The sequence below is a fragment of the Sarcophilus harrisii genome, chromosome 1 (genome assembly GCF_902635505.1).
Source record: "Sarcophilus harrisii chromosome 1, mSarHar1.11, whole genome shotgun sequence".
NCBI classification, from domain to species: Eukaryota; Metazoa; Chordata; class Mammalia; order Dasyuromorphia; family Dasyuridae; genus Sarcophilus; species Sarcophilus harrisii.
Window position 1 is genome coordinate 673,313,015 of NC_045426.1, and position 216,088 is coordinate 673,529,102.

The 216,088-nt window shown below is 40.6% G+C and overlaps 2 protein-coding genes and 1 long non-coding RNA gene across 6 annotated transcripts in view; 2 read left to right on the forward strand and 1 right to left on the reverse strand.

The window, feature by feature from the left end:
* Positions 1–9,266, forward strand: part of LOC100928949 (zinc finger protein 2 homolog) — a 13,751-nt gene extending 4,485 nt beyond the window's left edge. The window contains exons 4-7 of the mRNA XM_031948356.1: positions 105–193; positions 2,225–2,351; positions 2,785–2,880; positions 5,289–9,266. Coding sequence (XP_031804216.1) covers positions 105–193; positions 2,225–2,351; positions 2,785–2,880; positions 5,289–6,847 — 1,871 coding nt within the window. The 3' untranslated portion in view covers positions 6,848–9,266. The remainder of the gene's footprint in view (positions 1–104; positions 194–2,224; positions 2,352–2,784; positions 2,881–5,288) is intronic.
* A 43,209-nt stretch (positions 9,267–52,475) lies between these two features.
* INSR (insulin receptor) lies at positions 52,476–198,359 on the forward strand. Of its 4 annotated transcripts, none has more exons than XM_031956000.1 (22): positions 52,477–53,081; positions 75,314–75,865; positions 146,287–146,608; positions 154,273–154,418; positions 154,943–155,087; positions 156,453–156,667; positions 161,118–161,244; positions 163,679–163,932; positions 165,127–165,294; positions 170,696–170,897; positions 176,661–176,696; positions 180,009–180,286; positions 181,342–181,484; positions 187,623–187,782; positions 190,031–190,130; positions 191,315–191,382; positions 191,970–192,199; positions 192,887–192,997; positions 193,092–193,251; positions 194,763–194,892; positions 195,046–195,180; positions 196,982–198,359. In XM_031956000.1, the coding sequence occupies exons 1-22, from the start codon at positions 52,994–52,996 to the stop codon at positions 197,334–197,336; spliced, it is 4,125 nt and encodes a 1,374-aa protein (XP_031811860.1). In that variant the 5' UTR covers positions 52,477–52,993; the 3' UTR covers positions 197,337–198,359. The 4 variants fall into 4 exon arrangements, with proteins under 4 accessions (XP_031812013.1, XP_031811860.1, XP_031811926.1 ...); XM_031955938.1 differs by having other exon boundaries at positions 52,478–53,081; positions 190,028–190,130; XM_031956153.1 differs by lacking the exon at positions 176,661–176,696 and having other exon boundaries at positions 52,476–53,081.
* On the reverse strand, positions 83,250–90,276 carry LOC116422079. The gene is made up of 3 exons (XR_004232674.1): positions 90,062–90,276; positions 89,121–89,251; positions 83,250–83,728 (listed from the first exon to the last, which is right to left on the reverse strand). It is a non-coding gene; the product is annotated as an uncharacterized LOC116422079 (long non-coding RNA).
* Positions 198,360–216,088: the final 17,729 nt, after the last annotated feature.

Genomic DNA, 216,088 nt, shown 5'->3' on the forward strand with positions numbered 1-216,088 from the left:
ATTTATTGTTGTTTTCTATAGGAAGTGTTTAGGGGAATTTCTAGCCTCATGAACCTTGAAAATATAAGATTGGGTTTCTTCATAGGTTCACATTCTTTCCACAGTTCTATCTTCTCAGGATTCTGCTGTTTCCCAGGATCAGAGCTCTGCAGAAAAGGGAGCAGCTTCTATGCCTCTGCCAGATGAATCCCAGGTGAGTGGGAACCTTTGTTTTTTTCTGAAGTATCATGTAAAACTTGCATTTTTCAGGTATACATTTATTTTCTTTCCCCATCCTAGAATTAATGCATTGGGCCATACTAGTAGATCAGTCATGTCATGCTCAAATAGAATTAGGGCTACTAAATCATACATGAGGATTTCTGTTGCCCACATATTAACATTATTTAAACTCCATTGTACTTTTATTTATTTTGTTAAATATTTCCCAATTATATTTAGATCTGGTTTGGGTATACTAAGGAATGTTAGGAGCCATTTGTTTGATACCACTAAGTAAATGCTGTTTATTATGTGCAGTGTGTTCCACAATTGCCTGGTATCCTCCCTTAGTGCCCTTTCCCTCTTTACTTAATGTTCACTCCTTCATTTAGTATAATGAAAGCCCCAGGAGGGTGGGGACTGCTTTACTTTTGTCTTTGGTTAGAATGATGCGTTTCACATACCAAGTATTAAGTGTTTGTTAAATTGAATTCAAGTAATTCAGGCCTCATATACGTAGAACTGTGCTAAGTGCTGTGAAGGATACAAAATCAAAATAGAAAAATAGTTATTCCATCAAGAAGCTTGAATTCTCATTGGAGAAACCAGATAGTCATTTTTCATGGTTAAGAACTTACATTATTTTTTAAATGTGAAAATTAACTGGCATAGGCCATAAATGCTTTATGAGTTGAGAACCAGCAAATAAATGTGAGCTAGAATAATCAGGAATGCCAAGTATAGGAAATAGACTTTAAGCTTGATTGGAAGAAAGAGTATGGGCCAATTAGTTAGAATGAAGGTGAAGTAGATTATAGATGGGGGAAAAAATCGAGCACAGATTATGGTGGGAACTCTTATATATTTACTCTGGCTGAAACAAATAAGATTTTTTGGGTAGAATGAGTAGAGCAGTTGAGCACAGGTTCCTCCTAGTCTTTCTTTGCTACTTTCAGAGTAAGGGTGACCCCATGTCTTTACCTCTGCAGGCCCACCCCATCTCAGTCCTATAGGATTTTGGATGTTTTCTTGGAGGTCATACCTTCTCCAGGCAGGATATATAGTAGAGAATTGTTTATTATTTGACTTGTAATACTCAGAACTCTTTAAACTGTGAGAATCACTTATTAGTAGCATTACCTTTCGTAGAATTGGTCCTTATGGAGAGGCTAGTTCTTTTTTTTTTTTTTTTTTTTTTTAATTTTTTAAAATTTCAGTATATTTTTATTTTTTCTAATTACATGTAAAGATGGCTTTACACATTCATTTTTGTAAGATTTCGAGTTTCAAATTTTTCTCTCTCCCTTCTTAAGCTCTGTCCTTCCCAAAACAGCAAGCAATTTGATTTAGGTTATACATGTACAATCATTTTAAACATAATTCCAATATTAATCATGTTATGAAATAAAAATCAGAAGGAAAAAACCACAAGGAAGAAAAAGTAAGCAAAAAAAAAAAGGTGAAATTAGTATGCTTTGATCTACATTCAGTCTCCATAATTCTCTCTCTGGATGGGGATGGTATTTTCTATCCCAACACTTTTGGAATTGTCTTAGATTAGTGTATTGCTAAAAAGAGCTAAGTATTGTATTGTAGTTGATTATTACATAATCTTGCTGTTACTGTATACATTGTTCTTCTGGTTCTGCCCACTTCACTCAGTATCAGTGCATGTAAATCCAGATTTTTCTGAAATTAGCCATATACCATAACTTATTCAACCATTCTCCAATTGATAGGCATCCACTTAATTTTCAGTTTCTTAACATTTTACATAAACATTTTTGCACATGTAGGTGCTTTCCTCTCTTTTATGATCTCCTTGGGATACAGATCTAGTATTTCTTTTGCTGAAACTAAGGACATGTACAGTTTTATAGGTCTTTGGGCTTAATTCCAAATTGCTCTCCAGAATGGCTAGAGCAGTGTATAATTCTATTAACAATGCATTAGTGTCCCAGTTCCTATACATCACTGGAGATGTTAGTTTTTGAATAAGTGGGAATGTTTTTGGTATTTTTAGGACTCTGTGACATTTAAGGATGTGGCGATAATGTTCAGTCGAAAAGAATGGTGGCATTTGCAGCCAGCCCAAATGGAGCTGTACAGGGATGTGATGATAGAGAACTACAATAACATGGTCTCTGTGGGTAAGAACAGTTTTCCTGTGTGACTGCCCATTGCTTCCTCCTGTATTAAAGGCTGTCAGACTGAAACAATTAGCTGATGGCTAACTCAATGACTTTCCTCATTTCTTGGGCACCTAGACAACAAATATACTTCCTACTCCTGTTCCTGGGTGAAGGTCTGTCACTCTTATCTTCTGTATTCCCAAGTTGTGACACATAAGGGTCTAGGAAGTACAAACAAGTTAATTTGCTTTCAGATGAACTATGTACTCTGTTACCTTCCTCCTCAACCGCCTTTATTGTGCCCTAATGCTAAATGTCCTCTGGGGCTCCTTTATATTCTCTTCTGCCCTTCCTATTCCTTGCATGTTTTCAATTCTTTAATGAAGAAGGGGCAGAGATTGCATTTTGACTTGGAGTTTTGTGTTCTTCTCATTTCTTTCTCCATGAGCAGGGCTTCTTACTTCTAAGCCAGAGCTGATATCCCAGTTGGAGAGAGGGGAAGCGCCATGGATGCGGAGCAGAATTGTCTCTAGAGGTTCTGGTGCAGGTGAGTGAAAACTAGGCCACTGAATCATTGCAGAGAAGAAACTTTTTCTCAACTGGGAAAGTGTTGGTCGGATCTTTTACCTGTGTCCTTATCTTTACCTTAGTATATTATTTTCTTACATCTCTTTTAAGTTATTCTTAGGTTTAGAGGAAGTAGTACCATTTCTCTTCCTTGAAGTTTGCCCTTCCACAGGTACTTTGGCTTCTGTTACATTCTGCTTCCTTAAGCATACTGAGCCCAGGGAAATTGCTACTTCTAGCATGTTACAAATTTTTTTTTAAAATTGAAAGTTTGATTAAATTTCTTTTAGACTCAGTTTTGTGAATTTTGAATTTTAATTTTAGCAAGATAAGGCACACTGTCATTATGCACAGCATTTATGACAGTTTCAGGATGACACTTCTCAGTCCATTAGATCATTTGAGAGGAGGGAGTCTGTTTACTTGACTACTTTGATCTTCTAGTCTGTCTTTATTAAACTTTTTCGTGGGGATCACATCAAAACTATCATGTACGTATGAACCAAGATGTCATTTTTTGGATGATTTTAAGATTAGTATTGTAAACAACATCTTTCGGTCTGATCACCAGTAACTGAAGAAAATTATTTGCAAATTAACTAGAATGATATTTCTCATGACAGTGGTTATATGGAATTTTTCATAAGAAACATTAATATTTTAAAATTTAATTTAATCTTTCCTTTTTTTAAAAAAGTTTGTTGTAGTATTTATACTTCTGAAGTTGTCAAAGCTTAAAACTGCCCTAAGACTTCCCAGGTACCCTATATTTTGATCTGCCTATGTTCTTTTTTATTTGAATTTTTAATATTTAATAAGTTTAAATTTTATTTTTTTCATTGAACTAAAATCTGTCTTTTCGCTCTCCTACTTCACCTCCCCTCACTGAAAAAAAAGAAAAAGCCCTGATAACAAATAATAATCAAACAAAACAAATCCCCACATTGTTCATGTTAAAAAAAAAAAAAATCTGTTTCATTTTATGTTCTGAATCTTACCACCTTTCTGTCTGGAGGTACGTAGCATGTTCCATCATTAGTCCTCTGGTTGGACATTGTATTGATCAGAGATCTTAAGTCTTTTAAAGTTGTTTCTTTTTTCAATATTGTTGTTATTGTATAAATCGTTCTCCAGGTTCAGCTTGCTTCTCTTATCAGCAGTTCATAATAGCCTTCCCAGATTTCTCTGAAACTATGTCCTTCATTTTCATTCAACTTATGGTGTATCATATTCATTTACCATCACTTGTCCAGCCACTTGGCATCATCTTAGTTTCCAATTTTTTGCCATCATGTAAAGAGCTGCTATAAATATTTTTGTACATAGGGATCCATTTATTCTTTCTTTGATCTCTGAGGTATAGATCTAGCAATAGTGTCATTGAGTACATAGTTAATACTTTTTTGTTCAAATTGTTTTCTAGACAGTATCAGTAGTATATCAACTTGTTTTCCCACAGTCCCTCCAGCAGTTGCTTTTTTGTCACCTTGACAATTCATGGGTGTGAGGTGGAGCTTCAGAGCTATTTTATTGTGCATTTCTCTAATTATTAGTGATTTAAAGGATTTTTTTAATATAGCTTTTGATAGCTTAGGTTTCTTCTGAAAACTGATTTTCATATTCTTTGATCTTTATTAATTAAGGAATGGTGTTTACAAATATGAATCAGTTCCTTATATTTATATATTATTTAATTTAATTTAATAATAATTAATATATATTATTTAAAAATATATTTGCTTGATTCTTCCCATTCTAGCTACTTTCTCTTTCCTTTCATTCTTTTATTTCTTATAAGCTGTGTTGTGCAGTTATATGTCTAAAGTCACATAAGGCATTAAGTGGTTGAACCAAAAATCAAACTTAGGGGATGATAATATTTTTGTGCTACTTTTTTTTTAAACACTTGTGAGGTCAGTTGTGATAATTTATATGAAGGATTTTCAAATCCAGATTGCTGTGTAAATGTACATTATCTTTATTTCTAGCCTGAATTCCTTTAAATGTGTTGTGAACACCACTTGTCTTTATTGCTGGGTTCCTCAACATAGCTTTCTAATATTGGGACTTTGCAGGGGCTAATAGATAATCTTGAGGACAGACAGAATCACTGTAGAAATTAGATAAAGAGAAATAAAGATAAAGTGTCTCCAGTACTATACTACAACTCTCTTAGAAGTAAGATCAAAAATAACCTAGAGCCTGAGAAAAGTTAGAACATCTAGAGAGGAAAGATATAAAGTTAGTTAACTTTTGTTCATTGTTTTATTGTTCTCATGAACTTCAGAAATTTATCTACACAAAATAATGAGTAATTATTGTATGGCAGTTTACTTTTTTTTTTCAACATAATGTATGAGGGACATTTCCATATTTTATTTCTTTCAGGTTCTGAGAACAGGTTTGTTACAAAAGAATCTGCTCCAAGACAGGGCATTTATTTGAAAGATTCGTCTCAGGAAAGGTTCTTGAGAGATGGTCCCTCTGCCTCTACATTAGGAAGAGCCTTGAAATGTGAGGAGGACAGGTTGGAAAAGCAACAAGACAACCGAGAGAGACAATCTGGTCAAGTAACAGTAGAACAGGAGAAAACTTCAAAAGTGAGAAGACCTAGATGTAATATATTTAGGAAATACTTCAGGCCAGGGTCAGGCCTTGTTACAAAAAAGAAAGTTCCTACAGGAACAAATCTCCATAAATATATGAAACATAAAATGACCCTCAAACAGTATTTAGATCTCGTTAAAAGTAAAATGACAACTCCAGAGAAGAAACCCAATTTTAAGGTAAGGCCAAAAACCCGAAGTTATTACTCAAATCTTTTTAAGTCTCGTAGAATACCTCCTGGGGAAAAAGGTTATAAGTGTAAAGCATGCGGGAAAACTTTCATCTACAATTCATCTCTTACTCGACATCTGAGAATCCATACTGGGGAGAAACCCTACAAATGTTATGAATGTAAGAAGAGCTTTAGGCGACGCTCATTTTTTAATCTACATAAGAGAGTTCATACTGGAGAGAAACCTTTTAAGTGTAATGAATGTAATAAAGCTTTCATTCGGGACTCATCCCTTTTTAAACATCAAATAATTCATACTGGAAAGAAACCTTACAAGTGTAATGAATGTAAGAAAGCCTTTACCCAGAGGGGGCTACTTACTGAACATCAGAGGATTCATACTGGAGAGAAACCCTTTAAATGTGATGTGTGTAAGAAAGACTTCAGCCACAAATCATCCCTTATTCAACATCAGAGAATTCATACTGGAGAAAGAACCTTCAAGTGTAACATATGTGAAAAGGCTTTCAACCAGAGCACCCGCCTAACTGAACATAAAAGAATTCATACTGGAGAGAAACCATATAAGTGTAATAAATGTGAGAAGGCCTTCACTCAAAGAACACATCTCAATGAGCATCAGAGAGTTCATACTGGAGAGAAGCCCTATAAATGTAGTCATTGTGAGAAAGCTTTCAGCAACAGCTCATCCCTTACTCAACATCTTCGAATTCATACCGGAGAGAAACCATATAAATGTAATCAGTGTGAGAAGGCCTTCAGTCAGAACTCATCCCTTATCATACACCTGAGATTCCATAGTGGGGAGACACCTTTTAAATGTAAGGACTGTGGGAAGGCCTTCAGCCGTAACTCATCCCTTACAAGGCATCAGAAAACACATAGTGGAGAGAAACCTTTCAAGTGTAATGAATGTGGGAAAGCCTTTGGTCGGAACTCATCCCTTACCGACCATCAGAAAATTCATACTGGAAAGAAACCTTATAAGTGTAATGACTGTGGAATATCCTTCAATCAGAATACTCGCCTTATTGAACATCAGAGAATACATACTGGAGAGAAACCCCACAAATGTGATCTGTGTAAGAAAGCCTTCAGAAGTAGTTCAGCTGTTCTCAGGCATCAGAGAATTCATAGTGGAGAATAACTGGGAGTAGGATCATACATGGTGAAGCTTCCGTCATGCTTGTCACTGATTACATACCACAGAGTCATACGATCACAATCCTCCACTTGGGATTTTTAAAGAGAGATTTCCCTCTTCCTTATAGTACACTGCTTTCAAGCAACAGATTTGTGCGAGTTGAAGCAGGAAGGAGCGTTGTTACGAGATCTATAGTAGTAGAAGTACCAAGCCTTCTAGAGTAACAAAAGGAGGAATCTTTATTAAGTTTCCAACTAGTATTAGAACAAGTGGGTAGTATCTGTGAGTAAAGGGATAAAAAAAGTCCTGCTAAAGTAATTGGATATTTAAAAAAATACCCCTGTGACTTTTGCTAAGTATAAACTAGTTGTGAAATATCTTCAGATTCTTGTACATTTCACCCTGAAAGAAGTTCCTAGTGGTAGGTGGACTAGTGAAGAGTGGGGCCTGGCACTAGATCTAAAAAATGGAGGGGATGAAGCAGGACCCCTAGTTTAGGAGTAAGAAAGATAGAAAGTTATTTGCAGCTAAAAAAACTCATTTCTTTTTCCTTTCAAGACAGTTGTGGGAGTTGGGATAGATATATTCTTTGGTTTCTTGTCAATCTCTTCACTGTACCCCAGGGTTCCAGTGCAATGCCCTATGCTGCCTTCTGACCATCCAAAGTCCTTCACTGTATTCCCCACTCATCCTTATCTTCTTCCACAACATTACATTCTTGAATTACAACTTTCCTGCCTCTTCTCATTAGGATTTCTGTTTCCTCAGTGCATCTTAATATGGCAAGTCAATTTGCACTCCATTCCCAAGATTCAGTTTCCAGTCTGTTCCTTGGAGATTGAACTATGACTTACTGGGGGATATTATCTTCCTTGGCTCACACATTCCAGTCATGTCTGATTCCCGCCTTTCCAAAGCAAAGATTTTACATCTTTGGAATAGGATCAGAGGAGATGAGCTGAAAGCAGTCTGGATTTTGGGCCATGTGGGGTGAAGTTTCCCCAGGTCTCTCTCTTTCTTTTTTTGTTCCTGTCCTTGTCTTCTCTCCTCAAAATCCTCTTTTGCTTAATCTTGAATCAGGTATTAGTAACTAAAGCAACATTTTTGGCAGCATTATAGTATCATACATCTAGAGTGGGAGGACCTTAGAGAATGTCTAGTCCAACTAGTTCATCTTATTGATGATAGAACAAGATCATGCAGGTGATAAGTATCAGAGTCAGGATTTAATTACAGGCCCTGTGACTTCAAATCTAATGTTCCTTTCACTGCATCTCCATTAAGCAGGGAATTCTCGGCATCACTAGGCTAGTTGAAAATGTGATTGCCATGAGACCAGAAATGGACACAATCTTTGCCTTTCTCCCTTAGCTATGGTCTCTTTCCAAGAGTGTTTCCTTTACTTTTGTTCCTATATTTAACCCTGTTTTCAAGTTTGTAATTATATCCTCTTCCTCCTCCATCATGACATCATCATGATACCAGTATTTTCCAGTTTACAAAGTACTTTCCGATAACAACCTGTTTAGCTGTCCTCTTCTAGGGGCCAGTTTTCTTTCCTTTCAAACTCAGTCCCACTCAGATATTGGCTAATTACTCAGGTGTGAGGTGATGAGTAGTTAAATGGTAACTCCCTCACTTATAACTTGAAACAGTGGGATTATGGTTGGCAACTATTTCCCATGGTTTTATTCCCATCTATTTATCATATCCTGGGGATGGCTTTGGTAACAACAAATTGCCTCACCCTGTAAAAACAGAGTTCTATTGCTTTTCTTTGAAACTCAGCTCCCTAGATCAAGCTGATTTTCAGAATCCTAACAAGCCTTTTGTTTCACTAGGTTTTAAACTGTCTCTGTCTCCCTTACTCTTAGTTAAATCTTATACTGCAGAACTAGCTATTAGGGTGATTTAGATATCATTTTCCAACTGATTCCAAATTTACCCTCATAGCTAATGTGTTCTTATTTCTTGATGTTCTTCCTTTACATCTTAGATTACTTCATAATCTTAAGCTACATGATAGGTACAGTCTCCAAAGTGAGTAAGGTTATAGTCTTATTAACTTCTGCTGTGGAAGCTATCTCAGTTTCTATATTCAATTTAGGGTGTCAGTTTTAGGAACAATTTTGGCATATTGGAGCACATGCAGAAGAAGGTGGATGTGGTGTTGTGGATGTTGAAGGTAACAGATTGTGTCACGTGAAGAACTATTGATAGAAATGAAGTATTTAGCTTAGTTAAGATTGTCAAGTTATTTGACTTGTCAAGTATTTGAATCAGAAAGTGATTCAGTTTTTTCTCCTTGGTCTAAGAAAACAAGATTAAGAGCAACTCTTGAGAGTCTCTAATGTAATTTTCTCTAAACCTTAAAGCTAATTTTGCAAAGGTGTGAGCACAAAAAAAAAAAAAAAAAAAAAAAGCCAGCTGTAGAAGAAAAATGGTTTTGAGTTTCAACTTGGAAAATTTCCAGTAATGACCAAAGGAGATTTTCTCTACCAAATGGCGATAGATAGGTCTTGCCTAGAGAAGAAGGTAGACTGCTAAAGGCCAGATTTTTGGTGCCTTATTTTTCTCATAGCCCTAAGTGTAGGGCCGTGCCTATGTTGGCCTCTTCCAAAGATTTATTGATTCATTGATTATAATCAAAAGATTCTAGTCATTTAAATCCCTTCGAAACCCTTTTATAAGGAACCCTTAGGAATGTAATCAATCAAAATGTAACTGCCAACTCAAACTTTTTCTTTTGAGTCTTTAAGAAGATGGTTTTAATTAGATAGAGCAAGTCTAGCCATGGTCCTTTTGGCCCCAATCAGTGGGGACTTGAAGTTCAGGTGTCAGGGAGCAGGGGAGTATCTCCAGAATGAACTGTCTATTGGAAAGGAATTTTTTCATCATCTTTTACCTAATGCAAGGAAATCTATCAAGATTGAATCAACTGAAGCAATATGAGTCTTTACTTTCTTTGTTCCACTTGCTTCCACATTTTACTTTTGGATACCTCTTCCTGAAGATGTAAGTCTTCTTAGAGTCTTTTTCACTAAAGACTAGACAGCCCAAGCAGCCCCGGTGGGCTTGATCCTTTAAGACTTAAACATTGCCCAAGATCAGGCTGCCAGAACTAGGGTTGGGCAGGTAAGCTTTGAGACGTGTATTCAGCAGTCCCATTCTCTTATCTCTTGGCCAATTATTTCCGGCCTTGATTCTGTGACTCACCTTTAGCATTGCTTATTGCACACAGCAGGCAGAACAATGAGCTGTGAGAGGAAGACAGATTCAAGCTTCAGTAAAGAAGAACTTCCAACAATGACAACTATAGAATGTAGAATGTAAATTCCTCTTCACAAGAGATGTTCAGAAAGAGTTGGGATGCTTTCTTGTCGGAGATATTGTAAAGGCCATCCCCTTTGGAGTTTATGAGTTAGACTAAAATCCTTCGAAGTCCTTTACAACCCTGAGAATGTGATTCTTCTGTTCATGCGGTTGGACCTTCCCTGGATCAAAGTACCCACCCATATCTAGACTGGCCCCATTTTTCAAGAGTCTTTGACAGGCTCCCAGTCATGCTGTAATAAGCTCCTCTTGCAAGCTGAGATTCTGGTTAATCACTCCTTAATTAATTAGAGTTCTAACTTAGAAGTTCACTATATCTCCCAAAACAGAAGCTCTCTGTGTTCTGTGCATTACTGGCTTTGCTGTTGTAGTGGTTAGTTTTTGTGCTTAGCAGCAAACTTGTACCTCAAAACTTTTATTGTAGGATTTGATATGACTTCCATTGCCTTATTGTATAATCAAACAAAGCTGTTGTATCTTCTGAGCTTGTTCTGCTTTTCTAAATGGAGTCATACCTTTTTCCCTTTCAAATATTGGGAGGATTTGGTATGACTTCCATTGACTTATTGTATAATCAAGAGAAGCTGTTGTATCTTCTGAGCTTGTTCTGCTTTCCTAAATGGAGTCATACCTTTTTCCCTTTGAAATATTGTTGCATGGGAAAGCCAATTCTGCTTAACTCAGACCAGTAAGGAAAAAGTGGGAAAGAAGGTAGTGTGGTCCCCTGCTAATGCCCCACTGGTCAAACACCACAGAGTTATACAGGGTCTCACACTTGGTACTAGTAATGTTTTTTGTTTTTTCTTCAAATACTCTTGCACAGGAAGGGCATTTTGGCAGAATGGAAAAGAGCTGGGTTTGGAGGCATAGGACTCAGGTTGGAGATTGAGCATCATCCTTTTTTCTAGCCTCATCTGCCACCTGTGAAATGAGCAGCTAGATAAGATGGCTTCTGAGTTCCCTTCCAATACAAAATCTTTGAACTTGGAAGCTACTCAAGTTGGGTTTCCTCCCATTCTAGAGGCACTGGGACGTGGTCCAGATGGCCCTGGACTTGGTGCCAGAAGACCCAGCTTCATGTCTCTGTTTTGCCACTTCATACATGGATGGCACTCAACAAGGTAGGTCATAGTTTAGTTTTGATAATAAAGTGGGATAACATAAACATAAACTGCTCTGTGAGTGTAAAACATGGTATAACGTCAGCTTTAGTATTTGTTGTTATTTTCCCTGTAGGAATAGGCTGAGACTTAAGTAAGGTGAAAAGGCATGGTCATCCGGAGAGGTATCAGAGGCTTCTGTGCCTTTTAAGTGAGTTCTTCCCCTTCCCCATGACCTAAAATTGAACCACCCCAGGCCCCCAAGACCCTCATCCTGAGGAACCTTGGGCCCTATCCTGTCATATCATCTCTTATTTCCTGGGCCTTCTGATGTGGATCTCCTGGATGCTTATGCTTTTTATTCATCCTCCCAGATATTTTTGGAAGCATCTCCTGCAGAGACCATGATTTGGAGAAAGATTTCCAGGGATAGGTAGCCTGACACCAGTAGGGGAAAAGTGGGATGGGGAAAAGGGAGGTGCAGTGCTCTTGCGATGTCCCATTGTCTGAACCCTGAGTAGTTTATACTAAGCCTTGTACTTAGTACAAATAATGTTTAGTTAAATAAAAGTTTGGTTATAACGATGATGGTCTTATTGTCTCACTTCTTACCTGTTTTAAATGAGAATATCTTGGGAGGACTTTTTTCTTAAGTTTTGTGTCCAATGCTCTGTTTTCAGGATATTAATCCACTAGAAACAGAGAGGGGTTCTGGTGACTTCTCTATTCTCCCTGCATGTCTCTTGTCCCCATCCCCTCCCTCTTTATTCTCCAGTTCTCTTTCCGCAGCAGGCAGAGAAACATGGGTATGAAAAGAGAAGAATTTCAAGAAGGAGACACAGTGGGACTAAAAAGAATTGGAACAAATGCCTGTCCTTGGAGCTACAATTAAATCTTAGGACAGTGGTTCTGAATGTGGTAGGGGGTGCCTGGTACAAGCCCTTAAGTCCCATAAGAATACCTTTTGGTGGTTTGGGTTTCTACAATAATGTGTCCCTGTAACAACTGCCCCGGCTTCTTAAACCGAGGGGATTGGATGGATGAGGTAGTTTCCACAGTCCCTTCCAGCTTCATAATCTGTGAGCCTATGAGGGTGTGTATGTGTGTGTGTGTGTGTGTGTGTGTGTGTGTGTGTGTATGTGAGAGAGAGAGAGAGGAGGAAAAGGGAGCATTTTTCAATCAAACTAAATTTGGGACTTAAAGAATCTTCCATTATGAAACCATCTTTGAAGCATTAAAAAATTTTTTTTCCTACTATTTGGGATTCCCCAAGGTAATTTTGTTAAGACTTTTGGGAAAGAAAATTTCCTAAACTAAACACTAAGGAGGAGAAATAGGGGAACTAGATTCACAATTTAAATATTTTATTTTGGATCATATGGCTAATTTTAATTTTAAAAAAATTGTCAGTGCCTTCCTATTACTTCCAGGCTTATTGCTCATTAAAGCCCTTCATATTGTGCTTCTTACTTGACATTCCCTTTTTCACATTACTCTTCTTTATCCGTGCTGCTTTCCAATAGCATTGTCCAATTCACTGTCCTTGAGCCCTATATCCCACCATTTTGCCTGTGCCTCACACAGGATGGGTCCTGTACCTAGAATATACTTCTCATCTCAGTCTCTTTTACTTTCTATATTCTTTCAAGACTCAAATCTAAGTTCATCTTGTGTGGGAAGCTACTGTTTCTCAGATTATGAATATTCTTCTCTGTCATATATTATCTTCTCTGTAGAATTTGAACTCTTTGAGCTCAGACTTGTTTTTGTCTTGTACCCACAGTAATAAGCACCAGACACATTATCACAAAGTTATGTATATGCTTAGTTGTGTTACATTTTATTATCTCCCAATAGACTTTGGACTTTTTGAGGTCAGAGGCTATTGTGCCCACAGGAACAAGCCCTAGGCCTCTATGTGTTATCACAATAGGTGTTTGATAAGTATTTGAGAATTGTCTTTCCCAATTCTCCCTAAACTGAGGAATGAGGAGTCTTAGACCCTTAGAAGGGGTCTGAGCTATCTGGGAAAAGCCTCAAAGAAGAGGATAGAATTCAGTCTAGTAGGAATAATGTCTTCCACAACCTATGATAGGCTCCAACATCTGCTCAGTAAATCAATAAACATTTATTAAGTACCTATTATGTCAGGCACTGTGCTAAGCATTAGGGTTACAAAAAGAGGCAAAAGCCAGTGCCTGCCCTTATGACTTATGACAATGGTAGAGGAAAAATCATAGAAAAAAGCAAGCTATATACTAGATAAAAAGGAAGTAACTAATAGAGGGAAGGCACTAGAGGGATTAAGGAAAACTTTTAGTAAAAGATGGAATTTTAGTTAGAAAACCAAGCAAGTCAAATGGAATTGAAGAAGGTGAGTGTTATAGACATGGGGGATAGCAAGAAAAAATTTCCAAATCCGAGAGATAGATGGTCTTGTTCCATGAACAACTAGAAGGCCAGCATCATTGGATCGAAGAAAAAGGTATAAAGAGAAGGGAAAGCTAGGAGGGGGCTGGGTTTATGAAGAGCTTTGATGCCAAATAGAGATTTTATATTTGCTCTTGGAGGCAACAAGAAGCCACTGGAGTTTATTGAGTTTGTGTGGTAAGGCAGTATGGGCAATGGAGATGAGAGACCGAGGGGGAAATGGTCAGACATACTTTGGGAAACTCAGTCACTGAATGAAAGATGGATTGGAGTGAGGAGAAACTTGAGGCAGGTAAGATCCCCCCAATCACACTAGCAGCTATTGCAGAAGTCCAGGTGTGAGGTGATGGGGCCTGGTATAGAAGGTGGCAGTGTCAGGGGAGAGAAGGGATGTATTTGAGAGATAAAGAAGAGGTTTGTCAACAGATGGGCTTTGGGGGCTGAGAGAGAATGAGGAATCAGGATGACTCTTAGGAAAGATGCTCTCTAGAGCAGTAGGGAAGGTAGGGTTTAGGGTTAGGGTTAGGGTTAGGAAGGATGATGAGTCCTGTTTTGGATATGTTGAATTTAAGATATCCACTAGACAGCCAGTTCAAAATATTTGAAAGGCAGTTGGAGATGCCAGATTGAATGTTAGAAGAGGGTTTGCAGCCAGTGGGATAAGTAGATTTGTTTGTCACCTTAGTGATTCGTTCATGTATAATGCCTGGTGTCCACTAGGGAGCTTCCCATAAATGCTTGTTTGATTGAGCATTAAGTGTTTATTCTGTGTAGAGCCCTCTGCTAGGATTGAAGAAGACAACAAAGATAGTTAAAATATTCCCATCCCCACAGACTTCACCGTTGAATAAAGAGGATACATAATATTGATATGTAATACTAGGCAATGGAGAATGAAATGACATAGGGCAAGTACAGACAGATAGATAAAGCATTTATTAAGCACTTGCCAAGTGCCAGACACTGTGCTGAGCTGGGAGTACAAAGAAAAACAAGTAAGATAGAACCTGCTGTCAGAGGGCTTAAATTCTAGGGGAGGGGGAGATGAAACAAAAGGGACTTGGAAAGAAGGTGGGGGTAGAGCAGAGAGAGCTGGAAGTGAAGTGTATGTTGTGCTCTCCAGTGCTGGGGCAACCAAGATCTTGCTTACCAGTGTGGGCAGGCTTCTGTTTGGGAGATAAGATCCAAGGTTCAGAGCTGGAAAAGGCTTTGGAGGCCATCTGGTTCAATGGCTTCTTTTACAGATATGAATGGAGGTCCAGAGATGAACTAGGCTGCCCAAGGTCAGCCTCATGGAAGAGATGGCTTTGGACCCAATTTTGAAGGATGAATAAGATTTAAAAATCATCAGGGACATGGTATTTGAGGCACAGAGGATGCCAAAAGTAGGAGTCCCTAATAGGTTGTGAGAGGGACAACAAATAGTATAGTTTGGGTGGAGGATAGTGACTGCAAGGGAGAAACGTGAGATAAGATTGCCAAGGTAGAGTTACCTAAATTGTACAATGGATAGAGCTTTGTGCCTGGAATAGAGTTCAAATTCAGTCTCAGAAATTTACTAATTATGTGACTGGGCTAGTCATTTAACATTTAACATCTGCCTCTATTTCCTCATCAGTAAAATGGTGATAATGACTACTTCATAGGTTATTGTGAGGATCAAATGAGATAATAATTGTAAAATGTTTAGCACAGTGCTTGGCATATAGTAGGTAGTAGGTGCTTAATAAATGCTTATTTCTTTCCTTCCTTCTTTGGGTGAATCTACCTGGTCCCAGGCCATTCCTTTTCCTTTATCCAGTCTTCCATTAATCTACAATTCTTGACTTCATCCTGGGGGTTCAGTATTGATGATGCCTTAAACACTCTCAGCCCCCATGACCCGCACCTGTAGTCCAGCACAGCCACAAAGGGCTCACTGACCCCAGACTTGCCTTTTGTTAAAGCACTTTGCAAACTATAAAGCACCCTAGATGCTTGCTTACTATTGGAGGTCTTCAGTTACCTTGCCATGCTGTCTCTCAAAGTTAGCATATCAGAAACAAACTTCATTCTCTTTTCCTTCCACGTCCTTTTTTCATTCCAGCATCAAATTCTGATATTTGTGGAAGAGCTCTGTAGCCAGCGGGTACCATCCTTGACTGGTCCCCCTCCTGAACTTGCTGGATCCAGTCCATTGCCAACACTTGCCGATCCTACCTATTTAACACCTCTCTGGGGCACGTGGGGCACCATAGAGCATGGAGTGTTGGGCCTAGAGCCTTAAAACTCATCTGCTCTAGTTCATATAGGGCCTCAGAGACTAAGTGGGTGACCCTGGACAAGTTAACCCTGTCGGTTTCTCATCTGTAAAATTTGCTAGAGAAAGAAATATCAAACCACTCCAGGATTTTTGCCAAGAAAACCCCAAATGGGGTCATGAAGAGTCGGACAGGACTGCAGCAAGCAACTGAACAATACCATCTCCCTCACCATTTCCCCCTCACACTGCCATTAATCCTAGCTCGGCATCTATCACTTCTCACCTGAACAATTACAATTCCTGTAATTAATCTTCCTGCCTCCATTCTCTCCCCTCTCCCATCTTTCCTAAAACTACCAACATAAATGCAGATCTGATCACGGCAGGATGAAATGCAAACTCCCCCATTTGGCCTTTAAAAAACCCTCCGTGATTGACTCCAGCTGATGCACTAGAGTTCTCACTTCTTTTCATGCATTTCTAAGTTTCAAACCTCTGCTTTTGCATGGGCCGCCCTTCAGGCCTGGAGAACAGATCTGTCTTTCCATCTCAGTTAAGGACCAGACCCAAGTGTGACGGGGCAGGTTGCTTCTCCGAAAGCCCCCACAGCTGGGAATCCTAACACATTTGAAGGAGCTGAATCAGCCTTTCCTGATGCTGATGTTGCTTGTGGATCGGAGGCAAGAGGGAAGAGCAGGGAGGCAGAGAATGCCTTTCAGTCCCCTTGTATCCTTATCATGCTCTCACACGAAGGGATCTATTCTGCTGGTCAGAAGTGGATCCCCAGCAGCCACTGGCAGGTGGCTCCCGTAACAATCTCCATGTCTAAGAATTTCTTACTTCCTTCAGGACTCAGGGTTGGTGCTGCTTTTTACACACCAATCTTCCATCCATCTCCATGTTAAAGTTCTCTCTCCTGCTTCAAATTATCTCGTATGTACTTCCTGCTAACATGTTGTTCCCTACCGTTCCATTCTCAGTCCATACTCTCCTTTCCTATCGTGGTTTTCCTTTTTTCTTTCGTTTCTGCTCCCGGGATGACCGGAGCTTTCTAGAGTACTTCGCCCACTAAGGATTTGAGCGCTCGGAAGTTCTGAGTCCTCTGTGCACTAAGGTTTGCCAACCAGCCCCTTGCCCTCCTTGGGCTACAGGGCCCTCTGGGACTTCTTGAAGTCTCGGGCTTAAAATTGGTACCAAATTTCAGTTTATACAAGATAGTTATAATGGCTCCTATTTAATGGGTTCCAAAACCTCCTGAGCTGACAACAGTCACTTTGATTGCAAGCTAAGAACTATTTGCATGACTTCTAACCCCCCAAGGCAGGTTTCCATCAGCTACACGAGAGGATTCAGACTTTTCTACCTCCACAAAGGTAAGGAAAAGGTTCTTGGGAGTGGGGATGGAAGGCCGGGGTGGCCAGTCTGATGCAGGAGCTCTGGATGCAGTTCCGAATTTCCCCACAAGGTGGCAACGACAATTCACAATCTTCCTACAAACGGGGCATTAGCCTTGGAGGGTGAAGGCTTTAGTTGCTGGGTTGCAGCACGGGACCAATTGCTGTGGCCCTGGGTCTCAGCCGCAGCCTCGTGACCGAACTCTGGCTCCCGCTGGGCCTGAGGCTCCTGGGGAGCCCGAGGTAAAGATCAGCCTTTTCTGTTTGGGGGCAAAGCCTTGGAGTTCCCAGCTACCTCCTGCCCAGGACCATGTGCCCACCGACTCACCGAAGACTAGGGAAGGGATTGGGCCTGGGGGGAAGGGAACATAGGGCTCTGATCTCCCATCATAGGTGAGATTGAGGGTCCCCTCCTCCTGTCTCTTCTGAGAGTCATTGTGTGCATTTTCCTCAATTTACTCTCTTCTCAAGGTCTCCCCTGGCATCCAGGGCCACCTCCAGTCCTTCTGATCTATATCTGGCCTCCAGAGCCAGATGGCTCCCGAGGGGAAAGTAAGGCAGGGGACCTTGCCCAGTCCACATTTATTCCAATTCACTTGCATGTCAGACATTACCTCCCTGATGTCATGGTCTTCTTCCTTATCCCTTTCTCTAACTCCCTTCCCTTGAACATGGTGAAGTGCTCCCTGAAAACACCATCATTGGTTTGAGCTTCAGGGAAGGCCTAAAGCAGAGAAACACAGTCAGGGAGCAGGACCCCCAAGGGCGAAGACCAGGTCCTGGGGCACACTCCAGGGCCCTCACCTGGTGCAGTGGGGCCAGCTTGGTACCTAGCTTCCAGAAGTCTCTGGGGGGGGGGGGCAATGTATGTACAGTTTTCCTGAATGTGCTCTCAATGCGAAAGCCTTGGAAACTGGGTGCTCAGGGAGGTAAGATTTTTTAGGGAAAATATTGATTTAAAATACACCATTTTCTTTGTTTGGATGTGAGCCTACTGCTCACATGCATACACAGGCCCAGACATATTCACCCCTGTCTCCCTGCCTGCCTCGAGCATTCTCTCCAGCGAAAGGATTTTTCTGCTGCAAGTCTGGATCACAAACCAGGTCTGGTGGACTCTCCTCATGTGGCCTTCCTCCCACAGGCCGACCTGTCTCCAGGTCTGAGGCAGGAGTTAGGAAGACCTTAGGTCAGACATTTCGATGAACCTGGGAACCTTCTATTAAAAGGAAGAAACCTCCCTGTCTCTGACTTGGGAAAATCATTGGTATAGGGAACCCCAGATGAGAAAATTCTTTCTGCCGTGATCTCATCAGGTAGTCTCAAAGGTGAGATTTAGACCATGGTCCTCCCTCTGAGACTGCCTCTCTGTCCACTTAAACCACTTTGCCTCTTGGTGGGAATAAATGGAACTAATGAAAATGTAGGGTAAATAAGCCAGAAAATCAAGGGAGAGGAAGCAGCCACCAATGCCCGTGTATCCCCAGGCTAACCTGGACTCTCAGAGATATAAAGGAGCTTCATCCAAACCACCCATTTTACAGAGAGGAATGTGAGTCCCATAATGGGAAGAATACCTTGCCCAAGGATACATGACATGATCCTAACATCTCTGATTCTCCTTAAAAAATGACAAGGAATTACCTTCAGCTGGTCTACAAGAGAAGTCTTAAAGGAATTGGATGTTTGACAATAGGTCAAGATGTTTTGCATTCGTATCCAACATGCTTGCAGCAATTAGTGGCACGGGGGTAACGACATTAAATTGGGCCTGGCTTCCATATGCTGCTATAAATATGCAGCTTTATAGCTGATATCTGCGGGCAGTTCCCTTCTCCTCTCTAGAACTCAGTTTTCTCGCCTGAAAAAGGAGGGGTTTAGACTAGATGATCCTGAATTTAGAATTTCTCAATTCTAAATCTCATAAATCATTATTTTGGACATTTTGGGGGGCAGGGGTTAGGTACAGACCTGTGGTTTTATTGATGTGGCGGGGTGGGGGGAGACTGCCTCCCCTTGTGCAGATAGGTAACTTTTCTATTGTCCCAGAGGGTCATTATCCAGGGTACTACTCTGGCTCAATTTCCTCGTTTATAAAATGAGGTTAAAAATAGCACCTACCTCTCAGGTTGGTTATGAGAATGATTGAGATCATATTTGTAAAGTTATATTTACAGACTTTAAAGTAATATTTCAATATAGCTATTGTCATTTATTCATTCATATAGCTAGTATATGGCAAAGACAGAACTTAATTTTTTTCTCAATAGTATTTTATTATTCCAAACACATGTAATGTTCATTTTTTGTAAGATTTTGTGTTCTTCTCTCACTTCTCTCCCTCCCCAAAACAGCAAGTAATCTGATATAGGTTAAATATATGCAATCCTTTTAAACATATTTCCAAGGGTTTTTTTGTTTTGTTTTGTTTTGTATGCTGAGGCAATTGGGATTAAGTGATTTGTCCAGGGTCCCACAGCTAGGAAGTATTAACATTTGAGGCCATATTTGAAGTCAGGTCCTCCTAACTTCAGGGCTGGTGCTCTATCCACTGGGCCACTAGCTGCCCCTATATTTCCATATTTGCAAAGACAGAACTTTAATAGGTCTTTCTGACTGCAAGTACTACCCAGTGCCACTTCTCTTCTGACATATCAGTCCAGAAATACTCCTCCCCTGAGTTTCTTAAAAGAGCCACAAGCTCTTTCATTATATCCTCTCAAACTGGACTTCTTCAGCTCCCTCTTAATCAAGACAACATTTACTAAGCAGCCAGCAGATGGCAGGCACGGTGCAAAGTGCTGGGGATACAAAGAAAGGCAAAAACAGTCTTTGCACTCTTAAAAAGACCCATGCAAACAACTCTGTACTGTAAAGGGCAGGAACTTTGGAGAAATATACTTAAGGCTCAGCATGATTAAGGCCAGAGACGGACTGAGAGAAGACAGAGGACTGGAGGTTGGAGCTCAAGCTCTCCGACTCAGAGAGACATTCTATCTTCATCAGCCTCGTGGTGGCTCTCCTGCTCCCCCCACTGAGAGCAAGGCCCGTCTGAAGGGCCTCCAGAAAGCTAGCAGGGCCCCAGGCAAGGAGACAAAGACTTTATCCCTGGCTATTCTCGTGGTGATTATTCTGCTGAAATGAAGGCTGGTCCCCAGACGTCCAGAAAACCAATCAGAACATTACAATGTACAAACAAGATGTGAGCAGGACAAATTGGAGGTTGACAATAGAGGAAACTACCATTAAGCAGGACTGGAAAAAGTATTTTCAGAAGGTGAGGATCTGGCTAAGATGTGAAGGAAGCCTAGAGGTAGAAATAAGGAAAAGTCAATAAAAATGCATGGAGTTGGGAAATGGGGTGGAGTAGCTTATGCTATAAAGAACAAGTATCATTGGATTGGAAAGGGCATCAAGGGGCAGTAAAGTGTAAGATTATGAAGAACTTTGAAAATGAAACAAGATTTAATATTTGATCCCGATTATGGAGTCTGTTGAATGGGGTGAGGGTGACATGGTTAGACCAGCACTTTAGGAAGATTGGTTTGGAAACCCAGTGGAAGATGGATTGGATTAGGCAGGGACTCATGGCAGGAAGACCTCCCCTTAGGTGATTTATTGCCATAGTGCGGAGGTGAACCAGGGTGGTGGCAGGTTGGGGGGAGAGAAAGGGGCTTAAGAGAGAGAAACCACAGGACTGTCAGTAGAGGGTGAGGACAGAGGATGGCACACAGTTTGGGCACCTTCATGAGAGGGAAGATGATAGGTTGCTCAGTTATAGGTTCATATGAAAGGGAGGGAAGATAATGAGTTCAATTTTGGACATATAAGTTTAAGACGTCTAGTTGTAAATGGCCTTCTCAAGAACTTTAGCCACAGAATAAGGGAGAGATATAGGACAATAGTTAATTGGGGTGGAAGGATCAAGTGTGGTTTTTTTGTTTTGTTTTGTTTTGAGGATGGGTGAGTGTATTAGACAGCAAGTAAATAGTCAATTGGCTAGCAGAGATTGAAGATTAAAAGAATTAGGATTTGATAGGGGGAGGGCAATCTGTTGGAGAACATAACAGGATCACTTATGCAATGTACAGGGGGTTGCCTCAGTAACAAGGGCTACTTCTTGTGTGATAAGGGTGAAAGAGGAAATGGTGGGTGAAGGTAAGTTATATGAGAGGAGAAAAGAGAACCTTTGGTGGATGGCCTCAATTTTCTTCAGTGAAATATGAAGCAAGGTCCTCGCCTCAGGAGGGAGGAGGGAATCTTTAAGTTTCTTCTGTGTTCCAGGCACCCAGCTAAGCTCTGAGAAGACAGAGCAAAATCAAAGACATATCTTGCCCACAAGGAGCTTATATTCTAATAATTATATTTGAGCTAGAAGCAGCATAGGTGAGTAGATTCCTCCTTTCTCTTTTTCTATGAACATTAAAGGGTCCTTATCATTGCCTTTTTTTCTCAAGCAACTCAACAAGAGCCTTCCTTGTTCTGTTCTTAGGTTCTTGGCCTAAATACTGCCCCTCCCTTTTCCCCTCTTGGGGAAAAAAAAGTCTTTATCCAGAACTTACCTCTGAGCCTTCACTCAGTCTGGGCTTTAATTTTCTGGTAGGATCAAAGTCTCTCCCTGAATCTTTTTCTGTAAGAAAGGGAGATTGAATTGGATGATGTCAAAGAAAAAAATTCATATTGTATTTTTCTGTTTCAAGTTTCTTTTTAAGCTCTAAGTTTACTGGTCTATGATTTTGTGAAAGAGTCCTAGATTCCAATTCCTGATGCCTTACTAAATATATGACCCTAGACCAACTGAAATCATGTATGCAAAAAGGTCAAGGGATGAAGGAATAATTGAGAAACAGTAGAGTCAGGCCTGAAATTAGGGGAGGGGAGGGAGAGATTATTGGGCACTTTGAATGACTGGCAGAGGAAGGAGCTGACTTTTATCAGTCTCCCCGAGGGAATGGATTTCAATCAACACCAAATCAGAAGCCTTTTTTACTCTTTTAGCAACTGGGAGGTGTTCACAGAAAAAAGAGAAGATAGTTCAATGAGGAACCTTGTAATCATGACTGATGCTCCAGTGACGAACTAAGGAAGAGGTGGTGACTCTCAGCTTATGTAATTCTCAGACCCCTTGCTCTGGGAAGGTCCCTTAATGGCCAGTTACACCCTGGGAAGGAGAGCCTGCCAGCACCTGCCCCTCTGTCCAGGAAAGCTCCTCCTAAGTCAGTCATGGGAAGGAGTATAGGGAAGAGAGCCAACTCCTACATTGCTATCCACTGGCTTCTGGCCCTTCACCCTGGGAAGACCTGTGACCCTTCTCAGGAAAACCTCTTACTCCCGGAAAACCCCTCCTTAGCTAGCAGCCTTGTCACTTCCCTCTCTCCTTTTGTCCTTTTATTGCCCTGAGTTTCATTCAACACCTCTGGTTTCTCTTCTGGGTGACATGTTTCCCATCATCAGTTTGATGTTCTGGTCCCATGAGACATCTGACTCCAGGGACTGAGCTTACCTTATGTAGCAAGATTAGGGACATAGATACTGATGTTTGAGACATAGACAATGAGGTTGGGTTATGAACATTTGTTGTGTGATCTTAGGCAAGTCCCTTTCCCTTGTAAAGCTTTGATTTCCCCACCTGAAAATAAAGGTATTCAACTTGAAGCTGCATCTAAGTTTCCTTCTGGCTCCAGATGCTATGATGCTATGATCTTCTAACCCCTGTGAAGGAGGAGAGTATGGGACTGAAAAAGAGTAGTTTTCTATTTTAATACCTGGGGTGGCCAGAAGGTTTCTGGAGAAGGCAACATTTGAATTGGGCCTTGAAGGGTAGGCAGTGTTTGGCAGGTCTATACCTCCATAGTAGAAGGGAAAGAGGGAAAGCCAGAGTTTATGTCTGAGCTAATCTTCATGACTATCAGGTCTCACTGTATCATGGGAAAAAGCAGCAATGGACATAAATGGCAAAAAGACAAATTTAAGTTTTTATGTATTAATATTTATATTTAAATATTAATATTTACACATTAAACTTTCTAATAATTAGAGTGCTCCCCAAATAGAATGGACTATTTTGGAAAGATGTAAGTTCTTTCTTACTGGAGGTCTTCAAACCCAGACTGGTGATTACTCACTGAGAGAATTGCAGAAAGGGTTTACCTTTTTCAGGTTTGATTTGGGTTAGATGGCCATTGAAGGCCCTTCCAACACTAAAATTCTTCTGTGATCTATGATTCTGTGCTTCCATGATCTCCCTAATCAAACTTTAAGCACTTGAGGTGAGTGATGAGATGAATGTTCTTCTAATCCTCTAATAGGACCTTCCAAATAACATCGTAGAAATTTCAGTCCATTAAAGCTGTCGAATCTTGTTTAGAACAACTGCTAACTAACCATATTTCCTCCAACTTGTACTTATAAAGCTGATTTTTTTGGATACCAGTGTAAAACTATGCTGATCTCCACTGAATTTCATCCTATTAGATTCAGTCTAGTTTTCTATTTTGTGGAGACCTTTTTGGATCTTGACTCTGTCACTGCATGTGTTGGCTGTTCTTCTCCCCCAACTTTGTATTATCTGTACATTTAGTAAAGATGCCATCTGTTGAGCCTTGATAAACATATTTAACAACCCTAAACTAAGCAAAAATTCCTGTGGCATTCCACTAGACACCTCTTTCCAAATTGATATCAATCCATCAGCATCTGCTCTTTGAGTCCAGTATTTTAACCAGTTTCAAATTAATTTCATTTGATTTACACGTAACCTGTATTTATCCATTTCCCCAACAAGAGGAAGTTGTTTTAAGTACTTTTATCAAGTGTTTTGTGAATGAAACCCAAGTTTCTAGAAATACATTAAAAACATAAACATGAAAAATATTGGAGGAGTGTGGAAAGATTGGGACACTAATGCATTGTTGGTGGTGTTGTGAACTGATACAACCATTCTGAAGAAAACTTTGGAACTATGCCTAAAGGCTTATAAAACTGTGCCTACTGTTTGCTCTAGCAATATCACTCTAGGTCTATAGCCTAACGAGATCAAAGAAAAGAGGAAAGAACCTAATTGTATATATATCCGTTCTTTTTTTATGGTAACAAAGAATTAAAAATAGAGGGGATGCCCCTTGGCAAATGACTGAATAAGTTGTGGTATATGATTGTGATGGAATACTATTGTGCTATAAGAAATGATAAGCATGATGATTTAAAAAAAATCTAGAAAGACTTCCATGAACTGATGCAAAGGGAAGTGAACAGAATCAGGAGAACAGTTTACACAGTAACAGCAATAATTTGTGATGATGAATTTCAGCTATTCTCAGAAATACAATAATTCAAGACAATTTAAAAGACTTATTACCCATCTTCAGAGAAAAAAATTAATGGAGTCCAAACGCAGATTGAAGCATACCTAAATTTTTTTTTTCTTTTTCTAAAAATCTGTGTTTTCTTTTGCAACATGGCTAATATGAAAATGTTTTGCATTATTGCATATATATAATCTATAGTTGCTTGTCATCTCAGGAAGGAGGGATGGGAAAGAGGGATAGAATTTGGAACTTAAAAAAAACCCAACAAATCTTTAAAATTGCTTTTATATGTAATTGGGGGGGGGGGAAATATTATTAAAAAAAAAAAAAGAAAAAGAAATCCCCTAAATGTTAAAAGTTGTTTTTAACGTGTAATTTGAAAAAAAAATTTCACTCCCCTTCTCCAAAAAAATTATAAGATTTTTTTTTCAGAGGGAAGGTTGGGGTCACTAAGTGTTCTGCACAATTTCCCAAGGCAATACAGCCTCAGGGGAAGTTCTGGACCCAACTCTGTCCAGGCATAATGCTGAGAATGCAAAGATGGAAAACAATGTAGTCCTTATCTTCATGGGGACTTACAACCTGATGGAATATGACAATTTCATCAAAAAAAAATTAAATCTATATGTGATCAGGACAAAATAGGATTCTAGGGTAAAAAGAGTGCTTTAGGAAAATTTGAGTTGGAACAGAGTCTTTTCAGCATGTCAGGGAGATGTCAGGAAAAAAAAAAGATTTCATGGAAGAGCTTGAATCTGGGTCTTAGAGGAAAAGAGCATTTTGAGTGACAGGTTGAGATCATTAAACATTCAACAGTCTAGTTGTAATGTAGTATGTGACAGGGAATGATACAAACTAAAGTTGGAGTTGAATTGCGGAGGGATTTGGGTATCAGGTTTGGAAATTTGTTATATTATCCTAAAAGTATAGGAAGCCATAGTATATTTTGCAGGAGAGAGATGAAATGATCATATCTGTGCTATAGAAAGATTATTTTGACATGGAATGAAAAGAAGTTGAAGGGAATAATAAGGAGCCATAGAATGTTTTCGTGTCAGAATGACATGATCAGACCTTGCTATAGGAAGATTATTTTGACATGGAGCAGAAAGGAGTTGAAGGTAGGAGGCTCAGCTGATCTCTAAGAGGCTGATTGGGCAGACAGTGATGAGCTAGGGTGGCAACAATGGGAACAGAGAAAAGAGGATAGGTGCCAGAGATAATGCTAAGGGGTGGCTCACTTGGACTTGGCAGCCAACTAGAGGAGAGAACTGGGTGAAAAGGAAGAGTGAGAGAAAACTTGAAGGTTCAAACTTGAATGTCGGGTAGGATATCGGTACTGCCAACATGGATAAGGAAGTTATGAGAAGGGACAAGTATCGGGAAAGTATAAGATGCATTTCTTTTATTATTATTAATATTATTATAGCTTTTTATTTACAAGATATATGCATGGGTAATTTTACAGCATTGACAATTGCAAATCCTTTTGTTCCAACTTTTTCCCTCCTTCCCCCTACCCCTTCCCCCAGATGGCAGGTTGACCAACACATGTTAAATATGTTAAAGTATAAGTTAAATATAATATATGTATACATGTCGTAATAAGATGCATTTCTGAGAGCTAGCTGGGTGTTGTATTGGATAGAGCCCTGGGCTTGGAAGCTCAGAGTCCTGAAGACCCGGCTAAGAATCTCCAATTCTTGCTGTGTAACCCCAAGCAAATCATTTAACTTCTCTCAGTATCAGTTTCCACCTGTAAAATGGAGATAATAATTGCCCCAAACTCATAGAGTTGTTTAAGGATGTAAGGTGCTTTGCAAACCATGAAATGCTATATTGATGGTAGTGATGATTTGGGGGGGGGGGCATGTTGAGTAGGAGATTCTAGCTGCCCATAAAGTAGGGTCGTTTGGCAGCCAGAAGGAAGTCATGGGACGGAAAGATTCAGAGACATAAAGGATCTTTAAAAAAATCTATAAAATTATAGATAAGGAAACTGAGGTCTGTAGAGGTTATGTAAGGTCTATGACCTTATATGATCACATAACCTCTATGATCATATAAGGTCATAGAATTGATAAGTATCTGAGGTAGGATTTGAACCTGGCTCCAAATGAATTGCTTTATCCTTTGTCAAGTCCCATTATTCATCTTTTGAAGTAGAAGACAATTCCCTACAGCGGGAAGGGAAGGTTTCCAAAGATCCCCAAGGAGGAGCAATACCTCTTCTGTGTCTGGTCCAGGATGTGTCCTTTTGTTTGACAGAAGGCCAGCTGAGTGTGGGAAACTCCTGCTTCTACTTGTTTTGGCTGCCCCTGCTGGGTAGACAAAGGATGTGACTTAGACTCTGAAAATGTATCAGGGACTCAGCTATACTTCCAGGCCCAAGAGGTCACTTGAAGTCACAGAATTTTAGAACTTGGACATCCGTCTCTCAGTCAAGATTGTGGGCAAAGGGCCAGAAGATCTCAATGGTGGTGGAACCTGCTGGCCACGCCTTAGCTGAGACATGACCTTTGTTAAGATAGAAATCAAATGGGAATATTGCTCTTTCCCTTGAAACCCAGCAACTATTTCTGAGGAATTGGAACAGTGAAGGCAAAACAAATCGTTTGCACCAGGGACTTACTGAATTTTGCTTTGAACTCCTTTTTTGTCTTTAAAAAGGGCTTTCTGAGGAGCCAGATGTGAAGGTCAGGGGTGACCTTGTCCTTGCCATTGTTAAATTCAGGTTCCTGACTACACATCCCTTCTAGCCCTAAATAGATGATCCAGTAATACTCTGTCAGTCAGAGAAAGCCTGAGTCCTTGCAAAAGATTTGTTCCTCTCTGAAAACCTTGAGACTTTTCTCATCATCATAATAACTAATATTTATATGATACTTCAAGTCTGAAAAAAACAAAAACAAACCTTTACATTTGTATATTTAAGCCTCGCACTAACTTGAGAGTATTATAAATGTTATTCCCATTTTATAGAGGAGGAAAGTGAGGTTAACAAAGGTTGAGTGCTTTGAATAAGGTAAGGGTCAGAAGCAGGATTGCAATCCAAGTATTTCCCATTATGCTACGTTGTAGCAAAATGAGAGGTTTAGAACTATAAGGAATTCTAGTGCTATTTAGTTCAATTTTATTTTATAGAGGGAGAACTGGATACCCATGAAAGGAGAATGACAGGCGCAATGCCATATAGCTAGTCACACATCAGTTTACCAACTCAGGAAAAAACATTAATTAAAATTGAAAAAAAACAAAACACTTTTTGACACAGAATAAACTTTACAACTATTTATATCTTTTTTCTGCATTTATTTTAAACTTTAAAAACAAAGTCAGAAAAGAAAAAAAATTGCCATGTGCACAGCAGAACACAAAGCAGGATTCAAAATATAAAGCAATACATTTCCATTTCAAGAAAGCCCATATAATAAATACTACAGACACATTGTATTAGAGTTGTACATTTTTTCTTTGCTTCCTTGCAGGTTTTCTTTTGTTTTCTACTGTGTACTTTTTATTTTATTCTCCCTACCCTTTCTTCCTCCCCCAAGAAGGCTACAATTAAGTATGGTTATATTTATGTATCCATATATACAATACATATCCATATGTATCATATATACATACACATTATATACACAGAGAAATATATATAGATATAGATATCTATATTCACATACATATATAGACATATTCATTTATATGCATCCATGTAAGACTATACTATGCTTGTTTGTTTCTATGAAGGTGGATAACTTTTCTTCATAAATCCAAGTCTTTCCATATTTTTCTAACTCCACCAACTCATCATTTCCTACAGCACAGCAATATTCCAACCTTATACTGTCTAATTATTTTAAATAGTCTAAAACAATGTTGATTAACATGGCTGACATATAGTGTAGTTTCCCTTTTTTCTTTTGATTAAATCTATTTTAGCTTTAACTTTGAGATCATGATCATTATCTCTTGCTTTTTACATAATAAATCGTATTCCTATTCTGTACTTGATGTTTGTGTATCTCTTTTATTTCTTATATCTCCTGACTCATCTGCTTGTTTTATCCACTACCTTGTCCTCTTATTACTTAACCCACCTCAGTTCCAAGGATCCTTCCCTTATCCTCTGTCCCACCCTAACTCCTTGCCCTCTTGTTTTATCTTAATTTAGAAAGCTTTTATAGCCTTCAAAATACATATGGTGTTCCCTCTTCATGCCATAACTGTTAATCATTAGTGTTAATCTACACACCTTATCCCGTTTCCATTAATCTACCCACCCTTTGGTACTCCCCCTTATATCTATATCTTTTAAAAAAAAAAAACCCTGCTATTAGTATTTCTTTTTTGCTTTAATCATTTTTTACACCATTTGGCACTGGATTCACAAAAATTATTATTTTTTTAATTCTGAATTTACAATCCAAATAAAATGATCATTTTAATAGACAATATACAGCCAATGGGTATATGAAACCATGAATCTGTTATATATTGCTCACTTTTTTTTCAGTAGCAACTCATTTAGAAATTTTTAAGTTAATTTTTTTCAATTAATAGTCACTTATTTTCTTTCTTTCCTGTATTTCTTCACCCCTTTGGGGGAAAAGATCTTTTGTAACAAATTTGCATGGTCAAGCAAAACAAATTCCCACATTGACCATGTTCAAAAAAAGTATATTTCATTCTGCATCTGGAATCCATCATCTCTCTCTCAAAAGGAGGGTAGCATACTTCAGCAGTAGTCTTTTGGAATTGTGGTTGATGATTGCATTGATCAGACTTCTTAAGTCTTTCAGTGTTGTTCATTTTTATAATGTTGTATAAATTGTTTTGGTTCTGATCATTTTAATCTACATTTGTTCATTCAATTTTTCCTTGTCTCCTTTTCATTTCTTATAGAACATGATATTCATATGCCATAATCAACCATTTGTCAGTTGATGAGAATCCCTTAATTTTTTTTCAAAAAAGCTAATATAAATATTTTCACACATATAGGTCCTTTTTTCCTCTGATTTTTTTTTTTTATGGAAGAAATACATAGTAGTGATATTTCTGGGTCAAAAGGTACACAGAATTTAGTGACTTTTTGGATATACTATACTTTTTTTTTTTATTTAATAGCCTTTTATTTACAGGTTATATGCATGGGTAACTTTACAGCATTAACAATTGCCAAACCTCTTGTTCCAATTTTTCACCTCTTACCCCCCACCCCTCCCCCAGATGGCAGGATGACCAGTAGATGTTAAATATATTAAAATATAAATTATATACACAATAAGTATACATGACCAAACCGTTATTTTGCTGAACAAAAAGAATCAGACTCTGAAATATTGTACAATTAGCTTGTGAAGGAAATCAAAAATGCAGGCGGGCATAAATATAGGGATTGGGAATTCAATGTAATGGTTTTTAGTCATCTCCCAGAGTTCTTTCTCTGGGCGTGGCTGGTTCAGTTCATTACTGCTCCATTGGAAATGATTTGGTTGATCTCGTTGCTGAGGATGGCCAGGTCCATCAGAACTGGTCATCATATAGTATTGTTGTTGAAGTATATAATGATCTCCTGGTCCTGCTCATTTTACTCAGCATCATATACTGTACTTCTAAATTGCTTTCAAGAATTGTTTTAGTGACCAGTAGATAGCTCTATCAAGAGTGCATTAGTTGGCCTATATTATAAAAAGCTATCAAAACAATGTGGTACTGGATAAGAAATAGTGGTAGATCAATGGAATAGATTAAGTATAAATTACACTATAATAAATGATCATAATAATCTGGTATATGATAAGCCCAAATATCTGAGCCTTTCAAACAAAAACTCATTATTTCATTAAAACACCTAGGAAAACTGGAAAACAGGATGGCAGAAATTATATATAAACCAACATCTTAGTCCATATACTAAGATAAAGTCAAAATGGTTACATGATTTGCACATAAGGGGTGATACCATAAGCAAATTAGAAGAGGATGAAATAGTTTTTCTGTCAGATCTTTGAATAAGAGCAGAATTTATGACCAACAAGAGATAGAAAACACTGCAAAATGTAAAATATATTTTTTGATTATATAACATTTTAAAGTTTTTTGCACAAACAAAACCAATGCAACCAAAATTATAAGGAAAGCAGAAAACTTGGGGGAAATGTTTGCAACAAGTATCTCTGCTAAAGGCCTCATTTCTTAAATGTTTATAGAACTAAGTCAAATTTATAAAAAATATAAGTCATCCCCTAATTGATAAATGGTCAGAGAGTATGAAAAGGCAGTTTTCAGACAAAGAAATCAAAGCTACCTATTAATATGAAAAATGCTCTAAATCCCTATTGATTAGAGAAATGCAAAATAAAACAATCTTACGCCTATTAGAATGGGTAATATGACAAAAAAGGAAAATATTAGATGTTGGAGGGGATGTGAGAAAACTGGGACATTACTGCATTGTTGGTGGAGTTGTGAACTGATCCAACCATTCTAAAGCACAATTTGGAACTATGCCCAAAGAGCTATAAAACTGTGCATATCCTTTCATCCAGCAATATCACTGCTAGTTCTATGTCCCAAAGACATCAAAAAAGAGGGGAAGAACATATTTTTGCAAAAATATTTATAGCAGTTCTTTGTGGTGTTTAAGAATTGGAAATCAAAAGAATGTCCATCAATTGGGGATGGCTAACAAAGCTGTGGTATATAATTGTAATAGAATATTATTGTGTGAAATGACAAGCAGGATGATTTCAAAAAACCTGGAAAGACTTACATGAACTGATACACAATGAGGTGAACAGAACCAGAAGAACATTGCATACAGGCATATCAATAGTGTTTGATATTGAACTGTGCTGTCCTCAGCAATACAATGATCCAAAACAATCCCAAAGGACTAATTATGAAGCATACCATTCATCTCCAGAGAAAGTACTGATTTGTAAAAATACAGATTTAACAATGCTATCTTTCACTTTCTTTCATTCTTTTTCTTTTATTCAAATCTTCTTGTAAAAATAACTAATATGGAAATGTTTTACATGATTGCACATGTATAACCTATATCTGATTGCTTACCACCTCAAGTAGGGGAAGGAGAAATAGAATTTGGAGCTCAAAACTAAAAAAAAAAAAAAAAAACCCAAATATTTAAAAAGTTTTAACTTAAAATTGGGGAAAATAGAATATATTTTTAAAATTACATAAAAATAAAATAAGTCTATAAAAAAGAGTACATTAGTTCGCTTGGCTTCCCATGACATTTCCAAAAGTTGTCATTTTTCTTTCTTGTTGTCTTTGCAATTCAGATAGGCATGATACAGAAACTCAGAGTTGCTTTAATCTGCATTTCTGTAATCATTAGTAATTTGGAGCATTTTTTTGTATGAGTATTGTTATCTTGAACTTCTTTTTTCCTTCAAAAACTGCTCATTCATATCCTTTGACTATTTGCCTTTTAGGAAATGATTCTCATCCTTTTAAATTTGAATCAGTTCCTTATACATCTTGGAAATGAGAACTTTAACAGAGAAATTTACAGCAAAGATATTTTCCCGAGTTAGTTGCTGCCTTTTAAATTTGAACTCGCATTGATTTTGCATAAAAAACTTTTCAGTTTTATGTAAACAAATATCTATTTCATTTTCTGTGATCCTGTCTTTCTCTTATTTAATGAATTACTTCTCAATTCACACTTATATATGAACATGTATTATATCACCCCCTCTATCTCTAATTTGTTTATGATGTGATAGTTATGATGGTTTGTTTTCTTTTTGCATATTCTTTTAATTTCTTTTTCATGGCTTGTTATTATGGTTAGCATTTTAAATACTATATTGAATAATAATCACAATAATAGACATCCTTCCTTTATCTTTGTTATTATTGGAAAGGGTCCTTGGTTTTAAATTAGACATCGTTAAATATGTTAAAGAATAGTCTGAGTATTCCTTTTAGTGTATGGGTGTCTTTAAAAATTTTTTTTTAAAAACATAAATAGGTGTTATATTTTGTTAAAAGTCTTTTCAGCATTTATTGATTTGACTATATGATTGTTATTGTTATTAATATGATATGTTAATATGATTGATACAAATTCAACCTAGTCACATTGTCTGATCTTTTAACCTGTGTGATAACTTCTGTGCTAAGATTTTACTTAATATTTTTGCATCAATATTCATTAGGAAAATTGATTATTAGTTTTCTTTCTCTGCTTTATCTCTCCTTGGTTTAGATATTAAGACTATTTTTGTATCTGGTAAAATTCCTATTTTTCTATTTTTTTGTAAGTAGTTTGTATAATATTTTAAAAATTAATTGTTCTTTGAAAGCTTGATAGAATTCACTTGAAACACCATCTGACCTCCCCTCCCTCTACTTTGGAAGTTCTTTTTTGATTTGTTGAATTTCTATTTTTGAAATTGAATTACTTAAATTTTCTATATTTTGTTCTATTGAGTAGTTTATATTTATTCAAGTATTCATCCATTTCTTGTAAGTTATTGATTTAGCAAAAACAGGTTCTGATAATTTCCTTTATTTCATTTTTATTTATTGTGAATTTTTTGTTTTTGATATTGCTAATTTGATTTCCCACTTAAAAACATCAGATTGTCATCTTTTAAAAAATGTTTGTTAGCTTTTAAAAATAAGTCCCTAGTTTTATTTTTTTATAAATTTTTATTGACATATTTTTCCTAACATCACCAAAATTTTTCCTTATTTCCCTCTACCTTTCCTTTTTGAAATAGTTAACTCATATAACTAAACAAAATTTCTGCTTTAGTATTTAGTTGGAAGTTTTAAAAAAATCTTTTATTTTTCCCAATTATAGGTAAAGGCAATTTTTAACATTCATTTTTAAAATTTTTAAAATTATTCCTTCTGTATTCCCCTCCCTAATTTGGTAAGCAGTTTTCCATATTTGTCATGTTGTGAAAGAAAACTTAGCACAAAAAAAATCCAACAAACAAACATAACAACCCATGAAAAAAATAAAGTGAAAAAGATTATTCTTTGATCTGTATTCAGATTCCATCAGTCCTTTCTCTGAATGTGGATAGTTTTTTCATCATGAGTTAATTGGAAATTTTTAATGTGTTACTTTGTTACTTTAAAAAAAAAGTTGCAATCCAATTCATTACTCTCTTTTCTCTCTCTTTTGATTTGTTTAGCAATATAATTTCCCCCCGAAGGATTGCTTTGCCTTTCCCAAGAAGTTTTAGTATGCTTTCTCATTGTTGTAATTTTCTTTGAAGAAATTCTCTATTGTTTTTATTATTTGTTTTTTTTAATCCACCAATTCTTTAGGATTAAATTATTTATTTGCCAATTAATTTTTAATCCTTTCTTCAAAGGCTCCTTTTAAAAGAATAATTTATTTTTCTTTTTTTGGTTACTTTTTAACTGTCCCACCCCCTGCACTAGAGAAGGTCACCATTTGATACAGATTTATAAATATATATAAAATCATTCTATGCATACTTCTATTTATCTATTCTTTCTCTGGAGGTGGATAGCATCTTCCTTCATAGGGTTTTTGTCAGTTGAGCATTGACTCATTAAAATTTGACAAAGTTGTCTACATAGTTGATCTACAAGACTTTTTCTGAGAAACTGTCAGTAAAATTCCTCTTCCCCTCATTTTTTTCTTTTCCTTTTAATTTTGACCAAGTTGATTTTATTTGTATGAAATATTTCCCCTTTTAATTTATTTATTTATATTTATTTTTTATATGAAACCTTTTTAGTAAATGTGATCAAAATTGTCCATTTTATATCGCACAGTGCTCTTGTTTATCATAAGATCTTCTCTTATACATAAGTCTAATAGGTAATGCATTCCATGCTCTTCTATTTGTTATATAGAAGGAGTTGGTAAGATTCCTTTGCAAAGGCCCTTTTATTTAGCATAAATTTTATTTTCTTGTCATCTGTAAATTATTTATTTATTACATTTATGGGGGTGGGAATAAATTAAATGATCAATTTTTATAAATCTGAAAATTTTATAAAGATGCCTTAAGAAATTTATACACTCTTATCCCCGTTTAGTAATCACCAGAGATCTATCACATCAAACTTTTCTAAAATTATGTTCAGGTCCTTATTTTTTTATTATTTATCTTTTTATTACATATATTTAAGAATAAAAAAGTAGGGGCAGCTAAATGACTCAGTGGATAGAACACTAGTCCTGGAGTCAGGAGGACCTGAATCTCATTTCATATACTTGACACTTACTAACTTTGTGACTCTGGACAAATCACTTAACCCCAATTGCCTTGCCAGGAAAAAAAATCATTAAATCCACTTAATTATCTTAAATTTGTGTAGGAACTTTTCTTTTAAGTACTTACATGCTATGTCATTTGATGCATAAATATTAAATATTGACTTTACTTCATTGCCTATGATGCCTTTAAGCTAAATATTGTTTTCCTTTTTAGTTCTTTCAGTTATATCTATTTTTGCTGTTGCCTTATCTGAGATCATGATTATTACCCCTGATTTTTCAAGTTTCTTGAAGTCAAAAAGGGTAGCATACTGGATTACAATGCAAAATTCTTCCATACTCTATCTCCAAGGAACTCTTGAAACATCAAGATTCATACAGTTAAAACAAGGGACTGCCACATCAAAAAATTATCTCTGTCTTATGGGTACAAAATGCTGAGCTTTTCAAGACTATCTGGCATGGCTCCTGTCTAAGGCTGCAATTTTTCCCCCCTCTCCATTCAATAGTATTTTATTTTTTCCCATTACATGTAAATACTAGTTTTCAATATTTACTTTTATAAGATTTTGAATTTCATTTTTTTCTCCTTCCCTCTCTGTCTGCCCTCCTCTCCAAGATGGCAAGCAATCTAATAGAGATTATATATGTTATAATTGATTATCACATAATCTTGCTGTTATTGTGTCCAATGTTCTCATCCTACTCATTTCACTCAGCATCTGTTCATATAAATCTTTCCAGGTTTTTCTGAAATTCACTACCTCATTATTTCTTATAGAACAATAGTATTCCATTATATTCATATATCCCAATTTGTTCAGCCATTCCCAATGAGAGCTGCAGACTTTCAGAGCCTCTCAGATACATAGATTAGATTAATTGCTACCATCTCAGGAAAAGCTTTGCCCCTTTGCTAGCTCTCTTTTACACATCTGGAACTGTCTCAGATCTACTCAGATGCTTGATGGCTTTGGGGTCAACTCTCTCTAGTCTTCTGGTTCTGTACTTCAGGGGAATTCTCGACTTCCCTGGGCTTTCCTGGCTAAAGTTCTTCAAGGATAGAGACTTACATGAACTGATGCTGAGTGAAATGAGCAGGACCAGAAGATCATTACATACTTCAACAACAATACTATATGATAATCAATTCTGATGGACATGGCCCCCTTCAACAATGAAGATGAACCAAATCAGTTCCAATAGAGCAGTAATGAACTGAACCAGCTACACCCAGGGAAAGAACTCTGGGAGATGACTATAAACTACTACATAGAATTCCCAATCCCTCTTTTGTCTGCCTGCATTTTTGATTTCCTTCACAGGCTAATTGTACGCTATTTCCAAGTCCGATTCATTTTATACAGCAAATTAACTGTTTGGACGTATATACATGTATTTAACTTATACTTTAACATATTTAACATGTATTGGTCAACCTGCCATCTGGGGGAAGGGTGAGGGGAAGAAGGGGAAAAGTTGGAACAAAAGGTTTTGCAATTTTTAGTGCTGTAAAATTACCCCTGCATATATATAAAAAGCTATAATTTTTAAAAAAAGATTTTCAATGTACTAGGTCAACAACTACTCTACAAAATAAGTGCAGTAATTTCCCATCACAAGTCTATTGGGATTGTCTTGGAACATTGTATTAACAAAAGCTGTTTATCATAGTTGATCATCACACAATCTTGCTGTTACTGTGTACAAAGTTTTTCTTTTTCTGCTCACCTCACTCATGTAAGTTTTTCCAGGCTTTTCTAAAATCAGCCTGTTTATCATTTTTTTATATAACAATAATATTCCATTACATTCATATACCATAACTTATTTAATCATTCCCCAATTGATGAGCATTCACTCAATTTCACTTCCCTGTACCAAAAAAAGAACTGCTACAAAGAATTTTGCAGGTGTGGGTCCTTTTTCTCTCTTTGATGATCTCTTTGTCATATAGTCTCCAGTATTCTTTTTAGGCATATATATATATATATATATATATATTTAATATAATGATAGTACACATATTCTTCACTTTATTTTTGTAATTTAATTGAATTAATTTTTTTTCAGTTATAAGTTATTCATTTTTAACATATTTCTATATGAGTCATGTTGGGGAAGAAAAATCAGAAGAAGGGGAAAATCACAAGAAAAAAAGCAAAACAAAACCAAAAAGGGTGAAAATAGTATACTTTGATCTGCTTCCAATCTTCCTAATTCTCTCTCTAGATACAGATGGTATTTTCCATCCAAAGTTTTTTCAAAATAGAATTTGGAAATTCGGAATTTGGTGACTACTAAGAAAAGCTAAGTCTATCATAGTTCATCATAGTAGTCTTGCTGTTGGTGTGTATAGTATTTACCGGGTTCTACTAGAATTCACTCAGCATCAGCTCACGTCTTTCAGGCATTTCTGAAATCAGCCAGTTCTTCATTTCTGACAAAACAACAATATTCCACTACATTCATACACCACAACTTATTCAGCCATTGCCAAATTGATGATCATCCATTCAATTTCAGTTCCTTGCCACTACAAAAAGGGCTGCTATAAATATTTTTGCACATGTGGGTCTTTTTTCCTCTTTTGTGATCTCTTTGGGATATAGTTTCCAGTACTTTTGAGGAGGTTTGAGGGCATCCTGTCTGTCTTTGCCTCAAGTCTTCATAGATTGTGTTCTCTTAGTTTTAGGGAGTCCCTTAAAGTGATTTCCTAGTTCCATTTAGCCATTTAACAGATTGGATTTTAAAAGGAGTATTTACTTCAAAGATATGTCAAGAACAAACATATAAACATTTCCTCCAACACCTGAAGGTGTCTCTAGGGAAGGGAATGGGATTAAGTTTAATTTAGCTCAGTTCCTGTAGCACAGTTCCACCAAGTTCCAATTCAAAGTCCCCCTTGGGCTCAAGTCCCGGACATCCTGGTTTCTGAGGTCTTCCTTGCACAACCGGCTACAATATCCAGCTTGGAATATATCCTCCAAGGTCCCCAAATCACCTGGCCTGGAAGTGAAAAACAACATAGAACAAAATCCCAAGTTGTGTTGAAGGATGAATTAGGCCACAGGATCTAAAATGGGGAAGAAATAATTCACTATCACCACCACCATGACCATCATCATCATTATCATCAGCATCATCAACACAGTGTATTTACATAACACTTTAAAATTTGCAAAGCAATTTACATTTATCTCCCCATTTACTCCTAACAACAACCTTGGAAGGCTAGTGATATTATTACCTCCATTGTACAGATGAGAAAATTAAAGAAGAGAAAAGTTAAATGACTTGCTCAGGATCATACTACCAGTTAAGTGAGTGAAGTAGAATTTGAATTTAGGTCTTCCTGAATCCAAACTCAGGGCTCTCTTCATTTAGCTACTGTCATATCTTGATCACTGTCTTTGAAACCTTGGAAACAATAAATTTGGTCTTGGAAACATACCTTTTTATTTTCTGTTATTTCAAAGATGGGGGCAGGATGAGTATAATCTGCAAGGAGGCAGGTTTCAGAAGCTCAATAAGAGTAGTTGTTATGAGGCAGTCAGACATGGAATAGGACCGACACGTCAGCTGTGAGGTCTTGAGCTAGTCACTTAGACTCCCTCTTAGTGCCAATGGCCAATGAATTCCAAATTATTTTGACAGTGCTTTCTCATCAGTAAAAAATTGCGTTTAATCATAAATTATATGCATGTGCCACTGTACTAGTACACTTATGAAATACATGTGAAAATAAACATTAAAAAAGAATAAAAGTAAAATAATAATTTTAAATATTTTATCTTCTTTATGAATGCCACAGAAACTTTTTTGCTCTCAGTAAAATAGTAATATGTAAAAAAGTGAGACCATTATGATTAAATATACTTTATTATTTAAAAACCAAATAAACAAACCCTGTGTAAATCCTGGCAAATAAGATGAACATAAATAATAATTTGGGGGATAATTCATTATTTACTTGATTTGATTTATTTAGTTAGCCAGGCATATGAGTTTTTATAGGGTTTGGGTTTTTTTGATTGTTGTTTTTAGGCAACTAGGAATGTGCAGGGTCAAACACCTAGTAAATGTTTGAAGCTAGATTTGAACTCGGGTCCTCTTGATTTCAGAACTGGTGCTCCATCCACTGAGCCACCTAATTATCCCTCATGTGAATTTTAAAAACTACTTAACTGAAAAAAAATACAAAGACCACAATCAACAATAGGTCATATATCTGAATTTTTAAAAATATTAATCAGAAAGATCACTTTTATGATGGAAACTAAACCTGTGAGTTCTTTGGTATAGGGAGTTCCAAGGTGAAGAAACCCCTTCTACCCTTTACATATTTGCCTCTTCTTACTTGACTTAGCCATGGTCATACAATCTCCATGTGTCAAAGGCAGTTCTTGATACCCAGGTTTTCCTGTCCTCAAGACCAAACTCCATCTGGGGGAGAGGGTGGAGGGAGGGAGGGAAAAATCGGAACAGAAGTGAGTGCAAGGGATAATGTTGTAAAAAATTACCCTGGCATGGGTTCTGGGAATAAAAAGTTATTAAAAAAAAAAAAAGACCAAACCTCTATACCACACTGCCTCTCATAATTTTATTACTTTTTTAATTTTTAAAAATATTTTATTTATTTATTTTTATATGGTTTTTTTGATGTAACTATTTCATTCCACACTTTATTTGAAATTATATATTGCTACCATTATAGTTTGTTTGCATAATTAATTTTATGCAATTATATTCTAACCAGAAAGAACAAGGAGCTAGTCTCCAAACTCTATCACCTGCCTCTGCATCTCTCTGTAATCTCTCTGTCAAGTCTGAAATGCATTCTTTCTTCATCTCAAGTCTGAAAAAAGCCTTTTTTCCCCCTCAAGAGTCAGCTCAGGTGTTACCTCCTCCCCAAACCTCTCAGCTCTAAATTTCCTCCCACCTAAATTTTTCTTGAGCTTTTTGTAGCTCTGCCTTATCCTGATTATAATTAGGGTACCCTACATTATAGCTACTTGTGTACATGTCCCAATTTGTAAGCTCCATGAGGCAAAGATTGTATTTTTATATTTGTAATAGGTATATGTTAAGAGCCTGCTAGGTGTCAGGTACTGTCCTAAGTGCTGAAAATATTCATACAAAAGTAAGACAGTTCCTGTCCTCACAGAGCTTATATTTTTCACTAGAAGAAGCAATATGTTCACAGATAAGTAAATACTGCTCTTTCCCATCTCCTACCAAAGAATTTCTCCATGGTACCTCACACCCCAGGACTACCTTCTCTTCCAATTTGGGATAATTTGTCCCTGGAACTCTATGGAATACTTGCCTATTTCAGATGAATTTGTCATGTAGTATTGTAAAATATAATTCTCTGTATTTGTGCTATCCTCTATTAGACTAAGCTCTCTAATACCTAGATATTGTATTCCTCTTCCCTTCTCCACCTCTGCCTGATACTCCCAGGACCTGACAGGGTATTGCTCTGCTTTAAATGAATTATGCCATCCATGTGGGAGTGACTTGAAAACAAGTCTGTCTCCAACCCTAATGAGCTTTGTGATCTTAATTAGGCAAATCCTTTGACTTCTATGAACCTTAATTTCACAGAATCACCAATTGAGCATTGCAAGACACTTCAGCAGTCTCTTAAGTCAACCTCTTCAAAGTCAGGAACCCATCATCACTAACAGGGTGCAATAGCCCTTTATTTGGCATTTATTAAGCTTTTGCTAAAAATCAAGAGAAAATACCCTCATGACACATGGGGGAAAAAAGACAACAAAAGAAAACTGAAAGTTGAAATCTTGGGAACAGAGGGGAGGGATGGCATTGGTGAGAGGTCATAGTGGAGAAAAAAGTTTAGAGAATCTGGAGGAGAGCCTGGAGAGAGAGAGAGTTACAGACATGGCAGCCAGCCAGTGAAACTGCCCGGTCAGGAGATGAGAGTTTATTGAATGGAAGTGTGTCTATGGAAGGGCAAGAAGAATGGAAAGAGAAAGAAAGATCATAGGATTTTAAATTTGATCCTAGAAATAATAGGATTAGCAGCTAGGTGGTGCCATGGTGCTTAGAGTGCTAAGCTTAGAATCAGGGAGATTCATTTTCCTGAGTTTGAATCTAGCCTCAAACATTTATTAGCTGTGTGATCCTGGCAAGTCACTTCACCATGCTTGCCTCAGTTTCTTCATCTGTCAAATTATATGGAGAAGAAAATGGCAAATCATTCCAGTGTCTTCACCAAGAAAGCCCTAAAGAGGATCACAAAGAATCAGACAGGATTGAATAACAACAAACAGTAGGGAGTTACTGGAATTTGTTGAATGGTGGGAAGGGGAGATGAGATGGCCAAATCTACTCTTTAGAAAGATCATTTCAACAGCATGGACTGGAGTAGGGAGAGAATTGGGCAGGGAAACCTCCAGGGCACTATTGCAATAATCCAGGTATGAGGTGATGAAAGTCTAGTAGGTATTTAATAAATGCATTTTCATTCATTTCAAGCATTAATTTTCAATTCCTTATCCTTGGTGATCCCCACATATCCTATCAGTTGCCAAATTTTGCAATTTTCTTTCTCTGCAATATGTGTCACATCTGTCTCTTTTTCTCCACTCACATAGTAATCATTCAGGTTCAGTCAGTCAAGAAATAGTTATTAAACTCTTACCATGTGCCAGGCATTAGTTCAAGCCTTCATCACCTCTCTCTGATCTATTGCAACAGCCTTCTAATTGATTTCCCTCTCTCAATAAATCCAGTGATTCCTCATTTCTTCCAAGATCACATAAGAAGCCTGCTGCTTTCCCTTCAAAGTTTTTTTTTTTACAATCCAGCCTCTTCCTACTTCTCTATTCTTCTTATATGCTCTCTCTTTAGAATCCAGCCACAGTGGCTTATTTTCCCAATGGCTACTTTCCTGGACTTCATCATTCCCAGAAACTCAGCTTTCTGTGAGATGGAATCAATTGAGAAACTCACACCTTCTCAGGTACTCACTGCTTCTGGAATCTCTCCCTTCTTCTTGTTGGAGTGGTTGGGAGGTAGACATCTGGGAATCCTTCCCCTGATCCTTCTCCATTTAAGGCTGGAATTTAGGGGATTCTCCTCATCATTTCTTGGACTTCATAATCTTTGGAAATTAACTCATCATTCTATAAGATAAAATTAGCTCATACATCTTTTGATCATTTTCCATCTGGGCTGCATGAACTTCATCATTTTTCCTCTCCCTACTTTCAACTTCTTTTTATTTGGTGTGTCCTCCCATTAGATTTTAACTTCCTTGAGGGCAGTGTTTGTCATACTTTCTAGTGTCTCCAGTGTCTAATAATAGCACTTGGCACATAATAGGTGCTTAATACAAGTTTATTGTCTCTGGCTCTGGCTGGGTTTTTTTGTTGTTGTTCCTCATACCCACACTTCCACCCTTGCAATGTAATGCTCTTATTTCAGGCACCCTATCAATCTCCAATTCAGAATCCTTCACTTCCTGTAAATACCATTTCCTCCAAGAAACTTTTCCTTGAATGTCCAGCTGTTAGTAGCATCCCCTCAAAGGTTACCTGTATATCGTGTATGTTTGGATTTAGAAATCCCCCCTTTACCTTGTTAGAATATGAGCACATCGAGGGACTGTTTCCACTTTTTTTTTCTTTCCCATGCTTTCAGCACAAGATGTGGCACATAATAAGCATGGAATAAAGGCTTCTTTTTTTTTTTTTTTAAATTTATTCTGAACTCTAATGTGCTTTTTAAAAAATATCAAATTAGCCTCCTTTTTTGGTATCACTATTGCTAATCGCATCTTCTCCACCTTCCTTCTCTCATTAACAAAGAGAAAGGAAAGAAAAAAAATTCCAGGTAACAAGTAATCATAGCCAAGCAAAACACATATATACAGCGGTCATATCCAGAAAACGTGTCTTTGTGATTGTCACTTCTCTGTGAGGAGATGGATAACATCCTTAATCATAGTTCCCATAGACATTGCTGGTCATTGATTTGATCAGAGAGTTCTTAAATTTTTCAAAACTTTTTTTTCTTTACAATCTTTTTCTTGTATAAATTATTCTCCTGATTCCTCTCACTTTACTCTACATTAGTTCACATGATCAGTATTTTCTGACAACTTCTCTGTTGTCAGTTCTTATGGTGCAACAATACTCTCTTATATTATTATACTACAATTCTTTCAACTATTCCTCAATAGTCTAAAAGGAAATCTAAGGCATCCCTTTAAATTCTGGTTCTTTCATTTTCTTCTCTACCCTCATCCCCTTTTAATCTCCATTTCAGTATCAGGAAGTTTATTTTGTTTGTGGTTATTCCCTATCTGGTATTATGTTCCTCTTAATCCCCAGTCCTCTCTATTTCTACAAGTTTCCCTGAAGTATCTGATGTACTTCTACACCAGACTATATTTTTTAATTCTACTTTGGCCATTCAGAAAGGAGTGAGGCTTATTTGATTCCCATTTCTCCTCTTTCTTCATGTTTATGTATTCTTGAGAATCCCAGTTATAAAAAGTAGCAAATTCTCTTTTGTAAACTAGTGCATTATTCATTTTATCCCCTTTCTCTTTTCTCTCTTCAAACTCTCAGAACAGAACCAATCCACTCCCAGAATCTCTATTATTTTTTAAATATCCCTTGAAAACATTAAAGTTTTTATTTTCCTATGTCATAGTTATCATTTTCTATTTGGTCCATTCTAATTTTCAAAGAATCAGTTGAGTAAACTAAGTTTTATATCACTTGTGCCAAACTCTTGATTCTCTTTCCAATTTTTTTCCTTCCATATCTTTCATTGACATTAAAGTTGAAGTTCTAAAAAGACATTTGTCTATAGAAACTCCTGGGACAGCTAGGTAGTGCAGTAGATAGAGGACTGGGCTTGAAAACAGAGAGCTCATCTTCCTGTCACATAGAAATTCAGATGCTTACTTGTCACATGACTCTGGGCAAGTCACTTCACCCTGTTTGCCTCAGTTTCTTCATGTATAAAATGAGTTATAGAAGCAAATAGCAAACTGCTCCAATATCTTTGCTAAGAAAAGCCCAAATGAGGTCCACCAAGAGTCAAACATAATTGAAAAATGACTGTTCAATAACAATTTGATTAGAATATTAGCACATCATCATAGAGCTTCTTCTAATCACTTAAATAAATGTATTTTTCTAGATTTCTGTGGGCATTTGTGTTTATATTTCAAAGTTCCAATTCAGCTCTAGTCTTTTTATCAGAAATACTTGAAAGTTCTTTATTCCATTAAAGGTCCGTTTCCTCCTCTATAGAATTAAAATTAATCATTCAATATAACTTATTCTTCATTCTAAATTTCTGCTTTTTGCCTTTTGGAATGTTGTATTCCAAGATATACTCTGGTTTTTACTAGAAGCTGCTATGTCTTATGTGTATTTAAACTCTTTTGTGGATGCTTGCTGTAATTTTTTTCTTTGACATGGAGTTTGAGATTTTGGCTGTAACATTCCTGGGACTTTTCCTTTTGAGGTTCCTTTCAGAAGGTGATTATTGGATTCTTTCTATCTTTACTCTGGCCTCTGGTTCTGACAGATCCAGGCATTAGAAATATACTGCCCAGGCTTTTTAAAAATTGTGGTTTTCAGGGAATCCAGTTATTCTTAAAGTATTTCTCCATGACCTATTTTCCAGACCAGCCGTTTTTATATCAGCTACCATATTTCTTTTATTTTAAAAAATAAAATTTTATTGGTTTTCTTTTTACAATGCCTCAATTTCCCCCTATATTCTTCCTCCTCTTCCGGGATTATAAAGTCTTTCAAAGATGTTTTTTTCTCTACTGTCTTATAACATTTCCTCCTAATTATGTTTATTTCAATCTATATCAATTCACAGAGATCTTTTCAGTTTCCTCTGACATCATCCATTTGATTATGTCTTGTATCACCATAATGTTTTACTACATTCATATGATGCAATTTGTTCAGTCATTCCTTAATAGAAGGATGTTCCTTTAATTTTTTTGCCACCATGAAAAAAGCTATTATAAATATTTTTGTACCTATAATTATTTTTTATTCCATTTCTTTGGGAATATTGATCTAAACGTGGTATAACTGGGTTCAAGCATATGCACAGTTTAGGAACTTTGGGGGCACAAGTGGAACCTCAAAATTGTTTTAATATGACTTTTAATTATAAATAATTTAGAATTTTTTATATAGTTGTTGATAGCTTGGTTTCTTTGAAAAACTACCTATTCGTATCCTCTTGACTATCTAATGGGGAATGGTGCTTTGTCTTATAAATATAAATCAGTTCCTTCTCTATTTTGTTTATGAGATCTTTATCAGAGAAACTTGCTGCAAATATTTTTCCCATTGCCAGTCTAGTTTTGACCATATTAGATGTTGGTACAAGTATTTTTAAATTAAATTAAATTAAAATTTTTGGAGGTTATACATGTTCATTAACTTTTCAAATATATTTTCATGTGAGCCATTTTGGGAGAGAAAAATCAGAACAAAGGGAAAAAGTTATGAGGAAAAAACACAGAAGAAAAAAAAGTCAAAAATAATATGCTTCAATCTGCATTCAGTCTATATAGTTCTCTCTCTGGATATGGATGGCATTTTCCATCTAAAGTTTATTGGAATTGCCTTGGATCACTAAATTGCTGAGAAGAGCCAATTCAATCATGTTGATTTGCTCTAATGTGTGAATCAATAAGCATTGTATGAATTCCATTGAGTTAACAGTAGGATTCTAACAGATCACCACATTGTCTTGTTGTTACTGTGTACAATGTTTTCCTGTAAATCTTTTCAAGCTTTTCTAAAACCAGCCTGCTCATCATTTCTTATGGAATAACATTATTCCATTACTTTCAGATACTGTAACTTATTCAGCCATTCCCCAGTTGATGGACATCCACTTATTTTCCAATTCTTTGTCACCACAAAAAGAGTGGTGGAAACACTTTTAAATGTTGTGTAGTAAATATTTTCCCCTTTATCTTGTGATAAAGTAGAATAAATTTATTTAGCCACAAACTTTTTCCCTATCCATAGATCAATTCAAATCTTATGATTTAATTCTAATATTTCTTGCTGTTTTATGGAATCACTAATTTCTTTTTGTTCTGTTCTAGTTTTCAGGAATTTCATTTGTTGAGAAGGATTTACTCCTTTCTTTTCAAAGAAACTTAATTCTCCATGGGCCTTTTTTAGTAGATTCCTCCACTCCTGCTGCTTCTAGATATAAATACTTGCAGACTATACAGGGTCTTTGGCCCTGATAACATTCCCTTTGTTTGGGGGACCCCTTTCCTGTTGCTTCTGAGCTTCTAAATGACTTTCTCATGTAATAGAAGAGGTCTTGTCATATAGTTTCTTGTTAGATTTCTTGGTCATTACTTGACCAGGTACAGAGTTCCAGGGTTTGATAGAGTAGGTTTGTGGTAGGTGGATGGCCTGGCATTAAGGTACCCCTCTTGCCGGGAAGTTTTAATAAATGCTTATTAGTTGATTAACTGAAAACACCTCCTCCCAAGACTTCAGGAAAAGGTACAAGAGCATATCTCTTTATCCCTGAAATATCATTTACCTGGGATCTAAAGTAAATAATAATTCACTTTTTGAAATTCAATTTTATTTCATTTTTTTGTTCCAGATTCTCTCCCTCCTTCTACCCTTCCCCCATTCATGAAGAAGGCAAGATAGATAATATCCAGTATACATATGAAGTCATCATGTAAAACATATTTCCACAATGGTCATGTTCCAAAAAGAAAGAGAAAAAAATATGCTTAAATTCATACTCTGAGCCTATCAGTTCTCTATCTGGAGGTAGATAGATTTTTATCATCATAAGTCCTTTGAAATTGTTGGGGATCATTAATTAGAATCACTAAGTCTTTCACAAATGATTATTTTAAAATATTGTTGTTGCTGTGTAAATTGTTCTTCTGGTTCTGCTTACATCAATTTGCATCAATTTATATACCTTCTTAGGTTTTCTGAAACTATACCATTCATCGTTACTTAAATGCAATAGTATTCCATGTTACTCACATATTGTAACTTGTTCAGTCATTCTCTAATTGATGGGCATCCATTCAGTTTCTTTGGTAAATAAAAATTCAGAAGAAATAAGAAGATATGTCCTGTACATCAATTACAGAATGAAGAAAAACAGCTAAGCAAAAATCAACCAACTAAGCAAACACAACCGGTACTTGACAGCTTATTTAACATTCTGTATCAGAAGCCTCTTACCTCTAGCAAAAGGAGGAAAGTATATTTCATTATTTTTTTCCTCCATGACAAAGGTTGGTCAATGTTGTTTGTCTGTAGTTAGTTATCTTTTAGTATTATTTTCATTTACATAAAGATAGCTGTTACATATTTTCTCTAGTTCTGCTTATTTTATTCTGTACCAGATCAAATAGAAGGTCTTCCTATATTTTTCTGGATTCCTCATATTAGTTCTTTTTTTCATGGTTCAATAACATTCTATTATTTGTTCAGTCATTCTTCAATTGATATATGTCTAACTTTGCTTCTAATTTTTTCTACCACAAAAGTGCTGCTATAAGTATTTTGTTATATGTAGTACCTTTCTGTCTTTTATCCAGTTGGGGGCTATATAGACATTTACATAATTTTGTTTTAAATGAAGCATTTTTAATTTGTTAAATTCAAATACCAAAAAGAGAACATTTCCATATGTAATTTAAAACCAAAAGAAGGGGGGAAACCACGGATCTTTCCACACAACTCATTTTTAATTTGAATAAATTCAACATATAACTTTCAGAGCTCTTCTTGTCTATTTCCTTCTGAACTTCCATTCTATTCTTTTTTGTGCATTCAAAAATATTTCAATAACTCCTTTTGTTTCTTTTATTATTTTTTTGCTATGTTGTCTCTAGCTCCTTTCTCCCCCCAAATCTTTTAAGATATAAAGATATCATCTTCAAAACAAATAAGCAGTTACATAAATTAAATCCATATTTGCTGGGTTGTTTTATTTTAAATTTTAAAATCTTATTTTTAAAAAGTTGGGGTTTGTTTCTATATTACATTCACATCTGGACATATTCTCCCCTCCCCTACCAAATGATAATTTTCTATTATAATAAAATCTTTAAAAAGAAAAAAAAAAGCAGCTCAGTAAAATTAACCAAGAGTATATTTTAATATTCAGCACCCTTAGTCCTGCATTTTGGCAGTGAAGGGTGAGAAGAAGTACATTTTCTCAATCCTTCTCTAGAGTTGTTTGGTCACAAGTACACAGCCTTCAATTTCTTTTTTTCTTTTTGGATCACTCTATGTTGTTGTAGTCATTGTGTATGTTATTTTCTGGCTCTGTTTAATTCACTTTTAAATCCATTGCTATGTCTTGTAATGTTTCTCAGAATTGTTCATGTTTTTTGTTATTTATGGTGCTTTTTATTCCATTTGTCTCACAATTTATGTTACTATTCACAATCAGTGGGCATATACTTTGTTACCAGTTCTTTGCTACTACAGAAAATGGAGCTATGAGTATTTTGGTATATATAGGATATTTCTCTCCTTACCCTCTCTGAGTTATGTTATAGTCCATGTCTAAAGGTACTTTTCTGACTGGCCTTTGGCAAATGAGGTTCTCAAAGCCAACCTATAATATTTGCCCTTATGATTCTAGTCTTAGCCCTCTGGACATGGAGTAAGGTGGAATGAGAAGAGACATCTTTCAAATGCAATAGCTTATGAACTCTTAACTGGTGGGCTTCCCCTCATGATTATCAGTTGCTATCAACTAATTGGCAAGCTTTAATCAGCTTTTAGAAGCCAGTATTTATTATGGTGGTACAGATGGAACAAAATAATCTCTTGAAAGTCATTCTTATACTTTTCTCATAAATCCATATGGAGTTCAGAGCAAAGTGGGTTTGAATTTAGAGAACACAGATAGCCAAGGGTAACTTAGAAATTTTTTAGCTGGAGTCCTCAAATCATTTCCTTAGGTATGGTGCCCCATTTCTATTTGTAAAGCATTGAGTTTTGCTTTTCCTCCAAAAATCTTCTCTATCCCGGGTTCTTGATGTAGACCATTGATTCTGTCAGCTGCTGTTCTCTAGGACACTAAAGTTCAAATCCTCTGGTCTTCCAAAGTTCACAAAAGTCTTCTGGTTAAAGGGGGAGGAGTGGGGAGGAAACTAACACTGTCTGTATTCCTCTCCCTCTCCTTAGAAGTTCTATTAGGAGTTTGAGTGGAAAGGCAATGAGGATGGAATCTAGTATTTGAATGTGCTTGCTGGTTTTATAGAAGCTCTACTGAATGCAGGGCACCATCGAGTCCCTAAAGCAGACTTAACTTCTCTTTAATTCATCCAGTGGCTTTCAAGGTTATTAAGACAGCAGGGTGTTGTGGTGAATAATAATAATCCAACTATCTATAGTCAGGAACACCTGAATTCAGATCTCACTTCAGACTTCCACAAGCTACATATAGATCCTGGGCAAGTCATTTGAACTTTGTCTGCTTCAGTTACCTCAAATGTAAACTGGAAATAATAACTCCATCATAGACTTATTGTGAAGATAAAATCAGATAATACCTTTAAAATGCCTTTGCAAACCTCAAAGCTCTTTTGTAAATGCTGGCTGCTTTATGATTATGATTATTTCAAAGATACCTAAATTGATCAACTAGGAGTTAATCCAAACCTACCATTAATTAATTGCATTTTTATATGACCAGGTCTTGCTCATACCTAGTGTGTTCTTAACCTAGTTAAGGTTTCTGAATGTAGCATCTCTTTACTTACTTCAGGTGAAGAGTGGTGTAATTTTCTAGGTTAATCCTTACACTTACAATCTCCCTCTATTTTTAATAATTGAAACAAGAAAGAAGTTAAGGAGGTAGATAGAATTTTAGAAAAGTTAGGTATGATAGACCTCTGGGGAAAATTGAATTAGGACAAAAAGGAATATTCTTTTTTCTTGGTTGTTCATGGAAACCACACAAAAATCAACCACGTATTAGGGCATAAAACCTCAAAATCAAATGCAGAAAGGCAGAAATAGTAAATGCATCCATTTCAGATCATGAAGCAAGAATATTTACATGTAATAAAGAGCTGGGGGGAAAGAGAGCAAAAATTAATTGGAAACTAAATAATCTAATCCTAAAGAATGAATGGATGAAACAACAAACCATAGAAATAATCGATAGTTTCATTCAAGAGAATGACAATAATGAGGCAACATACCACATTTATCTGATGCAGTCAAAGAAGTTCTTAGGGGAAATTCTATGTCTCTAGATGCTTACTTGAATAAAATAGAGGAAGAGAAGATCAATGAATTGGGCTTGCAACTATAAAAGCTAGAAAAAGAAAAAATTAACTCCACCAATTAAATACCAAATTTGAAATTCTGAAAATATTTCTCCAGAGATTAATAAAATTGAAAGTAAGAAGACAATTGAACTATTTTTAATATTTGCTGATCTCAGGAAATCTACCGAAATGTACTTGATCAAATCTGACATCCCAATCCACAGGGAGCTTTTAGTAATTTGAGGAGGTTCTGCATTACCCTTTTTGAACACCTTCCTCCGTGTCTAATTATATAGAAGTTGGAGTTAAAAAGTCTATGCGGCACATATGCATTTATTTTAAAGAAAATAATCAATCCAATAGAAATTCCTATTTTGATAGTGCTCTGGGCTCTGCCATTGACACGCCATGTGATGTAGCCAGAGTGTTGCCCTCTGTTAAGCTCAGTTTCTTCCTCTGTCCAAAGAAAGGTAGACTATTTGGTCTTTGGGGCTCCCTTTCCTCTGAAAGCCTATGACTTGGAGTCTAGATAAAGATGCACTACTTTCCTCACAAACAGGGATGATTCAATTTATAAAAAAGATGTTTGGGAACATTTTCTTGCCATTCTTTAATGAGATCAAGACCATTCATACAGATTCTGGCTGAGTTCCTTCTAAATTCTGAATTCAAACAATCTCTTCTTCTTGATCACTCCTTGGACACTGTGACCTTGCCCTCTGCCCCTACCTATGTCCTTCCCAGTAGCCTGAACTTATGACTCCATGATCCTGACTTACCACTAACACATTCATGGCCATTGTCTGACAAATATATTTTCCTGTCTTTAGAAAATATATTAAGTTGAGGATAATGAACTCATGTTCTCTCTTCCTAATAGAATTCCCTTCTCGGAGAGCTGATAAACAAGAGGCTGAATCAATTATTTTGTCTAACATTTATGAAGCGCTTTTGTTTTTAGAGCCCTGTGTTAAGTACTGAAGGAGATACAAACTGGATAAGGCACCATCCATTTCCTCATGAAGCTTAGGATTTAGATAGCTATAGTAAATGTTGCAAGTGGATTAGAGAGGTTAGAAATAAATATTTATGTGAGGGGATGTTACCTCAGGGAAATGAAGGAAGACTTCCTGGAGGAGATAGTTTTGTGAGTCAGACTTTAAAGGGCTTTCTTGAAATGGAAAGCTATTGCTTTACCTTTCCTATCTTTTCTTATGTTCTGCTATGCACGCAGCTATTTTTTCATTGTTTATTTTGTATTTAAGTTTAAAATAAAACATTTTTAAAAGGATAGGTAGGAATTCAGCAGCAGAAGGGGAAGGACATAAAGGATCTTTTCCTCATAATCCTTATAGTTCTTGTGAGATTCAATCATAGAACAGAACAAAGAATGGGAACAACTGAACTGGGATTTGAGAACAGGCTTAAATCATGGACTGTCAAGAATTGGGGGTGGGTGGGAAAGGTGGATTGGCATCCAGAATGATAAAGCCAGAACATATAGAACATACAATCTCAGAGCTGGAAGCAATCTTGGAACACAGAAGGGATCTGAGAACGTAGACTATCAAACCTAGGAGGAATCTTAGATCGTAGAATGTCAAGAACTGGGAGGATTCTTAGAACACAGAATGGCATAACTGGAAAGGACCTTAGAATATAGAATGAGTGAGCTGAGAGAGACCTTAGAACATAGAATACAGAATGGGAACAGAAAGGGCCTGGGGACCCAGAATGTCAAAGCGGGAATGAATTTTAGAACGCAGAATGTCGAGCTGGAAGGAACTTTAGAACAAAGACCATCAAAAGTGAGGCAGGGGAGGGGGGGGGAGAGGGGAAGTGAGACAGTCTTTAGAACCCAGAGTCAGAAAAGTCCTTAGGTTATCGGAGGTCGTAAAGCACTTTCCTTTCATCCCACCTTCTCCTCTCCTCCCTAGTTCTCCTTCTCCGGGGGCTTCTTCCTCCTCCCCTCCTCTCGCCTTTGGCCCCGCCCCACCTCACCCCGCCCCTTTCATCTCCAGTTCCCCCTCCCCTTTTCCCCCGCCCCTGCGCCGCTGGGTCCCCAGCGCCCTCCCTTCCAGCCCTCTCCCGCTCCGCGCCGTCTTTTCCAGAGTCCCGGTCAGAGCCTGCCCAGCCCAGCTGACGGGGCCGCTGTGTTTACTGGCCAGACTCGAGAGGGGAGCGAGAAGCAAGGAGCGGGGAGTGCTGGTGCCTGCGGGGAAGGGGCCGCCGAGAAGAAGGAGGGGACAGGGCCAGAGCAGGGGCCTGGGGGGGGGGGGGCCCAGTGCGCGGCCGAGGCCCGCTCGCCTGGGTGCAGTGCCCAATCCAGAGCCGCGCGGTCCAGCCTCGAGCCGCCAGGGGGTTACGGGGCCTGGGCCGGGGCTGCGATCTCCGGGGAGGGGGCGGGCACGCGGGCGGGGCGCGGGGCTGCTGCTGGACTCGGCCCAGCCAGCGCTGAAGAGGAGGAGGAGGAGGGGAAGGAGGCGGAGGGGAGGCGTGAGGTGGCCCCTGCCCACGCCCCTCCCGGGCCCCTCTCGCGCCCTCGGGAGGGGCAGCCCCCCACCCACATTTCCTGCGCGGGGCGTTTAAAGGACCGACGGTACGGCCCGCCTGGGTCCGCGTTGTCCTTCCCTGCCCTGCTCTGCCCCGCTCTGCCCTGCCCGCCCGGGCTGGGATGGAGCCCGCCGCCCCCTGCTCCCGCCCGCTCTGGGCCCTCTGACCCACCGCTCGCCCACCGGTCCGCCGCGTCCCCCCGGCTGTCAGTCGGTCTGTGTCCCCAGGGCCATGGGGGCCGTGAGGCCGCTGACTGTCGGGCTGCCCCCGTTACTGCTGCTGCTGCTGAGCGCTTCGTGTGGCTTGATCTCTGGAGAAGGTGAGTACCTTCTGGTACAGGGGGTTCCAGGGGTCTCGATCCCTGAGCCCTAATTTTGACCCTATTGCAGCAGGAGTCCGAAAGACCCTCTTTTCTTCCCCAGCCCAGTGCAGTCCTGCAGGCTGAGATTGCCACGGCCTGGTCACAGGGAGCTGACCTTGGCCTCTGACCTCGCAGAGTTCAGCCCCAGGTTTCTCTGGGGGGGCCCCAGTACGGAGGTCTGCCCCTGCTTTAGGATTCAAGCAGATCCAACATCCCTCGGGTTCTATGGCTCAGCCTGGGCCACCTCAGCTTCCTTCCCTCCTGTCCTCAGTGAGCTCCTCCTGGGGGCCCTCTCAACTCTGTCCTCCTGATTCTCTCCATCCCCTACCCTTTCTGGGTGTCCTGGAGCAAAATCTAGTTATGGCCTGAGTGTCCAGGTCTCAGGGTATTGCCAACCCCCCTCCCCCAGCATCACCTCTCTGACCTCACAGATTATGGGGTATTGACCAGTAATTGCTGAAGAATTCTTCCCCCCCCCCTCAATCTCAGGAATGTCTGCCCTAGGAGTAGGTGCTGAGGCTCTTAGGAAGGTCTAACTTTACATTTAAATAGTCCTGATTTTGCTCAGAGTGGGCTCTGGCAGGTTCTGAGTCAGTGGTCCTGAGAAAAGCAAGGCTTCCATCTCCCCACCCCCTCCACCCCCATCCCCATCCCATTTTGTGCCTTCCACAGTTTTGTCTGTGTTTGCTTCCAACTCCAAACTGCTGTGGGAGGGGCTGAGGCCCAGCCTGGGTCAGTTATAGGGGAAGAGTTGGTTTGGAATGAAATGAGGGGTTGGTCAGGAGGATCTCTAAGGTCTCGATCCAGCTCTGATATTGTAGGAGGCACATGGAGCCATAGACTCACAGGAAAGAGATCCTTCATTGTGCAGAAAGAGAAACTGAGGCTCAGCAAAGCAGAGACCTGCTAAGAGTCACATACAGTGCAGTTCCTTCAAAGTGTAGCTGTCTGATTTTTGCTCCAGCCTTTTTGCTCTATCTGCTATGACCTGCTAATTCTTTACCCTGACAAAGGAACTTTGGCTTTGTTCTTGGCTTGTTTAAAATTTCTTGCCCTGGCTGATGGTCAGTCCATAAAGCAGGGTCTTCCCCTGCAATATTCCATCCCCTGGTTTTTCGGATAGATGTAGAACAGTACCTCTGGGAAGGGCTTCCAGCAGATGTCTGGGCAAAAACTCAGATGAGATGGAAAGACTTGCTTGGATAGTACTTTGGCTCTTGGGTCTGTTTGCTCTGTCTCTGGTGGGGGAAGGGGAGGGCACCTGACTGTCAATGCCTTCACAGGTGCTTTTACATCCTAAGCTCCTGGCTCCAGGAGTTCTGGCTTCTCATTGAGGTAACAGAAGAACATCTAACAGCAAGGAAGATAGTGAATAAGGAGCAGCTGCTCCCTGGGATACAGAGGGGCTATCGGAGGAATTTTTAAGGCCCTCCTGACTGAAATGAGATTCGTCACCCTATCATTATTTTTATTATTGAGAATGATGAGAGCTCACATTTATCTGAAAGGGGAGAGGAGGTCTGGTGTCTTTTTTTTTCAGGCTCCTGTGATAGCAAATTCATATCTTTAAATCTGGGAGAAATATTTAAGGGGGAAGAGGAGCTTCCAGGTTTCAGGACAATGAGGGATGCCATTTTTCTTCACTATTCCATCCAGAACACACATGCTGGGATTTGGGAATTGTCAAGTATCAAGACACTATCCTTTGCTTCACAGAACTTCCAAGTCTGAAGACTAAGGGTTCACATTCCATCTCTGATGTTTACTACTTGTTCGATCTCACTTAACCACCCAGGGCCTAATCTTCCTCATCTGTAAAACAAAAAGGTTAGAGAAATTGCTCTCTGGGATGTCTTTCAGCTCTAGAGCTAGGAGCTTAGTAAGCTGATAAATCAATGAGAGGTCCTCAAACACAGCGGAAGGTAACTATCTCCTGTCTTGGGTCTTTTCATGGACTGGCCCCCAGGATCTGGAATTTACTTCCTTCTCAGCTCTGCCTTGTAGAATCCTTAGTTTTTTTTTTTTTTTTTTTTTTTTCAAACTACAGCTCAGATAATACCTTCTACATATGATCTTTCCCAATTCTGCTTTTCCCCCCCTCCCACTGGTGGTGCTCATTATCGCTAGAAACGACTTCTGTATTATTTGTTTATACTTTGTATTTATTTATCTGTGCACATGTTGTACCCTCCTAGGAGAACATGACTTCCTTGAGATGAGTGTGACTGGTTTTTGCTTTTGTATACCCAGCACCTAATACTGCTTCTAGCTCACCATGGTATTTCTTTAGTATTGTTTCAATGCTTACTGAATTGACTCCAATGGAACCAGGATGGAAAAGCTAGTCACCAAACGAGAAGTATAGATTGTGAGTGTCGTAGGAGCTGAGGAGGTAGAAAAGCTGTGGCAGTCTGGAGAGCTTCAGAGAAGAGCTTGATCAGGAGCTGGGTGGGCTTAGAAAATTAGAGAAAAAGGCAACTTTTGATGATCATGACAGTTCTGTTGAGGTGGTGTGGAAAATTTGTGTAGGGGAGTAGAGAAGCAGATTTCAGGAAGGGGAAAAACATTTCTAACAGAATCTTCATTACATGGAGTAGGTTGCAGGAGGTGGGGTAGAGAGCTCACCATCACATGGTAAGTGCTTAACAAATGTGTATCCAGCTATATGGTGCTTATTCTTCAAAACCAGCCCCTATCATATTATCCAGAATAACCCAACTGTTTGGGTTTCCTTAACAACTAAGGCATTTATCAGGGAGGAAAAAATGGGAGAGAAGAAGCCTGGAGAAAAGAGGACTTCAGAGAAAAGTGGAAGAGAGGAAAGACACGATAGCAGTTATTTAGCATTTGAAGAATTAGCAAAATGTAGTGGGAAAGGCTTAGATTTGTTTTCTTTGGCCTGTAAGGAAGAATGAGCAGCAGTGGAGGAGAGTTAGAGAGGTACATTTAGGCTCCATATATTGAAAAACTTCCTAACCAACAGGTAGTAAGGTTTCTCTATCTGTAGTCTCTAAGCAGAGGCTGGAAGATCACTTGTTGGATGGATTATAGTGGGGACTTTTCTTTAGCTGCTGATCCCTGAGGGGCCTTCTCTACTCTGAGATTTTTCTTACTCTGCCTTTTTCCATTTCCCACCCCTGCCTCCTTCCCCCTCCCTTTTGTCCCTCATGTTTTTCCATCTCCTTTCCCTGCCTTGGCACTTTCCTGACTCTGAGGACCAGAATGATTAATTTGGAGAGAGTCTAGATTCAGGTTAGGTTTATCCAGTTTGTGGTAACCCCCATTTCACAATCAGGTTTGATTTTAAGAAATAGGCATGTTGTGGCTTCTGTTGTTAAGAGGCCTCCTGGAGGAAAATCCCATGTTTTATTCTCTTAGGAATTAGCTCATTGCCAATTTGAAACTGGATTTATGACTCTTAAACTAAGATGTCACTTAACTGGGTACTTAGCTGTTGCACAGGTTAAAGAACTCTCTTGCCTTTGCTCCATCCCCCGACTTCTGTATTCTGTTTATAAACATCTACAAACAGATCTGATTTCAAGCTTAAGGTGGTGTGCTGTAGGGTAAAGAACTCAGGATTCAGAGACAACCTGGTTACTTGCCTCTTACTGCATTTGTGAAGTCATTCCCCCTTTGGGGCCTCAGTTTCCCTGCAAGAAAATGAAAGACTTGGAGTAGAACGATTGATTTCTAAGGTACCTCCAATTCAATCCATTTAAGTGATTACTATGGGCTACAAAGACAAAGGGAAACAGTTCCCGCACTCGAGAAAGCTTGCATTATTTTTTTGGGGGAGACTCTAAGTATCTATCTATCCACATATATACATACATATATGTGCACACAACCCTATTCATACAACATACACACATATATACACATAATACAACATTCACATATACATATATACATACAAGCACACACGTGCACATGTACATACCCATTCATACACACATGTACATCTACTTACATCCATATACACAATGTGTACATATTACAATACATATGTACACATAAGTTTATATACATATGCATATAAATACACATCTATACACATAGACAATCACATATACATGTGTATATATGCAATACAGATTTACACACATATGCATGATACGTGTATACACATCGATTTATATACATGCATACAACATGCACGTATTACAATACATACATACACATAAATTCACATACATATACACATACATAATATACACATAAACACATACATATATACACACATGCACACATAGATTAGCATGCACAACACACATATATACATATAAATATACAACTTACACATACAAGCAATACACACATGTATATATGTGCACACATACACCGGTTTACATACATATATACAATACACATACATACATAAATACATATATACAGTATGCATATGTACACATCATACACATACACACACATACAAGCACACATACACACACACCCCTTCCAGGGATTGTACTTTATTTAAATTTCGTATCTCTCCTAGTGGATTACCTGGGGATCTGAACACAGTGGGAATTAATAAATGTTTGACAGATGAATGAATAAGAACCAAGCCAGAAGCTGTGTTTTGCAGGCAGAAGGATGCAGGGATACTCAGGTCTGGCAGTGGAGAATGTGTCTCAGGTTTTGTCCAAAACGTGAGAACTTGCAGCCCTGAAGTAGAAGCAATAGGTAACCATTTTGGGGAAGTGGGTTTAGGTCAGTAGAAGGAAGGACCCACAATTCACTCGATCCTCAATTGGTCCAGGTTGCTTGGGAGATATTCAGACAGAAGCTGAATGAGGACTTGTCAGAGTTATTGTGGAGAGCACCTGTGGTTAAATATCACGCCATATCATATTGTAAAGATTGAGCTCTGAGGTCCTCGAGTCCAAGCCTCACATTATTTGGGCTTACAGAATTACAGAACTGGCCTAGATGGCCAATTTTTTTGATATGAAAATTCTAGGAGTTTGTGTTTCTACTTAGCTTTCATTGCTGCCATTCCTACTCAATTTCTCATTATCATTTGTATTTGACTGGTCTTGGAAATGAGGCCTCCTCCGTTGATACAGGGCTCTCTGGCAGAGAATATAATGGAAAAGGCAGTTCGAGGACCTGGGTTCAGATCCCAGTGTTACTACTTAATATTTGTGTGACTGGGAAAGTCACATAACTTCTCAGGGTTTTCATGTCCTCACTGTTAAAAGGAGGGAGTTGGACTGGGTGATGTCTGAATTCCCTTTAAACTCAAAATCTCAGAGCAGTTGTGATCTATGAAACAAGTCTGTGATATGTAGGACTTTGAGGGACTCTGCGAGTCAGCAGGGTGTAACTGTAAAGCCAGAAAAGGCCAAGAGATTTAAAAAAAAACAAACAGGGTCCGTTTGACTGTCTATCAGACTGTCCGTTGCCGTGTGGCCAGCAGGGAGTGAGTATTTTTGTCTGCCTCCTGCCAAGGGTTGAGAAATGGATTGTAATAAGAGACTCTTCGGCAGCCTCTCTCCTTCTTAGACTGAATGAGGCTGTTTTCTCAATCGGGAAACTTTCAATTTGGGTCCCAGGGGGCAAAGTCAGGGCAGTCTCCTTGCAGCCGTCCCCCTCCCCCCAGAACAAGTTATGTGCTCTGACTGTGCAAGAACAATTGCGTTTGAGAACAATGTGGCTTTGTCCCTCCTAAGTGATGCTGAGCAGTTCCCAGTGTTTTACATGCATTGTCTCACTGAACCTCTCAACAACAGGTAGGTGCCTGTTATCCCCATTTTACAGATGGGGAAACTGAGGTGCAGACAGTTTGAAAGGGAGAAGCTCGGATTTGATCTAAGGTCTTCTGACTGCAAATCTTGCCCTCTTTCTGTTAATCCATTCTCTCTGAAGTCTAGTCCAAGCCGGTACAACCTCTCTCTCCCACTTTTCAGGTTTTCAATCATTTAGCTTTACTGTCTGCAGGGTATTTACTGTAAATCTAGTTTAAGTTCCAGAAATTTCTCCCAATCCAGACAGTATTTTGAGCACTAAGTTTTGACATCGAGTCTGGCTCCTTCAAGCAGCCTCTCCAGTATTGCAGTTAAACTAGTTTGTCCAGGGAGCCCAGGGGCCCGCCTTCTACTTTGAGAAACTCAGGAACCCCTGCTCCCAGGCAGGGGCCTCCTCTTTCCCACCCTACCCCCCTCTTTCCTGGAAGTGTTGACAAAGTTGATCACTCTTGGATTTTGAATAAAGTCATTCAGGAAAAAAGGTCTTGGAAACCTGGCCCTGCCTCTGTTTCTCCCTAGGTTCTCACCCTGGGGAGCTGGTGCCTACAAAGGAAGAGGGCAGCTTAGAGCTGGGGGCTAGTGAAGGGTCCTTGGTGGGACCGGAGCTAAAGTAGGGCCTAGGCTTGGGGGTGGAGTGGGGAGGTTTATGAAAAGCCTGAAACTTCCATCGTGGCTTGGGCTAGAGGGTGGAGCTAGAGAAGAGGGAGTTCCTCAGCTCAGTCCATCAAACATGTTTTTAGCTGGGAAAGTCAGTTTTGAAGATCAAATCTATCCTAAAATAATGTCAGTTGAGTTCCGTGATAACAACATGGTGACGAACAGTGGCTGGCTGGTTAGTCCTGGCCTCCAAAATCTTGAGATCATGGATAAACCTAATTCTTTGCTACTGAAGGGACATATGCATGTGTGTGTGTGTGTGTGTGTGTGTGTGTGTGTGTGTGTGTGTGTAGGAGAGAAAGAGAGAGAGAGAGCACGCATTTATTAAATGCCTACTGGGTGCTAGTGCTGGGGATACAAAGACCAAAAAACAAACAAAAGAAATACTGTGTGTGTGTGTGTGTGTGTGTGTGTGAACTCAGCATTTATTAAATGCCTCCTGTGCAGTGCATGGGATATAAAGACCAAAAAACAAATAAGAAACTGTGTATATGTGTGTGTGTATGAATTAACATAGCATTTATTTAATACCTACTGTGTGCCAGTGTGATACAAAGACCAAAAAATAAATAAAAGAAACTCTGTGTGTATGAGTCAGTTAACTAACATTTATTAAATGCCTACTGTGTGCCATTGTTAGGTAAAAAGAGAAAGGCTAAAACCCAAAAATAAAACAAAACTTTGTTTCTCTCGGTCCTTCCTCTCTGTCCCTTCCTCTCCCTTTCTCCCAACATTTCTCTCTCTCTGTATGTGTAAGATGGGTCCTTTAGGGAACTTCTGATGGTTGGGATCCTTGATAGCTGGGTGCCTGATGACAAAGATTCTTCTCTCTAATGACTCCTACCTCTCTGTCCCCCTCCTCTCCTTCAGCCTTCAAATGAACAGAACCATTCAGCTCATGATCTTTTCCTTTAGCAAAAAAAAAATAATAATTTGATTAATTTATTTGAGATATAATTAGTTTTCTTGGAAATCCTGTATATTTTATTCATTTAAAAATCTGATCCTCAGAAGGGAATTCATAGGTTTCAACAGACTGATCACCCAAGAGGTTCAAAACATAAAGAAGATTCAGAATCCCTGAGTTAGAAGCAATATAATAAAGTGGACTGAGTGTCTCACTTGGAATCAAGCAGAACTAGATCTTTTCTTTGATGCTTATTATCTGTGTTATCATGAGAATGATAACACATTTTTGAGGTTCATTTTCTGAACCTCAACATCCTCATCTGTAAAATGGGGATAATATCTAAAATATATATCTCATTAATTGTTTCAAGACTCACATAAGATAATGTAGTCAACTTTACAACACTATATAAGTGCCAATTATTGCTATTTACTATCATGCTCCCTCATCATGGCCACAAGATCCCCAAACTAAATGATGAATTCCCTGAAAGCTCCTCCATGGAAACAGTGTTATCCATAGTGACTCCTTGGTTCTGTCAACCACAAGATTGTTGCTAGGGCAAATATCTATAATTTGTATCACAATGTAGGATACTTAGATACTACTATGGAGTCTGGCTCAGTTTCTCAGAAGTAGGGGAGGGACTGCAGAGGGGGCAGGCAGGGAAGGAGTAGAACTGTCCAGCAGCAGGGATTGAATGAGGGATTGAATGAACACTTCCTAGCTGTGTGACCCTGGGCAAGTCACTTAACTCCAATTGCCTCAGGGGAAATATATATTATATAATACACACACACACACATACACACATCGATAATTTTCAATATTCACCCTTGCAAAACCGTGTGCTCCAAATTTTTTCCCTCCTTTTCTCTCTCCCCCCTCTCCTGGACAGCAAGTAATCCAGTATATGGTAAATATGAGCAATTCTTCTATACATTTTCCCACAATTTTGATTAAGATCTTATTCTACATCAAGCACTTCCTTTTGTTTTATAGATGGAGAAACTGAGGCCCTAGCTGATGAAGTGTCTTGTCTAAAAGCCTTATTAGGTAATGAATGGCAGAGCTGAAATTTAAAATCAGGTCTTCAGACTCCAAATCCAGCATTCTTTCCATTGTGTACATGCTCCTTAACTGGAGAAGAAAGAAGAGGGAGGTGTCCCCAGTTTGGGTACTGGGCCCAAAAAGATGGCTGGATTTTTATCAGTCTAGTCAGGGCGTCCCTGGCACGGGAATACTAGGACCACAAAGGTCCAGAGATGGAACTCTGAGTGAGCCTGCTGGGGATTTGGGAGCAGAGTAGAACAGGAATTAATGTTTTCAATAGGAGAAGGTTGTATAAAAGGGGTGGACATTGTATACCAGGATGGAAAATGTGGATATGACCTGATACATTCCTGAATAGGGGATTTTGTTTCTCTCGCAGGCAAAATAGAAGGATTATAGTGGAATAATAGGACAGATATTTATTAGACTCCTGTTGAATTCAGAGTCCTGTTCTATTCTAGGGGAGAGATGTAACAGAAAGTTTAGATAAGACAGTTCCTGCTCCTGTAGCACATAGCCTAATAGAGAGATAAGACACATAAACACAGACGGCTATATATCCACAATGATGAGATATGTAAAATGCTTTGCATATTTAAATAGCATATAAATGTCAATGATGATGATGATTGCATCAGAGTATTTTGTACAATGATCAATGAACAGGATTACCCATAAGCAGAGTTTTTAGTTTGACCCCAGCACTTCCTAACAGTAACTGCTAGCAGTAAGTAGTGAGCTCCTTATCATTGAAGGTATCAGAGATCAGATCATTTCTTGTGAGGATTACACTTGAAGAATTTCCTATATCAGGTGAGAAGTTGAATTCAAAGGCTCTCTGAAGACCTTTCTCTGTCTGGAATTCTAGTTTTTTTGTGTGTTAAAAGCAAAATTTCAGAAAGAATAACTTTGGCAGTGGGTTCAGGGAAACTGAGGAGCCAGGTGTTGTGCTGGACCCAATTCTTCTCTCAATACAGCCTAAGGCTATATTAGATTTTTGGTCTTGATATCACATGGTTGACTCATTGATTTGGGTGTCCACCGAGACCCCAGATTTTCTTTAAAAGCACTGCTATAAAGCATTATCTGTAAGGAAGATAAGCTAGAAGCTTTCCCAATAAGATTAGGAATGAAACACAGATAGCCCTTATCACCTCTATTATTCAGTATTGTACTAGATATGTTAGTTTTAGCAATAAGAGAAGAAAAGAAAATTAAAAGCATGAGACTGGGCAAAGAGGAACTATCACTCTTTAGATGATATGATGGTATACTTAGAGAATTCTAGAGAATTAATTAGAAGAACTGTTGTCTGGCTAGTCCTCTCCCATCTTTTCCTTGTGACATTTATTCTTGCTCTTCACCTTTCCATTTTTTTCACAAAAATATCATAAGAAAAATTGTCAAATGCTTCACTAAAAACTGCAACACTCCCTTAAGTCATTAAGAGAGTAAACTTGTTATATAAGGAAATAAAGTTTGGCTTGACTTGTGCTTGGTGAAGTTATATTAACTCTTTGGGATCACTGCTTCCTTTTCTGGATGTTCACTAACCATCCCTCTAATAATCCATTCTAGAATTTTGCCAGGAACCAAGATCAAGCTCACTCGTAGCTTAAAGAGTGGATTCTAATATTATTTTTTTAATTGGGATTATATACATCTTTATCTTTTTTTTCCCTCTCCCATTCTTCATGATTTTTCAAAGGTTATATCCATGATGGACAATGAGTTACCAGTCAAATTCGCTAATTCTTTTTGAACTAAAAGAGTTAATTTAGCTGGGCTTAGTATTTTTATATCCTTCAAATGCAGCTAGATGCTCACTTTTGTACCAACCCCCAGCTATCAATTCTTTATTGGTTCATTCTGTTCTGTTCTCTCCAGTCCAAAGATCACTCTTCTTGGTAGGCACAACAGATGAAAAATTGGAGTTAGGGGAGAGAGGGAGGAAGACTTGGGGAAATATGATGGGGTATAAGGCAGGCTCTGTATAGAAATGTATATCTAAAATGCTTCCAACACACAGGGATTTCCTTGCTTTCTACCAGGTTTCTATTTTCAGGGTAGCATTTCTAGAAGCTAAAATGAATGGATCAGAGAAACATTTCCCTGGAACTTTTGCTAACTGGGATTTTTTTTTCTTATTTTGACCCTTGAATGGGACTGAGTTCTAATAACAGTTCAAATCTCAGGGGCACGTTAGTCTAATAAAGTAATTGGATAAACAGGACAGTAGGGGAATGATTACACTACTTTAAGAGTTTTGAAAATCTCCTAACTGGTCACTCAGTCTCCAGTAGCTCTCTATTGCAAGCTACCCTTCACAGCATCATCCAAGAAATTCATACTGAACACTTACAGCTGGGGCTTTACCTCATCCTTGCATTCAAGGCTCTTTATCATCTGGCTCCAACCTGTTTATCCTTAACACAGTCTAGTCCCCTTTACTCCTTCTGGATGCCAGCCAAAGTGCACTACTCCCTGCTTCTGTTTTTCTGCTGCCCTGCCCCATTTCTGTGAATTTGCTCCTGCTGCTTTCCTATCCCAATTGATTACAATTTACTCTTGTCTTCAGGGCCCAGGCCCATGAAGCTTTGCCTTCTCACCCCTACTGAAAATGTTCTTTGCACTTTATCTGGACTTCTCCTTTGTACTTGGGGGACACCACAGAACAGTAGTTAGAATCCTGGACTTAAGGTTTGGGGGTATGGTGGTATTTGCTTTCCAGTCCCATTTTAATAGCTTTGTGACCATGGGCAAATTCCTTCTGGGAACCTCAGTTTTCTCACCTGTGAAATGGGAATAATCCATGCAGTATCTAATTCTCAGGAAAAAGCTTTGCAAAATTTAAAGTCTATAAAACATGGATTGTCATTTATCAATACTACCCTTGGACTTATGTCACTCTTCCTTGTATTATTATTCTCATTTACATACCAGTTTCATCTTTCTAATCATAAATGCCTTGAGGGCAGAGGATATGATTTCTTTCAGTGCCTTGTTATGGAAGCATTTAATAAATGTTTGAAGATTTGTACTGAAATCTCTTTCAGTACTTGGAACAACCAATTTACATAAATTATAATTTGCTAATTTAAAGTAGGATATTAAAGCAGACCCCTTAAAACCTGATTTACTGCAAACGACAACAATTACTCCTGGTGCTCAGGGGACTGTGTAGGTATATGTTTAACAACGGGCTGGGGGTAAGGGGTGGGGAAAGTACCCACTACAGACACTTGGTTAAGTTTAATCAGCATTTTAAACATTTTCTCCATCTCTTTCTTAAGTCTAGACAATCAATGAAACAATAAAGCCAGCCCTGATTTGGTGCATTCACCAATTTTCAAGATAATAAATATACATACTTAACATTTTACAGTCAACATGAATGGGGCAAACTGTTTGGAATTGGCTCCTGCTCACTCCTGTTTTCCAGGCCCCTTCACACAATATAGTAGAGCTGAAAAAATGAAAGGGACCACCCATTTCAACCTCTTCATTTACAGCTTTACAGAGAATTGAGATCCTAACAGGTTGTGACTTTCACTCATTCCAGGAACAGGTTTTGAGTGCCTTCTACGATGTTCTAAGCTATCATCGCTTAGTAGGTATAATCTAAATGCTAGCTATTTTATTAAATAACTGTACATAGCTGGAAATTATGAGACTATCTTTATTTTTTTATTTATTTTTATTTTATTTTTTATTTAATAGCCTTTTATTTACAGGTTATATGTATGGGTAACTTTACAGCATTAACAATTGCCAAACCTCTTGTTCTAATTTTTCCCCTCCTTCCCCCACCCCCTCCCCCAGATGGCAGGATGACCACTAGATGTTAAATATATTAAAATATAAATTAGATACACAATAAGTATACATGACCAAACCGTTATTTTGCTGTACAAAAGGAATCAGATTCTGAAATATTGTACAATTAGCTTGTGAAGGAAATCAAAAATGCAGGTGGGCATAAATATAGGGATTGGGAATTCAATGTAATCCCAGAGTTCTTTCTTTGGGCATAGCTGGTTCAGTTCATTACTGCTCCATTGGAAATGATTTGGTTGATCTATGAGACTATCTTTAAAGCATTCTTTAATTCAGTGTTCTTTTTCTTTCCCATGTATACCTCTCTTTCTGAGGTATTCCATGCTATTCTATACCTCTCAATAACTTTATTTCCTTTGTTATAGGGTACTAGGAAGCCAGTGTGATGGCCATATTTCTCACTCATTGTGGAGTTGATAAGAGAAGCGGATATGGGCTGTGATGGGTGGAAATCCCTGGGCTTTCAAATACTACTTGTTTATCAAAGAGTGAGAAGAGAAAAATATTTTGCAGGCGTTTCTGGGTGTGTCACCTTGTCTGCCCAACATTGACTGGGCTCTCCAAGCGCCAAGGTGTGGCTAGCCTTGCTCATTTGGCTATGAGGATTGGGAAGGGGGATTGAATGAGATAAATGAATTCTAAGCTTCCACATAGTTTTGAAAGGTTGAGATCCTAGATACTAAATTGCTGCTCTCCACTCTGCTTTCCCCTCCAGTTCGTTTTTAACACTGAAGAATTGATGTACATATTGGCAGCTAATGCCAAAGGATCTAGCTCTGGAAAGGAGCTCAGAAAGCATCCCACTCACTTAATCCCTTTATTTGTCACAAAATGACATTTAAGTACTTACATTGTACCAAGGGGAGCTTCTAGGAGGTGGATAGAGGACTCATCTTCTTGATTTCCTCACTCAGACCTATCCTAGCTGTGTGACCCCGAGCAGGTAACCTACGCAAATTTGCTTCAGTTTCCTCATCTGTAGAAGAAGGAGAAGGAAATGGCAAACCACTCCAGTATCTTTGCTAATAAAACCCCAAAAGGAGTCACGAAGAGTTGGATATGACTGAAAACTGACTGAACACCAACATTATGCTGAACACTGGGGATATAAAGACAAATGAAACAGTACCTGCCTTCAAGGAGCTTCCATTCCACTGGGGGGAAATATGGATGCACATAAAATCAAGAGGGAAATTATCCAAAATAAGTGCAAAATGAGAGAAAGGCACCAGCACTAGAAATGGATCAGGATAAGTTTTCTTAGGAGGTGACACTTGGGGAAAGGAGTTAGGGAATCAAAAATGTGGAAATGAGGAGGGAGTGGATTTGATTTGTTGGGCAAATGTGAGCAAGCCATTTAACTGCTGTTTGCCTCAGTTTCTTCATCTGTAAGAATAGCACTACTTCCCAGAGTTGTTAAAAGATCACATGAGATCTTGTTTATAGAGTGCTTTACAAACATTAAAATACTATATGAATTTGGGTTGTTGTTATTACTCGGGGGAGACAGCTTGCAAGGTGCGGCAAAGAATGTCAGGGATGGGAGAAGCAATACACAGGCTCATTTGTCTGGAATATTCTAGGTGTGTGAAGGAAAGTAATATAATTAACTCTAGAGAAATAGATTGAGCCAGATTGTGAAGAGCTTTCAGATTCATCCACACAGAAGAGTTTGTAATTTGTCCCTAAGGTAATAGGGGGCCTCTGAAGCTTCTTGAGCAGGGGGAGTGATCTCAGAATAATACTTTGGCAGCTGTGAGAAGATTGAATTGGAAAGGGGAAGACCTGAATAAAGGGAATCTAATTAGGAGAATTCCACAGTAGTTCAGGGGAGAAGCCCAAGGAAGACTGGTGGCTGGCTAGAGAGAAGAGAATAGTTTAGAGCACCTGATCAGATACAAGATGAAGCAACTCAGTGACTTTTGGAAAGTCACACATTGACCAGGAATAGTTGAGCTGAGAATTGGATCGCCATTCTCTGCCCCTAAATCCAGTGTTCTTTCCATGCCCCATATGGCCTCTTAGATTATTCCTGCCCTGTGAGAAGCTAAACCCTTCTTGGGCTCCCGTGGTCTTCCTGGTACTTACAGTAACTCCTCCCTGAATATTTGCACAGGGCTTTACTGTGACAAAGCCCTTTCCCACCTATGATCTCATTTGATCACATGCTCAGAAATATTTCCATTTGGTAACGTACGTCAGTGAGACAATCACATGCCAGTATACATGGAATCTTGCCACGCTTGGTATTTCAGGACTGTCACTTTTAGGAATGCTCCTTTCATCAGGTCATAGAATCCAGAACTGGAAGGGACCTTACCAGCTCTCCTGTCAGACCCTCTCATCTTTCAGGTGAGGAAACTGAGACCCAGAGAGAAGCTGTGTGGCTTGTCCAGCATTCCACAGGATGTAATTAAAAGATTTGCAATTTGAACCCAGAACTCACAGAATTTCAAAACAAGCAGGGACCACAGAGACTGCCCAGGCCAATTCCTACCTGAAAAAGAATCCCTTCTCCAACAAAAGGCTGTAGACCTAGAGTAGGAAAAGACTTCAGAGATCATTTAGTAGTCTTAGCCAGCTTACTAAAGATATCTAAAGATTATCTAAAGATAGGGAAACTGAGGCCCAAGGAGGCAAATGATTTACCCAGAGTCACTCTGTTAGTACCATATTTGAGGCTCTAGCTCCAGAGCTCACTGTGGTTCCCTGCCTTCTCTCATCCTTGCCAAGTGACCATCCACTTTTTGTCTGAAGCCTTCCAGTGTGCTTTCCTTTCTACCTGTAGAGAACACTAATGGCTTGAAATAGAATACTATTACTTGTGGTAATAACAATAGATCACCTTAACATAGTAATTTGAAGTTTGCAAAGCACTTTATATCATTATCTTCTTTGATCCTCATGTTAACCCTGGGAGGTAGAGTTTATTATTACCCCTTCTCCCCCCATTTTACAGATGAAAAAACTGGAACTGAGAGTGGTTAAATACCTTATCCAGGATCTCAGAGCTGTTATGTATCTGAGGCAGGATTTGAACTCCAGTTTTTTCCATGTTCATTGCTCTATATCCAAAGAAGTTTGATGTGTAGAAAGAGTAACATATATGGATGTTCTAGGTTTGAGTTCTAGGTCTAAGAGTTGGCCTCATAAAAGCTATGTGACCTTGACCAAGTATTTTCCTCTCCTAAAATGACTGCCATCTTTTCTCCTATTCCTCTCCCCAAACAGGAATAGCCTACTTGGATTTATTTTAACTATACAAAATATGGACAAAATAATTTCCCTGGTTGGACACCGTGCTTGTCCTAAGAGCACAAAACCAAAAAAATATATAAACTCCTTGAGGGCAGGGACTAATTCACATGTCTTTCTAATATGTTCCCAGTATTAGTAGGCTTGATAAATGGTTACTTATCAAATGCCTAGATGCCAGAGATCTTCCATTTCTTCCCAACCACATCCTCTGTCTTGTATTATACTTAGCTGGCTATTTTATAGCCTCCCCTTTTTCCTCCTCTCCAACAGAATGTAAACTTGACAGATCATAGATTTAGAACCACAGGGGACCTTAGGGGCAGTTTAGTCCACTGTCCTTATTCTTTAGATTGGAAATCAGAGAGTTGTAGTTACCTGTTCAGGATTATATGGGTAGTAAATGGAAAGATTCAGATTGGGATCCAACCTTCAGTTCATCTGTCCAAGTACCATTGTAGGGAGAGGATGGTTTGGTTTTCTCTCCATATTCTAGATACCCAGCACTCTGCACTTTATACCTACTAGACACTTAAGTGATTGCTAAATTCAACTAAGACCTTATATCTGAAAGCTACTTTAGGGTCCAAGAGGTGGAGGAAGGGAAGAGTACTTCCCAGAGTGCTTTGGTTGGACAGCCCATGAAGCATTCTGGGTCTGGGACTGGTCTATATTTCAGCTGATACTCCCTTCGAGTAGAACATATGGATGACAGCAGCACACAGGAGCTATTCACTGTTTCACAGAAGGAAGTCCCAGGTCTGAGCCCTATTTGCAAATGTCAACATTTAGTCCAATAGGGACTCTTGAATTGTTGAGTGGTGGAGCCGGAAAGGTGGTTGGCAAGGAGAAGGTCCTGTGAGTCAGTGGAGAATTGGTGATAACAGGTGTTTGGTTTTAAAGGGAGATGAAAACAGTAGACTTGTCTTTAATTACTTCAATAAAAAAGACCAGAGTTTTGTAAACTGGGCAGAGCCGTCCCTCCCTCTTCTTATTAACAAGGTGTTTTGTTTTGTGTTGGTGGCTGGAGTCACCCACTAGGGCCAGGATTTAGAAGAGACAACAGGTTTCTTCCCCAAATAGAGGTCAGCTGGGGTGGAGGGTTGGAGCATAAACCATTCAATCTGCTCTAGATATAAACCTGTGAAGTTAGTGCTCAGAGTAATAAGGGCTGTGGATGTGGCAGGAAGTTTGCAGTGTCTGAGAAGGTTCTCAGGACCATTAAGGAGATTCTGTGTAAATACTTCTGATCAGGAGAAGCATAACCTTGGGAAGCAGTCTGTTATGTAGTGAGATAGTTAAAGCCTCTCCTGAAATCTATGATCCTATAACTTCCCCATTAATTTTTCCTTAACCAAGGACATAGGCTATACAGAGTTGTTTTTAACTTAAAAAAATTGATACCTTTTGTTTTTACATGACTACATTTTCAAGTATATTCCTCCCCTTTCTCCTGCCCAATGAACCATCCCTTATCTCCAAAAAAAAAAGAAAGAAGGAGAAAAAAAGGAAGAGAAGATGAGAAGAAAAGGAGAAGGAGAAGAAAGGAAGGAGGAGGAGGAGAAGAAAAGGAGAGGAAAAGAAGGAGGAGAAGAAAAAGAAGAGGAGGAAGAGAAAAGAAGAAGAAAAGGAGAAAGGAGGAAGAAGAAGAGAAAGGGAAGGAGGAAGAGGAAGAGGAGGAAAGGAAGGGAGGAGAAGGAGAAGAAGAAGAAGAGGAAGAAAAAGGAGAATAAGAACAAGAACAACAACCAGAACAACAACAACAACATGATGATGACATTCAGTTCATTGAATCCATGCACCAGCCAGTCTAGGCACTTGATCCAATGTAGGACCTGGGTTTGAATGCTTGCTCTGCTGATTACCTGGGGATCTTGCTCAAATAGCTGTCTTTTTCAACTTTAGTTCTTAAGGAGATGGGACTAGATAATCTCTGAAATTCTTTACAGTACAAAATCTAGCTCCTAGTCCTGGATGTCTCCTAGGAGACATCCTAGTCTCCCGCCTTGGCAAAGCAGGGGAGAACAATGTGCAAAGTTTGTAAAGTTGGTCAATGTCACACACTCTCAGTGATGGAGCAGCTTCTGTCCCCAAGGTTCCTGCCTGAGACCTATGCCTACTTCCCATTAGGTGGCCATGGAGAACTTGTGCAGATGAAGTTTTCCTTTTTCCTCAGAAGTGTCGTTGCAGTGGAAAGAACATGAAGTTTGGAAGAGGGGACCTGACTAAACCCCAAACTTGAATGCCATGCATTAACTATATGGCATTGAGCAAATGACATATTGTCTCTGGGACTCTGAGTGGGATGATCTGTGAGGGTACTTTTAGCTTTCTAGCAGATCCATTAAAATTGAAGTTCATGGGGAAGCTAGGTGGTACAGTGGGTAGAACATCAGCCCTGAAGTCAGAAGGACCTGAATTCAAATCCAATCTCAGACACGTAACATTTCCTAGCTGTGTGACCCTGGGCAAGTCACTTAACCTCTATTGTCTCAGGAAAAAAAATGTTGAAGCTACCATTTTCAGTTCCTTCAGCCAGTCTTGTGTATGACATGATCTATACTGCCTTTCCTATACTGATCACTCTTTTCTGGGCCTCTACTATATGCAGATGATGGGATCAGGTCCTGGGGAGACTCAGATAATAAGGTCTCTTGCTCTCCTGAAGCTCACAGGCTGGTGGGAGGAGGGCTCTACGACAGGATAAGAGTCGTCTTCATGTACCATTCTGTAGGTGAAGTGCCCATTCAAGGGCAGAGAAGGGAGAGGACCTGAATTAGTCTCCCTCAGGAGGTGTAGTTGTGATTTGCTGGTTCTCCAGATTGGTGGCAATTAATTACAAACTCAGGAAGGGGACTTAGGAAGAGAAGACAGAGAAAATCCTCCATTCCTCTGAGGAAATTGTGCTGGGAAGGAAAAGGTTATAAAAGAGTTTCTTTGGGGCTGCTGTTCCTGTGGACATGAGAAGAGGCTTCTCTTTAAAGATGGGGAATGGTGGCCATAAACCGATGGGTGTTGGTAGCAGGGCTCTGACCATTGAACTCCCTCCTTGAAAATATTCAGTGGTTCCCTATTAGCTCTAGGAGAGGATGCAAAACCTTCAGTTTGGTGTTTAAAATTTTGGGCAATCTGGCTTTTCCACCTATTTTTACTTTATTTTAAAAAGAGTACTATCATAGAAACATAGATTTAGGGAATGAGATCTCAGGGGAAAAAAAAAGGAAGGAATATATGTTGATGTAGTACCTACTGTGTGTCAGGCACTATGGTGAGCCCTTTTTCAATTATTATGTCTTTTGATCCTTACAACAACCCTGTGAGAGGGAGGCTATTATTATCCATATTTTACAGTCAAACAAACTGAGGCAGCCAAAAGTTAAGGTGCTTAGGATCACACAGCTGGTAAATGTCTAAAGCTAGAATTGAATTCAGGTCTCCTGACTCCAGGCCCAGTATTCTATCCAGTGCAACCCCTGGCTTCCTTGGTTTCCTATCCTGTCCAGATGGGGAAAAGTGGTCAAACTCCATGTTTCCCAAGGACCTTTCCAGCTCCTTTCGAATATGACCCCATTTATCTGTAGCCTCTTACAGTCTCCTTTGGGAAGTTAGTTGTTACATGGTCTTTGCCTATGGAGCTTGTGAAGAGCAGCCAGTCCTGTGGGCTGTCCTGCTCTGGTTCAGGGCTTTTTTTGATGGGATATTTGTGTTAAGGGAAGAGAGAAGAGGCCGGAACACTTCCCTCCATGGCATCTGGAGTGGGAAGCCTGGGAGAGTTTCTTGCAGCTGGGTAGTGAGACATACTGTGGCACTTCTTTCTTTCCAGTTTGCCCTCTGGCATAGCAAATTCTGGGGAGCTGGCTTCTGAGAAGTAACTCTTCCTTTGAACAAAAGTGAATTTGGAGACCTGGGGAAAGTTCACCTTGGCATTCAATCTTGAGCAGTACTAACAGAAGCCTGGGATAGTCTTCTAGGGGCCTGGAAGACTTCTTAGCTGCTTGAAACCTGTGCTTTGACCACCACCCCATTCTATACCATAGTGGGTAAAGAAGCCCCCAAATGGAACTCAGGAAACTTTCTTCTGCCCAGGGTAGCCCCCATCCTCCATCCATTGCTTAACCTGCTACCTTGTAATCCCCCTGTACTAATTACATAATATGAGCTGAGGACTCTGCTGGGGTTGGTTTGGTTTTAACAAGCTGGCAGATTCTGGCAACTGAGTGTTTTATCTTTCTCTACTTAAGTTGTGGTAAAGAGATCATAAGGCAATGTGCATAAAGACCTGAGTTCTAGTCTCAGCTCTTCCTTAAACTGTGATTTTCTTTTTTTAATTAAAAATATTGAAATTCAATTTCATTTTTTAAATGAATAAACATCTGCTTCCTCTTCTTTCCCCTCTCTCCCATTGGGGAAAAAAAGAAAGACAAAGCTCTTGTAACAAAAATGCATAGTCAAAGAAAATGAATTCTTGCCTTGGCCACATCCTTTGGCAAAGTGGTTGGTCATTTTGAGCTGGCATTTTTATAGATCTGGTCATGATATTCCTTTGCTCACAAACCCTCAGTGACTCTTTGTGTGCCTTTCGATGAAGCTTTTCACTTTTCTTTGGGCCATGGTCAGAAAATCATAGGTCTACAAGGACATAGAAGTAGCGATAGCCATGAATACTGCTGGTGACGACGTCAAAGGATGTTGGTTTGAATCCTGCTTACTCAGGTGCTCATCTTGTGGCACCTGGGCCAAGTCACTTAACTTACTGACCTCAGTTTCCCCAGTTGTAAAATAAGGGTGCGGGACTAGATATTCTCAGAAGTCCCTTCTAGCTGTGGATTTAGGCTCTGAGAGCTAACCCAGTTCCTCTGACTCTTAAAATCCAGCTCATTTCCTCTCAAATTTGTGGGTCTCAGATTTTTAAGTCATAGGCAGGGCTGTGCTCTGGGAAATGTTTAACAACTGGTCCTCTTAAAAAAAAAGTGCCCATAAACATTTTAAAATTTAATCTGTATTACTAATGTTTTCTCCATCATTTTTTTTTTTCAAAAGTCCAGCCCTGACCTGCCAGTTTCCAAGGTATAAATGTTCATCCTGAAAGTTTAACAATCATTGGAGCTGCTTTGAGCCTGCTCCAATGCACTGCTGATTGAAGATCCTTTACACTCTTAAACATTATTGAGAACGGGGCAGCTAGATGGTGTAGTGAATAGAGTATTGGCTGTGGAGCCAGGAGAACCATTGGCCTCAGATACTTAACACTTAACTAGTTGTGTGACTGCGCAAGTCACTTAATCTCAATTGCCTTGCAAAAAAAGAAAAAAACAAAACAAATTTTAAAAAATTATCAAGAACCCTCCAAAGAGCTTTTGGTTTTCTTGGTTTTATATCTGTTTATATTAATTCTATTAGAAATTAAAATGAATTGATTCATTTAACATTATAGTAATTACATGTTAATGTAAATGCTATTTTTTATGAAAAATAATTATATTTTCCAAAACAAAGAAAATGAGAAGAGTGGGTTGTTTTCCATATTTGCAAATCAATTTAATGTCTGACTTACTAGGAGACAGTTGGATTCTACTATCTGCTTCTGCTTTCAATTTGTTACATTATGTTGTTTTGGTTAAAATTTATGAAGAAAAGCTGGCTTCACACAGATAAGTAGTTGAAAAAGAGACATACTTTAATAAGCAAATAATGTTTTAACAATATTATGAAAATCATTTTGGCCTTGGGGATCTGTGAAAGTTTCAGAGACCCCAAAGGGTCTGTGGATCACTTTAAAAAAAAATTAATTAATTAATTTTAATAGCCTTTTATTTACAGGTTATATGTATGAGTAACTTTACAGCATTGACAATTGCCAAACTTCTTGTTCCAATTTTCCCCCTCCTTTCCTGCACCTCCCCCCAGATGGTAGGATGACCAGTAGATGTTAAATATATTAAAATATAAATTAGATACACAATAAGTATACATAACCAAACCGTTATTTTGCTGTACAAAAAGAATTGGACTCTGAAATATTGTACAATTAGCCTGTGAAGGAAATCCAAAATGCAGGTGGGCAAAAACATAGGGATTGGGAATTCATTGTAATGGTTTTTAGTCATCTCCAAGAGTTCTTTCGCTGGGTGTAGCTGGTTCAGTTCATTACTGCTCCATTGGAACTGATTTGGTTGATCTCATTGCTGAGGATGGCCAGGTCCATCAGAATTGGTCATCATATAGTATTGTTGTCAAAGTATATAATGATCTCTTGGCCCTGCTTGTTTCATTCAGCATCAGTTCATGTAAGTCTCTCCAGGCCTTTCTGAAATCATCCTGTTGGTCATTTCTTACAGAACAATAATATTCGATAATATTCATATATGGGGATCACATTTTGAGAAGCACTGGTTTACTCCATATTGCCTGATTTAACTTATAGAGGTCAGAAATGAGCTTACATGGCCAAATCACCTAACCTCTCTGAGTCTCCATTTCCTCATTAAGAAGATAATGAAAGGAAGCCCCAGAGTTTTGAAAGATCTCTGACTTTGAGGGGGAGGACCTGGTTTTGTATCTCAGCTCTGATCCTTATTTTTGTGACTCATCTGTCACATAAGGGGGTGGTTTCTAAAGGACTTTCTGAGGCTTCTTTGGCTATTTAAAGTCTCTTACCTGTCAGTTTCTTTATAGAACATGCCTTTTGGTAAAGTGCCTTCCTTGTCTTCTCTTTCCCATTGTAGTGTGCCCAAGTATGGACATTCGGAATAACCTCACACAGTTGAACATGTTGGAGCACTGTTCTGTGATTGAAGGCAACTTACAGATACTGCTTATGTTTAAGACAAAGCCTGAAGATTTCCGGGACCTCAGTTTCCCCAAACTTACCATGATCACAGAGTACTTACTACTCTTTCGAGTGTATGGACTTGAGAGCCTCAAGGACCTTTTCCCTAACTTGACGGTCATTCGTGGATCCCGCCTATTTTTCAACTATGCTCTGGTCATCTTCGAGATGGTCCACCTCAAGGAGATTGGCCTCCACAGCCTGATGAACATCACCCGTGGGGCTGTGCGCATCGAGAAGAATAATGAGCTGTGTTACTTGTCAACCATCGATTGGTCTCAGATTCTAGACTCAGTGGAAGACAACTACATTGTGGATAACAAAGATGACAAAGAAGAATGTGGGGATGTCTGCCCAGGCGCAGTGAAGGGAGTCAACAGCTGCAAATCTACGGTGATCAATGGCCAGTTTATTGAGCGGTGCTGGACCCACAACCATTGTCAGAAAGGTAGGAACCAGGGTCGAGTTCTTTATTGTTATTCTTGAAGGGTGGTGTGGTGAAAGCAGAACCAGCCTTGGACTTGGGAGTTGGCTCAAAACCTATGACTGCTATTTATAGACTTGGATATTCTTTGATTTAAGTTCCCTCTCTTCCCTCCAGCTCTGATGTCCTAAGTTCTAAGAGCCTTCCTAGCTCTGACCTCCTGGGTTCTAAGGACCCTCCCAGCTCTAATATCCCATGTTCTTTTTTTTTATCTTCATTTCTAAATATTTCTCTCCATGATTCTTTTCTTTCTTTCTTTCTTTTTTATTTTTTTAATTAACTTTTTATTGCCAGAACCCATGCCAGAGTAATTTTTTACAACATTATCCCTTGCACTCACTTCTGTTCTGATTTTTCCCCTCCCTCCCTCCACCCCCTCCCCCAGATGGCAAGCAGTCCTATACATAACATCCCATGTTCTAAGGGCCCTTCCAGCTCTAACATCCTCTATTCTAAGGGTCCTCTCAGCTCTGACATCCTGTGTTCTAAAGGTCTTCCCAACTCTGACATCCTTAGTTTTAAGAACTTTCCCAGCTCTGACTTTCTGTGTTCTAAGGACTCTCCTAGCACTCTTATTTCATATGCTATAGATTATAATCTGACAAAATCTTCTCTTTCTCAGGAGTATTTGTGACTTAGTGGGAAGAGTGTTGGACTTGGATCAGGAGAAACCTGAGTTTGAAAGCCAAATTAATCTTAGCAGTAATGGGAAGTTTGTTATTTCCTTATTTTGTCCCTTTGTAAAATGCCTGTGATAATAGTTGGAATGCCAGTCACTCAGGGCTGAGAATGTACAATGAGCTGATTTATGAAAGGCGATTTACAAATCTTAAATCAGTACTTTATCTGAGTGAGTCATTGTTACTATAACTTTGGCCAGTCTTGTGAGTGCATCAATAAATCCAGCATATTCAATCAGTATTATTATTAAGTACCTACTGGTTGGAGCTAGAGTAATCCAGAAGACCTGAGTTCAAATTCTGCCTTTGACACATCCTCTTGGCTTGATGCCCTTGAGCAAATGATGTAATCTCAGTGCTACAGGCAGTTCTTCTAAAATCATTGTTATTGAGGAGATGCTAACTCAAAGTATAGAGGGATTCCTCTTACTGAGAGCTCTTTGTACCAGTGAAATCACAAATCCAACCAACCTTTCACCTTTCCCTTTTAACCCATTTATTTGTTGCTGGGAGACAAGTGCAGAGATGATAAATTCTATAATCCTTCCCCTCAGGGAGTTTACAATCTAATTGCTGAGGGGAGGGATTGGGGGAAATACAGAATAAATAGGATACAGACCAAAGAATCATCCAATATGCTCTTGGGAAATTTCAGGAGAGAGAAGGAAGAACCTCATTTTCTCCAGCTGAGATTCCCAGGAAGAGGTAATAGCTGAGCTGAGAGAGGAGGTTTATAGCAACACCCAAAGAATAGTGAGTAGACTAATTCAAAAATTCAGAAATCTAGAGGAAGATCAGGAGGCAGTACCAAATGCAGGTGGGCTGGATTTTAGTAATATAGAATCAGGCTGGGGAAAGAGAGATGGTGGCTGGATTCTGGAGGACATTTAATATTGGGATAAGAAATTCCTGTTTTCTCTCAGGGGAAACTGGGAGCTACTGAAGGTGCTTTAAACAGAACAGACTTGTATGTGAGGAAGATTATTTTTTGATGGTTGTTTACAGGCTAGATTGGAGAGGGTAGAAGCTGGAGGTGGGGAGGCCAGTCAGATGGAAGCCTCAAATGGACTCAATCATCCTTTCAGCAAATATTTATTGATGCCAGCTGGGATGCAAATTTTTATTGGCTTCAAAGATATGGGAGGTACCCTTCTCTCTAGGGACTTGTTGAGAATTATCCTGGCACATATCCTCTGGGGGCAAAAAAGTCTGTTCCTACTTAAAGGGGTGGTGTGAGGGCAATGGAGTCCCTTGGCCAAGACTAAGGACGCCACAGCACTAGTCCCACAATCAACACATAAGGCCCCAAGACCTTAGTTAAGACTTTGGGTTTTGTTGTTTTGTTTTTCTGGATGTCAGTTTCCTCTTTTTAAAATGGAGATATAGGCTGTACTGAATGATCTAGAAGGCCCAGTCTCTGAATTCCGTGATCCCAACTTAACAAGAAGGTGTTGTGGAAGGGTGAGAGGATGAGGTATTTTTGTTTTTCTTTTTACCCTTAATGTTTAGCATGGGACCTGGAACTAAGTACTGAGTGCTTAATAAATGCTTATTGTTTGTCAGTATGAGGGTGTGATTGGGTATGGTGTGTGTGTGTGTGTGTGTGTGCATGAGCATGTGCTGGGACGAGTCAGCAATTTCAAGCACAAACTAAAAGCATAGGATTTGGTGTCTTGAAAAGGGATTCTATCTGTTGATTTGGGTTTTTAAAAAGAGTTTTTCTTTTGCTGGGATTCTCCAAGGTGATTGTGTAATAGATTTAACATTGAAAAAATTCTGAAAAATAAAATACTAAATACATAATTAAAAAAAAAGAAAAGAAAGAAAATCCCCCAAACTGTGAACATAGTAGAGGTTAGGGAGTAAGTAAAGGGGCACTGAAGATTTGCGGTTTACTCTTTAAGAAATGCAATTATTATAATTTTAAAAGTAGTTTTCTACTTTTAAAATTTTAAAAACTTTGAAAACTTTAAAAAAAGTTTTCAGTAGACCTCTATGCTTCTTGGGGAAAAAATTACTAAACTCTTTAGCTTAGCCCTTAAAGCCTTTCACAATTTGGTTCTAGCTACTTTTCCAAGCATATTTAACATCATTCCCTTTTATGAATTCGATACTTGAACCAAACTGGTTTCTTCTGAGCTCAACATTCTGTGCCCCAACTCCATGTTTTTTGCATAGCTAGCTCTCTGTTGTTGCCTTAAATGCCTTCATTGCACTCCTTCACCTTTCCTTAAAGGCTCAGCTCTTGGGGGGCCTTTCTATGAGATAGCTTTCCTGGGATAGCCTTTTCCTTTGTTCTCATGCTCTGTTTTTTCTATCCTGGGCTCCCCCCAGCAGGCTCTTTGGAGGGCAGGACTCTTTTAGCTTTTGGTCAGCCTCTCCAGCACCTAGGACAGTTCTTGTTCAGGTGTGATAAAAGGCCTGTTGGGTTGGATTAAAAAGGAAAGTTGGATTTTCTGATGATTCTTTTACTATTTACTGAAGATCAGTGTGGACTTATATGTGGTCTAGTGGCCAGAGATGACTCTGGGGGTTCCTAGCTCCAGCCACCTGTACCCCTCAATCAGCCACTGAATGAGCCCTTGAAAGGACTTCTGGCTGAGGCATGGGGAGATGTGACTGTGTTTCTTGCCAGGTTTTGTTTGTCACTGATTTAGTTAATCGACAGACATTTATTAAGTGCCTCATGTGTACCAGGTTATGTGCCATGTGCTGAGGATACCAAGAAAGGCAAAAGATCCTTGTCCTCAAAGAGCTCCAAGTCAAGAATCTTCAAGGGTTTTGTTGTGTTTCTCATTGCCTCTCTTCATCACAACTAAGAATCCGTTTGTTTGTTTTGTCTGAGTCAGAGAGTTTATTTGTAGAGGAAGCTCATGTTGAAATTCCTCTCATGGATCAAGTTCTGCAGTTCATCTGTAACATTATTCCTTGGAATTAAGTGACTTGCCCAGAGTCACACAGCCAGTATGTCTCTGAGACAGAACTTGAACCCAGGTTTTCCTACTCTCGGGTCCAATTCTACATCTTCTTCTCTATGCTGCCTCTCAACCATTTAAAAAAATTGTCTCTTTTTCCTTTCAGTTCTCTTGCTTTGGGGATTGGCAGTATTAGTCTGGGGTTTGAAAAATGCCCCTGGCATTTTATATTTGCTTATCTAATCTTGGCTTCTGAGAATATGGTCTGTTTTCCTCTGAGCTCAGAACACACGTCTGTGAATTGTTACGGAAGAGCATGGGCATGCACACACTTGAGTGTCCCTTGAACACCTGCTCAGGCTCCTCAGGCTCTGTTGGGAAGCTTGGTTGTTTTAGATTTGTTCAGAAGTTGTGTGTATGTGTGTGTCTGTGTACATGTGTGCATGCATGTGCAAGTGTATTGGGTGAAAGGAGTGTTGGGACTGTCAGTCTCCTGGAACTAGATAGTGGAAGATAGCTGTTCTTTCCTGAGCCTACTTGGTAAGTCTTTTAACCTATATCTCCTGGCCCTTGGGTGCCCAACCTTCCAGTTGAAGTTTTGAAAGACTCTAGACATCCCTGACCTTTTACCCCAAGCTAAGCTAAACTGGGTCTCGAGATCCACTCAGTCCTCATATGAGTAGGACTTGAAAGTTTATAGAACATTTGCCAGCACTGGAAAATTCATTGTGTGCTTATTGGTTCACTCTCTAGAATATAAACTCCTTCAAGTCAGGAACTGTTTCCTTTTTTTGGTCTTTTCATCTCCAGTGTCTTTCAAATATCAAATGACTGGGAGAGTGCTGAAATGCCTTATTATTTGCCAGTTAGTGTGAAAGACACTGGGGATACAAAGACAAAAATGTCCTGCCCTCAAGGAGCTTATATTCTACTAGAGGATTTGGTATCTTGTATATGTACACAAATAAGTATAGTACAAGGAAAACTGAGGTGGAAAAGATTGCACTCACTGTTAGATGTGGAGGAAACAGAAATCAGGGTAAAATTCCTGGAGGTGACCCCATTGCAGAGGAAGATTTAAGTTTACTTTAAAGACAAACTTCCTAAAATAAGACCTCTTAAAAAGTGGAATGGTTCCCCTTCCTAGATAATGAGTTTTCCAGGACTGAAGGTGTTTAAGTAGAGACTGGATGAATTTTTTTAGTGGGGGAGAAGGGAGATTGTAGACTGAATTCTTGTTGGGTTCGAGTTGAACTGAATTTCCTCAGAGGTTTTTCCAACTTTTTTTTTTCTTTATTAAAGCTTTATTTTTTAAAAACATATGCATGGATAATTATTTTGCCCAAATCTGAAGATTCCATTGTATGCTGTGGGTAAAGGAAAGTGAGAGTTTCTCGATTGTTATGTCAAAAGGGAGCATCAAAGGGAGATTGATGATGAGAGAGTGTCTTAATCTCTGGGTGATACATAGGTTAAGTATAGTTGGTGATTATGTGGATGGGTGTGTGCAGAGCAGCCGGGGCCAGGCTAGGGTCATGGTGACTGCCCAGTTGGACCGAAGGTGTGGCATAGATGTTAAGGGTGGAATGGGACAAACCCAAAAGCTAAACTGACCCTGAACCAGAGTTAGAAGAGGATTCTGGGAAAGTGCAAAGGGATTCTGGGAAAGAGGAGTAGAATTCCAGTGGGATGCTGGAGGAGGGGAAGTCACACAGCAGCAACTCTCAGCCCAAGATGACACTTGGGTCATGTGGTGTGAGTTGATCCTTAGAGAAACAAGGTTGATTGACTCAGTAAACAAAAAGTCAGCCAATGAGTCTCCTTATCAGACTTTCTTTACTCTAAAGATTTGGTCTAACCTTTGTGTACTCAAATTAGAGAGGCAACTAGGTAACACAGTGGGTGGTATGCTGATCTGGAGTCAGACCTGAATTCAGATCCCACTTCTGACACTCATTACCTGTGTGACCCCAGACAAATTATTTCCTCATGTGTAAAATGGGATTAATGATAATAGCCACTTCTACAATTGTGACACTCAAATGAGTCAGTATGTACAGAATTTTAAAGTAATAGGTATCAATGATACTATTGTTTTTATTGCTTACCAATTTGGGGAAATTTTTAATGGATTAGTTTTTCTTTTTTTTTTCAGAAAAATGTTTTAAAATATTTCAACAATAGCTTTCTATTTTCAAAATACATGCAAGGATAGTTTTCAACATTCACTCTTGCAAAACCTTGTGTTCCCAGTTTTTCTCCTTTTTTTCCCCTTTCACCCTCCCCTAGATAGCAAGTAATTCAATATATGTTAAACTTGTGCAATTCTTGTATATATATTTCCACATTTATCATGCTGCACAAAAACAATCAGATCCAAAGGGAAAGGAATAAGAAAAGAGAACGCAAGTAATTAAGAAAAGAGAAAGGAAAAATAAACCTAAAAACGTGAAAATACTCTGTTGTAATCCACATTTAATCCCCAAGGTCCTCTCTCTGGGTGCAGATGGCTCTCTCCATCACAAATCTATTGGAATTGGCCTGAATCACCTCATTGCTGAAAAGAGCCAAGAATGGATTATTTTTTTCTCTGTGAATAGATGTCCTTTTTATAAAGTTTACTAGGAGATAAGAGTATAGAGCAAAGAGAGAGGGAAGGTGGAAGCTACAATCAGAATTGATGGCAATCATTTGAAAGTCCAGGAATAGATATCTGAGTGGGAATAGTCGAGAAGGCTCTTCTTCCTCACCGCTTCATATAAGCAGAATTCTAGCTTTTCTAAGAATGATTTTGAGATGGCACAGTGAGTAGAGTATGAGTCTCCAAATTAGGAGAACCCAAGTTCAAATCTGGTCTCAGACACTTAACACTTACTAACTCTGTGACCCTGGGCAGATTACGCAACTCCAACTGCCTTGCAAAGCAAAATTTAAAAAAAAATGATTTTGATAGAATAAGTTAACTTGACATATAAAGAAAGAGGCTTTCTGCATCCAAAGAAAGAACTAATAAATAGAAGTATGTATAAAATAATTTTACATATATATGTGTCTGATACATGTGTGTGTATACATATATATATATATATATGTATATGTATACACACACACACACACGCACACAGACATTCACACCTATTTGTATTTAATGGTAGCCATCTCCAGGGTGAGGAGAGGAAGAGAAGAAAAAAGGGGGAAAAAGAAATTTGGACAACTTTATTATATATTTAAGAGGAATAGTAATAGGTACATAATAGATTTGCAGTTGTATGTGCAATCATCTTTTCTTATTATACTGCTATGGAAATGCTTGTTTTATTCCATAAATTAAAAAATAAATGAATTTTAAAGTTTCCTTTGGGCTCAGTTCCTACTGGAACTCTATCCTGATCTTTCCCACCCTCTCCCATCCTATTGATTTTAAATATCTTTAAATTTCCCTTAGGTACATATCTGTGATTCCCCCTCTCCCCCCCCCCTCCATAGACTGTAAACAGTTCTCTTTTTGTTTGTGTCTCCATTGCCTAGTGTGGTACATAGTAGGCACTCAATAAATGCCTTTTGAATGCCTTGATGAATGAATGTCTCTGACTCTCAGGCCAGCAGAGCCCAGGGAGGCCAGCTTTTTGGCTGGGGCTCAGGGCCATGTCCTTATGCTCATGTTGGCCCTTCATCTTTACTCAGAGATTTGATTACTCAGAAGGGGTTTAATAAAGCAGAATGACGACTGATTTTATTTTGAGGAAATGGCTTTAATTTCTCAGTGAGTGGACTCTGGCGTCCTCCTGTTTTGATTTTCTTCCTGCCCTAGCACCCTGCCTTATGGTACCATGGAATTAACTTGGCCTGAGCCCTGTGGAATTTGTGACCCTTTGAATCTGGGCTGGGCTGGGTGCACATTTACCTTTGTACTGTTTATGAAGGGTTTGCAAAGTAAATGAATGCGTGAGCTACTTACTGGGGCTTGTTGAGAAAGTGAGTTTGCAGGTGTAATTACCAGGACTGTTTGCCTCGCTCCCCACCTTTGCTCTGCTGTGTTCCCCTTGGACAGGCGAGTTTCTGTGTTTTACCTATTAGTTTTTTCTCTACCAACCTCATAAAACCTCAGCTTTCCCACTTCTAGAGAAAGAGACCCGTTTTCTTCCCTTTCTCTCTGGTCTGTGCTATTGCTGAGGCTGAATCTTGGATGGAAGGGATCTGGGTGATTCCCTCTCAGAATCATATTAAAAGCACTGAAATAAAACACAAAGAATTATAAAGGGAACCATCTTATATTAAAATCAACATTATCAAAATATTAAAAAAAAAACAAGTTTGTAGAGCCAGGTTAAGAAGCCCTGCTTTGGATCCTTAAAAACAAAGTGGATAGAGCACCAGTTCTGAAGTCAGGAGGACCTGAATTCAAATATGACCTCAGTCACTTAATAAGTCTTGACTGTGTGACCCTGGGCAAATCAACCCCAATTGCTTCAGCAAAACAAATAAAACAGTAGAAAGAAGATGCTTCAGAAATCTACAATCAATTGTCTTTAGAATTTTCTCTCTTTTTTATTATAACTTTTTATTGACAGAACATATGCCTGGGTAATTTTTTACATTATCCCTTGCACTCACTTCTGTTCCAATTTTTCCCTTCCCTCCCTTTACCCCGTCCCCCAGATGGCAAGCAGTCCTATACATGTTAAATATGTCACAGTATATCCTAGATACAACATATGTGTGCAGAACCGAACAGTTCTCTTGTTGCACAGGGAAAATTGGATTCACAAGGTAAAAATAACCCGGGAAGAAAAACAAAAATGCAAGTAGTCCACATTCATTTCCCAGTGTTCCTTCTCTGGGTATAACTGATTCTGTCTATCATTGATCGATTGGAACTGAGTTAGATCTTATCTTTGTCGAAGAAATCCACTTCTATCAGAATAAATCCTCATACAGTATTGTTGTTGAAGTGTATAATGATCTCCTGGTTCTGCTCATTTCACTCAGCATCAGTTCGTGTAAGTCTTTCCAAGCCTCTCTGTATTCATCCTGCTGGTCATTTCTTACAGAACAATAATAGGGAATCCATCTTAAAAATTTTTTTTTATTGACATCTTTTTATTTTTTAAATCAGCTATATATTTCTCATTCAATTTCTCTTATCTCCTCCTTCTCAAAGAACTGACCCTTATAATAAAAAATAAAAAGAGCAGGCAAATGTAGCAAAACCAACACATGGAAAAATTCTGACATATGCAGTGTTTTATATCCATAATCCCCCGCTTCAGCAGAGGAGTGAAAGAAGTACCTTTTCCTGTATGTAGGGGCCAAGAAAATGAGATGCAAAATGATTGTATTGTAAGAAGTGATGAGTACAAATGGTATCTACAGAGAAACAGGGAAAGGTCTCTATGAATTGATACTGAGTGAAGGAAGTAAAATCAGGAAAACAATGTAATCAGCAACTGCAACAATGTAAATGAAAAAAATAAAAGAAATGGGATAGTTTGTAATACTAATGATGCAGCTCCCCCTGAAGAAGAAAGGGAAGAATGTTCCTACCTCTTGTCTTTCTTTGTCTGATGCGGAACTATGGATCTGGAACATTTCACCAACTTCAGTTGGGATGTTGGTTAATTTTGCTTTTTTTTTTTTTTTCTTAAATTTTTTTTTTTTGTTACCATGGGTGGCTTTTTAGGGAAGTAGAAGGATGTATTCAGGAAAAAAAAATAACATAAAACCAAAACATATCAGTAATTTTTTTATAAATGATATGACAGGGCAACTAGGTGGTCCAGTGGATAGAGCACCAGCCCTGAAGTCGGGAGAACCTGAGTTCAAATATGGTCTCAGACACTTAACATTTCTTATCTGTGTGATCCTGGGCAAGTCACTTAACCCCAATTGCCTCAGCAAAAATAATAATTATGATAATGATGATGATGATGATGATTTGAATTAGATTGTCTCTTTATCTTCTTCTAGCTCTAAACTCCTATGATCTGTGAGGTTTTATGGGAATGAAGGAACACGGATGAGGATAAGAGATCAGAGAATCACAGAATTTGAGAGCTGCAAGCATCCTCTGCCATTTAGAACAATTTATACTTGAAAAGAATCCACCCCATCACATAGCCAACAAATGCTCTCATTGCGGCTTTTGCATGAAGACCTTTGATGAAGGGGAGCTCACCAGAAGCAGTGAGCTTCCGGCACTAGCCCATTTCTACTTTTGAACAGCTCCCATCTTTGGGAAAATTCTCCTCACCTTTGAGTCTAAATTGGCTTCTTTACAAACCCTCTGCTACTGGTTCTGCCCTCGGGGGATAAATTGAACAAGCCTAATCCCTCCTTGTATTTACAAAGAGGAATTAGGAATTTTTGAATGTTTCCATCCACCTGTGTTAGAGCAAAATCATACTATCCTAGAATTGAGTATTTCAAGTACCTCAGAGTTTATCTGATCTGACTTTGCCCTGTGTTTTTTTTTTTTAGAAATGGGGAAGCAGTTTGCTCAAGGTGAGTCATACAGGTAGTGTGGAGCAGAGCTGGGATTGGAGTCCATACCTTCTGATTTCCAAACCTGTGTTTTTGCTGTGCCATTTAATTCTATCCCAAGGATATCAGCGTTAGTCCCTTTTACTCATTCTGTAGAGAATCATCAACTTGAAAGGAAGCAGAAATCTCCAATCCCAAGCAGCCTTCGTGACTTTAAAAGTTACAAGGTCCTCTGGGGCTACCGTGGGAAAAGTGAGGTTGGGGAAGCTGTCCCATACCCAGCATGCCGTGGACGTCAGCCTGTTCTGTGACTCACAGCTGCCATGGCCCAGTGGGATTATCAGTTGTATTCTTGGGTAAACAGTGAAGGAGCCGGCCAGTACTTCCATATGGAAAGCCCCAGGTTTCCCTGGAGGTTAGTTATTCACCCTTCAGGGAGTTCTGTCATCTTCATGTAAACCTTCTGAGGAGGAGATTCCCTCACCTGGATTATAAGCCTTTAGCCTCTGTCCAGGGTAGTATTGGAAAATTGGAAGAGACAGATGTTCTTTGTTTTCTTTTTTGGAGGTAATGAGGATTAAGTGACTTGTCCAGGGTCACACAGCTAAATACGTATCTGGGGCTGGATTTGAACTCAAATCCTCCTAATTCTAGGACCAGTACCCTATCCAGTGCACCACCATATGTCCCCAAGAGATGGATTTGCTAGTTTATTCACATCCATCAAATAATCAGCAGACATTTATAAAATGCCTTCTGTGTGCATGGCATTGTGCTAATCTCTGGGGTACACAGAAATGAAGCAGACCTTGACTTTGCCCTCAAAAAGTTTCCATTTTATTGGAATGGAAACTCCACAAATCTACAAATATAAGTATTTACAAAGACAGATACATGGTAATTTGAGGGCAGTAGGAAAAGGTGATAGGAGACAGAGGACTCAGGATTGGAGTCTCATGTACAAGGAGGCTCTTGAGAACCAAATATTCTCACATCTGTGTCAGAGGGACTATGTCTTCTCTCTCACTATAGGCTCAGAAAATGGAAGGATTGAAATTATAGTAGACTTCATTATTAATAAAAATAGTAATGAATAGCTCACATTTTTTCTGTGCTTCAGGGTTTACAAACCAGTTTGCCTCTAATGATCTCCATAAGGTAAGTAAGGTTTCTTCCATTTTATAGATAATAAACAAATGATTTATGCAAGTTCACAAAGCTAATTAGTATCAGAGCCAAATTTCAAATCCAGATTTTCTGAAACTAATTCTTGAGTTTGTTCCATGACAAGACAGGTAGGTGGTGTAGTGGATAGGGCATTGGCTCTGGAGTCAGAGACCTGAATTCAAATCCTGCTTCAGATACTTAACTGTGTGACCCTGAGATCTTTTAACCTCTCAGCTGATTGTGAACTGGAAGATCTTCAGAAATTAGACTCTAGTCTACATTTGAAGTGCCATAACCCAGCAAATATGGGGGCCGGGGAGAGAAGCTATCCTTTCTTCCATGAGCATGAGATAGTTGTGGTCCCTGCTCCTTGTAGGAAGGATTTATCCAAACTTGAGCTTAATTTTTTCCCAGGGAAGGTTTCCCTCCCCTACATCCCACCTTGCCCCATTTCAGATAATAGTGAGGGCCTCTGGGTAAGGTGTGGAGCAGCTTCCTGTCTCAAAATTTAGGAAACTGGGGAATTCTTACTTTTATTCAATATTCTCATATCACAGATGGGAAAACTGCTACACAGTGAGAAGGAAGGGACGTGTCCAATGTCACACAGTAAGCTTGTGGCAGGTATAAAATCATACAATTCCAGATCTGGAAAACAACTCAAGACCGAACGGTTCGTCTAAATCCTTTCATCTTACTGATTGATAAATTGAAGCCCAGTGAAATGAGGAGATTGACCTGAGGTCATTGAATGAGTCCATGGCAGAGCAGGGGCCAAAAGTTGGATCTCTCTCTCTCTCTCAGTCCAGGATGATATCCCCCATCCTGTGAAAGGGAGTTTCTGAGGAATCGGAGAAAGGCAGACGTACAGTGTTCATGGGAGGGTCCCCCAGTCCTGCCCTGCCTGGTGAGGGGGCCTTACACTTTGGACCTTGGGCCTTTTGTATCTCACCAGCCCACTTGGCTGTATTCCCAAGGAGGCTCGAAGATTCTGCAGTGAGTGTTCACACCCCACCCCCCCATACACACCCTGTCATTTGCTTGTGGGTTTGTCCCAGGGAGTCGGCAGCGCAGGCTGTGCCAGGACTAAAGTCGATGGGCGGTTTGACCTGCTGCACGAGCCCTGGCATGGACTTTCTGGCTGCATTTCCGGCCCTCGTTCAGAAGCTGACAGATGCTTCTGGATGTCTAGGAGGCAGCGTGGGGCAGGGCTCAGGAAGTTGGGATAGGAGCCCCACTTCTGCTACTGACTCCCCAGAATGATCTTGGACAAGTCATAAATGGAAGGAAGAGACCTTGAAGCAGTATAGGCCAACCGGTTCCTGGGCAAGATTTTGCTCTGCTACATCCCTGATAAGTAGTGGTCCAATCTTTGCTTAAGATTCTCCAGTATGCAGGAGCCCGCCCCCTCCCAAGGAAGGCAGCCCATTCCGCTGCTGGACAGCACCAATTGTTAGTAAGTTTTTTCTTTATATTGAGCTGAAATCTGGCCCCCTGCCATTTATACCCATTTCTTCCATTTTTGCCCTTGGAGGCCAAGCAGAATGAGTCTAATCTCTCTTCTCCAGCCCTTCAAAAGCTTGAAGACAGCTATCGGGTTCCTTCTATCCACGCCCAATGTCCCAAGCAGGTCTTCTCTAGGCTAAATGTGTTATGTCAATAAGTATTTACTAACTGCCCATTGTGTACCAGGCATGGTGCTAACCACTGAAGAAAAAAAAATAACTTCCTCAGTTTCTTCAGATTTTATTTATAGGGCATAATCTTGGGGCCCTCCACCATCCTGTTTTCTCTTCTCTGTTTGCTTTCTAGCTTATCATTGCCCTTCCTAGAAATGGCCTTCAGAATTGAGCGCTACTCTCAAGATATGGTCTGGCTAGGAGAGAGGACTTTCCCATCCCTCTGACGATACCCTCCTGGCGGGGAGAGATAGCTGTGGCCCCTGCTTTGGGAAGGCCGACCATACATGCAGCTTACCTGAGGTGATCCTTGCCAGGTGGTGAGCCAGTGCTCCTTGCAGAATGATTGGAGTTAGCCCTACAGGTCCATTCTTTACTGTAGTCTCTTACCCACAGGACACTGGAAATGTCAGAACTGGATCAGATCACCTTCATTTTATGACAGCAAACATAAGATTCAGAGAGAAGATATTTCCTTAGGGTCATAGCTAGAAATAGGGACTATAATCCAGGATTCCTATAATTCCGGGCTCTTTTCATTATACCCTATGTGTTTGCCCTACCTTCTTCCACTCTATCAGGGAATCCTCACATGGGTGTTAAGTAGTTGTTGAACAAATTGAAGCAGACCAATTAGTAGGGTGGAATAGCCAGGGCTTTGCCTTGACTGCACAATTTAGAGGGTATTTGAAGTTCTCTGCATTGGACAAACAACAGAAATTGTTAGCGCTTAGTTCATAGTATAGTTCCTAAGTGATGGGTTGAAGTGAGTTTTCCCTGTGCTCAAAGGATAATGCCTCCAGCAGCATCAACCTTGTTCTTGTGATTTAGTGTCTGTTGTGTGGTGCTTTGTAGCTTGCCCAAGGCACAAAGTTTTCTTGTTAAAGCTCTGAATGGATCCACATATTGGTTTTTTTCCCCAAGGATATCTCTCTGTCTCTACTTCCCAACTCTTATTACCTTTGCTATGCCTGCTTTCCTTGCTTGGCCTGATTGTATCAAAGGTTTAATTTTCACCTTCCACTCTCCAGCCCCTACTGTGGGGCTGTTCCTCTGTCCTGTGGCCACAAATTTGACTCCTACCAAGTGTTCTCTGGCCCTGTGACGTTGTCAGAGCGTTGACCTCATGGGCATTAGGGGAGTGATACATTAGTTCATATCACAGAATCTCAGAGCCTGAAGAGTTCCATCTAGCTCAAATGGAACACCAAAAAAAAAAATCCCCCGTGTACAACATACCTGAAAAGTCTTTTTTTGGGAAGTCTCTTAGATGGAAGGTGTGAATGACTCTTCCAGGGGAAACCAGCCCAACATTCCACATGGATTACCCATCCATCAGCACACCCTTCATCTGTTTTCCTCTCCATCTTCTCACCTATTCTGTATAGAATGAAGTACTTGGACTTTCTCCTGCCACCCAGTGATCAAACAGTCAGATCTGGCAGTTAGTTTGGACCCTTAAAATAGAATGTTAAAAAGGTAATATATAAAAAAACTGCATATACGCTTTGATCCAATGGTAAATATTAGATCTATTTCCCAAGTCAATTGGGGGGAAAGGATCTATATGTTCTAAAATATTTATAGCATCTCTCTTTGTGATAAGAAAGAACTGGAAATTGCAGGAATGCTCATCAGTTGGGAAACGGCTAACCAAGTTGTGCTATATGATTGTGATGGAATATTATTGTGCTATAAAAAATGAGTAAGGTGGTGTAGTGGATAGAACACCAGCCTTGAAGTCAAGAGGACCTGAGTTCAAATCTGGTCTCAGACACATAACACTTCCTAGCTGTGTGACCCTGGGCAAGTCACTTTACCCTAATTGCCTCAGCCAAAAAAATAATAATGAGTAGGTTGATTTTAGAAAAAAACTTGGAAAGACTTGTATGAAATAATGAAAAGTAAAATGAAGGCAATCAAGAGAATGTTGTCTACAGTGACAGCAAAACCAAGAACAACTGAACAGCCAAGTTATTCTGAGTATTATAAAGCTGAAATCACCTGCAAAGGACCTATGAAGGAAGATGTTATCTACCTTTAGAGAAATAACTGATAAATAGAAGTTTGTACAATATGGTTTTACTTCTATTTATTAAATTTTCTGTAGTGAGGGATGAGAGGGAGAGGACAGACAGTCTGAAATTTTTCCCCTTATTTTTGTTGTTTGCATTTTTTCCTCTTTTTTTCTTTCACTTTTTGATCTTATTTTTCTTGCACAGCATGACAAACATGGAAATATGTTTAGAATTGCATATGTTTAACCTATGTTGGATTTTTTTGATGTCTATGAAAGGGGTTGGAGGGAAGGGAGGGAGAAAAATTTGGACCTTGCAGAGGTGAATATTGACAACTATCTTTGCATGTATTTGGTAAGATAAAAAGTTATAAAAATAAAAAAAAAATCTAAACCAATTCCTTCATTGTACATATAGAGAAACTGAGGCTCATAGAAAGGAAGGATTTGTCTTCTTACGGCTACTTTTTAAGGAGCAGGGCCAGGACTATAAAACCCACATCTCTCAACCCTAGTGCTGAGATTTGTTCCCTTTCTCTCACCCCTCTCCTAAGGCTTCTCAGTATAAATAACTATTCCATTCCCTTTTATCCTGGTCTCAGTGGGCATCCCTTCATTAAGGCCCTTCATCAGTGGGCTCTCTTTGTTTGAAGACCAAGATGTTTGTTCCCATCCATCCCCTGGGCCCACTGATTACCTTGAGAACTAGTCCCTTTTGCTGAAGGTCTGAGCAGCTGGCAGCCACTTTAATGTTTCCTCTGGAAGGAATAGATTTTGGCAAGGGGTAATTTTGTAAATATACTCTTCAAAGTGCAATTTATGATGTAAGAAAGCCCATTGTAAGGGGCTGTTTCCATGCCTCCCCCCCCCCCATTCCCCTCAGCTTTTGGGAGGAAAAGTACTTGGTAAGTGGAGTCTATTATTAGTGGAATTGTTTAGGGAGCTCTTAGCTACATTATGAAGTTTGTAGAGGAACTCATTGTGTCCTAGAGGAAATTGTACCAAGCCCTTCTCAGTTCCTAACAATAGCTGGTCAGAAGGTCATTGACTGAATTTCCTAATAATCTCCTCTTTTTGTGTGGTAGCTCCCACTAGACTAGTGAATGAGCTAGTGAGTAGACCTCGGGTGGGGTTGGGGGGGTGGCTGGGTCATTGATATGAATCTTCTGGGCATGAGACAGTCTGAGGATTGGAACTGCTCCATGCCGAGTTGTAGTGGATAGGACACAGCATCAGGAGTCGGGAGGATTGGGCTGGAGGACCAGTTCTGCTATCTGTTTGCTCTGTAACCTTGGACTTGACACCCACCTTTTGTGGATCTCAGTTTGTCCTTTCTAAAGTACTGAGATTGAACTCGTATCAGGAATTCTCATGCTGGGTTAGATTTATTTCAGAGGATTTGTAAATTTGGAAGGGAAATAAGTTCCATCTTTATTTTCAATTTAACATTTTCTTTAATTATTTAAAAAAGATTGTTTTCAGCAGGAGTCATTCTATTCTTCAAGATTGAGGATGCACACAAAAGTCAAGAACTTTTAGACTTAAATTATCTATAAAATGAAAGAGTGGAACAAGATGACCTCTGAAATCCCTTTTAATTTTTATTTTTTTTGTAAGGCAATTTGGAGTTAGTTTTGTAAGGTAATTGGAGAGCTAGTTAAGAATCTGAGGTGCGATTTGAACTCAGATCCTCCTGACTTCAAGGCTGGGGCTCTATCTACTGTGCCATCTAGCTTCCCTATCTTTCAGCTCTTTATCTAGGATCTGATGCCCTGGTAAATAGAGTACCTGATAATAGAAAACCTTAGTTTCTTTCTCTGTAAAATGAGAAAAAGAATAACTGCAGTATCTCTGGCAATAAGCATTTCTTAAACACCTATTGTATACCAAGACAAAATATGGGTCTTGCCCTTAAAGAGTTCCTATTCCAACTGGAAAGAACACATACAAACTCCATCCCCCCCAAAACAAAAATATACATTCAAGATTGTTGTTCAGTTGCTTTTGATCACGTCCTACTCTTTATGACTCCATTTGTAGTTTTCTTGGCAAAGATATCAGAGTAGTTTGCCATTTCCTTGTCCAACTCATTTTTACAGATGAGGAAACTGAAGCAAACAGGATTGAGTGATTTGCCCAGGGTCATTTGACTAGTAAGTATCAATTCTTCCCAAGTCCAAGCCCAACACTTTATACACTGCTCCACCTAGCTATCCCACAGTTAAGATACAAACACATTAATGTCCATAGGAAGGCACTAGCAATGGGGGTGACCAGGCCAGGCCTCCTGTCTGAAGGTAAGGTTTGAGTTGAGTCTTGCAGGAGACAGAGAAGCCCAGAAGCAGGGATGAGGAGAGAGAGAAGAAATAAGGAGAGAGCCAGAAGTCCCCTGTGCTTTTTAAAGGGTACAAATGTCAGTTTTGGGAACAAGTGGCTTACACAGATTTATTTCTTTGCCTCTCTGGGGAATCAATTTCTTCCTCTGTAAAATTAGGGGCTTGAATTAGTTGCCTCTAAGGTCCCTTTTAAGCTCCAAGTCTATGAGTCTTTGATTCTAGTCCAAATCCCTACATTTTATGGTTGAGGAATCTGGCTTGGCTTCCTTGTAATATGACTGTGTAAACCCCAAAGTGTCCTCCAAAGGTCAGCTGTCATTATTATTGAGGCAATGTGGACATACTACTTGACTCTGACACTGGCTGTGTGACCACCACATGTCACCTAAACTTTATGCTACTCTCCAAGACCATCAATTATCAGTGGATCATGAGCTCCCATGGAAGGAATTGTCCCATTGACAGTCATGTATGTGCCTTTGATATATCAACTCTTTTGTTATCATTGCCTTATGAAATCAATAGCATCTCCAGGCCTTTGTAAAATGCAGGTGATAATCCTTGCCCCAGTGGGATTCTGAGGAAGCTCCAGGGGAGATCACTGGATAAGAAAAGCTTTTCAGAGTCGGAGAAATGGGAGGAATTATTATTACTATGACTATGGAAATTGAGAATGGTTCACATTATTCTGTGTGCTAAAGTTTATAGAAAACATAAAAGATAACAAAAAAAGAAAAGTTTGTTCCTATCAAGAGCCCTGCCAGTGAGGTAAACACATTAATCTCCTTATTTACAGATGAGGAATTGAGAGAGTCATAAACTAGTTGTCAGAGCAGAGACTTTCTGATTCTCTCTGCTCATGAAAACTATAGGCAAATGCGGTACAGGGCGTAGCTCATTTTTATTGCTCTTCACTTTATTATATTTTGCAGATATGCCTTTTTTTTTTTTTTTAACAAAGTGAAGATTTATGGCAATCTTGTGTTGAGCAAATCCATGGGTGCCATTTTTCCAATAGCATGTGCTCACACCCATGTCTCTATCACATTTCAGGTTTGTAATATTTCAAACTTTTTTATTATTATCTTACCAGTTATGAAGATCTATGATCACTAATCTTTGATGTTACTATTTTGGGTGCCATAATCCCACCCATATAAAATGGTGAACTTAATGAATAAATATTGCTACGTTCTCACTGCTTCATTGACCTGCTCTGGTCTCTTTGCCTTTCCTTGGACCGTCCTATTCCCTGAGACATAACAATATTGAAATTAGGCCAGTTGATAACCCTATAATGGTCTCAGTGTTCAAATGAAAGGAAGAGTCAGAGTTTTGTTTTTTTGTTTTTTGGCAAATTTCACTGCTTTCTTAGTTTTTCAAATCGCCACAGCCACCCTAGCTTTCAGCAGAAACTGTCACCCCTGATCAGTTAGTAGCTATCAGCGTTGAGGCAAGACCCTCCACCAGCAAAAACACAATTCAGATGATGGTTAACTGCTTTTTTTTTTTTTTTAAGCAATAAAGTATTTTTTATTAGGGTATGTACATTGGTTTTTTTAGATATAATATTATTGCACACTTAATATTGTAGATGTAACTTTTATATGCCCTGGGAAGACAAAAAAATTGTGTGACTTGCTTTCTTGTGATATTCACTTGATTGTGGTGATCTGAAACTAACCTAGCAGTATCTCTGAGATATGTCCATACAGATTCTATTATGGTAAGAAAAGCAGAGGGTGTTAGGAGATCAGGTGAGAAAAAGAGCACTTTTTAAAAAAAAGATTTTGAAAGAAAAGTAAGAAATTTGTAGCAGGAAATAAATAAGCAGTACAGATTGGTGAGTGGGGCAATGGTTAGATAAAAGCAGCATTTGAGGAAGATTGATTTGTACAACATGAGACCAGTGATCAGGAAAGGTAGGATTTAGATCACTGGTGCTGAAATGTAGGGAAAGAGGAATGGATGCCAGTGGAGGGCGTGTTTTGGAGACAGAATTTGGCTAGAGTGGTAAAGGGCTCTGTCAGTGAAGGGAGGAGGAAGTAAGCATTTATATAGGTGCCAGCCACATTGCTAAGTGCTTTACAAATGTCATTTCATTTGACTCTCACAGCAGCCCTGGGAGATAGGTATTACCAAGAAGCCCATTTTCTAGTTGTAGAAACTGACACTTATTAGCCTCAGATGGATCCTAGGCAAATCACTCCAATCTCCTTCAGCCTCAGCTTCCTCATCTGTAAAATGAGAATAATGATGTATCTATCTTACAGTATTGGAGACAAAATGTGATAATATGTGTAAAATATTTTTTTAAACCTTAAGAAATCATCATCAACATCATTGTTATTATCCTCATAATCTAGGGATCTAGGTAAAGAATGTTGGGTTGGAGTCAGGGGCTTGGTTTCAAATCTTGCCTCTGCTATTTGTGTAACTAACTTCTCTCAGATTCCATTTCCTCATCTGTAAAATGAGGTACTTGGGCTCTCTAAGGTCCTTTCTAAATTTAAACCTACAATCCTGTGTTTCCCTGATGATGCCAGGATTGAGCTTCCATAGATCACAGAGTGAATAAATGATCAGTGTGGGACTGGAAGGGGCTTTCTCAGTCTGGCTGGGCTTCCCCTCCTCCCCTTCTCTCTGTGACCCCTTCAATTTCCTTCAGGGATTTTGATGCTTAATTTAAATCCAGGATATAGCTGTTCTTCCTTTCTCTCCATTTCCCTTCCCATCACTGGGGGGAAACTCTCCCCATACCAGCTGCCAGGACTGATGTTAAGTGGGGGGCGGGGGGGATGATGACTCTCCAGGAAATCCAGGTTCCCTTAGATTAGCTTTAAGTTGTGGCCTGAGAAAACCGTATTGACATTGACCTCTTCACCAAAGGAAAGCACTACCATTTTTGAGCCTCATTTCCAGGCAATTTTGGAAGATTCCTGTGATAGTCTTACTAATTTGAGAATGAGCCCATTTCCCAGAAATTGCTCTGTAATAATTGGCTTAGAGCTTCCTCCTATGCCAGTGGGATGAGACTCTCTTCCCTAGAATGGTGTGTTTTTATAGAATCATAGAATTATAACCAGGAAGGAACCCTAGAAGTCATCTAGTCCTGTCATTTTATAAGCGGGGTAAACAGAATTCCACAAAGGAAAAAAGATTCACTCAAATTAATTCAGGTATTATGGGGCTGAACTGGAATTTGGTTCTCTACTTCCAAATCCAGTGCTCTTTGCTTTATCCCGCACTGACTGGCTAGATCTTTACGCCAACATTTTGGCCTTTCTCAGGCCAAAGTATGTAGCAAAACTTGCTGCTTACTTTTCTGAAAGAGCTGGAAGTCACCTTTCCCAGTGGAAAGTTTCTAAACATTCATTCTCCATACAGTTCACTGATCTCCGGTGGTCCAGGTAACATGTAACATGTGTATTAAGTTGTTCACAATGCTTAATGATCTTTTTCATCTCAAGCCATGAATTGGATACTTTCTGCATGGAGTGCAGATTACAGAATGGTGATTGGGTAACTTTTCAGGCATACTATAGCTTTTTCAGAGCAAAACAGAACCCTTAAATATATCTTTTTAAATTGAATTCATTTTATTGATACATTTAAATCACAATTTTGAAGGGAGAAAAAAATTCCCCCAAAAGACTGAATCCTCCTTTATAATAAAGATTTTCACTTGATACAATGTCTGCCTATGACACCGTTCGTAACATTTTATCTACCTCTCTGCTGTCAGGAAGGAGGTTCACATCAATATCCTTTCTCTGGGGCCGTCATAAATGGTTTAATTTCCTTCGTATTTATTGTAACTTTTCTTTTGTTTCTTATTTTCCTTTATATCAGTTCATTCACAGGCTTTCTGTGGCTCTCGGATTCCCTCCTATTCATAATTTCCTACTGCATGATAACATTCATATATCATTTTTTAAGCCATTACCCACTTAGCTGTTATTTGTGACTCTGTTTCTTTGTTCCCACAAAAAAAGTGCTGCTATGGCTATCTGAGGATATAATGGATCTTTATCTTTGCTTTTTAAAGCCGGACTTTATTATTTTATGTAGATATCAATGATGAACATATATTAATTATAGATGGTTTCTTCTGCAACTTAGAATCTTAGAATTGTATATAGTGAGTTTGGGCACTGAGAGTGACCTGTTCAGGGTAGAACTTAAACTTGGGAAGGCTGGTTTTTTATCTACTATGCTATGTCTCTTCCCTGAAATATTTTTAAATGGGCATCTCCATTTCTCTGTATCTCTGAGCTAATGTGTTGTCTCTTCTCAGAACTTCCTCATTTTAAAATGACATAAACATGTAACCCTTGTCCTAGTAGGATTCATTGGCTATCGATGTGTTGTTCAGAAGAGATTCAGGAAAGACCTTTTGTCTTGAAAGCTTTGATAGATCTGGGAGCTCATGATGGATATATTTTCTCCATCAGGATAGGGCCTTGCCATTCCTGTGTGATTCATATTCACACTTCCATAATCTCCTAGGGGATCATCCCTATGTGTCAGAGGCTTTTAAAAAAATACTTTTTTATTATTGTTTTCTATTTTCTGGTACATAATTTTTTAAAATGCTTATTTCTCTATGAATCATATTGGGAGAGAAAAATCAGAACAAAGGGAAAACTCACAAGAGAGAAAAAAAAAACAGAAGAAAAAGAAAAAAAGTGAACATGACATGTGTTGATTTACATTCATTCTTCATAGTTCTCTCTCTGGATGCAGATGGAATTTTCTATCCAAATTTTATTGGAATTGCTCTGGAAGTTTATTGGGATTACCTTGGATGTCAAAAGTTTTAATAAATAGTCTGTATATCTTAGAGTCAGGAAGACCTGAATTCAAATCCAACCTTAGGCACATACTAACTGTGTGACTCTGAGCAAGTCACTTAACTCTGATTGTCACCAAAAAACCCAAAATAAAACAACAACAACAAAATAAACAGTATATGTAGCCCTTGGCCTCTTCCTCTGTCTTTCCTCATGCTTTCTCTGTATATATTATAGGATCATAGACTTAGAGCTGCAAGGGACCTTGGTGATCATTTCATCTCTTTTACAGATGAGTTAATTGAGGCTCAGAAAAACTCACCCAAAATCATTTTAAATGTCAGAATCCAGTTTCTATGATTGAAAAGAGAATGAGCTTCACTCCTAAGAAAGAAATTCATTCTCTTTTCAATCATAGAAACTGGATTCCTAAGAAAGAGACCTTTGGAAAGTCATAATGGTGGGAGAACAAGGTTAGGGTATCCCTGCTTGTTTTCATTCTACATTGAGGTGTGTTTTTTTGGGGGGGGGAGGGAATAAGGCAATTGGGGTTAAATGACTTGCCCAGGATCACACAGCTAATAAGTGTCTGAGATCGGATTTAAACTCGGATCCTCCTGACTCCAGGGCTGGTGCTCTATCCACTGAGCCACCTAGCTGCCCTACATCAGGAGTTCTTAACAGAGGTAGAGGGAGGAAGAATATTTGCAAATCTGATTTTAATTTTTTAAGATGTTTTGCTATTTTAATTCAATTGGTTTTCTTTGTACTTTTACATGTTTTATTTTATGCACTTAAAAAAATAAGATCTGATGAGTCCATGACATAGAAAAGGTTGAGAACTCCCCTATTCTCTACTGTGATTTTTAAAATATGGGATTTGGCTGCTATTTTGGAAATTTGCCACCATTCTCATACATGATCTTGGGACTTCAGGGTCCTCTAACTTAAACCTACCCTGGGATCATAGAGTTATAGATTTAGGGCCAGAAGGAACCCCATTCTCATTCGACGCCTTCTCTTAAAAATCAATACTTAGTGGCCCAAGAATATTAAGTGATTTATTTGTCTAGTATGAGATTCAAACCCAGAATGTCTGACTAGAGGATAATTTCTTTTTATACTGTAATTTGTTAGCCCCCTGGAAATAAAAATATCCTTTAAAATTGTAGAAGAACAAATTCTATTGGGATAGGTTACTATTAACCAGAAAGCCTGAGCTCAGTTTATGTGAGGCAGGGGTTGATTGCAAGCTTACTATGAGTCAACAGTAGGATTTGGCAGACAAAAAAGCTCCTATTCTCCTGGGTCCCATTGAGAGAGGCAGGGTCCAGAAGGAGGAAGGTGAATTCTGCCTTACTCGGGTCACATCTGCTTAACTCGGGTTATCCTCTTCTGTCCTGGGAACTGCCTTTTGGGAAGAACATAGACAAGCTGGAAGTTGGCCAGAACAGGATGCCTATATTCTATATGTTAATTTTATATTTAGGCTGAAAATATTTTCTATCTGACGTTGTTGTCTTCTCTCTCCATTAGATTATAAACTCTTTGCTTGAGTGGGGATTGTTTCTTTCATTGTACTTGTATTTCCGACTCCATAGCCTAGTGTCTGGTACGTAGTAGGTGCTTAATAAATACTTAGTGATGAATTAATTGATTGCTTCCCCCACCGGAATGTAATTCTCTTGTGAACAGGGCTTGTTTTGTTCTTTGTACTTGTAGCTGTAGCAACTAGCACAGGGTGGACACATAATGTGCTTAATAAATACTTGATTGATGGAGAATGAACTGGTAATGATGGCACATGGGAGTTGCTTGAAGGAACTTACAAAAAGAAATCTCAGGGAACACATACTATTAGGTATTTGAAGGGTTATTGGGTAAAGGAGGGATCAGCTTTTCTTTATTGAGCCCCTGGCAGGCACAGCCAAGAACAGTGAGTTACAGAGGCTTCATATATGGAAAAGCTTCCTAATAATTGTTGTGGTGGAGTTTCTTTTCAGTTATGTCTGATTATTTATGACTTTATTTGAGGTTTTCTTGGCAAAGATACTGCAGTGGTTTGCCATTTCTTTCTTCATCTCATTTTTACAGATAAGGAAACTGAAGCAGACAGGGCTGAGTGACTTACTCAGGGTCACACAGCTAGTAAGTGTCTGAGGCTGGATTTGAACTCAGAAAAAGGAGTCTTCCTGACTCTAGACCTGGCACCCTAACCACTGGACTACCTAGTTAATAATAACCCTCCTAATAATTAAAACTATTTAGAAACATAAAGGACTGTCTTGAGGAGGCAGTGAGGGACCCCTCACTGAAAGCTGTCAAGCAAAGGCTGGTCAAAGTGTTAGATCCAAAAGGACCATCAAGACCTTTGAGCTCAGCCCTCTCATTTTTCATATAAGAAAACCAAGATCCAGGTTAAACAAAGTGCTGATGATCATTCAGGAAGTAAGATATAAATCCAGGCATTTTTTCCATTGTACTACATGAGGATGTCAAGCACAGTGTCTGGTGGCAAAATAGCCTTAGAATCATATGATCATAAATTTAGAGCTGTACTGGATCTCTTGAACCCATTCCTCTTATTTTAAAGATAAGGAAACTGAGAGATTTCTTAAAGGTTAAGCAGTATTATACAGGAAATAGTGTCTGAGACAGGATTCAAATTTAGGTATTCCCAGCTCCAGGTCCAGCACTCTATCCACTGAGCCCAAGTAGCTTACTCTGAGAATCTTGAGGGCAACTAGGATAACTGGGAAAGTGGATTCTGTTTTCTGGACTGAGTGGATAAGGACAGATTCTCGAGGTCCATGGCTTTTCCTTCAAATTGGCTCTTGAATCCTTGTTGTTTAGTCTTGCTGCCATGTTTGATGGGGTAACTCTTGTGAAACCGTGAGGGCGAGTTGCAATAAGTGGTCCTGGGGCCCACTTGGTGAAAGGGGAGCTTGGAGGAAAAACTTGCCCAGGGCTTTGTTTGCTAACAGCCCAAACTAGAACAAATACATTTCTTGGAAACCATTGGGAACAACAGATGCAGGAGAATTTGCAAGTGGGGCTTGGCTCATTTTTACCATCTCCCTTATCCTCAGATACTTGTTCTCCAAAACCCAAAACCCATTCACTGATGGTTCGTCCCTCATTGTAAACTGGAGACAACCAGGCAGGTCTGTTGACATTGTTTACTCCCAGGAGGGCAAAGGGCGGAAGCAACTGACGCTCAGGCGAGCCACGAGGGGACGTGATTTCGCGTCACTGGGATGTGTTGCCAACTTTGCTCTTTTCTGAGTTATCTCTAAGGTGGAAAGGACGTTGAGCCAGTGATCTTCTGACCAACATTTTCAGTTCCCAAACCTGAGAGAGTGCCTGGGAAAGCCTCCCAGAAGCAGGGGAAAGATACATGTTCCAATGACAGATTTTTATTTTGGATTTTTGTAGTTTTAGAAGGCACAGTTTGGAAGAGGTAGAGTGAGAGGGAAGGAGTTAAACAGGATTTTCTTCTTAGGATATACTCTTTCAGACCTTGTTACAGTGCTCAGATGTCTTTGGACAGATTTTTAACAACAACAACAGTGGAAAGAGAGCAGTGGTATGGAATTAGAAAACTAGGATTTGGATCCTACTTCTTTTAATTAATTTAATTAAATTAAAATTTTAATCTCTGACCTTGAGAAAGTTAATCCCCTTCTTTGGGCCTCTGTTTCTCCTTCTGTCAAATAAAAATTGAATTAAATGGACGTTAAAGTTTCTTTCTGTGATCATATAGGGTCAGCTAGGTGGTCATAGTGGATAAAGACTGGAATAAGACCTGAGTTCAAATCTAGCCTCAGATACTTCCTAGTTGTGTGACCCTGGGCAATTAACTTAACCCTGTGTGCCTCAGTTTCCTCATCTGCAAAATAAGCTGGAAAAGGAAATGGTAAGACTACCCCAGTATTCTGCCAAGAAAAACTCAGAGTCATGAAGAGTCAGATACCACGGAACAAGAAGACACTCCTGTTACCTTCCAGAGTTGCTGTGAATGAGAGACCATGCAGATAGCTGGAGATAGACCCAGGACACAAGCTGACTGTCTCGTCGTACCATCTTGCCACCTTAAGTTGCCTGCTCTACAGCAGGGCAAGTTCTGGGCTTTTGGCTCTGGCTTCAGAGGCAGAAAGACATGGAGCATGGTTAGCATTTCATCTTTTGGTTCTACTTGGCTCTCTTTCACCATGAAATTGGCGTTGGGCTGCTCCCATGGGCTGCTTTGGTTGAGAGACAGTGATTTAGCCTGTCACTGGATGCTTGCTGGATGTCAAGGTCTGGATTTCTGCAAATTAAAGCAGATGGTTGACAGCTTTATTTGTTTTTGGCCATTTGTAATACCCTCTGAGTCTTTGCCTGACCTCGTGCTTTTGCAGACTGAATACCTTCAGCAAGCGATAAGCCTTTTCAAACTCTTCATTTGAGTTTAGAGCTTATAGCCATGGGGTCCCATGGAGCTTTGATGAGGCAGGATGACTTTCTTTTTTCTGTCACAAAACCTTGTGCTCTGCTGGTTCCCACCCTCTCCCTGCCACCTTTTTTTTTTTTTTTTTTTTTTTTAAATACACAGAAGAGAGTTGAAGGATTAAAATTAAATAGGACAGTTATATTAGTTATAATTGTTTTTTAGTCATTTCTTTTTGTTGTGTCTGACTCTCTGTGACCCCATTTGGAATTTTTTTGATAGAGATACTGGAGCAATTTGCCATTTTCTTCTCCAGCTCATTTTTCAGATGAGGAAACTGAGGCAAATAGGGTTAAGTGACTTTTAAGTGCTTGAGGCTAGATTTGAACTAATGAAGATTGAGTTTTCCTGATTCCTCAATACTCTGTCCACTATACCACCTATCCCTGGCTCTCCCTTTCCAACTTGTTTCTTCCTGGATTTACATGTCTCTACTGTCCAGGAAAGTGACTTTTCAAGATCCCATTTTAAAATTTTACTTGAATTTATATAAAAGTGCCCCCCTCTTTCTCCCTCACTCTCTTAATCTCTTTATTCTTTTCTCTGTCTCCCCTATTTGTCTGTATCTCTGTGTGTGTGTGTGTTTCTCTATCTTTCTCTGTTTTTTTTCTCTGTGTCTGTCTCTGTCTTTCCCTCTCCTTGTCTCTGTCTTGCTCCCTTCTTCTCTCTCTCTCTTTGTCTCTGCCTCTGTCTGTCTGTCTTTTAGTCTCTGTCCCTGTCTTTGTTTCTCTGTCTCTTCCTCATTCTGTCTCAGTGTCTCTCTTTTCCCCTCCCTCCTTCTCTGTCTCTGTCTTTGTCTCTATCTCTCTTTCCCTCTCACCTTCTCCCCTTCGATCTTTCTCCCTCTCTCTTTCTCATCAGGGAATCTGGATTCAAATCTTGTCTCTGCTACTTACTGCTTGTGTTCCCTTTGACAATCAGTTCATGTCCAGGATTTCTTTTTTCCTCATTTGTAAACAGAGATAACTGGGCTGGACTGCTTTTGAGGTCTCTTTCCCCTGCAGATCTATAATCTTGGCTTTGCCCTGATAGCATGTGCACAGGTTGATGCATAGAATAAAGAAGTGATATGAGATAAAGCTAGAAAGGAAGGGTGGGCCAGTGAAGGCCTTGAATGTCAGATAAAATGTATTATGCATCATTTCCACTGAGGATTAGGGGAAGGGGAGTTTGGCCCCATCTAGGGAAGAGTTAAGTACCTTTACTTAGATTGCCCCAATTTTTCCATTCTCCTGCAAGTGAACCCCCAAGGTGCCATCTCTAAGTGACCTGGGGCCAGTGTGTGAAGCTCTGTACTTCTACTTATAATGGGGAGATAAGGACAATTTGAGTGCCAAGGCATAACTAGTTCTGGGAATTAGGAGTCCAGGATTCTGATCTTGGCTCTGCAGCTCACTTGTTATGTTACTTTGGGCACATCTTTACCTGTGTCTGGGAATCATTGTGCCTATTAACCATTCCTAGCACCTGAAGAACCAAAAATCTTTTTGTTGCCCTACAGGACATTCAGCTGTGTCAGACCAGGTTGCTGCTTATTTTTTCATCTCTAAAATACTTAAGTCATTTTCCCTTATTGATCAAACAAAATTATAACTACACATTATTGCTCAAGAATTTTGTAAATATGTTTTTAGCTGCAGAATAGCGCTCATCAAAGTTTGGTAGTTCTCTTCTCACTCTTGATGGCCATGAAGATAATTCTCATGAAGATTTTGTAAAAAAGGGGAAAGTAGACACATAGGTTGGTAGTTATTCATGTTTTTCTAATACATTTTGGGGATGGGGGTAATATTAATATGTTATTTTCTCCCCAGGATTTTATGTTCTTTCAAATATCTTGGAATTGATTCCTAAGTACTTTCAAAATTACCATCTCCCTTATGTGTACTTAATCTAGTGCATCTGCTATCTCCCTCTTTTCTTTGGTGCTTTGTTTGTTTGAAGAAGGGTCTTGAACAGAGACAAGATTGTCTTGGGACCCAGGTAATCCAGTGGAAAGAATGGCAAATTTCAGAGTGGTAGAACCTGGGTTAAAATTCTTCTACTCTGTGAATTGGGATAAGTTATTAATCTCTCTAGGTTTCACTTAATCTCTTCAAATTTGCATTCAAATCATCTTCCTTCCTCTTACCGAACTTTAGATTTTATGATTTTACAACCCAGATATGGCAGCTCCATTGTCATTGAAAAGAAGTTTCCTATAGAAATCTTGACAGATCTTTTCCATTTTATCTATTCATTTTCCTTCTTCCAGGTTCATGCTAAAATACTTTTTAACATGACCTTATTTCTTTGGGTCTTTCACCAAGCATTCTTGCTGCCTTAAGTGATACTACTCATAATTTTCAATTTTATAGATGTTAACTGTTATTGTTATTGTTATCATTTGACTATGGGTCAGCCCTGAAGTTTTCTCTAAAAGTGGAAGTGAGGAAACAACGTAGTTGTAATAACTTTTTTTCATAAAAAAAAAATTCTTAGATTGGACACTTTTTCCCTTTATTAGTTTTGAACCAGTTTCTGGGCCTTGTCCTTGGAAGTTTAAAAACTTGAGATTCCCTTTGCTCAGATGCTGAGCTCAAGTTGGTTTTTAAAATAAGGATAGACACTGGATATATCCTTATCTTTCTCCATTGATTGGTACCGAGCTGAGGTTTACAAATGGGATTTGATCAAGTTTTGTGGTCTTGGGGGCTTTCCTTACTTTTTTTAATAATAATTTTTACTCCTTTTTTTTACTATTAATTTTTTTATTACTCTTTAAAAAATTTTTACTCAATAATTTTAATTTTTAATTTTATATTTTAAAATATGTTATATATATAATTTATATATAATATAATTTTTATTAATTTAATGTCTAAATAATTATAGAATTAAAGAATCTTAGAAGAGATTCTGACTCATTTAGCCCAGCCTGTCCATGACTAAGAATCCCTTGTACCAGATTTCTGACAAGTACCTGTCCAGCTTTTGTTTTCTCATGGGTACAGTTCAGGAATGTGCTTGAACCAATCATTATATTTTCAGCATGAGTAAACCTCAGAAGTTAGTAAATCCCACAAATCCGGGCTTGATTCATTTTATTGGTTATCAAGAATTCCATGATGGAGCAAATGTTTATAATTCATTTAAAATTTTAATGATGATTTAAAAATGTGTTTCACTAATTCTTTCCCCTAGGGAGCCAGTTGTTAAACATTTACAAGTACATTCCCATCCAGACACCACTTTCTCAGAGCATCTTCTTTCAGACAGCTCTAATTGTTAGGAAGTTTTTCACTTTACTCTTTTTGTAGCTTTTCCTCTCTTGGTTTTATCTTTCCCTATGGGGCCAAGCAGAATCAATCTTCAGTTCATGCTAGGAGTGCAACAATGTTGTCATAAGTTTACTTTGAAATGAAAATTTTCTTCCTACTATTTCTATTTCCTTTCCCTTATGCTTTTTTTTTTTTTTTTTAAAAAAAAATGAACAATGTTAATTGACTCAGCTTGGTTCTTCAAGGTATTCTTAAATCTGGTCCATTTATTAATTGCCTACTGTATGCAAAGTATTGGAGAGATAAGGGCAAAGCTGGAACACTATCTTCAAGTTTCTTACTTTTTGCTTGGGAGGAATCTAATTCATCTTCTACATGACAGCCCGCAAATGATTGAAAATAGCTCTTGTGTCTTGCCCGAGATCCCTGTTCTCCTAACTGTGACCGTTCCTCTAACCTTTAAGGTTTGCCAAAGCACTCTCCCCTCTCTTGCAAAGGAAAATGTAAACTAATAAAGGTCAGGGACTCTTTTATTTTGTTTTGATATTTCTTTGAGAAATGTAAACTATAAAAACTATCCTGTTTTGCACGAAGTAGGTATTTAACTCAACTATTGAGTTGAATTGAATTGAAAACCCAGAATAGAATAGAATATGTAGTATTATTATGTCCACTCACAGGAGGGAAGTGACTTGGCCAATGTCACACAGCTACTAAGTGGCAGAATTAGGATTTATCTGTTTATTAGATTGGTTGGGTAGACATTAGAAAATGGGGTTGCGGGGTGGTAGACAGGACTTTAGAGATCAAGTAGCATAACCCTTCACTGCACAAATGTGACAGATTGAGGTTTGTCCAAAATCACACAGTGGGTATGAGAGCCACTCTTTACATCCGTGCCAAATTGGTACTTTTTCTATTAGTGAGGGTACCTGCCATGGCCCCTTCCCCCCAATCCCTGGTTATCTGTTAGGTCACCGGGTAATTAATTGACTGGAGATGCATGGATCTCACCATAGTGGTTAGAGTTTTGGACCTGGGATTAGGAAGACTTGAATTCAAATGTGGCTTCACATACTTGCCACCCTGGGCAAAACACTTCTATCTGCCTCAGTTTCATCATCTGTAAAATGCTTCATTTTTTTTCCGTCTGAGGCAATTGGTGTAAAGTGACTTGTCCAGGGTCACACAGCTAGGAAGTTTTAGGTATCTGAGGTCAGATTTGAACTCAGGTCCTCCTGACTTCAGGGCTGGTCCTCTACCCATTGCACTACCTAGCTACCCCTGTAAAATGCTTCTAATAATAGTATCAACCTCCTAGAGTTGTTGTGAGGATCAAATGAGAATATCTTTTAAATGCTTTGCAAACACTAAAGCTATAGAAATGCTGTTATCATTATTATGATGTCTAGTTCATTGTTACAAATTGCATTTTGTAGATCCCAAGCCTAAAAAGTCATACCTGTTTTTTAATTATTGGGAATTCCCTTTCTACATGTGCTGCTAGATCATCCAGTTCACCTTTGGTGACCCAGTGACATTCACTCCTCCCCTTCCTGAAATCCTGCAGGAAACATAGCATCATGGTTCTTAAAATAATTGTGAAGGATGGCCTCCTCCCTCTGTGCCCTCCCTCCCCAGGGTGTTAGAGGAGGGAGAGAAATCCCTTCCTAAGGAAGGGGGCACATGGGCCAGGGTCACATGCTTCATGTTCTCACTTGACTTCTAGTGAGGGAGCTGGGTTTGGGCTCGGGCCCACTGGCCGGTGGGGAATCCCAGCCTGGCTCTCTCTCCTTCCCTCCCTCTGCTTGCCTCTGGCCCTCCTACCCCTGCCTAGTTTGGTATATCCTTAGAGATGGGCCATAGGTGAGATTTCAGCCTTAATTCAAGCAAAACACCGGCCAGATTGAGGCAGATTCTAGCCCCTCCATCCCTAACCGAGCAGGTGGCAGGAAATCTGAGGGGTGGGTGATGGAGGGAGCCCTGGATTTGGTGGCAAAGGTCCCGAGTTTGAAAATTCTGGCTTTCCCATTTACCAACTGCCACCACCACAGTGGGGTTCAGCATCTGCTCCGTAAGGAGAGGAGGTTGGGTGTGACATCTGAACCAGGTGATCTCCCAGTTCTCCCAACTCCCACAGTCTGGGATCTGGGCGTTTTATTCCAGGAGAAGTCTTGCCTCTCCCAAGGAATGTCCTTGTAGCTGATGGCTCTGGCTGCCTTCTTTTGCTCAGGACTCTGGCAGCATTCCCTCAGTGTCACGTGGATTCCTGGGCTGGCCTGGGAACCTCACCTGCCAGGTAGCACATTCACTGCCTATGGGGAAACAAACAGCAGCCCTGAGTTCCAAACAACCGACTCAGTACAAACGGAACTTGGGAACATGCTGTCTTTGCCAGCTAGGGATGGCCCGTGCTTCCCACAATCAGTCCTGGAAGGAGACTTCCAGGTTGGAAGGAAAGGGATTTCCTCTCATCCTTCTCTCCTTTTCCCTGCCTGCTCACCACTTGGGGCGGGGGATGGGAACTGGCTCATCCTCTGCTCCCCTGACCAGCGAAGGGACAGTAGGGAGCTGACCCAGACTTCACCTGGTCCTGGTAATAAAAATACAAACTCCTATTTCTAAAGTGCCTAAAAGCTTACTTATAAAGCACTCTCTCATAGCGCCATGGAAGGAACATTGGAGTTTTGGCCAACCTGCTATTCCTTGTACGTGACCCACCATTTCCCATCTCCCTGCCTTTGTACACACAGGCTGGGCCCCCAAGCTTGGAATGTGCTCCCTCTTCACTTAGGCTGCTTAAAGCCTCTGCTCCCCTTGAAAAAATTAATTAAAGTACTATCTGCTCTAGGAAGGCTTCCTTAACACTCCCAACCCTTACTTTCATGCTAGTACCTCCCACTGAAATTTTACCTTATATTGATCCTGTATATGCTTTATAGCACGAAGCTAGGTGATACAGTAGTCAGAAATCCAGCTTCCAAGACTAGTGATTTTGGGAAACTTCTTTCTGGCTCAGTTTCCTCATCTGTGGAATGGAGATAATAATAGCATCTAATGTTCAGGGTTCTTTTAAGGACTAAATAAGATAATATTTGTAAAGCACTTGGCAAACTGTAAAATGGTATGTAAATGTTGTTGTTATTACTCCATTTCCCCCTAATCCTTTGTTTCCTCAAGTATAAAGTGGGTGAGGGTTGGACTTGATGGTTGTTAAGGTCCCTTCCAAATCTGATGTTCTTTCATTTTGGCTGGTTTCTCACGGGAGGACTGATAAAAGGTGAAACCTGCTTCACTGCTTAGTTTCCTTTCAAATCACAGAATCAGATTGTTCCACATGTAAAAACCTTAGAGATCGTGGGTCCAAGAACCTAATTTTGTAGATGGAGAAATGTATGTTAAAAGGAAAACATTTTATCCGCTGTTAGATTTTCTCTTTGTGTGTGTGTGTGTATGTGTGTGTGTGTGTGTGTGTGTGTGTGTGTGTGTGAGAGAGAGAGAGGGAGAGAGAGAGAGAGAGACACAGAGACAGAGACAGAGAGAGACTGAGACAGAGACAGAGAGAGACTGAGACAGAGACAGAGAGAGACTGAGACAGAGACAGAGACAGAGAGAGACTGAGACAGAGACAGAGAGAGACTGAGACAGAGACAGAGAGAGACTGAGACAGAGACAGACAGAGAGAGACTGAGACAGAGACAGACAGAGAGAGACTGAGACAGAGACAGACAGAGAGAGACTGAGACAGAGACAGACAGAGAGAGACTGAGACAGAGACAGACAGAGAGAGACTGAGACAGAGACAGACAGAGACAGAGAGAGACTGAGACAGAGAGAGACTGAGACAGAGACAGACAGAGACTGAGACAGAGACAGACAGAGACTGAGACAGAGACAGAGAGAGACTGAGACAGAGACAGAGAGAGACTGAGAAGACAGAGAGAGACTGAGACAGAGACAGAGAGAGACTGAGACAGAGACAGAGAGAGACTGAGACAGAGACAGAGAGAAACTGAGACAGAGAGAGACACAGACAGAGAGAGACACAGACAGACAGAGACAGACAGACAGAGAGAGACAGACAGAGAGAGACTGAGACAGACAGAGACAGACGGGGTGGGGCGGGCAGAGAGATAGAGACAGAGAGAGCTGCAAACAGACAGAAACAAAGAGACGGAGACAAAGAGAGAGCCAGGCAGGCAGGCAGGCAAGTAGACAGGCAGACAGATGGATGGGAGAGAGACAGACTGGTAGGCAGATGGATCTTCTACAATAAGTGCAGAATACCTTTAGACAGCCTCATGAATGGGGGTTTAAGCTTTCTTTGATCAGGCATTGGGATTATATACCTTTAAGCAGAGTCCCTGGATGCCTCTGATGGAAGCCTCCCCCATCCCCATATTTATCCCTTAATGATTCTAATTCACCTCTTTTCTTATTATGCTTTATGTTCAAATACAACCAACAGCATTTTCCCCATTTATTTCCAATTAGAGAGCATTTATTTTTTGCTTCTTCTATATCAGTTGAAGAATTGAAGAAAGAAAAGATAAATCCACATAATACATATAATTGCTTTTGTTCAGAAATATATTCTGCACCTTAAGTCTACTTCCCAAGCCCAGTAGAAGATGGGGAGCAAAGGTCATTTCCATCCTCTGCAGTCAGAGTTTGTCATTTCAATCAGAGTTCTCAGGTCTTTCAAAGCTATTTTTCTCTATAATGTTATTGTCATTACAACAGTGTCTTCTGTAATTTATAGTTTCTACCAGTTTATGATAGCTTCTGCAAGTGCTAGAAAATGATATTAAAATAGTTATATAGATATACGTATGTATGCATACACCCACCACCACCCCACATATATATATGAGTAGTCTCCCTATCTCTCCCCAGCTGGAAATGTAGGGGCTCCCCCCAGGCCTCCTGATCACCCAGGAAGTTCCAAGAGCCACCCCAAGGCTTTCTTCTGTAGAAGGTGTTGTCTCTTGGGTCTAATGGTAATGGCTAACTACCATACTTCCTTGTCTGGAGCGCATTACAAAGTGCTTTTTGTATTCTCCATTTCACCCAGGAGGAAACTGAGGCTTGAGGTAGGGGAAACATCTTGACCAAGGTCACACAGCTAGTGACTTTTGGAGTCAGAATCCCAACGTTGTCTAGTGAACTCTTGTTGTTCTGGCTCCAAGACTGGCCTTTGTGCTGCACCAAGCTGCCTTCTAATTTAATATTAAACGCACCCTGGGGAGCTCACTCCAAGCTGTTGTTAGCAACACAGAAGGAGGCTTAAGGTTTGAATGGTAATAAAGTGGGTGGTTTGAATGGGCTGCGTCCCAAGCTCTCTGTTCCGAGTGAGCACTTCTAGGTGTGGAGAATAAGTGAGGGGCCAGCCAGCACATAGTCTGTGGGGCAATAATAAACTTTCTGGGTTCCTCTGGGCTAGGACCAGATAGCTGGGAATTGCTGTAGGATAAATGGATTTTCTTCTTCTTCTTCTTTACCCCCCTCCCCAAGTGTCTGAGCCAAAGAATTAAGGCCAGCCAAACAAAACAACACATTTTCACAGGATCCCAGATTCTCTGTCCGCTTTCTCTAGTTTCTACATGGTTGTTTGCCTGTTGTTTCTCCCATTAGATTGGAAGCTATATGAGGGCAGTGACGATCTTTTGCCCCATTCTTGTAACTCCAGAGCTTAACACAGTACTTGGCACATCATAAATGCTTGATTTGAGTTTATTGACTGATTCTGTGCTGAAAGAACCTCAAAAGGAGTAACACACCCCCTCTCCCACTTCCGGTGTCACTTAGTTCACCTACATGACTTTTGCTCGTTAGTAAATTGAAAGGATGACTTGAAAAGTCCCTTGCTCCAAATCCTTCCATCTTATTCCACTTTAGAGCCACATAAGCATAGCTCTTTATTGAGGGCTATTCTCTTTAAACTTTGAAAAAATAACTGTCCAAAGAGTCTTCTTCCTGTGTGTGACTTGTTTCAACAGTCTATTTAGAAAGTGTGAACTTGCTTCTTCCCTAAGAGCTTTCCTAAGAGCCCCATTCCCCAGTTGGTCTTTGTTTGGGTCCCGACTGAGTTAGATTGAATGTCGATTGCAATTATTTTTGTTTTCGCCAGAAATCCTGAGGGTCTTCCTCTTCTAGATTGGACTCTCTCTGTTTCTGTCTGTGCCTGTCTCTTTCTGTCTCTGTCTGTCTTTTCTGTCTTTCTGTCTCCCTCCCTCTTTCCTTGTTCTCTTTCCTTCCTTCTTCCTTCTTTCCTCCCTCTCTTCTTTCCTTCTTCTCTTCTTCCTTCCTCCCTCCCTTTCTTCCTCCCTTCCTCCTTTATTCTTCCCTCTTCCTTCCTTTCTTCCCTCTCTTTTTCCCTTTCTTCTTTCTTCCTCCTCCTTCCTCCCCTCCTTTCCCTTCTTTCCTTCTCTCCATCCCTCCTTACATCTCAGATCATCTCCAGATGTCCTGATTTATATGTGGCCATTAGATCCATATGGCTTTGGAGGGAAAATTGAGGCAGGTGACCTTGCCCAGTCCTCCCTCACTCAAATCTGACTCACTTGTATGTTCATAGCATCACCTCCCTGATGACATTGTCTCTTCTAAGGACAACTAACAACAACAAGCCCCCTTCTGGCTGGGAAGCCTGTAAACTAATTCAGAGGTGCAAAGTGCATGTCTTGTTGACAATGCAGAGCATCCTTGCTCAGGTATGATTGGACTAAGATGGCTGATGAGGCAATTCCTTACAGTGGAAACAGCATGGCCCATGTGTCAAGAGGACTTGCATCCAAAACTTTCCTGATCTCTATCAGCCTCACTTCTCCCCTTTGTAAAATGAAAGAATTGGATTGGATGAGATCTCCTCAGACTCTAGATCTTTGATTCTAATAATCCCTTCCATCAGCACAGTTCTGGGATTCTCCAAGTCCAACATTCCCCCAATGCTAGAGTTGATTGGGTCTTTGGTGATCATCACCATGCCCTTTGTTCCACGGAGAGGGAAACTGAAGCCCAGAATGGGGAAGAGGACTGCCCCATTCAGTTCATCTACTTTGCACTATTTAAAAGAAGAATTAATTGAAATGAAAACCATAAACATCTTTTTTAGTTACCAGATACTTAATCATGATGGTGTGCATTTCTGTATTGCTCTAAGGCTCATGTGCTTTACTCTCAACGAGAAGTGCGATCTGGAGATCCGTGGCTTTTCTCCAGTGCTGGAGATATAATTCCTGCTGACCCATCCTCTGCACCTCCTGTCTCCCACCAAGGGACTTCTTCTGCCATTTCATCTTAGGCAGCAGAGAGAACAATCTTTTAAGAATTGGACTGTCCTAGGGTTACCTGGTTTCTGGAGGTTTTCTAGGGCCCAGGCTATCCCAGGGGCTTCCATCTCTCTAGAGATCTTTCAGGGCAGGATGGATTGGGGAAAGGTCCCAAGATTGGGAGTTGAGAAAGACCACAGGACGCAGCCTCCTGTTTTTGTTTTTTCAGAGGACTGACACTCAGAGTTAGCAGGGCCGGGGAGAAGGGGCTTGCTCTAGGTTACTTAGAGAAGTAGGGGAGCAGGGATTTGGACCCTAGTCCTCCACCTCCTGAAGCAGAGTTCCTCTTTCCATTGAAGCCGATTGCTACTTGGTAGGGTTTGGCCTGGACATCCCTGAGGGGCCTCTTGGCTCTAGGAGTCTGTTCAGCTAAGCCAAATGTTGCTTCTGACCAGGAAGATCTCTGACTTACAGAGGCCTGTGTGGGATGGTGGCTGTGCCCAGTTTGGCACAAGGAGGCACCTCAGTTCTGGAGTGAGGGCTGGTTTGGGGAGGGAGTACCCGACTGAGGCTTTGCTTTGCTCTGAGGAAGTAAGATTCCCCTTCGTTGTTAAGCCTATGAAACATTGAGCAAGGATTGGGCAAAATTGAGTATCACCCCCTCCCCTTTCTGGATTCCTGGGGCCATTGGTTTCCTGGCCCAGAGCTCACATTCACCTCTTGATCCCTGTGGCTTGCTCATGAATAAATGAATAAAAAAAACCCATTTCTTAAGTACTTCCTATGTGTCAGGCATTAACAGGGTTAGCGCTCAGCTAAGAGGACAGAAGACAAAGACTGGAAACAGAGATAGAGAGACAGAAAGAAAGAGACAGAGACAGACAAAGAAATAGAGAGAAAAACAGAGGGAGAGACATAGAGAAAACAACAGAAACAGATGGAGAGACAGAAATTGAGAACAAGAAAGAGAGATAGAAACAGAGATGGAGAGGTAAACAAAGAGACAGAGAGACTGAAGAGAGACATAAATTGAGAAATAAGAGAAAGCCAAAAAATAAGAGAGATAGGCGGAAAGATTCAGACACAGTGACCGAGCAAGACAGAAGAGAGAGTTTGTTACAGAGAGACCAAAAGAGAAACAGGGGGACAGATAGAAAAACAGAGAGAGATTAAGACAAAGAGAGACAGAGAGACAGAGAAACCAAGAGAGAGATAGAGAGAGAAACAGACAAGGACAGACAGACAGAGCTAATTTTGCCATTCCTGGACAGGATGACAAGTGTTTAAGAAGGAAGATTGGAAATAGACTTAGGATGAAAAATGCCATCTGCATCCAAAGAGAGAACTTTGGAGACTGAATGTAGATCAAAGCATAGAATTTTCACTTTTTTGTTTGTTTGCTTGCTTACTTTTTTCCCCCTTGATTTTTTTCCCTTTTGGTCTGATATTTCTTGTACAATATGACAATATATTTAAAATGATTGTAGATCTTTAATCTATATGATATTGCTTGCTGACTTGGGGAGGAGGAAGATAAGGGAGAGAGGGAAAAATTGGAACTCAAAAAAATTTTACAAAAATGAATGTTATAAATTATCTTTACATGTATTTGGAAAAATAAAATAATCTTGGGGCTAGAGGTTCAGCAGTTGGGATTCATCTGTGTGTCCTCAAAGGCCATTAGCACAGGTAGCAATGGTGACCTTTCTGATCTGCCAAGGCTGCAGTTCCTGACAAGTACGGAAATCCTGTCTGTGGAAGTCAGTCTACTTGTATAGTCCTAATGAAGTAGGTTGTTGTGGTCCCTTTAAGAAACTATTTCCTATTGATCTGTGATCCCTTTCAGATTCTCAGCTCCTCCTGGGGAACGCATATCCTCCCCAGATAAGTTATCTTTCCAGGATGCCTGGGCCTAATTCAATTAGAAATCCTGGTCAAAAAACATCCCTTTGAAGTGTTGTGAATTCCAATAGGAGATCCAGACGGTCCCAGCCCCCACTGGGTCTGACCTACTTGAGCTGTCCCAGCCCCGACTAAGACCCAATATAACAGCTTCTTTCAAGGAAGGTCTTTTGCAGATGGACCTCGGTAGCTCACTCAGCTGCCAGGACTTTGTTATAGAAGTCAATCTCTTGGTAAACTAATTTTTGTCCAACAATAAACTTTAATTTCGCAACTAATATTCGGGAATGAGTGAATTCCTTCACTCCTAGAACCTGTGGCCGTTTTAAAGGGGATTCTTAACAACTCTCTTATAGCCACTAACCTCTAGACCACCGGGAATCTAGACCACCAGGCAAACCGCATCACTAGGATCATCCATCTACAGCTAGGAGATGAGGAACCTGAAGTCTAGAGTCCAAATGACTTGACTAGCCAGGATTCACATTTGGGTCTTTAGCTCCCAAGAAACTCCCATGGGGGATTCTCTGGGGCCCTTGGAAACTTTTCCAGACCCTACGTCTGAAATGTGATCCAGGGTATTTTGCATCAAAGAGCATTGGGCCCTCTGGCTAGCACACACGAATCCTTGGCTTGTGATCCAAGGTCTTTAAAGAAGAGAAGTTGCCCAGATGACCTTCCCAGCAGCCTCTTGTGTGGCCTATACAGTTACAGGTGCTCCTCCAGACACTTTTCCCCAAACCTGACCTTGCCTCTCACCAGCTGCAGGGCTAGGCAGGGGTGGGCTGGGAGTTTGCCTCTGCCTTCAGTAGTTCTGGGACTGTGACTGGGCCATGCACACCTGCCAGCCTTCCCTCTGAAGGCACCAGCTTCTCTACTCACTTTGTGTTAATTAAAAGTGCTCCAAAGAATAGGGCATTTCATTATGGGGTTTTAATGGATGGTTAAGGTTCTTCATTTTTTTCTCTTTGTTTAGTAAGGGAGATCATGCTTGTAAATAATAGTTGGTACTATTAAGACCCTAGATTTAAAGCTAAAAGTGTTCTTAGAGACTTTCTAGACTAATCCCTTTATTTTACAGATGGGAAAACTGAGGCCCAGGGAAAACAAGGGCCTTGTTCAAGATCAGACTGGAATAGTACCTGGCAGAATTGAGATTCAAATCCCCGTCTTCTGACCTTCATACTGCCTCCCAAGACTTCCTTGCCTTTGTTAAAGATCATCTAGCTTGATATCTTTTGTTACCTGCCCCCTTCCCCAAACTACTCTCTTCTTTCTGAAGTTACTAACCTTGGACACTGTCACTTTACAATTTGTTTTCACATTAATTTTCATGTCCTACCTAGATCAGGGAGTCTTAATGTAGGAAATTGAAACTTCTAAAAAATACATTTAGAAAACTGCATTCCAATACAATTGGTTCCCTTGTACTCTTGTGTATTTTATTTTATGCATTTAAAAACATTATTGTGAGAAGGCATCCATAATTTTCATCATGTCACGTATTCTCTGTTGACCATGAACAACTAATTCCCTTTTGACTTTCTGCTCCAGCTTCTTTCTCTGTATTAAAAAAAAAAAAAAAAAAAAAAAAAGTTCTTGGACGAGATAGTGAGTGATATCCCTTCTGACTCAGATTTGATAATGATAAAGATGATAATAATAATTCCCAAGTCTGTAATGCTTTGTTTTTGGAGGCAATTAGGGTTAAGTGACTTGTCCATGGTCACGCAGCTAGTAAGTGTCAAGTATCTGAGACAGGACTTGAACTCGGATCTTCCTGACTCCAGGATTGTCATTCTATCCACTGCACCATCTAGCTGCTCTGTAATACTTTGTAAAAACTATTATTGTGCAGCCCAATTTTGCTGAGGATGGGAGAACTCTCAGGGTTAGTAAGTTTTGGATCTGAGATTTGGACCCCAGGGCTCCAGTGCTTTTTCCAAGATACCACATTGCTTTGCCTTGATAATGAGTTTTTGATCGGTGATGTCATGGATTCTTGGAAAGGGACAGGATGCTGGCTTTCTGGTTTGTTTTTTAAAATCTCTGAACCTCCCCTGTCCTCTCTGTCTGTGTCTCTGTCTCTCTCTGCCTCCTCCTCCTTTCTTCTCTGGCCCTTCTCTCTCCCTCTTCTCCTCCTTCTCCTCCACCTTCTTTTTCTTCTCTCTCCATTCCCTTCTTTCTCCTCCTCTTCCCTCCTCCTCCTTCTCCTTTCTCTCTCTCCCCCTCCCTCTTTCTCCTCCTCCTTCTTCTCCTCCACCTTGTTTTTCTTCTCTCCATTCCCTTCTTTCTCCTCCTTCCTCCTCCTTCTCCTCCTTTCTTTCTCTCTCCCCTTCCTCTTTTTCCTCCTCCTCCTTCTCCTCCACCTTTTTCTTCTGTCAACATTCCCTTCTTTCTCCTCCTTTCTCCTCCTTCCTCCTCCTCCTTCTCCTCCTTTCTCTCTCTCTCCCTTCCCCTCTTTCTCCTCCCCCTCCTTTTCCTTCTCCCCCTCCTTTTCCTTCTCCTTCTTCCTCTCTTTTCCTCTTTCTCCTTATTGGTAGGACTCCCCTCCCCCAACATACAGCAGTAAATACAATTCTAGGCATGTGGTAGGACTCAGGTACTTGCTGAATAAATGCTGAAGTGTCAAGTGTTTAATTTTAACCCCTTCTTTAAAAGGATGATAATGATGGGGAAGGATTATTGCTGTCCCCACCGATACAGCTTTGTCCAATGTTCTTGGAGCAAATTAGATTATAACATAGGCGAGTGAGGTGGCTCAGTAGGTAGAGTATTGGACTTTCAGTAAGCTTTGTGAACCTGGCAAATCACTTAACTGTCTGCCTCAGTTTCCTCATCCATAAAATGAGCTAGAGAAGGAACTACAAACCACTCCAGTATCTGCCAAGGAAACCCCATATGGGATTACAACATCAATAACAGGTGACAACTCCCTGAGTCTCAGGTTCCTTACTTGTAAAACAGGATTAATAATGCTGATATCACCCCTCTCATAGTGGGATTTAGAAGAAAGAATTTTGCCAACCTTATAACAGCATAGGAATTGGACTTAAACATCAAGGTGGGGGAAGGCTAAATGCTAAGTTGCATGAAGTTGGGGCTTGTTTATTACAGATTTTCCTCGGGATCTCTGTTGGCCCATGGGCTATTTGTCAAGTGTTTCCAGGCGGTACCAGCCACAGTGCCTTGTGCCAGGCATTATTACCAAAGAGCTCTTTGTTCAAGCCCCAGTTTTTGTGTCCTCTGTGACCCCGGGAAGGTGCTTTCCCTGTTTGGGTCTTGGTTTCTTCATCTATAAAATAAGGACATTAGTCTGTATGAACTTGTGAAATTCCCTTTCGATTCTTAATTTCTGTGATCCTTCTTGCACAGTCTCAGAACAGGATTTGCAAAAGGGAAATCCTCTTTTCCACTGGATCTGTGATTTCCTGAGCACGGGGAGCTTCCAGTGTGAAAAATCTCTACTGAAAAGAGACCTGGCCTCCTATGGTCCTCCTAGGCTTAATTGTCCTGAGGTTCAGGGACCTTTCCACAGTCATACATCTCAATTGTTAGGGGCAAGACTTCCTTTCATGCAGGGCTAGCTCTCCTTGTGGAAATCCATAGGAGACAATAGTTCATTAGAAAGAAAATGGGAATTAAAACCAAGGGATCTGAATTTCCATCCCAGGTCTGCCGCATAAGATCCAGACTTTTTACCCGTCTGTGCTGTAAACAAGAGGGTTGGACTCATGGCTTCTAAGGATCCTTGCAACTCTCGATTATCCTGTGATCTGTCCTGATTCTCCTTAGTCTTTCTCATTAAATCTTACTAATGATTTCAGAGGTGCCGGTGGTAACTCCTTTAGCTCCGTGTCACTACTGGCCTGCTGGCTTTGGTGATGAATAGGTTGTTGGTGATCTCTGGAAGGAGAGGGACATTTTGAAATCTGGAGTTGAGGAATGAGTGGATAGGAGGAGGAGGTAGGAAGGCAGGACTGGGAGACAGATGGTATTCTGGTTAGTGACTTGCTCTGTGGGCTTAATTAAGACCATTTTCCTCTTTAGGCTACTGATGGGACTAGGTTAAATGACCCTCTAAGGGAGCATTGAGGTGAAGGTGTTGGGGACAAAGACTTGGGTCTAACATCAGCCAAATGTTCCGACCAATAAAGCTGTCCCTGAGTGGGATGTGCTTCTTTGGCCAGACGACCATTTGTCCTTGGATAGCTTAGCAGTTGTAGAGGGGATTATTGTTCAGGTTTGGGACCAGGATAGATGGTGTCTGAAAATCTGGGATTTTGTGGCTCTCTATGGACCAGTCACTGAACTGGGTAGAAGTCAAGTGATCCAATTCTACTTGAGGTTCTGCCATATAAACTGGAGAGTACTAGATGACAATTATCACAGCTCCTGTTTCTCTAGCAAAGGTTTACAAAAAGTTCGCAAAGTCCTTTCTTCACCAAAATCATCTGAGCTAAGAAGCGTAAAGATGATTATGACTATTTTACAGATAAGGAAATTGAGGCTGAAGGGAAATTCCAAGCCTGGCAAGTGGCTGGGCCTTAATCTGCAGCCAGGGGTCTTCTGTCTAGTCTGGCTGGCTTTCTTTTTCAAGTTTGGGGCAATCCACAGTTAGCCACAATGATGTACCTTTAACGTGTTAGGAGCAGCACCACAACTCTGGGCAATCCCCTTCCTCCTGCTGCTTGTTCTGGCTTTAATTGCTTGGGAACTTTTCAGTTGTCCTGATTTGGAAAATGTGTCGCAATCTGTGCAACGTATGCAGAAAGTCCTCTGCCAGAATTGATGCACAGCTGGGCAGGGAAGGAAGTGTTTGCTAAGGACACACAGGCTTTGCTCTCTTCTTCTTCTCCTTTTGCTCTTCTTTCCTCCCTTTCTTTTTTCTTCCTTTTCTTCTCTTCCTCATTTCTCCCTCTCTTAGTTTTTTATTCCCTTTCTTTCCATTCTCTTCCTCTCCTTTTTCTTTTACCTTCCTTGTTGCTTCTTTCTCTCATCTATTTTCTGTTCTCTCTCTCCCCTTTCCTCTCCTTCCTTCCTTCCTTCCTTCCTTCCTTCCTTCCTTCCTTCCTTCCTTCCTTCCTTCCTTCCTTCCTTCCTTCTTTCCTCTCTCCCTTCCTCCCTCCCTCCCTCAGTTGGGTTAAGTGACTTGTCTAGGGTCAGACAGCTAGCTTGTGTCAAATTCTAGATCTGAACTCATATCCTCTTGACTCCAGTATTGTTGCCTTCTGCTCCACCTAGTTTCCCCTCTCCTCCACTTTGGTTTTTTTCCTCTCTTCCTCATCTCTTCCTTTTTTCCTCTCTCTTCTCTCCTTCCTTCCATTCCTTTTCTCACCTTTCCCTGTTTCTTCTTCCCAATTATTTGCCCAAATACTTTCTTAACCCAGGTTTTTTTTTAAAAGGTTAGATTTAGAATCCAGTACATTATTCTTTCACTGACAGTTTTCACAGCAAGCCCATTGAGCTATGACTCACAAACACTTCCAGGCTATAACTGTGGTTGATATGAAACACTCTGTTAATGATAATAATAAACAATAATAATAGCATCTCCAACAGTTTAGTGGATATCTGGAACTAGATGTCCCGCAGATGTCTTTAACTGAATATGTCCAAAACTGTACTCCTTATCATTCATCCCAAACTCTTCCTCTCTTCCTAACTTTCCTATTACTGTGTCAAAGTACCGTCATCCAGTAACCAGGCTCATGGTTTAGACAGATCATCTTAAGCTCTTTCTTTTTCCTGCCTCCCTCCCTACACACACCCCATAACCAATCTGTTGCCAGGTCTTGTAGATTTTGCCTTCATGGCATCTCATCTATGTATCTTTTTGTCCCAGGGCCACAGCCCTGATGCAGGCCCTCGTCACCTTGCACTGGACCACTGAGATGGCCTCCTGGTCTGTGCTTCCAGTATCTCTCCACTCTAGACCACCCTCCACTCAGTTGTTATATTGCTGTTCCTTCAGCCCGCATCTGACTATGACACACTTACCCCCATTCATTAAGCTCTGGAGGCTCCCTATCACTCCCAGAATTAAATAGAAAATTCTTGTTGATTGACTAAAACCCTCTGTTTGGTACTAAAAGCCCTCTGTAACCTAGTCTCTTCCTATCTTACCTCCCTCTCTTGTCCACAATCTGTGATCCAAGGACTCCGATCTCCTCCTTCCTCCAAGAACAAGACCCTCATCTCATAACTGGGCACTTCCTGGCTGTCCTCCATATCTGGCAGACTCTCTCTCCTCAGCTCCGTTCCTTCCCCCCTTGCTTCCCTTAAGTCAATTTCAAGGGCTTCAACAGGCTCTTCTCAACCCCCTTTTAATTCTAATCCTTCCCTATTTTGATGATTTCTGATTTGTCCTGTCTCTAAATTGTACATAATTGTTTACTCCTTGTCTCTCCCTCATTAAACTGTGAACTCTTTAAGGTCAGGGAATGTCTTTTTTTTTTTTTTTAAACCTTTTTTTTTGTTTTTTTTTTGTTTTACCTTTCTTTGTACTTGACGTATAGTAGGTTCTTAATAAGAGCTTATTGACTGATTAAATAATAACAGCTCACATTTCTATAGGATTTTATGGTTACTGGCTGCTACATATATACTCTAGAATTTAATAAGCCTGTTCTAGAACTTAACAGGTCAGCCTTTAATAAGGACTACCAGTTAGCTCCATTTTCCAGTGGAGCAGACTAGGTCCTCAGGGAGATCAGCAGGGATTTGTCCAAGGTCGCACACCTGATAATAATGATAGCTCCTATTTATCAAGCATTTAGTTAGATAAAATATTATCAACCCCACCATCCAGTAACCTTGATGATGGGAAGGTATAATAATAATGACTATAGACAACATTTAATATTTTCAGGGGTGCTTTACATATATATTATATGTGTATATATGTATGTATTTATGTTTATTTGTATATATTTACACATTTACATGTGTGTTTACATATATTTCTCATGTTTGTATTTCTATGTGTGTGTATATATATATATATATATATATTTACACATATTATGGCAGTTGGGGGCCGGTAGAGTGGATAGAGCAATGGGCCTGGACTCAGGAAGATTCATCTGAGATTCATCCTGAGTTCAAATCCAGTCCAACTGTATGCCTGGGCAAGCCACTTAATCCTGTTTGCCTCAGTTTCCTCACCTGTAACATGAACTGAAGAAGGAATTAGCAAACCACTCCAATATATTTGCTAAAAAAAAAAAAAAAATTTAAATAACAAACCCTAAACCCAAATGAAGTCGTTAAGTATCTGACATGGCTCGACAACAATTGCATATATTAATTTATCTCGTCTGATCCGTACCACAATCTTGTGAGGTAGGTGCTATTTCTCTTCCTTTTTATAGGTGAGGAAACTGGGACTCTGAGAAGCTAAGGGAATTTGTTGCCCGTGATCATTCAGCTAGCTAAGAGATGCCTGAGGGGAGTTTTGAACTCAGGACTTCTCCACTCCAAGTCCAGTTCTCTCTCCACTACTCCCTTTTACTGTCTCCGTGGGTTACCTATGCATAGCTTGTAAGTGCAGAGTCTAGATCTTGAACCTGCCTCTCCTGACTTTGAATCCAACTCTCATCCCATCATACTCTGCTGCTAATAATGAGTGACTAGCAAAAACCCAGCTCTCTTTAACTTCTAAGCCAGCCTGCTTTGTTCCATGTTCCACTGCTTCCCACATGCGTACTCTCTTTCTCTCTCTGGATTAATAGAGATACAATCAACTTGGGCCTTCATCCCAGACAAAAATACTACAAAGCTTTGTTTTTTGAAAAGGAAGGGGACCTTGGGAATTGAGCAGATAAGAGTTGTGATGTTTTAAGCCACATGTCCGATGGAACGAGTTGCCAACTTTAAAACAAAACATTTCCCCCCACACACCCTCACCCCTCAATGCTGTCACTAGACACATACACCCAAACAGAGAGCCTGGTTGCTTGGGAAATGGGGAAAATGTCTGCTTCTGGGAAGGGAGGCACCTGCTCAGTTAATTTTATCTGTTCCCGTGTAAATAAGGTTCTTAAGAATTTCCATCTCGGCTCCTTAGGGTGAGGGCATCTCAGACTTCATTGTTCCCTGCTGTGGGGAAATGGAATTCTTTGCTAAGAATAGAAGTTTGAACTTTTTGATCACTCAAGGAAACTCTGAGACTGAACCTGCGTCCCTTTGCAAAGCCTGTTCTACCCCTGCTGAGAACCTGGCCAGAAGGAAAGAGCTGGGGAGACACAGCAGGTTATTAGAAACTTTCTGGAGAATTAAATTAACAAATGTACCGTCTGAGCTGTTGGGCCAAAGGAACTGGGTTTTCCTCCTAATGATTTGAACATGTCTGGGACAATGGACATTGTGGTCCAGAATCATGCAGATAATTTTCAAAGTGCTCCACCCTCTGTGTCTGATCCAGGTACCTGGGGAGAGCCATGTACCACTGGGACTTTGGAGATCTGGGTCCTAGGTCTAGTTCTATTAGCTGGGTGACCTTGAACAACTCCCTTTCATTTTTTGCAATTCATTTCCCCATTTGTATAATAATAGATTGGAAATGATTTACAAGGGTCTTACAGTTCTAACATTCTGATTTCTAAGGCCCCTCTCAGTTCTGATATTTCAGTTCTAGAGGTCCTCCTGTCTGGCAGTATATGTTCCAAGATCCCTTCTGGATCTGACATTTATGTTCTAAGGGCACTCTCAGCTCCAACATCCTGGGTTCTAAGGGGCCTCCCAGCCCTGACATCCTGGGTTCTAAGGGCCCTCCCAGCTCTGACATCCTGGGTTCTAAGGGCCCTCCCGGCTCTGACCTCCTGTGTTCTAAGGGCCCTTTTGGCTCTGACAACCTGGGTTCTAAGGGCCCTTCCATAATGCTCTATGTTCTTTGTTCTAAAATCCCTTCTGCTTAGAGATTTTGTTCTGTTATTACGTCCAAGATCTGACTTGACAAGTCCTGACTCTTACTCACAAAGACCTGGCTTTAAGTCCCGTCTCAAACGCGCACCAGCTGGGTAACTGGTGTCAAGGTTTTTGACCCTCTCTGAGCTCTCTATCCCCATAACTTAAGAGACTGATACTAGAAATGCCAAATGAGATCCATTTCAGCCAAGCCGGGGGATAAAGGCTTGGGGAGTCCAGTGTGCCTATAATATCTGCCCCAAGAGTTTTGTAGGAAGAAGCCCAGATTGAGGGGAGTTGGGGCTCTTCCATGTTGCTCGAGTCTGTGAGATCACTGGGAGCCAGCTGGTCATTTGCAAATACCTTCTGTCCTCAGACTCCCTGGGCCAAACTATACATGGAGAAGCTTGCAGCTTGGGGAGAGGTTAGGGGTGGGAGGGGAGACATTCCGGATTCTTTTCCAGACTCTGTATGGACTTTTGCCCCTTGATCGGCACGTGTGCAGCTCTGAAGCCTCATCCTGTGATCTGGCCGGCTGCCATGCCTTCTCTGTCTCTGGGTCTCTGCAGTGGGGAGGGGGGGGGTCATGGAGATGGGTCATCAACTTTCTGAATACTCTGTACCTCCTGTCCCCAAGGTCTTATGGACTCACAGCTCCAGCCATACTTTCCTCAGCTTTCCCAAGTGTGTGTGTGTGTGTGTGTGTGTGTGTGTGTGTGTGTGTGTGATCAGGATGCAACCTGGGTGTCTTCCATAAAGACCAGGGCCCACAGGCTGACCTTCATCTGAATTATCTGAGTCCTGAAGGGAGGGAGAATCTTTATACTTAAAAAAAATAATAATTCTTCATATTTTCATTTCAAATGATACATGGTTTGGCTTAGAGACAAATACTGAGGCTAAGATTTAATTTTCGATCTAAATAACAAATAATTAGGCTGAGAGGGAGTGTTTGCATGACTGACTACAGGGTCCTGCTTTTAGGTTCAGAAAAGGCCTTAAAAATTATCTAGTTTAAGCCCCCCCCCCCCCCGATTTGTTTTTTGTTGTTGTTGTTTTTAGCAGATGATAGGATTTTAGAACTGGAAAGGACCTAAAACCTCATAGGGAGAAAACTCAGAAGCTATCTAATCCAGTCTCCTGATTTTAAGAATGAAAAAGGGTGCATCCAGTGTCTTTCCTGGTGAAGGAAATGAGCATCTATTAAGCGCCTACTACAGGTCAAGCACACGCTGAGCACTTTACTTTGATTTGTACTTTGATCCTCACAAGTGACTTGCCCAGGATCACACCGCTTGTAAGTATCTGAGGCAGGACTCTAATTCAGGTCTTGCCCCCAGGCCTGTTGCTGTACCTACTGTGCCATCCAGCTGCCAAGGAAAGCAAGAAGGCAGCCTTCCCAGCTTCTTCACAGGCTGTGACACATGAGAGCCAGAGAGACATCATCAAACATCCTCAATTTATCATTAGAGACACTAAGATTCAGAGTGCAAAGGAACGCACTCAGAGCTTTGCTTTTAATGAGAGGTTGGTTTTTGAAACCCAGGTTCATTACTCCATGTCATCTTTCAGAACCAGGGTTACTTCTCCTTACTGGGAAGCAAGGGGGGAAGGATGGTGATGGTGGAGACACACATTTATGTTGGAAAGTTTATAAAGGGCCCCAGGCCTGTGGCAAGAAGGCCGGCTTTGCAATCTGGATTCAGATTTCAGCTCTGACACTTAGGACCCGTGTGATACAGGGCAGGTGCCTTAAGCTCTCTGGCTTTAGATTCCGGGCTGCAAAATGAAGGGGATTTGAATTATCTGCTGTTCTCAAGCCTTTTCTAGCGCTAAATGTGTGATACTATAATCATCTCCCTCTCTCTATCTGTCTCTGTCTTTTTTTCTGTGTCTCTCATCTCTCTGTCTCTGCCCTCTCTCCCCCAACCTCATCTCTATCTCTTTCTCTCATTTTCTCTGTCTCTTTCTCTGACTATCTCTTTCTCTCCTCTGTCTCTATCTCCCATCTCTCTCTCTCCTTCTCCCATCTCTCTGTCTCTTCTTCTCTCTCTATTTCTCCTCTCTTTGTCTGTGTGTGTGTGTGTGTCTCTCTCTGTCTCTGTGTCTCTTTGTCTCTCTCTCTCTCTCTGTCTCTCTCTCTCATACACACAGAGAGAGAGAGAGAGAGAGGAGAGAGGAGAGAGGAGAGAGATGTTTTCCCTGACCTGTCCAGGCCATGAGGATTGTTTTGTCTTGGACTTCTAAAGTAGAGTTTTCTGTGGGCCACGGGCCGTTCATGTTTCCCAGGATGCTTGTGGTTGTGGTCAGAGGTAGGGGCTCTGAGCCCGTGGAGTCCCAGTCCTCATTCTGGCCCAGAGGAAGTGGCCTTCAAGAAGCTCACAGCGGAGGATCAGTGACCCAGACCACCCCAGACACACAGAACTCCATCCCAGAGCGGAGACAGAACCTTTGGCCTGAGGATTTCCAAATGTTTGCCAACTGCACGGGCAGGGAAGACGACAAGCAGTAGTCCCAGAAGCGGGGTGGCTGGGACCAAATGGGGAAGCCTGAATTCCCCATTCTGTGACTTGGTCTCCGAGAGGCCACATGTCAGAGAGCAGAGAAATCCTGCACTTGTAGCTGGGTCCAGAAGCGGGCTTGTCCTTCTCTGTACAGCAAGCAGAGTAGTGGGAGTTTTTCAGTTAGTCACCCTAGGGAGCTTACAGAGATTATTATTGTTTTTATCTCATGTTTCTCATCTCTTTGATGGAGTTCAGATAGAACAAGTCACAATCATGTTGTTATTCTTTATATTTAGAGCTCTGCAATCTTGCACAAGGAGTTATAATTATCCTGACTATTATTGTTAATTAGCACATGTTTCTGTAATGCTTCAACAATGCTTTGCTCTCAACCATCCCTTGAGGCTTTAAAGAAAGAGAGGGAGCAAGCAATTATTAAGCACCACCTATGTGCTAATGCAGGTTACAAAGATAGTTTCATTTATTCTCATTTCTGCTGGTAGGGTTATGGACTGGATCTGTGTTCTCCTTCATATAGGAAACTCCCAGGTGAGGAAATTCTCTGTGAGTGCAGATCACACCTTCTCTGAAACTTAGCCTTAGAGAGCTGCCAGAGCATGGAGGAGTTAATTGCTTTCACCAGGGTCATGTAGCCAGAGTAGAGGCTTGAGCTCCAAGGCAATAGCTTGCTGCCTCCCAGTTCCCTTTTTAACAGATTAAGAAACTTAAAGTTCAGAGATTTAAAAAAAAAATGACTTGCCTAAGTTCACATTGTAAATGTCAGTATTAGGCTCCCTGCCCAGTGGTCTTCCCCCTTCCACCTCACCTGCCTCTCAGCACTTGGAAAAGCCAGGGAAGGAGAGAGGTTGTCCCTTCCCCACCTTTCTTCATGTTTTTCACCTTACCCATCCCCTCCACATGGAAGAACTCAGCCTGGGTATCTGGAATATATCTCGGAGGAGATAGAATCTTCGATCTGGGAGGGACTTCAAAGTCGTAATCTTTTAGCCCCATTCTCTTGACAATAAGTCTGGGCAAGTAGTCATAGGGTCATATCCAAAAAGATGGAGATCACTAATTTTTGGAGTCACCCTGTTAGACAGCTCTGATTATCAAGCTCTGATTCCTTAGGTTAGGCTGTAATCTGTCTCCCTTTTGCTTTTGCCTTTGGAAGGAGAATAAACATGTATTAAGCACCTACTATGTGCCAAGCATTCTGCTATGTGCTTTACAAATATTTTACTTGATTCCCATAATTGCCCAGGGAGGTGTTATTATTTCCCCCATCTTACAGTTAAGGAAACTGAGGCAGACAGAAATTAAGTGACTTGCTCAATATCACACAGTTATTATATATGAGACTAAATTTGAATGTTTTAAATCCAGGGCTTCCAGAATCCTGTTTCAGCTTTCTCTGACTATTAGGACACTTAGTTAGTTGCCTTTGAAGTTAGCTCTGCCTTTTGGGTGGGCAGCTCACAGACTTTTCCACATGAAAATCTACTCTGGGAGTAACCAAGTGGTGGAGTCAGAAAGACTAGCAAGCCTCAAACACTTATTGACACTTAACCCTGATTGCCTCAAAAACAAACAAACAGAAAAGAAAATCCACATTGTATTTGAAATTGGTGACCCAACCTGCTTCCCCCCCCCCTTACTTGAGTATTCTCTTTAAAATGTAAACTTTTCCAATTTACTAGTAGTTGTAAGGGGGGGATGGAGAAGAGCTAGATTGGAAACACTAGAATCTTGATTCAAATCTCCAGATGCCAACTGGTGACTGGGTAAATCATTTAACCCCTCTGAGACTCAGTTTCCTGACCTGTAAAATGAGAGTAAGGTGGATGGAGTTGCTGATCTTCAAATAATATAATTTTCAGATCCCTCTTCATCCTGATAGACTCTTCAGACCCTCAAGACCTTTTTTGTAGGAACTGTTGAATCATGGCTGCTCCATCCTGTAACTGCAAGGTTTTTAAATGGCTGATTGCCCTGGGTTACTAGAATGTAACTGAATGCCATTTATAAATGTTTTCCACCCCAAATTTATATATAATCCTAACTTTGTCATTTTGAGAAGGTAATAAAAGAATTTAATATGTGATTTATGCTGTTTTAGAAGTTCAAGATGACTAAAGAAGGCATGGCGCACTGGTCATGGTTCAGATATTTAGAGAGCAGCTTATGAAGAGTTCAGAGGTCCCACAGACTGAGACCCTCAAAAGAAAGACATCCTGAATGGGAGAGACATTTCTGATGAATGAAACTGCCCAAGTGGTAGTGATAGAAAGAAAAGGGAGGAGAATAGCATTATGGTATATTGGAGGTCCTTGATAAGATAGTGTATGATAATGGAAAGAGCCCCAGCTTTGTAATAGGAAGGCTGGGGTTCAGGTCCTAAGTTAAAACTATGTGGTTTGTCACTACTGAGCCTGTTTCAGCTGGGATAGCAAAGTTCTTCCTCTTAGCAGTGTTATGAGATTACCTGGAATGGCCTGTGATAGTATTCTATGCCTATGTTGTGTATAACACCATGGGAAATGAGAAGAGAGTCAGGCTTCGAGTTGGGATTGATCTGAGTTGAGCACGAGTCAGAAATCTGGTACACACTTTGTGCTACCATGTGCAAGTATTTTTAACCTTTCTGGGCCTGTTACCTCATCTACAAAATAGGTATAATAATATCTGCAGCATTTCACAGTTGTTCGCCTGTTGAAACAATATAAAGAACATGAAGTACTTTGGAAAGTTTAACGTGCTGTATAAATGTTAGCTGATAATTATTTAAGGTGATTCAATCTAGGGAGAGTGTGTGGATGCATAGGGTACTCTCTGAGCTAAAAGGAGGTCTGCACCAGAAGACAATGAGCATATACAACAAAAGACACAGAAAGTGGGTATAATCCTTGAAGAATGGTACCAAGAAATCTAAAAGCCCGAGAAAACTGAGACTCATGAAGAATGCTGGAGGGAAGAAAAAAATATAAGGTTTTGTTGGGGACAAGAAAAAGTACACTGGGACACATTTGGTGTTTGTAGCAGGCAGGCTGTAATGATAACAGATGGTAGGGAAAGCTGGGCTGCTCGCTTCCTATTTTGTTTTCATCTTGTTTATTAAGATCCATGATTTTCATCCTGGGAAAGATTAAAAAATAAACAAACATGGTTAAAAGAGAATAGGAACTGGAACTGAAAATTAGTGCCAGTGAGGAAAGAGCAAGAGAGGAAGAAGCCTTTGAAATGAGACTGAGCCCTCTGATTCAGGTGAGCCAAGCCCCAAAGGCCTGAAAGATTGTCTGGATGGGATTTCTGAACTGAAATCCACCTGGAGAGCTGTGGAAATTAGGAAGTGCTTTGGAGGTATAGAATTTTTTTAAGAGAGGAAACTGTGGATTCTAAAAACATAAATGCTACTTCATCCCTAACAAAGTGCCAGAGCAGACTGTCAAATGAATGATGGGCTTACAAGGGGTGATGGTGATTACTAAGAGCCAGCCTAGGTAGAATAAGAAGAAATCAGATTTTTGTGCAGCAAGATAGTTGTACAAATATGTCTACATATATTGGATTTAACATATATTTTAACATGTGTAACATATATTGGATTACCCATCTAGGGGAGAGGGTGGGGAGGAGGGGAAAATTTGGAAAACAAGGTTATGCAAGGATCACTGTTGAAAAATTATCTGTGCATATGTTTTTTAAAATAAAAGGCTTTAATAATAATAACAATAATAAGAGATTGGGCAAGACAAGCTTTTACTTTTGGGTCAAGATTACTAGATTGGTACATGAAGAATGTTTGTAGGTACCTAATATATCAGGATTGCTCAAGACATTGGACAAAAGTCTTTCAAGAAATCCTTGTTGATAAAGGGGAAAGGTATACACCGGGGGAAAGAAAGCACAATGGAGTTATAGCTGGTTGGAAGAACAGCTATTGATGTATGGAGGAGAATATATGCAAGTATCTTTCAAATTATGCCAGAGGGCTTCATCTCAGTCTGACCTGTTCAAATCAGAGCTGCTGCTGCTGCTAACTATCATTTATATGACTCTCTAAGGTCTGCAAAGCATTTTCTTATTATCTCATTTTTATCCTCACAACAACCTTAAGAAGTAGGTGCAGACTTTATGATTTTTATTTTATAGACAAGGAAACTGAGGGAGACAGAACTTGCCCAGGGTCACACAACTAGTAAGTGTCAGGGGCTGGATTTGAATTTGGATCTTCATGATTCCAAGCCCAGAGCTCTAGGCATTGTACCATCTGTGTATATTTATTAGTTTTTTTGCTAGGATCCAAACTGGGAGGGATATGCTGGAGGAGAAAATCAGCATGTGGAAGGGATTTCCATTTTACTCTGATAATTGCATCTGTTAAGGAGGAAGAAAAGTACCTTCTCATAATTTCAGGTAATAATGTATCACCTGTTTTGCTACTTAATGTCTTGGGGGGAATGGTTCTCTCTCTCTGTATCTTCCTGAACTGGAGTTAATATTCACACATTGGGTTTTCACGCTGGGGAAAGACGACTTAGGCATTTTAGTCACAGTTGCCTGTTTGAAGAGTTTGGTGAAATTCAAGCTTTCAGAACTAAGTAAAAATAAAAAGGTTTAAGACTAAAGATTTCAGGTGGCCCTGGTGTTCTCAAAGGTGATCTATTGTTGGGGAAAATGTGTGATGTTGGACAAATCACATTCACTTATCTCTGTACCTCAATTTGGGGGTTGGACCAGATGGTTTCTGAGGTCCTGTCTCCTCCAGGTCTGTCATCCCAACTTGTAAAAACTGTTTCAGCTGTTTCAGGTTCAGGAACCTGAAAATTAAATTTTCTGCAGTTTTTTTTTTAATTTCTTTATTGGATTTAGTTTTTAAAAGGTAAACTTAAACTCCAAGACTGTCAAGTCAGTTTGTATTTATTAAGTGCTTATTGGTGTGCCTAGCACTGTGCTTAAGCACTGGAAATAGACAAAAATTAGTCCCTGTGTTTTGTAGCTCACCATCTAATGGGGGAGACAACATTTTAAAACTACATGAGAACAAGACAGGATAAATTGGAGATAATTTCAGAAGGACAGCCTTGATATTTAGGAGGACTGGGAAAGACTTCTTGTAAAAGGTAGGGCCTAAGCTGAGACTTCAAGGAAATCAGAGAAGCCAGACTGGGTGTTTGGAAATAATTGGTTTTTGTGTGACCCTGGACAAGTCAACCCCAATTGCTTGTCAAAAAAAAAAAAAAAAAAGAAAGAAAGATTAAAAAATAGATTTTTCTATGGGTCAGTTAGAAATGATTTCACATAGTATTTGGTATAAGATTCTTAGTTTTAAAGATCAGGTTGGGAGGTCAGAGAATGGCAGAGCATGTGCTTAGGCCTGACTCTCAGAGCTTAGAACCACAATGAAGGTGAACATAGACTATCGGAGGTTGAACTTTAGAACAAATATGGCCCTGTTGAGTCAGGTTGAGGCGCCTTAGAACAGAGAATGTTAGAGCTGGAAGGGCCTTGAGAATAGGAGTTCTCAGAGCTGAGAGCTAGTTTTTAAAGATCATCTAATCCAACTCCCTCATTCTACAGAGGAAAAAAGAGGCCCGCAGAGGGAAAGGAATTTTCTGAGGGTCATATCGATAGCTCAGCTGGGACTCAAATTCAGATCTTCTGACTCCAAATCCGGGCCTCTCTTCCCTCCACCACACTCCCCAAAGCACCCCACAGAAGCCAGCCTCAGGCTGGGCCCTAACACATCTGTGTACACACATCAGCTTCCAGACCTCTCTGTGTGGGCTGTGCTACAGTATTTTCCTTTAGGAGATGAAGACTATTGCCTCTAGGATCAAATACAAACTTCTCTGGTTAGCACTGAAAGCCCTGAACGATGTGGTTCCAGCCCATCGTTCCAGCTTGATTTCACATTACTTCCTTTCATATAGTCCAGTCCCTACCAAACTAGCCAACTTGCTGGTCCCTGGAGTTAGTCTTCCATCAGCAAGTGGAAGGCCTTTGCATTTAACTGCCATAATCACATTAAAAAAAAATAATAATAGCTTTTTATTTTTCAAAATACATGCAAAGATAGTTTTCATCATCCACCCCTGCAAAACCTTAGTTCCAAAATTTTCTTCTTCCCTCCCTTCCTTCTCTAAACAGCAAGCAATCCAATATAGGTTAAACATGGATAATCACATCTATTAAGAAGGAATGAAACTACCACCTCCCAGTTTTTAGCTCTTGCTTTGATCCTGCACCTTCTTAAATTGGAAATAATATTCACATGTTGGGTAATATTCACTTACTTGCCACCTTGCATTTGCCCAATGTTGTACATTATGCACAAGCTCCAGACCTGGGATTGGGAAGCCCTGAATTCAGATGTGGCCCCAGACACTTATTAGCTGTGTGATCCTGGCCAAGTCATTTTATCTCTGGTCTGTCTCAGTTTCCTCATCTGGGAAATGAAGATAATAATAGCACCAACCTTATAGGGTTTTGTGAGGATGGAATAAGATAATAATTGTAAAACGCTTAGCACATAATAAGCCTTATATATCCTTGTGCTTTCTCCGTCTTCAAATTAGCTTGTATTTTTATGTTTACATATTTATTATCCCTCCGGTTATTGATGCATATTAATATAATTTCCAGCTTATGTCCAGTAGGTGCTTAATACATGTTTGTGGGTAGAGGCATCCTATCCTGATCGACCACCTTTCGTTGGGAAGGCCCAGAGCCAAGTCCCACCCAACGCAGCTCTCTAAGACTGTAAATAGCTGAACAGGTGCTGACCTGCATTAGTAAAGGCTGTTTCCCCCCCAGGAGTTCACTATACCAATGAAATCATAGGTCGCGTTTGTTGGATTGGATTTGGGGGGAGGAGGGAGCTTTAACACTGGCAGTCAGGAGCCCGGCAGGGTTCTGGGAGGGGGGACTTCGTTTGGCGTTCAGGGACCTGGCTTCATAGCCTAGTTCTTGTACTTCCTAAGGGAGGGGCTCGGCCCAAATGGCCTCCAAGGCCCCTTCCTGCTCAATCCATGACCCGATCATCATCTGCCCCTTCTTTTTGGACGGCCTTGAACCGATCCTTTCACCTCTACTTGCCCCTTTCAGCCTCAGTTTCCTCCCCTGAAGGATGATCGCTCGCCCCTGTTACGGGCCACAAATGCTACTGGGAGTGAGAACTGCTCTTTAGGGGCGCTGTCTGTTGAACAAGAAAGGGATTTGCCCCAGATGACCCCGGGACTCAGCGCCTGGGCCGGGGACTCGAACCCAGAACCGCTGTTCCTTGCGCACAGGCGACACCCTTCGGGACTCTGGCTTCAGGTGCTTTGGGCTGCGGCTTCCCGGTCCCCGGCTAGGAGGTGCGATCGGGTGCTTGGGGCGGCCCCTTTCCGAAGGGCACAGTGTTTGGGTCTGCGCGCCCGGACCTGGAGCGGGCAGCTGATGCCCTGCGCGCCGGGGCGGGTTCCCGGCCCAGCCAGCTCGGCCAGCGCGGGGTTAAGCTGGGGCTGCTCCCTCCGCCCCGCGGGGCGCTCAGTGGCTCCGGGCTCCAGGCCCTGCTGGCATTGGCTCCGGGGGAGGGCGGTTCTCCGGCCGTCCATCTTTCCCGGCCTGGATTCGGGAGTTTGCGGACTGGGCAGAGCAGGCGAAGAGAGGAGGAGTGGGGAGAGGAGGGGAGGAGAGAGGAGGAGAGGGGAGGGAATCGGGCTAACGCAGCTCAGCCTCCGGGACCGCGGGGGCGGGGGAGGCTCTGCTCCCAGCCGGGGCCCCAGCGCCGGAGCCAGCCTCTTTGCCCCTTTGCAGGGAAGAGGAGTAGGACCTTTCTCCTCGAGATCGGGCCCTCCTCCGGTCTCCTTGAGGGCCCCTGCTCGGTCCTAGCCGATCGGGGCCCGTCCCGATCGCATATACCTAGGGCTTGAGTTTGCCTGCTCGGGGTGGGACCGTGGCTCTGCCGAGACAGGACCCTAGCCCCCTTCCAAATACAGTATAAGCCGCTGGGCTGGAGAGAGTAACTGCAGGAACTTCACGTGGAAAACAGAAACTCACGCAGGACTTTGAAATCCTATGTGCTCACCTCTGGTTCCTGATCCCTCAAGCGTTTTTCTCTCCCTTCTTCTCTCTTTCCCACCCTGCCTTCTCCCTCCCTTCTTTTCTTCTCCTCCCTCCCCTTTTCTTCTTGGAATCGTAGATTAAGATCTGAAAGGGAGCTCCGAGGCTATTTGAGCCACACTCATTTCATAGATGAGGAGCCTCGGCAAGGTCAAGTGACTGCACGGTGTCTCTTGGCCGTCGGTGGGATTCTTGCCCAAGGAGCATGGGGCGATTCTGCAGCCACAAGTGCATCCCTGCTGCCTCTTTTCCTTCTCTTACCTCCTCAGCTTTTCTTCCTCCTTCCAAGCCTCTGTTTCCACCGCCTCAGTGTTCTCAGTTCTTTATAACGACCAAATGAGAATGGAAAGATAACAGAGAGATGAAAGATCATAGAGGCCAGACTATTAATTTGAGGGAGAAACTGAGTTCCAGAGAGGAAAAGTCCTTTCCCAAAATCATACACGAAGGCACGGTAGAATGGGAGTAAATAAATCTTTTAACCCCCTGGCAAAAACACCTTCCCACTTTGCTCCTGGCCTTCCCATTAAACAAAAACTAATAAACCAAGCAACCTAAAATCACTGGTCAGGGATTTTTTTTTTCCTGCTTTATTTTTAAGGAAAGAGGAATTGTTTTTTAAGCTGTTAAATTTTGCTGATCAAGATTTGGGTTGAAAGTCAGTTCCTTGGTTATTGTGATTGTTGGCTAAGATGACTGGTTAGCTTACTTGTTTGTAATAAACCTTTTCCAGCTGAAATTTACAGTGTTTAGTGTTCACCTGTCCCCTTTCCATCACTGCCCACCCCATCCTAAGCTCAGAAAAGGCTTTACAAAGGTTATTGGTTAAGAATTCCCTGCCAGTAGCAAAAACCAATCCCACTCCCCACCCCCTTCTAGTCCTGGTTCTTCCAATTACCACTTGTTCTTTCCTCTCCCTTTCTGGGTCTCATTTTACCCTTTGTAAGTAAGGACATTTGGACTAGAGGTTTTCTAAGCTCCCTTCCTCCTCTGATTTCTGAGTACTGGATTTCTGCAGGATGAGGGGTGATGAATGCAGTTGTCCATTTTCAAGGTTTTAAAAGGGTATGCAATAGTTCTTTGTATCTCATCCTCAAAGTTTTAGGAACTTATGAAACTCCAATATTTAAAAAGATTCTATCAGTTTCATCGTCTATAGAAAGAAAAGGAGGCTTGATCTGGGGTTCCTATGTGTAATTGATCTTTAAAATTCTGACAGTTCTCAAAAGTACTTTGTATATATTTTGACTATATCACATTTTAAATATATCATATATCACATTATAAATACATATATATGTATATCACATTTTAAATGACGTGACCATATCATTTTATATACATTTCGTACACACTGATGTACATATGTTTGCTGCCCCAATTGAATATAAAATCCTTGAGGACAGAAACTGCTTCATTTTTGTCTTTCTAAGCCCACAGTGCATGGCACATAGTAGGTACTATTATAACTGTTTATTGAATTGAATTCCAGTTCAAAGTCCCGGGGTAATCCTTTGAGAGGATGGAAAAAATAATCTTAACCGTTTTTCGAAAACAAGTGGGTTATTTGGTGAGACTCTGGAGCCATTTTGGTCTATTAGTTAAATATTTAGCTCTACATTTTTCAAAAGCAACTCTTTGCTGCAGACCAGCGTGGCTCCCTTGTTTACATTTTTGGGATGTGAGCTGTGAATACTGAAATATTCCAATTAAGAAATTTTTTGAGAAGGGAAAAAAAACCTGTCCCATCATTATTTTTGGATAACTCAAATGTGTGTGTGTTATGTTGTTGTTGTTCATTTGTTTCTGTTCATCCTACTTTTCTTGTATGTAAAATAGAGATAATACTGTACAACCAATATTACAGGGTAATAATAAGAAAGGCACTTTGTAATCAAATCAATCAATCAACATTTATTAAGTGCCTATCATATGCTAGACTCCAGACTAATTGTTGGGATACAAAGGTAAAAAGACAATGACTGTTCTCCAGTAACTCATGGTATTATGATGGAGACAACATAGTAACAACTATATACAAACAAGCTACAAACAAGATAAATTGAGGATGATCAAGATAGGGAGGCACTAGCATTGAGAGAGATGATGAAAGGCTTCCTTTAAACATTATTAGAATATCTAAATTCTTTAAGCTTAAGAATTGATTCCTAAACCATGTTCTAAATGAATGTAGGTTTATAAGAGAAAGAAGCAAATGACTATTATTGCATATATAATCTTGAGTTCTTCCTGTCTGCCAATGGGATCCATTGCCAAAAGAAAAAAAAAAGTTTTGAACCCTTGCCTGGCCCTAGATACTTTCTGACAAATATTCATCTAGCCTTTGCTTAGAAAACAGCAGAGACTGATACTCCAGAGGTAGTATATTAATAATAAAACTATATAATAATAATATAGAATATAGAAATAAAAATAATATACATTTATAGAGCACTTTTTACATTATTATGCTTTTATGTCATCAAAATACACCTATCAGTTAAGTAATAGATATTATTATGATTAGTTATAAAAGAGAAAACTGAGGCTTACACCTGGAGAAAAATCAGAACAAAAGGACAAAAACGGTTAGAAAGAAAATATAAACAAAGGAAAAAAAGGTGAAAATAATGTTACAGTCCTATTCTTAAAGACTTTGGAGATCAGACTGAAGATTTTTGGGTTTGTGTTTTGCTTTTTAAACTGGAAGAATAGAGAGCCCTAGAAGGTCCTTGAGCAAGAGAATGAAATGGTCTGACAGCGATTAGTAAGTGTGTGAAGAACTCATTTGAGAAAAAAGCCCCTAGGAAGGAGGGCCACTTAGGAAAAAGACACCTGAACTAGGGCCACAGCAGGAACAGAAAGAAAAAGAGGAAGTATGTTTTGAATGGTGATTGTACAGGGCTTGGCAAGTGATTGGACTGGGGAGAAGGGAGAGGTTGATGAAGGAAGGACCTTGCCAACTTCAAGCACTATAGAAATGGGAGTGGCCACAAGTCCAATCAGCTGGGGGGCCCAGATGCTGGGCCATGGGCCAGCTCCGAGTAGTCACTAAGTCTGCTTGTAATTTTGTAACTTTGCCCTTTATGTTGTTATTTTAAACCTGTCTGTTTTCCTCTAGCCACAGCAATTAAGAACAAAACACAACACAATAAAACAAATAAATAAAACCTCCTACCCTCCTGAAGGCTCTGAGACATCAAGAAAGAGGGGGAGTCCCAGCGAAATTCTGAGAAAACTGGGGAATCCTGGGAGCAGCCTTGCTGCTGAGGGAGTAGGACAGCTAAGCCCTAGGGCCAGGGGAGAAGGCGAGAAGGTAGGGCCTGGGAATCTCCCACTGGGAGGCCCCATGGGGACACCACTATTTCTTCCCATCCCACAGGATTATCGCATCATAGGATCTAGAGGCAACCTTAGAAGCCATCTAAGCCATCCTTCTCATTTCACAGATAGGGAAACTGAGGTTCAGAGAGGAGAAGTGACTTTCTCAACATCAGGCAGTTGATCAACAAACATTTAATAAGTATTTTTGATATAGAGCTTTTAAGTAGGAGAGTTTGTGTTCAGTTGGGTTTTTCAGTTGTGTTCAATGATTTGTGACATCATATCGGGCTTTCTCGACAAAGACGCAGACTGGTTTGATGTTTCTTTCTGCATCTCATTTTATCGATGAGAAAACTGAGCAGACAGGGTAAAGTGACTTTCCCAGGGTCACACTCAGCTAGTGTTTAAAGCAAGATTTAAACTCATGAAGATGAGTCTTCCCGACTTCCCAAGTAGGAGAACTTGGCTTCAAACCTAGGTCCACTGAATGCAATCAGACAATCAATTAAATATATATTAAGCTCATCTATGTCCCAGGCACTGTGCTAAGCACTAGGGATGAGAGAGGGATAAGGAGAAGGAGAGGGAGAAGAAGGAGGAGAAGAAGGAAAGGAAGAGGGAAGAGGAGAGGGGGAGAGAGGGAGAGGGAGAGGGAAGGAGAGAGGAGAGGAGAGGGAGAAGGAAGGAAGGAGGGAGGGAGAAACAGACAGACTGAGAGAGACAGAGAGAATAGAGAGAAAAGACAGCCCCTGCCTGAGAGAGAGAGAGAGTGAATGAATGAATATGAATGAGAATGTGAGTGAGAGTGAGTGAGTGTGTCTATGCAGGGGAAATAGGGGCTAATTAACAGAGGGAAGACACTGGATTTAAGAGGGGTTAGGGAAGGCTTCCTGTGGGTAGTGGGATTTTAGTTGGGACTTAAAGGAGGTCAGGAAAATTAGTCAACAACCAGGTGATCCAGAACTATACTTAGGCAGCATGATATAAAGTGTGTTTAGAGGGCAGACCTGACCTGGTGTGGAGAGCAGTGGATTCAAATCTTGCTTCGATACTTCCTAGCTGTAAGCCTTAGTTTCTTCCCCTGTGATATGGCCACCATAATCCTGCCCATTCAGGGTTTCTTTTTTTGTGTCCTACGCTCCTGGGCAGATAATCTAACAAAACCTATAAAATCAGGTTTTTTAATACATGAAATCAAATGCACAGGATTCTAAAAGGAAGCCAATTCTATTTAAATAAAAGCTGTACTTTCCTCCCTGGTCCAAGTTCACAGAACCCCTTTGAGGCAGCTTGGTGGCCCAGCACATAGAGCATGGACTTGGAGTCAGGAGGACCTATCTGAAACCCTTTAGCTGTGTGGTTGTGATCATGTCACAAAGCCTTGGTGTGCCTCAGTTTCCACATCTTAAAATAGGGAGTCATAACCAAGCACCTACCACCCACTCTTCCCCTGTTGTTATGAGGATCAAGTGAGATATTTGGGAAGTTTAGCACAGCACCTGGCACATAAATTCTTCCCTTTCCCCCTTCTTTCCCCTCCCCTTGCCATATTGGCTCTGAAGAATGAATTTTCTGGTGTTTTTGATGCCCTGAACAGTCCCCTGTATATAGTAAGCACCCCATAACCGTGTGTGGAGGGAGAGTGCATCTAGCACATTGGTTGGGCTTGGTGGCTAGTGTAGAAAGCTGCTTGTGAGGGGTTTCTGGTGATGTTGACCAACATCAGACTGGGTATCTCAGAATTTGGAACTTGCTTAAGGCCATTGAAAGAGAGCTTCTGCGGCTTGTCCAGAGTCACTTGTGGGTAGTTACCGGTTCTTAAGCTTCTCCTTAGAATTTCATGTGACAGGATTTCCAGATGGTAAAATCAGACAACCAGAAATGAGAATTCCTGTATAAAACACTGCTCAGAACAAGATCCAGTACCTAATCTCAAGGTTTAACATAGTCCAATGGATGGATGGAAACTTCATTCTTTTTTAATTAAAGTTTTGTTTTCTTCCTTTTAAATTTCTTTCTTAAATTCAATTTTTCCAATTAATGAAAATGTATTTTTCCTCTCTTCTTCTTCTTCATTCCCACTGAGGGGAAAAGGGCAAAAAACAGTAAACATTTATTAAGGACTTCCTAAGTGCCAGACATTGTGTAAAAGCAAAAAGAGATAGCTCCTGTCTTCTGGAGGTTACATTCTAATGGAGGAAGGAAGGCACATGGAAGGGAGGAGGAGAGTGGGGAGGGAAGGGAAGCACCCCAAAAGGAACATGGTGGGTATGAGACTCCAGAGAGTCATATTTGGGAGGTAATTGAAGTGTGGCCAACCTCGGCCTGTTCCCAAAATGAGGCCCCAGGTGGAACTCACCAACGGAGGTGTCTGGTATTGGGAAGGTGGGTGCTCCAGAGTGAGAATCTTTGTTACAAATACGTATGATCAAACAAAACAAATTCTGCATTGGCCACATCCAAACAAAATATTTCAGTCTACCCTGAATCCATCACTTCTCTGTCAGGAGGTCAATAGCATGTTTCATTGTGAGTGCTTTGGAATCCCGATTGGTCCTTGTACTACTTCCAGTTCTGCCGTCTTCCTGAGTTGTTTTATTTGTCTATATTATTACTGAAATGTAGCCTCCCTTCTATTAAACTAAAAATTCCTGGAGCAGAGGATAGCTTTCATTTTTGTCTCTGTAGCCCTGGCATCCAGCTCAGTGCCTGGCACATTACAGGCATTTATTAAGTGCTTATTGATTGATAGCAAACAGAGAGAGCGCGGATTCCAATTTTATTGGTGAAGGAAACCTTTTAGTTAAGAAATAAGAGTTGCTTAGAACTGAGAGGGTTTGAGATCTGTGCTGGTGGTCCCAAAACCAGTGGGTGTCAGAGCCAAGTGTTCCAGGCACCAAGCCTAGTCCTCTAAGCCCCACCATCTCTAAACAATGAGCAGACATATAAATCACCTAGACTGGTGGGTTGGAGGAGATGGAGGAATAGAAAGGAGATCTCCACACTCCCAACCACTCAGCCACTCAGGTTACTGGTCTCTAGGGATTTCCTGTGTATTTGGCCCAACTGTACATATGGGCTGACAGTGAAAATGTTCCCCAGGGGAATCCAACAAGCTGAGGATCCTCTACTGCAGGTGGGCCTAAGGAGAGTCCCTCTAGGCACTAGGGCATTTAGGCTGGAGTGGGCGGTCCCCTGGACTCAGTGGTCAGGTCTGGCTGGGATTTGCTTCTCCCCACTTCCTAGCTTGCACCCACAGGCACAGCCCTTTCTTGAACCCCAGTTATCTTCCTTTCTGAGATGAGTATTTACTGTATGCCCTAACTCCTTCCTAGTGTCATTGTGAAGACAAGACTTTGGGAATATCTTGGTAGATCTGAAAGGCAAATGAGTGCCTCAGTGGATGGAGCTGGACTTGGAAATCAGAAAGACTCAAGTGCGAATAAAACCCCAGATACTTGCTGGCTATGTAACTCTGGGCAAGCCAATTAAGCTGTCTCAGTTTCTTCACCTGTAAAATGGGGGTAAAAATGACACTACCTTACTTGTGAGGATAAAAGGAGATATTTGTAGATCAGTTTGTAAATCTTAAGGAATTATATCAGATGATGCAGTGGATAGTTCCTCCTGAAGTCAGGAGGACCTGAGTTCAAATCTAGCCTCAGACACTTAATACTTCCTAGCTATGTGACCCTGGGCAAATCGCTTAACCCCAATTGCCTTAGCAAAAAAAAAAAAAAAATTCTTTGCATTATATCAGTGCAAGCTATTGTTATTCTACTGTTGTTATTAATAATAAGCCTTATTAAGTGTTATTAATAATAATTCTTAAAATAAACCTGAAATGAAGACATTATTGTTGATATTATATCTCCCTTAATTCTCTAAGCAGCCCTAGATGAAAGGAATGGCAGAGATTAGAACTGAGGAAATCAAGGCCCAAGGAAAGGAAGCACTTTGCCCTCAGTTCTGCCCAGTAGGTAGTGAATATCAGGTTGGGATCAGGCCCAGCTGTCCTGGCTCCAGTTTGGAGCTCTGTCCATCCCACTTAGCATCCAGGACTTTTCTGGGCAGCAAACACACAGACCCCCAATTTTCCAACTACCTTTATCAGCTCGAACACTAGAAAGTCTGGAGCTATATAAAGAGCCAATCAAAGAGGAAAGCATGGGTTCTCCTTAGTGGCTGAGAGCTTGTACTGTGTCACCAAAGAATATGTATGTTTGATCTTTTCTCTTGGGATAGATTCAGGTCGGCATTTTGCAAATAAGCAAACTTCTGACTGGCCCCAAAGGTCCTGATGAATGGACATTGTGGCAGGTGAGGGAAAAGGACAGTATGGATTGTGGAAAGAGTACTGACTCTGAAGTTTGAGAACTTGAGTTCTTATTTCCATGTGAACTAGGGCTAATCACTTAACCTCCCTGAACCTTAGTTGCCTCACCTGTAAAATGAGAGAATTAAACCAAACAACCTCTCACTTTTCTTCCAGCTGGAGATCAGTGGTACTATGATCTAACAGGCCCTGAATTTGCCTAATGGCAGAACAAGAATTAATCCTACTCTGAAGGAAAAGGTTTTTTTTTTTTCCCTTCCTGTATCTTCCATCTACTTTGTCAACATCTCTTGCATTTGTTCCTTTCTTTCTAATCAGGTGTTCTCTACCTTTGTTAGGTTTTTACTGCCTGTCACCTGGATTATTGTAGTGACTGATCAGTCTGTTTCTAGGCTACCCCTTCTCAAATCCATTCTCCACATAGCTGCAAAAAATCCAATGTTGCTGTGTCTCTCCTCCACTGAAAATTGTCAGTGACTCCCTATTGCCTCTATTGTAATTGACAAAAACCATTGTTTTGTCTTTAAGACCTTTCCTACTTTGGCTTTTATCTTTTATTTATATTATCCCTCCTCACATACACACATGTACTGTTAAATTCTAGTCCAGTAGAGCACCAGCCCTGAAGTCAGGAGGACCTGAGTTCAGATCTGGTCTCAGACACTTGACACTCCCTGGGCAAGTCACTTAACCCCAATTGCCTCAGCAAAAATAAGAAATAAATTCTAGTCCAGTTGGCCTGTTTGCTCTTCTCAGGGCTCATCATTCATCTCTAGCCTTTGTGACTTGGCCACAAAATCCTCCCCCATGTCTTAAATGCATTCACTCCTTGCCTCCACCTGGTAGGATGCCTGGTTTTCTTTAAAGCCCAGCCCAAAGCCATCTTCAGTTCCTAGTTGCTAACCCTCTTCCCATCCCACTGAGGGTGGGGAGGGCAGCCATCATCCCATGAGATTACCTTGTAATACTCCCAATGCACTTTGTATTCATTTCTGTCTATGGTGTTCCCCTTGATACAATGTTATGCTCCTTGAAATCAGAGACTTTCATTTTGTCTTTGTATCCCCTGCGCTCAGCTTGGTGCCTGGCACTATGGGAGGTGTTTAGTAAATGCTTGTCCAATTGAAAGCAGCTGAATTGAAAGCACACAGGGTGGATGTGTTGGACCTTCCTGCTGAGTCTGGTCTTTGCACTAGCAAAGGAACAGGGGGTAGGGAAGGGGGAGGGAAAGAGAGACAGACAGAGAATACTTCCCTGTTGGAAAAACAGCCCAACTCTTGCACAATAAGGGGTTTTCATAATGTTTTCACTGCGTGTTCTGTAACATGGAGACAGTCATCAAAAGCAGCCCTGGCAGTCTAGGTCTGAGGTTGATTTCATGCATCAATAACTTCTCCCTGTCGAGAAGAGCTAATGTCTTGGGTACCAGTGAGGATTACCATTTTCCTTTCTCTTCTCTGTGGGTGTGCATCTCTCAGTGTCTCTCTGTCTCTGTCCATGTCCCTCTCTGTCTTTCATGTCTCTTTCTGTCTCTACTATCTCCCTCTGTCTTTTTTGTCTCACTGTCTTTCTGTGTCTCTGTGTCTCTCCTTCATTCCTACGGAACTTTTAAAGTGGTGCATATCTAGAACATAGTATGTTCAGTACCTGAGAACCGAAGAGACACAAGCCTAAAGTTCTTAGCTCTTCAATTAACTTGCTGTTTTTCCTTGGCCACAAGTCCAAGCTAGCATGTATATAGCAAGTACTTAATAAATACATGGCAATGTAGGGGAGGGGGTGGGGGGAAGGAGAAGAAAATCTGAAACACAAGGCTATGCAAGGGTCAGTGTTGTCAAATTGTCTGTGCATGTGTTTTGAAAATAAAAATATTTTTAAAAAAAAACAATAAATATATGACAAGGTACACAGCAAGAGCTTAATAAATGCTTTTTGCAGTTAACAAATCCCTTTCCCTCTCTGACCTTAATCTGATATACAGCATGGTAGAGTGGGCAAGATCTTGACTTTGGAGTCAGGAAACCTCGGTTTGAATCCTTCTTCAGATCTTATTAGCTGTGTGACTCTAGACAAGTCAGGTAACCCCATTTGCCTCAGTTTCCTCAGCTGTTAAATGGGAATAATAATAGCATCTCCTCCCAGGGTTCTTGTGAGGATTAGGTGAAAAGATATTTTTAAAATGCTTCAAGTATTATATACATGCTAGTTATAGATGAGGTGCAGCTGCTCTGATCTGATGGAGAAGGTTTCCACACACTGAAAGTTCCCCCAGTTGAATGAAACTACAGGCCTGAATGACTTATACCTACCTATTATTTATCTAGTACTTTAAAGTTGGCAAAGCACTTGACACACATTATTTAGTTTGAGCATCACCACAACACTGCTGGATAAGTGGTATGGGTATTAAAATATACCCATTTTACAGATGATAAAGCCAAGGCCTTAGATCACCTACTTTGTGTCAGAGATGGGATTTGGATGTGGATCTCTCTGGCTCTGAGTCTTACTCATAAGAGCTGTCATTTCGGGAGAGCTTTCAGGCTTGCAAAGGGCTTTTCTAACAATGGCATACTTCTATGAAAGGGGAATTGCAAGAATTATTCTTGAAGGGAGACCTCAGTAGGTCTAGAAGGCGAAATCTGAACTTGACTCTCCCCTGACACAAGACGAGTGTGCCCTGTTACATAGGCAAGAAACTAGGTGAGAGATCCCTATCAGAAGTCAGGGGCAAATGCAACCTGTCTCTCAGCCTAGCCCCAGATCCCACCCCCTGGGCCCCGATCCTGGAACCTGCTGCTGCTATTTTCAGCCCCCGCTGACTCTGAGCGGCTTATATTTGGCTCCCTTTCCTCAGCCCAGTATAGCAAGGCTTGTTGCTTTTGCTCAGATTCGCTGGAGCTGGAGTTCCACCCAAGTTACAGAGATGGCCTTCTGGGCTATTCAGATGATGGGGGTTGAGAGCTGGAAGGGACCTCAGATATCATCTAACCCAGTTGATTCGTTTTATGCCTGGGGAAATGGAGGATCCATGAGGTTATGTCACTTGTCCAAGGTAACAGTTACTAATGGCACAGTATGAGCATGAGGTCTGGAGTTGGGAATGCAACGAGTTCAAATCTAGCCCCAGATACATAGGAGTCACATGACCCTAGGCTGCTGTCTGCTTCTGTCTGCTTCAGTTTCTTCAGCTATAAAATAGGGATCATAATAACACCTAACTCCCAGGGTTGTTGTGAGGATCAAATGTGGCAACTTTGTAAAAAGTGTTTAGCACAGTGCCTGCTACATAGTAAGTGCTATATAAATGCTTATTCCTCCCATCTAAGTGGCAGAATTTGAATCTAGGTCCTCTACATATTTCTTCTCCCCTTTCCCTCATGATCCATTAACTGTCACAATTTGAAATGGCTCTTAGAGACACTGCCAGAACCTCTTCCCACCCCCTCCCCATCTTGTTTTATGATGGAGAAACTGAACAGAGGGAAAACGGCTTGCAGGGTCACATGACCAATAATGGCAAGGTGGGTGCTAGAACCCACTGTGCTTTCAGTGGCTCTCTGTTTTCTTCTAAAACTAGTCACTCCGATGCTAATGGTTTAGGATTTTAAATTAATCTTCCACCTTGGATTCTAGTAAACTCAAAAAAAAATGTTGATTAAGCTCCTAGTATGTTTTGGACCTAGCCCAGGATGCTGGGGAGAATACAAAGGTTGAATAATGATTGTTCTGTCCTCAAGAAGCTTACAATGTTCTTGGGCACGGGGGGGATTGTTAGAAAAGTACACAAATATGCAAGTGTGATACAAGATAGAGTGTGATGGGGGGAAAGATCACTCTTGGCTGGAGGTAGGGATCCATGTCCCATCTCCCTACTTGGAAAGGGATTTCTGCCTTCTAGAGGTTTTCCCATGGCCAATTATTCCTTGTTTAGAGCTAAGATTTTGTTTGGCTTTTTGTTGACTGATCTTTGGGGGTGGGTGCTGTATGACACACTTCTCTCATTCATGTTTTCATGTTTGGAGGAAGGTGGTGAGTGCCATAGAGATGCTACTCCTTTCTCTTACGTGTTTTGTGTACTCACAGGGTGCTCTCTGTGTCTCTCCTAGTGTGCTTCCTCATGGGGTACTCTCTGTGTCTTTCCTAGTGTGCTTCCTCATAGGATGCTCTCTGTGTCTCCTAGTGTATCCTTACCAGGTGCTCTCTTTTTCTCTCGTAGTGTGTCCACCCTCATGTAAGTGGCAGGGCTGCACAGCAAGTGGACAGTGTTGCCACAGTGAATGTCTAGGGAACTGCTCGGAGCCCAATGACCCTGAGAAGTGTGTGGCCTGCCGAAACTTCTATCTGGATGGCAAGTGTGTGGAGACTTGCCCTCCAAACTATTATCACTTCCAGGACTGGAGATGTGTGAACTTTAGCGTCTGCCAGGAGCTCCACAACAAGTGCAAAAACTCCCGGAAGCCATCGTGCCCCCAGTATGTCATCCACAACAACAAGTGTATCCCCGAATGTCCCTCTGGCTATACCATGAACTCCACCAAGTAAGTACTAACTATGTATGCATATGTGTAAGTCTTTGTGTGATCATGTATGTCTGTATTGAAATATTAATGGGCTGATAAGTTTAAAAAAAAAAGGAGGGGGAACATAATAGCAACAAAATGCCATTCAGGGAATCAGGAAGACCAGTTCTTACCCCAGATCTGTGATTTGGTCTTAAAGGTCCCTTCCAGCTCTCAGCCCATGATAATGTGAATCCAAGTTCTCTTATTTTCTAGTTATGTGATCTTGGATAAATGCCTTTTCCTCTCTGGGCCTTTTCCCCTCATCTGTGAAATGGGACATTTGGACTAAATGGTTTCTAACCCCCTTCCAGTTTCAATCCTAAGAGCACACACACAGCATCATTTGTCCTGGTTCAGACAGGCAAGTGACATTCCCTCAGGTACACAGCTAGTCAGGGCCCAAATCAAATAGTTATCATAAATGCATCTATCTTGTGGGGCTATTCTGAGGATCAAGTGAGAGAATATACTTGGTAAAGCATGTTGCAAACTTTAAAGCATTATAGAAGCATTTGTTATTGTTATCTTGGAGATAACTTATTTGACCACAGAATGCTATGAAGCAAAGAAAAATATACAGTGGCATTGAATGTGGTCCCATCCCATTTCTTCAGTGATAGTAGTAGAGAGACAGAAAAAAAAAAAATACAAAGATGAGAGAACCAGATAGACAAAGAGAAATTCCATTGCTGACCCAGATACCATTTTGGCAGAATAGAACAGTGGATTAGAGACTTGAATATCAATCCTGTTCATGCCTCTAAATACCTGCATCACTGTGAACATCCCTTAACGTCTCTGGGCCTCAGTTTCCCATTTTGTAAAGTGAGGAGGTTGAAGTGAGGAGATGGGTCTCTAATGCAATCCTGTTGACGTAACTCTAGCTCTGGTCTCTGGGGATCTTGAAAATTAGATAACTTCTCAGGGGACCTGCAGGGAACAGCAAGATGATTCATTGTTCACTTCTGTATCTGGAAGATATAGCCTAGGTCACACGCTAGCAGTGCCCAGGAAAGGGAAATGGGGACACCTTCTCACGGACTGTCTGCTCATGATACCATGACCCTTTTTCTTCGAAGACATATCAGAGAAGAGGAGTGTCAGTCAAAAAACAACAAAGGCATTGCTTTCAGAGGCAGCTCTGTGGTGTGTGTGTGTGTGTGTGTGTGTGTGTGTGTGTGTGTGTGTGTGTTCAGGCACTATGTCTGTCTCTGTCCCTCCCTGATCCATCCCAGTCCATCCCTGATGAGCAGATCTTTGCTTTCCTGAAGGTCTGTATCCCCTTAGAGGGGAGGCCCACTGGCCCATCATTATTCCTGGGACACACCTGTGCTCTTTGAAAGCCAATGTAGCCAAGCCAGGTCATGTTCAGGGCCACATTAGCTTTTCGGTGAGAAATATCCCGGCTTTCTCACAGTGGGATCCTACCATGAGGATGAGTCAGGTTCCCTAACTGTGTCTTGATTTGTGTTTATTTATTCTTTGATTAGCTTCTTCTGGCGATTGGAACTGGCTTTTATTATAGCCCATTTCCTGGTTGGTTCCTCTATTTTCTGTTGTGTTAAAAAGCACGCCCAGAAATCCCCGGGAGTGGGGTGGGGAGTGAGTGGGTGGGGGCTCTTGATGTCATTAGAGCTTCCCCTTCTTGACCCATGACCTCCAAGGGCTTGCTTGGTCTGCTTGGGAGCAAGTGGAAGGACTCTGGGGAGAGCTTTAGTTTTTCCTTTTCCTTTTTTTTTTTGGAGGTGGGGTGTGTGTTGCTATGTAACAGGCAACGAGAGAGGAGAAAGGTGGAAGGGATTTAGGTCACAACTCCCCTAATGTAGGTTTACAGGCCACGTCATGTGATGGCTCTGAGAACAGTGTGTCTTGTTTTATTGCATTAAAAAAATATTATCAGGTAACCTTGTTTTCCCAAAACATGTGCCTGCAAATCAACTTAACTTAGCCTTCGGCAGCAGCTGCTTCCTGCCTTCTCCAGAGGATGGGTATGGCAGGCAGGCTCTGCCTTCTCTCCTGCCTGGCATACCTTCGAAACCCTTAGAGGCGGGCGTTGGTCTCCTACCCACTAATTAGCTTTTAATAGAAGGAGCATCGGTTTCATTATAAGTCAGGCTCGAGGAGTGAATGAATCATCATTGTCCCTTACAACATCTCCCAGTGTGGATTGTAGCCGCAAACCACCACAGCTTGAAGATGCTCGGGGCTGTCGAGTGATTGCTGAAGGCTGGCAGATGAAGGGACAGAACTTTGCAAACTGGGAAGTCCTAGAGCTGCTTTGAGTTTTGTCAGGCAGTCACGATTTCAGAGATCAGGAAAGCTGCGAGGAGTCTCCGAGGCAATCCAACCGAACCCCGACATTTTTACAGTGAGATAACTGAAGCCCAGAGCGATTAAGTGAATGGCCCAGCATCACGCAGGGAGAAAGTACAGAGCTGGGATTTCACTCCATGTAAAATTTGCTTTCTGTTACATCATAGCCAGTTCTGCAAATATTTATTACAATACGTGCCAGGAACTGGGCTTGGTACCTAGGCTATAAAGACAAGAATGAAAACAGTGTCATTTCTCAAAGAGATTATGCCCTAGGGGTGGGGGTTGGATAGGTGTGAAAAACCGTGCCCCCCCATAAATATGTACAGGGTCTGTATGTATATGTAAAATACATGAACATATGTGTCATATGTGTTCATATAAGTATATATGCATACAGAATATATGTGTATAGAAATGCGTACACATAAAATATGTATACAGTGAGAGACTGTGTGGGGTTGGGATAAACATAATAATAACAACTAGATAATGCCATAGTGCATAAAGCTCTGGGCCTGGACTCCAGAAAGCTCATCTTCCTGAGTTCAAACCTGGCCTCCGTCACGTACTAGCTGTTTGACCCTGGACAAGTCACTTAACCACTGTCTGCCTCAGTTTCCTCACTTATCAAATAGATATAATAAATGCATCTATCTTGTGGGGCCATTCTGAGGATCAAGGGAGAAAATATACTTTGTAAAGTACTTTGCAAATCTTAAAGCATTATAGAAACATTTACTGTTGTTATCTTGGAGATAACTTATTTGACCACAGAATGCTATGAAGCAAAGAAAAATATATAATGGCATTGAATGTGGTCCCATCCCATTTTTTCAGTGATAGTAAGTAGCAAAGCAGAAAAAAAAAATACAAAGATGAGGTAACCAAATAGACACAGAGAAGTTCCATTGCTGACCCAGATACCAAGGGATAAGTTCCTTCTATTTCTGAAAGAAAGGAAGAAGCCTTTTCTAAAGGCTTGGAAACATTCATAGCCCTTACTATAATGAAGGAGGAGGAGAAAGAAGAAGATGACTAGGAGGAAAAATCATAATATTAATAATTACTGACTCATAGCCTTACATTCTCAGCTCTGCCAAATCTTTATCTGAAAATAATCTATGCAAACACCAAAGGCAGTCTTGAAAGTAAAAAAAGACAACAGGTAAGGCTATGAATGATCAAAACAGTATGCTGCGACAGACGAGATCTTTACCCACATGTGATCGAAAGATTTAGAGGATACAAAGATTCCACTGAGGTCATTGTTTGGCTTGATATCTTAAAAATGAAAAACAAACATTTGATTCAGTAGGAGCTGTAAAGATCCTTCTCCCAGAAGAGATCTCTTATCTATGTGGCAAAAAATTAGACAAGATTCTTTGGGAGATGTAATAATAGAAGTAATTGTTCGATGGCCCCCTTGATTGGAGAGGCATAAAGCAGGGGAGATTGTCACTGTCGTGGAGGTTGTTCAGTGCAGAATCCAAGGGAAGAGAGATTTTCTCTAGCTTGACTTCTTTTTGTGGAGTGGACACAGTGGGCAGGCTGGTGATGCCCAATAGTACTGTGGGGTTTTTTTTGCCTCCATCCACAATGAAAGGAAATGCTAATAAAGTAAATGAAGTGAAAGTAAATAATGAAATACAAATACATTTGAAATGAAAGTTCAATGAAAATAAAGACATAATTTTTTCCCTTGCATATTCACATGTCCCCTGAAATTTATCCAAGGACTACAGATTAAGAACTCCTACTATAGAGAGTGAAGTTCTTCAGGTACTCTTTTTTGAGGCAGATGATACATTTCTGGTGATTAAAAGCCCAGAAACATGCCGAAGTCTCCCAAATGGGGTCCATCATTCTACCCCAAAGAATTGGCATAACTTTCCAACTCTTGGTCTATGATGCTGCAAGCAAAAACAAGTGAGTACAGATGATGGAATAGGGCTGGGTGACCAAGCAAGCCTATTCATTAAAGCAGGGGTCCTCAAACTACTGCTGCGGCCCAATGTAGCAGCTAAAGACGATTATCCCCCTCACCCAGGGCTATGAAGTTTCTTTATTTAAAGGCCTGCAAAGCAAAGTTTTTGTTTTTACTATAGTCTGGCCCTCCAACAGTCTGAGGGACAGTGAACTGGCCCCCTATTTAAAAAGTTTGAGGACCCTTACATTAATGGATGTATCTTGATTAGGGACAACACATGGCCCCTGAAATGAACAGCAGGAGGAAAGCAGAATGATTGCCTTAGGAAAAAAAATCACACCGTGTTTTAAATGACTCCCAAGCTTCCATTTGAAACAAAGACTCCTGGTTTCTATATTAATCATCTTCTGGTGATGCTGTGGATCATAGAAGGGTGGTCTCTAAAAATACAGGTCATCCAAAAGGTAGTAAAGGGAGAGGGGCTGAGTGAGTGCAAACAGGCAGCAACATATCACTCCCTGAGAGTTATCAAAAACAATAGACACAGAGGATGCTCTCAGAGACCAGCTAAGGAGGAAAACAAGAACAATGGTGGTAGTTGTGGAGGAGGGCACAACTGACTGCACAACCCACATGCCCTGCTGGAATTCATACAATGTCAAGAGGTTTGGAAGAAAAGAGAGCTTTTGGGATGGACTCCCTAGGGAAGAGGACGAGAAAAACTGTCAAGAATGAGATGTGAATGGACTATGATCATGCCTGAAAGAGCTGGCATCTAGCATCCCTCCTCCATCTCTGACTCTCCCAGCTCTGACATCCCAGATTCTAAGGGCCCTCCCAGTTCTGACATCTTGGATTCTAAGAGCCCTCCCAGCTCTAAAATTCTCTATTTTAAGGGCCCTTCCAGTTCTGACATCTTGGGTTCTAAGAGCCCTCCCAGCTCTAACATTCTCTGCTTTAAGGGCCCTCCCACATCTCTCTGTGTTGTAAGGACCCCCCATCTCTGACATCCTGTGTTTTAAGGAGCCTCCTAATTTTGACATGCCATGTCCCAGAGGCCTTTCTCACTCTGACTCTGACTTTGTTGTAAGTATCCCCCTCCCTACCAGTTTTAACATTCTATGTTCCGAGGGCCATCTTTGCTCCAAGAGTCTGTAATCTTGCTCGTGGCTAATTTTTCATGATTATATCTAATATTGGTTACTTTCTGATGACAACCAAGTGGACCCCTTAATATAATTAGCTATGTTCTAGGAAGACTTCCCATCCAAGAGATGTAATTTCTCACTTATCTCCTTTGTGGGAGGTCCCTTGTTTTAATCTTTTCCACCTTCTTATCTGGGTTCCCTTAATTTTAGACATTTGTCATTGTCTTCCTCAGTTATCTACTCAGGATCCAGGAAGGGGGAGGGTCCCTTTTCCATTCTGTGATGGTGCCACATGTGTGTGTGCATGTGTACATGTATGCATGTATGCACTGTATATTTTAATTCTAACCTATGATATCATTGGACAGCTCAGTTGTGCAGTAGATGGTTCTGGACTTGAATCCTGCTTCAGTACTTAGCTATGTGACCCTGAACGAGACTCTTGACTTTTGATAGCCTCAGTTTTCTTCATATGTAAAATGGGGACAATAATAGCGCTTACTTTGCAGAGTTGTGAAGTTCAAATGAGATGACATGTATAAAGTGCTTTGCAAGCCTCAATTTATTAGAAAGCAGTAGTTATTATTTTCACTCTTATTTATCATTATCATCATCTTCATTATCTTTGCAACAGGGTACTGCCACTGAGGAAAGTCCTTCTTCCAAGGCAAATTAGCACCTTCTGTGCAATTTCTAGTTTTAGAGAAGAAAGGAACAAGCATTTATATGGCACCTCCTATGTGCCAGTAATTGTGCTGAGCATTTTACAGTTATTCTCTCATGTGATCTTCACAACAACCTTGGGAAGAAGTGCTAGCTGATATTATCCCCACATTAAGTGAATATCTGAGGCTAAATCTGACTCCAGACCCAGCGTTATATCTGGTCCACCCATCTGCTTTCAATGGCGCACTCTGAGAGGTGATAGGTCTCCTGGTCAGTATATGTCAGGGCAGAATGTGAACTTGCATCTCCCTGATCCACTCTCTACCCACTCTCCGTACTGCTCAGATATATAACCTAGAGGTAACCCTGGGCACTGTGAGAGAATGCCAGCTCTGACTGAATGTAAATCAATGTGGCTTTGTTCACTTTGTTTTTTCTTTTTCTTCTGTTTTAATTTTCTCTTGTGATCTTTCCCTTTTATTCCGATTTTCTCTACCAACGTGATTTATAAGGGAATATGTAAAAAAAATTAATCTACATGTATAACCAAAAAAACCCAAATAAATTTAAAAAGAGAGAGTGAGAAAGAGAGAGAGAGAGAGAGAGAGAGAGAGAGAGAGAGAGAGAGAGAGAGAGAGAGAGAGAAAGAGAGAAAGAATGGATGAGAATGAGAATATTCTGGCTTTAGCAGGCACCACACTGGAAAGACTGAAGTCCAGCCTAGCTAAACTCAAAGAGTCAGAGCTGGCCACTAGAGGATGATAATGATTATGATAATATTATATTACTATATAATGATAACTAATATGATAATAATAGCTAGCATTTACATAGCGTTTAAGGTTTGCAAAGGGTTTCACATATGTCATCTCTTTATAATAACACAGTGGGGGTGAGGTTTATTATTATCCCCACAAATAAATTGAAGCATACAGAAATTAAGTGACTTGCCCAGGGTCATACAACCTGGGGCAGGATTTGAACTCAGGTCTTCCAGACTCCAGGTCCCAGAGTAAAGACTATAGGACCATTTGTTGACTTTGTTGTTGAAAGGATTCCTGTTCTACTACATGTAAGACTCCATGGACTCTGAGGCTCCCTTCAGTTCATTGTTCTGTTCTTTAAGAGAACAAGATTCCTCTCCAGAGTTTAGTATTTGATTAGAGACTCGGATATCTTGTCATTAATGTTAGTAACAAGAGGCAAATAGAGTTAGAGCTAGAAGGGACCTTTGATATAATCCAGTCCAATCTCAGATTGTGGATGAGGAAATAGACCCAGGAGCTGAAATGATTTATCCCACATGAGCATCACAGGAAGCATCTGAACACATGTCCTCTGACTGTAGAATTAATACTCTTTCCATTATATCACACTGTCTTCTTACTAGCTGTTACCCCAGCTAATTAACTCCCTTCCCCCTTCTCCCTCCCTCTCTATTTCCTTCCTTCTTTCCTTCCTTCCTTCCCTCTCTCTTTCCCTCCCTCCTTCCCTTCCTTCCTTCCTTCTCAGACAGCTGAGTCTCAATTCCCATGATGACTTGCTCTACACTACAAATCTGTTTTCTGTGTCTTGTCTCTCAGCCTGCATTGTACTCCCTGCTCGGGTCCCTGTCCAAAGGTCTGTAACATCGAGGCTGACCGGACCATCGACTCAGTGCATGCTGCTCAGGCCCTGCGAGGATGCACCGTCATCAATGGGAGCCTAGTCATAAACATCCGTGGTGGCAGTGAGTGTCTGGGAAATGGCATGGGCGTGGGAGTTCTGTCCAAGCCAACATTTATTAGGTGCTAACTCTGTATGGTGCTTATAAATAAATGAAAGGGGGTGGGGAGGATGGTCTTGACAGCCTGGGAGGTCCCTCCTGCTCTGGGGTGAGACGTTTTGGAAATCAGAATGGCGGCTCACTTTTCTCTAATACTAGACAGTGGAGAAAGTACTTTCCACCAGGCTAGCTGTTACCTACATCCTGAACACCAAAGGATCTCCCCACAATCCACTGTCAAGTAGCAGAGCCAGGATTCCAAAGCCAGGTTCTCCCTGGCACCCCATGAAATGTCTGCCAGGTGACCACTCGCTAATCTTCTGGCCATTCTGGCTGCCTCCTGGATATGCTCCAGCCAGACTGTTGAATGTCACAGATAATGAGGAAATTAGAGCTAAGTAGAAATCATTTGTGTCAATATTCATAGAGAGAGGAAGACACAACGATTGGAAGTTGTTGACGATGTGTTCTTCCTTTCCCCCTTCCAGACAACATAGCAGTTGAACTAGAAGCCAATTTGGGTTTGATTGAAGAGATCACGGGGTACCTTAAGATCCGACGTTCCTATGCCTTAGTATCCCTCTCCTTCTTCCGGAAGCTGCACCTCATTCGGGGAGAGTCTCTGGAAATCGGGTAAGCTTGTCTTCTTGGCACTCTGAACTGTGGGCTTTTGAATGGAGCACTGGCTCTATGTGTGTGTTTAGGGAAAGGGGGTTTAGAAATTACAATGAGTTTTTTTAAGTAGAGGATATCCTTTTAAAAGTTTCCTTGACTATTTGGGGGAATCAGCTTGAAGTAGTTTGGATTGGAGTCTCCCAGAAGGTTGAGAACATGTGTTTTAATCATGTCTATAAAGATAGACTCATGGGCCCCCAACTCACTCGGGTACTGATACATCCATAAGAACCATTTTGATTCATTTAATCTCAGTTCAACTCAATTCAAAAAGCATTTAAGTACCAAGTATTAGAAATAAAAAAGGGGAAAAAACCAAACCACAACAGTCCATTCCCTCAAGGAACATATGACTTTCTTAGGGGCAATAACATGTACACAGGTAAGTCAAGATCAAATAAATGGAGCTTACTAGAGTGAGCAGATCAAGGAAGGCCTCGTGAAGAAATTGACCCCTGGGCTGAACCTTAAAGAGAGTGACCCTCTGGGACCCTTCCAAAGATCCCTTGTCCCTTTTGTAGACGCATGTGAAATATGGAGAGCTGGATCTATGCATATGCATGCATACATATATACAGACCCACTTCTAATGCTTTCAAAGTATATACATACATGTTCTCTAAGAGGTTTGTTCAGGGTTCCATGACCAGGTACTGAGGCAGGATTCAAAGTCAGCTTCAACACTGTCTAAGATGCTACTTAGCTGCCCAGTGATATTATAGATCTGAACCAAAATACACACACATATATGCACATGTGTAACATGTGTGTGCATTGTACATGTATATACATGCACATGTGGATGCACTGATATGTGTATACACCTATTTCTACATATAAATCAACCCCCTGAGGTCCTCCTCTGGTATCTCATTTCAGTAATTCTCGATAGCTATACTCTAAAAATGCCTCTCAAAGATCTTGCCAAGCTTGAAAGACTTTACGGACAGGATGCTGACACACTTAGTGTCATTGGGGAACAGAGTTAAGTTTGATGAGGCTCACTTGGGCTGACTAAGCCCCAGCAATTTTCAAAGACCATCCGATATGTTGTTAAGCACCATGATCAGATATGGATGTATCAACCCCATGGACAAACATACGCCTTTCAGATGTGTACGTCTCAATCAAAAAAATCTAAAAAACATTTTTTTAATAAGTTTTTTTTAATGTTGCCTTTTCAATGGCTAGAGGATGGAGACCTATTAGGAGCCTGCAAAAGTTGTTTAGGCAAGAGGTGAGGAGCCTGAAGAAGGTGGGTCACACTTTCCAGATGATCTGGTCTAAGTTATTTTTTCCCTTTCCTTGTTTTCACTTCCACAGGAACTACTCCTTCTATGCCCTGGACAATCAGAACTTAAGACAGCTATGGGACTGGAGCAAACATAACCTCACCATCGCCAAAGGGAAGCTCTTCTTCCACTATAACCCCAAACTCTGCCTGTCTGAAATCCACAGAATGGAAGAAGTTTCTGGCACAAAGGGCCGGCAGGAGAAGAATGATATTGCGTTGAAGACCAACGGTGACCAAGCTTCTTGTACGTAAAACTTGATTTGGGATGGTCTTCTTGGCTGGGTGGAGGGTAGGGCCTACCTATCTAGGAACTGTCCAAAGACGGCTACTACCATGGCGGATACAGTGCTGGACTTGGAATAAAAGAGATCTGGGTTCAAATCTCACCTCCGACATTTACCCATTATGTGGTTCTGGGATATGCATTTACCTTCCAAAACCTCAGATTGCTCATCTCCACAGTGGGAGTATTACCTGCCTTCTTCTGCGATAGAGTTATTGCTTTGCTCAGTTGAGATCCTGTGATGAATCTTGGGAGGGGGGAGCATGTCAATAATCAGTTGTTAATTACAAGGGGATTGGGGGAGTGAGGATTCAAGGGAAGGGGAAAGTATCTTGTTTGGGGAATAGGAAGGAGATCAATTTGGCTAAAACAGAGAGTGCATCGAGGGAAATCATTTGAAGTAAGTTTTGAAAGCTAGCTTGCCACAAGATTGAGGGCCTTGAAATCCCAAACATATGTGAAATGATGAAGCTCCAAACTTGGCCCCCAAAAAGATGGAAGAAGATGCCTTCCACTGCTTTTTGTAGAGGTAGGGAACCATGTGTACATTTTTCTAGTTGGCTTGCTGAAATTATTTCTTCTTTCTCTTTTTTTCTTTCTTTATTATAAGGGGTGAACTTCTGGGAGGGGATGGGAGATGGATTCAGTGGGAAATATAGGTTTCATAAAGACAGAAGATATCAATCAAATAAATATGCCGAATGCTTCCTCTGAGATACAATACAGAGGAATGGAAGCTTCTTGAGTCAAGGATTGACCCAGCAGAGGAGCTGGTCCTCTGATGAGGGGCGTGGCAGAAATGCCCTCACCATGGATCCCCTCTCTCATTACCTCAGCTGCTAGAGACTTAATTTCAGAGTGGGAACTCTGAGACCACTGAGGGAATGATGTAACCCTGGGAAGAATTTCTTCTTCTATTGGGCCCCACTTGCTTACTCTTTAAGAATACCACAAGCCTGGGCCTCTTATTTATTATTAGGAAGTCTTGTTGTAGAAGTCTCTTGCTGTTTGTTTAACACTTGGTTAACTGGAGTGTTAATAAAGAAAAGGAACAGACTCCTTGGGGCTTCAGGATGGAGACGCTTCTTCCCTATTCATTGTTCTCCAAGGGGCCTTGCTTGTAATAGATGTTCCATTTTGACATGAGGGAGGGACAGAATATGAAGGGGTGAGTAACCAGATGAAAGGGGGAAGAGATGAGTGAGGGAGTAGATGGACAAGTGAGAGTATTGGCAAAGGCAATGGAGAAGAGCACAAGCTGTTGTGGAAGGGAGTGATCTGGGAAGGGAATGAGTCAATTTCCAATAATAGCTAATATTTATATAGCATTTTTAAGACTTACAAAACCTTTTTTACGAAGATTATATCATTTGATCCTCACCCCAATCCTGGGAAAGTGAGTGCTATTATTTTGTAGAGTAGAAAACTGAGTCAGATAGATGGTTAAATGAACACAGATTTTCCTAAATCCTATGCTTTATCCACTGTGTCAACTAGCTGCTTTCCACAGAGAATCCATCATTCTTTGGGCCTGGAGAGAGCCATACGTGGGTTGTCTGCCTCTTGTTTTCAACCTTGGCAGCTGTGTCTGGGGGAGAGTATTTGTTCAGACAGATGTTGATGAAATTCTTTGTTGGAAGCAGGTAGTGGGTGTAAGGATGACTGGGAGTAGAAGACACTGGAGATTGGAAAAAATTGCACTCCTACCTCTAAACATCAAAAAGAATCAGAGTACCCTGGATGATGTGGGGAAAAGATTGCCAGAGAAGCTGGACATTTTGTCCTCTCAGTTGAGAATTGAAAATACTATTACTATTAATTACAGACATTGACTTAACACTTTAAAATTTGTCCAGGACTTTACTTATTGGTCTCATTTGATCCTCCCAGTAGTTCTGGGAAGTGAGTACTTTAGGTCTTATTAGGCCCTTCTTTAGATGGGGAAACTGAGGCAGGTGAAGGTATCACTTTGGTAGCCAAACTGAGGGTAGACTAGAGAGGGGAGAGACTTGAGACAGACAAGAAGTGTCTGTAGGGTGGTGGCAGTGAGTAGGGAAAAAGGGACATAGAGAAGAGATGGTAAGAAGAGAGAGTGACAGAATTGACCAAGTGATTGGATCAGTGGCGTTACTGAAACTGAAGACTCAAGAGTGACACTGAAGGAGGAAGGGGGGAAAGAAGAAAAAGAGGAAGAAAAGAAGGAATGAAAGGAGGAAAGAAGGAAGAAAGGAAGAAAAGAGAGAAGGAATAAAGGAAACAATCTTACTTCATGCCAGGCATTATCCTTTATGCCAGGCATTATCCTTTACAATCAATAATAATAACTAAAATAATAATAATAAAAGCTAAAATAAAAATAACTTTAAAAACCTAAAAATAGCATTTACTGCATTCCAGACTCTATGTAAACACTTCACAATTATTTCATTTGATCTTCATAACCTTGGGAAGTAGGTACTATTATTCCCATTTTACAGATAAGAAAACTGAGGTAAACAGAGGTGAAATGACTTTCCCAGGATCACATGGTTAATAAGTATCTGAGGCTGGATTTGTACTCAGGTTGTCCTGACTTCCAACCCAAGGTTCTAGCCACTGTGCCATTTGACTGAGTAATTGAGAGGAGAGCAAAGCCCTCGATTCTAAATTGATTTGACATATTTAAAGCAGGTCCCCACGGGAGGGAGAACAGATTTTTCCACCCTGTGGGCTCAGATCTGTGTCATGATGTCTTCTGAGTTACAGGCTGAAGGATTAGGCCTAATGATGTAGTGAGTGTCATGATAATCTTGTCTGACCTACTGCTTACAGTTTCCTAGAGATGGTTTCAGTAAGGAGCTCACTTCTATTGGAACACACAGGAGCTGTTGGAATACACAGGAACCCCCCCCCTGACAATGGCTGCTGGAGATCCAACCTAGAATGGATCTCCTCTTGTGAGAGGATGATACAAGGAGACAGAGACAGTTGCTGTTCTCTGACCTCTCTGACCAAGAGGCAGTTGCCTCGTCTGACCTCTCTTCTCTTCCCTCTGCCTCCAGTTTATCTCATTCCCAGTCTGCAACACCTGTGTCAGCAAAGGCTGCCCTGCAACTCCTTCAGATGCTATGATCCACAGCTGTGGAGGCTCTCGGGAAATTGTCCTGTCCCTTAACACACTTCTGTGAAGGAGCTGGATCCCTCTGTCTCTGCATCTGGGATCTTGGGATCTGATACTTTTAGTTACAAAAAACCAGTCGTTTTTGTTCCTCTGCATGATCGTCTGCAGAACATGAATCACAAAAGAGCAGGAGGTGGCTGGTGACTTATCTTAGGAATAGGTTTCTGAACTCCATCTCTCCAGCCATTTTTATAAGCTCAACCACAGATGTAGTCTCCCATGCCAAGTGATTTCCCCAGCCCCATCCCTCAAATCAGGAACCATGATCAAATCCACTCTGCCTCTTTTTTCTGAAAGAGGAACATCCGTCCACTCAACTATGGCCCCACTTGCCATCTCTGGATTGCAGTGTCACCCAGGCTTCACCAGATGCACTAATTGGGGCACTTAAGCCCTCTTAACTTCCACTTCTTCATGTGTGAATTATGGGGTTTGGACTCAGGTCCCTTCTACCTATAAACCAGTGATCCAAGGAATGTGAGCTGAGAACAATAGAATGCTTTTAGGTTTGCTTTATAGATATTAACTTATCATCATAACAACTCTAGGTGGTGGGTGCTGTTATTATTTTGCAGATTTTTTTAAACAGATGAGGAAACTAAAGGTTAAATGACTTGCTCAGTCATACAGCTAGAAACTGTCCGAGGCCAAATTTTGAACTCAAATTTTCCTGATTCCAAATCCATACTCTAGCCACTGTGAGGTGGCACCTCACTGTCTAATTAATTGTTATTATGTTAACATTAATCATTTTAATTTAATATTGTTATTAACAGCAATTATCATTGCTAAGTAACAGTAATAATAAACATCCCATCAAATACAAAAATAACTATAATGATAATAAACATTCCATCAAATATAAGGTATGAATAATAATTAGTTCATTTCCGTGGTATATTAAAAAAACTGATGCTTTTATACATAGCAAATGCCTAATAGATGCTTGTTGTATTGAATTGAAAGTAATTTCAAAAGCCCTTTCTTCATCACTATCCCATGAAATAGGTAATTAAAGGCTGTTTATATTCATTTTACCTGTGGGGAAACTGAGGTTCTGAGATAAATGACTGCCCCAGGGTCACACAGCTTAAAAAAAAATCAGACCTAAGATTTGAGCTCAGGCCTTACCCTCTACTATGTCTATGATTTCAGGTGGTCACCACTTTTGACAAATACTCAGAGACAGAGCAATTTGTAGAGCCTCCGAATTTTTCTGCTTATACATTTTTTGTACCTATATTTCCTCAGGTGAAAACGAGCGGCTCAAGTTTTCTTCCATTAGAACAACTCATGACAAGATCTTATTGAGGTGGGAGCCTTATTGGCCTCCTGATTTCCGAGACCTCTTGGGATTCATGCTGTTCTACAAAGAAGCGTAAGTAGAAGCATGCAGCTAGGAAACCATGAGGAAGCACAGGGAAACAATCGAAGGTTTCCTGCTACTCCCCCAGCTCATTCATCAAGTGCCTATTGTCTCACTTTATTCCCTAATTAAGTTTTTGAAAAATAGGAGAAAGACAAGCATATAGCCATCTGTCCCATATTTGTTAGTTTAGAGTTGGATTTTGGATTCCAATGTGAATTACTTTTCTTTCCATTAATTCATATATATCCTCTCATATTACTCTATCTTCTTCATAGTTATTATTTCTGAGAATGAAGCACTTATTAAGTGTTTACTGTATGCCAAGCTCTATGATAAGTTCTGGGAATGAAAATACAAAAGCTAAGACAGTCCCTGTTCCTAGGGGAGCACTCTAATAAGGAAAGACAACATATAGAGGGAAGTGGTGGCCAGGAAATTGGTAATTTGTCAAGAAAGGTATTGAAATGGCCAGTGGGGCCATAGTTGAGTGGACAGATGCAGCTCTTTCAGAAAGAAGGGGCAGAGTGGATTTGATCATGGTTCCAGATTTGAGGGATGGGGTTGGGGAAATTACTTGGTGTGGGAGGATGGCTGGAGAATAAGGAGTACAGTCAAGCATTGCTGAAGCCAGAAGAGGCAGTAACCAATCGGGATAGTAGGATCCTGGGGCAGAAGTTCCAGAGATGAAAGAGTTAAAACCTCTAGACCATGAAAGAGCGTCTGTAATTCAGGAAGCAGAGTGGCTAGTGAAGACTGGCTGTGAGCTTTCTTCAGGTGCAATAATATGCACATTGCATTGTTGTTTTAACCATTCCCCAAATCAGTGGACATCTACTTTGTTTCCAGATTTTTGCCCCCACAAAAAGTGCTGCTATAAAGATTATGGTAAATATGGGACTTCTCCTACCCCGCCCCATCCTCCATTCCTTGTGAGTACTGGAAATTCTTGTATATGCCCAAATTGTTTTTCAAAGCAATTGGCTCATTTTATAGCTCCATCAAGAGTGTGTTAGAGTACCTCCCTTCTCCAGCATTGACTTTCCCAAATTCTTATAGTCCTGAATTTTAAACTCCATCATAGGCTCCTGATTTAGAGACATGAAATCTTAGTGGGAGAAAGGGAACATGGGCATTTTGGAATCCCTTTTTAGGTCAAAAGTCAGATACTGGCCTTTTTCCTAAGTAGCAGTAGTTTATCTTTGGGGTTAGAATGAATTGATGACATTCAGTTGTTTCATAGTCTTCATGACCCATTTGCTGGGTTTTTTTTGGCAAAGATACTAGAGTCTGTGCTGTTTCCTTCTCTAGCTCATTTACAGATTAGGAAACTGAGACAAAAAAAAAAGATTAATTGACTTGCCTAGGGTCACACAAACTAGGGTGTGAGGCCAGATTAGAATTTAGGAAAATGAAAAACTTCATGCTTCTAGGCTTGAGAGTCTATCCAGTGTCTTAATTTGAATGAATTAATCTTTCTGAGGAGGTAGCCTAACATAATGTAAAGAGGGCTAGAATTCCAGACTTGCATTTTAATCCTGACACTGCTGAGACTCAGTTTTCTCATCTGTAAAATGTGTGATAATAATAACGGTACTCTCCACCACATCAATTATGATTTTGCTTTTTTTAATGAATAATTTTGGTGGTTTTTCCCAAGAGAATTTTTTTTGTACAGATAAGGACGGAACAAAGTGTCCCTACAACTCAAGATTAGGAGAAAAAAGAGTAAGGGATCACCTAGTTGATGATATAGGGTGCTGGAACTGGAATCAGGAAAAGCTGGATTTAAATGTAACTCCAAACACTAGCTGTGTGACTTTGGGCAAGTCACTTAAGTATATCAGCCTTGGTTTCCTCAGTTGTAAAATGGAGCTAAAATTAACTCCTACCTTCTTGGATTGTAAAGAGAATAAAATGAGACAATTTGTAAAGCACTTCATGAATCTTAAAGCGTTACATAGATGTTTATTATTAATTTGTGGCCCTTAATAAGTTAAAGTCATTATAGTCAGATAAGTTGGCAGCTGTTATTACTGAGGGGAGCTAAGGTCAGGGATCTTTGCAAGATCATGCAAAAGGGAATGAGGTATTATAGGATTGAAGCAGGACACATGTCCTCATTTCTTTTTAAAGTAAAAAGTTGTAAACTAGAGGCAAATGAGTTTGCAGATTGTCATCTCAAAGTTCTCCACTCTTATTTGCTTTTTAGAAGGACCAGAGTGACTAGACTCTCATTTTCTTTTGTGTTTAAAAACTTTTGATATGTAAGTGGAGTTACTTGTTGCCCAACTACTTCTAAAGTACCATAACATCAGAGTTTGAGTCAGGCCTTTTTCAGAGAGAAATCTCAGCCTGGACAAGTTGGGCAGCTGCTAGCTGGAAACATCAGACGCTAGCCAGCATTCCGTTGAGAAAACCCTTTATTCTTTCTGTTCTATCCAAGGCCTTACCAGAATGTGACTGAGTTCGATGGCCAGGATGCCTGCGGGTCCAATAGCTGGACAGTGGTTGATGTTGAGCCCCCAGTGAGATCGAATGATCCCAAGACACAGAATCAACACCCAGGGTGGTTGATGCGAAACCTGAAGCCATGGACCCAGTACGCCATATTTGTGAAGACCCTAGTCACTTTCTCTGATGAACGGAGAACATATGGTGCCAAAAGTGAAATCATTTATGTCCAGACTAATGCCACTGGTAAGTTGTCATTTCATGGACATAAAAAAAAAAAACATTTAGGGGATTATCTCAAACCTGTAATTCAGTCTGCAAAGGGCAGAATCTCTATTAATCTACGTATTTGCAACCAAGCCCAGGGCTTCCTTTCCCCCATCCCCAACACTTAGCATAATGAGGAAATTGTCTTGAGTTACAAACTAGCAGAGAAGAATCTCTGGTTAAAAAAGGGGGGGCGGGTAGATATTCTCTGGGTTAACTAAGCACACTGGAATTTAGTCAGCTGAGGAAAGCTTGACTTCATTGTAGATTTTTTGCCTGTTCGTTATGTTCCTGATTTTGATTATTGATAAAGTTCTCAACCTAAGAATGTTCCTTTCTCTGGAATGATCTTTATCTCCATGTAGCTAAGATGGCATTGTGCCATCTTGGAGAAAACTGTTATGCTCTAACTACCCAAGAAAGGACTTCTTTGCAAATAATGACTGGGATGATAATTTTCATCTCATTTATTAAAATAGATTTTTTTGGTAGCCTTTTGTTTTTGTATCATAGGCATTTCTCAGTAGTTTTCCTGCTCTATACCAAATAAACCTTCCCTTTTAAAAAAATCCAAAAAAAAAAAAAAACCAATTAATAAAACCAACTTACCCATTGACATTGTTTGCCACCTGAAGGGAGGGAAATATACCTCTTAATGTGAAGATTTATTGAAGTAATTATAATTACTCAGCTTCTGGCTTCATTGGAGCAATCTTTTTATTTACATTATTATAGTCATTCTGTTCATTGTTTTCTTGTTTCTGCATACTAAATTCTGCATCAAATTATGTAAATTTCCCCATGTTTTTCTTAATTTTTCTTGCTTGTCATTTACATTTATATACTAGTTTCTTTAGTCTTTGCCTAATAGGCACCCACCCATTTATTGCTACTACAAATGTATTGCTATTATTATTGCAATACACATGGGGCATTTCTTTCCGTTTTTTGCTTTCTTGAAGCTTAGGCCCAGTAGGGATCTCTAGGCCAAAAGTTATGAATGAATAGCTTAGTCATTTTTCATTTATAATCCCCAAACGATTTCCCAAATCGTTCGACCAGTTCATATCCCCACCAGTAATATTTTAGTATTCCTGTTTTCCAGCAGCCCCACCTACATTGACTATTCCTTCTTTTGTCATCTTTGCCAATTTGTTTTCTTCCTATTTGCAGTTCCTTCAGTCCCATTAGACCCAATATCCGTTTCCAATTCTTCATCCCAGATCATTTTAAAATGGAAACCACCCTCTGAGCCAAATGGTAATATTACGCACTACTTAGTGCACTGGGAGAGGCAAGCTGAAGACATCGAGCTCTATGAACTTGATTACTGCCATAAGGGTGAGTAGTTTGGCAGCTGCATGCACGTCCACGTACACACATACCATTCTCTTAGATCCCTACGTGTTTTACTTATGGGTCATTATTCACCGAGTGAGAAATGTAGAACTTTGGGGTTTAATAATAGTAATAATAACAGTAACAATAACAATAACTACAGCATAGTACAAAGTGCTACATGTTTTATATACATACTTACCTAAACAGATATTATGTTACTTGTGAGGTAGTTGGGGGAATAAACATGTGTGTAGCTCACTCTTTGTCAGGAACTGGACAAAATGCTTTACAAATATTAATTCATTTAATATTGTTATTGTCCATATCTTACAAATGTGGAAACTAAAAGACCTAGAGAGATTCAGTGAGTGACTTTGGAGTCAGGTGTCTGCAGCAGGTTCTGAATTCTGTTCTTGCTGCTTCTAGCCCAGTGTTTCATCCCCCTTACTATGCTGCCTCTTAGGGCAGCTACTTCAGGCCCCTCATTTTAGAGGTTCATGGGGGTTAAGTGATTTGGACAGAGGCATATAGGTCTCAGAGACCCCTACATTTGAACCCTGGTTCTCTGACAGAGCTATCATGTTTTCTATTATACACCATTACCATCAGAATCATAAATCTTTAAAATAAGAAAAAAGAGATGTTTAGTTGTCTAAATCTTCATAACCTTGATTCAACCAAGTGGAATAGGTAGGTGGTAGCTATACTCTCAATAAGTAGGTTGATTGCCTTCTACTACATCAATAAAGAATGACTTCCACCATTGGTCCTTCCTATGGACCGAAGGGAAGAACCTGCGAAGATTTCTTGGACCAGTCTAAATAGTCCCCTTTCTGTGCTTGGCAAGTTCAAGGCATTGAGAGTTTTTCTTTACCCAAGGACTGCTGAATTGGCTGAGTGCTGTATCTGATTCCCAAGAAGGGTGCCCAAAGTGTGCAAATCCCTCTGGTCCTTTCATTAAAGAAGTATGGGTGATCTGAGCTTACATTCATGATCTGAGTCAGGGTCTGTTGTTTTACTGGAAACCACTATTGCCATGATAAACACAGAGGAATCTGCTTATGCTCATTGTTAATATAGTTAATTAGTAAACTAATGGTTTTAAAGTGCTTTACCCTTGTAAAATGCTGTATTAAGAGGGAATCTTGCATAAAAATGAGGGAATCTTGGACCTGGAAAGGATTTCCGAGATCACCTACTCCAATCCTAATCTGAGGCATAAAACCCTCAACCATGCCTAAAAAGGGCTATCTGCCCTCTGCATTCATGCAGTAGACCATAAGTTCCTTGAGAGTAGAGATTGTCTCATAAAGGTTTGGACTGAATCAAAAGCCTTCAATAAAAAAGAACCTAACAAGCCAACCCATTCTGATTTCAGACAACTCTGATTTTTCAATAAACATTTATTAATTACAGGTACCTAGATGGTGCAGTGCATAGAGTATTGGCCCTGGAGTCAGGAGGACCTGAGTTCAAATTTGAATTGAGATATTTTACACTTACTAGCTGTGTGGCACTAGGCAAGTCACTTAACCCCAATTGACTTGCAAAATAAATTAATAAATAAATAAAGACTATTTATTAAAGTACCTATAGTGTGTCAAGTAGAAGGCATCTTAGAGAGCACTTAGCCTTATTCCTTCCTTTAGACATGAAGAAACTAAACACCAAATAAGGAAGAAGGGATGCCTGAAGTCATCCAGGAAATAAGTAACAGAGCCAAGATTTAATTCAGTGTTTCTTGACTCTACAAGCAGTGATCTATGCTAGAACAACCAAGCTCTGGTCAAGACTGGCATATTATTAGTTGGTTGACAGGCAAGATGAGTATTATATGTATTTTGCATGTATCTGTATATGTATAAACTGTCCTCTTAATAGAATGTAAACTCCTTGAAAGCAGGGACTGTTTTTACATCCCCAGTTCTTAGCCCATTGCCTGGCATATAGGAAGTGCCTAATAAATGTTTAATGATTTGTTGATGAGAACAACTAAAGCAGGTATTCATTAAAGTGACATATATTCCTGTTGAAATACAGTAAAAAGGAACTAAGATTAGATTGTGAAATTGTTGAGGATAGTAACCCACCTTTTAATTTAGTACAATGACCAATACATAGGAATTGCTTAATAAATGCTTGGTGATGGATTGATCAGGTGTCTGCTGAATGCTGTGAGAGAGAGAGAGTTTATCTAAGATCTAAATCCTTGTGGATCTCACTAAATGTAGTAGGATTAGAAACAAAAACTAATAATGACAATATGATAGTAATAATAATAACAATAATAATAATAATGGTTACATGCAACCTTATGATGCTTTTAAAGTAGAAAGACCCTTTTGACTTGATTAGGAGCAGATTGTTGCCAGTTAGGAGAATCAGACAAAGTTTCATTGAGGAGGTGACCTATGAATTGGGCTTTCAACTCTAGGTAGGAATTTGGAGGAGGAGTTTTGTAAAACTTTATATTTCCAATTTTTCAGCATAAGTTTTTTTTTAAATGAAGAGAAGAGGGACATTCCAGATACAAGAGAAAAGATCTCATGTTCTTCAGTCCAAATCCATCTCTCTATAATTCTATCAGTTATTCCTGGTTCTGCCCTCCAGGTCTAGGTAAACTAATTTTCCAATCCCTCTTCTACATGACAACTTTTAATTTCCTTAAAGATCAATGTCACATTCCCTTAAGGGGTCTCCAACATAAGGGAAACATCTCTAGTTCCTCCATCTATTCTGTTATGTGGCATGATTTCAAGGCAATCAGTTTGTTGCCAGACACCAGGCTAAGTAATGAGGATATGAGGAAAGGCAAAATCTTAAGGCCCTTCATGGTCCTGGTACCTTAAAGCTCTGTCTCCTTTTCCACAACAGATAGCTCTGGGAATGGTCATGTTTGACCATTTAGACCCTACAGTACCTTAATAAGAATTCCTTCTGGAGTGTCCCTAACTCATTATCCAGCCTTTTCTTAATCTTCAATGACAAGAAATTCACTGCCTCTCATTGCTTTAGTTATTTAGGGAATAAGCATCTTTGTATTTAATATTTTATTTTCCCCAGGTACATGTAAAACAATTTTTTAAATATTTGTGTTTTTTTTTATTTGAATTCTATATTCCCTCCCTTCTTCCTTTCAGGGAAGGTGCCCTTCAGGCACAGGTGAAATTATGTAAAACATTTCCATAAAAGTCATGTTTTAAAGCAAACATAAAACTCCTCCCCCCAAAAAAAACCCTCAAGAAAAATAAAGTAAAAATAATTAGACACAGTCGGTTCTTTCTCTGGACACGGATAGCATTTTTCATCCAAGTCCTTCAGGGTAGTTTTGGATCATTGTATTGCTGAGAATAGCAAAGTCATTCACAGCTGATCATTCCAGGACATTGCTGTTGCTTTATATACGGTACATTTCACTTTGCATGCACTCATGGAGGACTTTCTAGGTTTTACATGACAGTATCCTGCTCATTCTGGGAATAAGCATCTTTATAGCAACTACTATGAGCTAGGCACTATGACAAGCATTTTATAAGTACTATTTCATTCAATCCTCATATCCTGTGAAGTAGGTGATGTTATTATCCCCATGTTATAGTTGAGGAAATTGAGGCAAACATAAGTGATTTGCCCAACATCACATAGTTAATAAATATCTGAAGCTAGATCTCCCTGGCTCCAGGTCCAGTGTTTTATCCACTAGGCCACCAGCTGCCTCAAACCAGGAGCCAAAGTACATTGCCTCTGTGAATTTTCTAGCATGCCTCGTCATAAGGCAAAACTTTCTTCTTTCATGTGTCAGTTCTTCAAGTAGTCAAATGCTTGAAGACAGCTGCCATGTCCCCCTAAATTCTCTTCTCCAAATGAAACATTGCTTGTTCTTCACATAGTCCCTGATGGCACGAGATTATTGGCAGAACAGAATGCAGACTCATCTGTTCATAATCCGTTGGGGGATCATCAAAAGGGATTGGGACAACACTGGACAATATTATTTTAATCATAGCCAAGTAATTCATGTTATCCCAGAAGAAGGAAAATGATAGGTCATTGTAAGTGACAGAGGAGGATGAACATGTTTTTAATTATTATAGCTTTTTATTTACAAAACATATGCCTGGGCAGTTTTTCAACATTGACCCTTGCAAAACCTTCTGTTTCAAATTTCTCCTCCTTCCCCCCACCCCATCCCCAATGGCAGGTAGTCCAAGACATGTTAAATATGTTAAAATATATGTTAAATCCAATATATGTATACATATTTATACAGTTATCTTGCTGCACAAGAAAAATCAGATCTAGAAAGGGAAAAAAGAAGGAAAACAAACGTGCAAACAAACAATAACAGAAAGAGTGAAAAATGCTATGTTGTGGTCCACACTCATTTCCTATAGTCCTCTCTCTGGGTATAGAAGACTCTTCATTACTGAACAAGTGGAAGTGGTTTAAATCATCTCATTGTTGAAAAGAGCCATGTCCAGAGGATGAACATTTTGAGGGGACTCCATTACAGACAGAGGCTCAAGGAATTGGTGGGAGTGATATTAAAAAGAGCCCCTTTTCAGTATTATATAAGCTGATAGTTACTCTCTATAAAAATCATGTTGTAAAAGAAAACATAGAACTCCTCCCCCCCCAAAAAAAAACCCTCAAGAAAAATAAAAGTTTTTAAAAAAGTATGCTTCAGTTTGTATTCAGACGAAATTAACAAATTTAGCAAAAATTAGCCAAGCCATGCTCCAAATGATTGTGATCATGAAAAGAAAGGAAAAAATATATATATAATTCCATGTAACCTTTAGGCATTTGTCTAGGAAGCTAATAAAATAACCTTGAAAGTTAATTTTTTTTAAAGATCCTTTTCTTGTCAATTAGTGAGTCAATCAACAAGCATTTATTGAGTATCTAGAATATGGGTAGGTGGGGGGGAGATAAGTGATGCAGTGGATAGAATATCATTCCTGGGATATGGAAGACAAGATTCCTCTTTTTAGAATTCAAATCTAGCCTCAGACACTTACTAGCCGTGTGACATGATTTCCTTGAAAAAAAGAAGGAAGGAAGGAAGACAGAAAAGAAAGGGGGGAAAGGAAGGATAAAAAGAAAGACAAAGAAAGTCAAGTAGAAAGAAAGAAGGAAGGAAGAAAGGTGGGTAGGTATGGCTTAGTGGAAAGAATCCAGGACTTAGTCACAGGGCCTGAATTCCAATTCTGCTTTCAGTGACTTAACTATGTGACCTTGTCCATCTGTCCTGCTCACTGGGCCTGCTCTGACTTCTAAGCAAAGTCTCTTCCAGTTCCTGTGTCAGAAAGGGCTTCCATGAGTTAGTGTCTCCCTCGCCTCAGTTATTTGAGATAAGCACCATGCTGACCTTGCTTTTCTTGTCTGGGCTTTTCTGCAGGGTTAAAGCTGCCTTCCAGGACCTGGTCTCCTCCGTTTGAGTCTGAAGATTCCCAAAAACACAATCAGAGCAACCACGAGGACCCCAATGGCGAGTGTTGCTCTTGCCCAAAGACTGACTCCCAGATCTTGAAGGAACTGGAAGAATCTTCCTTTCGAAAGATGTTTGAAAATTATCTCCACAACGAGGTTTTCATCCCCAGGTGAGACACGCTCTTGTCAGTTAGCACCTTTATGGGGACTGATTTGGTTCTGAGCCCAAGGTGGGCCTGGAGAATGATGGGATGTGAATTGAAGTGAAAATCTAAGGGTATTATGTATGGAACTAGCAACTGAGCAATGAACTATTTTCTAATTAGCACCACAGAGGCATTCTACAATAATTGGTTAATCAAGGGGAAGGAAATATGGAATGGTGTACTTAATTCTGGGAGTCCAAAGGCCATTGACAGGCAAGAAAGATTCTGATCAGGCAGCCATGATGGTCAAGACCATGCTACATTCTGCTGGGGTGAAGGAATTGGGAATACAGAAATGAAAGGATCTAAGATTTAAAAAAAAAGAAAAAAAGAGCTATTGGGAGGAGAAGTGGGGATGAAAGAACAGGAATATGAGAGTAGCCTTCAAGAACGAAGGGCCATCACTTTGTTCTGTTCCATGATAGTAGATGGAATGAGGAGCAGTAAGTGGACGTTGGAGAGGCAGATTTAAATTTAAATGGTATAGCCATTCTTAAATATAAGAGCAGCCAAAAATATTGCCCAGGGAAGTATTGAGTTCCCCCTTCCCTAGAGATCTTCAAGAAAAAGCTAGGTGACATTTGCCACATATATTGTAGAAATGATTTTGTTTAGATACAAGCTATGAAATGCTCAATGAGGTCCCTTCAATTCTAATATCATGGGATTCTCTAAAAAAGAAATAATTTTCTCATCTTCCCTCACCCTCCAGTTCCTCCCATCAAATTTTTGGGAAAACGATTCTTTGAAAGAAAATTCCTTTTCTTCTCTCTTCCTGCTTCCCCAATGCCTGGACAACTTTCTAATTCTTATGGAGGTCATCAGGATTATCTTCAATTGAATTCTTTCTTGGAACAAAGAGCTTACAATTTAGCATTTAGTAAGCCCCTGCTGTGTGATAGGCCCTGGAGATAGAGACAAAAATTAAACAGTCCCTGCTCTCAAGGTGTGCTCACATTCTGCCTGAGGGAATTGAACCTAGAATTCGATTATGGCACTATTTCCCCAAATTTCCTGCTTTTCTTCTTCTTGAGAATATCATTCAAGTCCACAGATTCCTTGAAATGTGTGCAGTGTGTCCTATTTCATTCATCCCCTATTTAGGACCGTCAATGTGAGTTATTCAACCACAGCATAGCCTATAAATTATCCTCAGGGAAAGGCTTCCTTGCCATTCCAACTATGTTTCCTGGTTAAATTGCAGATAGCAAGTTTCTGGTTGTGGTTGGCTTTTCTTACGTTATTTCTGGCCAGGTAAGTTCTTTAATTCAACAGCTGTTGCAAGCAAGTCATTCTCTCAACCTGGTGGATCAGCTTGTTAGAATATCTTATGAAAATTGCCATGGCCATGTATGTTTCCTCCAAGCAGCCTCCATATTTCCCCCATGGCCCAATGCATTACCACCTTGTGTTGGAGTCCATCCTGTAATCGATAACATTTTTTTTTCCTTTATATGACCTTCCCAGTATTCACCTGTGGCTATTCCTAAGGATACATGACCCTTTGGCTTATTCTCTGAGATTGCTGAGCACCTGTGCCAGAAATTTGGTGGTGTCAGAGCGTTCAGTATCAGAAGCCAGTACTTGTTGCTGGAATTGCTGTGTGTCCCCAGTGCTGTCTAGATCACGGTTAGGGAGGCTTAGTAACCATATAACAGCAGCCAGAAGAGCCTTGGTCTACATTCAGAGACATAGCAGAAGATGGGGCTAATCTTCCCTTTCCATCTTCTTCCATTCCTCTGAAGGATGATGGGAAGCTGTCGACCATCGCCTCTGTAGTCCATGTGGACTATGTGGGACTTGGAGCCAATGTGACTAGGAATGTTTACACTGGCTGATCTTGACCACTGAACTTGGGGAGTCCTGGCAGAAAGAGGGAGTGGAATGTGCTGAGAGACTCTGGAAATGATATTTTCCTTCTTTATCCCATTTCCTAGTCTCTTTTTGCTTCATCCTGCAGCCCTCCCTCACCCTGTGAGGGTGTACTTTCTCTTTCCATCACCTTTTTTCTCTGCCTTCCTGGTGAGACAGGATACCATATCATGCAAGAATCAATTAAATGAGCTGGGGATGTTTAGCCTGAAGAAGAGGAGACTTCAGAGGAAGTGGGCGATGTCTTCCACTGGGGGAAGGATTATTGTGTGGTGGGGCATGCTGCTTTGGAAGTAATAAGTTCTCCCTCAATCAGAAGCAGATGAACTCGTGCTGGGGGACTCTCGAAGATACACTTGGTTAATCCAGTGGTCTCAGAGATGCTTTTGAATCAGAACTTCAGCAATCCTTCTTCAGTCCTTTCAGCTCTTCTTCTTTTTTCTTTTTGAATTATGCCCCTGGAACTCTTAAATGGGAGCCCCAAAACACACCGTGGCAGTGGCAGCTTACATGGGAGATTGGGAGGGGGAATTTTCCTTTAGTCAACAAACACAATTCCTGCGGATTCTCTCCCTGACCAGCCTCTCTCAGCCTCCCCACAGATACCAGAAACCACTTTCTCCTTATAGAATCCAGCAGAGGCTTTGTGCCTGGACTGCCCTTGCCCCCCCCCCCCTTTTCCTCCCTTTTATCCTAAAGCTACTGTTTTATTTTTCTCTCTGCCACATCACTACAAGTCTTGTTTTTATGAGGAGAGATTTACACATATGAATAAAAATGAAGGAGTGATTTATTCTCTCCTTTTGAGGCACATAGAGAAACATGACGTCTCAGAGTATAGAAATGGAAAGGATCTAAGAGAACAAGTGGTCCATTTCTTATCTTATAGGGGAGAAAATAAAGACCTAAAGAAATTATGTGATTTGCCCATGGTCACATGACTAGGAAATGGTAGAGGTGAGATTCAAACCCAGTTCCTTTTGTCTCTGAATTTTACACCACTTTGAGTCCCCAGATATAGTCCCCATTTTTTCTCTAAAACAGAGATTTGGAAGGTTGTATTTTTTCAACAGTATTTTATTTTTCCAAAAACATACAAAGATAGTTTTCAACATTCATCTTTGCACAACCTTATTTTCCAAATTTTTCTCCTCTTCTCATTCTCCTCCCCAAGATAAGTAATGTGATGTAAGTTAAATATGTGTAATTCTTCTAAATATATTTCCATATTTATTATGTTTTGCAAGAAAAATCATATCAAAAGGGGAAAAAAGAAGAGAAAGATAAGCAAACAAACAAACAAGAACAAAATGAAAATCCTATGCTTTGATCCACATTCTATTTCCATAGTTCTCTCTCTGGATTTGGATGGCTCTTTCCATCATAAGTCTATTGGAATTGAAGATTGTGCTTCTTAACAGCAGGAAATGCCTGTTAGAACTGACCAATTCTTTTTGAAAAAAGTTTTAAAACATTTTTATTTAAAGTTTTAAGTTCCAAATTCTGTCTTCCCTCCCTCACAGCAATCAGATATAGGTTATACATGTACAATCATATAAAATATTTCCATGTTGGTCATCTTGTATAAGAAGACTAGAATAAAAGAAAAAAATAAAAGAAGGTGAAAAATAATGTACTTCCATCAATTGGTGTTCAATCAGTACCAGTTCTTTCTCTGAAGGTGGATATTATGCTTCATGATTAGTCCTTTGAGATTATCTTGGACCATTGAATTGCTGAGAATAGCTAAATCATTTGCCACACAAAAGAGCTGCTATAAATATTTTTGAACAGATAGATTTTTTTTCCCTTTTTACGGATATCTCTGAGATATACAGACCTAGCAGTGGTATTGCTGGATCAAAGATAAGTACAGTTTTATAGCCCTTTGGGCATAAGAATTGATTGATTTTTAAGGGAGTAGAAACCCTGAAAATATTTGTATTTGGAGGAAGCCCAAATATCATTCCTTCAAATGCCAGAATTTTAGCATGTTTCCAGTAATCACAGATGTAGAGAATTTTTATATTTAAATTCATTTTGATATCTTTTTGTTTTTCACTCACTTTCGTTTTTTATTTTTCAATCACTTTCCTGCAACTACCAGAGGGTCATCCTTTGTGACAAAGACTATTTAAAAAGAGAAATATAATTTGGAAAATTTATCAATCCACCACACAAAACTGACATCAAATGATGTAAGAGCTATTTAAAGATGGTATGACAGTGGTTCAGAGTGCTGGACCTCCCACCTCTTAATAGTTGTATGACTTTGAATGAGTCAAGTTGTCTCTGTACTCCCCTGATTTTTAGAGAACAGTTCCCTGTGCAGAACAAGTCAAAGCTCTTTCACAAAATCACATGTTGACTTGTTCTTCTCACTTATATTTTCTCCCTTATACTGTCACTATGGTTCTCAGAGAGAATTCCAACAGAGGAATAAATACAGACACTTGTTGGACTTGTTTAAAAAAAAAAAAAAAAAGCAAAACCTGTTTTCTTACTTAGAGAAAACTAGCAAGTCAGGATCATCATGTCAGAAGGTCTTTGAGACCTAATCCAGCTCCCTCATTTTCTAGATAAGGAAAAAAAAAGAATTAAATCCCACATGCTGTGTTTCTGACTTCTAGGTCTTCTCTGTTATCTTACACTGATGACATCAGTAGCCAGTGGTAGGAACTGGAATCCAGAAGATCTATATATTTCAGATACTTTCTGACTCTGTGACTATGAGCAAGTGACTTTACTATTCCTAGCCTCAGTTTCTTCATCTGTAAAATGGAAGTAGCACTTACCTCCCAAGATGGTTGTGAGGATAAACTGAGAAATCTGTAAAGCACTTTGCAAACCTTAAAGTATTATATAAATGCTATTAATCATTATTATTATTATCATTGTTATTATTATTACCTTACTCACCTGCATTGTGCTAGTGATTAAGGTCTGCCTAAAATCAGTTTCTTAATTTTTTTTCTTTTGAACTTGAGCATCAAAAAAAAAAAAAAAAAAAAAAGAGCATCTCCCTACAAACATAGAACACAATTTGCATTTCATACCACTTGGGTTTTTTTTAAGTCTATAATAAATTCCACACATTACTTTCAAAACTGCCCCCGCTTGCATCTGCTTCCTTCTGAAATTCCTTCTGTTATCTTCTGTGCATTTAAAAAATATTTGAAAGCTCTCTCTTCTCTTATTTTTGGGGCATCAGCAGTGCTAACACCCCTCTTCCAAGCCTCCCTCTCTAATTAAAAGACCAAGAGGGAAAAAAAGAAGAAAAAAATAGTACTTGTAATAAGCAAATATAGTCAAACTAAACAAATCGACAGCTTGGCTGTGTCCCAAAATGGATGTCTCTAGCTGCACCCTGAATCTATCTGACTTCTCAATGAGGAGATGAATGACATTCTTTTCTGGAGAAATAGTTGCTGGGGTGGGCGGTGTAAAAAGTATTTTCACCTAAATTTGTCCCCATATTGCATCGTTGAGCCGTGCCCCTCGTTGGGAGCAGCACACGAGCCTGGGAAGAACTTTTGTAGCCTCCTGTGCATTCAAAGCTGCTAATATGGAAGACTGGGCAAAAGGAGAACCAGAGTCCCAGACTTGAAATAAAATCCCTCCTCAGACACATACTTGCTGTGTGGTATTGGAAAAGTTGCTTTCCCTCTCTGAGTCTTAGCTTCTTCCTCTCTAAAATGAAGGGTCTGGTTTAGATGGTCTCTCAGGTCCCTTCCAGCTGCACATCTTATAAGCCATGGTCTGGATGACCAAACTCTCCAGGCTGGAATGAAAGCACAGGATATGTAACCGACAAAGTTCAATCTGCCTTCAACATGGTTGGTTTTGTTTCCACAGAAAAGCATCCTCAGGGAATGGCGCTGACGACTCTAGGTAGGAAGTGAGCCTCTTGCCCTCCCTGTCTTGTCCTGCCCTGACCCTGCCCTGCTAGCCCTCACTTGCTTTCTGGCCCGCAGGAGGCAGCGGATGGCGGGCGGGGAGGCCGATGGATGTTCATGTTGCAGATCCCCTTTAGTGACATGTTGTGGGTTTTAAATGTGCATTTGCATGTCCTGGCGCTGTCCTGCAGGGGAGCTTCCTAAACCAGCCAGGGCCCCCCTAACATGCGCTCCAAGGCGTCTCCTTTGCAGCTTTCTCCTAATGACTATCCCGCATGAATGGCATCTGGGGTGGGGCAGGGGGCTGGCTGGGTGGGAGGGAGAAACCAGCTTCACTAACACTTCAACTGGATGTACCAAGTCATTAAGGAACACCTGCTGGGTACCCAGTGTGGTCCTCAGGCACCCCTGTGTACTTTCCATTTTTCTATTTAAATCAGTGTACAACTTTGAGCTTTTTTTTTTTTTTTTTAACAGCAATTAATCAATGGAAACATTTGTTAAGCACCTAGTATGTGCTGAACATGGGGGAGTCAAAAAGAGGCAAATGACAGTTCTTGTCCTCAAGGAGCTTATACTCTAACAGAGAAGACAACAAATATATACAAAGCCACATATATACAGGATAAATTGGGATTTTAATTTAATTAATAGATTAATAGAAGAGAGGCACTGAAATTAAGAGGATTTGGGGGAAGGTTTTCTGTAAAAGGTGAGATTTTAGTTGGGACTTAAAGGAAGCAATCAGAGTGGAGGAGGGGAGAGGCTTCCAGCCATGGGCGCAGCCTGAGAGCATAGTAGAGGCCGGGTGAAGGTCCCGACAAAAGCCTTTGCAGACTCCAGCTTTGGGATTTGTGCATGTGAATCTGCTGGCTTAATTCTTTCAGCCACAACAAATGTTTGTGTAGTTACTCGTTGAGCCCTGTGGTCAGCCACGGGGAAAATGAAAGGGCTATTAGATAAGAGGCGGATGGACCCTGTGTAGTGGGGGCGGAGGGGGGAGGTGTCAGGGCACAAACATGGATCACTGTAATACATAGCTTGATAAATGACGTGATAAGGGAAAGGTGGAAAACAGGACAACTTTGGGGGAGAGGGAGGAGGGAGAGGTTGAGAGGTCAAGAGCGAGTATGGTGAAAATGGTGGACTTTGGACAAATCCAAAGCTCTCTTTTGACCAGAAAAGGCTGGCTTGGTTTAAAAGGGGGGAAGTATATAGCTTTTTATTAGAAAGTAGCTGTTCATTCAGAATTGCTTTCTTCATTGCCACTGGGTGGTTGGCAAAAGAATGCCCAAGCTATAGAGTCATGGATTCTCTGAGTGAAATAGAATTTCCCCTGAAGGGCAGCTGGCTGAACCCCCACCCAAAGGAGACACCTCCTCTAAAGAGAATCCAATGGAAGGAGTTTCACTGAACCAAAGTGAACTTGTAGCTGGCACTTGGGGACTTCTAGAAAAACATCTTCTCTTTCTGCCTTGGTGGACTATAGCTTTATTTTTCATGTAGCTATTATTATCTTTAGCTTAGTTGAGTTAACTGCTAGAAGCCTGCATTCAAATCCTGCCTTTGAGATTTCCCAATTGTGTGTCCCTAGTTGTGCCATATTTCTAGGCATTTTCTGTAGAGCAGAAACTTGCCTCTTTGTGCTACTTGCCTCCCAAGATGGCGGGAAGAAAAGCTTTTAGTAAGCTAAGTATTACAGAATTCCATGAGACTGTTGTTGCTCCTTTCGCAACAGAATTATATTGATATTAAGTATCTGCTATTTGCAAAGTTGGAGGCAGCCAGCCAGAGCAGTGACTCTGAAAAGAGTGACTTTGGGGGGTTGAGAACCTTAATTCAAATCTTAAATCTGTTGTTTACTCCCTATGTGAATTTGTGACATTTAGTTTCCCTAAGCCTCCGTTTCCTTATTTGTAAAGTGAGGGAGCTGAATTAGATTAAACTCAAAGCTCTCTTCCAGGTCTAGACAAGTGATCCTATCAGCATTTGATTAGCTTTGTGACCCTGTGGGCAATTAATTTGTTTAGCTCTTCTAAGCTTCAATTTTCCCATCTGCAAAATGAGGTTAATAATTAATAATAATAGTAAGAATATTTGCAGGTGCAAAGATGCCTCTTGGACAAAGGATGGGTTTCACTCAGAACCACGTGTTCTGATCACAAGTCTGAAAAGCAGATGTTGATTGGTATTGGCAGAGGGAGTTTCCACACTGGGAGTCCCACACCCCCATGAAAAATCACAAGCCCGAACTCCCAAATAAATAAATAATAAATTCCTGCTTTGAAGAACTGTTATATGAAAAGCCCTTTGCAACTTGAAGTGTTTTAAGAATGTGAACTCCCCTTATTATTCTCCATCCTCATACCCTCCCTTGGTTTTTTCCAGAAGCCTTTTGATATTCAGGGTCTTCAATACCTTGCATGCTTCTTGGGCGGGGTTCTGACTATGATTGGTTGGTGAAATCACTGACTGAAGTCTCTAGGTCTTTTGCACACCGGGAGACAGCTCATTTGCTGGGACCAGGAGCATTTTGCACTTGTACAGCTCCAGAGACAGCTACTAGCAATAGCTGTAATTAGCTTTGAAGGTGTCTCGGTGATGACTAGATTCCTATCACTTTGCCTGCTGTTCCCATGCAGAAAGTATGCGGACGTGTTTCTCGGATGTGATAAGTGGTGGTCTGTGTGTATCAGGGAAAGATGTTCAAAGGAACTTTGCCATTCAGTGCTACTATCAAGACTCTTGCCAGCTTCTGTAGCTTAGGTTCCCTCTGTGATTTGTCTCGTTTGGCAGGTAGGGGATGATTAGGGGAGAAATGTTTTGATGGGTAGTACCAGAGGGCTTTGGGAAACGGTTTTAAGAGTTAGTTTGCGACAGGGTTGAATGCTAGCTGGCCTTTGATTCGGGATGCTGGCTCATGAATTTAGGATTTTGCAATCTTGTGACTGCCAGATTCAGAGCAGTAATTGACAAACCCATGAGGAGAATATGGACCCAACCCGACACTGGCCAAGGGGATACTCCCCATGGGAGATTCGGAAGCTGGGGCTGACCAAGGGACCCAGTCCCCTTGACTACTCTTGTCCAAGACATTGAAAGAGCTTACCAATCTCTAGTTGTTCTAATCTGCTTGTTCCTATGGGAGCTGTTTGTATTTTAGTGTGACGGGTTGTGTTGGTCATGTTTGTTGTTTACCCTTGTACCCGTCCGTTTTAACCCTTTTTGTGCCAAGTGAATCGTGTCCTCTGCTCCATCCAGAGGGCTGCACACAGACTGTGGGGTATATGTATGTGTGTTGTTCTAGGCCGGCAAGGAGGCGAAGGGATCTCCGGGTTCGCGTGGCAAACATGACTGTGGTGACACCCACGGAGTCCTCCTTCTCGAACACCTCTTCCACAACGGCGCCGGCCAGCACGGAGGAGCCCAAGCCCTTCGAGAAGGTGAAATCTAAGGAGTCCCTGGTCATTTCTGGCCTTCAGCATTTTACTGGCTACAGGATCGAGCTCCAGGCATGCAACCATGACGAACAAGAGTCCAGGTGTAGCCTTGCCGCGTATGTCAGCGCGAGAACCATGCCTGAAGGCAAGTCAGCTTCCGTGTGCCTTCTCTGTGACGCATGATTTCATTCCCTCCTTCACTGACTCACTCCACAAACATTTACCCAAAGCTCATTTTGTGTGTACAGGACTGTGCACCTTTCCACTGATGGTCCCAGAGGAAAAGGAGTTTTGTTTTTTTTTAAAACCTGGATAGTTAAATTCTTTCAGCATTCTGAGGATCGTAGCTCCTAGTCATCTTTATAATTTCATGAAAAATTTGGATTAAGGTTGTTAAAGAAATGACAAATATTTTCCAGACAGTGTTGTAAAAACAAAGAAAGAAATAAAGTAGATTAAAGGACAAGACTCAGATTTGAAATCTGGATTTGCCTTGTCAGTTATTGTATGTTTTATAAATGGACACATCCTCAATCAATTTTCCATTCATTCCATAATCCCTGCCATGATTCCTAAGCCTTTTAGATATATTTTTTTAAACTTTTGTAAAGTAATTTGATGTGAAGCATACCACTTAACTTACTTTCCAAAATTTGGTAACTTTGAAATAAATACCTACTTTGGTTTTATTATGGTCTTAATTTGAACAAATCACTCCTCTTCTTTTTCTTCATTCATAAACTAAGAGATTGTTCTTGATATCTGTGAGTTCCCTTTTAACTTTATACCTGTGATCCTGCCATCACTTGGGTAAAATCCAGGCTTCCTGGGAGGCTGAGACTGGTGGATCGATTGAGCTCAGGAGTTCTGAGCTGCAGCTGAGCTAGGCTGATATATAGTGACCCCCAAAGAACGGGAGGCTACCAGGCTGTTTATGGAGGGGTGAACCGACCCAGATGAGAAACAGAGTAGGTCAAAGCTCTCATTCTGAACAGACCTGTGAGCGCTTGAATGAGAGAGGGGGGACCTAGTCTCAAAACAAACCAGAAGCAGAAACAACTGCTGATCCTTCACATAGACCCCTTTGTTTAAGAATGGGGACCGGGCCAAGGTACTTTGGGTCCCTCCACAGGCTTCCAGTTGACCGATTGTGATCCTTCTGTCTGGTATTCTGACTTTCAGATTTTTGTTCTTTTCTAGCCAAGGCTGATGATATTGTCGGTGCAGTGATCCATGAGGTTCTTGAGAACAACTTAGTCCATCTGCGGTGGCAGGAGCCCAAACATCCCAATGGTCTTATTATTCTCTATGAAGTCAATTACTGGCGCGTTGGAGACACTGAGGTGAAGGGACCCTCTATCTGCGGGTGCATGAGGACTCCAATTTGAGTCCTGGCTTTGCTACTGACTCCTTTTATTTGTTTTACAACACTGATGGATCTTCATTCAATTTCCCATTTATCTCATAATCTATTTCTATACCTGGACCTAGTGACTGGGGATTGGGAAGCTGGGCATGCATTCAGTGACTCAATAAGCACTTATTAAGTTCCTACAGTGTTCCAGATGCTATGCTAGGCACTAGGGATATGGAGATAAAAATTAAACAGTTTCTGCTTTCATGGAATTTACATTTGCATGAGAGTTGGCGGGGGGGAGGGGGGGTACCCTCTCCATATATCTTCAATTAAAGAAGCATTTATTGAATGTCTAAAGTGTATCAGGTATTGGCCTAAGTCCTTGGGATACAAGAAAACAAAGAAATATTCCCTGCCTTCAAGAAGTTTACATTTCACAGAAGAATCTGACATGGGCACAAGTGAATCAAAGTATTTACAAAGGATTTTTAAGTCAATACCTATTTTATCTGTATAGGGAATTCCCAGTGAGAAAGCTCCCTCTACTGACACAGATAGGTAACTTTTACAATTTAGAGGCTTAAAGAGTTTCCTGTGGGTATTGAGAGATTAAATGACTTTTAAAAATTATTCTCTAAAGCTCAAAGGAATCATAGAGATTATGTACTGTAGGGTTTAATTTTTTACAATAAAATATATAATACATTAAAAAAGTTTCCAGTGAACAAAAAAAATTCTATCCTTCCTACCTCTTCCCTCCCCCATTGATGAAGGTAATGGTGGAAGAACAGAGTCAAACAAAACAAATTTCTCTATTGGCCATGTCCAAAAAATATGTCTTAGTCTGTACCCCAAGTACCCCCACTTATCTATCAGGAACTTCCTCATGAGGTTTCAGTGAAACAAGTGCTTTGCACAATGCCTGGCATGGTGCAAGTGTTTTTGTCTTCCAAACTTATTTAGTAAAGGAGTTCTTAACCTGGGGTCCATGACCTTTTTAAAAAAATTGATATGTTAGGGCAGCAAGGTGGCACAGTGGATAGAGCAACATCCCTGAAGTCAGGAGGACCTGAGTTCAAATGTGGCCTCAAACACTTAACACTTCCTAGTTGTGTGACCCTGGGCAAGTCACTTAACTCCAATTGCCTCAGTAAAAAAAAAAATTAATAATAATTTACACAGCCTAGGTTAAGAACCCCTGTTCTAAGGACCCCCTCCCCAGCTTTGACATCAGTGTTCTAAGCTATTTTTCACTTGTGTGGCCCTGAGTTTTATGCCAACTTTCTCCTTCAATCCCTGTGGGTTTCATATATGGTAACCTTGGAGGCTTTTAGGAATAATGGTTACAGTAAATCTCTCCTGAAACTAGGTGCTTCATTCCCTAGATTTTTGTGTGGCCTGACTGGGGTTGGAAGGAGTATTATGAGGGGAGGGGAGGAAGGAAGGAAACAAGCATTTACTAAGTACCTAACCATACCAACTTTACCTCATTTGATCTTACAAAGTCCTGGAAGGCACCAGTTGGTATTGAAGTTGAACAATCTCAGGGAAACAGAGATTAAGTGACTTGCCCAGGATCATAAGGCTAGCAAGTGTTTGAGGATGGATTTGAATTCAGATTTTCCTGACTCTTGGCCCTGCCACTGCACCACCAGTAGCCAAAGGGAGTTTCTTAGGAAAATGTCTCTCCCGCTTCTACTGATTTTATTTAAAGAGAAGAGCACTCAACCTCTCAACTAACCTGCTTATTTCAGAGTTGGACTAAGTCATTTATTGAGGACTTACTATTTGCCAGGCACTGTACTAAGTTCTGAAAATGCAAAGAAAAGCAAATATGTATTCTGTCCTCAAAAAGCTTCCAGTCTAATGAAAGAGACAACATATAAACAACTATGTAGAAACAAGAGAGAGCCAGGCTAAATTAGAGGTAACCGACAGAGAGAAGGCATTATGGGAAAATGAGATAGGCTGCTTGAGACAATAAGATTTTGTCTTGGACTTGAAAGAAGCCGGAGGTGGGAGATGAAGAAGGAGAGTGTTTCGGGCATGGGGCGTAGGGTGATTTTAGCCGGAGTTTGGAAGATGGAGTATCTTGTGTGAGGAGAACCGGGGGATAGAAACAGAAAGAGGCCAGATTATTAAAGGTTTTAAAAGTCAAATGGTATTTTATATTTGATTCTGGAGGTAATAGGGAACTCCAAGAATTCATTGAATATGGAAATGACATGATTAATTTGACAGTTGAGTGGAAAATGGACTGAAGTTGGTTGCGAAAGGATTTGAGGCAAGGAAACAAAGTATTGCATGATCCATTCAAGCAAGAGGTAGAGATAGTGTCAGAGGAGTGAGTGGCAGGAAGATTAGAGGCATTAAATTGGCACAATTACCAGTTTGGATATGGGAAGTGAGAACTGGTGAGGATGGCATAATATTTTGAGCCTGAGTAACTGGAAAGATGGTCTCAGCAGTAACAGGGAAATTCAAAAGGGGTAGAATTTAAGGGGAAAGAAAATTAAGATGTTGGGTTTTTTGTGTGTGTGCTAAAGAAATTGGGGTTAAGTGACTTGCCCAGGGTCACACAGCTGGGAAGTGTTAAGTTTTTGAGGGCAGATTTGAACCCAGGTCTTCCTGACTTCAGGGCCGGTGCTCTATCCACTGCGCCACCTAGCTGCCCCCAAAATTAAGTTTTGAATGGATTAAGTTTTAGATATCTGCAAAAATTCCATTTTTAGATGACCAACAACCCATTGGAGATTTGAGTCTAGCTTAGGGCTGAATAAATATATCTGAGAATCATCAGCATCAAGTCCCTGAGAGCTGATGAGATCCCCCAGTAAAATATAGAGGGAGATGAGATGGCCCAGAATAGAGCCCTTAGGACAACCACAATTAATGGGGATGATCTGAATGGTGAAGATACAGTAAAAGAGACTGAGAAGTGTTTAGAGAGGTAAGGAGGAGAGCCAAGATAGGACAGTGTCATGGAGATCTAAGAAAAAAAAAAGTATCAAGAAGAGGGCGATTAAGAGAGTATTGGCCACAGGAAGGTCAAGAATGAGGAGGGTTAAGAAAATAGACTTTGGGTTTGGCATCGATCATCGAACAGGGACAGCTGGATGGCAAAACAGATGCAGCTCCAAACCTGGGTGCAGGAAAATTTGAATTCAAATCAAAACTTTTAGCTGTGTGACTAGGGAAATCACTTCACCATGTTTGCCTCAGTTTCCTCCTCTGTAAAATGAGCCACAGAAGGAAATAGCAAACCACTCTAGTATCTCTGCAACAAGAACCCCAAGTAGGATCATGAAAAGTTAGACACAAATGCCAGATGACTGAAGTGAGTTAGTGGAATGAATAGATTGACCGTTTTTAAGGATATGAGACAGGTGTGTTTGTAGATAGTAAGGAAGGATCCAGAAGATGAAAGAGAGATTGAAGATGAGAGAGAAAATGGGAATAGTAAATGGGGTGATCTGGAGAAGATGGGATGGAGTTAGATCAGTAAATGGCCAACTGGGATATGAACTTTCGACTCCAAATCCAGTGTTTATTACCTAAACCAAGAGGCCCAGTTGCTGGTTTAGCTGCTTTTCACCCAGTCCTCCTTGTCTCTGCTTGCCCACCCCTGGGGTGTCGGTAAGCTGGCCTGGGGCTGTTCCAGGACAGCTGCCCCTCGTATTTGCCCTGAATTAAGCCTCTGTTCTCTGATCCATGACTGATTCCACTACCTGGAAGAGTGTAACCTTTGAACAGCGTTGTTTTTCTGGTTGATTTTCTTGCTGGTGATCAGGGTCACATGCTCTGTGTATGGGATGGGATGGGTTTCAAGCTCTTTTTCCTCCCATTCATGTTTTCCACCCAAGTGCTGCTCTAGGATGGGCCTTGAAGTCAGTCGCTCTATCAACAAGGATCTAAGTGTTTTCTCTGTGCTTAACCCTATGTGGAGTCTCCCTACCTAAATGGTGGGGGTTCAAAGAAAGGCAAAAACCAACCCCTTCCTTGAAGAAGCTCACATTTTAATGGGGAAGGCTGGCACATATAAGATATAAGCAGAGAATAGATGGAAGGTCTTCTTAGTGGAGAGTGGGTCACTAGCTGCCCTTTACACAGTATGTTATATTTTTATGAAGAGCTTTTCCTGAATACTAGATAAGCTAGATAATTCAGGCATCCTCACCCCCATTTTACAGATGAGTTAATAATTAAGGCAAAGTGGTTTGCCCAGGATGCCCCTGCTAGGAAGTGTCAGAATTGGGATTTGAATCAAGGCTTCTGGACCCACGCCAGAGTTCTTACAACCACTGTGCACTGTAATGGGGATCTTTGCGGGTCCCTCCTTCTCTTCTGCTCTCTTTCGTGGGAGTTCTTGCCACTGACATCATCATGGTCTTAATTAGGTTATGAGCCCATAAAGGAAGAAAGAAATCCTTCCTGAAAGAAGCCTGGGAAGAATGGAGAAGGGATGGGGCGCTATTCTTCTTCCTTTCTGTCATTATTTATTGGATACCTTTATCTCTTAGCCCTGACCCACTCAGTCAGTTACTTACCAAGCATTTATTAAGCAGTTACTTTGTGCTGTACCCACAAAGGCAGCCTGAGACCCTAGCCTGAGATTCTGGGAGAATTTGGTTTTCCCCTGATTCGATGCTTAATTAACTCATTGATTTTGGCGCAGTGACTTGCCCACTCTGGGCTTCTTTTTAACTCTTATAAAATGAAAGGACTGGCAGTTTTGTGTGGCTATGACTGTGGAACAGCAGAAGGAGCAATAAGATGGGTTCAAATCCCACCTCAGCTACTTACTAGCTTTGACCTACAGCAAATTATTTAAATTTGCTTGACCTCATTTTCCCCATCTGTAAAATGGAAACAATAATAGCACCCAATTCATAGGGTTTTGTGAAAATTAAAAGAAGTAATCTGGGTTAAGTGCTTTACAAAACTAAACATTCTGTATAAATGTGAGCTGTCAGAATTCCTGATTAAAGTATTTTAATTTTTTTTGAGTTCCGTGACTGTAGGTAAATCATTTAACTCTTTTCTGAGCCTTAATTTTTTCATCTGTGAAATGGGAATATACACTGACTCACCAATGGGGGAGGGGAGAAGAAAGGAAGGAAATAAACATTTCTATGGCATCTACTCTGACAAGCGCACTAAGTGCTTCATAAATATTACTTCATTTGGTCCTCACAACAACCCGGTGAAGTAACTGCTGCTATTATCCTCATTCTGTAGCTGAGGAAACTGAGGCAAACAGAGATTAAATGACATGTACAGACACCCAGCTAGTAAGTACTTGAGTCTGGATTTGAATTCAGATCTTCCTGATGAGGTTCCCAGGGTTCTAGCTCCTGTGCCACCAAGCTACCTCTTGGAATAAAGTACTTGTAAACTTTAAAACACTTGTAAAAATAGGGCAGTCAGTAAGTGTTGTCATTATCATTTTTAGTGGAGAGACCCCTGAACTGAAAGTCAGGAAGTTTGGGTCTGAGTCGTAACTCTTCCACTGATCTACTATCGTGTCACTTTTCCTCCCTCTGGATTTTAGGTTCCCCATCTGCAAAATGGGCATGCTTATCACCTTCTTTGTTTGCCTTCTGGGACTTTTATGGGGGTAATGAGAAGTATCAAAGCATAGTGAATAGGGTGCTGGACTTAATAGTTGGGAACACCTGGGTTCAAACCGTCTCTGCTATTTACTCCTTTTGTGACTGGCCAAATCACTGCCCCTCCCAGGTGTAAAGTGATGGGGTTGAATTTGCATGTGTAAGGACCCTTTTAATCCTAAATCTGGGATCTTTTGATGTGTCTATGTGAAAGCATAGGACAGCTGGGTGTCTGCATTTGTTGGATAATCAACAACCTTGTTAACTGCTCTGAGATTCTTCTGTTTGTTTCTTATCTTCCTGCTCAATGGGGGCTGAGAGGCTGAGGGGCTGAGCACTTCCCATCAGGCCAATCCCTCACCTTGCTAAAAATGACAGATTTGGCTGCCTATGCAGACTCATGGAGATATGAAATTGTAGGATCTTACCAAAACAAGAAAAACAAAAGATAACCCCTTCTCTCTGTTCTTCCTCTTGTCCCTATCTTTCCCCAACTTTCCTCTCCCCCCAATCAGGAACTGCATCTCTGTGTTTCCCGCAAACGTTATGCCAATGAACAGGGCTGCAAATTCCGAGTTCTCCAGCCAGGCAACTACACCGTTCGCATCCGAGCTACCTCTTTGGCAGGAAATGGTTCGTGGACTGAACATACCTACTTCTACGTTGCAGATTATTGTAAGTTCCTTCTATCAGTCAGGAATGACTTGCCTGTTGTGTGCCAAGAATTATATAAACTCTAAAACCTTCTGAGACCCAGTCCTTTGCTTGAGCATCCCATAATCTCACTGAAGAGGTGTTGTGTGATCACAACTAAATGGGTGACCTGGACAGTGCTGCAAGAAGAGAAGGGAAGAAAAGAGAAGAGAGAGAAAGAAAGGAGGAAGGGAAAGGAGAGAGGGAGACGGAGAGACAGACAGAGAGTATAAATGTCTGTGTGTGTGTGTGTGTGTGTGTGTGTCTGCACGTGGGTGCATGTGTGCTCAGAGAAAGCTTCCTGTAGAAGCAGGATTGAAGCTGGGCTGTAGTCAAGAAATTCTCCAAGACAGATATACAAGCAACAAGGGTATAGAAATCTTCGTGATAAGAGTGGAAAGTGTAATGAGTTTGGAGTCCAAAGAGTTCAAATTGTGCCTTAGACCATGGTTAGCAATGTGACCCCAGGCCAGCCATTTGGTCTCTGTTAGATTAACCTCCTCATCTAAAAACTGCAGATAATAGTTCCCCCATCCTCACAAATGAGGATCAAAGGCACCATTCAAGGTAAAGAAAGTGTTTCACAAACTGTAAAGCATTGCCGTTCACTAATAATTATGTTGCTAACTGTAGTAATAGTAGCAGCTAACATTCTTCTTGACTTTTATAGATTGCAAAATACTTTATATCCATTATTTCATATGAGTCTTATAGTGGTCTTGTGAAGTTAGATATTATATTATTAGTTATTTATACATTTTAGATTAGTGTGTTAGCCAATATCCTTATTTTTAATAATATTTTATTTTTCCCCTCAATTACATTTCAAACAACTTTAAACATTTTTGAAGTTCCCTTTCCTTTCCCTTCTCTGAGACAGTAAGGTGTCTGATATGTTTTACATGTGCAATCATGTAAAATGTTTCCATCTAATATCCTTATTTTAAAGAGAGAGAAACTGAGGTTCAGAGACACCAAGAGAATTGCTCAGAGTCACATGGCAGCAAGAGTTAATGTTGGAATTTGAATCCGGGTCCCCACTCCAAGGCTCGCATGCTATCTGTCCTAATGTTGTTTGTCTTCCGTTCTTGAAGACAACCATTACATCAGAGAAATGATGCTGTAACATGCAAGTGAATCAGATTTAAGTGAGGGAGAGCTGGGCAAGGTCACCTGCCTCACTTTCTTCTCCAGAGCCATTTAGCTCTATTGGCCAGATATAGATCAGAATGACTGGAGATGGCCCTAGATGCAGTGGGAGACCTAAGCCATTCTAAACTAAGGTCTTCAACAGGTTTCAGTTTGACAACTGAAATGGGCAGCATCCATTCAGTGATTAAGGCTGCCTAGCAACCGAGGCAAGGAATGGCCTCTTTCACCTAGTCAAAAATAAAAAAAATATATAAATAAATAAATCTGAGAGGATGAAACCCTCAGGATTTCTGGCCAACACAGAAATGATTGCTATTTATGTTCACTAATACTGTGAAGATCTGTGGGTAGTTGGGCAAAATACTTCACCATCAGCTCAGTTTCCTTACCTGTATCTTCAGGAAATTGGACAAGGTGATGTCTAAAACTTTTTCCAACTGTGAAAATCTGTGGGACACAGGTAGGAAGCAGTGATAGACCCTAAGCTATGAATCAGGGACAGTAAGGAAACTCTTCCTGGAGATAATATCCAGGGGACAGTTACCAAGGTGCAGAGGAGACGGATTTCAGTCCATTAGTCAATAAGTATTTATTAAGCACCTACTATGGGCCAGTCACAGTGCTAAGTCCTAGAGAGAGATATAGAGAAAGACAAAAATAAGTCCTGTCCATTCTGACATTCGAATGAAGGAGAAAATACATCTAGAATTATGTATAAATGAGCTGCACGCAGGAATAAATTAGAGATAATCTTAGACAAAAGGTCCTAGGCTTAAAGGAGACCAAGAAAGATGTCTTGTAGAAGGTGGGATTTCAAATGGGTAGCATGTCTTTGGATCCATGATCAATGATGCTGTGTGAACAGTGTTAGAAGATCAGCTTCTAGATTCTAAGATGGAAGATATCTTAGAGACCAGATAAGTCAAACCTCTTACCTTAAAGAGGAGGAAACTGTGCAAGAGAGATGGACTTTCTTCTTCAAGGTCACACAGCTATTAAATGTCAGTGGCAGATTTTGAATCTAGGTCTCCAAATTGACATTGTATGAACGTTACCTTTTTTGTTGTTGTTTTAGTAGATGTCCCGTCGAATATTGCAAAAATTGTCATCGGCCCAGTCATCATTATCATTTTCTTGATCAGCGTGGTTGTAGTTCTTTATGTCGTCGTGAAGAAGAGGTAAGTATGAGATAATAAAATTAAAATTTTAAAATAAAAAAGGGGGGGCAAATAGCCTAGAAAGGAAAGTACTGATGATATTTTGGTAGCACAGAGAGACATACATAGAGACAACTTCCCCCAACACACACACACACACACACACACACACACACACACACACACACACACACATGAAAACCCAAATGATGATCAGGTCACTTTACAATGGGGTTAGATTGTTATTTCCTACCAGTCAAAACCCAAAGTCTGCCTCTGGGGCCTTGTGTTCTAGATACTAACGAGCACCTCTGGGATGATTTTCCAACTGGGAGAACTATGGGACTTGAAACATGCATTTGCTCAGCAAGCATTTATTAAATGCCTTCTGTATATAGGGTTGGGGGAATTGTTCAGGATAGATAGTCCCTCTGTATGATACATACACCAACAGACCATATTTTACAGGGAAAAATACTAGACAGTAGAAAAGATTGAATAACCGTTTGTACTCCTGCCATACTGATGATTTGTGATTTGGTTAGGGCATAAGATCTGGATTCAAGTCTCACTTCTGACCCATACTAGCTTTGTGATGCTGGATAAATGATTTCACCTTTCAGCGCCCTCATAAACTCTCTTAAAATTGAAAAATGCAGAGAAGGTCCTCACCTGCATTGATAGATTTCCCTCTATCTCCTATCCCTGTCTCCTCCATAAAATGAGTATATCTTTAAGGAACCTAGAGATTCCAGAATTACATAGAAAAACGGGCTCTTTCCAGGATTCTTTAAGCTGGTGAATGCTGAACCCTCATTAGGAATCCTTTGGTGTTTAGGATTCCCTGAAAAACTGCGTCATTTAGAGGATTCTGGATCCCCCCCTCCTCTCCAAAGAATTGAGCGATCCACATAGTACTGTAAAAACTTTGCAGTTTTCTTTTGCAGGGGTTCTATTAGTAATTTGCAGGGGTTCTATTAGTAATTTATTCCCATGAATGAATTCACAAGGGACTTTTGACAAAATCTAACCAATTGCTAGGTTCTACCAAGAATCTCATGACCGTAACATTCCAGGAGTCTCATGAACCCAAAGGTTCCACAGAAAATAGAATGACCCTCAGGATTTCTCAAAGAACCTAACACTTTTTAGGATTCCATGTAGGATCTAAAGCCATTTAGGTTTTTTCTTCCCTGTTATTCCAGGCAAACGGAAGGACCGACGGGCCCACTGTTCGCCTCTTCCAATCCAGAATACCTCAGTGCCAGTGATGGTGAGCGCCTCGCCCCTTGGGGACGTGTAGGCCATTGGTTTTAGAAGAATTGTTCAGTTTGGGCCCCTCTCCCCTCACAACTGAGTCATGTGTGGGCCCGTGCCTGTGTGTATGAGTGTGTGCCTCCCCAGTGCATGTATGTCCTCTCTGGTTAAATGAGATTAGAGAATGCGGGTGCCAGAACTGGCCATCTTTCCGTTTTCAGCCCTTCCACCCTTAGTCCTGAGTTACACTCTGGAGCTCCCTCCCTCTCTGTACCTACCGCTGATTTGAGAGGATGTCATTTTGAAAGGAGCCTTGAGGAGAGTACACCAGGAATGTCTCAAATCCACACGACTCTGCCTCTGACAGCTCACTCTAGACCTCCATGAAATGAGGGCATTGGTGCCGTGGTCTCTGGGTCTCTTTCTGCTCTGTGACTTTGAGCTGGGTTCCACTCTTAACTCCAGTTAATCAGGGTGACCTTGGACAAGCCTCCCTACAAAAGGGCTGCAGTGAGGTTCTGGGGTGAGAGGGACTGCAGAGCCCTCTGGAAAGGGGGCCATGGAAGTGTCGCCAACACCGGGGGTCTTTGGGGACTTTTGCAGTTTATGTACCAGACGAGTGGGAAGTCGCTCGAGAGAAAATCAGCCTCCTCCGTGAGCTTGGCCAAGGCTCTTTTGGCATGGTGTATGAGGGCAATGCCAAGGATATTGTCAAAGGGGAGGCTGAGACCCGCGTGGCCGTGAAGACCGTGAATGAGTCTGCCAGCCTCCGGGAACGTATTGAGTTCCTGAACGAGGCCTCCGTCATGAAGGGCTTCAGCTGCCATCATGTGGTGAGTGGCCACTATGTTTGTCAACGGGGCTTTCAGAAACGCGCCCAGAGCGCTATCAATCCAGGGTCATCCATGGGGGGAGAAAAATCACTCCGTAAATAACATGTGCCCAGTGTTCTTCAGATGGGAAGATTAGGGGAGAGACAGGTAAGAGGGAATAGACCCAGGCCCTACCTGTAGTGAGCTCCCAGTCTGGGGGGTGACAGAGGAGCAGACCCAGGCCCTACCTGTAGTGAGCTCCCAGTCTGGAGGGTGACAGAGGAACAGACTCAGACCCTGCTCTAATGCAGTTAGTGCAACCTGGAAAAGACAGAGAAAGGCCTTCTCTGGACCTTGTCCTGGGCTAGTAATTTGTGGTTTCAGGGAAAGAAAAGAACCAAGGGCAGAGGAAAGAAAAAATTTATCCAGAGGAATAAAAGGAGCACTATACATCTGAATTTGAAGGAAAATGGAGCTGATACAGGCTAGAGTTCATTTCAGCCAATGAATCTCTCCCTTTGTAGGGCCCTTCTGAGTTTTGTATCTCTCTCCCTTGCCCCCCCCCCCCCCCCCCCCCCCCCCCCCCCCCCCCCCCCCCCCCCCCCCCCCCCCCCCCCCCCCCCCCCCCCCGCCCCCCCGCCCATTCCACCCTTCCCTAAATCCTGTCCAGGGACATTTGCCTAAGCCAAGTCTGTCTTCACCCTGCAGGTCCGCCTCCTGGGGGTGGTCTCCAAAGGGCAGCCCACCCTGGTGGTCATGGAGCTGATGGTGCACGGGGACCTGAAGAGTTACCTTCGCTCTCTGAGGCCGGATGCAGAGGTCAGTTGGTCCCCAAACAAGAACCTAGGGAGCAATTTTTGGAGCTCATTTCTGCTGAGTTTTTACTCCACTCACCCACCTGTTCTTCCTTTAGAACAATCCTGGTCGTCCTCCCCCCAGTCTCCGGGAGATCATACAGATGGCTGTGGAGATCGCCGACGGCATGGCCTATTTGAATGCCAAGAAATTTGTTCACAGGGATCTCGCTGCCCGAAACTGTATGGTTGCCGAAGACTTTACTGTAAAGATAGGAGGTAGGTTGTGGAGAGTGGGGGAGGTAATCTCATCTGAAACCAAATTTGAGAAGGGACTGCATTTGCTTAATCTTTGCAATTAAGTAGACAGTCGTTAAGTACCTACTGTGTTCTAATGCTGAGAAAGAGGAAAATTCTAGGTAATATATAGTCTTCTTACGCCATTCACTCCCAGTGTGACTCAGGACATGTCAGCCTCTCTGGGTCTCAGTTTCTTTATCTGCAAAATGAGACTAGACTAAATAACTTGTAATTTTCTTGGGACAGTGCAAGCAAAAAGCATTTATTAAGCAAATATGCCAGCCAGTGTGCTAAGTGCTGAGGATATTAATACAAGAGCAAAAAGAGGGAGGGTCACTTTCCTCAAGGAGCTTCCATTCTAATGGAGGAAGACCTCACACAAAAGAAAACTGAAAAGCAAGGGAAATAGGATTAGGGAAGGTAGGGAAGATGTCCAAGTATCCATGCAGGGGCATGGAGGATTGTTTCAGGATAAGAAGCAGCTGAAATTAAATGGCAAAAATCCAGGGCCTGAAAAGCACAATCTGTGAACCTATGGTTCTGAGATTCCATGAACAAAAGGGTTTCTAAGGTGTTTTCCAGTGAGGGGTGTTTGGTAAATATTTAACAACGAGGTCCCTAGGGTGGGAAAAAAAAAAAAGCAAACAAACCCAAACCTAAGAACAAAATCTGCATGGCACACTTTGAAGTTTAATCTGCATCATTTAAGTCTAAACAGTCAGCAAAACAATAAATCAAGCTCTGATTTCGGTTTGCCTATTTCTGAGGAGTAAATGTGCACACTGAAAATGTAACAATCGAGTCTGTCGCGAGGAGGCTGGCTCCAGTATACTGTTGATCCCAAGTCTGGAGCTGGGGTCCCTGCCCTCATAAAGTGCTCAGTCTCAAAGGGAGAGGCACAAATGCAGTTAGCAATAATAGATAATATTATGTGATGCAAACAGCATGTGTTAAGCTTGACTTGGGATCCAAGGAAGGTGATAAAAGGTGGTAGTTATTGAACGGGTGAGAGGGCAAGGTTACTGAATGAGACAGCATGGTTTGACCGTTAAAGGGTGAAGAAGAAATATAGAAGGAGGAGGAGTAAAGGGCATTCTAGGAGAGAAGAATAGAATAAGGAAAGGCAAAGAGGCAGGAGAGTTCATGGCACATTTTGGGGAAAGTCATAGGAGAGAAGGCTAAAAAGCTCATTATGGGGTTGGATTGTGGAAATCCTTGAATGCCAGGCAGAATTTTAACTTTATTCAGGAGACAATGGGAAACTCCTGAAAATTTTTCCAGCAGTTGAGTGATATGATATGATAATTAAAATGACCAAATCTGTGGCTAGGATTGATTCCTAGATTCCCCACATTAAGTCATTTCAGGTTTTTTGTAGACCGTGTGGTTGGGAGAGGAAAGATTGGTGGCAGATTGTGAGTTGGGGAAATGGGGTGAGGGGAGTGAGTTGTCGTGAGGTTTCTAACCACCTTTAAACTGTTTGTTGCCAGACTTTGGAATGACCAGAGACATCTATGAGACAGATTATTATCGAAAAGGGGGCAAGGGTTTGCTCCCAGTGAGGTGGATGGCGCCAGAATCTTTAAAAGATGGTGTCTTTACTACCTATTCGGACGTTTGGTAAGTGAGAAGGGCGTGTTGCCCAATCTGAGGGTCTCCCAGGACCTGGTGGACTTCAGTAATGAGTGGGAAAGAAGGTGGATTTCAGAGCTTTGGGGCTGCCCACAAGAAGGCTGTTCCCTCTGACCATTGCCTCCCTGCTTTTGCTCACAGGTCCTTTGGTGTGGTCCTGTGGGAGATCAGCAGCCTAGCTGAACAGCCTTACCAAGGCCTATCCAATGAGCAGGTCCTGAAGTTTGTAATGGATGGAGGGTACCTGGACCAACCTGATAATTGTCCAGAGAGAGTGTAAGTATTTTGAAAAGGCCGAGAGTGAAATAGTCCCTGATAAAAGAAATGGTTGATGTTTGAATGAAGCTAACTTTTCTCATTTTTTTGCAATAAGAGTTCCCATTTCTGTAGCTCTTAGAAATATTTTCCCTACCACATACTTGTGGAATAGGTATTAATAATAATAATAAATAGCTAATATCTATAGAGTTTTAAATACATTTTCTCATTTGACTCCCACAGTACCCTGAGAGTTAGAGAATGCAAATAATTTTTGAATAAATTTATTTTACAGGTATATATTATCTCTCCCCCCCAATAGATAGAGGTTAACTGACTTGATCAAAGTCCCCTATTTGTCGTTACCTCACAGGGTTATTGTGAGGATCAAATTGTATATTTATGCAGCTCTTTGAACATAGTAAGCACTACATAAATGCTCATTCTCTCTCTCTTTAATTGAAATAATTGAAATTGAATTGAAATAAAATTAAAATAATTGAAATAAAATTTTAAACCATCACAGTAATACACATAGTCCAGCAAGACAACTCCCTACGTTGTCTGTGTCCAAACAGCCATGTTATTCTGAACCTTGAGTCCATCGTGTCTGGAGGTGCATGGTGGGAATATCTTCGGAGTTCTGGACTTGTGGTTCATCACTGCCGCATCAATGATCTCAAGTCTCCTCACATTGGTCTTCTCCATAGTGCTAGTGTCAGTCTGTAAATTGTTCTAGTTCTGCTCCTTTTGCTCAAACATAATTATGTAGATGTAGAAATTGAAACTCAGGGCATTTTGGTGACTTGTCCAGGATAATACAGCTAGGGGGTACATCCCTAATTATTCCCATCTGGCAGAAGAGGCTGAGATAGAATGAAAGGCTGAGAATGAAAAAGTGAGAGTTGGAAGGGGAGGCTGGTCTCCCTGGCCTTGTACAGAGGATGAACAAAGGCTCATTCTGGGCAAGTGATTTGACACACATTATGTAGGTAGTAAGGGCATTGAGCCAGAATTCAAACCCAGGGTCTCAGTCTCCAGATCTGGTTGCTTTTCGCAAAATAGCCATACCTTCCAAGATGTCCATAGTCAATCAGAGTCTGGAATTCAAATCTAGCTTTTTTTGCTTTCATGTTTCTTCCTTCTATGGGCTTAACTTTTTTCTCTTTGTAAAATAGAGGGTGTCTTGGCTTATTCATGTTCTAAGGGCCCTCCCAGCTCTGACCCCCTGGGTTCTAAGGGCCCCCTGGCTCTGACATCCTGTGTTCTAAGGGCCCTCCCAGCTCTGACCTCCTGGGTTCTAAGGGTCCTCCTAACTCTGTCCTCCTGTTATTTTGTGACTCTACCTGATGCCCCAAGAAAGTCAGAATAATAGCCATTGAATATTTCTCTTGTTTTCAAATCTTACAATTTGCTTTGCCTGTGTCCGCTCTTACCTTGAATCTGGCTGGAGGCTGCCTCTTCACTCTTTCCAGAGGCCGGCCATCCCTATGGAAGCCTCGCAGCAGCAGCAGAAAGGAGCCCCTTGGCGGCCACATGCCCCCAGGTCTCTAGAAGCTTCTAGAGTCCTGGGTCTGTGTTTACATGGAAAGGAAGGGATCTCAGGAGGAGAGGCTTGGAGCTGGAGAGAAAACTCCACGACTGCTCCAACACCCATGCACCTCTGTTTTCCTGATGAGGTAGCTAAGTCCCATAGTGCTGAACTAACAGCCAAAGTCACAGTGTTATTAAGGGACCAAAGCAATATTTGAACTGAGAGTTCCTCAGTGCCCATGCAAAGGTTATTCAGCCTGAAAAAACTCTCTGTCTCCTTTTCCAGGAACAGCCTAATGCAGATGTGCTGGCAGTACAACCCCAAGATGCGCCCCACCTTCCTTGAGATCATTGAGATGCTGAAGGATGACCTTCATCCCAGCTTCCGGGAGGTCTCCTTTTTTTACAGTGAGGAAAACAAGCCTCCTGAGAACGAGGAGTTTGAGATGGACTTTGAAAACATGGAGAGCATCCCCCTGGACCCTTCTTCTTACTCGCAGAGGGACGAGGTCCTGGGGAGGGACAATGGGCCGTCGCTGGGCCTTAAGGGGAACTATGAGGAGCGGATACCTTATACCCACATGAATGGGGGCAAGAAGAACGGACGCATCCTCTCCTTGCCACGGTCGAACCCTTCCTAACGTTTCCCTCTTGGGGATGAGTGTTTCAGGCTCCCCCTGGGGCTTTGATGTTCTCACCGGATGGACGGCCTGCCCCGCTCCGGGAAATCTCAGGATTCCTCTGATTGCTGCCACCGTGTGACTGACACACGACTCAGACCCTCTCCTCCTTCCCATTTCTCCCCCTTTTCGATTCTGTGCAGTCGGCCCAGTGATTCCGGCCACGTTCTTTCTGTCATACCTGGCTGTCTGTGGACCTCACTGTGAAACCCGTGTCCTGGGGCTGCCGGCCTTCCGGTCACCACCTCACAAACGCGAAGCTCCAAGAGAAGTTGGCTGACCGTGTTTGTGAGCACAGGACATTTTGCCAGGGTCCAGGTTTCTCCAAGGAAAGCTCTTGTTTGTGGGGGGGAAAAAACTTTCAAAAGTGGGGGCAGGGGGAGCCAACCAACCAAACCACAAATGACCCATACTCAAATCCTTTTCCAGCAAAATTCCAGGCTTTTCAGGATGCTCCCAGAAAACATTTTTGCTCAAGACTGAAACGTATTTTTTAAGGAAAAAAAAAACAACACAAATCAGTTATATTAGTTCCTCAGATTGACCAATAGCTGCTGCTCTCACACTTTTTCATGGGTCTGAAGCCCTTGATTGTGTGCGCTTGTGTGTGTGTGTGCCCATGTGAGTGTGCACACTTGTGTCTGTGTTGTGTCTGTACCTCCAGCGTGTGTCTCCCTCAGTGTATACACATCAATGGAAGACTCTTTTATCATTCTCACAGGGGCTTTGGACTCCTTAGGGGCGTGTGCCTCTTTCTCCTCCTCTAGTTTGTGGGGGTGACTGTGCCCCCAAACCAATGGTTTTTTTATGAGACCGCCATGCTTGTCCCTTCCCTCTCTCACTTTCTCGTTTATGTTTGGTGATTGCATCTTCTGGGAGCCAGGATCTCTGGGGGTATAAGTGGAGAAAAATGGGGTTCAACTTGAAGCTGGGGATTCTTTCAAGACCAAAAAAAAAAAAAAAAAAACCAGGAAAAAAGTCAGTTGTGTGGAGATCTCCAGCTCTCTCCTTCCCTTACCCCCCGGCCATGGCAACCTAAAACACACCTTTGTTGGGTTTAGACATATTTAATTTTTTTAAGTTTTAAACATTAACTTCATCTAAGTTATTGACTGTTTTTGATTCTTAGGTTTGGGCTTTTTTGGTCTGTGTTCTGCAGGTATAGTTTCTGTGGTCTGAGAGTGAACTGATTTTAGCTGATCACAAGCCGAGGAGCCACGAGGCATAAGTTGACTTTGTACTTGACGAGGCTTTAGAGATAGGTTCCTGATTTATTTCATTTGTGTGTGTGTGTGTGTGTGTGTATGTGCGCGCGTGTGTGTGTGTGTGTGTGTGTATGTGTGCCAAGAGCTGTGAGCTGAAGCCTCAGTAGGGGCAGGTGTGATAGACACAGATCTCTCTTCTCTCACTTCTCCTTCTGCTCTCTTCTTCTTCCCTTCTTCTTTTCATCTCTTAGTGTTCCCTCTCTCCTAGCCTTTCCTCCCTTCTTTTTCCTCCTCTTATCTCCTGTTGCTCTCTCTTATTCTTCTTCATTTTCTTCTGCCCCTGCTTCACTCTCCTGGACCTATCTTCCCTTTTCCTCCTTCCTGGATGCTCTCAAATATCCCTTTCATTCCCATACCTGTCCAGCTTTCTCTCTCTCTATTGTATGTTTTCCATAAATACTAGAGGAAAAGTATTTAAATGCAGGAGGAAACCCCTTCCAGCCCAATTACTCTGAAAAAACAACATAGACCCTCATTAACAAGTGTCTGTAGAGAGCATCTGAAGACAGATGTTCTATTCCCATCTGTGTCTTCTCTGCAGGGCAGGTGGGGGGAAGCGATAGCTTCCAAGGCTCTCCCAGATAGTGACTTGATCCCTGGCAGAGCCTTTGCCTTTAACCAGCGCAGATCCATCTTGACCTGGAGCTTGGCAAAGGTAGAGCCTGCTGGGTGGATGGTGAGGAATGAAATACAGGCCTTAATGTCCATGTATTGTGGTTTATCTATGGCCCTTGAACCATAGCTCTTCCTCATTGGGTAACTGTGGCGACTCAGAGCAGATACATTAGTCCAGTTTCTCAGAAGGTTGCTTCCATCTATCGCCCCTGAGATTGTGGCAGCACCTGCTCTCCCTTGCTTGCCCACTCGTTCTCAGGTGTTCTGTGGCCTGCAGGCTTCCGGATGCTGCTTCTCCCTTCCCAAAATTGTGATTAAGAACAGGATTGAGAAGTAATAATGATTCCCCCCTCCAGCCTCATAATTTCTTGGTCAGGGATACAAGTGAAAAAGAAATCTGGGCCATGCACGGGGGATTCCCCCTTGCACAGATAGCATAAAAGTGGTAGTCCTTAAAAGATTGTCATGGGTTCGAGTGGGCAAAAAGTGCAAATGGAAGAGGGCATGCACTCAAAAGTCACCATGAGGAGATCGAGGTAGGGCTTTATGTTTTCCCTAGTAGCCTGTAGGTAGTAGTGAGCGGCTCAACACTACATTATCAGGAAAGAAGAGAGATGTATTCTCACATTTTTTCTAATTCAGAAAGGTTTTCTTATTAGGAAAATAAAATTTATTTATTTTAATATAATATAAATCACTGTAAAAATTTGTTTTCTTAAGAAATCAAAAAGTGTGTCAATTTTTATTGCTGAAAAATTTGCAGGAGGATGCAGTGTGATGATGTTTTTTCCTCTTCTGTCACAGTCTACCTCAGTCTTGTAAGGATGTCTTCAATGAGGGGTGGGTTTGGACTGGAAGCAGCTTTGTCTGGCGCCAGTCTGAACCAGAATGATTAATGTCAGTGGATGGCAATGCTGGGGACCTACAGGGGTCAGTGTGGGCAGACTCAATTAGAAAGATGTGGTCCCTCCTCATGTGATCTAATGAGTGGAATAGGGACCCCCATATGTGTCATTCCCCAGTTCCTCTTCTAACTTTTCCCCCAACCCTGTTATAAAATAGAATACCATTTCAGAATCTCCACAATTTTTGACCTTGCCATATGGCTCTGGTCCATGCTGTTTCTCCCAGAGAGACTCAGTAAGAGATTGCCATCTGAAATGAAGCATCCATGTCTCTCCTGGTTCCTACCCTCAGGAATGGATCCAATTCTTCCGTCAGAACTTTGTGGTCTCAGCGACCTGTTAGAGCCTCATGAGTACAAATCTGTTGTGTGGTTTGGTCATTTGGGGAGAAGTCTTCACGGGGGAGGGAGGGCACAAAACTCACAAAGGTTGAGCTATTGCCATTGTTTTGTTTTGTTTTGTTTTTTTAAAGTGTACTTTCCCCTTTTGGGCCCCCAGGTGCACTTGGTGCTGGACCTCTACTCAAATGTACAACATGAATTTTTTTTTTCCATCTTATTCTTTGGATGGAAGAAATGCAATTAAAAATGCTAATTTTTACAATGCAGCATATATTCAAAGAAAAGAGGAAACTGGCACAGCCTAGATTGGTTATTAAGAGACCTTAATCTGACCTCTGTTGGCTCCTCTGAAACACAGGACTCAAGACTGTTCATTGGAGCAAGGTGACCTCGTTCTGGGTTTAGCCTGTGAGGGCCGGGAAGCTCAATACTAATAGGAGTCTCTATACTCCACGGGCATCATAAAGTGCCAAAATCATTAACAGCTTGTTTTTTTTTCTTTCTCTAGTATTTTACTGTGCACAACAGAATTGCTTCAATCTCTCTCTCTCTCTCTTGAGTTGTGCATGTATGTGCAAGGCTTAGTTAATGTAGATCTGTGAGGGAGAAGCTTATTAAAGGAGTGAAGAGTAGGCAGGAATCCTGCAGAAAGCCAGTGTTTGCATCTTGTTGAATCCTTGGTCCTTGAGCGTGAGCCCTTGGTCCTTGAGTAGCCAGCGTGACAGCTGCTTGGGGAGCTTCAGGGGATAAGACTAAATCGGTGCTTCCGATGGCCAGCTGTGGCTGAGACAACCCTAAGTTTGGCGTGGGTGTGGGGAAGAGGCAGTCCACTTAGCTTTAACTTTCACCTGGCTGTGAACAGGGAGGATCCTAGGAAAAAATAATTTCATCTGTGAAAAGAAGAATTTTCTCTGCTTGGATCTGAAGGTTCCAACAAGAATGGGGAAGGGGATCTAAGAACTGTATTTGGAGGAGGTCATGGGCCTCCATGTGCCTCTGATGAGATGTCCAGGCAGGAAGCAGGAGTGGGAAGGGAATCGTGCTTCGGCTGTATTCTCTCCCTAAGTCTCGGTGCCTAACTGGGTGACAGCTGGTAGACTTCAGCCTTAAACAGTTATTGTCCTCCGATGTCAGCATTCTACTGCATTCACTCTCGGCTAACTTGGCCGTATTCAGCTGAGCTCGGCTGTGGAAAGCTTTGGCCTCTAATAGTGTGGGTGGGAAGCAGATTTACAGGGATTCTTGAGCTCTGATGGCCAGCTGGCTCCTTTAGTTTCTGGAAGGAGGGACTAAAGTTAACAAGTTTCCCTCAGGATAGGAGAGACAACTTTGAAAGCTCCCTGAGACCAACCGATTATGGAGACTTCTGTCATCCTTTGCGAATGAGTTCTGGGCCATAAATATTCTTGGATGGGGTTTCTCAGAGCCTTTGGTGAGCAGTGAAGAGAAGACTTCATCTTCCTGCTCCTTTGGGGTCCCAGCCCCACCACCTTGTACCAAATCTGGCCAAACCAAACCTCAGCCAGGTCCTTATTTCAGATGCTTTGGAATTCAGCTGGAGAAAGACGTGACGCCTTTAGGGGATGATAAGATTCATTACAACTTTCTATATATTTCAGTTAGAACTGGTCTCTCTTGCTTGGCTCTCCCTAACTCTGGTGACTCGGAACCCTGAGTCCTTTGTTATTTTTCCAGTGTTTGATTGCATCTGTATAATTAAGACTCCCGTGGAAAGGCCTCAGAAAAAGATGGGATGGCTTCAAAGTGAAAATCAGTTTTTGCATTTTGAGTTGCTCAAAAACCCTTTATTCCAGTGGGAGGGGAGCCAGCCCTGGTTGCAGAGGGAGGCTCCTTTGGCCAAAGTAGCTGGGAAGGAAGAAGAGGCTGAATTCTGCTCTTCTGGTCATCTCCAGGTTAGCTCTGAACTCTGCCTTACTCAGACTTTCATTAAGTCAGCAGTGAATGCAGTAGAGTGGGAACTGGGAACGGGGATTCCATGCTGCCTACAAAACAGGCTCCTTTTGGCCTTAGCTACTTAGGAGAGTAGCTTTCCAGTCTAGGATGTATCATGGGCCTCCCTGCCTTAGTAGATGGGTTCCACAGGCTGCACTCATTCCCAGCTATGGCTGTTGTGGGCTACCTAGCATCTGTCTGCTCCCTGAAGGTCTTGGGCCATACTTCTCCCTTTCCAGAGATTTCCCAGGCTTTCTTGCCAATGGATGACTACGTCTGTCTTTCATAAAACTCGGCATTATATACGCTGAGAATGCATTGGTTTCTTGTGGGAAATACTTTTCAATGGTACCACCCACCTTTCCCCAAATTACCCAGGGTCTCTAAGTTCAGGGAGAAGAAGGAAGAGGAGATGATGGTACAGCTTAAGAGTTAGAGCAATGGTTTGTGAAGGGGTCAAATCTGGAAAGAGTACTCGGTGGGCTTTGACTTGGGGCCATAAAAGGTGAACCAGGCTCCCAGTTGCCTCAGGAGTTCCTGAGAGGAGTCTAGAATGGTGCCAGTTCCTCTTGCAGATGCCTCCAGCTTGACAATAATGTGTAAAAAGGATCAAATGTGCCATGGTTTAGAAAAAAATAAAAAAAAAAAAACTAAGAAAAAACTGAGAAAAACAAAACAAAAAAAGCTTGATTACTTTTTTCAATGTTTTCATACAAAGAGCCAAGCAGTGACATGTACAGAGATGCCTTTGGATATATAAAAAAAAAATCTTGCTGTGTGTAAACCATTGAACAATTAACTGTTTATATTAAAATTCTGAATAAATTATCGGAGAATCACTTTGGCTGTGCTGACTCTGCTCTGTGGCACTGGGCTCGCCGTCGCTGTCTCTTTGGTAACCAGTGGTCTTTGTGAGAACTTTTTTTGGCAAGAAACAGTCAGGGGTGCCAAGAAAGAAGACCCTTGGCCCACCTCTGAAGCTTGAGACCAGAAACTGATGCTGGGTGAGCAAACTTTCCTAATTATGGGCACCGGCCAGAAGTAATGAGCACCTTCTCCCTTGTGGTATTCTAGTTGAAGTAACACAGTTTAATTATTAGACAAATTTCCTAATGATTGGGAATGCCCAGAAATTCAGTGAAGGAGCTTGGGCAAATGTTTTTCCTTCTCTGGACTTCAATCTCATCATCTGCAAAAGAAACAAATAAGATTTGGAGTTTCTAAGGTAATAATATAGCCTGTGCCCCAAGGCCCCCCTCTGGCACATTATGCCCCCACCTAGCTCCTGTATAAGCACTCAGGGTAAACAATAGGTTTGTTTTGCTTTGGGACAGTATTTCACCACACAGGGAAAAAAAGGAATTATAGGGGAGCATAAATAGCAAGTTAACAAATATTTATTAAGAGTTTACTATGGGGGCAGCTAGGGAGTGCAGTGGCTAGAGCACCAGCTGTGAAGTCAGGCGGACCTGAGTTCAAATCTAACCTAGACACTTAACACCTCCTGCTGTAAGTAACCCTGGGCAAGTCACTTAACCCCAATTGTCTCAGCAAAAAAAAAAAAAAAAGAGTTTACTATGCACCAAGCAATCTGATAAATTCTGATAATACAAATAAATGCAAATGAAAAGACAACCTTTGACCTCAAGGAGCTTGCAGTTGTGGAGGGGAAGACAGCACACACAAAAGGAGCTGAAAAGGGAGATGGAGAAGGTAGAGGTGGAGGGAATTATGGGATTCTATCTATAGTCTGTAGACTATAAGAGAGCAGCCTGGTGGAAAATAGCCTGGGTGCAGTCCTTGAATGGAAGTTCTGGGAGAAGAGCCTTCCACTTACCAATGAACTAGAGGGGTCTCAGGGGCAGAAAGCACTTTCAAAGTGTGAGTTCCAGGGCTGAAGTGATACAAATACAGTACCTACAAAGCTTTGAGGAATTTGCAAAAATAACAATAATAATATTAATTAATTCATTAACAGGCTTCTGAACAAACAGCACCCACCTGACCTACACTGTCTGAATCACTCAATGTAAAAGCAAACCTTAAAGCACTATATAAATTTTTACTATTATTAGAGGGGCGGCAAGAGCCAACTCATCTGCTTTCCCAAGTCACCCATCCTTTCCTTGTTCCTCCAGCTAGGTTGGAGAAATGGGAAGGGATTAAAGAGAAATTCCCTTCTTTCTCTAAGAAGCACATCCTTCAGATATCCCTTTTCTCTCTAGAAGGTCAAGACTTCAAATTCTCAGAGTTAGGATCACCTGAACTTGGTGTCACAAATGATGTGTCCAATCAGTTGGTGCTACGTCCCACTTAGAATCCTACTGCCTAGGTCTGCAGGGGTCCTCAAACTTTTTCAATAGGGGGCCAGTTCACTGTCCCTCAGACTGTTGGAGGGCCGGACTATAGTAAAAACCAAAACTTTGTTTTGTGGGCCTTTAAATAAAGAAACTTCATAGCCCTGGGTGAGGGAGATAACCGTCCTCAGCTGCCGCATCTGGCCCGTGGGCCGTAGTGAGGATCCTTAGGAGAACTAAATCCTAACCCCGCTATGACACAGGAGGGTGGGCTTAAGGAAGGTTGTCCATGAACTCCTACTCAGGCCAAGTGGACAATCACATGTCCGTTTCTGCCACTACTGGGACTTTTACTGCTGTGCTTGCTGCCATCTCTTGGGCTGTGAAAGTATATTCTCAGGAACCCTCTGATTCCAAGTGGGCAAAAAAGCACAGGTAACTCCCATGGGCCTATGCATCAAGACCAGCCCCTTTCAGCCCATGCTGCTATCTATCACTTGAACAGAGAAGGGAGAAACAAGAGTCCAAAAAGGGACAAGTTGATCTGTCAATTCACTTTTAAAGGACTTTTGTGAAGAAAAATCAGCTCCTCCAAGCGTACATCCTTCTGAGTTCTAGCTGGTCAATGTACTTAGAAAGAATTCGAAAGAAAGAAAGAAAGAAAGAAAGAAAGAAAGAAAGAAAGAAAGAAAGAAAGAAAGAAAGAAAGAAAGAAAGAAAGAAAGAAAAAAGAAAGAAAGAAAGAAAAGAAAAAGAAAGAAAGAAAGAAAGGAAAGAAAAAGAAAGAAAGAAAGAAAGGAAAGAAAAAGAAAGAAAAGAAAGAAAAGAAAGAAAAGAAAGAAAAGAAAGAAAAGAAAGAAAATTCTCAATTTTCTCCGAGCAAGGAACCAGTGCAACATTTTCAATAGGGAAAGAGATATGTTCAAGGTGATTATGAAAAATACTAGGCTTAGTCAGGAAGACCTAACATTTCATCTATGTTTATCTCAGCTGTAAAAATGAGGATGATGATAACTTCCCAGAGCTGTTGTGATGAAAAAAATAAGATAATACATATAAAGTGCTTTGCAAGCTGAAAGTGCTATTATATTGTTTTGTTATTATTATTCATTATTATCCTACTATATTCACTATTATGATGAGTTTACTGACTCCAGTAAAGCTGTTGCCCACAAACTTTAAAGTTTGGGGAGTATTTTACTTAAATCATCTCATTTGAGACTCACAATAATAATCCTGTCAAATGGGTAAATCAGGTATTATTAGTAATTTTGTAGAAGGAAAAATTAAGACTCGGTCCTTGAAATATTATTCAGAATCACAAGGCATTATAGTGGAATTTGAACCCAAAACTAAACAGTTCTGAGTCCAACACTATTTCTATTCCAACACTCTGAGATTCTATGAGGTGTCTGTATGAGGGGGAGCAAGTAAAGTATGAGCTTTGGATTCTGGGAGATGGGGGATTCAAATCCTACTTTGGGCATTCATTTGTCTGAGAGATCTTGGGAAACTCAGCCTCCCTGAGTTTCAATTTCTTCCTCTGTAAAATGACAGTTGGAGTTGATAACCATTAAAATTCATTCCAACTTGAAGCATCTGCATGCTTCTCTCAATTTCCTCATTTGTAAAATGGGAATGATGATAGGACCTACTTCAAAAGGTCATTGTCAAAATCAAATGAAATCATTTGTATAAGGTGCTTTGCAAATATTAAAGCACTGTTATTATTTACTAATATGATTACTATATTATTATTTATTTCATTTATATATTTTATATATTTACATATTAATACTTTAACAAACAAAATATATTTTGTTTTTATGTTTATGCTTTATATTTTATATTTTTATTTTAGATTTTATGTAATTGATATTTTTATTAATACTATTTTTTTTATTATGTTTATTATTATTGTTGTTTGCTATCCCCAGGATCTGCTCTGAAATGCTTTGGCCTGGTCTAGGACTCAGGAAAAGTCCCAAAATATTTCTAAAAAGGAAAAAGAACAAGTATTTATTAAGCACCTACTGTGTGCCAAGCGTATACAGGTATTATCTCGTTTGATCTGTCCAGAATTTAGCTGATCTAAATTGGCCTGGCCACTAAGAGAACTCCAAGCCCCCTTGGGTTCCAAAAAAGTTTGATCCCCTCCCCTTCCCTTTCCCGGAGTGTCTGACCCAAATTCCTTCTGTCTGCTCAGTGCTCTTGGAATGTCCCTCCAGTTTGGCCCCATCTTTCAAATTCCACAGACTGTTCCTTCGGAGGCTGATAAAAGCTAGTTCCCTCTCCTGTTTTGCCCAGGTCCCTAATCCAGGCCCACCCAGGACCAACCAAGGTCTGAGGACCAAGTCCAAGAGGATCCCAGGGAAGTCCCTTACCTCAGAAAGTACAACAGAGTCTTAGACTAGAAATGAGAAGCTATGGATTAGAATCCCACCTCAGATACTCATCTAATGACCCAAGACAAGTCAAAAGCTCTTATGTATTATTAATATTATAATATATAATGGTTATATTATATTGATTATGTATAATTAAGCATATTCTAGTATTTTATATATTTTAAATATAGTATTTGTAGAATACATTATATACAATTATAGTATTATATAATATAGTATATTTTATTAATTATAATATTCTATATTATTCAATTACTCTTGCCACTTACTATTGCTACCACTTAGTCTCCCAGGATTTTTGTGGGAAAATATTATAAACCTTATAATATTATGATAATGTGATTTATCACTTTTTATTACTGTTATTAATAATAATTTTCTTGCCAAGGATGGTAATTCTATCAAATAGCCTTCTTTGATTCTTTCCATGCTAAAAACTCTTTCTCTAGGGTTGCTACAGGTAACTAGATCACCAAGGCCAGAGCCTTTTTCTCAGTCCTTGATTTCCTCCCAAATAGAGTTTGTCGAGTGAGAAGATGATCACTGTAATGAAATGATATCTAAGTGTGGTGGTGCTCACCCGTGATCCCTGCCCCTGGAAAAGGCTCAAGTGGATGGATTTCTGCTTCAGTTCTGAGCTGCAGAAGGGCTGACACCAGTGAGGTAATAAGGTGACTCTGATCAAGGCAATGGTCCAAAGCTATTATAAATAACCCATAAAGAAAAATGCGCTCCATTTTCACTACTTTTGTTGTTGTTTTTTTTGGGGGGGGGGTGGATTTTATTTTTTTTCCTTTTTGATCTGATTTTTCTTGTACAACAAGATAATTGTATAAATACATATTGGATTTACATATATTTCTACCATGTTTAACATATGTTGGATTATTTGCCGTCTAGGGGAGGAGGTGGGAGAAGAGAGGGAAATTAGAACACAAGGTTTTGCAAGGGTTAATGCTGAAAAATTATCCTTGCATATGTTTTGAAAATAAAGAGCTTCAATTAAAAAAATTAAATAAAATTATAATTTAAAAAGAAAGTTAAAAAAAAAAGAAAGAAGGAAAAGTGCTCTCCACCTCCAGAGAGAAGACTGAGGAATTCCAACTGCAGGTTGAACCAGACTTTTATTTAAGCTTTCTTTATTTTTTCTTGTTTTTTGGTTTGTTTTCTTTTGTAACTAAGTTTTGTATTGAACTGCTTGCCTTCTCAAGGAAAGGAGAGGATTTGGAGAAAGAAAGAGAATTTGGAACTCAAAACTCAAAAAATGAATATGAAATTTTTTCACATGTATTTAGAAAACATGGATGAAATCAATAAAGAAATTTTAAAAAAATAAGACTAAGGCTAATAAATGGATGAAGCCCCTGGGAGGCTGCCTAAAGAGAGGAGAACCAGCTCAGATGGGGGAAAAAAAAAAGAGTCAGAGGCTTCCATGCCATTTAATACTGAGATAGGCGAGTAAGCAGAAGCTACAATTCCAGCTCAGACAAGATAGGGAGAATCATCTCAAACCCAAAATAAAATTACGTTTCTAAATCATAGGAGCATTCTCAATTCATCCTCACTATGAGGAAAGCAGGACAAGAACAGTTGTTATCCTGTCTATTTTGCAGACAGGGAAACTGAGGCCCCAGAGACCAGAATGGACTTGCCAAGCTCACATTGGTCCACAAGAACCATAGCTGGTCCTTGATTATAAATCCATCATACTCTACAATATCAGCAAGATTATGTGATGATCAACTGTGATGGACTTGGCTCTTCTCAGCAATGTAATGATTCAAGACAATTCCAATAGACTTGGGATGGAAAAAGCCATCCGCAGCCAAAGAGAGAACTATGGAGACTGAATGTGATCAAAGCATGATATTTCCACCTTTTTTGTTTGTTTATCTGCTTTTTCTTTCTCATGTGCTTCTTCCTTTTGGTCTGATTTTTCTTGCACAGCATGACAAATATGGAAATATGTTTAAAAGGATTGCATTTATTTAACATATATCAGATTACTTGTCTTGGGGAGGGGGAAGGTAAAAGAGGGAGGGAGAAAAATTTGGAACATAAAGTCTTACAAAAATGAAGTGTTGAAAACTATCTTAACATGTATTTGGAAAAATAAAATACTGTAGAGAAAAACAAAAACAACCCACCATACTCTTCCTATTACATTATGGGACTAGCTCTGGTTTACACCTTCCTGTCTCCTAAGGATCCCTGCCTTTGACCCTCTGTGCCTTCCCTCATCCCTGCCAATCTTCTCACTCCAATAAAAAAATGAGACATCTCCCTCCAAGGGCTACCTCATAACTATCCAGGGGCTCTCAGGTTTTCTGGCCTGAGGGCTTCCCCATGAAGCACTTGGATATGGAAGCACACACCCCAACACAGAATCCCCCACAAACCATTCTGAGTTGTATTTTTTATGGGTGCAGACTTTTGTATGTACCTATACAATTTGGATAGAGCAATGGATGTGGAGTCAGGAAGAGGTGAATTCAGATCCTGCTCTAAATACTTAGTAGTCTGTTTCCTTATCTGTAAAATGGGGATAATAATAGCACCTACCTCACAAATTGTGATGAGGACCCAATAAGATAATATATGGAAAGCTCTTTGCAAACCTCATAATGCTCTATAAATATTAGCAATTGTTACTCTATATGCATATCCTGGATGCACAGATGGGGGTGTCTACTATTTTACTATCTAGGGAACTCCTGGTGAGGAAATGCCTTTCACCAATGCAGAACATAAAGACCTCTGCTGCTTATAAACATTAACTCTATGGGTTGGCACTTTCTTCCCATACATAGTCTTAGAAGGGGCGGGGGGAAGGGGGAGACAATGAGAAGCTAGAGAACCTTTTATGTGTCTTTATGGGCCAAAAATGGTACCTGAAGCTGAATTTGTACCTGAGCATATACAGCCCTCACACATCCCTGCTGTGGGTGTGGGCTTTTTGGGGGGCTGTGTGTATCACGTGTACAGGTGACTTTCTAATGTCTGTTTTTCAGCCTGAGTTGGGGTTTATGTGTAAGCACATGTTAGTGAGTGAGTGTGTGCCTGTGGTTTCTGAAATCTGTTTTTCAGTCGTGTGTCACAGGAAGCTGTTTGGGAGGGTAACAGGCCCCAGGGGCTTGGTTCCTCTAGAGCCCCCTCAGTTTGCTCCACCCTCGAACCCCTGATTTGCCACCTGCCCCACCCCAAGAGACAGGATGAAGGGGAGAGCAGCTGTATCTGTGGCAGCCTTTACTATGCCCAGAGAGAGAGAAAGCAGAGGACACAGGATCTGACCTGGCCAGCCTAGAGAGCTGCATGGCTACAGAAAGAGGGAACCTGCAGGTCGTAGCAGTGAGAAAACAGGCCAGCGGAGCCCCGAGCTGTGGGGTGCAAGGCTGAGGAAGCCTGGGGGGAGGGGAGAAGAGGGGAAGGAGGGAAGTGGAGGAGGGGAGTGCTCATGAGGAAGGTGGGGGGGGGGGAACAGTGCCTTTGTCATTTGGAAAAGAGGAAGTTTGGTAGGGGTGGGTCAACCCTGTGGTTAGGTACCCTTTCCCCAAACCCAGATGAACGATGACTCGGTGGACCTCTGCTCTGCAGAATGTAGGGGGGCAGGACTCACTCCATGGGCCCCTTGAGATTTTTGTGAGGAGCAGGAATTCCCCTCAATGCAAGGTAAGTTGGCTTTGGGTGTACCGAATCGAGAGAACGAGCAGCTGGATGAGGGCAGTTACCGGGGCAAAACCACTGAGATGGAGATGTTGAACTATAGGGCAGTTATATGGGCACTGAAGGCTTTTGGCTGTGCCCTGGGAGGGAGTGCAGAAAGTGGATGTTGTGAGGCCTCTGGGGAGAGGAAAGACAGTGTCAGAATCTTTTTAAGACCCAGAGAAAGGACTGTGGGAACTGAATGTGGATCCCAACATAGCATTCTCACTCTGTTTGATGTTGTTCACTTGCAATTTGTTTTCTTACTCATTTTCTTTCCCTTTTTATCTGATTTTTCTTGTGCAGCAAGAGAATTGTATAAATATGTTTACAAATATTGGATTTAACATATTTTAACATGTATGACATATATCGGATTGCTTGCCATCTAGGGAAGGAGGGAGGGGGAAGAAGGGTAAAATCTAAAACACCAGACTATGCAAGTATCGATGTTAAAAAATTATCCATGAATATGTTAAAAAAAGAAAAAGAATCTTTTTAAGGCATCTCTCCCAAAAGATTATGAGCTCTTTTAGCTGGAACTATCTTTTGCCTTTTTTTTTTTTAATATCCCCAGCAGTTAGGACAGTGCCTGGCACATAGTAGGTGCTTAATAAATGTTTATTAACTGACTTTGTGGTCTTTTAGCCAGGATAGACTGGAGGCATATCTGGGGAATCGCGATTCTGAAGAACAACTGACATTTGGGGACTAAAAGCCTTGCACTGGCTTTTGTGGATGGCTTATGTACTAAGAGAGCTAAGTTGGCCCTGAGCTTTTGGGAGGTAAAAGATCTAGTTGGATTCTGAGACTGATCCTCTGAGGCTCATCAGGAGAGACATTGTGATTCCCAATTGCTATTTATAACCAAGGGGGCTACGGACATGAGAAAAGGAATGGGAATGGGTTAGGGATGGCTTGGGGGGGGGATATTTCTGATATTTCCCAGCACTGTAGGGCACATGCTATGGCTTCTGGGTATCAATATCATTCTGGCCCATGTCTGTCTCAGGCTGGTATACCTACCTAGCCTTTTCAAGCTTGCAGAGGTCCTTCTGACCTTGACTTAATTTTGACACAGCCCAAAGCCGGATACAGACTGGGGAGAAAGAACATCTGTGGGTGTAGGGGTGGGGGTGGGGTGGTCTCTGGAGCACCCAGCCTCTGAAAGGCCCTGGGACAGTGTGTTCTAAAACAAAGGACAATGCATTTTGTTCAAAACTCTAGTTCCGATCCTCTCTGCAACCTGTGTGGTCTCCAGCAACTCAATGAATCTTTTTGGTCCTCGGTTCTTTCATTTATAAAATGAAAAAATCTGTCTTGAGTTCTTCCTCAGCTCTCAAAGCCATATTAAATAGGCATCTAAGTTTCTTCTCATATTTTCTTCATCTTAATGTAGATTGACTCAGTAAGGGGCTCAGGGGATAGTTTTCTCTTATTGCTAAAGCTAACATTTCTAATTAAACATTGACTAGTAATGGTGAGAGTGGACAACCTTGTTTCACCCTTGATCTCATTGGGAATGCTTCTAGTTTATCTCCATTACATATGATGCTTGCTGATGGTTTTAAATAGATGCTACTGATCATTTAAAGGAAAACTCCATTTATTCCTATGCTCTCTAGTGTTTTGAATAGGAATGGGTGTTGGATTTTGTCAGATGCTTTTTCTGCATCAATTCAGGAGAAAGTCAGGTGTGGACCTGGAGAGAAGATTTGACTTCAAATCTAGCTCTGACAATTACTAGCTGTGTATTTGAGGCAACACTGGATTCTTAATTTCTATTTTCTTCAGTTTCCTTCATAGTAAAATGGAGATAATTATAGCACCCACTTCCCAGGGTTGTTATAAGGATCAAATCAGGTAAAATTTCTAAAGCACTTAGTACAATGCCTGGCATATCGTAATTAATCTATAAGTACTCTATAAATCTTATTATTATTATTAGCACAGTGCCTGATACATTGTTGTTATTGCTCAGCCATCTTTCAGTTGTGTTCAACTCTTTGTGACTCCCTTTGGAGTTTTAAGCTCTTAATAAATACTTTCTTTTCTTCTTCCCTCCCTTTCTCCTTCCTTTCTTTTCTTCCCTTCCCCCTGCTTCCTTCCTTTTTTTCTTCCTCCTTCCCCTCCAAAGTGAGTACCCTGAAAGCTACCACAGATTCAAGGAACTCTATGACTCAGCATCTATTCAAAACTACAATTCACATATGTGTATATATATGTATCCCATGTATGTTTCTCTTATCAGACATACCAGAGAACATATTAATTCAAAATATCATATTGTAATTCTTTATGTGGAAGTTTCTAGATCTTGGGTTATCCTGATTGTGGCTCCTTGATATTTGAATTGTTTCTTTCTGGCTGCTTGCAGTAATTTCTCCTTGAATTGATAATTCTGGAATTTAGCTACTGTGTTCCTTGGAGTTTTCATTTTGAGATGTCTTTCAGAAGATAATTAATAGATTCTTTCAATGACTATTTTACCCTCTGATTCTAGGATATGCAGGCAGTTTTCCTTGATGATTTCTTAAAAGATGTTATCCAGGCTCCTTTTTTTTTCATTGTAGATTTCAGGTGGTTCAGTAATTCTTAGATTGTCGCTTTTGAATCTATTTTCCAGATCAATTGGTTTTTCCAATGAGGTATTTTGCATTTGCTTCTATTTTTTCATTTTTTAAAATTTTGTTTGGTTCTTGATGTCTCATTGAGTCATTCACTTCCATTTCTCCAATTTTAATTTTTAGTGAATTATTTTCTTTAGTTAACTTTTTTTTTTTAACCTCTTTTTGCATTTGGCCAATTGCACTTTTAAAGGAGTTGTTTTGTTCAGTGTATTTTTTTCCATTTTGTCAATTCTTTTTTTTAAGGAGTTGCTTTCTTTTTCCATTTCACCAAATTTATTTTATTTTTTTGCTGAGGCAATTGGGTTAAGTGACTTGCCCAGAGTCACACAGCTAGGAAGTGTTAAGTGTCTGAGATCAGATTTGAACTCAGGTCCTCCTGACTTCAAGGCTGGTGTCAAATTTTTTTTTTAAGAAATTATTTTATTTAGTGGATTTTTTTCCATTTTGCCAAATTTGTTTTTTAAGGAATTGTTTCTTCAGGCAAGTTGTTGGCTTTTTTCTCCAATTTATCATAACTCTCTTGCATAGTTCTCATTTTTTCTTCTTCTATCTTTCTTTTAAAATCTTTTTGAACTCTTCCAAGAGAGCCTTTCCATATCTCCCTTTAAGGTTTCATTTGAAGGCATTTTGCCTTTGTTGTCTTCTTCTGGGTTTGTGTGACATTCTCAGTCTCTATTATAGCTCTCTTTGGTCAGAGATCTTTTTGCATTTTTGCTCATTTGTAAAGATTGAGGTCTGTTCCTAAGGCACAGGAGAGATTGATTCAAGTTTCCTTTGCAAGGTGACAAAGACTTCTCTCTTACTGTGCTGGGACTGGTGGTGTGCTACAGGCTTTCCCACCGTGCTAAGTGAACCTAGCCCAGTCCTATCTGTTATTCTGGGGATTGAGGGTTCTCAATTTGCCTTCTGTAGTTGCTTTGGTGGTCTCACAGCTGGTCTGTTGATCCACTGTCCTTCTGAACCAGGACAATGTAGCCAATGCTGCTGTTTTTGGTTAAGAGCCTCCCACTAGATTCCTCGGTCAGAATCTCCAGTGCCTGGCCTCCCCCCTCCTCCCACTGGACCTCACCATACCATGTTCCTCCCTGCCCAATTGAGACAGATCTTTCCTGAAGTCTTTCCAAGATATTTTAGGCTGGAAAATTATTACATTCCGAATATTTGTGGGTTCTGTCACTCCAAAATCCATTCAGAGGCTTGATCTAGTGTTGATTCTGAGGAAAACTGGGGAGAGTTCAGGCAATGTCCTGTCTATTCTCTGACATCTTGGCTCCACCCCCCTCCACTCAGAATACATTAATTCAAAGCAAAAGACATGTAACTTAAAAACTTAGCAAGATAAGTGACAAAGAAAATCCCCTCACACCCAGAGGGGCACATTATCCCATCACTAGAGAGGGTACATACATGGCCAGGGAATCCCTGTGGAAGAGGGCACTTTCAAAGCCAAGGCAATTCATGCTCTTTAGGATTCTTTCCAGCTGAAACCTCCCTCTACCTCCAATGCTAGTACACAGCAAAGTACTGCTGCAGGTGTCTGCTGCCATGCATTTTCTCTCTTGCACTACTATTTGCTTACTCTTTCCTGAAATGCCATCTGCTGGTTCTCCACTCACTTGTTCTTGCTAGGTGGTTTAATGGAATAGAGCACCCAACTTCTTGCCATCAGAAAGATATGAATTCAAATCTGGCCTCAGATACTTACTTAGCTGTATGATTTAGGGCAAGTCTCTTGACCTCAATCTGCCTCAGTTTTCTTATTTATAAAATGAGTTGGGAAAAAAAAAAAAAAGAAAAACCACTTCAGTATCTTTGTCAAGAAAACCCCAAATGGGATTATGAAGAATAGGTCACAACTGAAATGAATGTACAACAAAAAAAACTCTGAATTTTGGCTGCAATATTACTGGAAGTTTTCATTAGGTGATGTGGATTTTTTCTTTCTAGTTTATCCTCAGCTGTTTAATTTAGCTGAAAAATCTGGGTAGTTTTCCTTTATAATTTCTTGAAATATATAAGGCTTAGGCTCTTTTTTGTTTATGGCTTTCATGTAGTCCAGTGATTCTTAAATTATCTCTCATGCTTCTATTTTTCAGGTCGGTTGTTTTTCCTATCAGATATTTTATATTTTTTTCAGACTTCTAACTTTTTTCTTATTATTTCTTAACATCCCATGAAGTCATTAACTTCCATTTAGCCAATTCTAATTTTCAAGGATTTATTTTCTTCAGTAAGATTTTGTACCTCTTTTTACCAAGTTATTAATAGTCTTCTCATGTATTTCTTGCATAAGCTCTTATTTCTTTTCCCATTTTTTCTTTACTCCTCTAATTTGGTTTTTAAAATCTTTTTTATTTGTTTTTTCTTTGTCTAGCTTTTCTAAAAATTCTTGTTAGGCTTGTTTCTAATCTGCATTCTTCTTTGAGGTTTTCTTGTAGATATTTCCAAGTCATTATCTTCTTCAATATGTATGTCTTAAGCTTCTTCGGAGATTACATTTCTTAGCCCCTGCTCATAACCACCAGATGCACAGTATTCTTCTCTCACAGGATGAAGTCCCTGCATCTGGAATCTTATGATAAGATTCACCCTATGAC

What these genes read in the sequence shown, in the direction of transcription:
- INSR (XM_031955938.1), top strand. Translation starts at nt 52,994, where the DNA reads ATGGGGGCCGTGAGGCCGCTGACTGTCGGGCTGCCCCCGTTACTGCTG. An exon ending in CAACGGTGACCAAGCTTCTT is followed by an intron (nt 156,668 to 161,117) that starts GTACGTAAAACT and finishes ATATTTCCTCAG; the next exon opens with GTGAAAACGAGCGGCTCAAG. An exon ending in TGTCCAGACTAATGCCACTG is followed by an intron (nt 163,933 to 165,126) that starts GTAAGTTGTCAT and finishes TCCTATTTGCAG; the next exon opens with TTCCTTCAGTCCCATTAGAC.